The sequence below is a fragment of the Antechinus flavipes genome, chromosome 1 (assembly GCF_016432865.1).
Source record: "Antechinus flavipes isolate AdamAnt ecotype Samford, QLD, Australia chromosome 1, AdamAnt_v2, whole genome shotgun sequence".
NCBI lineage: Eukaryota > Metazoa > Chordata > Mammalia > Dasyuromorphia > Dasyuridae > Antechinus > Antechinus flavipes.
The window spans coordinates 195973498-196261855 of record NC_067398.1 but is presented as its reverse complement, the minus strand read 5'-3'; the positions used below and the strand labels follow the sequence as shown (position 1 = coordinate 196261855).

The window sequence follows — 288358 nt, the reverse complement described above, 5'->3', positions numbered from 1 at the left end:
TTGACCATTTATCAATTGGAGAATCGTTTGATTTCTTATAAATTAGAGCCAATTCTTTATATAGTTTGGAAATGAGGCCTTTATCAGAACCTTTGATTGTAAAAATGTTTTCCCAATTTATTGTTTCCCTTCTAATCTTGTCTGCATTTGTTTTGTTTGTACAAAAACTTTTCAATTTGATATAATCAAAATTTTCTATTTTGTGGTCAATAGTGATCTCTAGTTCTTCTTTGGTCATAAATTCCTCCCTCTTCCACAGGTCTGCGAGGTAAACTATCCTATGCTCTTCCAGTTTATTTATCATCTCATTCTTTATGCCTAGGTCATGAACCCATTTTGACCTTATCTTGGTGTTTGGTGTTAAGTGTGGGTCAATGCCTAGTTTCTGCCATACTGATTTCCAATTTTCCCAGCAATTTTTGTCAAATAATGCATTCTTATCCCAAAAACTGTGGTCTTTGGTTTGTCAAACACTATATTATTAAAGTTATTGGCTGTTTTGTCCTTTGAACCTAACCTATTCCATTGATCAACTAGTCTATTTGTTAGCCAATACCAAATGATTTTAGTATCTGCTGCTTTATAATTTAATTTTAGATCTGGTACAGCTAGGCCACCTTCATTTGATTTTTTTTTCATTAATTCCCTTGAAATTCTTCACCTTTTGTTTTTCCATGTGAACTTTGTTGTTATTTTTTCTAATTCATCAAAGTAGTTTTTTGGGAGTCTGATTGGTACAGCGCTAAATAAATAGATTAATTTAGGTAGTATTGTCATCTTTATTATATTTGCTCGCTCAATCCAAGAGCATTTAATATTTTTCCAGTTGGTTGGATCAGACTTAATTTGTGTGGAAAGTGTTTTATAGTTTTGCTCATAAAGTTTCTGATTTTCCCTTGGCAGATAGATTCCTAAATATTTTATACAATCAGTAGTTACTGTAAATGGAATTTCTTTTTGTAACTCTAATTGATGGCTTTTGTTAGTGATGTATTAGAATGCTGATGACTTATGTGGGTTTGTTTTGTATCCTGCAACTTTGCTGAAGGTGTGGATTATTTCTAATAACTTTTTAGTAGAGTCTGTGGGGTTCTCTAAATATACCATCATATCATCAGCAAAGAGTGATAATTTAGTTTCGTGTTTTTTTTTTTTTTTTAGTAACTTTTTATTGATAAAACGCATGCCAGGGTAATTTTTTACAGCATTATCCCTTCATTCACTTCTGTTCTGATTTTTCCCCTCCCTCCTTCCACTCCTTCCCCCATATGGCAAGCAGTCCTTTACATGTTGAATGTGTTGCAGTATATCCTAGATATAATATATGTGTGCAGAACCGAACACTTTTCTTGTTGCACAAGGAGAATTGAATTCATAAGGTATAAATAACCTGGGAAGAAAAACAAAAATGCAAGCAGTTTATATTCATTTCCCAGTGTTCTTTCTCTGGGTGTAGCTGCTTCTGTCCATCTTTGATCAATTAAGGCTCTCTTTATCGAAGAGATCCACTTCCATCAGAATACATCCTCAAACAGTATCGTTGTTGAGATATATAATGATCTCCTGGTTCTGCTCATTTCACTCAGCATCAGTTCATGTATCTTGCCAATCCTCTCTGTATTCATCCTGCTGGTCATTCCTTACAGAACAATAATATTTCATAACATTCATATTCCACAATTTACTCAACCATTCTCCAATTGATGTACATCCTTTCATTTTCCAGCTTCTAGCCACTACAAACAGGGCTGCCACAAACATTTTGGCACATACAGGTCCCTTTCCTTTCTTTAGTATCTCTTTGGGGTATAAGCCCAGTAGAAACACTGCTGGATCAAAGGGTATGCACAGTTTCATAACTTTTTGAGCATAGTTCCAAATTGCTCTCCAGAATGGCGGGATGTGTTCACAATTCCAACAACAATGTATCAGTGTCCCTGTTTTCCCACATCCCCTCCAACATTCCCCATTATGTTTCCCTGTCATTCTAGCCAATCTGACAGGTGTGTAGTTGTATCTCAGAATTGTCTTAATTTGCATTTCTCTGATTAATAATGATTTGGAGCATATTTTCATATGTCTATAAATAGTTTCAATTTCTTCATCTGAGAATTGTCTGTTCATATCCTTTGACCATTTATCAATTGGAGAATGGTTTGATTTCTTATAGATTAGAGTCAATTCTCTATATATTTTGGAAATGAGGCCTTTATCAGAACCTTTGATTGTAAAAATGTTTTCCCAGTTTATTGTTTCCCTTCTAATCTTGTTTGCATTTGTTTTGTTTGTACGAAAACTTTTCAATTTGATATAATCAAAATTTTCTATGTTGTGGTCAATAGTGATCTCTAGTTCTTCTTTGGTCATAAAATTCCTCCTTCTTCCACAGGTCTGCGAGATAAACTATCCTATGCTCTTCTAGTTTATTTATCATCTCATTCTTTATGCCTAGGTCATGAACCCATTTTGACCTTATCTTGGTGTATGGTGTTAAGTGTGGGTCAATGCCTAGTTTCTGCCATACTGATTTCCAATTTTTCCAGCAATGTTTGTCAAATAATGCATTCTTATCCCAGAAACTGGTGTCTTTGGGTTTGTCAAACACTATATTATTAAAGTTATTGGCTGTTTTGTCCTTTGAACCTAACCTATTCCATTGATCAACTAGTCTATTTCTTAGCCAATACCAGATGGTTTTAGTAACTGCTGCTTTATAATATAATTTTAGATCTGGTACAGCTAGGCCACCTTCATTTGATTTTTTTTTCATTAATTCCCTTGAAATTCTTGACCTTTTGTTTTTGCATATGAACTTTGTTGTTATTTTTTCTAATTCATCAAAGTAGTTTTTTGGGAGTCTGATTGGTATAGCGCTAAATAAGTAGATTAATTTAGGTAGTATTGTCATCTTTATTATATTTGCTCACCCAATCCAAGAGCATTTAGTATTTTTCTAGTTGGTTAGATCAGACTTAATTTGTGTGGAAAGTGTTTTATAGTTTTGCTCATAAAGTTTCTGATTTTCCCTTGGCAGATAGATTCCTAAATATTTTATACAACCAGTAGTTACTTTAAATGGAATTTCTTTTTGTAACTCTAACTGTTGGGTTTTGTTAGTGATGTATAAGAATGCTGATGACTTATGTGGGTTTATTTTATATACTGCAACTTTGCTGAAGGTGTAGATTGTTTCTATAACTTTTTGGTGGAATCTCTGGGGTTCTCTAAGTATACCATCATATCATCAGCAAAGAGTGATAATTTGGTTTCCTCATTGCCTATTCTTATTTCTTTAATCTCTTTCTCAACTCTTATTGCCAAAGCTAGCATTTCTAATACAATATTAAATAGTAATGATGATAGTGGGCAACCTTGTTTTACTCCTGATCTCATTGGAAATGGTTGCAGTTTGTCCCCATTACATATAATGCTTACTGCTGGTTTTAAATAGATGCTACTGATTATTTTAAGGAAAAGTCCATTTATTCCTATACTCTCAAGAGTTTTAAGAGGAATGGATGTTGGAGTTTATCAAATGCTTTTTCTGCATCTATTGAGATGATCATATGGTTTTTGTTAATTTGATTATTAATATGGCCAATTATATTGATAGTTTTCCTAATATTGAAGCAGCCCTGCATTCCTGGTATGAATCCTCCTTGATTGTGATGTATTATCCTGGGGATGATTTTCTGTAGTCTTTTTGCTAATATCTTATTTAAGATTTTAGCATCAATATTCATTAGGGAGATTGGTCTATAATTTTCTTTCTCTGTTTTCAACCTACCTGGTTTAGGTATCAGTACCATGTCTGTGTCATAAAAGGAGTTTGGTAGGACTCCTTCATTCCCTATTTTTTCAAATAGTTTATAAAGTATTGGGGCTAATTGTTCTTTGAATGTTTGGTAGAATTCACATGTAAATCCATCTGGTCCCGGGGATTTTTTTTTTAGGGAGTTGATTAATAGCTTGTTCTATTTCTTTTTCTGAAATGGGACTATTTAAGCAATTTACTTCCTCCTCTGATAATCTGGGAAGCCAATATTTTTGGAGGTAGTCATCCATTTCGCTTAGGTTATCAAATTCATTGGCATAAAGTTGGGCAAAGTAACCCCTTATTATTTCTTTAATTTCCTCTTCATCAGTGGTAAGTTCTCCTTTTTCATTTTTAAGACTGCCAATTTGATTTCCCTCTCTCCTTTTTCTAATCAGATTTACCAAAGGTTTATCAATTTTATTGGTTTTTTCATAAAACCAACTCTTGGTTTTATTTATTAGTTCAATAGATTTTTTTACTTTCTATATTATTAATTTCTCCTTTTATTTTTAGAATTTCAAGTTTAGTAATTCACTGGGGGGTTTTAATTTGGTCTTTTTCTAACTTTTTAAGTTCCAGGCCCAATTCATTGGTCTTCTCTTTTTCTATTTTATTCAAGTAAGCCTCTAAGGATATAAAATTTCCCCTTATTACTGCTTTGGCTGCATTCCATAAATTTTGATATGATGTCTCATTGTTGTCATTATCTTGAGTGAAATTATTAATTGTGTCTATAATTTGCTGTTTCACCCAATCATTCTTTAAGATGAGATTATTTAGTTTCCAGTTACTTTTTGGTCTATTTACACCTAACTTTTTGTTGAATGTAGTTTTTATTGCATTGTGGTTTGAAAAGAAAGCATTTACTATTTCTGCCTTCCTGCATTTAATTTTGAGGTCTTTATGTCCTAATATATGGTAAATTTTTGTGTAGGTTCCATGAACTGCTGAGAAGAAAGTATACTCCTTTCTGTCACCATTCAGTTTTCTCCAGAGATCTATCATACCTAATTTTTCTAATATTCTATTTACCTCTTTAATTTCTTTCTTATTTGTTTTGTGATTTGATTTATCTAAATCAGAGAGTGCAAGATTGAGATCTCCCACTATTCTAGTTTTGCTGTCTATTTCTTCTCGCAACTCTCTTAGCTTCTCTTTAAGGAAGTTAGATGCTATACCACTTGGTGCATATATGTTTAATACTGATATTGCTTCATTGTCTATAGTATTCTTAAGCAAGATATAGTTTCCTTCCTTATCTCTTTTAATTAGATCAATCTTTGCTTTTGCTTGATCTGAGATCAGGATGGCTACCCCTGCTTTTTTGATTTCACCTGAAGCATAATAGATTCTGCTCCAGCCTTTTATCTTTACTCTGTATGTATCTCCCTGTTTTAAATGTGTTTCCTGTAAACAACAGATTGTAGGGTTCTGACTTTTGATCCAGTCTGCTATCCGCCTCCTCTTTATGGGAGAGTTCATCCCATTAACATGTGCAGTTAAAATAACCTATTCTGTATTTCCTGCCATCCTAATATCCCCAGATTATACTTTTCTTTTTCTTGCCTTCCTTCCCTTCTTCCCTAGTATTAAACTTATTGGTCCCACTAATATCGCACAGCTCTCCCTCTTTAGTATCCCTGCTCCTCTCTTTGAATCCTTTCCCCTTTCTTGTACCCTTCCCTTATTACTCTTTTTCCTTCTCTCTTTTCCTCTCCCACTTTTTAATGAAGTGAGAGAAGAATCTCTGTAAAACAAATATGTCAAATGTTTCCTCTTTGAGCCAACTCTGATGAGAGTAGGATTCATGCAATGTTCCTCCCCCTCTCTAAGTTCCCTCATATATGATAGGTTTCCTTTGCCTCATTGTCACATGTAGTTTCCCTCTTTTTATCTCCCCTCTTCCCTTTTTCTGACACTTATCCCCTTTCCATTTCTACTTCCCTTTTTTTATGTTATATCGGTAAAATCAAATTATACATATGGTTTTTATGTATATCCACAACAGAAATACAGTTCTCAGAAGTTCCTTTTACCTTTTTTTACTTCTCTTGATTCTGGTTGTTGGAGATCAATTTTTTTGTTTAAGTCTGGTTTTTTCCTTAGAAACAGATAGAATTCTTCTGTTTCATTAAATGTCCATCTTCTTCCATGGAAAAAAATACTCAGCTTAGCAGGGTAGTTTATTCTTGGCTGCATTCCAAGCTCTTTTGCCTTTCAGAATATCTGGTTCCAGGCCCTTTGATCCTTTAATGTTGAGGCAGCCAGATCTTGCGTAACCCTTATTTTGGCATCTTGGTATTTGAACTGTTTTTTCCTGGCTGCTTGTAAAATTTTTTCTTTAGTCTGAAAATTCTGAAGTTTGGCCACAATATTCCTCAGAGTCTTTATCTTAGGGTCTTTTTCAGAAGGTGTTCAATAAATTCTTTCAACGCCTATTTTCCCTTCTGGTTCTATTACTTCTGGGCAGTTCTCTTTGATGATTTCCTGTAAAATGTATCTAGGCTCTTTTTTTCATCATAATTTTCAGGTAGTCCAATGATCCTCAGGTTAACTGTCCTAGATCTATCTTCCAGGTCTTTTGTTTTTCCAAGTAAGTATTTGACATTTTTTTCCAATCTTTCATTTTTTTGGTTTTGCTTGACTGATGCTTGATGTCTCAATGAATCAGTCATTTCTATTTGTTCAGTTCTGGTTTTTAGTGAGTTATTTTCTTCATTAGCTTTTTTTTTTTTTACTTCTTTTTGTATATGTCCAATTGAGTTGTTTTGCTTTATGGAATTTTTTTTTTCCATTTCACTAATTTTTTTTTTTTTTAGTGAGTTATTTTCTTTTTCCAATTTGCAAATTCTGTTTCCCTGCACTTCTTGGGAGTTTTTTATCTTTTCTAATTCACATTTTAAGAAGTTGTTGCTCTCTTGCATAGCTTCTCTTTCCTTTCCCCATTTTTCTTCTAGTTCTCTTTTAAGGTTTTTAATAGTCTCTTCTAGGAGAGCCTTTTGTTTTGGAGACCAACAGTTGTCTGGAGACTGTCTGCTATTAGTCTCTTCAGGGTTGAAAAGCTGTTCTCTTTCTGTATAGAAACTATCAATTGTTCTTTTGATTTTTTTACTCATTTTGTTAAAGCCTGTAAGGTCTGCCTTCAGAGCCAGGAGGTTACCAGCTTCCTCTGCAGAGCAGTGAAAGGTGTATAGACGGGTAGCTGTCCTGCCAGCTGGCTACAAAAAGCAGCGAGGTACTTGAGTGCTCTGGGAAAGAGTTCCCCACCCGGGAGTAACTCAGGCCTGCAGGGTGGAGCTGGGAAATTGCCCTCTCCTGGCAATCTTCCAAATTGACTTCGGCTAGTAAGTTGTAGTACTTCTAATTTTCATGAATTTAAGCAGTGAAGAGTTATTTTTGAGGCTGAATTATATAGTTGGTTATGAGAGGAATGAGAGGAGCTTACAGAGTCGTGTGTGCCTGCTCTGCCATCTTGGCTCCGCCTTCAGAAGTCCCCTTGTTGGAGATTTTTAACTGAGAAAGAGGATATCTACAAGAAACAAGAATGACCTGCAAACTGCTCCAATACCATGTCCAAACCATAGAACTGCATCAATAATGTCCCCCAAATCAGACAGTTTTCTGAGAGATTTCTGAGTCTTAAATGGACAATTTTGTTTTGTTTTTACTGTTTATGTTTTGCTTGTGCACCTTTCATCTGTAAGGTCTGCTTACAAAAGAGAACAGTCTCGGTTTTATCAATGCATTGATCAATTTCTCCCTTTTCCATCTCTTGTATAGTTATCCACCATAAGCCCCATAATTAAGAACCTTTGATTAAATGTTTGTAATTTTATCAGTTAATGATTCATTGAGAAGAGATTTTCTTCTTGATTAGAATTAAGTGGGAAAATGTGAGAATGAAAATTTCTTTAATATTTATTAATTAAATGTCATATTAAGACCAAGTTTTCTTTTTTGTACTTCTTTTACCAGAAATCAGCCACTGTGATAAATATTTTTTAAGATTTAACTAGGAAAAGATCTACTCTGTGGGTATTAAAATTATCTCACCTACAGTAAAAGAGATTCAGATAAGAGTTCTGAGCTAATGGCACTTTATTAAAGGATTCATGGTTCCCTCTAATGAAGTGGACTTCAGATTTTCCTACAAACTGGAATGCATCCTCTTTCTGGATATCCAGATGTCCATTCATTCTGAAACAGCTATACCAAATGCAGAATAATTCAATTGATTGACATGATGTATTACCTAAAACAAGCAAAATAATGTGTTATCAGGGTCACAAGTTTGATGAAGTAAGAAACACCTCCCCACAAGATGAACAGACATCTCCTTAGGTTAGGCATAAGGAAATGGTACAAGCTATCACAGTCAGTGACTTAAGTGATCACGAGATAGTCACCTGTTCCTATTGGACAAACGATTGGTCCAGAGGCACAAAAATATTTTGAGGCACATTTCTTGCAGTTTAATGGTCTCTCTCATTCTGGACTTGATCACTATGACAAGGGAAAACAAGGATAAAGAGACTTTAGTTAACTTCCTATAGTTAATCAAATTAACTATAGGGTCTGCAGCTCACAACTCTGTGGCTTTATACACTAAACTTTGATATGATTCTATCAAATTAATGAATAAAAATTAAATAAAATAGATGTCCAAATTAATCATCTGTAATTAATCAGATGGAAAAAGAATTGCTAAGTTTAGTCTAATGGGTGTATTTCTGTTCATTGTGCTTGTTCAGAAAGTCTTGGGAAAATGTTGATTCTATTTATTATCAAGACAGATAAGTAAAAATTGATGTCTCTTTGACCAAGATTTGAGTGACATAAATTATGTACTCGAAGGTGGTTTTTTCTCATTTATTAACAAATCAGAGGTGATTAGATATCCCTTAGGAACACTACTTTTTCAATGGATATAAACTCAAATAGCACCACTATTAACGGTCTTTGATCTAAGAGAAATGGCCAAATTGGTATCCCTTTATTAATAAACTACTGGTCAAAATTTATAAATAGACTAAATTAGCCAGAGCTATATCTTTCAAACTTTAAAAAAATTACATATATAAGTAAAACTATTCTATATACATTTCTATGAAGTTTTTCTCCGGATGATGATAGAATCTTTCTTCATATGTCCTTTAAAATACTCATTTATAATACTCAATATAATTTGTTTACTAAAAGTTGATCTTCAAACAATATTGTTGTTACTATATGAAATGTTCTCTTGGTTTTGACCAGTTGACTCTTCATTATTTTGGGCAAGCCTTTCCATGTTTTTTTTTTTTTTTTAATATAATTGAGCTCATCTTTTTTGCATTTGAATTATTTAATAACTTTTCCCTAATTACATTCAAAACAATATTTTTTTCTTAAATTCTTGAGTTCCAGGTTCTCTCCCCTCTCCTTACTCACCTTTAAGTAGTGTAGGTGGGCACATATGACGGTAGGCAAAACACCTTCATAAAAGTCAAGTAATGAAAGAAAATATAGATCTCCATCTTTAATGAAAATAAAACCCCTCAAGAAAAATTAGTTTAAAAAAGAGATAGAGAGAAAAAGAATGAGAGAATACTTCAATCTGTATTCAGATACAATCAGTTCCTTCTCTGGGTATGGATAGGATTTTTCATCATAAGTCTTTCAGAATGGTTGTGGATGATTACACTACTGAGAATATCAAGCTCATTTATAATTTATAGTCACAGAACATTGCTTTACTTTGTGTACAGTATACTTCATTTTGCTTGAATTTATGGGATGCTCCAGGTTTTTTTTTATTTTTTCTGAGAATATCCTGTTCATCCTTTCCCATAGAATGATAATATTCCATCACAAACACATACCACAGTTTATTGAGTCATTTCCCAATTGATGGGTATCACCTCAATTTCCAATTTTTTTTGCCATAAGAAGAGAGCTGCTATGAATATTTTTTGTACATATAGATAATTTTCCTTTGAAAAAAATCTTTCTAGAATTCATGTCTAGTAGTGGTGTTGTTAGGTCAAAGGATATGCATGAATTTATAACCAGTAGGCACAGATCATATGTTTTGATAATTTATCAATTGGAACATGGTTCTTATTTTTTAATAAATTTGATTCAGTTCCCTCTATGTTTGAGAAATGAGATCTTATCAGAAAAACATGCTTTGAAATTCTTCTTTTATAATCACTGTTGCTATCTATATTTTCCCCCATTTATTCTCTGTCTCCTTTCATTCTGTCCCTCCTCAAAAGTGTTTTGGTACTGCCCACTCACTTCTTCAATATGCCCTCTCTTTTATCACTCTCTCACATCCCATTCCTTTCCTATTTTCCTGCAGGGTAACATAGATTTCCATACCGATATTGAAAGCACATCCTTTCTTATAGCATACTAATATTCCATCACAACCATATATCACAACTTATTCTGCCATTCCACAATTGATGGGTATCTTCATCTGATGACCAATTCTTTTCCATTACAAAGGGAGCTAATATAAACATTTTAGAATATATAAGTTATTTTCATTTTTGTAGGCATCTTTAGAAATGGATGTTTAGTGGTATTTATGAATTAAAATGTATATGCAATTTAATAACTCTTTGGATGTAATTCCAGATTGCTTTCCAAAATTGTTGGATCTGTTCACAATTCTACAATAGTGAACTAGTGTTCTGATTTTTCTACATCCCATTCAACAATTTTTGCTTTTCCCTTCAATTATTTTAATTAAATTATTATATAATTTATATAATATATAATATAAATTAAATATTAATTAAAATTAATTTGTAAGTTTAAAATGATATGTTAAGTTGGTTTTAATTTGCATTTCTTTAATCACTAATGATTTAAAGTATTTTTATGTGACTAAAAATTGTTTTTATTTCCTCACAGGAAAACTGCCTGTTCATATACATTGAAAAATTACTAATTGGTAAATGACTTATGCTTTTATACATTCCACAAAGTTCTTTATATATTTTTGATAGGAGAGCTTTAGAACTTGCCTATAATCTCCCCCTAATTTTCTGCCTTCCTCCTGATCTTGTCTACATTTGTTTAATTTGTACAAAAACTTTTTTTTTGTACCAAAAATATACATATATTTGAAATTATCCATTTTATACTTAACTATTTGATATCTCTTGTTTGTTCATAAATTGTTCACCTATCCATAAGATGAATAAGTACTATATTCCATGTTCTATTTTTTTCAAAATATTTTTGTTTCTGTATCTCATATTCATTTTGCCCATATCTTGGTAAATAGTATAAGATATTAGTCTATGCCCATTTCTGCTACCCCTTTCTAGTTTTCCCAAAATTTTTTTGACCAAATAATGAATTCTTATTTCAAAATCTTAAACCTTTACAATTGTAAAATGCAAGGTTATTATATTTATTTAGTTCTGTAAATTGTTCCACTGATCTACCTTTCTATATCTTAGCCAGTACAAGATAATTTTAGTAATTGCTGTCTTATAATATAATTTAAGACTATACTGCTAAACTTCCTTTCTGTACATTTTTCATTAGGAAAAAATTCATTTTTGATATTCTTGATGTTTTGATCATTCAAATGAATTTTGTTTCTTTTATTTTTTGTAATTGAGTGAAATGTTTTTTGATAATTTAATAATTTAAAATTTTAATAATTTAATTTAATTGCAATCTCATTGAACATAGAAATAAAATATGATGAATATATAAATTAATTTAATTTAAATAATTAATAATAATAGTTTAGTTATTTTTATTATATTAGCCTTGTATAATCAAAAATGGTTTTCTATAATTATTTAAATCTTATATACATAAATTCTCTTTGTAATTTTGTTTACATATTTTTGGTTTTCTTTTGGCAGGTGTATTTTCAGCTATTTGATGTTGTCTAGAATTTTTTTTTTAATTATGAAGTTATAAATGAAGAAATTCAAGCTATCAATCCTCATATAAAAATGTTCTAAATGATTAGAGAAGTGCAAATTAAAACAACTCTGAGGAACCACCTTATATCTATCATATCGGACAATATGAAAGAAAATAAAAATGATAGATGTTAGAAAGGATATGGGAAAATTGGAACATTAATGCATTTTTGGTGGAGTTGTGAGCTGATCTTATCATTCTGAAGAAAAATTTGGAACTATGCCGAAAGGGCTGTTAAACCGTGCATACTCTTTAATCCAGCAGTGCCACTATTAGGACTGTATACCAAAGAAATCATAAAAGAGGGAAAAGAACCAACATGCAAAAGCATTTGTAGCAGCTCTTTATATCATAACACATAATTGGAAATTAAGAGGATGCCCATCATTCGGGAAATGGCTGAACACATTATGACATATAGAGTAGTATTGTTCTATAAGAAATGATGAGGACATAGATTTTGGGAAAACGTGAAAACTGCATGAATATCAGCATGAACTGATGTTGAATGAAGTGAACAGAACCAAGAAAACTGTTGTTCAAATGATCAACTTTGACAGACTTTGCTTTTCTCAGCAATACAATGATCTAAGACAGTTCTAAAAGATTCATGACAGAAAATTCTATCCACATTCAGAAAAAGATCTATGAAGTCTAAAAGCAAATTGAAGCATATGATTCTTACTTTTTTGTAGTCATTTTTTCTTTTTTGTTTTGTTCACAATATGATTAATTTGGAAATATGTTTAATAAGAATGTTCATATATAACCTATATCAGATTGAGAGTCATCTTGGAGAAGGATGAGGGGAAATAAAGAGAAAAAATAGAAATCAAACTCTTATAAAAGTAAATATCAAAAAGTAATAAATAAATTTTTAAAAATGGGTTATCTCATAACTCTTCTTGCAAGGGTTTGCTTGCGATATATAAGAATGCTGCTGATTTATGTGGATTTACTTTTTATACTTCTACTTTGCTAATATTGTTTCAACTTTTAGTTAAATCTCTAGAATTTTCAAATATATCATATCATTTGCAAAAAGCGATCATTTTATTAACTCATTCTTTCTTCTGATTCATTCTATTTCTCTTTCTTCTCTCATTGCTGTTGCTAGGATTTCTAGTACATTATTGTTTAATATTGGTGATAGTGGGCATTCTTGTTTCACATCTGATCTTACTAAAAAGACTTCTAGTTTATTCTCCTTAAAAAGAATTTTTCCTGAGTTTCAGATAAATGCTTTTTATCAACTTAAGAAAAAAATCCATCTATACTGATACTTTCAACTATAGTTAATAGAAATAAGTATTGAACTTCATCAAATGTTTTTTCTGTATCTATTGATATAATCATAAGATTTTTTCCAAACTTTTTTAATTGATATACTCAATTATGCTAATAGTTTTCCTCATGTTAAATCACAATACATTCCTAGCATAAAATACACTGCATATATATATACATATATATATAAATATGCATGTATAACATATGCATGTATATATATAAAACATACATATACACACATATGTAATATATCAGTACATATTAGCTAGTATTTTATTTAGAATAATTGCATACATGTTCATCAACGAAATTGTTCTATAAATCTTTTCCTTTTTTTTTATTTTCCCTGAATTAAGTATTTAGTTATCAGTATCATATTTGGTCACAAGCTCAGGCAGAGCTCTTGGAAGAACTCTTATAAAATAATCAAAAAACCATATAAGAGAGATCAAGGAAAAAATAAAAAAGTAAAAGCAGTGTAAGAAAAATATGAAAAGAAAGTAAAGTGATTGGAAAAAAGTTAAAAATTATAAGCAATAAAATAACTTTGAAAACTAGATTGGACAAAAGGAATTCAATGACATTATTAGACACCAAGAAATAATAAAAAATAGAACTGCTAGAAGAGAATCTCAAACATCTCATTGAAAAAAAATACCTGATCTTTAGACTAGATTGAGGAGAGATAATGTAAGAATTCTAGGAATACCTGAAGTTATAATCTAAGAAAGAATGTTGATACTAAGAAATTATTAAGGTAAAATGCCATGAAGTTTTAGATTAAAATGGTAAAGTAGAAATAAAAAAAAACTATCATTTACCACAAGAAAGCAGTCCCAGGAGGAAACACATAAGGAATGTCATAGCCAAATTTAAAAACTCCCAAGTTAAATAGAAAATATTGAAAACAAATAGAAGATAGCAATTTAAATACCATGGAAATATTGTCAGGATTTCACAAGATCTAGCAACTTCTATTCTAAGAGACCATAGATCTTTGAACATTATATTTTAAAGATCAAAAGACCTGAAGTTGCATCCAAGAATGGAAAAGTTAGTTTAATCCTGAATGAAAATGAAGAGGAAGCAACATGTATGGCTGGAGGGATATAGAAGCCTTCCAAAGTTGTAGGCAGGTGAGAAAACTGGCCAAAAGAATTAGGAAGAGATTTTTAGAAGAGCAAATAGATTAAAAGGTAGGAGGATGAAAGGAAAGATTGGGGGGGGGAGGCTTTTGGAGAATTGTGTATATTGAGAAGGTTGGGGTAAAATATAAGCTAAGTGTCAGAGGGTTGGACAAAATAAGGAATAAGAGGATAAGGGGCAATGATAAGACAACAGAGATTGGGTAAAACGAGAGACTAGAGAAATAAATTAGAGGGAAATTTACAAATTATAATTATAACTTTGAAAATGAATGGGATAAAAAAAAGAAAATAAATAGAACTAAGTCACCCAGAAAATTGAAATGGATAGCAAAATAAATTAAAAATTCAGAAATCAACAATTTATTGTTTACAAGAGCTGCATTTAAGATTGAGAAATACAAACAGAATTACAATAGAGAGTTGGAGTAGAATTTATTATGCTTCAGCTGATGCAAAAAACAAAAAGCAGGAGGATTAATTATTATTTCAGACAAAATTATGGCAAATATTGTTTCAATAATTCGCAGTAAACAGGATCACTACATTTTGATATCAATACTTATCCTCTATGCCCCAAATTGTATAGCATCTAATTTTTTAAATGAAAAATTAAATTAATTATAAATGGAGATAGATGGTAGTACTATAATAATGAGAGACTTTTAATCTTCTACTCTTAAACTAAGTAAATCTGACTAAAATTGACTAACCAATATATAAGAAAGAAGTTAAGGAAGGGAATAGTTATTTAGAAAAGCAAGGTATGATACATATCTGGAGAAAATGTAATGGAAATGGAAAGTATATCTTTTTCTCATCAAAGTCTCAAGGTACCTTTATAAAGATTGACCATGCATAAAATTTTATACTTAAAAGAAAAAAATCTTAAAAGTCAACTTTTTCAAATCATAATGCAATACAAGCATATTTAATAAAGGACCATGGAAGCATAGATTTAAAAAGAATTGGAGATTATACATCCCAATCTTAAAGAATGAGTGAATGAAAGAATAGATCATAGAAATAATCAGTAATTTCATTAAAATAATTAAACTATATCAAAATCAATGGAAAACAGCAGAAGAAATGATGAGAAGAAAATTTATATTTATGCATACATGCATGAATAAAATATAGAAAGAGCAGACCAATGAATTGGAAATACAATTTAAAAAAAAAAAAGAACAAATCTCTAAATTTAATGCAAAATTAGAATTCCTAAAAATTAAAGGTGAGATTTTTAAAAAATTAACTATAAAAACATTGAATTAATTAAAAATTAGTCATTCGTTTTATTAAAAAAAAAAAACAAGTAAAATAGCTAAATAATTGGCTGATTTGATTTTTTTTAAAAGAGGACACTAAATCACTACTATCAAAATGAAAAGGTGAATACACTACTAATGAAACAAATCAAAACAATTAAAAGGTGCTATTTTACCCAATTACATATCAATAAATTTAAATTTTTATATAAAAAAGTGTATTTACAAAAAAATACAAATTGCCTACATTACCAGAGGAAAAAATAGAATATCTAAATAGACCTATTTTAGAAAAGATAATTTGAATATGCCATAAAGAGCATCTTTAAAAAAAAGAACCAAAATTGATGTTTCTACAAGTTAATTTTATCAAACACTGAAAGATAAACATCCCAATATTAAATAAGTTATTTGGAAGAATAGACAAAGAAAGGATCCTACCAAACTCCTTTTATGAAACTAATATGAGACTAATTGTATGAGGATATAATTTTAAGTGTGCATAAAAAAATTTCTTATTTTGTCAGAAAATAATCATGTCTCTAAGAATATATGTCTAATTTTTTCATCAAATATTTGAACTTAAAAAACAAGACAATTTACCTGTTTTCTCCATTTTTGGCTAGACAAATTTTCACTTCTGTTTGATAACTGGAATATTGATTAGCTGACTTATCCATGGATTTAACTTATTAAGCTTTATCACAATGACCTCTGCAGATGAGATCCTCTAGTTTCTGTGGGTTCATGTTTTCAAAATCAAGATAAAATCCAAACAAATGAGGAATTACATCTCAATACTATAAGACTTTTGTTAAGGTAATAATTTACAGATTCTCTTCTTAATGAAAAGTTTTCCCTCTAAGAGATATATATGAACTTGTTTAAATAAGGTGAGAATAATGAAAATCCCAGCTCTTTTTCATCCCTGAGTGTGAGGAATTTGGTTAAGAGATCATTATGAAATACATGTAGTATATGCAGAATAGGATTCACAAGTTATCATATAGTAGCTTATCATTACTTGTAAGGAGAAAAGGATTGATAATGACAGTAGCTTTGATTTCTTTTTGACTATTGAGTGCAATATAAAATTAATGAACAACATGTCAAGGTTATGTTTCTGGAAGGGAAAACTGCCGTCTACGACTCCATACTCATCATGACTTATAATAATGTATTATTAAAAGCAACTTTCCTTGTCAGTTGCAATAATAGTGGATTCAATAAAGGCTATTTCTAGGTTTTAATTATATAGGAGGAAAGCAATGAAATTCTTTCAGTCACTTCATCATGTAAGGATAGGATTTAAATTTAGCACCTGGAAAGAATAATTATTTAATAGTAATATAAGAGGAATGATGGGTTTCCAGTGGTCCACATACTTCCTTCCCTTATTCAAAAGCATATAGACAGCAAGTTCATCATTGTTTTCTGTGTTTTTCCATGTCTGTCAACTGTTTCAAACATGATTGGTAACTGAGCCAGGAAGTATAGGCAAGGAAAGATATATATATATATATATATATATATATACACACACACATATATATATTTCCTTTTTAAAGAAATATTTTTGGTAATGACTCAATCAATGCCAGTTCTTACAGTTCCAGTAAAGAAAAAGCATAGTTTTCCTTTGGTCATTCTGCTCTCATCACAACATCATTGATGATTAGGCCCAAATAAAAGTAATATGTATTTATCCTTTGTGGGTCTGAGATTGGAATTCAAATCATTACACTTTCTCCTTCTCTTCTCTCTCTCTCTCTCTCTTTCTCTCTCTCTCTCTCTCTCTCTCTCTCTTTCTCTCTCTCCCTCTCTCTCTCTCTCTCCATCTATCTCCTCTCTCCCTCTCCCTCTTACTTCCTTCTTCCCCATGTATACGTGTCTCTGTGTGTACATGTGTGTATATGTATTTTCTATGCATAGACAATTAAGTAGCAAACCTGAGTTACACTTTAATAACTTTATTGCTTTCCCCATCAATTCAAGAAATTAAGATTGGCCGAATTAGGTGTTAACTCATTAGCTAAAGAGGATTTTTCACAAGTCTCCTTGAATTATATAGTATTCGTATCTGTAGGATACTATTTATGTACGAACTAAGAAATTGCTATACATTTTCTGGTTGTCCAAAAATTTTTAGTTATCTTAGAAAATACAAATTAGTGATGGAAGTGAAATTTAGCACTCCACTAAAATTGTCTGGACTCTAGGAAAGTCACTGCTTTATGTTTAAAATAATGCTGATTAGAACTTATGAATCTTCTGTGTTTTAAGCATTTCTCTATAATGGAAGAAATGAAAAAAGTTAATTGTTATCTATTTTTACATATAGATTACCCCCCTAGAAGCTTCTCTAATACTTTTTTTAAATAACTTTTTATTGACAGAACCCATGCCAGGGTAATTTTTTACAACATTATCCCTTGCACTCACTTCTGTTCTGATTTTTCCCCTCCCTCCCTCCATCCCCTCCGCCAGATGGCAAGCAGTCCTTTACATGTTAAATAGGTTACAGTATATCCTAGATATAATATATGTGTGCAGAACTGAACAGTTCTCTTGTTGCACAGGGAGAATTGGATTCAGAAGGTAAAAATAACCTGAAAGAAAAACAAAAATTCAAGCAGTTTATATTCATTTCCCAGTGTTCTTTCTTTGGGTGTAGCTGCTTCTGTCCATTGTTGAGCAATTGAAACTGAATTAGCTCTCTTTATCAAAGAGATCCACTTCCATCAGAATACATCCTCAAACAGTATCATTGTTGAGGTATATAATGATCTCCTGATTCTGCTCATTTACTTAGCATCAGTTGATGTAAGTCTCACCAGTCTTCTTTGTATTCATCCTGCTGGTCATTTCTTATAGAACAATAACATTCCATAACGTTCATATATCACAATCTACTCAATGATTCTCTAATTGATGGACATCCATTCATTTTCTAGCTTCTAGCCACTACAAACAGGGCTGCCACAAATATTTTGGCACATACAGGTCCCTTTCCCTTCTTTAGTATCTCTTTAGGGTATAAGCCCAGTAGAAACACTGCTGGATCAAAGGGCATGCACAGTTTCATAACTTTTTGAGCATAGTTCTAAATTGCTCTCCAGAATGGCTGGATGTGTTCACAGTTCCACCAACAATGTATCAGTGTCCCTGTTTTCCCACATCCCTCCAACATTCTGCATTATCTTTCTCTGTCATTCTAGCCAATCTGACAGGTATGTAGTGTTCTCTAATATTTTTAGAAGAAATCCTAGACTTGGACTAGATCTAAGCTTTTTTTTTCTTTTTTATTGGAATTCTAGGATAGGGGAAATAATTCAGAAAGTGTTGGAAACAATCTGTTCCTCAAACATTTTTACAGTCAAAGATTCTGATAAAAGCCTCATTTCCAAAATATATATAGAATTGACTCTAATTTATAAGAAATGAAACCATTCTCCTATTGATAAATGGTCAAAAGATATGAACATAACATTCAAGACTTTGGAAGAAATACTCTTCTATGTTCAAACATTTAGAACATATGTTCAGTTCTGGGTGCCACATTTTAACTAGGATGTTAATAAACTGGAGAATATACAAGGAAAGTCCATAATAGGAACATGAAGGGTCTTAATAATTCATCTTTGGTGAAGAACATAGGCTTAGCAACTATTTAATTCTGTTAAACATGCACGTACATACATACATATCACATAATATCGCTCTACAGTTTCTTCCAAGTTTAAATGGTATGATCTTCCTATTCAACTAATTACTTTAAATTTTATTCCAATTGGGCCACAGCCACAGCCAAAAGCCATTGATTTCTGTTTGAAAGATGCTAGTAACTTCAGTAGGGTCTTGATTGGTTATCATAACCATGTCACTTTGGATGATTCATTCAGCTTTTCTGAACTTCAGTTTTCCCATCCAAGTATGATACAATAAGGAGATTGTATTAGGTCACCTCTCACCCCTGATAGTATATAAAACCATGAATGCTTTTATATTGTAGTGACTTCACACTAAAGAGATTCTTTTTCTTGGCCTTATTCAAATCTTCATTGTGAAAAACAAAGCAAAACAATCCAACATGACAACAGAATCAGGTAATAAATTCAATATTATACGTGTATTTTCTCCTATTTTAAGATGAGAAGGCATTTATATCTCCTTCTATATTCCCTAGGGGAAAAATTGTTGATTATGATTCATTTTAGTTTGATTTTAGTATCAAAACAAATTTCCTAAGAATGAATACTTAAAGAATATTTCTTTATCTAAATGAGGAACAATTTGAATTTAGAAATAGCATATTTTTTCCCTAGTTATTCAGAAAACCATAATGTCTTTGGATTCTGGCACAATTAGTGGCCAAATTTTTGAATCATTGAGATACATTGGTCTTGTAGAGTTTTGGTCTAGAAATGAAAACACTCCTTGGCAGTGCTTATCTAAATTAGTTCTCAGTTTTAAAGGGTTAATTTTTAGCTGTATATGAATTAGGAGGGATTCATAGGATAATAAATTTGACCAGGAAGGGATCTTAATGGCAATCAGTTCCAAACCTTGACCTCATTTACAAATAAGAAAATTGAAGTCCAGAAGATCATATGAGAAAGGTCCAAACTGAGTCTTTCCTATTTCCATTATAAATTATCACATAGCTATATATATATACCCTGCCATAACTATTAATTCATTATTTTCAACAATAAAACCTAGTGCAAAATAGATTTCAAAATTCTTTAAACAAAAACAAAATTGTGAGCCTTTGGGAATTGTAAAGTAATGATATGGCAAAGAAGAGACTCATGTTTTAAAATTCTGCTGTCTAAAACTTGTTCTGCAGAAAATAGATTGCACATTAGTTGAGCAGGCAACAAGGAAGAAGAGAGGTGGAGGAGATGGCAGAGACAGAAAAGGAGGGAACCAAATAAACCCCACTCATGTGAAGAACATTAGAAATGTGTCATTAACAAAGCCTTCCTCTTCCACATAGCCTTAATGCTTATAGTACTGGGGATGTAGTCAGCTGTGTAGAGCTGATTATAGAAGATGAAAGAGCTTAATAATTTATTTCACCTCACACTGAAGCACTGCTGACAGCTCAACACAAGGAAAGAAGGATTCATTTGTTGAACTACTGTTTTTTTTAAAACTAGACTTCAAATGATACTACAAAGAAAGAAGAGAGTATTATATTGTAACAAAGTGTCTTTTTCTTTCTTTACAAATCCTCAGGCAGCAGCATTTATATTTTGATGGGTTTGGGATATGGGAAAGAAGGTAGATTTCCTTATTTTTTTTTCCTTTTAAGACTTGGGAATATAGTACATACAGTTTAGTAACTGATCTGATAGCTGATTTCACTTAATGGCAAGACCAGAAACATAAGTCTTACAGAAGAATCTCTTCTATTTGTCTCCTGGAGGCACAAACAGCAATGTAAGATATAAGGATCAGATACTGAAATGTTTAGATACTTATAAAATTAGAAACATTAAGGATGTTAATGTCAAAGTTTTATTCTAAAATTAAAACTTTAAATGATTTATTAAAAAGAGCTCTCAAACTGTTCGGTTCTGCAAACATATATTGTATCTAGGATATACTGCAACATATCCAACATATAAAGGACTGCTTGCCATCTAGGGGAGGGGGTGGAGGGAGGGAGGGGAAAAAAAAATCGGAACAGAAATGAGTGTAAATATAATGTAATTATTAAATAAAAAAATTAAAAAAAAAAGAGCTCTCAAATTTTACAATTAATTTCATAAATTTTTATTTTCTAGAACCCTATTTTTCTTTCATTTACCCTAATTTTTTCTTCAAAAACATGAGAGTCAATAAGATTTTAATCCTTTCAAGTAAAAGATAGATATTTTCTTTCAGTGAATTTAATTTAAAATATATGTTTGTGAACTAAAAGCTCACAGATAAATTATCCAAGACAAATATTTTGCTTCATAAAATGTTATCTCCAAAGACTTAAAATATGGAAGAGATCATACTAGCCACATGTTATTACTACTAATATGTGAAGTTAATATACAGATATTTATGAAAAATATCAAGAAAATTATTTTATCTATTGTTATTAAAACTGATCAAAATGCTATAGAAATTTGCTTCTGATTAAATTTAGGGTATATGATCTATAGGTTTCTTTTGGGGAGAATCTGCTGATTTCCATCGAAACATTTGAATTACATCTCTGATATTTCATTGGTGTGCAATTAGGGGCAAATTCACTTTTTCATTTTGGACTTCAGTTTCTTTATAAAGTAAGAACATAGTAATATTGGCTCTGCTCTAAATTCTAAAACAACAATTAAAGGAAATAAAATTAAATACATAAAGTATTTTATAATCTCAAAAGCACTACATAAATGTCAAATATTATTAGGAAGACTTGTGTTTTAACTCCCTGATCCAGCTGATTAATTTTGAATCCAAAGCTTGTTTTATATTACAATTATTACAATATAATTACAAATATTATATTTGTGACTATAGTCACAAAGTGGGATTATCTCTGATTTATGGCTCCTAGTGCACCTTTATATGATATTAGTGATTAAATATTCACTCTTTAAAATTAGTGATTAAATAAATAGTTACTTTTTTGAAGTAAAGTGAAGGTGTTAAATTTCTATTTGTCTCTCATATTTAGAGTTGGCAGGATACTTAAAGGTGATCTGATCTCACAATTTTATTACATAGAATTACTATACAGAATAATATCAATTCTAGTATTATATAGAAGATGCAACAAAAGTCCATAGATTTTGATATTCGAGGTAGGGAATATCAGAACTGTGATTCAAATCCAGCATTGAGATTCCAATTAGAAAAATCCTAAGAAATCAAATCCTGATATGTGAGTAGATTTTTTTCCTAGCTGTAGTCATTTGGGTGTGTTTATTCTCTGAAAGGCTTCAAGAATAGTAAAGAAAATAATGCCTTTTTCATGGAGAATAATTACTATGGTCTTTAAAGAATACTACACTAAGCCATCAGTTCATCACTCTAAGGAATTGGAAGTTTATCTTTAAAAAGAAAAGACTTGGGGGTCAAGGAATATGATCCACAATCACTGTGTTCAGATAGTTGAAGAATTGCCATGTGGATGAAATTTTAGCCTTCCTCTGCTTGGTCCCAGTGAGCAGACATAGAATCAACACATGGAGATTTGGGAGAATAATATTTCAACTTTGAATCTCTGTTCAAAAATGAAATGAGATTTCTGGCAAGGTTGTTACAGAAGCAACTGCTTTTTTTTTTTTTTTTTTTTTTTTTTTTTTTTTTTTTTTAATTTTTTTATTTAATAATTACATTATATTTACACTCATTTCTGTTCCGATTTTTTTTTTCCCCTCCCTCCCTCCACCCCCTCCCCTAGATGGCAAGCAGTCCTTTATATGTTGGATATGTTGCAGTATATCCTAGATACAATATATGTTTGCAGAACCGAACAGTTCTCTTGTTGCATAGGGAGAATTGGATTCAGAAGGTATAAATAATCCGGGAAGAGAAACAAAAATGCAGATAGTTCACATTCGTTTCCCAGTGTTCTTTCTTTGGGTGTAGCTGCTTTTGTCCGTCATTTATCAATTGAAACTCAGGTCTCTTTGTCAAAGAAATCCACTTCCATCAAAATATGTCCTCATACAATATCGTTGTCGAAGTGTATAATGATCTCCTGGTTCTGCTCATTTCACTTAGCATCAGTTCATGTAGGTCTCTCCAAGCCTCTCTGTATTCATCCTGCTGGTCATTTCTTACAGAACAATAATATTCCATAACATTCATATACCACAATTTACCCAGCCATTCTCCAATTGATGGGCATCCATTCATTTTCCAGTTTCTAGCCACTACAAACAGGGCTGCTACAAACATTTTGGCACATACAGGTCCCTTTCCCTTCTTTAGTATTTCTTTGGGATATAAGCCCAATAGAAACACTGCTGGATCAAAGGATATGCACATTTTGATAATTTTTTGGGCATAATTCCAGATTGCTCTCCAGAATGGTTGGATTCGTTCACAACTCCACCAACAATGCATTAGTGTCCCAGTTTTCCCGCATCCCCTCCAACATTCATCATTATTTTTTCCTGTCATCTTAGCCAATCTGACAGGTGTGTAGTGGTATCTCAGAGTTGTCTTAATTTGCATTTCTCTGATCAATAATGATTTGGAACACTCTTTCATATGAGTGGTAATAGTTTCAATCTCATCCTCTGAAAATTGTCTGTTCATATCCTTTGACCATTTATCAATTGGAGAATGGCTTGATTTCTTATAAATTTGAGTCAGTTCTCTATATATTTTGGAAATGAGGCCTTTATCAGAACCTTTAACTGTGAAAATGTTTTCCCAGTTTGTTGCTTCCCTTCTAATCTTGTTTGCATTAGTTTTATTTGTACAAAGGCTTTTTAATTTGATGTAATCGAAATTTTCTATTCTGTGATCAGTAATGGTCTCTAGTTCATCTTTGGTCACAAATTTCTTTCTCCTCCACAAGTCTGAGAGATAAACTATTCTATGTTCCTCTAATTTATTTATAGTCTCGTTCTTTATGCCTAGGTCATAGACCCATTTTGATCTTATCTTGGTATATGGTGTTAAGTGTGGGTCCATGCCTAATTTCTGCCATACTAATTTCCAATTATCCCAGCAGTTTTTATCAAATAATGAATTCTTTTCCCAGAAGTTAGGGGCTTTGGGTTTGTCAAACACTAGATTGCTATAGTTGACTATTCTGTCTTGTGAGCCTAGCCTTTTCCACTGATCCACTAATCTATTTCTTAGCCAATACCAAATGGTTTTGGTGACTGCTGCTTTATAATATAATTTTAGATCAGGTACAGCTAGGCCACCTTCATTTGATTTTTTTTTCATTAATTCCCTTGAGATTCTCGACTTTTTATTGTTCCATATGAATTTTGTTGTTATTTTTTCTAGATCAATAAAATATTTTCTTGGAAGTCTGATTGGTATAGCACTAAATAAATAGATTAGTTTAGGGAGTATTGTCATCTTTATTATGTTCGCTCGGCCGATCCAAGAGCACTTAATATTTTTCCAATTATTTAAGTCTGACTTTATTTGTGTGGAGACTTTTTTATAATTTTGCTCATATAATTCCTGACTTTCCTTTGGTAGATAGATTCCCAAATATTTTATGGTATCAACAGTTATTCTGAATGGAATTTCTCTTTGTATCTCTTGCTGTTGGGTTTTGTTGGTGATGTATAAAAATGCTGAGGATTTATGGGGATTTATTTTGTAGCCAGCTACTTTGCTAAAATTATGAATTATTTCCAATAGCTTTTTGGTAGAATCTCTGGGGTTCTCTAGGTATACCATCATATCATCTGCAAAGAGTGATAGTTTGGTTTCCTCATTGCCTACTCTAATTCCTTTTATATCTTTCTCGACTCTTATTGCCGAGGCTAGTGTTTCTAATACGATATTAAATAATAATGGTGATAGTGGGCAACCTTGCTTCACTCCAGATCTTACTGGGAAAGGTTCCAGTTTTTCCCCATTGCATATGATGCTTACTGATGGTTTTAAATATATGCTCCTGACTATTTTAAGGAAAAGTCCATTTATTCCTATGCTCTCAAGTGTTTTTATTAGGAATGGATGTTGGATTTTATCAAATGCTTTTTCTGCATCTATTGAGATGATCATGTGGTTTTTGTTTGTTTGGTTATTGATATAGTCAATTATGCTAATAGTTTTCCTAATATTGAACCAGCCCTGCATTCCTGGTATAAATCCTACTTGGTCATAGTGTATTATCCTGGTGACAATTTTCTGTAATCTTTTTGCTAATATTTTATTTAAGATTTTAGCATCAATATTCATTAGGGAGATTGGTCTATAATTTTCTTTCTCTGTTTTCAGCCTACCTGGTTTAGGTATCAGTACCATATCTGTGTCATAAAAGGAGTTTGGTAGGACTCCTTCAATCCCTATTTTTTCAAATAGTTTATATAACATTGGAGTTAATTGTTCTTTAAATGTTTGGTAGAATTCACATGTAAATCCATCTGGTCCTGGGGATTTTTTCTTAGGGAGTTGATTGATAGTTTGTTCTATTTCTTTTTCTGAGATGGGACTGTTTAGGATATTTACTTCTTCCTCTGTTAGTTTGGGCAAGCTGTATTTTTGGAGGTATTTTTCTATTTCATTTAAGTTGTCGAATTTATTGGCATAAAGTTGGGCAAAGTAACTCCTAATTATTGCTCTAATTTCCTCTTCGTTAGTGGTGAGTTCTCCCTTTTCATTTTTAAGACTAACAATTTGATTTTCCTCTTTCCTTTTTTTAATCAGATTTACTAAGGGTTTGTCTATTTTGTTGGTTTTTTCATAGAACCAACTCTTAGTTTTATTAATCAATTCAATAGTTTTTTTACTTTCAATTTTATTGATCTCACTTTTACTTTTAGAATTTCAAGTTTAGTGTTTGACTGGGGGTTTTTAATTTGTTCCTTTTCTAGCATTTTTAATTGCAAACCCAATTCATTGACCTTCTCTTTCTCTATTTTATACAAATAGGCCTCTAGAGATATGAAATTTCCCCTTATTACCGCTTTGGCTGCATCCCATACATTTTGGTATGATGTCTCATTATTATCGTTTTCTTGGGTGAAGTTATTAATTATGTCTATGATTTGCTGTTTCACCCAATCATTCTTTAGTATGAGATTATTTAGTTTCCAATTATTTTTTGGTCTACTTCCCCCTGCTTTTTTGTTGAATGTAATTTTCATTGCATCGTGGTCTGAAAAGGATGCATTTACTATTTCTGCCTTACTACATTTGAGTTTGAGGTTTTTATGTCCTAATATATGGTCAATTTTTGTATAGGTTCCATGAACTGCTGAAAAGAAAGTGTATTCCTTTCTGTCTCCATTACATTTTCTCCAGAGATCTATCATATCTAGCTTTTCTAGTATTCTGTTTACCTCTTTGACTTCTTTCTTATTTATTTTCTGGTTTGATTTATCTAATTCTGAGAGTGCAAGGTTAAGATCTCCCACTATTATAGTTTTACTGTCTATTTCTTCTTGCAGCTCTCTTAGTTTCTCTTTTAAGAATTTAGATGCTACCCCACTTGGTGCATATATGTTTAATATAGATAGTGCTTCATTATCCATGCTACCCTTTAGCAAGATATAGTGTCCTTCCTTATCTCTTTTAATTAGGTCAATTTTTGCTTTAGCTTGATCTGAGATCAGGATGGCTACCCCTGCTTTTTTGACTTCACCTGAAGCATAGTAGATTTTGCTCCAACCTTTTACCTTTAACCTGCATGTATCTCCCCGCTTCAGGTGTGTTTCCTGTAAACAACATATTGTAGGATTCTGGCTTTTAATCCATTCTGCTAATCGCTTTCTCTTTATGGGGGAGTTTACCCCGTTCACGTTTATGGTTAGAATGACCAATTCTGTATTACTTGCCATCTTGTTAACCCCGGTTTATGCTTTCCTCCCTTCTTTCCCCTTTCCCCCCCTTCCAAGTATTAAGCTTGTGAGCACCCCTTGCTTCTCACAGCCCTCCCTTTTTAGTATCCCTCCCCCCTCCTTAGAGTTCCTCCCCCTATCTTACCCCTTTCCCTCCCAGTTCCCGTATTCCCTTCCCCTTAGCTTATTCCTTCCCTTTCCACTTTTCCCTTCTCACTTTTCAATGAGATGGGAGAAGTTTCACCATAGATTGAATATGTCTTAAGATTTTTCACTTAAAGCCAATTCTGAAGGCAGTAAGATACCCACTATATTCATCCCCCTCCATTCTTTCTCTCAGATATAATAGGTTTCCTATGCCTCTTCATGAGATGTACTACCCCCACTTTACCCTTTTTCTGGTACAATGTCCTTTCCACATCAATTTCTAGAACAAGGTATACATGTATTCTTTATACATCTATATAGTCAAAATATAGTTCCCAAGATTAATCTTTACCTTTTTAGATTTCTCTTGAGTTCTATATTTGTAGATCAAACTTTTTGTTAAGTTCTGGTTTTTTCATCAGAAATAGATGAAATTCGCTTACTTCGTTGAATGTCCATCTTCTTCCCTGGAAAAAGATGCTCATTCTCGCTGGGTAAGTTATTTTTGGTTGCATACCAAGTTCCTTAGCCTTTCGGAATATCATATTCCAGGCCCTTCGATCTTTTAATGTGGATGCTGCCAGATCCTGGGTGATCCTTATTGTGGCTCCTTGATACTTGAATTGGGTTTTTCTAGCCGCTTGCAATATTTTTTCTTTCACCTGAGGGTTCTGGCATTTGGCCACTATATTCCTTGGTGTTTTGATTTTAGGATCCCTTTCAGTGGGTGATCGATGAATCCTTTCAATGTTTATTTTTTCCTCTGTTCCTATGACTTCTGGGCAGTTCTCTTTGATAATTTCCTGGAAGACAGTGTCCAGGCTCTTTTTTTCATCATGTTTTTCTGGGAGTCCAATGATTCTCAGATTGTCTCTCCTGGATCTGTTTTCCAGGTCTGTTGTCTTCCCCAGAAGGTATTTCACATTTTTCTCCATTGTTTGATTTTTTTGGATTTGCTTGACTGATTCTTCTTGTCTCCTCGAGTCATTCAATTCCACTTGTTCAATTCTGATTTTCAGTGAAGTATTCTCTTCACTCACTTTTTTAAAATCTTTCTCTAATTGTCCAATTGAGTTCTTAATTGAGTTCTTTTGTTCTGTGGAATTTTTTTCCATTTCGCCAATTTTGTTTTTTAGAGAGCTGTTTTCTGTTTCCAGTTCACTAATCCTATTTTTCAAGGATTTTACTTCTTTATCCACTCTCTCTTTAACTTTCTCCAGGCTCTTTTGCCAAGCCTCCCTCTCCTTTTCCCAAGCCTCCCTCTCCTTTTGCCAAGCCTCACTCTGCTTTCCCCATTTTTCTTCTAGCTCCCTTGTGAGAGCCTTTTTAATCACTTCTATGAGGTTCATCTGTGCTGAGGAACAGATGATTTCCTCCTTTGGGGAATCACCTGGGGACTGCCTGTTTTTAGTCTCCTCAGGATTTAGAGTCTGCTCTCTATCTGTATAGAAGCTGTCAAGGGTTAAAGTCCTCTTCAGCTTCTTGCTCATTCTGTCTATTAATCAGAGATAAACTACCAAAGAAAAACAGAAAAAACTGGAGTCTTTCTTTGGGGGGGGGGGGGGGGGGCTGGGTGTGTTATCGAGCTTCCTCTACAGACTGCAGGTGGCAGCAGTGAGGCACTAGCAGGACTGTGCTGCGCCTGCGCTCTGAGATCCCAAAGCGTGCTGAGTCACTGAGGGGGGGGAAGGGGGGGGGCCAGGTCCTGAGAGACTCCAGCTGTTTGCGGTTGTATTCTTCACCCCCGGTGTTTTTAGCTTCTCTGCTGGGCTGTTGACTTGCTGCCGGAGGAAATTATCCAAACCTGTAGCGAAGCTCTCCCCGCAGAAACGGCTACGATCACTCTCCACCCCCTCTCCAGTCTGCTCCCGTGCTCTCACTGCTGCTGCCCGCCGCCTGCGCCCGATCTAAAACCGCCCCAGCCCTCCAGTAAAGACAGACCTTTCTTGGCGGATCTCAAGGATGGCTTCTCTTGGTAACTATTTGTGGGTTTTTTTCAGTCAAGCATTGATTCAGAGGCTTGTAATGAAGTGGATAGTGAGAGAAAGCGCGGAGCTTATGCAACTGTGAGCCTCCTCTCCGCCATCTTAACCGGAAGTCCCAGAAGCAACTGCTTAATGGCTGCTGGAGATTTAATTCAGACCAGCAGAAAACATCCCTTCATGTGAGAGGATGATAATCTTGCAAGGAAACTGAGAAGCAGTTGTATTCTTTGACCTCTCTCTTCTTCTCTCTTATTTCATTCCCAAAACACAAGCAACATCTGAATCAATAAAGGCTGATTTGCATTTCCTTCAGGGGTGTTATAATTCACATCTGTGGGGGATTTTTTAGAATTGACCTGCCGCTTCACACTCTGGCATAGTCCTTAACACAAGGTAGTAAGTATCTTTGAATTTCTCTATTCAAAGACTAGATGACAACTTGATGGTAGCCTTGAAAAGGGTATTCCTATTTAACTATAGGCTGAACTAGGTGGTTTTTGAGTCCTGATCTTAACAAAATAATTAATGATATGACTCCTTAATGGTTATTTTTCATATTGATAATCCTCTTATCATACTTCTTATCTTGAATTCTCCCTGTATCTCTGCACATAAATTAAGAGTCTCATCTCTAGAGGATTGTAATTTTTACCACACTTCTTGAAGATCATGTGCTAAAGGGGTTATGATGGATAACTTGCACCCATAACAACTTAATAGTAGATCCTTAAAATTTTGAATTCTGATTCCAAATATGACAATCATCTTCTCAGCAGGCTCTTATAAAATTTTGTCATATAATTGTTATAAAATATATAATATTGGATGCTTATATACCAAATTAAACAATAAACTCAAATAAATTTGCAGCATTACTCTCTTTTCAACCTTTTATTTGCACCTAGATGTGAGATTTTTTATAAAGAATAAATTAAATGCTTAATGTGAAATTATTGTGATTTTAATGTGAAAATTTTCAAAATTACAAAGTTATCAAGTTTTATTGATATGGGTACTCTTTTACCTGCTTTCTATATGTCTTAGAAATGTAACAATATTTTTTGTTATGACTAAGAAAGTAATATTGTTGACAGTCTACTAATAAAATTTTGTGAACTAGAGGCTGTTCCTCAGATAACAACTATACCTCGCCCTTAATTAATGTATTTCCAGGTTTCTCTCTGGAATAAACACTTTTTTAAAGTATAAATATTCTTCACATAACATTGCATGGTTTCAAGTTATGGACTATTCTAAGAAATAAAACTGAGGGTTTCAAGTCATGGTTTTTGAATAATGGTTTTTATTTTCAAAATATATGCAAAGATAGTTTTCAACATTCACTCTTGCAAAATCCTGTGTTTCAAATTTTTCTCCCTTCTCTCAACCCTCATCCCCTTGAGAGGAAACAATCCAATATATGTTAAACATGTTCAATATTTGCAATACTTCTATGTATATGTTTCCCCTACTATCATGCTGCACAAAAAAAAAAAAATCAGATCAAAAAGAAAAAAAAAATTGAGAAAGAAAACAACATACAAGTGAACAATAACAATAAAGGTGAAAATACTATGTTGTGATACACATTCAGTTCCCACAACTCTCTTTCAGAGTGCACATGGCCCTCTCCATTAAACGTCTGCTGGAATTGATCTGAATCACGTCATTGTTGAAAAGAGAAATGTCCATCAGAATTGATCATCATGTCATCTTATTGTTGGTGTGTACAATGTTCACTTAGTTCCACTCACTTCACTGAAAATCAGTTCATTTAAGTCTTTCAAGACTTTTTGAAATCACCCTTCTAATTGTTTCTTTTAGAACAATAATATTCCATAGCATTCATATGCCATAATTTATTCAGCCATTCTCCAATTGATGGGCAGCTACTAAGTTTCCATTTCTTTGCCACTACAAAAAGATATGTTGCATTTATGTGGGTCCTTTTCCCTTTTTTTATGAACTCTTGCAGATATAGACCAAATAGAGACACTTTTGGATCAAAGGATAAGCACAGTTTGATAACCCTTTGGGCATAATTCCATATTGCTCTCCAGAATGGTTAAAGCCATTCACAATACCACCAATGATGTATTAGTGTCTTAGTTTTCCCACATTCCCTCCAATATTTATCTTTATCTTTTCCCATCATCTTAGCCAAAATGTGTAATTGAGATGTGTAATTGTACTTCAGAGTTGTTTTAATTTGCATTTTTCTAATCAATAGTGATTTAAAACATTTATTCAAATAACTAGAAATAGTTTTAATTTCTTCATCTGAGAATTGTCTGTTCACACCTTTTGACCATTAATCAATTGGAGAATGACTATATTCTTTTTTATCATTGAAGCTTTTTATTTTCAAAATATATGCATAGATAATTTTCAAAATTGGACCTTGAAAAACTTTGTATTCCAAATTTTTACCTCCCTTCCCCTTCCCTGTTCATATGTTAAACATATATTAAATATGTGCAATTCCTCAATTATCATGCTGCACACACACACACACACACACACACACACACACAAAGTCAGATCAAAAAGGAAAAAAAAATGAGAAAAAAACAAGGTAATCAAACAACAACAAAAAAGAGAGAAAATGCTATGTTTGATCCACACGTAATCCCTGCAGTTCTCTGTCTGGATGTCTATGGCTCTCTTCATCACGAGACCATTAAAACTGGCCTGAATCATCTCATTATTTAAAAGAGACATGGAATGACTTGTATTCTTATAAATGTGAGTCAATTCTCTACATATTTTAGTTATCCAGATCCTTGGCATAAAAACCTTTTCCCCAGATTTCTGCTTCCCTTTTAATTTTATCTGCATTGGTTTTGTTTGTACAAAATTTTTAATTTAATATAATTAAAATTAGTAATTTTTTATTTCAAAATGTATTCTAGTTCTTCTTTGGCCCCAAATTCCTTCCTTCTCCACAGATCTGAAAGGTAGACTATTCTTTGTTCTTCTATTTTGCTTATAATATCTCTATTTTTAAATCTTGGACCCATTTCAATCTTATCTTGGTATAGGGTGTCAGGTGTGGTTCAATGACTAGTTTCTGCCATACTAATTGCCAATTTCCCCAGCAGTTTTGTCAGATAGCCAATTCTTATCCCAAAGCTTGGGGTCTTTGGTTTTGTCAAACACTATAGTCATTGATTATTTTGCCTGTGAACCTAATCTATTTTACTCTACTTCTTAGCCAGTACCAAATGGTTTTGATGACCACTACTTTATAATATAGATTTAAGTCTGGTACAGCTTGGCCATCTTCATTTGCATTTTTTTCATTAATTTTCTTGAAATTCTTGACTTTTTGTTCTTCCAGAAGAATTTTGTTATTATTTTTCTAGCTCTGTGAAACAATTTCTTGGGAATTTGATTGGTATGGCACTTAATAAGTAGATTAATTTAGGTAGAATTGCAATTTTTATTCTATTAATTTGGTCTACCCATGAGCACTTGGTTTTCTTCTGTTTGTTTAGATTCGACTTTATTTGTTTAACAAGTGTTTTGTAATTTTGTTCATATAGTTTCTGACTTTGTCTTGGCAGGTAGACTCCCAAATATTTTATGTTATCTAGTTATTCAAAATGGAATTTCCATTTGTATCTCTTGCTGCTTGACTTAGTTGGTAACATATAGAAATGTTTATGATTTTTATGGATTTATTTGGTATCCTGCAATTTTCTTAAAATTGTGGATTGTTTCTAGCAGTCTTTACAATTGATTCTCTAGAATTCTCTAAGTTTAACATCATATCATCTGAAAAAAGTAATAATTTGGTTGCCTCATTACCTTCTCTAATTCTTTTAATTTCTTTTTTTAATTGATAAAGATAACATTTCTAATAAAGCATTGAATAGTAATAGTGATAGTGGACAACCTTGCTTTACCTCTGATCTTATTGGGAATGCTTCTTATTTATCTCCATTACATATGATCCTTGCTGATGGTATTAAATACATACTGCTGATCATTTTAAGGAAAAGTGCATTTATTCCTCTCTGGTATTTTTAATAGGAATGGTTGTTGAATTTTGTCAAATGCTTTTTTCTGCATCTATTGACATAATCATATGATTTTTGTTAATTTGCTTATTGATATACTCAATTATGTTAATTGTTTTCCTATTATTGAAACAACTCTACATTCCTGGTATAAATCCTAATTGGTCATGGTGCATTATCCTGGAAATAACTTGTTGTGATCTCTTTGCTAATATTTTATTAAAGATTGTGGCATTAATATTCATTTGGGAAACTGGTCTATAATTTTCTTTCTATGTTTTGACTCTTCCTGTTTTTATTATCAGTATAATATCTGTGTTATGAAAGGGAATTGGTGGGTTTCCTAATCCTATTTTTTCAATTAAGTTGAATAATATCAGAATTAATTGTTCTTTAAATGTGTGGTAGAATTCACTTATAAATTATCTGACCATGGAGATGTTTTCTTAGGGAGTTCATTGATGTTTTTTTTTCAATTTCTTTTTCTAAAATTTTTCTAAAATATTTGTTAAGTATTCATTCATTTCACTTAGATTATCAGATTTGTTGGCATATAGCTGGGCAAAATAAATCCTAATTATTGCTCTAATTTTCTCTTTGTTGTTCACCTTTTTCATTTTTGATAATATCCATTTGATTCTCTGTTGGAATCTTTACAAACTGCTAACTAATTAAGAGTTGATCTAATCTTACAAGAAGATGTTTTGGGCAGAACCTGAAACAAGGTTCTAAGTAGAACTAATTAGTAGAATGCTTGTGTTTGCACCTTTACTCATTGGAGTTCACAAGTATGCCAGATTCACAAAGTAAACTTTGTGAGTTCACACCTCCCTTGAAGCTCTTTGGGCCAGAGAGCACTATGGGAGAAAACCCATAATCCCTCTCTCTCGTATCCCACAATTCATCCCTCTTGTATAAAAGAAACAGACAGAGGCTCTCAGTCAGATTTCAGCAGAATTATGCCAGAAGCCCTCTCTCCGAGGCAAGGCAAGAGAGAATATATTCCACTTGGCTGGCTGGTCGTGGAAGAGAGTTCAGCTGGACTGGAGAGGAGCACTCTGGTACAGACACAGAGTACTTTGAGAGATTTCACCAGAATGACATGAAGAGTGATGCTGGCTCTGGAGGCTGAAGAAAGCAGAGGCAGAAGCAAAGGACAAAGCGGCAAGAGCTCTTGGAACCAAGCAGAGAGATAGGCCTCTAAGCTAACCAGGCTATATTGGAGATAATAAAAGATCTGAACTTTTATCACCTGGCTGCATTTGGGAAGATCACCACATTCTGGCGTGCGAACAGGGACCGACAAAATCCTGATTCCAGGGAAGGCACCCAGAGAGAACTTTTATAATATTTTAAAGAAGAACAAGAACTCAACATTTGAACTCATCACAGCAGCCCTGTTTTTAGTGGCTAGAAGCTGGAAAATGAATGGATGCCCATCAATTGGAGAATGGTTGAGTAAATTGTGGTATATGAACGTTATGGAATATTATTGTTCTGTAAGGAATGACCAGCACGATGAATACAGAGAGGACTGGCATAACTCTGCTGAAATCTGACTGAGAGCCTCTGTCTGTTTCTTTTATACAAGAGGGATGAATTGTGGGATACGAGAGAGAGGGATTATGGGTTTTCTCCCATAGTGCTCTCTGGCGCAAAGAGCTTCAAGGGAGGTGTGAACTCACAAAGTTTACTTTGTGAAGCTGGCATACTTGTGAACTCCAATGAGTAAAAGTGCAAACACAAGCATTGTACTAATTAGTTCTACTTGTACCTTGTTTCAGGTTCTGCCCAAAACATCTTCTTGTAAGATTAGATCAACTCTAATTAGTTAGCAGTTTGTAAGGATTCCAACAATTTTCTTCCTTCCTTTTTCTAATTAAATTAACTAAAGGTTTATCTATTTTCTTGTTTTTTTTTTCTTTTATGAAACCAATTCTTACTTCTGTTTATTAGTTTCATATGCTTATTACTTTCAGTTGTATTGATCTTGCCTTTTATTTTCACAATTTCAAATTTGGAATTTAATTGGGAGTTTTTAATTTCTTCCTTTTCTAGTTTTTTTTTTTTAGCCACACACACCCAATTTATTGTTCTCCTCCTTGGATTTTATTCAAGTAAGTATCTAGAGATAAAATTTTCCCTAAGAACTACTTTGGCTGCATCCCATAATTTTTTGGTATGTTTTCTCATTATTTTCATTCTCCTGCATGAAATTATCAATTGTGACTGATCTCTTAGTTCTATGCTATGGACTATTTTAAGAAGTGAAACTAAGGATTTAACAGGGCAGGAGAAGAGTTCATATTGGATGTGAGGAGGTTATAACATAATACAGACATGATTGCATTGGAAAATCAACATAATAGAAAGCATCAAAGAAATATGTAACCTGGGAAAAGATAAAGTGGCCATGTAGGGAGAAAAAATAATAATTAATGTACAGGATCTTTTCATGATTCATTATTATGTTCACAGTATAAGGAGGAGAAGAAAGGCTCCTTAAATGTTGGTTATACCTCTTTTGGTAAAGATTAGAAAGAACATAGACAAATGTTACACAAGGTTAATAAGAAAATGTTTGTTATAATTCACATTCTTGGATGAATCATCTATATTGAGTTTTAGAACTCAATTGAAATAGATGTTAATAACCTGGAGTTACCCCTGAATCATTAGTGAAGCTTTGAAAGACCAAGAAATAACAAAATGGTTTATAAAGAATGAAAAAATAAAACAGAATGCAAAACATCTTATAAGAAAAATGACAGATCTGAAGAATCGATCAAGAAGAAAAAATCTAACAATAATTGGACTGCCTGAAAGTTGTGTCCAGAAAAAAAAGAACCTTGACAATAATTTAAGAAATAATCCAAGAATTTTGGCCTGGATTGTTAGAACATGAAGGAAAAGTAGAAATAGAAATAGAAATAGAAATATATATATATGTATATATATACATATATATATATATATACACTGATCACTACTTCAATGAGATCCTTTAAAGAAAACACATAGGGATATTATTACCAAGTTTCATAACCCCAACATCAAAGAGAAAATTTTGCCAGAAACATGAAAAAACAATTCAAATATGCTGGAGCTATAATGAGAATTGTATAGGACTTAACAGCAGCCACAATAAAAGATCATAGATCCTGGAATTATAGCTACTGATAATCAAAAGAATTAGGCCTGTAGCCAAAAATATCTAATCCAGCAAAATTATCTATATTATTGAATGAGAAAAAAATAGATACTCAATGAACTTGCAGAATTTCAGGACTTTCTATCAACCAAACCCAAATTCACTAGAAAATTTAATTTATAAGAGCCAATATCAAAGATCAATTTCAAGTAACTCAACATGGATAAATTGTTTACGTTTTTATTTTTATATGGGAAATGAATGCCATATGTTTAAAACTGACATCAACAATAGGGCAGTTCAAAAGATTGGCATAGTGTTTTAGGGGAGAATAGTAATTATGTCATCCAAATGAGGTAAAGAAGAACAATAGACACAGAAGCTTTAGAGTAGGAAGGATGGCTTCTAATTCTGAAAAACTACTCACATTGGGAATCGATGAAATAGGTAACACTACAGGTCTAACGTGAAGGCTTTAGGACCCTCCAGAATCTATAAAGAAATAAGAGAGTAGGAATGGGCAGACCAGGAAGCAAAAAGTATAAGAAGAAGATAAGGGGAAGATCTTTTGGGTGGGAGAAGGTCAAGTAATAGCAAGACAAGCTAGGAGGAGAACTAAAAGAAAGTCAGCAGGAAAAGGAAAGATGTGTGTGTATGTGTGTATGTGTGTGTATGTGTGTGTGTGTGTGTGTGTATGTATATATATATATATATATATATATATATATGTGTGTGTGTGTGTGTGTGTGTGTGTGTGTGTATGTATGTATGTATATGTATATAGTTTCTTGACCTGGTAATTTGTTGCTACATATTTTGAATCTTCCCTAATGTTTTATTGGACACATAACAACGTTTTCTTTTGTTTTGTATTCTTTTTCTCTTTTTCTTGTTCTGTTTTTTAAATAAAATAAAAATTAAAAAAAAGTATGTCTCTTTCCCTTGTCTCTTATTCTTGAATAGAAAAAGTTTCCTTATAATAAATCCTAGTACTTTCATCCTGAATACTTTCCTTTTTTCCTTGACTGATTCCTCCTCTTTCTCTACCTCTCCATCTCCCATGAAATGCTTTATTTATTTGTCCTGTGTTGCCACAGAATAATAGTGACTGGCTGTGGACTTCAACAGTGAAAATAAACAAACAAACAAAAAACAACAAGTCTGTACTGCAGAAAGCTGAAACTTTTATTCAAGAATAATATTCTTTAAGACACTAATGTATTTCTTTGCTTTTAATTTGGTCTTCTTTCTGATACCCACAGTCAATGAATCCTTAATCATGTATGTGATTTTCCCCATTCCTTTGAACTGAGAGAATTCCCTGGGTTATAGAAGAAGGAACAGTGGGGGAGATGATCTACCTCAGGAATAGTACAGTTACACCCTAGAATTGAAGTTGAGATGATAGTAGAATATAAAAAGTATCAGATTTCTGACTCCTCAATTCCAATGAAGTGCTAATGATATACCAGGAGAAATAATCATAATAAACAAGGAAGGAAAGGAATGAAGGAAAAAGTATAAGTTCCTATATCCAGGTCATATATTCAGTCAAGACTGAACCAAAAAAAAAAAAAAAAACTTCTAGAATCCTATAAAAATTTTAAGTTTAAGTTTAAGCAGAGACAAACTGCATAGGTGAAAGCAAAAACTGAATTTGGTGTCAGAAGTAGGATGACTGAGACTCCCTCTGACCTAATGAAATGATCATAACAGAGTGTGTATAAAATAAAGCAAACAAAAACACAAAAAAACTTACATTAATATCTTTACATTGTATACTATCTCCTCTATTTCAGAAAGTTGTAAGAGTAATTTTTTCTAATTTGTTTTGTCTGAAAAAGACAAGAATAAAACAAATATAAAGGATAAAGAAAAACATATTGCTTTTTTCTGTTGGTTATGGCTTTTCAGCAAGGATAGATCTCCAGAGGACTACCATAGTCATAAATTATTAATCAAGACTGGGTGTTCACATGTCATCAATTACATTAATTTCCCAAGATTTCTATTGGAGAAGGTAGAATGTAGTGGTCATATATGTTAAAACCCTATGCTCAATGCAAGTAATAGCTCTTTATCTGGTCAAAACCACAACTGGCTCTAAAATTTCAGTCTAAAACTCATGTTTCTTGACTTTAAGATATCTTTCCCTGCACCTTTTATATTCTATTATCACTCCTTCATTTCTAGGGTGTAACAATGCTAGATTATCTCCTCTGCTGTTCCTTCTTTACACACTATAATACAAATGTGATCTCTCAGGGGATTCTCCCAATTCAAAAGAATCATATCTGTCATTGTGAGTCATTGACTGTGGGTCACAGAGAGGAGACTAAATTAAAAGCAAAGAAATAAATTAGCATCTTAAAGCATATTTTTGATTATGTAAAAGATTATTAGAAGCCTCCTCTCCTCTTGATGGGAGGGGTAGAGGATAGTCCCAAATCATCACAAAGGCTTCCTTTGTAAAAGCAGAAATCAGGCTTTTTGTAATTTTTAATTTTAATTTATGAGTTCCTTTCCCCCCTTTTTTTTCTTATTTGCATCCACAAGACTTAGAATAGTGCCTAGCACATCGTAGATCATTAATAAATGTTTATTGAATTAAATTGAATTATAAGCATACACAAATGATGCCTGGTGTGACTGAATATATTAGTCCAACTCTGTATCTAGGTAAAAATCTTATAAAGAATTGGAAAATGCTTATGTATAGATATACTCACAGTAAGAGACACTGGCAATTTATAGATTACAACAGTGAAAACAGATAGAAAATGTGCTTTGGTAAATCATATAGTGAATTCTACTGTCTACCAAACATTCTTGTTGGGCAACCCTTATGCATGAAGTATTCAGTGGCTAGATTAGATCAAAACTGGAAAGACAAAAAGCCACCCTATCCCAGAATAGTCACTTGCCTAAATATCTTTCTTTCTAAATGCCTGCAAACTCTATAATAGGATAGGTTAGAAACAGCTAAACTTTTCTTATCATCTGATCAACTAAAAGAAAAAAAAAGTAAAAAGAGTGGGAGCTTCTCTGTCAAAAATTTAAAACTTTCCAAGAATATAGTTTAATCTTTTTATTCTGGTCAATTTAGAGGAAGAATAAAGAGAGGAGGAGGAAGAGGAGAGAAATGAGAAGGATGAAGTATATGAAGATGAGGAGGACTAAGATGAAGATAAGAATGAGGAGGAAAACCAAAAAGATCATCCTTTCCATATTACAGAAATTTAGGGCATTGCAAACTAATAAAAGATTAAATTTGTGATTTAAGTTCAATATGTTTGATGTGTATTCCTAAATTATGGTGTAAGTGTGGTATAATGTTTTTATAAGGTTGAAATATTTCATTTGTGTTGGTGGGTGGTATGGAGAAAGGAGTAAAACTCCCTAGGACTGTTAAAAGTAAATATTTAACAAAATTTGAAAATCAGTCTGTTTTTTCTTGAGATATCTGAGTATCTGGAGAGTGAAACATTTATTACTTTGGGGTAAGGGAAGTATGAAAGTTCAATAACTAGAAAATATTCAGTCCTTAAATAGAACAGAAATCTCTTTAACAAAACTAGTCTAACACATAAGACTTCTTAGTTAAACAGGACATTTAAGAATGCACTTATCTGAGTCCCTTGAAGGTTAAATATCCTTCAGGAACTGATTGCAAATCACAGATATTGAGGCCTCCCAGTCATGACTGCCTTAGGCCATCTGTGGTAGCTAGAGATTTCTTGACATATTTTTCCTTATCTTGACATAGCTTCTTCCTTATATACAACTCTTTTCTTCAGCCCCTCATTCACTGAATTAGCTTCCTAATTTTTACTGAACAAATTAAAAAGTCAAGCCATGTGGGCTCTGTATCAAATGGAAATCTTTAAAGTTATTTGAATTGTCCCATGTAGTTAACACCATAAAATATAGACTCCCCAAGAACATGAAAAATGTTTCTTCTTTGGGAGATCAAGAAAACAACAATATTTCATTAAATTGGATCCCCATAAAACCAATCATTGTTACATGTGAAGAAGGGAAATGGCATCTGGCAGCTTATAATGGACTAAAGGGAGTTGAATAAAGTCATCAGGCCTATCACTATATTTTATCATTGTGATAAACCAGATTGCCCAGTAGAGTGGTATGAGACTTAACAATGTTAAGTCATCTTAACAATGACTTTTCCTCTATTGTTGTAGCTGAAATTAGTCAAGAGCAGCTTGATTTTACCTGAGAACACTACCATTGTCCTTCCTTGGGATTATTTGAATTTTCATTCATACTGCCATAATATGACATACACAAATTTGAAATACATTCCTCCTTCCTGAAAGCATTGGTATATGCCATTATGTTCATGATATAATGTTGACTAGATTATATGAAGCCATAATAGCAGAAACCCTAAATCAGACAGTAGCTCATTTGAGAGACAAGTGGTAGGAAACCAATCCTAACAAAATTGAAGGTTTACCTTACTCTAACAAATTTTGGGAAATACAGTTGGAAGGGAAACCCCAGAAGTTTCAGGAACATTGCAGAATAAACAATGGACACTTCCTTCCTCACAATTTAAGAAGGAAGTTTAAAGAGTTATTGGAATTATTTAGAATTTTGAAAACTTATCCATTTTCCACCTGGGTATACTGATGACTCCCAATTGCTGGGTCATTCATAAATCAGTGTTTTCCAAGGGAGACACAAAATAGGTTACAATCCTGAAAGATGTAAAGCAGGCAATCCAGAAATTAGGACCCTTGTGCCCTTTTGATCTAGCAAAGCCTCTATTTTTGAAAGGTTTTAATCTATAAAGACCTAAAAGATTCAAGCCTTTGATAGATATCAAAGGATGGCCAAAATAAGCCAAAAATAATCATCTAGAGAATCCATTCACTATATTGCCTTTGCAAAGCAATTGTTTATCTCATTTGACCCAAATTGCTACTGAACAGATGACATGAGGTCATTATTCACCTTCTGTCCACTTACCTATTATTGACTAGGTGATGCAAGATGATACTTCTAGCAAGATGCATAGAACACAGCAGACTTCTATTTTTAAGTGGAAATTGCACATTAGAAATGACACTTACCTGGGCCCTTTGGTGTATGTGCTCTTCCAAAACAGATGATGCTTGTGCCAGAGATTAGGGACCTCCAGTACAGACTTTGAAATCCTGCTTCTTCTACTGGCCTAGTGAGTTTCACCTCTTAAGGACCCAAATCCTGAGAAATAATTTTCAGGTCAGTTATCTGATGATATCATCTATTACAAGAAAGACACAGGCCAATAGACTTCAATGGCCACTAATCTGATAACCGAAGATACTCTAGAAAATAAGAGTACAAGTAATTATTTTCAGTTGTCTGACCTATAAGCTATTTGGTTGGCAAGCAAGAGAATCTTGAGCAATAGGATAGAAAAGATCTTTATCAATACTGTTTCCTGGACAGTGGCAATGAGTCAGATTAAGTGGCCTAAGGCCTAGAGAACACAGGACTTGACAATTAAAGACTTTGTCCTTTGGAATCCATACCAGAGGATGTCAAGTACACTCAAGTTTCCCACAGAATATAGCTGTTTGTGGAGGAATCTGCACCTATCAAAGACATGTTAAAACCAAAACAACAACAACAAAAATAGGTTGTGATTCTTAAAATAATAGTACAGCTTAGGAAGTATATCCAATATCAATTTTGACATTTGAATGGTTATAATACGCGATGTTGAGTAAAAGATCATATATTCTCTCTTATTAAGGATTAGATAAGTATTTTTAAATCATTACCTTCAATTTGTCTTTTTTTTTCTTTTTTTTAAAATTTATTTTATAATAACTTTATATTGACAGAACCCATGTCAGGGTAATTTTTTTACATTATCTCTTGCACTCACTTCTGTTCTGAATTTTCCCCTCCCTCCTTTCACCTCCTCCCCTAGATGGTAAGAAGTCCTATATATGTTAACTATGTTGCAGTATATGTTAGATACTATACATATATATATATATATATATATATATATATATATAATATATATATATACATATACATATACATACATATATATATATATATATATATATATATATATATATATATATATATATATATATATGTATATATGCAGAACCGAACAGTTCTCTTGTTGCACAGGGAGAATTGGATTCAGAAGGTAAAAATAAACTGGGAAGAAAAACAAAAATGCAAATAGTTCACATTCATTTCCGAGTGTTCTTTTTTTGGGTGTAGCTGATTCTGTCCATCATTGTTCAGTTGAAACTGTTAGGTCTTTTGCCAAAGAAATCCACTTCCATCAGAATACATCTTCATACAGTATCATTGTTGAAGTACATAATGATCTCCTGGTTCTGCTCATTTCACTTAGCATCAGTTCATGTAAGTCTCTCCAAGCCTCTCTGTATTCATCCTGCTGGTCATTTCTTACAAAAAAATAATATTCCATAACATTCATATACCACAATTTACCCAACCATTCTCCAATTGATGGGCATCCATTGAATTTCCACTTTCTAGCCATTACAAACAGGGCTGCCACAAACATTTTGCCACATACAGGTCCCTTTCCCTTCTTTAGTATTTCTATGGGATATAAGGCCATAAGTAACACTGCTGGATCAAAGGGTCTGCACAGTTTGATAACTTTTTGGGCATAATTCCAGATTGCTTTCCAGAATGGTTGGATTCATTCACAACTCCACCAATAACGCGTCAATGTCCCAGTTTTCCCGCATCCCCTCCAACATTCATCATTTTTTTTCCCTGTCATCTTAGCCAATCTGACAGGTGTGTAGTGGTATCTCAGAATTGTCTTAATTTGCATTTGTCTGATCAATAGTGATTTGGAACACTCTTTCATATGAGTGGTAATAGTTTCAATTTCATCATCTGAAAATAATCTGTTCATATCCTTTGATGATTTGTCAATTGGAGAATGGCTTGATTTCTTATAAATTAGGGTCAATTCTCTATATATTTGGAAATGAGGCCTTTATCAGAACTTTTAACTGTGAAGATGTTTTCCAGTTTGTTGCTTCCCTTCTAATCTTGTTTGTATTAGGTTTGTTTGTACAAAGGCTTTTTAATTTGATATAATCAAAATTTTCTATTTTGTGATCAGTAATAGTCTCTAGTTCATCTTTGGTCACAAATTTCTTCCTCCTCCACAAGTCTGAGAGATAAACTATCCTATGTAACTCTAATTTATTTATAATCTCAATCTTTATGCTTAAATCATGGATCCATTTTGATCTTATCTTGGTATATGGTGTTACGTGTGGGTCCATGCCTAATTTCTGCCATACTAATTTCCAGTTATCCCAGCAGTTTTTATCAAATAATGAATTCTTATCCCAAAAGTTAGGATCTTTGGGTTTGTCAAACACTAGATTGCTATAGTTGACTATTCTGTCTTGTGAACCTAACCTATCCCACTGATCAACTAATCTATTTCTTAGCCAATACCAAATGGTTTTGGTAACTGCTTCTTTATAATATAGTTTTAGATCAGGCACAGCTAGGCCACCTTCATTTGATTTTTTTTTTTCATTAATTCCCTTGAGATTCTTGACCTTTTATTGTTCCATATAAATTTTGTTGTTATTTTTTTCTAGATCATTAAAATATTTTCTTGGAAGTCTGATTGGTATAGCACTAAATAAATAGTTTAGTTTAGAGAGTATTGTCATCTTTATTATATTCACTCGTGTTCTCCAAGAGCACTTAATATTTTTCCAATTATTTAAGTCTGACTTTATTTGTGTAGAAAGTTTTTTTGTAATTTTGTTCATATAATTCCCAATTTTCATTTGGTAGATAGATTCCCAAATATTTTATGCTGTCAACAGTTATTTTGAATGGAATTTCCCTTTGTATCTCTTGTAGTTGGATTTTGTTGGTGATGTATAAAAATGCTGAGGATTTATGGGGATTTATTTCATATCCTGCTACTTTGCTAAAGTTATGAATTATTTCTAATAGTTTTTTAGTAGAATCTCTGGGGTTCTCTAGGTATACCATTATGTCATCTGCAAAGAGTGATAGTTTGGTTTCCTCATTGACTACTCTAATTCCTTTAATCTCTTTCTCGACTCTTATTGCAGAGGCTAGTGTTTCTAATACAGTATTGAATACTAATGGTGATAGTGGGCAACCTTGCTTCACTCCAGATCTTACTTGGAAAGGTTCCAGTTTTTCCCCATTGCATATGATGCTTACTGACGTTTTAAATATATGCTCCTGACTATTTTAAGGAAAAGTCATTTATTCCTATACTCTCAAGTGGTTTTATTAGGAATGGCTGTTGGATTTTATCAACTGCTTTTTCTGTATCTATTGAGATGATCATATGGTTTTTGTTTGTTTGGTTATTGATATAGTCAGTTATGCTAATAGTTTTCCTAATATTGAACCAGCCCTGCATTCCTGGTATAAATCCTACTTGGTCATAGTGTATTATCCTGGGGATGATTTTCTGTAATCTTTATGCTAATATTTTATTTAAGATTTTAGCATCAATATTCATTAGGGAGATTGGTCTATAATTTTCTTTGTTTTCAGCCTACCTGGTTTAGGTATCAGTACCATGTCTGTGTCGTAAAAGGAGATTGGTACGACTCCTTAAATCCCTATATTTTCAAATAGTTTATATAGCATTGGAGTTAATTGTTCTTTAAATGTTTGGTAGAATTCACATGTAAATCCATCTGGTCCTGGGGATTTTTTCTTAGGGAGTTGGTTGATAGCTTGTTCTATTTCTTTTTCTGAGATGGGACTGTTTAGGATATTTACTTCTTCCTCTGTTAGTTTGGGCAAGCTATATTTTTGAAGGTATTCTTCCATTTCATTTAACTTGTCAAATTTATTTGCATAAAGTTGGGCAAAGTAACTCCTAATTATTGATGAAATTTCCTCTTCGTTAGTGGCGAGTTCTTCCTTTTCATTTTTAAGATTAACAATTTTATTTTCCTCTTTCCTTTTTTTAATCAGATTTACTAATGGTTTGTCTATTTTGTTGGTTTTTTCATAGAACCAACTCTTAGTTTTATTAATTAATTCAATAGTTTTTTTTTTAAATTTCAATTTTATTGATCTCTCCTTTTATTTTTAGAATTTCAAGTTTAGTGTTTGACTGGGGGGTTTTAATTTGTTCCTTTTCTAGCGTTTTTAGTTGCAAGCCAAATTCATTGACCTTCTCTTTCTCTATTTTACGTAAGTAGGCCTCTAAAGATATGAAATTTCCCCTTATTACCACTTTGGCTGCATCCCATACATTTTGGTATGATGTCTCTTTATTGTCATTTTCTTGGGTTATTAATTATGTCTATGATTTGCTGTTTCACCCAATCATTCTTTAGTATGAGATTATTTAGTTTCTAATTATTTTTTGGTCTACTTTCCCCAGGCTTTTTGTTGAATGTAATTTGCATTGCATTCAGAATGTAGTCTGAAAAGGATGCATTTACTATTTCTGTCTTACTGCATTTGACTTTGAGGTTTTTATGTCTTAATATATGGTCAGTTTTTGTATAGGTTCCATGAACTGCTGAAAAGAAAGTATACTCCTTTCTGGCTCCATTTTGTTTTCTCCAGAGATCTATCATATCTAACTTTTCTAGTATTCTATTTACCTCTTTGACTTCTTTCTTATTTATTTTGTGGTTTGATTTATCTAATTCTGAGAGTGCAAGGTTGAGATCTCCCACTATTATAGTTTTTCTGTGTATTTCTTCTTGCAGCTCTCTTAATTTCTCTTTTAAGAATGTAGATGCTACACCACTTGGTGCATATGTGTTTAATATTGATATTGTTTCATTATCGATGCTAACCTTTAGCAAGATATAGTGCCCTTCCTTATCTCTTTTAATTAGATCAATTTTTGCTTTTGCTTGCTCTGAGATCAGAATGGCTACCCCTGCTCTTTTGACTTCACCTGAAACATAGTAGATTTTGCTCCAACCTTTTACCTTTACTCTGCATGTATCACCCTGCTTCAGGTGTGTTTCCTGTAAACAACATATTGTAGGATTCTGGCTTTTAATCCATTCTGCTAACTTCTTCCTCTTTATGGGGGAGTTTACCCCATTCACATTTATGGTTAAAATGACCAATTCTATATTACTTGCCATCTTGTTAACTTCTGTTTATGCTTTTCTCCCTTCTTTCCCCTTTCCACCCCTTCCCAGTATTAAGCTTGTGAGCACCACTTGCTTCTCACAGCCCTCCCTTTTTAGTATCCCTCACCCTGCCTTAGAGTTCCTCCCCCTATCTTACTCCTTTCCCTCACAGTTTCCGTATTCCCTTCTGCTTAGCTTATTCCTTCCCTTTTCACTTTTCCCTTCTCACTTTTGAATGAGGTGGGAGAAGTTTCACCATAAATTGAATATATCTAAAATTTTTCTCTTAAAGCCAATTCTGAAGGCAGTAAGATACCCACTATATTCATCCCCCTCCATTCTTTCTCTCAGATATAATAGGTTTCCTTTGCCTCTTTGTGAGATATAGTACCCCCACTTTACCCCTTTTCTGGTACAATGTCCTTTCCACATCTAGTTTCTAGAACAAGGCATACATGTATTCTTTATACATCTTTATAGCAGAAATATAGTTCCCAAGTTTTTGGGTTTTTTTTTTTTTTTTACCTTTTTAGGTTTCTCTTGAGTTCTATATTTGTAGATCAAACTTTTTGTTAAGTTCTGGTTTTTTTCATCAAAAATAGGTGAAATTCGCTTACTTCATTGAATATCCATCTTCTTCCCTGGAAAAAGATGCTCATTCTAGCTGGGTAAGTTATTTTTGGTTGCATACCAAGTTAGCCTTTCAGAATATCATATTCTAGGTCCTTCAGTCTTTTAATGTGGATGCTGCTAGATCCTGGGTAATACTTATTGTGGCTCTTCTATATTTAAATTGGGTTTTTCTAGCTGCTTGCAGTATTTTTTCCTTCATCTGAGGGTTTTGGCATTTGGACACTATATTTCTTGGTGTTTTGATTTTAGGATCCCTTTCAATAGGTGATTGATGAATTCTTTCAATGTCATTTTACCCTCTGTTTCTTTGACTTCTGGGCAGTTCTCTTTGATAATTCCCTGGAAAATAATGTCCAAACTCTTTTTTCCCCTCATACTTTTCTGGGAATCCAATAATTCTCAGATTGTCTCTCCTGGATGTATTTTCCAGCTCTATTGTTTTCCCAAGAAGGTATTTCACATTTTTTTCCATTGTTTAATTTTTTGGGTTTTGCTTGATTGATTCTTGTTGTCTCCTCGAGTCATTCAATTCCATTTGTTCGATTCTGATTTTCAATGAAGTATTTTCTTCACTCACTTTTTTTATATCTTTTTCTAATTGTCCAATTGAATTCTTTTGTTCTTTGGAATTTTTTTCCATTTCACCAATTTCATTTTTTAGAGAGCTATTTTCTCTTTCCAGTTCACTAATCCTATTTTTCAAGGATTTGATTTCTTTATCCACTCTGTCTTTAAATGAGTGGGATGACTTCTCCAGACTCTCTTGCCAAGACTCTTTTTCCTTTTCCCATTTTTCTTCTAGCTCTCTTGTGAGAGACTTTTTTATTTCTTCTATGAGATTCATCTGTGCTGAGGAACAGATGATCTCCTCCTTTGGGGATTCACCTGGAGACAGTCTGTTTTTAGTCTCCTCAGGGTTTAGAGTCTGCTCTCTCTCCGTATAGAAGCTGTCAAGGGTTAAGGTCCTTTTTCAATTTTTTGCTCATTTTGTCAAAGAAGAATCAAAGACAAACTAGCAAAGAAAAAAAAAAAGAAAAAAACCCCAAATGGAATCTGCTTTTTTTGGAGGGAGGGGCTGGGTGTGTACCGAGCTTCCTTTACAGATTGCGGGGGGCAGCAGAGAGGTATTAGCAGAACAGTGATGGATGGCTGTGCTGGGCCTGTGCTCTGAGACTCCTAGAGTGTCCTCAGACACTGTGGGGGAAGGGTGGCCAGGTCCCAAAAGACTCCAGCTGTTCCAGGTTGTATTCTACACCCCCAGTGTTTTTAGCTTCTCTGCTGGGCTACTGACTTGCTGCCAGGACAAAGTAGCCAATCTTGTAGCAAAGCTCTCCCCGCAGAGATCCCACCCCATATCCTTCCGGTCTGCTCCACTGTGAGCTGCCTGCTGGGCTCTTGGTGCCACTGCCTGCCCTCAGCCTGGGCCCGATCTAAAACTGTTCCCACCCTCGAGCAAAAACTGACCTTTCCTGGCGAATTTCAAGGATGTCTTCTCTTGGTAATTATTTGTGTTTTTTTTTTCAGTCAAGCATTAATTCAGAGGCTTGTAATGAAATAGATTCTGAGAGAAAACACAGAGCTTACCCAGCTGTGTGCCTCCTCTCTGCCATCTTGGCTGGAATTCCTCAATTTATCTTTAAATGACAAAATTGAACTTCACTATTACAAAGTAAGAAAGTTTCCTGTACTAAAAAGCAATCTCATTATTGTGTATTTGAATGCCTAGGTCAAGTATCCAAGCTCCTAGTTTCTATGCACAAGACAAATCAGTACAATAATAGAAAGGTATATTTGTGCAGTTATTTCTTGAATCAATTCTCCAGGAATACAAATGGCAAGAATAAATAGTTTTTGGACATTGTTCTTTCTCATTCTTTAAATCTTTTCTCATCCTCAAGGTTTTTTGCCTTCTCAGAGAAGTTGTTCAGCTCCTCTTGAATTGGCACAATCCCTGTCCTTTTGAGATAGTTCAGGGAACTCCTTGCTAGAGGGACTTGACAGATCAAAATATAATGTTGTTAAAAGGCATCTTAATTTCTATATTCTTGGGAAATATCTTGTTTTCTGTATTATTGGATGGTGTCTTATTTTCTGATAGCATGGAGATGATGTTATTGCTATATAAATATCCCATGAGCATATTTGTCTGTAAGAAAAAGATCACTTTTACTTGACTTGATGGTAATTCTGTGCCTTTGGATATTCAATATGGAGAGTTTTTATTTACCCATCATATTTGAATATGGTAACCACTCCACAGAGGCTTTGAGTGAGGAAAATATTTTGTATGATTTCTATGATGAAATTTGTAGATAGAAAAAGATTTGGGGAAGGAGCAGCTAGGTGGTACAGTGGATAGAGCACCAGTCTTGAAGTTAGGAGGGCCTGAGTTCAAATCTGGTCTCAGATACTTAACACTTCCTAGCTGTGTGACCCTGAACAAGTTCAATTGTCTCAACAAAAAATAATTTTGGCCACCCAAAATGATTTTATGTGCTGGGGATACTGAGTAGATGGTGGTAAAGAGAGAGTCTTGGTATCAGTTTAGATCCTGGGATAATTTGCATGAGAGACATGACTGTCATGTGGGATGAAGAATTGTTGACATAAAGTTCATAAAGAGGCTCTACTATTTCTGGAATTTCTCTTGTTCATCATTAAAACTTTAATGATGTTTTAATGATGAAAACTTTATATTAGGTGAATAAACATGTGACTGCACAGAGGTATTATCGTCATCTCTGCTAAGGTTTGATGCTCTTGTAGCTATTCTAGTTCATCATCAACACTATGCATTTAAAACCCCCATGTGAACTTGAAAGATGTCATTATTCATCATTCATCACATGTACCAGACATTAAGATTTTAAAATTAGTCTTTATAAAAGATGAATAAAATATTTAAGATATTAGTTTCTGCTTGTTTATTGTTTTTGTTATATTTGGTTTTCATCTTCCCCTTTTTCTCACCTTTCTACTAAACATGACACAAGGAGTTTGCACTTATTTAAATGTGATATCCTGGCCTAGGGCCAATAAAAAGCCAAAGCATCATTGACTTCAGGGGTAGAATAAAGCCAGGAAGCTGCTTGAGCTCTCCTGATTTCCCTCAAAAATCACCTCTGAGGAGAGTTCAAGAGATTGGAAAAACTTCAACAAAGATCAGTCTTACTGAGGTGAAAAGGGTATTTGGTCCAGCTCAGACAGACTCTGGAAAAGTTGGTGAAAGGGTCTTAATTACAGCAAATAAATAACTGAGGCCCTTGGTCCTGGCTCAGTCTACTGATCAGTGGGGCAGCCTCTAATCTCAGCTCAGAAAGTAAACTCTGGGAAACCAGGATGTATTCTGAAGAAAACCAGGCAAAATTATTAACTACAAATACAAGGGGGAAGGAGAGTTGTGCTCAAAGCTAAGGTTCATAGCTACACATGAAGCTTGGCCAGTATCCCTCTTCACTCTAGAAACAGAGCTCAACCACAAAAATAAAAGATATAGAAATACCATAAGGAAAGGAAAGAAAATGAGTAAGAAATAAAAAAGAACTTTGACATAGAAAGCTAATATGGTAACAAGGAAGACCAAAACACCAATTCAGACAAAGACAAACTATTCATAGAAAAAAATTCAGAATGATATGAATTAGTCTCAAGCCTAAAGATGCTTCTTGGAAGTGCTCATAAAAGACTTTAAAAGGCAAATAAGAGAGAGAGAAGAAAAAGTGAGAAAAGAAATGCAGGGGTTTGCAAGAGAGAATTAACAGCTTGGAAAAGAAAGACAAGTCCTTTAAAAATACAATAGGCCACAGGGTGGAAATAAAATACAGGAGAATAGACAGATCTTTATCTGAACTCTTTCTGGTGTTCCTCAGATCAACACTAGATAAAGTTTTTTGGAATGTAATAAATTTCCAGCAGAAGATATTTTGCAATAACCTCAAAAAAGTTTTGTTTCAATCAGGCATGGAAGGAGGAAGCTGAGCAAGTGTAGTACAGGGACTCAGGGTGCTGTGGCTTCCACACGCTGGGGAATCTACCATGAGGCTCTTAGCCAAAATTCAGCCTCTTGGGTACTCTTTGACTACTGGTTACAAGCCAGTAGATCAGCAGATTAGCTGTGAGACACCCACAATGCAAATATTTCAAAGGCAAATAGTGAGTCTCTGAGCCCCAGAATAACAAGGGACTTGCCCATGCTTCCATCACATCCAGCACAAGAAGGAAGTCAGCAGCACCAGCCCACAGAATAATAAAGCTGCTTTCAAATATAGAGAAAACTTGGGGAATTTCCCCTTTTCCCTAAGAGCAGACCTCAACTTTTAAAAAAATGAGTAAAATAAGCAAAAAGAATGCTGACCATAAATAATTTTTATGGCTAAGGAGAACATACCTTAAGCCATGAGGATCCTAAAGATCCTAAAGACAAATCATCTCAAGATAAAGCCCCAAAGGATGATACCCCAAAGGATCTTACAAGGCTCTTTGGAAGAATTAAAAAAGCATCTTAAAAGACAGTCAGAAGAAAAATGAAAAATAAATTAGAGGTAGAAAGGGGATTCTACTGAAAGAAGAGGAAAGTGGAGTTAAAATGGGGTAAATAACATCTCATGAAGAGGCAAAAAAAAAAAAAAACAAACCCTTATTACAATTGAGGGAAAGAAAGGAGGGGGGTGAGCATTGTGTGAATCTGACTCTCATCAGATTTGGCCCAAAGAGAGAATATCAAACAAATTTAATTTCACAGAAAAACTTATCACCTCCTATAGGGAAGTAGGAGGGGAAAGGGGGAATAAAAGTGGGGGGCTAATAGAAGATAGAACAGAAGTAGGAGGGACAAGGTATAAAAAGGGGAAAGGCTGTAAAAAGAGAGGGATATTTGAGGAAGTTAGTTGTCAAAAGAAAAATACAGGGGAGGAGGGAAAGGGGGAAAGGAAACACAACGTGGGGAAAACAAGATGTCAAGAAATACAGTTACTCATTTTTACTGTAAATGTAAATAGGATGAAATCTCTCATAAAAATGGAAATGAATAGCAAACTGGATTAAAAAACAGAATGTTAAACTATGTTATTTACAAGAAACACATTTAAGCAGAGTGATACATTCAGTATAAAAGTAAAAGGATGGAGTAGAATCTATTATGCTTCAGCTGAAGTAAAAAAAAAAAAGCAAGGGTAGCACTCCTGATATCAGATCAATCAAAAGCAAAAATATATCTAATTAAAAAATAAGAAAGGGAACTACATCTTGGTAAAGGATATCACAGGTAATAAAGTAATATCAATACTAAACATATATATAGAAAGTGGTACAGCATCCAAATTGCTAGGATAGCAGTTAAGAGCTACAAGGATTAGACAGCAAAACTATACTAGTAGGGGATTTCAATCTTGTTCTATAAATGCTAGATAAATCAAATAAGTTTATAAATAAGAAAGAAGTTAAGGAAGTAAATAGAATTCTAGAAAAGTTGACTATGATAGAGCTTTGGAGAAAATTGAATGGAGACAGAAAGGACCTTTTTTCCTTGTTGATACATGTAACTATCCCAAAATTGACCATGTATTAGAGCATAAAAACTTTAAAATAAAATGCAAAAAGGCACAAATAGTAAATGCATTATTCAGATGACGATGCAATAAAATTACATGCAATAAAAGAGTGGGGGAAATAGACTAAAAATAATTGGAAACAAATAATCTAATCCTAAGGAATGAAAACAACAAATATAGATACAATTGATAATTTCATCCAATATAATGACAATAATGAGACAACATACCAAAATTTATGGGATTCAGTCAAAGCAGTTCTTGGGGAAGTTTTATGTCTCTAAATGCTTACTTGCATAAAAGAAAGAAAGAGAAGTTCAGTGAATTGGGCATGCAACTAAAAAAGTTAGAAGAAAAACAAATTAAAAAATAAAAAAATCAAATTTGAAATTCTGTAAATAAAAGGGGAAATCAATAAAATTGAAAGTAAGAAAACTATTGAATTAGTTAAAATGAGTTGATTGTAGAAACAAATCAATAAAATAGGCAAATCTTTAGTTAATTTCATTAGAAAAAGGAAAGAAGAAAATCAACTTGTTATCAAAAATGAAAAAGGAAGAATTTTCCACCAGTGAAGAGGAAATTAAAGTAATAATTAGAAGTTATATTGCCCAACTATATGTCAATAAATTTCATATCTAAGTGAAATGGAAGAATACCTACAAAAATATGGATTGCCTAGATTTTATAAGAGGAAACAAATCATTCAAATCATCCCATTTTAGAAAAGGAAACTGAAAAAGCAATTAATCAACTTCCTAAGAATAAACTTCCACATAGATTTACATGTGAATTCTATCAAACATTTAAAGAACAATAATATTCCATAAGACCAATTGTAATTTTTCTTGGCCAATTGAATTTTTAAATGAGTTTTTCCCCTCACTGGCTTTTTTCCCATTTCAATAGTTCTGTTTTTCAAAAGATTGTTTTCTTTTTCTATTTCATGAAAACTATTCGTTAAGGCTAGTTTTCTTCAGAAAATTTGTGTTTCCTTTTCCAGAGCTTTAAGTCTTCCCCTATTTTTCTTCCAGTTTTCTTTTAAGATCTTTTTTGAATACTTCCAAGATAGTCTTGTGAGATAGAGACCAATGTATATCACTATTTTAGGCTTCATCTTTAAACACTTTGTCTTACATGTTTGAGTTTGAGTCTATTCTACTCTGTCTCCATAACAGATATCTATGGTCAGAGCTCTTTTTGCTTTTTGATTCATTTTTAAAGGCTGAGGTCTATTATTAGTGCAAAAAGGAAATTGCTCCCAGCTTCCTTTACAGGAAACAGCAGCTTCATGCTTCCCTGGGGCTTGTACTGCTAGTTTCCTTCTCTTGCTGGGTGTGTATAATCAAGTCCCATATGCTGGGGTACAGAGATTCATTGTTTGCCTTCTGTAGTTGCATTATAAGTCTCACAGCTAGTCTGCTTATACACTGGTTTTTAGACCAGAATAGACTAGCCAATGTTGCTGTATTTTGGCTAATAACCTCCCACTAGATTTCCCTGGTTTGTGGAGACCTTTCTACCTTGGGTCTCACTATGCTGAACTTGCATTTGGTCATCTCTTTCCCCACCCTTCCATCCAACTGAAACAGACCTTTCTTGAAGTTCTTCCAAAGTATCTTCTGCTGGAAATCTGTTTCACTCCAAATATTTATGGGTTCTGTCACTTCAGAACCCATTCAGAGGCTTGATCTGAGGGAAACCAGGAAGAGCTCAGATAAAGACCTGTCTACTCCCCCCATCTTTCCTTTGTTCCCACCAGCAATGATAAAATTATTAAGAATTTCAAGTATCATTTCCCCATGTTTGGATGTCAAGAGTTTAGTTCTATTGAATCCCTTAAGTTTTCTTTTCCTTTTTAACCTGTTTATGTCTCTCTTGAATTTTGATATTGAAGTCAATTTTTTTGTGAGTTCATTCTGGCCTTTTCCTTATGAAAGCTTAAATCCTACTATGTCATTGAGTGACCATTTTCTCCTTGAAGTACTACCCTTAATTTCATGGGGTATGAGATCCTTATTTGTAAATCTTACTCAATTACCTTGTGAAATATTATATTCATGAACTCTGATCCTTTAATGTTGCTGTTATCAGGTCTTGTGTAATCCTAATTCTGACTCCAATAACAATATCTGAATTGTTTCTTTATGGCCACTTGTAGCATTTTTATCCTGAGCTAATATTTCTTCAATTTGGTTATGATATAACATGGAGGTTTTATTTTGAAGATCTTTTCCCTGAGGTTATCAATGGATTTTTTCTATGCCTATTTAACTTTCTGCTTCCTAAAACACCAGGACAGTTTTCTTGATTATTTCTTGGAACCTGTTGTCACAGTACTCATTTTGATTAAGGTTTCAGGTAGTTGAAGAGATAGATTTTAATAGGAAACTGATTGAGCCAACATAGGTGAGAGTAAGTTTCAACTGGGCTTATTGCCCATGCTCCAATCTTTTCTGCCACAGTAATAGATTTTATGAGCCTCTTCATGTGCAATAATTTTCACCATTCCACTTCTCCTTTCCTTCCACTCCCAAAGTATTCTTTCTCATCACTTAATTTTTATGTAATTTTCTCAGGTTTACCTTGTATCCATACACTCTATTTGTATTACTTCTAGTTGTACTTTTAGTGATACTTTTATTGAATATTATCAGTATTATTTTCCCTTGTAGGAATGCAAACAAGTTATGGTTTCTTTTCCCTTTTGACCTGCTTATGTTTATCTTAAGTCTTGATCGTATAGGTCAGATTTTTGATGTAGTTCTGGCCTTTTCCTTAAGAATTCCTTAAGAATACTTGAAATTCTTCTATTTTTCTAAATAAGCTTTTTTTTTTTCCCTTTGAAGTGTTGTGTTTGATTTTGCTGGTTATCCTTGGTTGTGGTATAACTCCTTTGTCTTCTGGAATTTCCTTGATGATTTCTTAGAAGATGGAATCTGGGTACTCTTTTTGATTATGAATTTCAGGGTAGTCTAATAATTCTGATATAATCTCTCCTAGATTTATTTTCTAGCTCATAAAATACCCTTAAGGTATTTTACATTTTTTTCAATTAAAAAAATTTAAATTTGTTTGACTGATTCTTGATGTTGCAGAGTCATTAGTTTCCATTTGCCTAATTCTAGCTTTTGAGGTGGTGTTTTCCTTAATGTGCTTTTGTATTTTTTTCCCTCAAGTGACTTATTGAACTTTATAAGAAATTTTTTCTTTATAAGGAACTGGATTCTTTTTATCTCCTTTTCAGTTTAGAAGTAGTTTTCTAAGTTATTGACTTTTTAAAATGATTCTTTTACATCCCTCTCATTTCTTTTGTCACTATTTCTTCTCTCTCTCTCTTTCTCTTTCTTTCTTTCTCTCTCTCTCTCTCTCTCTCTCTCTCTCTGTGTGTATGTGTGATTTTTAAGCTCATTGTTAAACTCTTCCATGAGTTTTTTCTGAGCTTGAAAGCAATTTTCATTTATCTTTGGCATATTTCCCAAAAGTGTTTTGACATTGTTGAACTCTTCTCTGTTTGGGTCTTGGTCTTTCCCATCACCATAATGACTTCTATGTTCATATTCTTTTCTGTTGATTTTAGCTACTCTCTCCCACTCTCTTTCTCTCTCCCTTTCCCTGTCTTTCCCTCTCCCCGTCCCCTCCTGTCACCCTGCATCTTCCTTTTCCTCTCTCTCTCTTACTCTCCCTCTTTTTGTCCTTCTCTTTCACCCCTCTTCCTCTCTTCCTTTTCCTATCTTCTTCTTTCCCTCCCTCTCTCTCCCTATCCCTGTCTTCTTGTCCTCCCTTTCCCTTTTCCACTCCCTCTCCTTCTTTGGTCTCCCCTCTTTTTCCCTCTCCCTTTTTTCCCTTTCCCCTCACTTTCTCTTTCTTTCTCTACTTTTCCCTTTTCTTTTTTCCCTTTCTTTTAAATTTGAACTCTGCTCCCCAGGTGGAAGACATACAGTCTTGGGCTTCTTGTACTAGTGGCTTCAAATCCTGACTGTTTACTCTAAGGTCCACAAGAGACTATGGTGCTAGTTCTGTTGAGAGGGTAGAGTGATCATGGGTAGAGTGATCATGGGTAGAGTTGCTGGAGGCAGTAGGATTCTGGCAGTTTATGGGGTATAGAGCTGAAGTTCTAGTGATGACAGCTGGAATGGTCAGGTCAGGTAGAGTTTGTCTGTATTTCCATGATGCTACAATGAAGCAGGGATTGCTGCTGGAGGATTCCAAATAGCCCAGGACTTCCTGGAGTATCTGGTGATTCCCAGAGCACGTGGGGATCCCAGAAGCTGTCGTTTCCAGACTCCTTGCTTTTGCCAAAGCATGTAGGAAATTCTGGTGTTGGTGTTTCTTCTGCTCTACCACTCTGGGGGTCAGGATCTTCTGTTGTTTGCTGCCTGCTGGCTGGGGAGTTTTCTGTCTTGAACTGAGCACCCAAACCCCTACCCAAGTGAGAGAGGACCTTTCTGCTGCTGCTTCAAGTTTTTTGGGCCAAAAAAACATTTCTGGTTCCTCCCTTCCAGGATCTGTCTTGGGGCATTATTTTGTGGTTGCCTGGACATCAGCATGTGAGGGTTGTATCATTTCACTTCTTACTCTGCCATTTTCTTCCTTTGATTTCACTTTTCAAGTTGATTCTCTTCTTCCACCAAAGGAAAGAGGTTTTTCCAGCAGATTTCTCAATATATTTTTGAGTATTGAGTAATGGTGTTCTACTTTTTAATAGCCATATTTAAGATGAATGCCACACTAGGAAGGGAGAAGGGTATTTTATTTAGTGTTTTATTTTATTTTTGAATCTACCCTCTAGAAAGATTTACTCAAGAATGATAAAATACTTTTGCAGATAGTTTTGGTGCACCTTCTCCAATTCTTCCTTATTTTACTTGTATCACAGACAACCTTAGATATGTTTCAGATCCATTTTAATTAGCATGTTTTTCCCGAGATAATTAAAACAATTCTTTCTTAGAAATTACTTAGAAGATCAAGGGCTGATATTGTTGGAAAGGTCTTGCTTTCTAATAATATAGGACAGGTGAAACATCAAGCCATGTTCAGCCTAAAAGAGAAGTACCCAGAAAACAATGATTTGTTGATCATAACACCTGTATAATTTTTCTTATTGACTAGATATAATAGTTTAGAATTGAAGAAATATATGATACTACTCTATATTTGAGATAATCTGTGTTTAAGAGCCAAAGCAGTACAAGAATTAACTATGCAAAACATTTATAGTCTGAAAGTTATGTAAATATGTTATAAAAGGAAGACTATTTTGCTTAAGAAGTAGTTAATCAGAAATACACAAAACAAATATAGTGTGCCAGTCAACAAACATGTACTAAGTAGCAGGCACTGTGTTCAGAACAAAGAGAAAGGAGAAAAAATAATTTGCCCTCAAGGAACTCGGTATAGTAAAGGAGACAATTATACAACTTTAAAGTTACATACAAACTATATATGTGTATAAATATGTATACACACATACATATATATGTGAATACATATCATGTACACTATAAATATATGTGTATGTGTGCATACATATACACACACTTACACATAAGATGAGATGGAAATAATCAACATAAGGAAGGCAATGATATTAAGAATGAATGGGAAAGACTTCTTCCAGAATGTAGGCTTTTAATTGGACTTGAAGAAAGCCATGGAATCTGGGAGATGAATATAAGGAGAATTCAATCAATGGAAGAGAATCAATAAAAATGTTCAGAATCAGTAATTGAAAAGTGTTAGACTGAAAAGGTGGGTGTTTGCTGAAAAACATTATGCAGGGATTTTCATACCAAAATAGAGCATTTCATATTGGATCCTGGAAGTGATAGGAGCTACTGAGTTTACTGAACAAGGATGGGAGGTGAGGGTAACTGTCAAACCTGTGCTTTGGGAAGATCAATTTAACAGATGATTGGAAGAGAGATGTGACAGGAATACCAATTGGTTGAAGGTTGAATGTAATAGGTCGGGCATAAAGTGATGAGGGCCTGCACCTGGACAATAGCAGTGCCAGAGGAGAGAAGAGATTTTTATAACAGAGATGTTACAAAGGTGAAAGTCATGTGATCTGACAACAGATTAGATATGAAGGGTAAAAGAAATTGAAAAGTTAAAGATGATACTTGGATTATGAGTTCGTGTTACTGGAAAGATGATAGTGCCCTCAATAATAATACATTTAATAAGAGTGGTCTAGGTGGGGGAGAGCAATGATGATCTAGACAAACTATTGGCTTAAGTAGATTAACTCAATAACTCATTCAGGAACATTTATAATAACCTCCACATTCCCTAATTTTAAAAAAAATCTATAATCTTAACAGTCTGATGTCTTTTTTTCTTACTATTATATAGACTTGGATAGCATTGATCCTCATTTACATGATCATGTTAAAATCTGGTACTGTGGATATATAAATATTTTTCACAGATAAGATTTTATAAAGGAAGTATAGATAGTACTTGACAAGACTCAGGAAAAGGGGATGAGAAATAATTAGGAGTTGAATTACAGAGTATGTCTTTTTCATTTGGATTCATCTCATGCTGGGGTGGACCCAAGATGGTGGAGAGCAGACACAACTTTCTGTGACCTCCTCTGACCTTTTCTCAAACCAACAGCATATTAAGCCTCTAAACTGGTTTTGAAGTGATAGAACCCACAAATATTGAGAATAAAACATATTTATAGAAGAAGATACTTTGGAAGACCGTCAAAAAAGGTCTGTTTCAAATGGGCAGGGGGACAGTCTGCTAAGCCAGACAGCAGCATAGGGAGCCCAGGGCAAAGCACTGGGGTGGGGAATCAGAGCGTTTCCTGTCCCTCACAGGGAATCTTTTGTGAGCCTCTTAGGTGACTCTGTTCTGGTTGCAAGCAGGTAGTTTGGCAACTTTGCTACAAAAGGCAAATTGTAAAACTGAGCCTCAGAAGATGTGGGACCTGGCAGTGATCACCCAATACCTTTAAATCAATCAGCAGAACTGCTCCAGGGTAAACTAAAGCAACTGTAGCTCCTTTGCATAAAGAGCAGACTTCAATATTTTAAAAAAGTGAGCCAAAAATATGGAGAGAAAAGAACAGACCTCAAATCCTGAGGCTCCTAAAGGCAAATCAACTCCAGATAAAGCCCCAAAGAGGGATATAAACTGGTCCCTATTTCATAAGGCTTTCTTGGAAGAGTTCAAAAAAGATCTTAAAAGAGAGTTAGAAGAAAAAATAGAAATGATCTGAAGAAAATTCCTTAAAATAGATTTGATGAAATGGGAAAAGTATCTAACTCTCTACAAAATAGATTTGATGAAATGAAAAAAAAATAACTCCTTACAAAATAGAGATGAATTCACTTCATGCAGAAGTGCAAATATACTTAAGAATGTGATTTACAATGTTCTCCTAAATAGAAGATCTTATTACCCTCATTTTCTGATTAGATATTTTTCTTGTAGAAATCTGTCAAATGACTAATCTAAGTACCTATTCATCATATCTGTGATTTTCTAATTATTCTCTTCCTTAGACTTTCTCCTGTTTCTTTTTCTCTTTCTCCTTCTCCCCCACCCCCCACCTCTATGGACACATACATTTTCTGATGAGATTTCTGATAGATATTTTAGAAAAATGCTTTTAGAAACTATGACGAGGTAGTTACCTTTACCTAGGAAAATTTAAGATGATACTGGCATTTCCTAAGGAAATTATTGTTGACAGGAAAGTGGACACTTTAATTCCAACACATCTAGCTCATCCAACTTTCACTGGATGGTCAGCAATGGGCGAAAATAATTCTATTTTTTTGCAAAATTTTAGTAAATTATTGATAGCAAGAATATAGGGTGCAATAGGACTAATACTTTGACTATCCATGCAGAATATTCAGAGGTTTGTAAGAGAAAAGAGAAAAATATATGGAAGAAACATCATAGAGGTACTAACATTTTAATCACTGAAATGAATCCTGAGTTATTTGGACTTTTCATAGCTAGAAGAATGAATCTTTTGTTTAGATTGAAACTTAGCAAGATGACAAATGGGTTCTCATTACATGAAAGAAACATGCTTGAGATTCAATTCACACAATACAGTTCATGAATTCTAGATCATTAGAGAAATTTTTAAAAATATTCTTAGGTATACAAATAGAGAGGTTTAGAAACTATCTGTGTATGAATGATGATATTATGTTACTTGATCTGAAAGACTTAAAATTCTAGATACTGCTGAGATTGAATCTTTACTGGATGAGATCATTCTCTCTTGTTTTGATCATTCATAAATGTGTTTACTAACTAGTACTATTTGTAATGGCATTCCATGTAACTAGCATTTGGTGGGAAGGAGTTAATCTACCAAGTGTAAATTAATGACGGTCTTTCATATAAGAGTGATCAGGAAGGCATCTTTTACTCCAAGACTCTTAAAATTCTTCTCCAAGGCCATGGGCATTTGAGGTTTAGAAGATGAATATAACGGTTCAATATCTTCATGATATTAGAGAGAATGCTTATGCTGTGGTGATGCTAGAGCCTGCCTGCCCCTTCTCTATCTATGATGTTAGTGTACAAACATCGTCCTCCTCCTTTCCACAAAGCATATTTACTCATCTCATGTGCAAACTATGCACTTAGACATACAAACAAATATTTGAATCTTTCACAGAACTTACATTCTAATGAGGAGATAATTTCAGAGGAAAGACACTAACAATAGGCAGGATTGGGAAAGGCTTCTTGATTTTAACTGAGACTTGATGATAACCAAAGAGGTCCCAAAAGGGATGTGAAGAGGTAGAACATTTCAGGAATGAGGGATAACCAGGGAAGATACACAGAACTGGGAGATAGGGTGTCTTCTGTGAATAACAACAAGGAGGTGTCTTTCAATGGTGATATGGAGGAAATTTTAAAAAATATTTTATTTTATTTTATAATAACTTTATATTGACAGAATCCATGCCAGGGTAATTTTTTTTTACAACATTATCCCTTGCACTTGCTTCTGTTCCGATTTTTCCCCTCCCTCCCTCCATCCCCTCCCCTAGATGGCAAGCAGTCCTATATATGTTAGATATGTTGCAGTATATCCTAGATACAATATATGTTTGCAGAACTGAACAGTTCTCTTGTTGCACAGGGAGAATTGGATTCAGAAGGTAGAAATAACCTGGGAAGAAAAACAAAAATGCAAATAGTTCACATTCGTTTCCCAGTGTTCTTTCTTTGTGTGTAGCTGCTTCTGTCCATCGTTTATCAATTGAAACTGAGTTAGATCTCTTTGTCAAAGAAATCCACTTCCATCAGAATACATCTTCATACATTATCGTTGTCGAAGTGTATAATGATCTCCTGGTTCTGCTCATTTCACTTAGCATCAGTTCATGGAAGTCTCTCCAAGCCTCTCTGTATTCATCCTGCTGGTCATTTCTTACAAAACAATAATATTCCATAACATTCATATACCACAGTTTACCCAGCCATTCTCCAATTGATGGGCATCCATTCAATTTCCAGTTTCTAGCTACTACAAACAGGGCTGCCACAAACATTTTGGCACATACAGGTCCCTTTCCCTTCTTTATATTTCTTTGGGATATAAGCCCAGAAGTAACACTGCTGGATCAAAGGGTATGCACAGTTTGATAACTTTTTGGGCATAATTCCAGATTGCTCTCCAGAATGGTTGGATTCATTCACAACTCCACCAACAATGTATCAGTGTCCCAGTTTTCCCGCATCCCCTCCAATATTCATCATTTTTTTTTTCCTGTCATCTTAGCCAATCTGACAGGTGTGTAGTGGTATCTCAGAGTTGTCTTAATTTGCATTTCTTGATCAATAATGATTTGGAACACTCTTTCATATGAGTGGTAATAGTTTCACTTTCATCATCTGAAAATTGTCTGTTCATATCCTTTGATCATTTATCAATTGGAGAATGGCTTGATTTCTTATAAATTAGAGTCAGCTCTCTACATATTTTGGAAATGAGGCCTTTATCAGAACCTTTAACTGTGAAGATGTTTTGATATGGAGGAAATTTAAGAAAAACTATAAAACTAAGAAAACTAGAAAACTAGGAGATGATTTATTTTTAGGAACTTCAATCTCTAAACAGATTTTACATTTGATCCTGGGTGTGATAGAGTGCCATTCAAGTTTATTGAATACAGAGATGAAATGGTCAGACCTGTACTTTAAGGAAGATCACTACTAGCTTTACTTTAGGTAGATCACTGTAGCTGAGTGGAAAATGAAATGTAATTGAGAGAAATCGAGGCAGACAGACAAATAAGGTAGCTATTATATTATTCCAGGACTGAACTAATGAAAGTCCATGGTTTTAGGACTTGAAATTCCACGCTAGATTTTGCTAGCACTTTAAAATATTATATCTGTATTCTCCTGAAAAAATATTTGCAAGCTCAACAGTAAATCAATGCCAAGATACTATGCTCTCCAAGCAAACAAGTAAATCCATTGATCATCTATTCTATATTTAAAAGTAAACTTGATTGAATTTGGGAGGCACATAATACTTTATTTGAATTTATTTTCTCTAGTAACTAAGATAGTGGAGATTACAGTGTGCTTGCAGTTAAGGGTAATGTGTTTGTACTACTCTTCTTGAAATAATTTCTCACTAAGTATCCCTTTATAAAATCTACTAGGTACTGATTGGCTAAATCATGCTGGGAGGCTAATTACTGTTAATGCTATTGAAGGGAGTGTGCTAGAATGGAATCTGGAGCCAAATGTATCATAAATAGGGATCTCTAATCCCTATGGGTTACCCCTAAAATGTGAAGGAAAATATATCTGCTCACTGAGAATGCAATTTGTCAGTGTGGGTTAGAATTGGAATAAAGATCCTTAAACTTATATTATTTAATAATATACTACCTAATATAGCACTACTTAAATATAGGCTACGTAAAATAGAGTGCAAAAAATACAGAGCTTGAAATTTTTCTAAAATCATAACTAAGTTCTTAAAATATGTAATATATATTTAATAAGATGTTCAAAAATGTATTTTTATAATGTTCATGAATAATTTCATTGAACTTAAGCATTTCTCCCCATTTTTTACAAAAAAGGCTACATAATATTTTTTATGACAATTCTACCTCCTGACACATTTTCCCCAAGAATTTATTGCAATTGAGTTTCATTCTGAATTCTTTTTTCTAATAGGAAAATGGCATAGTATTAATTTATTTTTGTATAGGAGGACTGTGAATATATTTGCTACTTTGATAGCATTATCTAAAAAATAATCAATGTTTTGTTAGAACCTGAAGGTTTTAGTAGCTAGGAAACATCACTCAGCAAAGGAGCATAGAAATTAAGTCAAAATAAAACTAGTAAGATGTAAATTCTGATGTACTTTGTTCCCAGGAATCTATATCAAGTCATTTCTTAGAGGATTAGCTTTAACCTCAGAGGAAAGTTTGTAATCAATCTTAACATACTTTGTTTTAGACATTTTCCTTTCACAGTCATATTTCTATAAGATTTCAGAATGTTTTCTGAAAGGCTTCTGGAGGTGACAGAAAAGCTACACACCAGCATGTCCTTCATTTTCCTGAGAATTTACTTTTTAATAATTTCACAATAAAACTGGAACCTGAGAAAGTCACATGAAATATATAAAACATTATCCAATGAATTTGAAATATATAATAACAATATGGAATATTGTAATGACCGCGTATTTAAAATCAGCTGGAGTCAGGAATTCAGGTTAAGGGAAAAATCTTCAATCTTTATTGAAGTGAAGAGGTAAATAAAGATTGCTATAGCAATATGGGCAGCTGTGATAGGAAGCCAGCTAGCAGAGAGAGACCTGAGCTGAAGGGCCGTCCATCGCAATCGCAATGCAAATAGTCCCTCCTTCCCCTTCCTTTTTCACTCCCCTGCCTCCACCCACCAAAATTGTCATTTCCTATACAACACATCAGGACTTGCACAAAGAGTGGGCGGGGGCCATTCTTTCTCCAAGCTTATATATTAATAGATTATGGTCCAATTACTATTTAGCCTCATATGCTTGGGACCTCAGTGCATCAACTCAAGCCTCAGCCCATTACAGAATATTTTAAGTATTTGGAGAAAAATATGACTCAAAAATACATATAAATATATAAAACTTAAAGAAAGATAACAATTTAAAGATATGAGTTATTTTTTTTAAATCCATTGTAATATGAATATAGGCACTAGAATTTAAAATTACCTTGTTAAAAATGTACACTTCCCACAACTGAATTATTTTCCCAAAATATGTGTACTACTATTAATTGCTATTTAAAGTATCTGTAATTCAAAAGTATATCTATCTCGTGAATGCCATTATTTATATAAATATGTACATAAATAAGTATACATGAATACACATACATATATGCACACATGTGTAATTTTATATTATAAAAGCTAATTGTTTACAGCAGATTGAGAAGCTCAGTGACTTACTCATAATTATACAACTAATGTAGCTCAAAGACTGGTCTTTAAACTAAATCTTCCTAATTTAAAGACTAATTTTCTATTCAGTAAAAACCTTCCTCTTCTGCCCCCTGTTCCTGCCCCATGGTGCCTCTTACATGATATATGCTGCTATTGATGTTGTTCAGTCCTTTCAGTCATATGAAATTCTTCACAACCCCACTTCCATTTGCTTGGATTGTAGAATGATTTGTGATTTCTTTCTTCAACCCATTGTATGGATGAGGAAACTAAGCAAACAGGATTAAGTAACTTTCTCAGAGTTACACAGCTAATGAATGTCTCTGGATAAATTTGAATTCAGGTTTTACTGACTTCAGACCTCAACTCTAAACACTTCTCTACCTAATTGCACCAACATGATATATATTTGATTTTGAATCTATGGAAACAATAAGATATATACTAGGGTAATTTGTCTTGAGAATACTGCATTTTCTTTTTATCTTAAATACTTTAATTTCCAATTTAGACTGAAAATTACATTTCTCTATTAACAATGTAGTTAGTCAGAAATTAGGTGAGGTTAATGTCATATTAGAACCTAGAGAGCATAAACTCCCTATTTCCAAAATATATAATATAGGAACGCTATAAAAATCAATCAGAAGAAATAATGATAAAGAAAAGCAAGGATAAGTAAAACTCCATGGAGTATAAGCCTGCACATAGATTGCTAGAATATTCTGGAGGTTCTCAGAAGAGTATAGTCATTTTAATGGTAGGCAAAACATGGAAAAACCTAAGTCTAATAACAGGACATAGGGCCAAACCAGAGACCAGTGTAAGAGAGTCTATGACCTAATCTTTTCAGGTAATGGGTCAGCCTAGCAACTATGACAGGAGCAGTCTATTCTCCAACCAGAGTTGGGCCAGATCAGAGCTTAGTGTAAGAATTGACCCCAATTCTCTCAAGGAGACAGGATCAAAGGATATCTATATCTATATCTATATCTATATCTATATCTATATCTATATCTATATCTATATCTATATCTATATCTATATCTATCTATATATATATATATCCTTTGATCCTGTCTCTATATATCTATCTATCTATATATATATAGATAGATAGATATATATATATATATAGATATAGATATAGATATAGATATAGATATATATAGATAGATATATATATATGTTGCTTCAGGAGGCAAACCCAAGCAGGCAGCCAATCTAGAGTAGAGTCTACTCTGAGGATTTACAGAAGATAGGACCAGGTAACTACCCATCTCTGCAAGAAATAGAGCAAAACCCACTCCCAGTTCAGAAATCACCTTGATCTTCTGCAAGATATAGATTCATTATATGCTCATATACAGCCCATAATCTAAGCAACCTCTGTCCAGTTCAAGGTCAGGAAGCCCACAGAAGGAGAAAAATGTAGTGTAAGGTCTGGACATCCAAATACTTAACACTGTATACTAAGACAAGATAAAAATGGGTCCATGATCTAGGCATAAAGAACGAGATTATAAATAAATTAGAGGAACATAGGATAGTGTATCTCTCAGACTTGTGGAGAAGAAAGAAATTTGTGACCAAAGATAAACTAGAGACCATTACTGATCATAAAATAGAAAATTTTGATTAAATTAAATTAAAAAGCCTTTGTACAAACAAAACTAATGCAGACAAAATTAGAAGGGAAGCAACAAACTGGGAAAACATCTTTAGAATTAAAGGCCTCATTTCCAAAATGAATAGAGAATTGACTCAAATTTATAAGAAATCAAGCCATTCTCCAGTTGATAAATGGACAAAGGATATGAACAGACAATTTTCAGATGATGAAATTGAAACTATTACCACTCATATGAAAGAGTATTCCAAATCACTATTGATCATAGAAATGCAAATTAAGACAACTCTGAGATACCACTACACACCTGTCAGATTGGCTAAGATAACAGGAAAAAAAATGATGAATGTTGGAGGGGTTGCAGGAAAACTGGGACACTGATGGTGGAGTTGTGAATGAATCCAACCATTCTGGAGAGCAATCTGGAATTATGCCCAAAAAGTTATCAAACTGCGCATACCCTTTGATCCAACAGTGTTACTTCTGGGCTTATATCCCAAAGAAATACTAAAGAAGGGAAAGGGACCTATATGTGACAAAATGTTTGTGGCAGCCTGTATTGGCTAGAAAATGGAAATTGAATGGATGCCCATCAATTGGAGAATGGTCGGGTAAATTGTGATATATGACTGTTATGGAATATTATTGTTCTGTAAGAAATGACCAACAGGATGAATAGAGAGGCTTGGAAAGACTTACATGAATTGATGCTAAGTGAAATAAGCAGAACCAGGAGATCATTATATACCTCAACAACGATACTATATGAAGATGTATTCTGATGGAAGTGGATTTCTTTGACAAAGAGACCTAACTCAATTTCAATTGATCAATGATGGACAGAAGCAGCTACACCCAAAGAAAGAACACTGGGAAATGAATGTAAACTATTTGCATTTTTGTTTTTCTTCCCCAGGTTATTTTTATCTTCTGAATCCAATTCTCCCTGTGCAACAAGATAACAGTTCAGTTCTGCATACATATATTGTATCTAGGGTATACTGGACATATTTAACATATATAGGACTGCTTGCCATTTAGGGGAGGGAGTGGACGGAGGGAGGGGAAAAATTGGAACATAAGTGAGTGCAAGGGAAAATGTTGTAAAAATTACCCTGGCATGGGTTCTGTCAATAAAAAATTATTATTTAAAAAAAAGAAATCATCCTGCTGATTTTTTGTCATAGAACAATATTATTATGTAAAGTTAATTTACCATATTTAATTCATAATTATCCAACTGGTGGGCATTCACTCAGTTTCCAGTTTCTTGCCACCACAAAAAGGGCTGCCACAAAAATTTTTGCACATATACGTCTCTTTCCGTCTTCTAAGATTTCTTCGGGTACAGGCCTAGTAGAGACACTGCTGGATCAAAGATTATTGTGCATATATTTTGAAAATAATAAGCTTTAAATTTAAAAAAATGAGAATAGCAAAGAGCATAGTTCTAAGAAAAATAAACTGCAACATGAGAGAGTAAAGCTTCAATATAGAGTTAAATGAAAGAAAGCCAAAAACCATTGATGTGGAGAGAAGAACAATCTAATAGGTATATATCAACTCATGTTTATTTATTTTAGTTTAGTTTAGTTTTAGTTTTAAATTTCCTCCTTTACTTCATCTACTGACTACTAGTTGAAAAAGCAAAAAATACAATACATATTTTACAAATGGAGTCATGCAAAAACCATCTTGGCTCTGGCTCCCAAAGGGTATGGAAAATAAGATGACCCTTTGGCCATGGTTTCACCTTGATTTCCAGAAAATTTTGACAATTTCATAGCTCTCTCAAAAGTGCATTAATGTAACTATTTTGAAATATTCTTTTTGGCATCTGACATTGTTCTTTTCTTTTCAACTTAAACAATCTGTTGGGTATGAGGTTGTGCCTCAAAATCATTTTAGTTTGTATTTCTCTAATTATTAGTGATTTAGAGCAGCTTTTCATGTGATAATTGATAACTTTAATTTCTCCTGAAAACTACCTATTCATATTTTTGATCATTTATCAATCGAAAAATAGGTCTTATTTTTTGTTTGTTTGATTTATTTATTTTATTAAAGCTTTTTAATTTTCAAAACATATGGGTGGACAATTTTTCAAAATTAGCCCTTGCTGCCCTCCCCTAGATGGCAAGTAGTCCAATATATGTTAAATGTGGTCGAAATTTATGTTAAATCCAATATATCCATATATATTCATACAATTATCATGTTACACAAGAAACATGACATCAAACCAGTAAAAAAATAAAAAAGAGAGAAGCAAAATAAAATGCTAGCATACAACAGAAAAAAAGTAAAACTGCTATGTTGTGAACCACATTCAGTTCCCACAGTTTTCTCTCTGGGCATAGATGACTCTCTTCATCACTGAAAAATTGGAACTGGTTTGAATCATCTCATTGTTGAAGAGAATCATGTCTCTCAGAATTGATCATCGTATGGTCTTGTTGTTGCTGTGTATAGTGATCTCCTGGTTCTTCTCATTTCATCTAGCATCAGGTCATGTAAGTCTCTAAAAGCCTCTCTGAAATAATGATGCTGCTTCTTTTGTGCCGAACAATAATATTCCATAACATTCACTTACCATCATTTATTCAGCCATTCTCCAATTGATGGGCATCCATTCAGTTTCCAGTTTCTAGCCACTACAAAAAGGGCTGCCACAAACATTTTTGCACATGTGGGTCCCTTCCACTTCCTTTAAGATCGCTTTGGGAAATAATCCCAGTAGTAAACACTGCTGGGTCAAAGGGTATACACAGTTTGATAACTTTTTGAGCATAGTTCCAAATTGCACTCTGGAAATGTTGGATTCATTCACAGTTCCACCAACAATGTATCAGTGTCCCAGTGCATGTCCAGAGTTCCCACATCCCCTCCAACATTCATCATTATCTTTTCCTGTTGTCTTTAGCCAATCTGAGATGTGTGTAATGGTATCTCACAGTGGTCTTAATTTGCATTTCTCTGATCAATAGTGATTTGGAGCATCTTTTCATATGACTAGAAATAGTTTCAATTTCTGTTGGAATCCTTACAAACTGCTCATTTAGCATGGTATTAGCAAATCCTCTAGCTCACTAATATATTTAAGTAATGGAGTTCACATGTTTGGGAGATTTCAGGGTTTTAGTATGAGATATCCAAATTCACACCTCCCTTAATCCCTCCCTCAGAAGGAGTTAACCTTTAGGAGATCATATATATATAAGCTCTTAGAGCTTCAAGTTAGTTCACTTCGGAACATTGCCAGAGGTCAAAGAGGAACACTCTGGGAGGAAGCCCACAAGCCCTCTCTTGGAGGCAAGAGAGATTCATTCCATCTTCCACCTTTGTGCTGGTTGGAGGCTAAAGGAAGCAGAGGCACAAGCAAAGGACAAAGCTGCAAGAGCTCTTAGAATCAAGGAGAGAGAGAGGCCTCTAAAAAAGCTAACCGGGCTTGAAAAGAGATAAGAAATGAATGTTTGAACTTTTATCACCTGACTGCTTTTGGGGTGATTATTACTTTTAACTGAAACTAGGGCTGCCTCCAGAAAACCTCCCTAGGAAAACTGCTCCTAGAAAGAAGCATATTATTTTAAAGAAGAACACCACATTTTGGTGCCCAAATAGGGACCTGCTCTCTCCCAGAGAGAGCCATTATATTATATAAAAGAAGAGAACACCACAAATTTCTTCATCCAAAAATTGTCTGTTCATATCTTTGACCATATATCAATTGGAGAATGGCTTGAATTCTTATAAATTTGAGTCAATTCTCTATATATTTTAGAAATGAGGCCTTTATCAGAACCTTTGAATGTAAAAATGTTTTCCCAGTTTATTACTTCCCTTCTAATCTTTTTTGCATTTGTTTTGTTTGTACAAAACCTTTTTTAACTTAATATAATCAAAATTATTTATTTTGTGATCAATAATAATTTCTAGTTCTTCTTTGGTCACAAACGTCTTCCTTCTCCATAGTTCTGAGAGGTAAACCATCCTATGTTCTTCTAATTTATTTATAAGATAATTCTTTAGGTCTAGATTATAAACTCATTTTGATCTTATCTTGGTGTATGGTGTTAAGTGTGAGTCAATGCCTAGCTTTTGCCATACTAATATCCAATTTTCCCAGCAGTTTTTGTCAAATAGTGAAATCTTATCCCCAAAGCTGGGGGTTTTGAGTTTGTCAAACACTAGATTGCTATAGTTTTTGACTATTTTGTCCTGTAAACCTAATCTATTCCACTAATCAACTAGCCTTTTTCTTAACCAGTACCAAATGGTTTTTGATGATTGGTGCTTAATAATATAGTTTTAGATCTGGTACAGCTAGGTCACCTTCATTTGTTTTTTTTATTATTAATTTCCTTAAAATGCTTGACCTTTTATTCTTCCAGATGAATTTTGTTGTTATTTTTTCTAGGTAATTAAAATATTTTCTTGAGAATTTTAGTGATCTAATATAAATAAATATATTAGTTAAGGTAGTATTGTCATCTTTATCATATTTCCTTGACCTATCCAAAAGCAATTGATACTTTCCCAATTGTTTAGATCTGATTTTATTTGTGTGGAAAGTGTTTTGTAGTTTTGTTCATATAGTTTCTCACTTTCCTTTAGCAAATATATTCCCAAATATTTTATACTATTGGCAGTTATTTTAAATGGAATTTTTCTTTGTATCTCTTGCTGTTGGATTTTGTTAGTGATGTATAAAAATGCTGAGTATTTATGTGGATTTATTTTGTATCCTGCAACTTTGCTAAAGTTGTGGATTATTTCTAATAGCTTTTTAGTTGATTCTCTGGGGTTCTCTAAGTATACCATCATATCATGAGCAAAGAGTGGCAATTTGGTTTCCTCATTACATACTCTAATTCTTTTAATCTCCTTTTCATCTCTTATTGCCCAAGCTAGCATTTCTAATATAGTACTGAATAGTAATAGGAATAGTGGGCAACCTTGTTTCATCCCTGATCGTATTGGGAATGTTTCTAATTTATCCCCATGACATATGATGCTTGCTTGCTGAACTATTTTAAATAGTTGCTACTGACGGTTTTAAGGAAAATTGCATTTATTGCTCTATTCCTAGTTTTTTTTTTTTTTTTTTTTTTTTGGTAGGAATGGTTCTTGCATTTTATCAAATGCTTTTTCTACATCTATTGAGATAATCATATGATCTTTGTTAGTTTGGTTATTGATATAGTCAATTATGGTAATAGTTTTTATCATTTTCAAGACTAACAATTTGATTTTTCTCTTTCCTTTTTCCAATCAAATTTACTGAAGGTTTATCTATCTATTTTGTTGGTATTTTCATAAAACCAACTCTTAGTTCTATTTATTAATTCAACAGTTTTTTTTTTTATTTTCAATTTTATTAATCTCTCCTTTTATTTTTAGAATTTCAACTTTGGTATTTCCTTGAGGAGTGTTAATTTGCTCTTTTTCTAGTTTTTTTAGTTACAAGCCCAATTCATTGACATTCTCTTTCTCTATGTTGTGCAAGTAAGTCTCTAAAGATATAAAATTTCCCCTTATTACTATTTTGGCTGCATCCCACACATTTTGGTATGACATCTCATTATTATCATTTTCTTGGGTGAAATTAATAATTGTGTCTATGATTTGCTGTTTTAGTCATTTATTCATTAGGATGAGATTGTTTAGTTTCCAATTAGTTTTTGGTCTATTTTCCCCTAGCTTTTTATTGAATCTAATTTTTATTGCATCACGATCTGAAAAAAAAAAAAGCATTTACTATTTCTGCCTTTCTGCATTTGGTTTTGAGGTCTTTATGTGTAATATATGGTCAATTTTTTGTATAGGAACCATGAACTGCTGAGAAAAAAGTGCACTCCTTTCTATTTCTATTCCATCTTCTTCAAAGATCTGTCATACTTAACTTTTCTAGTATTTTATGTATCTCTTCAACTTCTTTCTTATTTATTTTTTTATTTGACTTATCTAGTTCTGACAGAGCAAGTTTGAGATGTCCCACTTTTTAGTTTTGCTGTCTATTTCTTCTTGCAGCTCTCTTAATTTCTTTAGGAATTTAGATGCTAATCTGAAATTATGCCCAAAAAGTTATCAAACTGTGCATACTCTTTGATCCAGCAGTGCTACTACTGGGCTTATACCCCAAAGAGATACTGAAGAAGGGAAAGGGACCTGTATGTGACAAAATGTTTGTGGCAGCCCTGTTTGTAGTGGCTAGAAACTGGAAATTGAATGGATGCCCATCAATTGGATAATGGCTAGGTAAATTGTGATATATTAATGTTATGTAATATTATTGTTCTGTAAGAAATGACCAGCAGGATGAATACAGAAAGGTTTGGAGAGACTTACATGAACTGATGCTAAGTGAAATGAGAAGAACCAGGAGATCACTATGCACTTCGACAACAATATTGTATGAGGATGTATTCTGATGGAAATGGATTTCTTTGACAAAGAGACCTAACTGAGTTTCAATTGATAAATGATAGACAGAAGCAGTTACACCCAAAGAAAGAACACTGGGAAACAAATGTGAATTATTTGCATTTTTGTTTTTCTTCCCGGGTTATTTTTACCTTCTGAATTCAATTCTCCCTGTGCAACAAGAGAACTGTTCGGTTCTGCAAACATATATTGTATCTAGGATATACTGCAACATATCTAACATATATAAGACTGCTTGCCATCTAGGGGAAGAGATGGAGGGAGGGAGGGGAAAAATTGGAACAGAAGCGAGTGCAAGGGATAATGTAAAAAAAATTACCCTGGCATGGATTCTGTCAATATAAAGTTATTATAAAATAAAATAAAATAATAATAATAATAATAATAATAATAAGGAATTTAGATGCTATACTATTTGGTGTATGTATGTTCAGTACTGATATTGCTTCATTACCAATGGTACCCTTTAGCAGGATATAGTTTCCTTCCTTATCTCTTTTAATTAGATCAATTTTTGCTTTTTGTTGGTCTGAGATCAGCATGACTACTCCTGCTTTTTCACTTCACCTGAAGCATAATATGTTTTGCTCCAGTCTTTTACCTTTATTCTATATGTCTCGGTCTGCTTTAAATGTGTTTCTTGTTAAAAAAAAAAATAGGGTTCTGGCTTTTAATCAAGTCCACTTCTGTTTATGGGAGAACTCACCCTATTCACATTTACAGTTAAAACTACTAATTCTGTATTTCCTGTCATCTTATTAACCCCAAATTGTTCCTTTTTTCTTTCTTTTCCCCCTTTCCTCTCCCCCACCCAATATTTTACTTATGAGCACCACTTGCCTCAAGCAGTGGCTCCTTGTTTAGAATCCCTTCCCCTTTCTTAAACATTTTCCCTACTACTTCTGTTTTCCTTTCAATTAACCTTCCTTTTTCTTTTTTCCTTTCCCCTCCCATTTTCTTGTAAGGTAAGACAAATTTCTCTGTGAAACCATATATGTCTAATATTCTCTCTTTGAGCCAAATCTGATGAGAATAATATTCACACCGTGTTCATACCCCTCTCTTCTTTTCTTCAATTACAAAAGGTTTTCTTTGCCTCTTAGTGAGATGTAATTTCCCTCATTTTATTTCCACTTTCCTTTTTTCCAGGTACAATCTGCTTTCCACCTCTAGCTTTTTTTTTTAATATTATAGCAGTATAATAAAATTATATATACATTCTCTATACATACCCCTAAGAGAAATACATTACTCAAGAGTTCTTTTATTTTTAACCTTTTTATACTCCTCTTGAATTCTATATCTGGAGATCAAATTTTTTGTTCAGCTCTGATCTTTTCACCATAAGTGTAATTCACCTATTTTTAAAATATCCATCTTATTCCTTGAAAGAAAATGCTCAGTTTAGTGGGGTGGTTTATTCATGGCTGCATTCCAAGTTCTTTTGCCTTTCAAAATATCAAATTCTAGGCCCTTTGATTCTTTAAGGTGGAAGCTGTTAGGGCCTGAGTAATTCTTACTGTGGCTCCTCTGTATTTGAATTTTTTTTTTCTGTCTGTTTGTTTTTCCATTGATCCAATAATTCTTAAATTTAGCCATGATATTTCTTGGAGTTTTAATTATAGGGTCTCTTTCAGGTGTTTTGGTGAATTATTTCAAAGGCTATTTTATCTTCTGATTTTATGACATCAGGGCAGTTCTCCATGATGATTTCCTGGAAAATAATGTCTAGGCTCTTTTTTTTTTCCATCATGATTTTCAGGAAGTCTAATAATCCTTAGATTGTTTCTCCTATGTGATGACTGCATTTATCACCCAAAGTATATTAGAATTAGCCAGAGTCAGAATAAGGGAAAACGCTTCATCTTTATTCTTTGCAGAGGTGAAAGGGAATGGCGATATGAAGTGAGAGCAATCACAACACGAACCCAGCCAGCAGTGTCTCTGACTCTCTCACTCCATCCAGCAAATCATCTAGGCAATCTCCTATACAACACATAAAGTTTGCACAGAGAGTGGGCGGGGTCATTCTTTCTCCAAGCATATATTAATAGAGTATTGTTCAATTACTAATTAACTTCAAGTGCCAAGAGGGACCTCAGTACAATGAGAGCTTCAAGAGCTTCAACCCATTACATCTCCCACTTTCTTTTGTTTTAGAACACAGGAGGTCATACCATCCCTGACCTCTCAGGGAGATGAGAGCCCGTAAGGGGAGGTGATCACACCCTCCCTAACTTCTCAGGAAAGGAGGTAAAAACACTGAAAAAGAGATGATCACCTCCCCCCCCCCCCCAGGAAGGGAGATGAAAGCACTAAAAAGGAGATGTTCATGCCCTATCTGACATCTCAGGAAGGGAGATGAAAAGCACCAAAAGGAAGTGGGGATTGCTAGCAGGTTTCTGGGCTGAAGGGTCTTATTAGAAACAGGTATGCACAAACCCATCAGCATGGGAGATATTACAAAAGCACATAACAATAACGCAGAGGTTATTAGCAATGACTCTCCCCACAGTCAGTGCAGGCTCGATGTGGTGTAACAAACATGAATTGTACATGCACGTAGTGGTATAACAAACAGTATAAATCAACATGATATTGTAAAAGATTTCCAGAAGTCCTAGAAGGAGGGTATGCAAACAACAGTCACACATATGCCTTCTTCAGCAGCCAAGAGATAGTCCAAAACCAATCTATTGCCCATTGCTTCACATGCCAGGGAATCCAATGGTCCCCACAAGTTTTTGAAGTCCTGCAACAGTCTTTTTATGTGTTAGGGAATACGATTCTAGCAGATTTTGAAGTCCTGCAACAGTCTTATCATTTCTCAGAAAATCCAATGATTCCTGAGGGTTTTCAAGTCCTATAACAGTTTTATGTCTCAGAGAATCCAATGATTCCTGAGGGTTTTGAAGTTCAACAATTTTCGATGTCCATGAGTCAAATGCCATAATAGTCATGCTCTTTCAGTTGTAAACACAATCAGCAGTGGAACTACCTGATGTTTTTTTTTTTTTGGGTCTTCTCCTTCATTTCAAGGGTCTGCTCCATCTCTCTGCAATGGACAAGGCAAATATGGCTCGATGGCACTCATCTGATTCTTTCTACACCTCTAGAGATACAAGTAAACCTTCTCCCCCAAGCAATTAACCTATCTGGTGCCTGCCATTCACCACTTTCTGGGTCTCTCCATATCACCTGATGATTATCTAAAGATATAGGAGCTACTTGCACTGGACACTACCCGTCTGGTGGGTTATAAAACCTGTTTGCCAGAGTCAGTGCATCTTTGTCAAAAATCAAGAAGTTAATAGTATAAAGGACTAGATTTAGAAGTTCTCTAGTTTAGAAGTCTCTTTAGAAACGCATATTAGGGCTGTTTTTCATTCCCTGTGGCAAAACTGTCCATTCATATCTTTTATAAGGCTCAGCTAAGTTAACTCTGGGCACTGAAAAGGCAAATCCCTTTTCTTTTGTTCTCCCTCTTTCTTTTGTTTTTGGAGGAGCATCTTAGTGTCTCTGTTTCTCCTCACTACTATTGCCTGTCCTTAAAGATTAAAGGGTATGCCAGTGGTGTGTAAAATCTTATACTGTGCACAAAAGTGTACAAAATGTTTAGAAGTATATGCAGGTCCATTATCTGTTTTTATTGCTTGTGGCACACCCATAATTGCAAATGCTTGAATTAAGGAACTCAATGACCACTCGGGCTGTCTCTTTTGCTGCTGGTATTGCAAAGTGAATCCTGAAAAGGTGTCTACCACAATATGGATAAAAGACAGGCAACCAAAAGATTTATAATGGGTCGCATCCATTTGCCAGATTTCATTGGGTCTCAAACCACAAGGGTCTTTCCCTGGAGGCAGTGTAGGAGCGTGGAAAGGAAGGCAAGCTGTACAGGCTTTTACTACGCTCGTAGCTTCCTCTCTCGTTATTCCAAATGGTAAATGTAAAGCTTGAGCAGCCTGATGATATTTATAATGAGATTCCTGGGCTTCATTGACCAACATAATTAGAAGGCTATCTGCCTTTGAATTGCCATCAAAAATAGGACCTGGAAGTCCACTATGAGAGTGGATATGCAAAATATAAATCTTACCTGGATGCTTTTTCACTTGCTCTTGAAGTTTCTTAAAGAGTTGATATATATTAGAGGCTACAAATTTTATTTGGGCTGTGGTGATTCTTTGTACCACTCCTATTGAATAGACCAAATCAGATATTATATTTATATCTCCTGGATAATAAGTAAGAGCTAGAATGATTGTATACAATTCATTCTGCTGAGTAGACTGAAAAGGAGTTCTGACTATTCTCTTTATAATTAAGTCACAAGAGTATACAGCACAAATATTATGCTTGAATGCATCTATAAAGATAGTTGGTCCTTCAAGAGGTACTTTAGAAACCTTTTCTTCAAGAATCCATAGCCAATTATGTAATAGTCTGCTTATCTTTAATGGAAACCCGTGTGTAAAATTTGGAGCCATGGCTAATAAAATTTGCCACTCTGGGATGGTCTCGCAGCACACATTAATTTGTGTATTACTATAAAAGGTTATATCTTGTCAGGTCTTGCCCCAGATAATTGTACTGCTCACTTAATGGCCTTTAATAAAATTCTAGCCACAAGCACTGTGTAAGGAGTAAGGCTTTGTTTTGGTTGTCCTGGGAGGTTCACCCACTCTATCACACTGTCTCTTTGGTGAAAGACTGCTGTGGATGTCTCTTGTATAGAAAAAACTGATATTTCCAAGGGTTTTTGAGTGACTCTTTCAATCACATTGGATAAAGCCAGTTCAACTTCTCTCAAAACCTCTTGAGTTTCTTTTTTAAGCTGATGTGGTGAATTTAAAGCACTGTCTCCCCTTAAATTTTCATATTTTCATAGGTAGTCAAGCCTAACACTGAACACATCCATTGGATATCTCCTATCAATTTCTGAAAATCATTTAAAGTATCTAGCTTCTCTGTTTTTAAGGATAGTTTTTGTACTGTAAGCTCCTTAGGGTATACTTCATATCCTAAATATTGGAAAGGAGCATGTCTTTGAATTTTTTCTGGAGCTATGTACAATTTGTAATTCCTTAGTGTTTCTATGGTCTTTTGTAGACATGCTTTTAATATTTATTCCTCAGGTGCACATCCCAACAGATCATCTATATAATGTAATAACATCACTTTTGGAAATGCTTTTCTTACTGGAGCAAGAGCAGCAGCAACATACATTTGACACATAGTTGGGCTGTTTTTCATTTCCTGTGGCAAAATTGTTTATTCATATCTTTTATAAGGCTCAGCTAAGTTAATGCTGGGCACTGAAAAGGCAAATCTTTCCATATTCTCCTTATCCAGAGGGAAAGAATAGAAAAATCCTTAATGTCTATAACCCAAAGAGGCCATTCTCTAGGCAATTGAGTAGGAAATGGAAGTCCAGGCTAAAGAGTTCACATAGTTTCCATCTGTTCATTTATCTTTCTTAAATCAGTCAACATCCTCCATTTTCCAGATTTCTTTTTTACAACAAATACTGGGGAATTCAAGGACTTAGAGAAGGTTGTAAGTGTCCTTGGTCAAGTTGTTTCTGTATTATATCTAATAAGGCCTGAATTTTATTGCTACCTAAAAGCCACTGTTCTATCCATACTGGTATGTCAGTTTTCCATTGGTTAGGAACAGGTGAAAGTGTTGGCAGGTCTCCAACAGCAGCCCTGCCTAAATAACTGAAGTACTCATTTTTAACCCTAATTGTTGTAAAAAGTCTCTTCCCCAGATTGTTGGGGATTTTTTTCAATTATAAAAGGAGTAAAAACTTCTGTTTTGCCTTCAAAAGTTCATCTCATAGGGGTAGCACTAATCTCAGCTGCTATTGATCCTCCTATGCCAGACACGTAGGTGTCTGCTTTAATCTTTGGCCAGTGACTGGGCCAGTTGGCACCTCTAATGACTGTACAATCTGCACCTATGTCTACCAATACTTCCAATGGTAGGCCATTTATATAGATCGTGAGCATAGGTCAGTCAGCTGTTACAACTGCTGTCCAGTATATTCCTGAATTTTATGGCTTGGAGCCAGAATCTGGGCAACTATCACCAGATTGCTTATTAGGAGTCTGTTTCAATAAACCTGATGCTACTACTTCTCCTGGGTGATATCATACATTGTCTACCTGTATTAGTGACTGGGATATTATCTACATATTCCCCAGTTTCCCACATCAGTATATGGAGGACACTGTTTTGTACGTACAAAAAGGAGGTGAAATGGCCAAGCCTACTGTGCCTGGAGGCAAGGGACCCATAGGCTGGAGAGGAACAGATTTCACTTCTCCAGGGAGTATCTCAGTTGTCCCAGCTGCATACAACTCTGTTCTACCCAATTGTAATCCCTTTCTCCCATTAGGTTGCTCCTGGCTGATTGATTGTGTAATCCCTTTCTCCCATCAGTGGCTTCCTGGCTGATTGGTCATGTCTGGGTACTGGACTTCTAGGCACTCTCTGGGTGCACCATCAGCTGCCATCATGCCCCAAGTACTTTTTGCCTTGGGCCCTGGGGCTGGGCCCCTCATCCCCTTCCCTGAATCAGTCTACATTCTGAGGTCCAATGGAAGCCTCTGTTGCATTTTGTACATGGGGTAGTGGGTCTTGTTCTTTCACCCTGTTTTCTCATTTTTGTCTCTATACCAACATTGAGCTTTCAGATGCCCTACTTTACCACACTGAAAGCATTGACAAGTATCTCTGGAAGTCCCTTGCCAAAAGGGACCCTGTCTTCCCATGTTGGGATCTTGAGAAGTCTGCATCATAGCCTGGCTATGTAAGGCATTTGTGCCCACTGTGGCACAGTGTCTTATGAGCTCCTCTAAAGGAGCATCGTTGTGCAGTCCTAGTATAATTCTTCTACAAACCTCATTAGCATTTTTCTTAGCAAGTTGCCTTGTCAAAATGTCTATTACTGCATTTTTAGCATTAGTTCATATAATAGCTGTCTGCAAACATCCCACAAAATCAGCAAAGGGTTCATTTGGCCCTTGTGTTATTTTTGTGAAGGCCTCACTCTTGTCATTTTTATTGGGGAGAAAGGCCCATGCTTTGATAGCAGCAGTAGCAATATGCCCATAAGTTGCTAAGGGGTAATTAATCTGTACTGTGATGTCTGCATAAGAACCTACACTTGGTAGTAGGTCACAGGTGATTGGAGTATGAACTCCACTTTGACTATTTTGTTGGGCTTGTATCCTACAGAGCTCACTATATTCAGAAAGCCACAACAAATTTTGTCCAGGTTCTAAGCATACCCTTGGTATAGCTTTCCAGTCATTAGGGGATAAGATTTCAAAAGCTAAATTCTGTAATAACATCTTAACATAAGCTGATGTAGCCCCATAAAGAGTGCAAGCCTTTTTCAGGTCTTTGAGGATTTCTATATCAAAAGGAGCATATTTTCTACTTTCTTGACCTGAAGAGTTAAACTGTTGAATCACAGGAAAAATGTGGTTGTAACTCATTTACATTTTTCCCTTCAGCTGTGGCTTTGAGTAGTGCCTTTTGCAATCTACTCAAAGGAGGGGTTAGTTGCTGAAGGGGAAGGGCTGGTGGTGTCACTGCCCCTCCCACTACCTCTTTTCCCTCCATCCCGGAAAATGGAGTTGATGGAGGAAAGTCAATTATCTGCTCTGTAGGCTGTGTTGAAGCTGCCTTGTGGGATGGAAAGTCACCACACCCTTGAGCCTCACTTAAATTTCCATGCCCTCTGGGGATATCATCATTAATCTGTTCATTGTCTTCCTCATTTTCCCCACACTTCCTCATCTGGCTGTTCAGAGAACTTTTCTTTTTTCTCTAACTTTTTCTATATAAAGAATCTATAGGATTCTTTAAGGCCAACCTTATTATGTTGTATACATAGAATGCTTCAATGGAAATTGAATGAGAACTTTTTTTGTTATAATATTAAGAGAACTTTGTTCTATTGTCTCCAATTGTCTGGAGAGATTTGCTCTTCCTCTAAGAACCAAGGGGAGGTGTGTTTTAATGTACCGAGAAGTCTAGCTATCTGTTCCCAAGTTATAAGTAACACTTGTCCCTCGATCAACTTTCTTTCTATAGCTTTCTATAGTGCCCCTTTGGGGTGGGGATGGAGGAGAATCTTTTTCCAATATCTGTCCCATTTCAGCCAGAAAAAGGTTATTAGGTTAGCGCTTAATAAAGTAAGTTCCCTGTTTGTCTATTAAAATACTAACCTAATTTCCTGGTCACTAGAGACTTCTTCAGTGAAAGAAGGGTCCTTTGTTCCATGATGGGCACCAAATGTGATGACTGCATTCAGCACCCAGAGTATATTAGAATCAGCCAAAGTCAGAATAAGAGAAAATGTTTGACCTTCATTCTTTGTGGAAGTGAAGGGGAATGGCGATAGGAAGTGAGAGCAATTGCAACACAAACTTGGCCAGCAGTGCCTCTGCCTCTCTCAGGCTACGCAATCATCTATGCAATCTCCTATATAATACATCAAACTTGCACAGAGAGTGGGTGGGGCCATTCTTTCTCCAAGCATATATTAATAGAGTATTGTCCAATTGCTAATTAGCCTCAAGTGCTAAGAGGGACCTCAGTGCAACAAGAGCTTCAAGAACTTCAGCCCATTACACTCCTACGTCTATTTTCCAGATCAGTTGTTTCCCCAAGTGGGTGTTTTACATTTTCTTCTATTTTTTTCATTTCTTTTGGTTTTGCTTGATTGATTCTTGATGTTTCATTGAGTCATTCATTTAATGGCTGTTATTTTTATAAATTTTTCTCATTTTCCTATAACCTTAAGAAATGAGATTTTTGGTCAAAGAAAATTGCAGAAAAAAACTTTTCTCCACTTCTAGCTTTTTTTTATTTAGAGTTGTAATTGTTTTAATTGTTTTATTTCTGCAAAAGTCTTTTATATTTATGTAATCAAGACAATCCATGTTAATTTCTGTAAACAATTCTCTTTTTGTTTTTGTATGAACTTTCCCCATCCACTCCCCAACTTGTTAATGATATTATCCTTTATGTCTAATTCATGTACCCATTTTCAGCTTATATTTGAGTACAGTGTTGGTATAGGGTATATGGAGATACTGATATAAGCATGGTTTCCACTGGATTGCTGTTGAAAGGAAAAATCTTCATTAGGGCATTCATCTTGATAAATGAGGCAAAACTCAGGACAAAGAGAATCAAAAGTAGTTTATCATAAATTTGTCAAGCTAACAACATTGATAAGCTGATCATTAAAGATTAGCACCAGTTTTAAGTTGGAACCAGCTTTTATTGATAACTAAAACAATGTTGATATTTCAAGGCCAGCAAAATGTCTCAAGACATTGCACCTCAGTTTCTCCAAGCTATAAGAATATGCCAATTTGGAGGTAGGTGTAAAAATTACAAGTAGGGGTCTGACTTGCTATGTAACAAATATCAAGGGACTGGGTGATGCTTCCTCTAGTGCTGATAAACAATCAAAGATGGGAACAGTGGGTCACTGTCTCAACAAAACTTCCAATAATTAATTAAATTTAATTTGGTCCAAAGCATATTTAGACAAATGACTGAACAAATTAAAATGTGTATAGACCTGTCCCATTCAGTCTTATATTACATTTTTATCCTTAAATGCATCATCTTAATTCCTGTTTTTAGTGTCAAATTAGTGGCTATAAATTAGGAAACTTTAAACTCACAATAAAAAATCAATTGCCATAAATAATAATCTCATCTTATATGGGATATAGAGTTACAATCTCATGCATTTCTCCTAGGAGAAAACATGGTAAAATAGATCTTATATCCAAATTAAGGCATGTTATAGATGAAGCCACTTACAGGGTGCACCATGAATTAGAGGGCAGATGTACATATCAAACAAAGTTACCAAGAAATCTCAGTAAACATAAATATCATCCAAAAAAGATCAAAATAATATAAAAATGATCATTACCAAAATAGTTGCAATCCTCTTTGAAATCAGGTAAGCCAATGCCAATGTTCACCTAATCAGCACATTTCATCTTAAGCTCAAATGTTTCCCCCTAGACATTCCTCAGACAGCATCTGGAGTCATAGAGATCCTCTAGATCTAAGTCAGAAGAATTATAGGTGATTTTAAAAAATCTTTTGCAAAATAATTTGGTACACATTTCTGAATTTTTAACTCATGTCTAAGTTGAAATGTATTTCTTTGTCCAGATTGCTTGAGATATTTTAGACTCATGATCAGTCCATGTTCTCAGCAGTGTGAGCTGTTGACTGTTGACTGAGGATAATAATATCCTCATTAATATGTCTATCCCTTCATTAATTGCCCAGCAATTATAACTGATTTTGATTTGCCAAGGGTATCCCCTTTTCTAAAGTTATGTAAGCATTCAGAGATCTGAATGTTGTGTCTTTGGTTGTTAAGAGAGATCATCTCTCTTCTTTATATCTTAATTTATATATTATATATAAGATCACATCAGATTATCAGTTTATTTATCATTATTTAACCTAATTAATAAATTGAGAGTTAATTACCCAGAACCTCTGTTTTTCAGGACATATCCAATCATTCCCATATCATTCTCAAAAAATGTGATTCTTCACAGACTGAATGCTGTTCATATGAGAAATTCAAGCATTTATTTAACTCTGACTTAGGCCAAGGAATGACAAAAACTTCATTTCAAAATAATGATATCTTTCCCATTTGCTGTCTAACATAATAGATTACTACTAAAGATTTCTGAATTGCTAACTAATAGTTTGCCTATTCTGATAATAGAAATTTGTGATGAAGGAAGAAGCAGGGACATTATTGTAGCAGCATCAAAATATAATATCCAGGTCCAATCTTTTTTTTTTTTTTTTTTTTTTTTTTTTTTTTTTTTTTTTTTTTTTTTTTTTTAGTATTAAGTATTAAGTGTCTGAGGCTGGATTTGAACTCAAGTCCTCTTGGCTTCAGGGATGGTGTTCTATCCATTGCACCACCTAGTTGCCTCAACCCAATCCTGAAAACACAGGATGACTCAACACAGGTATACAAGGATAAATCATTCTTAATCTTGTTTTATTTCAAGTAGGAGTCATTGTTAAATTCCTAGAACAGTCAACTATACAAAATCCCGCTTCCATTTACAAAGTACCAAAGTCAAACTCAGGATAAAACTGGGAGGGAAATATCCCTGTTCAAATATTAGTCATATGCTGAGGAAATTCCTCAAAAGAATCCTATCTTTGACTATGACAAGGTCATTTATCATCGTTGATAGGCATAGACATTCTACACACACAGACTTCATTCCCTGTGGGCAGCACATAGCATCCCCCTTGAATAATGGATTTTCTTCTTATGACAATATAGACAATCATAACAGAAATCAAAACTTAAAATACTGTCAGACAAGTCCTACAAGATTTCACTTCAAATGACAGCAGAGTACTGTTATTATTATTGCTCTCAAGGGACTTCTAAGCTCCAAGATGGTAGAGTAGGCAATAAATCTTCATAACTCTCCTATATTCACCTCCAAACAATCATAAAATAGCACCCCCCCCAAAAAAAAAAAACCATCCTGGAACAGCAGAAGCAGCAAAAGATGGGTTAAGCAATTTTGATCCCAAGGAACTTGGAAGAACATCAAGAAAAAAAAAAGTCTCACTTAAGTAAAAAAGGGAATTTACTCTAAGACAGAAAGCATTCCAACAAACTTGCAAAATGTCCCACTTCAGAACAACAGTGAGACATCCTGAACCTCAGTGCAGTGAAGCAGGCAAATGTCAACACCAAGACCTCATATAAGTTCCTACTATACAAAGACATGACCTCGAGTAGCCAGATGACCATTTTAAACTCAGGACAATTCTGAAACACCTTGCTGGTGCTCAGTATTCACTAGACAACACCACTAGGATCTGGGCAAAGAACAAAATAAACTGCTAGATTTACTCAGTCTCCAGCAATGATAGCAACATACCCCCTCATACCCTCAACATGACATCAGATACAAGTGTCTCAAGCAGATTTCAGGGCAACATCAGTGCAGCACCAGGTAAACAGTCAGAATCTGCAGCCACTGGCACAAGAAGCTTAAGACAATGCCCCTTCTACCCAGGGAGACCAGTTTAAATTCAAAAGAAAGGGAAAAGAGCAAAAAGTGATCAAAAACAACAAAAAAGTATCTGACCACAAAAAAGTTAGTAGGATGGCTGTAGTGATCTTTTTCTTCCTTTTAATATAATAGTTCTCTTGGCAAGAGAAGGTTTCTTGAGGAGTTTTCTTGGAGTCAGCCTTAGTATCAGTTCAGATCAATAATTACCCCAAATGTAGCCAGCTGGTAAAAATACAAATGTTTATTTCTTCTTCCAAGTCTTGTCTCTGAGAGAGCCTTCTCAATCTTCAGTATACCCCAGTTACCTTTTCTTAGAGGCCTATCTCTCTCCTTGGTTCTAAGAGCTCTTCCAGTTTTGTCCTTTGCTTTTGCCTCTGCTTTCTTCAGCCTTCAATCCAGCTCCACTCTTCATGTAACTCCGCTGAAATCTGACTGAGAATCTCTGTCTGTCTCTTTTATATGAGAGAGAGGAATTGTGGGATACAAGAGAAAGGGATTATGGGTTTCTCCCATAGTACTCTCTGGCCCTAAGAGCTTCAAGGGAGGTGTGAATTCACAAAGTTACAAAGTTTACTTTGTGACTTTCCCATACTTGTTAACTCCAATGAGTAAAGATGTGAACACAAGCATTGTATCAATTAGTTCTACTTGGTACCTTGTTTCAGGTTCTGGCCCAAAACATCTTCTTGTAAGATCAGATCAATAATCTATCAACTCTAATGAGTTAGCAGTTTGTAAAGATTCCAACTGGCAAAGAAAATCAAGAAACAAACTCAAAAGAGGACAACAATATCAAAATATCTATGGGGCAAACCCCAAAGATAAAAAGAAAATGACCTCAAACTCAGAAAGAATTAATGGAAGGGCTCAAAAAAGGAGCTTAAAATGCATATAAGAAAGATTGAAGAAAAATTGAAGAAAAAAAAGAGTTTTGTAAGAGAATTATTTTTTCAAATAGTCAAACAATTTGAAAAAAACCTGTTTAAAATATTGAACTGATTAAATAGGAATGAAGATACAAAAGCACCTTCTTAAAGAATACAATTGGCCTAATGTGAAAGAAAGTACAAAAGCTAATTGATGAAAACATCTCTTTAAAAGTTAGAGTTGGCTTCCGGTTAAGATGGCGGAGAGGAGGCTCACAGTTGCATAAGCTCCGCGCTTTCTCTCACTATCCACTTCATTACAAGCCTCTGAATCAATGCTTGACTGAAAAAAACCCACAAATAGTTACCAAGAGAAGCCATCCTTGAGATCCGCCAAGAAAGGTCTGTCTTTACTGGAGGGCTGGGGCGGTTTTAGATCGGGCGCAGGCTGAGGGCAGCGGCAGTGAGAGCACGGGAGCAGACTGGAGAGGGGGTGGAGAGTGATCGTAGCCGTCTCTGGGAGAGCTTCACTACAGGTTTGGATACTTTCCTCCGGCAGCAAGTCAACAGCCCAGCAGAGAAGCTAAAAACACCGGGGCTGAAGAATACAACCCCAAACAGCTGGAGTCCCTCAGGACCTGGCCGCCTCCCCCTTCCCCCCCCTCAGTGACTCAGCACACTTTGGGATCTCAGAGCGCAGGCGCAGCACAGTCCTGCTAGTGCCTCACTGCTGCCCCCTGCAGTCTGTAGAGGAAGCTCGATAACACACCCAGCCCCCCCCCAAAGAAAGACTCCAGTTTTTTCTGTTTTTCTTTGGTAGTTTGTCTCTGATTAATAGACAGAATGAGCAAGAAGCTGAAGAGGACTTTAACCCTTGACAGCTTCTACACAGATAGAGAGCAGACTCTAAATCCTGAGGAGACTAAAAACAGGCAGTCCCCAGGTGATTCCCCAAAGGAGGAGATTGTCTGTTCCTCAGCACAGATGAACCTCATAGAAGTGATTAAAAAGGCTCTCACAAGGGAGCTAGAAGAAAAATGGGGAAAGCAGAGTGAGGCTTGGGAAAAGGAGAGGGAGGCTTGGCAAAAGAACCTGGAGAAGTCAGTTAAAGAGAGAGTGGATAAAGAAGTAAAATCCTTGAAAAATAGGATTAGTGAACTGGAAACAGAAAACAGCTCTCTAAAAAACAAAATTGGCGAAATGGAAAAAAATTCCACAGAACAAAAGAACTCAATGGGACAATTAGAGAAAGATTTTAAAAAAGTGAGTGAAGAGAATACTTCACTGAAAATCAGAATTGAAAAGTGGAATTGAATGACTCGAGGAGACAAGAAGAATCAGTCAAGCAAATCCAAAAAAATCAAACAATGGAGAAAAATGTGAAATACCTTCTGGGGAAGACAACAGACCTGGAAAACAGATCCAGGAGAGACAATCTGAGAATCATTGGACTCCCAGAAAAACATGATGAAAAAAAGAGCCTGGACACTGTCTTCCAGGAAATTATCAAAGAGAACTGCCCAGAAGTCATAGGAACAGAGGAAAAAATAAACATTGAAAGGATTCATCGATCACCCACTGAAAGGGATCCTAAAATCAAAACACCAAGGAATATAGTGGCCAAATGCCAGAACCCTCAGATGAAAGAAAAAATATTGCAAGCAGCTAGAAAAACCCAATTCAAGTATCAAGGAGCCACAATAAGGATCACCCAGGATCTGGCAGCATCCACATTAAAAGATCGAAGGGCCTGGAATATGATATTCCGAAAGGCTAAGGAACTTGGTATGCAACCAAAAATAACTTACCCAGCGAGAATGAGCATCTTTTTCCAGGGAAGAAGATGGACATTCAACGAAGTAAGCGAATTTCATCTATTTCTGATGAAAAAACCAGAACTTAACAAAAAGTTTGATCTACAAATATAGAACTCAAGAGAAATCTAAAAAGGTAAAGATTAATCTTGGGAACTATATTTTGACTATATAGATGTATAAAGAATACATGTATACCTTGTTCTAGAAATTGATGTGGAAAGGACATTGTACCAGAAAAAGGGTAAAGTGGGGGTAGTACATCTCATGAAGAGGCATAGGAAACCTATTATATCTGAGAGAAAGAATGGAGGGGGATGAATATAGTGGGTATCTTACTGCCTTCAGAATTGGCTTTAAGTGAAAAATCTTAAGACATATTCAATCTATGGTGAAACTTCTCCCATCTCATTGAAAAGTGAGAAGGGAAAAGTGGAAAGGGAAGGAATAAGCTAAGCGGAAGGGAATACGGGAACTGGGAGGGAAAGGGGTAAGATAGGGGGAGGAACTCTAAGGCGGGGGGAGGGACACTAAAAAGGGAGGGCTGTGAGAAGCAAGGGGTGCTCACAAGCTTAATACTTGGAAGGGGGGGAGAGGGGAAAGAAGGGAGGAAAGCATAAACCGGGGTTAACAAGATGGCAAGTAATACAGAATTGGTCATTCTAACCATAAATGTGAACGGGGTAAACTCCCCCATAAAGAGGAAGCGGTTAGCAGAATGGATTAAAAGCCAGAATCCTACAATATGTTGTTTACAGGAAACACACCTGAAGCGGGGAGATACATGCAGGTTAAAGGTAAAAGGTTGGAGCAAAATCTACTATGCTTCAGGTGAAGTCAAAAAAGCAGGGGTAGCCATCCTGATCTCAGATCAAGCTAAAGCAAAAATTGACCTAATTAAAAGAGATAAGGAAGGACACTATATCTTGCTAAAGGGTAGCATGGATAATGAAGCACTATCTATATTAAACATATATGCACCAAGTGGGGTAGCATCTAAATTCTTAAAAGAGAAACTAAGAGAGCTGCAAGAAGAAATAGACTGTAAAACTATAATAGTGGGAGATCTTAACCTTGCACTCTCAGAATTAGATAAATCAAACCACAAAATAAATAAGAAAGAAGTCAAAGAGGTAAATAGAATACTAGAAAAGTTAGATATGATAGATCTCTGGAGAAAATGTAATGGAGACAGAAAGGAATACACTTTCTTTTCAGCAGTTCATGGTACCTATACAAAAATTGACCATATATTAGGACATAAAAACCTCAAACTCAAATGTAGTAAGGCAGAAATAGTAAATGCATCCTTTTCAGACCACGATGCAATGAAAATTACATTCAACAAAAAAGCAGGAGGAAGTAGACCAAAAAATAATTGGAAACTAAATAATCTCATACTAAAGAATGATTGGGTGAAACAGCAAATCATAGACATAATTAATAACTTCACCCAAGAAAACGATAATAATGAGACATCATACCAAAATGTATGGGATGCAGCCAAAGCGGTAATAAGGAGAAATTTCATATCTCTAGAGGCCTATTTGTATAAAATAGAGAAAGAGAAGGTCAATGAATTGGGTTTGCAATTAAAAATGCTAGAAAAGGAACAAATTAAAAACCCCCAGTCAAACACTAAACTTGAAATTCTAAAAGTAAAAGGTGAGATCAATAAAATTGAAAGTAAAAAAACTATTGAATTGATTAATAAAACTAAGAGTTGGTTCTATGAAAAAACCAACAAAATAGACAAACCCTTAGTAAATCTGATTAAAAAAAGGAAAGAGGAAAATCAAATTGTTAGTCTTAAAAATGAAAAGGGAGAACTCACCACTAACGAAGAGGAAATTAGAGCAATAATTAGGAGTTACTTTGCCCAACTTTATGCCAATAAATTCGACAACTTAAATGAAATAGAAAAATACCTCCAAAAATACAGCTTGCCCAAACTAACAGAGGAAGAAGTAAATATCCTAAACAGTCCCATCTCAGAAAAAGAAATAGAACAAACTATCAATCAACTCCCTAAGAAAAAATCCCCAGGACCAGATGGATTTACATGTGAATTCTACCAAACATTTAAAGAACAATTAACTCCAATGTTATATAAACTATTTGAAAAAATAGGGATTGAAGGAGTCCTACCAAACTCCTTTTATGACACAGATATGGTACTGATACCTAAACCAGGTAGGCTGAAAACAGAGAAAGAAAATTATAGACCAATCTCCCTAATGAATATTGATGCTAAAATCTTAAATAAAATATTAGCAAAAAGATTACAGAAAATTGTCACCAGGATAATACACTATGACCAAGTAGGATTTATACCAGGAATGCAGGGCTGGTTCAATATTAGGAAAACTATTAGCATAATTGACTATATCAATAACCAAACAAACAAAAACCACATGATCATCTCAATAGATGCAGAAAAAGCATTTGATAAAATCCAACATCCATTCCTAATAAAAACACTTGAGAGCATAGGAATAAATGGACTTTTCCTTAAAATAGTCAGGAGCATATATTTAAAACCATCAGTAAGCATCATATGCAATGGGGAAAAACTGGAACCTTTCCCAGTAAGATCTGGAGTGAAGCAAGGCTGCCCACTATCACCATTATTATTTAATATCGTATTAGAAACACTAGCCTCGGCAATAAGAGTCGAGAAAGATATAAAAGGAATTAGAGTAGGCAATGAGGAAACCAAACTATCACTCTTTGCAGATGATATGATGGTATACCTAGAGAACCCCAGAGATTCTACCAAAAAGCTATTGGAAATAATTGATAATTTTAGCAAAGTAGCTGGGTACAAAATAAATCCCCATAAATCCTCAGCATTTTTATACATCACCAACAAAACCCAACAGCAAGAGATACAAAGAGAAATTCCATTCAGAATAACTGTTGATACCATAAAATATTTGGGAATCTATCTACCAAAGGAAAGTCAGGAATTATATGAGCAAAATTATAAAAAAGTCTCCACACAAATAAAGTCAGACTTAAATAATTGGAAAAATATTAAGTGCTCCTGGATCGGCCGAGCGAACATAATAAAGATGACAATACTCCCTAAACTAATCTATTTATTTAGTGCTATACCAATCAGACTTCCAAGAAAATATTTTATTGATCTAGAAAAAATAACAACAAAATTCATATGGAACAATAAAAAGTCGAGAATCTCAAGGGAATTAATGAAAAAAAAATCAAATGAAGGTGGCCTAGCTGTACCTGATCTAAAATTATATTATAAAGCAGCAGTCACCAAAACCATTTGGTATTGGCTAAGAAATAGATTAGTGGATCAGTGGAAAAGGCTAGGCTCACAAGACAGAATAGTCAATTATAGCAATCTAGTGTTTGACAAACCCAAAGCCCCTAACTTCTGGGAAAAGAATTCATTATTTGATAAAAACTGCTGGGATAATTGGAAATTAGTATGGCAGAAATTAGGCATGGACCCACACTTAACACCATATACCAAGATAAGATCAAAATGGGTCTATGACCTAGGCATAAAGAACGAGACTATAAATAAATTAGAGGAACATAGAATAGTTTATCTCTCAGACTTGTGGAGGAGAAAGAAATTTGTGACCAAAGATGAACTAGAGACCATTACTGATCACAGAATAGAAAATTTCGATACATCAAATTAAAAAGCTTTTGTACAAATAAAACTAATGCAAACAAGATTAGAAGGGAAGCAACAAACTGGGAAAACATTTTCACAGTTAAAGGTTCTGATAAAGGCCTCATTTCCAAAATATATAGAGAACTGACTCAAATTTATAAGAAATCAAGCCATTCTCCAATTGATAAATGGTCAAAGGATATGAACAGACAATTTTCAGAGGATGAGATTGAAACTATTACCACTCATATGAAAGAGTGTTCCAAATCATTATTGATCAGAGAAATGCAAATTAAGACAACTCTGAGATACCACTACACACCTGTCAGATTGGCTAAGATGACAGGAAAAAATAATGATGAATGTTGGAGGGGATGCGGGAAAACTGGGACACTAATGCATTGTTGGTGGAGTTGTGAACGAATCCAACCATTCTGGAGAGCAATCTGGAATTATGCCCAAAAAATTATCAAATTGTGCATACCCTTTGATCCAGCAGTGTTTCTATTGGGCTTATATCCCAAAGAAATACTAAAGAAGGGAAAGGGACCTGTATGTGCCAAAATGTTTGTAGCAGCCCTGTTTGTAGTGGCTAGAAACTGGAAAATGAATGGATGCCCATCAATTGGAGAATGGTTAAATACATTATGGTATATGAATGTCATGGAATATTATTGTTCTGTAAGAAATGACCAGCAGGATGAATACAGAGAGGACTGGCGAGACTTACATGAACTGATGCTAAGTGAAATGAGCAGAACCAGGAGATCATTATACACTTCGACAACGATATTGTATGAGGACATATTTTGATGGAAGTGGATTTCTTTGACAAAGAGACCTGAGTTTCAATTGATAAATGACGGACAAAAGCAGCTACACCCAAAGAAAGAACACTGGGAAACGAATGTAAACTATCTGCATTTTTGTTTTTCTTCCCGGATTATTTATACCTTCTGAATCCAATTCTCCCTACGCAACAAGAGAACTGTTCAGTTCTGCAAACATATATTGTATCTAGGATATACTGCAACATATCCAACATATAAAGGACTGCTTGCCATCTAGGGGAGGGGGTGGAGGGAGGGAGGGGGAAAAAATCGGAACAGAAACGAGTGTCAATATAATGTAATTATTAAATAAAAAATTTTAAAAAAATAAAATAAAAGTTAGAGTTGGGCAAGTGGAAGCTTTATGATCCTTTAAAATCAATTAAACAAATTCAAAAATGAAAAAAAAAATGGGAGAAAATATAAAACATTTCATAGTAAAAAAAATACAAGTAATCTGGAAAATATTTCCAGGAGAGATAATATCAGAATCATTGGATTACCTGAAGAGAAGAAGCAAAAGGAGAATTTGGACAGCATCTTTCAAGAAATCTGGAAAGGATATCAAGGAAAATTGCCTTGAGGTTCAGAAACCAAAGGACAAAATAGACTTTGATAGAATCTACTGATCACCTCAGGAAAGAGATTCCAAAATAAAAACTCCAAGGAATATTGTAGCCAAATCTCTAGCTATCACATAAAGGAAAAAGAAAATTAGTGCAAGTAGCTAGAAAGAAACAGTTCAAATATCAAGGAAACATAATCAGAATTACACAGAACTTAGTAGCTCAGCATTGAACTGTCAGAGTTTGTGGAACACAATATTCTGGAAGGCATAGGAACCAGGACTGTTAAGAGTTCAAATGTTGGAGTTTGTTCTTCTCAGAGCACAGCCGGTTTAGAGGCTTAGAGCCCTTCGGATGTCTCCAAATCCAAAGGTTCTGTCCTTCAGCCTCTGCCTCTGCTTTCTTCTGCCTCCAACAGAGATGGAAGATCTCTCTTATCTCCTTCTGGGGAGCCCAGTCGCCAACTTGCCACGGAGAGAGGGCTTCTGGCGTAGCTCCACTGAAGTCCGTCAAAAGTGTTCTCTGCAGCAGAGTCGTTCCTCTCGAGTCCAGCGCGATCAGCCAGCCAAGAGGAAAAAAGTGTATTCTGGAATGGCTGTCTCGCCTTATATGTGAACCTTCTGAGAGAATGGGATTATGGGTTTTCTCCCATAGTGCTCTCTGGCCCAAAGAGCTTTAAGGTGTGGTGTAGAAAGTGTACTTTGTGAAGCTAGCATACTTGTGGAGTCCAATGAGTAAAGGTGGGAACACAAGCCTTGTCTTGATTAGTTCTACTTAGTACCTTGTTTCAGGTTCTGGCCAAAACAACTTCTTGTAAGATTAGATCAACTCTAATTACTTAGCAGTTAGTAAGGATTCCAACACAGGACTAAAACCAACAATCACATATCCACTGAAATTAAGCACAATGTATCAAAGTAAATAAAGGTCATTCAGTGAAATAGAAGGATATCAAGTTTTCATAAGAAGACCAGAACAAAATAAAACATTTGATTTCCAATACCAATACCCAAGAGAAATATAAACAAAGCAACAAAAAAAGCAAATGAAAATGTAAGGGATTCAATAGTGCAAAATTTTTTACATTTCTTCATGGAAAGATACTTTTTTTTTCTTAAAAATTATATCAAAATTAGTTAGAGGGAATATAAATAGACAGAGGGTATAGTTATAAGATTCTTTTGAGGGAATGATAGAAAAAATAAAGAATGGAAGAGGAGTATACTTAGTACACAAATGAGAGAAAAAATGGGGTAAATTATTTCACATGAAAAGAGGCCATTGTGTTGTCCGACCTCTCTCCTCTTCCCTCTGCCTCCAATTTATTTTCCCAGTCCACAAGCAACACCTGTGTCAGTAAAGACTGCTTTGCAACTCCTTCAGATGTTCACAGCTGTGGAGGCTCTTGGAGAATTGACCTGTACCTTATAGTGCACTTAGGTATGGCTCTTAATAAAGAGATATAAAAGACCTGTTACAGTGTGGGATAGAAAGGAGGACAATAGGCCTCATTTGAACTTTACTCTCATCAGTATTGACTCAATATTGACTCAAAAAGAGAATTATATATATATAAAATATAATATATGTATATATATGTATACATACATATATATATATATATATGTATACATATATATATATATATATATATATATATACAGAGAGAGAGAGAGAGAGAGAGAGAGAGAGAGAGAGAGAGAGCGAGCTTCATCTGAGTGGATCAAAAACCAGGATCCTACAACATGTTGTTTATAAGAAACAAAACTGAAGCAGAAAATGGTAAGGTGCTTCAGCAAATCTATGTAGCAAAGCAAAACTACAACATCAAAAACAAAGAAAACCACCACCACCAACAACAACAAATAAGACAGCAATCCTCATTTCAGATAAAGTAAAAGCAAAAATAGACCAATTTAAAAAGATAAGGAAGGAAAGTATATCTTTTTTTAAAGTTTACAAAATTGAATTTATTGAGTTTCACATAAGTTATGTACATAAAATTAATGCTGATTGTCATTTTAACACAAGAAATGAATATTATTTCCAAATCCCTATAGAAACTGCAATGTAACAATTTTTTAAAAAAATGTAACATCATAATTATTCAATAATTCAAACTGAATTTTAAAGTATTCTCTGTGTGAATAAAAATATGTTTAAAATACTGTTTTTTGAGTTGAGCTCAGATACCACCTTCTATTTCTCCAAAATTATTCACATCATCTTATATGGGATTCTTGCTCTTTCTGTTAATGGAGAGAATGGAGGAAAGAATAATGCTAAATAAAAAATGCTAAAAATGAGAAGCTAAATGCTTCTCATAAAAATCAATCAGAATTCTCTTTTTGTTTTTATTGCAAGTTCCTTTTGGTTTCACAAAATCTTCCCCTTTTCTGTGAACACGTCTTTCAATTTCTTTAATCAATAAAAAATTTCTTTCTCCTTTCAAATGTACAAACCTAAAGGTTTTTCTTCTATTTAGCAAGACATTAGTCTTTAAACAAAAAAAAAAAGTCTCATGCATGTAATAAACCCGAACTATATACATTGTGTAAAATACAAAATTAAATGGGAATAATTTAGTTAACATTGATAGTTCTTTTTAAAAAGGTTGTACCCTTTAAAAAATTCATGAAGTTTTCTCTGGATAAAATAACACTGTAACTTTTTTTATAATGTAGACTTTATCCCAATAATAATAATATCCCAAAATGAAATCTTGACCTCAAGCTCCTCTCAAAGGACCTTTTGGCTTTTTTTCCAGTAACACAAAATGATCACATAAGATTTGCATCATATTTTAAAAACTCAAACACTTCATGACAATGCTGTTCAAACCAGCTTGGAATGCTTTGAGATAAAACTGACATTAAAAATATGAATAAATGGAAATTTTCTAAATTTTACATAACTCTATAAGCATTTATTCCCCCAGTCAACCTAATATCAAATGCTTTCTCATAATTTTTGCAGCAATTAAATGATAAATTGAAACCAGAGATTATTCCATAAAGTTAACACTGCCTGGCTTTCACAGTATAAAATACACCATTTTGTAACAAAATTTCAATGTTCCACTTCAGTAAAATAATTCATACCTTCATGTGCTATTCTTCAAAAAAAGAAAGAAAATCTTATTTACCCAATTCTGTTGACCCTTCTCAAATTTCCTTGGTTTAAAAATTGTCATTTTGTTAAGAATATTTCTATGCATCAAGTCCCATTTTAAATAGTTTTTTTTAAAATTCTAATTACTTCAAATACATCTTCAAGGATTATTCTTCATTGTGATAAACTTGTAGCTTTCATTTTTATCGAAGTTCATTTCTCTTTAATGCTTTGGTAGATCAAGTAAAAGTTTCACACCTGCTTATAAAACAGAACATTTGGGAGGATACCTTCATATTAAATATTTCTCAGCTTTCCAAGTATATTTTTCTATAGAAGAAGCTTTGACATATTATTTTATGTTCTGGAAGCACAATTTGACAAAGCAGAAGGGATTCTGCTTTCATTTCTGTCTATTGGGAAAAAATAAACTGTTACTTAAGAATAGAAAGGTTTTCATAATCCATCACATTATCCAAATAACAAATTGAAGATCTCCATTGCTACTTCATCTGATAAACAGCTAAAACAAGCTGTCCACAGAAAAATATGATTATTTATGGTGAATAATTTGAGTTTCTAAATAAATATTGAGGTGTTATGGCTGGCATTGTTTATTCTGGTAGCATAGCATTTGGTGCCCTAAAGCTCAATATTCTAAGCAAACAAAGTCAAAGAATTTAGTCAATTCTGTTTCCACAAATTTTAAAGTTACCAATTTTCAGCAAATATTTCTTTTATGATTTGGGTTTAAAAACAGAATTTTCTTGAGTGATGTCTTTGTTAGCACCATACCATCTGGCATTGTCAGAAACTGATCAGAATTGCTGGTAACAAATAATAGTGTTATATTTTCCTTTTGATGCATAGGTTGGCTAATGATAGAAGCTGATATGCTCTTTTCTGTAGAAAGCCATTGGGAGGATTTATATTTGTTTTGTGATTTACTAGATGTTTTGCTTGATGTGCTAGTTGGAGAAGGATTAAAAACTTTTCTTCCATTTTGGCTTCTTTGACACACTGGCATGACTATCTACATAGCATGATACTATACAGGATTTTGAATGAAATCAACCCAAAATAGATAAGTATGACACTTTGGTTGTACTTTAATTTAACTCTGATGAATAAAACAACAAGTAGGAAAGGAATAAGGCCCATTCTCTAGCAATGAAATCATTATAGTAATATAATATAATAAACAGAATCATTATAATATAATATGTAGTTTTGGTGGCTGCTAACAAGGCCAAGCATGGCTAGATCTATACACACTGTTGGTGTTTCATTAAATTTGCTGATAAAGGCATATTTTGCAATATCCACAGCAGTTTCTGAAGCAATCAGCCAGAAGTCATCTAGAAACAACACCCAAAAGTGATCTCTGCATTGAACGATAAACTCCTCATTTTTACATTTAAATCTCTTGTTAACCTTGCACATTTCCAACCTTCCTGGAAACAACATCTAAGGTACCATAGACAATGAAGCAATATCAATTCTTCTTTATCTCTTTTAATTAGGTCAATTTTTTCTTTTGCTTGATCTGAGATCAGGATTACAATCCTTGCTTTTTTATTTCAGGTAAAGAATAATAGATTCTGCTCCAGCCTTTTACCTTTATCCTGTATGTATCATTCTGTTTCAAATGTGTTTCTTTTAAACAACATATTGTAGGATTCTGGCTTTTAATCCACTTCTGTTTTATTGGAGAGTTCATCCCATTCACACTCACAGTTAAAATGACTAACTTTGCATTTCCCAACATCTAATTTTCCCCAAGTTATACTTTTCTCTTTACTTTTCCCCCTTTTCTCCTCTCCAATATTTGTCTTCTGCCCACCACCTCCCTCCCTTTTTCAGCCCCTCTTCCTTTCTTATATCTTTCCCCTTCTACTTCTGTTCTCTCTTCCCTTAGCTTTACCCTTTTCTTTCCCTTCTCCCCTCTTACTTTCCTCTAAGGTGAAACAAGCTGAATATGTCTGACATTCTCTCTTTGAGCTAAATCTGATGAGAATAAGATTCACATTATGTTCATCCCTCTCTCTTATTTCCCTCAATTGTAATGACCTTTTCATGAGATGTAATTTATCCCATTTTGCTCCCATTTTCCTCACCTGCCAGGACAATCCCCGTTCCATTCTAATTTGTTTTTTATATTATCACAATGAAATCAGATTGTATTTTCACACTCTAAAGTATACCCACAATAGAGATACAGTTCTGAAGAGTTAATTCATCTTCCCATATAGGGATATCAGCTTTTTTAATTTTTAAAGAAAGTTATTTTTTTTCTTTTCTTTTTACCTTTTTAGTCTGCTTTTGAGTTCAATATCTGAAGATCAGATTTTCTTATCAGTTCTGTTTTTTTCATCAGATATAAACAAAAAATAAATAAATAAATGAAATCAAATATAAAATAAGTAAAATTTTATTGAATGTCCATCTTTTTTCCTGACAAATAATGCTTAATTTTTGAATATCAGATTCCAGAACCTTTCATCATTTAATGTAGAAGCTGCTAGGTCCTGGATATTCCTGTTTGTGGATCCCCTACATTTTCTTTCTGGCTGCTTACACTATTTTCTCCTTGATCTGATAACTGTAAAATTAAGCTATGATATTCCTTGGAGTTTTCATTTTGGGATCTTGTTGTGCTCTCTGTTTCAGTTTTCTTGGAGGTCTCTGGAAGCAGCCTTTGTTTCAGTCCAATAATCAGCACAAGAACAGCCAGGTGTTAAAGCCCAAATCCTTTGTTTTCTCTTTCAAAGACTTGTTTACTTTCCTGGGGCCCAGTTATCTTTCTTAGAGGTCTATTTCTCTCCTTGGTTTACAAGAGCTTGAGTTCCCAATTGTCTTCTCTGCCCTCTAAATCTCTTCAAATCCAAAGGTTTGTGCTTCAGCCTCCAGCCACTACAAAGGTGGATGATGGAATGAATCTGTCTCAATCTCTGAGAGCTTCTAATGCACTTGTCTTCTCTGGCCCTGAGAGATTCCCCTCTGTGGCTCTCAGTCCCTGTTTATATGCTCCACACTGAGTATACACCAATCATTATATCACCAGGAAACCGTTATTTGTTGTAGGATTAAATTAATGCTAAACTAGATTTAATCATTGTCTCCTCAATTCCACTTAGTACTTTGTTTCAAGCTCTGGCTCATAATAAATAGGGTCTCTTTCAGGAGGTGATGAGTGAATTCTTTCAATGCTTATTTTACCCTCTGGGATTAGGACACAAGGGAAGCTTTCCTTGAGGATTTCCTGGAAAATGATGTTGAGGCTCTTTTTTTTTTTTCATCATGGTTTCCAAGAAGTCCAGTAATTCTTAGATTGTTTCTCCTGGATCTATTTTCCAGGTCAGTTGTTTTTCCAAGAAAGTATTTTACATTTTCTTCTATTTTTCCATTTCTAATTGGTTTTGTTTGATTGATTCTTGATGTCTCATTGAGTCTTTCACTTCCGTTTGCTCCATCATAATTTTTAATGAATTATTTTCTTCAGTCAGCTGTTGTTGTTTTTTTTTCCTTTTGCATTTGGCCAATTGAATTTTTAAATGAGTTGTTCTCCCTCTCCCCCCCTCCCCCAGTGGATTTTTTTTTTCCATTTCACAAATTCTGTTTTTCAGTGATTTGGTTTCTTTTTCAAATTTATTTTGTGAGGAGTTATATACTTTCCATTTTATTAAATATACTTTGTAAGGAGTTTTCTTCAGATAATTTCTTTTTTCCCCAAACTCTCTTGTAACATTCTCAATTCCTTTTTTCATCTTTTTTCTAACTTTCTTTTAAGATACTTTTTCATACTTTTTCAACTCTTCCAAGAGGGCCTTGTGAAATTAGAATCAATTTACATCATACTTTAGGGCTTCATCTGGAGATAATGTGCCTTTAATGTTCTCAGCATCTGAAGTTTGCTTTTGTCTTTCTTTGCTAAGGATCATACTTAAGTGAAGGGGCAGGTCAATTCTCTGAGAGCCTCCATAGCTGTGAATCATAACACTTGAAGAAGTTGCAAATCAGCCTTTACTTATGCAGATGTTCCTTGTGGATTGGGAATGAAATAAATTGGAGGCAAGAGGGAAAAGGAGAGAGGTCAGAGACCACAACTGCCTCTCAGTCTCCTTGTATCATCATAATCCTCTCACATGAAGAAATCCATTCTACAGTTCTGAGTTAGACCTCAAGCAGCCACTGGCAGATGGCTCCCATATCACAACATTTCTCCATAAAATCTATCTATGATCAGATTTTTTTTTTGTATTTTTTGCTCATTTTTTTAATGTTTGAAGTCTATTCTTAGGGTAAAGGGAAGATTGTCCCAAACTTCCTCTACATCCAACAATGGCTTTTCTCTATTCTGGGATATTCCTGCTGACTTCCTTCCTATGTTGGCTAGGTATGACCATGCCCCATGTTATTCTGGGGTTTGGAGACTCACTACTTACTTGTATTTGCATTGGATATCTCACAGCTAATCTGTTGATCTAGTGGCTTCTCAATCAGAAGAGTAACCAATGCTGCTGTACTTTGACTAAGACTTCCTAGTAGATTCCCTAGCCATACCACCCTAGGTTTTGCACTGCTCCTGTGCTTGACCGATTCCTTCCATGCCTGATTGAAACATACCTTTTATGAAGTTCTTCTAAAATATATTCTGCTGGAAATGTTACACTCCAGATATTTGTGTTTTCTGACACTCTAAAACCGGAGATTTGATCTGTTGTTGATCTAAGGGATGCTAGGAAGAACTCAGAAAAATACTTGTTTACTCTTTGCCATCTTGACTCTGCCTAGCAATATCAATTCTAAACATATATACACTAAGTGACTTAGCATTCAGATTCTTAAAGGAGTATTTAAGTGAGCTACAGGAAAAAAAATAGAAAGCAAAACTATATTAGTAGGGAAAATCAATTTTCCTCTCTTAGAATGTGATAAGTTCAAGTCAAAAAATAATAACAAAACCCAAATAAACAAGAAAGAAACTAGGGTGGTACTTAAAATACAGTAAATAAATCAGATATAACAGATCTTTGGAAAACTGAATGAAAAGAGAAAGGAATGTTTATTTTTTCAGCATCATGTAATTAACCTTGCATTAAAGAATAAAATTCTCAGGAGAAAGGCAGAAATATTGGATGCATGCTTATCAAATCAATAAATTTAATTGGGAACTCAATAATCTAATCTTAATTGTTAAAAAATAACAAAACATTTTTTAAAAATCTATAATTTAATTAAAGAGAATAACAACATTGAGACAACATTCCAAAATATATGAGATGTGCCCAAAGTAGTACTTAGGGGACATTTTATTTCTCTAAATCCTTAAATCAACAAAATGGGAAAAGAACAGAATGTCTGGTATTAAGATAATAGTAGACAAGGATTTGAAGGCGGGGTGAGAGAGGGCCAGAGAGAGTCACTTTGCTGCAGGTCGAGGAGGAGAGAAGTTGGTGACTTTGGACTCGAGAATCCAGGATACAACTCATGGCAGTTTGCCTGCTTCTTTCACTTCTCCCTCTAAAGACCAAGGACTTTTACTTATCCTGACTCTGGCTGACTCTGAGGTCCTCTACGGAGCTAGCCTGAACTTCACATAGATCAGTTTTCTTAATGAATTTTGATATAAAAAAAAAGTTGTTTCTCTTTCTTAATAGTATTTTACTTTTTCAATTGCATTTAAGATAGGTTTAAATAATCATTTTTGTAAGATTTTGAGTTGCAATTTTTTTCTTCCTTTCCCCTTATTTAACCTTATCCCTAATAGACCAAGCAATCAGATAAAGGTTATACATATGCAATCATTTTAAAAAAATATTTTCATATTTATCATGGTGTGAAAGAAAATCAGAACCAAAGGGAAACATCACAAAAAGGAAAAGGCAAACAAAAAATAAAAAAAAAAAAAACAGAATGCTTAGATCTACCTTCTATCTCCATAGGTCTTTTTTTCTGAATGGGGATAGTACTTTCCATTCAAAGTATATTGTAAGTTTCTTGGATCATTGTATTGCTGAGAAGTGCCAAGTCTATCATAATTGATGAGCACATAAGTTTACTGTTAGTATGTACAGTGTTCTCCTGTCTCTACTCACTCCACTCAGATCAATGTAAAAGTTTTGAACAAAATACTTCCAAGTTGATTACAGCAATATGTCACAAGGATTATACATTGTTAGTATGTGGGACTTATATCAAAAATGTAGTGATTTTTCAGTATAAGAAGAACTATCAACATAATTGAAAATGATAATAAGAAAACCTCATAAATCATAAGCTGATGAAAAAGATAAGATGTTGAAAAAGCTTTAGACAAAATAAAACACCTATTCTTATTAAAAACAGTAGAGAGCATAGAAATAAAGGGAATGTTCCTTGCAATGATAAGCACCATCCATCTAAAACCATTAGCATGCATTATCATTAATAGGAATAAGCTAGAAACTTTTCCAATAAGATATGCAATAAAGTAAGAATGCCTATATGGCCACTACTATTTAATATTATTTAATACAGGGCTAGAAATGTTAGCTTTAGAAAGAGTAGGGGGGAAAGAATTTGAAGGCATTAGAATAGCAATATGGTAATAAAACTAATAATCGTTGCAAATGGGATGATGGTATATCTATAGGACTCTAGAGAATTAACTTAAAAACTATTTGAAATAATTGACAATTTTAGCAAAATTGCAGGATGAAATCAAATTCCATGTAAATCATCAGAATTTGTTTTTATATGTGATGAATAATTTGAGGTTATTCTCATCAATTGGGAAATGGCTGAACATGCTTCGGTATATGAATATAAAAGAATAATTTTATATAGTAAGAAATGATGAAAAAGCAGATTTCAGGGAGAAAAAACTGCAAAGACTTGTAGCAATTGATGCACAGTGAAATAATCAAAATCAGCAAAACATTATACACAATATCAGCAATCTTGTGATGATCAACTATAAATGACTCAGCTTTTCTCAGGGACACAAAGATACAAAACAAATATAAAGAATTCACTAAGGAAAATGCTATTCATATCTAGTAAAATAATTTATTGACTCTGTATGCAGATTGAAGCATTAAACAAAAAAAAAAAAACTTTGGTTATTTTTGTGTTTTTTTTTCTTTTTATCTGTTTCTTCTTTCACAACTATGACTAATATGGAAACATATTTTACATGACAGTACATGTGTAATCTATATAAAAATGTCTATTTTTTTTTTGCAAGAGGGGAAAGGAGAAGGTAAGACAGTAAATTTTGAAGCTCAAAATCTTGTAAAATTCTAAAAATTGTCTTAAAGTTATTTTGGGAAAAGTAAATTACTATTTTAAAAGAGAAGAATTATTCCTCTCAAGATGTTGAAATAGCAAAGTTTAGCAGGCCTTTAAACATTTGCTCAGCATCCTTTTCTTTGCCTTCTCTTAAAGTTTATACTTATTTTCATATAAAATACATCACTAGAAATAAAAAAAATACATTCTAGAATTTTACATTGATAATAAAATTATGAGTACTCAGACCTCTAGAAAAGCAACACTGGCTAATTGTGAAAACTTCTAGATTAACACACACACACATATGTGTGTATATATATATACACATACATACATATTTTGTAAGGTACTGTTTATTCATGCCTCAATGCAATATAAAATTTTAAGGTAGCAGTTTAGTAAGACTAAGTTAGTAAATCCACAAGCAATAAGCAAATATTCTTAGATGAAACTAATCTACATTATAAGAAGGCTTGAAAATTCCATCCCAACTTTGTGGAAGGAATGTTCCTTCACTATTTATTCAGTAGGAGTTTCACAACACAAAGTTCTTGCACAGGGTTGATAATAATTTATAACCAGATGGACCAAGAAATCTTATAATTTTCCAATGAAGTCTTACCAGGTCTTCTCTTTGTATCTTTCCTTACACCATAAACAATTGTCAATTTTTCATTTTAAAATATATTCTTAAACTGAAGTTTCAGTTTCTTACTGAAAATGTTTCTTCAATACTGCAGACTATTACAATATTTAATCAACAGGGTGGATAAAATAGCAATCTTTAAATATTTTCCCACCTTCTTTAATAGTTTAATTCACATCTAAAGCTATATATAAATTATCGAGTATGTAGCAATTATAAATTTTAAAAATCTAATTAAAAGAAATTCAATCTAATTAAAGAAATAATACTAACAGTTAATATTTATGTAATCCTTGCTATATATGAGGCCTGTGTTAAGCACTTTATATTCATATGAACTTCACAACAACCCTGGGACATATATACTATTATTATCCCCTTACAGATTAGTAAACTGAGGTAACTAGACATAAAACATACTTAAGGTCACCAAGCGTGAATGGCAAATAGCAATTATTGGTTAAGTTCTTGATTATCTTGATAGGAGAACTTAGAAGAACAAATTTTGATTTCTTTCAGGATAGATTTCAACAAAATCAAATAAAATTAAGATTTGTAATCACTAATGTTCTAAGCTATCCAGGTAGGTTTTCCATATAACTTCTTGAACTGTAATAGCTAAATTTCTTTGAATCACAGCTGTGAAATAGTTTAATATTTCTTAAATTATCCCTCCTCCATCTAATTTCCTTGTCAGTTCTTTGCTTTAATTCTTCTTAAAGTTGCATGGAGTCATTAGCTTCCACTTTACCAATCATAATTTTAAAAGTATTGTTTTCTGCAGTAAAGTTCTGATTTTTTGAAAATCATATTTTATTTTCCTTCAATAACGTATAAAAACACAATTACTGATATTCTTTTTTTTAATGTTTTGAGTTACAAATTTTATATTTCATTCTCTGTTGTCTTCTGTCCTTAAACAATAAGACATCTGATATGGGCTATAAAAATGTAATCATGTAAAACATTTCCATACTAGCCTTTTGGGGGAAAATTGAACTAAAAAAGAAATAAATAAATGAAAAATAGCATGACAAAATCTGTATTCAAGTACCAAGAGTTCTTTCTTTAAAGGCAGAAACCATTTTTCAACACAGATGCTTTGGGATTGTCTTACATCATTGTATTGTATAGAACATTTAAGTTGTTTACAATTGTTTATCATATAAGATTGCTGTTATTATGTACATACTCTCCTGGTTCAAATCCTATGTCTCTGTATCAATTCATGTAACTCCAGATTTTTGTGAAACATTTTGTCATTTTACTAGCAAAATAATATTTCATTATTACAATTATTTACAACAATTTGCTTAATTATACCTCATTTAATACACATTACCTTAATTGCCAATTCTTGGATACAGCAATGAGTGTATATATACATACACACACACACACACACACACACACACACACACACACATATATGTATGTATATATGCACATACATACAAATACCCTCATTTTTCCTTTTTTATTTCTCTGGGATACAACATCAGTAGCAGTTTTGCTGTACCAAAGAGTATCATTTCATAGTTCTTTGGACATAATTCCAAATTGCTTTATAGAATGTGTAGATCAGCAAACAGCTCCACCAAAAGAGCACTGTTATACCAGTTTCCCCACATCACCTCCAACAAAGTTTACTTTGTGAAGCTGGCATACTTGTGAACTCCAATGAGTAAAGGTATAAACACAAGCATTGTACTAATTAGTTCTACTTAGTACCTTGTTTCAGGTTCTGCCCAAAACATCTTCTTGTAAGATTAGATCAACTCTAATTAGTTAGCAGTTTGTAAAGATTCCAACATCTCCCCCTTTCTTTTGTTTTAGAACATAGGGTGATCATGACCTCCCTGATTTCTCAAGGAGGTGAGAACCCCACCTAAAAGGTGATCATGCCTTCCCTGACATCTCAGGAAGGGAGATGAAAACACCAAAGGAAATAGGAAATCAAATCAGATTAGTGGGTTTTTAAAGGGGTACACATAAATCCATCAATATGAGCCAGAACTTTGTAACAGATATACATGGTATACATAAATCCATCAATATGGGAGGCATTACACATAATTTACATAAGCATATAACAATATAACACAGGCTAGTAGTAATGTAACAAATAACATGAATCATCCTGAAAATTTACAAATGTCCATAAGTCCTAGAAATAGTCCATAAGGAATCATTGTCCATTAGTTCTTGTGCCAGGAATCTAATAATTCCTGTAAGCTTTGAAGTACTGAAAAAGGTCTCATCAACAATTTTTCATCTCAAGGAATCCAATGATTCTTGCTAATTTTTCAAAAACTGAAACAGTCTCATCTTGTCTTAGGAAATCCAATGATTCCTGAAGATTTTAAGAGTCCTTTTGACAGTCTCATTGTCAGCCATCTGATTCTTTCTCCATCTGTGGAAATATAAGCAGATCCTCTTCCCCAAGCAGTTAACCTAATTCCCTTCTATTTACCAAATTTGGGGTTTCTCCTCATCATCTGGTAATTACACTGGAGCTGTTAGCACTGGATATTGTCTTGTTGTCTTAAAAGGCCTGTATTCTTCCCAACTGTAATCCTGATTGCTTTTCTGTTGGTTGATGACATCAGAATCCTGAATTTCTAAAGTCTCTCTGGGTGTAACCTCAGCTGCTATCATGCCCCACCTGTCCTTTGATTGATACTTTGGAGCTGGGCCCTGCCTCTCATTTCTCTGGATCAATATACCTTTAGAGGCCCAGTGAAAGCCTCGGTTATATTTTGGACATGGGGTTTTGGGTTTTCTCTCACCCTGCCTTCTCATTTTATCTCTGTATCTACATTGGGCTCTTAGATGTCCAACTTTTCCACACTGAAAACATCGACGAATTTCTCTAGAAGTCCCTTGCCAAGAGGGACCCTGTCTTCCCATATTCATCATAGTTTGGGTATAATAAGCATTTGTGCCCACTGTGGCACAGCGTCTTATGATCTCCTCCAAAGGAGCATCTTTGTTTAGTCCCCATATAATTCTTTTGCAAACCTCATTGGCATTTTCCTTAGCCAAATGTCTAGTCATTATTTCTGTGGCAGCATTATCTCCAATGGTTCTTATTACAGCTGTTTGTAAATGTCCCACAAAATCTGCAAAAGGTTCATTGGGACCTTGCTCTATTTTTGTGAAAGCATTATTTCCATCTTTCTGTCCAGGGAGAGAACTCCAAGCTTTTATTGCAGCCTTAGAAATTTGCTCATACACTGTTATGTGATAATAAATCTGTTCTGAACTCTCTGTATACTGACCTTCACCAGCTAGTTGGTCAAAAGTAATTTGTACAATAGCTCCTGTTTGCCTATTGCATTGGGCTTGAATCCTACATAATTCATGAAACTCCGAAAGCCACAATAAATTTTGTCCCGGTTCTAGACATGTTCTCGTTATGGATTTCCAATCATTCAGGGTTAAGATTTCATAAGACAAATTATCCAGTAACATCTTCACATGAGATGATGTAGCCCCATAAAGAGTGCAACCCTTTTTCAAATCTTTAATTTTTCCCAAATTAAAAGGAGTGTATCTTCTCTCTTTTTGACCTGAAGAGTCGATCCTTTCAATCACAGGATATGCGTTTATAAAATCAGATATATCTTTTCCTTCATTTTTTGCTTTAATTAATGCTTTTTCTAATCTTGTCAAATTCTGCTTTACAGGAGAAGCTGACTGTGTTTCTGTCTCTCTCCCTCCCCCTTGTTCCACTCATGAAGGGTTAATTGAGGGGGGAAGGTCATGAGATGTGGAATCACCTAATTCCTCCTGCTATGAAGTATCACACTCAGAATTGTAATTAACTCCATTCTCATCTGATTCGTCCTCCTTTTCACCTAGTAAAGTTGGCACTTCTTCCTCCTGTACTTTCCTTTTCATCATTCTATCACTTAAATAACTTCTTTTAGCCAATTGTATTACATTATATGTATTAATTATTGAGTTAGGCCCATTTTTATTATAGAATTGACAAAGATCCTCTCCTACCAATTTCCATTCATTTAGATCTAATTCCTTTTCCAGAGAGAAACAAGGACATATGACCTTTACAGTTTGTAAAAGTTCAGTGATTTGCTGTAAACTTATAATTAAACCTTGGCTTTCCAGAACTTTGACAATGCTCTCTAAACATTTTCTTTGAACAGAAACAGGCTGTTTTCTAAATATCTGTCCCATCTTAGCTGAAATTCTACTTTAACTCTTTTAACAAAATTTCTTTGTTGTACTCACTCTAATTTCTGGGTCAAGAAGACTTTTCCACTGGATCAGGATCGGAGCTTTTCCAGTGAAATCCACTGAGGGGTCTGTCAGCCCCACATTGGGCGCCAAAATGTTGGAGTTCAAATGTTGGAGTTCTTGTTCTTCTCAAAACACAGCCGGTTTAGCTTAGACTTTTACATCATACTAACCATTCTGATAGGTTTTAATTTGTATTTTTCTAAGTAATAAAAGAGATACTTGATAAAAGTTTTTCCTTTATTTTCTATTTTGCCTTCTGGTTTTAGGATATCAGGGGCTCTTTCTTAAAATATGCTGTGAAGGCTTTTTATTTTTTTGAACAAAGATTCCTGATGGTCCAATAATTCCTCCCCTCCCCCCCCCACTGAATTCTATTTTTTTCTAACTACATGTAAAAATAGTAATTTTTCTACTATGTGACTAAAAAAAGATTTGAATTTTTGTCTGTTCATACTCTCTGATCATTTATCAATTGAAGAATGATTTATATTTTTTCGTAAATTTGACTCAGTTCTCTATATATTTTAGAAATGAAGCTTTCAGAAGAGATGCTCTATAACTATTTTCTTCTTGCCTTCTAATGTGATTACATTAATTTTGTTTGTGCAACCAAGCAACAAATCAAAATTGCCCATAACATTTTTAATGCTCTCAATATAATGCTGGTCATAAATCATACCCTTATCCATAGATTCGAAAAATAAACTGTATACTGTTCTAATTTGCTTATGATATGACTTTTAATTTCCAAAAATTTTCATCTTACTTTGGTATATGATGTGAGTTATCCATCTATACATATTTTCTGCCAAGCTATTTTCATTTTTTCTGGCATATTTTGTCAAATATTGGATTTTTGACCCCAAAGCTTGGATATTTGGTTTTATCAAAAACTAAACTACTATGGTCATTTGCATTTGTATTCTGTGTCTAATCTATTCCCCTAACTCATCGCTGTATTTCTCTTTTTTTAAAGTAACGTTTTATTGACAGAACCCATGCCAGGGTAATTTTTTACAACATTATACCTTGCACTCACTTCTGTTCCAATTTTTCCCCTCTCTTCCTCCACCCCCTCCCTTTGGCAAGCAGTCCTACATATGTTAAATATGTTGCAGTATATCCTAGATACAATATATGTGTGCAGAACCAAACAGTTCTCTTGTTGCACAGGGAGAATTGGATTCAGAAGGTAGAAATAACCCGGGAAGAAAAAGAAAAATGCAAGCAGTTTACATTCATTTCCCAGTGTTCTTTCTTTGGGTGTAGTTGCTTCTGTCCATCTTTGATCAATTGAAACTGAATTAGCTCTCTTTTATTGAACAGATCCACTTCCATAAGAATACAAGATCATTGTTGAGGTATATAATGATCTCCTGGTTCTGCTCATTTCATTTAGCATAAGTTCATGTAAGTCTCGCCAGTCCTCTCTGTATTCATCCTGCTGGTCATTTCTTACAGAACAATAATATTCCATGACATTCATATACCATAATGTATTTAACCATTCTCCAATTGATGGGCATCCATTCATTTTCCAGCTTCTAGCCACTACAAACAAAGCTGCCACAAACATTTTGGCACATACAGGTCCCTTTCCCTTCTTTAGTATCTCTTTGGGGTATAAGCCCAGTAGAAACACTGCTGGATCAAAGGGTATGTGTTGGAATCCTTACTAACTGCTAAGTAATTAGAGTTGATCTAATCTTACAAGAAGTTGTCCTGGCCAGAACCTGAAACAAGGTACTAAGTAGAACTAATCAAGACAAGGCTTGTGTTCCCACCTTTACTCAAAGTCCACACCTTAAAGCTCTTTGGGCCAGAGAGCACTATGGGAGAAAACCCATAATCCCATTCTCTCAGAAGGTTCAGATATAAGGCGAGACAGCCATTCCAGAATACATTTTTTCCTCTTGGCTGGCTGATCGCGCTAGACTCGAGAGAAACAACTCTGCTGCAGAGAACACTTTTGACGGACTTCAGTGGAGACACGCCAGAAGCCCTCTCTCCGCGGCAAATTGGTGGCTGGGCCCCCCAGAAGGAGATAAGAGAGATCTTCCATCTCTGTTGGAGGCAGAGGAAGGCAGAGGCAGAGGCTGAAGGACAGAACCTTTGGATTTGGAGACATCCGAAGGGCTCTAAGCCTCTAAACCGGCTGTCCTCTGAGAACAAACTCCAACATTTGAACTCTTAACATTTGGCGCCCAAGCGTGGGAACCAAGGACCCTACTTTCACTGAAGAAGTCTCCAGTGACCAGGAACTGAGTGAGTACAACCTTTTTTGGCTGAAATGGGACAGATCCTAGGTAAAGATTCTCAATCCCCCACCCCAACCCCCCCAACCCCAGACCCACCCAAGAGTGGTGCTATAGAAAGCCTGCTTAAGCTGATAGAAGATCAAGGGCTACTTGTAACTTGGGGACAGACAGCTAGACTTCTGGCTACATTAAAACGCACCTCCCCTTGGTTCTTAGAGGAAAAGCAAATCTCTCTAAAAAACTGGGCATTGGTTGGTCAACAGATATCTGCATATAACAATGAAAACGGTCCTCGTTCAGTTTCCATTGCAGTGTTCTATTTATACAATACAATACAGATGGCCTTAAAATACCGGGATATCCAAAGGGGGAAGCCTGAGATAACGGAGGAAGACAAAGAACAGATTAATGGCCATAGACTTAAGTGAGGCTCAAGGGTGGGGTGAATCTGAGGCAGCCTCAGCCCCACCTGAGGAGCAGGTAATTGACTCTCCTTCATCAACTCCACCCTCCGGGATGGAGGGAGGAGGGGTAGTGGGGGGGGCAGTGACAGCACCAGAACTCCTTTTCAGTCCACTCAGCAGAACGAATTATATGCGATCATGCTAGCTCTCACTTATTACCCAGGCGACATAAATATAATATCTGATTCAGCCTATTCAGTAGGTGTGGTACAAAGAATTGCCACAGCCCAAATAAAATTTGCAGCTTCTAATATATATCAGCTCTTTAAGGAACTTCAAGAGCAAGTGAGAAAGCATCCAGGAAAGATTTATATCCTGCATGTCCATTCACATAGTGGACTTCCAGGTCCTATTTTTGATGGAAATTCAAAGGCACATAGCCTTTTAACTATGTTGGCCAGTACGCCTTTATTTCAAGAGGCCCAGGAATCCCATTCTAAATACCATCAGGCTGCTCGAGCTTTGCGTTTACAGTTTGGGATTACAAAAGAAGAAGCTAGGAGCATAGTGAAAAGCTGTACAGCTTGCCTTCCCTTCCAAGCTCCTACACTGCCTCCAGGGAAGAACCCTCGTGGTTTGAGACCCAATGAAATCTGGCAAATGGATGTGACTCATTATAAATCTTTTGGTCGTCTGTCTTTTATCCACGTTGTGGTAGACACCTTTTCAGGATTCACTTTTGCCATACCAGCAGCAAAAGAGACAGCCCGAGTGGTCACTGAATTCCTCATTCAAGCATTCGCAATTATGGGTGTGCCACAAGAAATAAAAACAGATAATGGACCGGCGTATACCTCCAAACATTTTGAACACTTTTGTGCACAGTATAAGATTTTACACACTACTGGCATACCCTTCAATCCTCAAGGTCAAGCAATAGTAGAAAGAAGAAACAGAGACATTAAGGCACTCCTCCAAAAACAAAAGAAAGGGGGAGCCACGGGTAACCCTAGAGAACTTCTAAATTTAGTTCTCTATACCATTAATTTTTTAATCTTTGATAAAGATGCACTGGCTCCAGCAGACAGGTTTTATAACCCACCAGAAGAGCAGTGTCCAGTGCGAGCAGCTCCACTATCTTTAGATAATCGCCAGGTGATGTGGAGAGACCCAGAAAGTGGTGAATGGAAGGGACCAGATAGACTAACTGCTTGGGGGAGAGGATTTGCTTGCATCTCTACAGGTGGAGAAGGAATCAGATGGGTGCCTACGAGCCACATTCGCCTTGTCCATCGCAGAAAGATGGAGCAGACCCTTGAAACAAAGGAGAAGACCCAAGAAATATCGGGTGGTTCTGTTGCTGATTGTGCTCATAAGAATTATTAGATTCCTGGCACATGAACTAATGGACAATGGAATCCTATTGGACTGTTTCTAGGACTTATGGACATGTGTAAATTTTCAGATTGATTCTTGTTATTTGTTACATTACTACTAGCCTGTGTTATATTGCTATGTGCTCATGTAAATTATGTATAATGCCTCCCATATTGATGGATTTATGTATACCATGTATATCTGTTACAAAGTTCTGGCCCATATTGATGGATTTATGTGTACCCCCTCAGAAACCCCCTATGTTTTAAAACAAAAGAAAGGGGGAGATGTTGGAATCCTTACTAACTGCTAAGTAATTAGAGTTGATCTAATCTTACAAGAAGTTGTTTTGGCCAGAACCTGAAACAAGGTACTAAGTAGAACTAATCAAGACAAGGCTTGTGTTCCCACCTTTACTCAAAGTCCACACCTTAAAGCTCTTTGGGCCAGAGAGCACTATGGGAGAAAACCCATAATCCCATTCTCTCAGAAGGTTCAGATATAAGGCGAGACAGCCATTCCAGAATACATTTTTTCCTCTTGGCTGGCTGATCGCGCTAGACTCGAGAGAAACGACTCTGCTGCAGAGAACACTTTTGACGGACTTCAGTGGAGACACGCCAGAAGCCCTCTCTCCGCGGCAAATTGGTGGCTGGGCCCCCCAGAAGGAGATAAGAGAGATCTTCCATCTCTGTTGGAGGCAGAAGAAGGCAGAGGCAGAGGCTGAAGGACAGAACCTTTGGATTTGGAGACATCCGAAGGGCTCTAAGCCTCTAAACCGGCTGTCCTCTGAGAACAAACTCCAACATTTGAACTCTTAACAGGTATGCACAGTTTCATAACTTTTTGAGCATAGTTCCAGATTGCTCTCCACAATGGCTGGATGTGTTCACAATTCCACCAACAATGTATCAGTGTCCCTGTTTTCCCACATCCCCTCCAACATTCCACATTATCTTTCCCTGTCATTCTAGCCAATCTGGCAGGTGTGTAATGGTATCTCAGAGTTGTCTAAATTTGCATTTCTCTGATTAATAATGATTTGGAGCATATTTTCATATGTCTATAAATCGTTTTAATTTCTTTGTCTGAGAATTGTCTGTTCATATCCTTTGACCATTTATCAATTGGAGAATGGCTTGATTTCTTTTAAATTAGATCAATTCTCTATGTATTTTGGAAACAAGGCCTTTATCAGAACCTTTAACTGTAAAAACTGTTTTCCCAGTTTATTGTTTCCCTTCTGATCTTGTCTGCATTAGTTTTGTTTGTACAAAAACTTTTCAATTTGATATAATCAAAATTTTCTATTTTGTGGTCAGTAGTGATCTCTAGTTCTTCTTTGGTCATAAATTCTTTCCTCTTCCACAGGTCTGAGAGGTAAACTATCCTATGGTCTTCCAATTTATTTATAATCTCATTCTTTATGCCTAGGTCATGAATCCATTTTGACCTTATCTTGGTGTACGGTGTTAAATGTGGGTCAATGCCTAGTTTCTGCCATAGTAATTTCCAATTTTCCCAGCAATTTTTGTCAAATAATGCGTTCTTATCCCAAAAACTGGTGTCTTTGGGTTTGTCAAACACTAGATTATTAAAGTTATTGGCTGTTTTGTCCTTTGAACCTAACCTATTCTATATCTTAGCCAATACTAGATGGTTTTAGTAACTGCTGCTTTATAATATAATTTTAGATCTGGTACAGATAGTCCACCTTCATTTGTTTTGTTTTTTTCATCAATTCCCTTGAAATTCTTGACCTTTTGTTTTTCCATATGAACTTGGTTGTTATTTTTTCTAGGTAACCAAAATAGTTTTTTGGGAGTCTGATTGGTATAGTGCTAAATAAATAGATTAGTTTAGGTAGTATTGTCATCTTTATTATATTTGCTCGCCCAATCCAAGAGCATTTAATATTTTTCCAATTGGTTAGATCAGACTTAATTTGTGTGGAAAGTGTTTTGCAGTTTGCTCATAAAGTTTCTGATTTTCCCTTGGCAGATAGATTCTTCAATATTTTATACAATCAGTAGTTACTTTAAATGGAATTTCTCTTTGTAACTCTATCTGATGGGTTTTGTTAGTGATATATAAGAATGCTGATAACTTAGGTGGGTTTATTTTGTATCCTGCAACTTTGCTAAAGGTGTGGATTGTTTCTAATAACTTTTTAGTAGAATCTCTAAGTATACCATCTTATCATCAGCAAAGAATGATAATTTGGTTTCCTCATTGCCTATTCTTATTCCTTTAATCTCTTTCTCAACTCTTATTGCCAAAGCTAGCATTTCTAATACAATATTAAATAGTAACAGTGATAGTGGGCAACCTTGTTTCACTTCTGATCTTATTGGGAATGGTTGCAGTTTGTCCCCGTTACATATGATGCTTGCTGCTGGTTTTAAGTAGATGCTACTGATTATTTTAAGGAAAAGTCCATTTATTCCTATACTCTCAAGAGTTTTTAATAGGAATGGATGTTGGATTTTATCAAATGCTATTTCCGCATCTATTGAGATGATCATATGTTTTTTGTTAATTTGATTATTAATATGGCCTCCTGGGGTATTCTTGATGAGTAGATTTCCAAGTGTTTATATTCTGTGTAATCATGATTATGTCTCTATGATATTTGGATTATTTCTTTTTGGCTGATTGTAATATTTTTCCATAGCCTGTGTTTTCTGGAGTTTGGTTGTCATTTTCCGGGGAATTTTCATTTTAGGATCTCTTTCATCTGGTATTGGGTGGATTTTTTTCAATTTTCATTTTGCCTTCTGGTTTTAGGATATCAGGGCCTCTTTGCTGTTTTATTAAAACATGTTGTGCAGGCTTTTTCTTTTTCTTTTTTTTTTTAACATAGATTCCTGATGGTATAATAATTCCTCCCCCCACTTAATACTATTTTTTCCAACTACAAGTAAAGATAGTTTTCAATATTAATTTTTATAAGATTTTGAGTTGCAAATTTCTTTCTTCCTTCTTCTCTTACTTGCCCCTACCTAAGATAGCAAATAATCTGTTTTAACTTATACATGTACAAACATCTAAAAATATTTCCATATTAGTTTTGTGAAAGAAAAATTAGAACTAAAGACAAAAACTATTAGAAAGGAAAAACAAAAAAAAAGTGAAAATAGTGTGTTTTGATCTGAATTCTATCTCCACAGTTCTTTCTCTGGATGTGGATGGTATTTTCCATCTATTGAAATTGTGTTGGATAAATGTATTGCTAAGAAGAGCCAAATCTATCATAGTTTATCATCTCATACATAATCTTGTTATTATTGTGCACAATGTTCTCCTGGTTCTGCTCACTTCACTCAGTATCAGTTTATGTCAATCTTTACATGTTTTTTTCCCCTTGAAATCACTTCGCACATCATTTTTTTAAAGAACAATAGTATTTCAATATATTCATATGCCACAATTTATTCAGCCATTCCCCAAATGGTGGGCCTCCTCTCAGTTTCTAAATCCTTGTCATCTCAAAAAAGGGCTGCTACAAACATTTTTGCATGTTTGTCCTTTACTTTGTAAATGATCTCTTTGAGATATAGACCCAGTAGTGGGACTGCAGTAACATTTATAGCCCTTTTGATATAGTACCAAATCATTTTCCAGAATGATTGGATTAGTTGGCAATTCCACCAACAGTAAATCAGTATTCCCAGTTTTTCTATGCAATGGCCCAATAATTCTTAGATTATCTCTCCTGGGCATATATAATTTATTTGTTTAATGAGAAATTTCATTTTTCCTCTGTTTTTTTCATTCTTTTTTTTTTTTATTTCTTGATGGCTCATGGAGTCCTTTCTTCAATTTATCCAATTTTAATTTTGATGTAATTGTTTTCTTCAATGAGCTTTTCTACCTCTTTTTTCCATCTAACCATCCTGTTTTTAAGAAATTGTTTTCTTGATAGTGATAAATGTTGAAGGGGACATGGGAAAACTGGGATACTAATACATTGTTAGTGGAGTTGTGAACTGATTCGAATGGTTGATTAAGTTATAGTATATAAATGTAATAATAAGTTATAGTATATAAATGCAATGGAACCTTATTGCTCTATTAAAAAAAAATGATCAAAAGCCTGATTTCAGAAAGACCTGGGGAGGCTTATGTGAATGTATGTTAACTGAAGTGAGTAGAAGCAAGAAAACATTGTACATAGCAGAAACAAATTTAGGTGATGGGCAACTCTGGCCAACCAGCTCTTTTTAACAATGAGGTGATTCAGGACAATTCTAATCAGCTTGTGATAAGAGCCATCTGCATTCAGAGAAAGAACTATGAGGATTGAATATGGAGCACGAGACAGTATTTTCACCTTTTTTGTTATTGTTGCTGTTTGCTTATTTGTTTGTTTTTCTTTCTCATTTTTCCTCTATTCATTTAATTTTTCTGATGCAGGATGATAAATGCAGAAATATGTTTAGAAAAATTGCACATGTTTAACCTATATTGGATTACCTGCTGTCTAGGGGGAGGAGGAAAAGAGAAAGAAAAAAATTGGAACAAAAGTTTTTGCAAAGGTGAATGTTAAAAACAATTTTTGCATGTATTTTGAAAAATAAAAAGCTACTATTCTAAAAGAAGAAATTGTTTTCTTCAGTGATTTTGTTTTTTCCCTATTTTTGTGCTTCCTTTACCAAAGGTATGACTTTTTTCATGATTTTTTAATATTACTCTAAATTCTTTTCTCAATTTTTCTTCCATTTCCTTTGTTTGTTTTTTAAAATTCTTTTGAAGCTTTCCTAGCAATTTTTTTTTTTTTTGGCCTGAGCCCAATTTACATTTTTCCTTTAAGTATTTGCATGTAGCCACTTTGATATTGTTGTTCTCTTCTAAGTTTGTAATTTAATTATCCCTGTCATCATAGTAATTTTCTGTACTTGTGTCCTTTTTTCTTTTTGCTTTTTTCCTATTTTTTATTTTAAAAAAATATTTTATATAAAAGTTAGTTTCTGCTTATGAAGTCAAAAAAGTACCATATCAAGCTTCTTGTTTGAAGATTTGGGTCCTTTCTGTTGGCTTGCACTTGGTCCTACAGCCTAGTTACTGCCCGAAATTGAAGTGGGTCTCACTGTTGACTTTTTTTGAAGGCGTAGTTACCCCACAGACCTAACTTTGGGACATGACTTTGCTGTTAACTTGCTCTGAGGTTGAAACTTCTATACTGTCCTTACCAGGGGAAGGGGTAGGAAGTCTCACTGCTGGTCAGCTTTGTTTCAGTATTTTACTACTGGCTAGCTGTGGAAGTAGAGGCTCACTGGTGGCCTATACTAGGGAAGTGAGGACTCTGTTGAACTGCACTGGCTGTTGAGTTGCCTCAAGACTTGGACAAATTTTTATTTTTAAGCTTGTTTTTCTTTTCTTTTTTTCCCCCCTATTTTTTGCCTCTTTTATCAAGGTATTTTTTTTTTCATAATATTCTTGCATACCTCATCTCTTTTCTCAAGGTTCCTCTATTGCTCTTATCATACTTTTTTAAAATAATTTTTTCTCTTAAAATATTTTCTTTAATTCTTCTTGGAATTCTTGTTGGGTCTATGAAGAAATTATATTTTTATTTGAGACTTTGTTGTAGATGTTTTGAAAATACTGTCTTTCATACTTTTGTCATAAGCTTCCTTATCACAGAGTACTTTTTATGGGTTTTTGTTATTGTCATTGTTGCTGTTTTGAGTCTGTTTCTTGACTCTTTCCTGTGTATTAAAGTTTGACAGAGTCTCAGACCAGGTGTTCACTAGGGAGTTAACACGTCAAGGCATTATGTGAGCAGGTATGATAAAGGCTTTAAGTTTGCACATGGCTATTCTCGAGTGTGCTATCGGTTATCAAACTATGATTCAAGAAATCGTGGCCAGAGATCTCTGAAGGTCTCAGAGGAGGTAAGCTAGGTAGAATTAGTTGACACTGCAAAGGTCAGTGATTCCCTGGGAATTAGGAGAGACTGATGATAGTAAATGCAGTGATAATGTGTTAAAGTTTACTTGTGCCTGGTCTCTAGTAAATCCTTTTGACCTTATATTGGTCTAACCAGCTACAGTCAAACACTCTGTACCTTTAGTCCAACATGTTATTTTGATCCTTTTCTTTTTTTTTTTTTTTTAAATTTTTTTTATTTAATAATTACATTATATTTACACTCATTTCTGTTCCGATTTTTTTTTCCCCTCCCTCCCTCCACCCCCTCCCCTAGATGGCAAGCAGTCCTTTATATGTTGGATATGTTGCAGTATATCCTAGATACAATATATGTTTGCAGAACCGAACAGTTCTCTTGTTGCGTAGGGAGAATTGGATTCAGAAGGTATAAATAATCCGGAAGAGAAACAAAAATGCAGATAGTTCACATTCGTTTCCCAGTGTTCTTTCTTTGGGTGTAGCTGCTTTTGTCCGTCATTTATCAATTGAAACTCAGGTCTCTTTGTCAAAGAAATCCACTTCCATCAAAATATGTCCTCATACAATATCGTTGTCGAAGTGTATAATGATCTCCTGGTTCTGCTCATTTCACTTAGCATCAGTTCATGTAGGTCTCTCCAAGCCTCTCTGTATTCATCCTGCTGGTCATTTCTTACAGAACAATAATATTCCATAACATTCATATACCACAATTTACCCAGCCATTCTCCAATTGATGGGCATCCATTCATTTTCCAGTTTCTAGCCACTACAAACAGGGCTGCTACAAACATTTTGGCACATACAGGTCCCTTTCCCTTCTTTAGTATTTCTTTGGGATATAAGCCCAATAGAAACACTGCTGGATCAAAGGATATGCACATTTTGATAATTTTTTGGGCATAATTCCAGATTGCTCTCCAGAATGGTTGGATTCGTTCACAACTCCACCAACAATGCATTAGTGTCCCAGTTTTCCCGCATATTTTGATCCTTTTCAAGCACAAAATACAACAACCAAAGTACTATTGTTAACTGCTGTCACAATATGAGAAAAATAAGCAAAGATTCAGATTTTCTAGGAGGCGTCTCCTACAGAAGATGCTTTGAGAATGAAACCTATTGTAATGGGCTGAGGCTTGAGTTGATGCACTGAGGTCCCAAGCACATGAGGCTAAATAGTAATTGGATCATACTCTATTAATATGTAAGCTTGGAGAAAGAATGGCCCCCACCCACTCTTTGTGCAAGTCCTGATGTGTTGTATAGGAAATGACGATTTTGGTGGGTGGAGGCAGGGGAGTGGAAAAGGAAGGGGAGGAGATGGCTCAGTGGATAGAGCACCAGCCTTGAAGTCAAGAGGACCTGAGTTCAAATCCAGCCTCAGACACTTAACAAACAGAAAAAGTTGTCAAAGGGGAGGAGATGGCTCAGTGGATAGAGCACCAGCCTTGAAGTCAAGAGGACCTGGGTTCAAATCCAGCCTCAGACACTTAACAAACAGAAAAAGTTGTCGAAAGCAGCAAAACAGAGAGCGATATGAGCCAAGCCAACCGTGGCAATGGCAATCCCAAAAGCCTCTCCTCCCCTTCCTTTTCCACTCCCCTGCCTCCACCCACCAAAATCGTCATTTCCTATACAACACATCAGGACTTGCACAAAGAGTGGGTGGGGGCCATTCTTTCTCCAAGCTTACATATTAATAGAGTATGGTCCAATTACTATTTAGCCTCATGTGCTTGGGACCTCAGTGCATCAACTCAAGCCTCAGCCCATTACAACCTATCCCATAATTTCCAAAGGAAAATATTTTCAGGGACCAGATGATTAAATGTGTCAGTTGGAACACAAAATATAGTTTCTGATTAAATAGATATTGGGAGTGAATTATCAGGAACAAGTTGATTTGATGTTATTTATTATTATTGATAATTATTTATTTTTTTGTCTTTTATGTATCATAGTATTAACATTTGCCTGGAAGGGTGGGCATGCCTTAAATCTTATTATTTATTGTTCAAAGATCAGGATCTTAGCTCCTGCAACTTTTGGCTTTTTTTCTTTTCATATAGATCTCACCTAAACAAAAGTTGATTTATGGAATAATAATTTTGACTGTTCAGCATTCTTCTGGTAGAAGAAAAAGTGAAGCTAGAAGTTAGTGAATTTTGTTGTCAGCAACTCTAACTAACTGTTTAAGGGAGAAAATCCTTGACACTGAATTTTGAAAATTACCTTGGTTTTATGTAAATCTTCTCTCTTAAAACAGTCAATTTAAATATAGTTCAATCTCTAATCTACTTAGTTTACTGATAACATCTGTTTAACAAGTTTGTGTCCTTAAGAGATAGATGAGATTATGACTGCTTAACTAAGTTTAACTTTTATGTCATTAAAGGAAGTATGGGGATGATAATATTTTGATGCATTCATTTCCTTACTCAAATTGATTATTCTGCCTATGAGAAGTTGGGGAAAGTTTGTCATCAATATGACTCAAATACTTCTCTAAATGAATTTAGACAAAATTGATATAAAAGAAGATGCTTCCATTGATTCAGATTATTTTTCTGAACTTCTTTGAAATCATAACCCAGCTTTCACTTCTTTAATTATACATTGCTAATTTAAGCATATTGTGGTTTAAGTATAAAAGGGAGGACTAAAAATTATTTATCACTTATTAATGCTGTTTGAACCTAATTTTATGTATTTAAATACCTTTGCACCCCTAATATTGCCCTGACTTTAGCAATGTTCTAGAAAAATGGCTACAGAATTTTCACTTCCCCTAAATCTTGGATCCACCCCCTCACTTAATTTTGGATCCATGCAGGCTTGTGTTTTGGATACCTTTCATGTGATTTATATGTGAATAGTGAAGAAACCTTTGTCAAAATCCTATATAATATAAAATTCCCTGTATCTGGAGATAGGAAGCCCCACCTTCTTTCTGGTGCTGTCTCTCTATCAAATAGCCACATATTTTTTAAAAAGTATTTCATATTTTGGGTCTTGTTCAAACTATCAAAAATATATATTATCTGATCTTCTGGCCCTCGGACCTAAATTTTGCCAATTCCTTACCAATATTTGGGTCTGTCACTTCATTAGCAGTTTCAGTAGAATGTTTCTGGATTGAGCCACTATTAGTCTGCTGGAAGGTTTTTCAGGTTCTGTTAAAGCAAATTTTGGTCCTTTATTCCTGTTCTGATGATTTAAATGTAGGGTTGAGCATGAGAAATCAGAGACAAGCTGAGTTCTGACTCTAAAGATCAAAACCATTTAGCTTTTTAAACTTGTTCCTTCTCATTGTAAAGTTCATGTAATCATAACTTTTCATTTCCATTATATTTTCCTTCATTTTGATCTAGAACTCCATAGATACAAGATTAAACCTATTTTTGAACCCTGGAAGAGTTCACAAATTCCCTGAGCTCTCTTTCTGTTCTGATACTTTTTTTCTTTTCCTCAGCTTTCTTTCACTTCCTGGGAACTGAAGACTTTAACATGTGCTCTTGATTAGACTTCAGCCTCAATGTCTAGAGACCTTACTGTCTCCTTAGGTTGAAGAATGACTATGACTTATTTTTTTCCTGATCTAAATTCTGTCTACTACATTTTCCTGATCTTTGAAGAGAATGTTTATGAGTCAGCTAGGCTCTATCTTTCTACTATTCTGCCATCTTGGCTCTGTATCTGAAATGTATGCTTCTTGTGAGAAGGTATCATTTTTTTTTTCTTTTTCTATATCCCTAGTTCTTAGTAAAGTACATGGCAGTATAATAAACTCATAAGTGCCTGCTGATAATACTTGAAACTAATTTACTTGTTGCTATTCAATCAAACTATGATAGGGCTTTATAGAGACCGGAAAATAATAATGACATTAACTTGAAGGAACTACACCTTAAGACCATGAAAAGGAATAATGAAAATAATTGGGGATAAAGAGAGGTTTTTATACTAGATCTCAAAATATGCTACAAAGTTGTAATCATCAAAATGATTTGATAGTCAAAAAGAAAAAGACAGAGAGGCTGATTGATGGAATAAATCAATTATACCACATGGAATAAATAAGAGTAACACTGTTTTACAAACACAGAAACCTTTACTTCTAAGTTATGGACTCAATAGTTGACAAAAATTGCTCTGATGAGTGGAAAGCAATTTGACAGAATTTAGGTATAATCAAGCCACTACACACAATACACCAAGATTAGCTCCAATATATTCATGATATAGATATAAAAGCATGTTAGGAAATTAAAGGAAAAAGAAAAAGAATGTCTTTTTAAAACTGGATAGTGATTGCTGAGAAGAAAATAGGGACTGCAGTACATCACAGACGATGTAAATGATAATTTGAATTATATAAAAATATGAAAGAATGTTTCAAATTGCCAACAATTAGAGAAATATGAAACAACAGAACTCAGGTTCTATCTCACATATCCTTTCAAAGATGAGAGAAATTTTGGAAATGCTGAGGGAAATGCAATGCCTTGTGTATGGATTTAATAATTAACCTAGCAATTCTGGGAAATATTTGGAACTATTTCTCAAAAATCGGAGCAAGAAAAGAGAGATAAGCTAAGGATAAAGTTGTCAAAGGGGGGCAGGAAAGAAAAATATCTAATTGAAGCATCTTTCTGAAATTGGCTGAAAAACAGGAGGAAGAAGAGTAATCAGTCAGAATCCTGGCAAGTTGTATAATTTACAACATGCTGACCTTATTTTATATTTTAAAAGAAAACCTTTCTAAATGTAATAGATATTCATAGTTTCATGCATAACTCTCTGTGTTCTCTGTGTGTGTATATATATATATATATATATATGTGTGTGTGTGTGTGTGTGTGTGTATGCGTGTATACACACAAATATATGTATATATACACAAATAATATAGATACACATACATGAATGTATGCTACACATACATGAATGTAATATATACATATTATATATGTAAATGCTTGCTTGAATTAAGATCAGAATTAAAAAAAAAACTTTTAAAAATATGATTTGTGGATGAATAAAGACCACTCAAGTTCCCAAATATATCTTTGAGCTTATCGACATTCTCTTCAGTGATTCAGATCAAAACCAATTCATGCCTGTCCATTCTTGTGCAACTCTTTATTTTAAAAAAAATGTTAATGCAGAGGATCATATATTTGCAATTTCCTGAAAGCAATCCTATCTGAACTCTTATGTTTGTTCAAATCTTGGCCCAGCACATATCCATGTGTACCATATAAACACTTACATTTGAACAATATCTACTGGTTATTTGTATGATGCAAATTGAAATCTGGTCAATTCTTTCCACTTACACTTTCACGTGTGAGTTGGCAAGTGTGAATTTAAACTATTTTTAATAAAGAATCTTTACAATGTCCCAAGGCTTGATGGAATCATCATATTATCAACAAATAAAAACATATCGGTAATCTCCTTGTTTATAGGAAGTACTCCTTTACAAGGTGTTGAATCCCTTCCATTATAGTGATGAATACCTGTCAAGCATACATCTCATTTTTTTTTTGTCTTTTTCTGATATTTAGTAGCAGAAGGTCACTGAATATGATTATTTATGCTATCACATTTTTTAAAGTTTTTTTTTTTTATTTTTATAAGAACAAACAGCATCAGAAAAAAAAAAAGCCAGAAAAGGAAAATAAAAAACAAAGCCAAACATTGCCATGGGCCCAGCAGAACATCAGGGAAGATTCAAAATATGTAAAAATAAGTTTCCATTTCAGGAAAGCATACATAATAACATAAGAGATTATATTCCATGAATATCTAATTTATCTTTGCTTCCTTATAGGTTATTCTTTTGTTCTTTCCTGTACTCACTTTACTGTATTCTTCCCCCCCCCCCCCTTTCATCCTCTGCAGGCTACAGTTAAGAACACATATGCTTATATCTATATAGACACCTACATATATACATACATATCCACATATACTCACACACACACATACACACATAAATACACATTTACTTATATGTAAACATGTATCTAAAACAAAAATAACATGGCTTACACATAGATTTCTCTCTTGATTGAATCTTTAAGTTTGACTTTGTCTAAGATCATTAAATTACTAGTTCTATTTTTTCTAATAAATCTGACTCCTGATCCTTGTTGTAGTGTTTTTGTACTTCTCTCATTTCCTATCCCTGCTAACTCTTCTATTTTAATTCTGATCAACTTGCCTTATGTTCTCCCTCCTGCCCTTTCCTTTCTTCTTTATCCCATTCCCATTAATCTACATATCTTATCACAAATCTGTTCATCTAAACATCCTTCTGTACTCCACCTTATTTTATGCCACTCTCACCTGCTTTATTCCTTTCCCATTAATCATTATATCTTGTTTCACTATCATAACTCTACAGACCCTTTTGTAATCCACTTTATGCTTTATCCTTTCCCCATTAATCTACACATCTTGTCTCACTGCCATAAATCCTTCCATATCTGACTTCATCCTATCTCCTCATTTCTTTATAGGTTTTGGAGAATGCTATACTCTTTATGTTGTGTGTGTGTGTGTGTGTGTGTGTGTGTGTGTGTGTGTCTGTGTATCTGTAATGTTCCATATTTAACCCATTGACAATGTGAACAGGATTTTAGAAATACAAATCTTCCTATTCCCACTAATCTTTCTGTCAGTTCCTCCTTTGTACCTCATTTGCATTACATTTTTACTTTTCTCTAGACAGTGTTGCTTTATAGGATCAGATCATATTCAACTCTGCTCCGTTACTTCTTTTGAGCCACGCAATTACTGATGTACAATTTAAGCATATGGTATTCATTTCAATGTAAAAACCACAAAAAATTGTCCTGTTTATTCTATTCATTTCAGTTTTGGTTGAGACGAAGTCCTGAAAGTCTGAAAGTTCATTGGATGTCTTTTTTTTTTTTTCCATTCAATATTATGGACAGTTTTGCTAAATAATTTTTGTATTTCATTTTCAAAGAGGACCAAAATGACATTGCAGTAGAATCATTACAATGTATTCAACTGTCGCTGATCAACCAAATATGAACTCAAATGCTCTGCCACAGATTGACAAAAAGGATGCCTATGAACATCTGGGGTAACATCTCAAATTTGTTTCTTCTGAGCTATCACAACAGTTTAATAATTTTCTCATAATTATTTTTAGACTACTCTCAGTTCATCCATTTATGAAACCTACAACTTTCTATACATATAATAACCTTATAGGTCAGTACTTCCTTATGTTCCTTGGTTGTTTTTCTTTTGGAGGGGGAGGGATTATTAATCCATTTCTCAGTACCCTCACAATAGTATCTACTTTATTATGTGCTAGTTCTCTGGATTTTGTGACATCTGGTATTATTTCTCCCTCACAATCATTTTGTGGATTGTGACATTAGGGTCAGATGCTAATGCTACCATTATTGTTAATAAAAAAAAGTGTTTGCAAAACAAAAGTTTAAAGTCTTTGTTTAGAAAAATATATAGTAAATTGTGACTTTTCCTAACATTGCTCTCCATAAAATGCCTCAATTTGAATTCTGAAGTGGCAGAGGAAACAAAAGACCATTTTCCCAGACATTTATCCAAACTAAGAGTGTAATGACAGAGAAACTGAGGCAGGACAGAGATTAGAGAGTTTTTAATATTATATTTGAAAGTGAGACATTTACTGGCACCAAGTGAATCCATGGTTTGGTCCCAGGGCTGAATGAGACTATTGTCTCCAAGAATCCGGCAACCAATGTTGGATACAAAGATTCTTTTATAGGGTAACAAGAACAATGACATAATGGGAGAGGCATCTGGGATTTGAATGACATAATAGGGGGAGGCATTGGAGAAGGAGAGGCACCTGATGTTCTAATGATGTTTAAGATATAAGATTTTTATCCTATCAAACATTCTGAGCATTAAGAGGGAAAGGTGATGTTGCAGGATTGAGCATTACAATTAGGAACTGAAGCGGAAAAATTTAGGGAAACTGGGTCAGGAAAATTAGGGAAACTGACAATAAAAGGGGACTGTGGCACAAGAGAACTTAAGAAGTTAGAAAGGGAGATCTGTAACTAAGGGTAGGATTTATGGCAGCCAAAGCCAATGTTGATGAAACACAAGAGGTGAGACTAAATGATAATGACAGAAGCAACATAGCTTTGGAAATTCTTAAGTCAAAAGGGTTAAGGGACTTGGAAATTAGTCAGAAAGAAATCTCAGAGGCCTCTTGCAGTAGCATTGAACATAAGATTATATATTATTTGACAACTCCATTTCTGATACTCAGTTTCAGATTATAATTTAATGGTGGAGAGGAGTACTTTTCGCCAACAGGGAGTGCAACTGTCGGGTATAGTCAATATGTTGGATCAAATGCAATTCAGATGAACTCTCAACATTCTCTTTTAAGTAACTTTAAAATAAAATAACAACAAAAATCAAATTTGAAAGATATAGAATTTAAAAAAAATCAAGGTCATACATTTTTCCCTCAATGAATATTTAAGAAATAAATTAGAAAAGTTTGTGACACCAGGGTATAATTCTGGACAAAATCCACATATCCAATGACAGTAATAGGGGCAGCAGCTTTTTTTCAGCCCAAAGTAAGAGAAATGTTCAGAGAGAGATTAAAGGGACCATTTGCTGTAATTGGATATAATCAACACTGATTGCCAACTCTGTTACTTGTAGAAAGTTCTGAGTCACAGTTCCCAGAAAAAGGGGAGAACTGAGAGTAGGTCACAAGGAATCAGGGGTACTGATCTTAGTTCCAAGATAAAGAGAAATTGTTAGTGCTGCTGGCCATAAAGGATCAAAGTTCCATCCTAAGAAAAGAACAATGTACAGACCAGGGAAGCAGTGATCACACCTTGTAGGTTCAGATCATCTTTGAAATAACAAAAACTTACAGTCTATCTCAAAACAAAATCACAAAAAAGTCTGAAGCTAGGGGAAGTACCTCACTATCTATAATAGAGTCAAGTACAACTTTAATATATAGGTAAAAGTTAAGAAATAGGTTGAAAACTGAGCAAATTTACAAATGACTATTAAAAAACTATTTTGGTGGTAGAGAAAACTAGAACATAAACTCAGAAGGAGACAATAATGCTTCCCTCCACCTTAATGCGCGCCGTGCGCGCGCGCGCACACACACACACACACACACAGCCTAAAAGTAAAATGCAAATTGCATCCAAGTTCACTAAGCGTTCCTGGAAGAATTCAGGAAGATAAGAGTAGTAGAGGAAAAAGTATGAGAAGAAATGCAAATGATGAGACAATAGAATTCTTAAATAATCTTATTTTTAGAAAAAGGAACTGAGTTAGCCATCAATGAAATCCCTAAGAAAATAAATCTCTAGGACCAGATAAATTTACAATTGAATTCTTTCAAGCATTTAAAAAACAATTAGGTCAAATACCATATAAACTATTTTGAAGAAAAAGCATTGATGGAGTTATGCCAATTTTTAATAACATACATATGATGCAAATACTTAAACCAGGAAGAACCAAAAACAGAGAAAGAAAAACATAGGCAAATTTCCTTAATGAGTGTTGATTCAAAAATTCAAATAAAATATTAGCAAAGAATTACAGCAATTTCTCACCAGAATAATGCACTAGGAATGAAGAGCTTGTTCAGTATCAGGGAAACCAGCAGCATCAGGGATAACATAAAAATTAAACAAACAGACATCATATAAATATATCAATATATCAATGCAGAAAAAGCCTTTGAGAAAATATAGCACCCACCCTATCTAATCACAATAACAAGCTAGAAAAACCTAAAAATAAATGGAATTTTCTTTAAAATGAAAAGCAGTATCTATCTAAAACCATCAGTAAGCATTTATGTAATGAGAATAAGTTAGAAGTCATGCTATGAGATGAAGACTGAAGCAAGGATGCCCATTATGACTAATAATACAAGTTTTCTTTTTCCCTTCTGTCTTGTTTGAATAAAGGTTCTGAGAAGTAATAAAACTGTATAAAACTATACTCTTTAAGTCTGTGACTGTTGAATGTGAATTCCAAACCTAAATTAACCTTAAAATCAAAATAGATAATATCCATTAGGTAATACCATCAGTAAATTAAAAGAATAACCCAGTGTCAGATCTCTGCAGAAGAGGAAAAAATTATAAATGAACAGAGATAAAGAACATCATGAAATATAAACTGGATAGTTTTGATTACATTAAAATTACTAGTTATTCCAAATAATTTTAGTTGATTCTCTAAGTATACCATCAAATCATCTGTAAAAAAAATATATAGCTTTATTTCTTCATTGCCATTCTAATCCTCTTGATTTCTTTTTTCTCTTATTATTAAAACTAACATTTCTAGCACCATCTTGGATAATATTTACATTAAATTAAAAAAAGTTATTGCACAAAGTCAATGCAACTAACATTAGAAGCAAAGCAGAAACTGAAAGAGTTTTTGCATTTACTGTTTCTTATAAAAATCTCATTTACAAAATATAGCAAAAACTGAGTCAGATTTAAAAGAATACAAACCATTCCTAAACTGATAAATGTTCAAAGTATACAAACAGACAGTTCTGAGATAAAGAAATCAAATCTATAGTCATATGAAAAAATGCTATAAATCAGTACTGGTTAGGGAGATATGCAAATTAAAACACCACTGAGGTATTTCATCATACCTATCAAATTGTCTAATATGACCAAAAAGGAAAATGAAAACTGTTGGAAAGGATAAGTGAAAAATCAGAAAATTAAAGCAATATTGTTGGGAGTAATGGATTGATTTAACCACAATGGAAAGCAATTTGGAATTATTCTCAAAAAGCTATAAAACTTTGCATATTCTTTGATCCAGCAATACCATTACAGCATTTGTATTTCAGAGGTCATAAAAAAAGAAAAAAGGACCTCACATGTACAAAAATGTTTATAGCAGCTCTCTTTGTGGTAACAAGGATTTGGAAATCAAGGAGATGCCTATCAGTTGGGAAATGGCAAGCAATTATGGTAAAGGAATATAATATAACATTATTATTATGTAAGAAACAAAGAGCAGGTGGGTTTAAAAAAACCCTGGAAAGACCTATATGAAATGATGCTGAATTTAGTGAGCAAAACGAGTAACACATTGTACAAAGAACAACATGCAAGATGATCCACTTTATTAGATTTAGCTCTTTTAATTGATACAATAATCTAAAATAATTCCAAAAGATTCATAATACAAAATGCTATTCATCTCCAGACTAAGAATTATGGAGTCTGATCATAGATCATACTATTCCACCATCCCCTTTGCTATTGTTTTTGTTTTTTCCTTCTCATGATTTTTTGCTTTTTTGTTCTCTCTTCTTTAACAACATAACTAATGTAGAAACGTATTTAATGTGATTATATATATATAATGCATATCAATTGCTTGTTCTCAATGGGAATGGTGAGGAATGAGAGGGAGCATGGAAAAATGGAAATTCAAATCTTACAAAAGTAAATGTTATAAATTTATAAAAGAAAAATATGTAATTAACTACAAAAATTGAAATGAAAATGATGAAAGAAATTTATAAAAGAAATAGTAATTTAGTAAAAAAGGAATTAAAAATACTGAAGAAATAACACCTTGGGGGGCAGAGCCAAGATGGCAGAAATGACACACACTTCTTTCTAAACTCTCCTACTATTTTCACATTAATTACAAAATTCAGCCTCTGAAATAGTGCTAGACCAGCAGAACCCATGAACATTGAGAAGGCAGCAAATTACCAAAGAAGATAATTTCGATGATCACTAGAAAAGGTCTGTTTTGGGTGGGTGGGTGGGAGGCCAGACACAGGCCAGGAGGCAGAGCATGGAAGCCAGCCTACACCAAGCAGAGGCAGGGCTGGGAGCAGTCTCCACATGGTAGTATAGACTCAGCACTGTGGAGAATCTACAGGGAGGACTCTATCACAGTGTTGGATGCTCTGCCCTGGTTGCAAGCTGGTAGACCAGCAGAGAAGTTATAAAACATCCAACACAAACACAAAAGGTAAACAGTGAAGCCCCAAACACCACAGTCTTATGGGACCTGGCCACATCCACCCAGCACCAGGATGTAGAGCACGATCCCAGCACAGCCAAGGCTGCTCTGCAGCAGCTTTGCACATCCTGTAGAGGAGATTTGGAAAGCATTTGTTGCCCTAAAAGTAGATCCCAACTTAAAAAAAAAAAAAAAAGAATTTGCAAAGCAAACTCTAAATATAGATAGCTTCTATAGTAAAAGAGAAGAACAGATTTCAAATTCTGAAGAGACTAAAAGCAGATTGTCTCCAGACGAAGCCCCAAAGGGGGATATGACCTAGTCCCCACCACACAAGGCTCTACTGTAAAAATTAAAAAGTATCTTAAAAGAGAGCTAGAAGAAGAATAGGGAAAGGAAAGGAAAACTGGCAAGACAGTTTGGAAAAGGCATATAACTCATTTAAAGATAGAGTGGAAAAATAAAACAACTCCCTGAAAAACAGAATTTGTGAACTGGAAAAAGAAAATAACTCCTTAAAAAATTGTGAAATGGAAAAAAATTCCATAGAACAAAACAACTCATTAAAAAAAACTCAATTGGACAAATATAAAAAGAAGTAAAAAATAGTAAATGAAGAAAATAATACATTAAAAATCAGAATTGAAGAAATGGAAATGAATGACTTGAGATATCAAAATCAGTCAAGCAAAACCAAAAAAAAAGAAAAAAGAAAAAATAGAAAAAAAAGATAAAGACCTACTTGGGAAAATAACAGACCTCGAAAATAGATTTAGGAGAGGTAATCTAAGGATTATTGAACTCCCTGAAAACCATGATGAATAAAAATCCTAGACACTATTTTTCAGGAAATCATGAAAGAGAACTGCCCAGATGTCATGGAATCAGAAGATGAAATAGCCATTGAAAAAATTCACCAAACACCTCCTGAAAGAGACCCCAAAATTTAAACTCCAAGGAATATTGTGGCTAAATTTTGGAACTATTGGACTAGGGAAAAAAAAAAACCAAATACCACTGAGCCAAAATAAGAATTACTCAGGATCTAGCAGCTTCCACATTAAAGGATTGAAGGGTCTGGAATCTGATATTCTAAAAGGTAAGGGAACTTGGAATGTAGCCAAGAATAAATTATCCTGCTAAACAGAGCATTTTCTTTCCAGTGAAGAAGATGGGCATTCAATGAAATAGGTGAATTCCATTTATTTCTGGTGAAAAAACCACAGGTAAATAAAAAAAAAAAAATTGACCTCCAAACATAGGACTCAAGAGAAGCATAAAAAGGTAAAAAGAACTCTTGAGAACTATATTTCTGTTATGGGTATACATAGAGAGTGCATGTGTTATTTGATTTTACTATTACAATATAAAGAAGGAACTAGAGGTGGAAAGGAAATTGTACCAGAAAAATGGAAAAGTGGAGGTAAAAAGAATGAAATTACATCTCATGAAGAGGCAAAGGAAGCCTATTGTATTAGAGGGGAAGAAGAGAGAATAATGAACATTGTGTGAATCTTACTCTCATCAGATTTGGCTCAAAGAGAAAATATTAGACATATTTGGTTTGCAGAGAAACTTCTTTCACCTTACTAAAAAGTGGGAGGAGAAAAGAAAAAGGGAAGGGTAGACTAAATAGAAGGGAATACAGAAGTAGTAGGGGAAAGGCATAAGAAAGGGAGAAGGCTGGTTGAAGCAAGTGGGGGGCATAAACTAAATAATAGGGAGAGGAGTAAGGGGAAAAGGAAAGAGAAAAATATAATCTAGGGATTATAAAATGGCAAGAAATAAAGAATTGGTGGTTTTAATCATAAACATGAATGGGATGAATTGTCCCATAAAGCGAAGGTAGATAGCAGATTGGATTAAAAGTCAGAATCCTACAATACGTTGTTTAAAAGAAAAACATTTAAAATAGGTTGAAAAATACAGAGTAAAAGTAAAGGCTGGAAAAAATCTACTATTCTTCAGGTAAAGTAAAAAAAAAAAAACACATAAGTAGTCATCCTTATCTCAGATCAAGCAAAAGCAAAAATTGATCTAATTAAAAGAGATAAGTAAAGAAACTATATCTTGCTAGAGGGTATCACAGATAATAAAACATTATCAATACTAAATATACATGCACCAAGTGGTACAGCATCTATACTTTTCCTAAAGGAAGAGTTAAGAGAGCTGCAAGAAGAAATAAACAGCAAAACTACAATAGTGGGAGATCTCAACCTTGCATTTTCAGAACTAGATAAATCAAACCAGGAAATAAATAAGAATTTAAAGAGGCAAATAGAAAAGTTAGGTATGATAGATCTTTGGCGAAAATTGAATGGAGATAGAAAAGAGTACACTTTTTTATCAGCAATTCATGGAACCTATACAAAAATTTACCATATATTAGGACATAAAGAACTCAAAATGAAATGCAGAAAGGCAGAAATATTAAATGCATCCTTTTCAGATCACAATGCAATAAAAAACTACATTCAATAAAAAGCCAGGGGAAATAGACCAAAAGGTAATTGGAAAGTAAATAATGTCATCTTAAGAATGAATGGATGAAACAGCAAATCATAGACACAACTAATAATTTCATCCAAAAGAATGACAATAATGAAAAAAAAATACCAAAATTTGTGGGATGAAGCCAAAGCGGTAATAAGGGGAAATTTTTTATATTTCTAGAGGCTTACTTGCATAAAATAGGGAAAGAGAAAGAGAAGATTAATGAATTGGCCTTGCAACTAAAAAAGCTTTAAAAAAGAGTCAGTTAAAAGCTCCCAATCAAATACTAAATTTGAAATTCTAAAAATAAAAGGAGAGATTAATAAAATTTAATTTAAAAACCATTAAATTAATAAATAAAACTAAGAGTTGGTTTTATGAAAAAATTTTTAAAAAATAGATAAACTTTTGGTAAATTTGATTAGAAAAAGAAAAAGAAAATTGTTAGCCTTAAAAATGAAAAGGTAGAACTTTTCACCAAATGAAGAGGAAAGTAGAACAATAACCAGGAGTTATTGAATATTGATGCAAAAATCTTAAATAAAATATTAGAAAAGAGATTACAGAAAACCATTCTCAGGATAATACACCATGACCAAGTACAATTTATACCAGGAATGCAGAGCTGGTTCAACATTAGGAAATTTACTATATCAATAACCAAATCAACAAAAAACACATGATTATCTCCATAGATGCAGAAAAAGCATTTGATAAAATCCAACATTCATTCTTATTAAGAACACTAAAGAGTAAAGGAATAAATGGACTCTTCCTTAAAATAGTCAGTAGTATCTATCTAAAATGATCAGTAAGCATCATATGTAATGGGGATCAAACTGGAACCATTTCCAAAAATATCAGGAGTGAAACAAAGTTGCCCACTGTGGATAGCCAGACAAGGAAATGTGAGGAGAAACAGCAGGACGGTGATGGTACTGACAAAGCAGCTGGAAGGCATGACCAGTTGAGAAGGAAAAGAATTAAATATCTTAAGTACAGTGCTGATGAGCTTAAGGGGTGTGGTATCTTACTTTCACAGCTCAGTTCTGCCTATAATTGAGCATGTGCCCTTAGGGTATTCCCCATCTCCTGACCCTCTTCCCTCAACTTTGCCTTCATGGATGGAGGAAAGAGGAGGAGTGGGAGGGGCAAATATACCATCAGTACTGCCTATGCAGCAGTTTCCTCCTCTGCCCCTGATCCCCCTGCCCCAAGTCATCATCACAAGAGACATTAGTTAAAACTAAAGAGGAAGGACAGGATACATCTGATTTGAGAATTGAAGCATACCCTGTGATTGAAGAGCTTGACTCTTCAGGTCAAGTGAAAAGAAAATACAGTGCTTTTAATCTGGAAATTATCAAAAATCTGAAAAAGGCTTGCTACATAGTCTTATGTTAAGATGGTATTAGAGAATTTGGCTTATGAAATTTTAACCCCTAGTGATTGGAAATCTATAGCAAGGACATGTTTAAACCTGGAACAAACTTGTGTGGCTTTCTGAGTATAGTGAATTCTGTAGAATACAAGCCCAATGAAATAGGCAAACTGGTCGTTTCTGACCAACTAACAGGTGTAGGTCCTTATGCAGACACTTTAGCACATATTAATTACCCTATAGCAGCATATGAACAAATTGCTGCTACTGCTTTCAAAACATGGAAGAAGATAGAGGGGAAGCCTTCTCGAAAATAGTTCAAATGAACTCTTTGTTGATTTCATGGGACCTTTTCAGACAGCTGTCATATGAATTATATGACCCCTCACAGGAGCCCTTTCAGTACTCCTTCTCACCTCGGGAATAATCATATGATTTCACTTCCACTCTACTCTTCTCCTCTTTATAGGGGTAACATCAATTAACATAAATACTTCTAACAATATTCCAATTATGATGGGATACTCCTAAAATGTAGCAATAGAAATTATTTGATAAGACAATTGCTAGAGAAAATGCTAATGAGAATTGTAGAAGAATTATACTAGGACTAAAAAAAAAAAATGCTCCTTTAGATGAGTTCATAAGGCACTATGCCAAAGTGGGCACAAATACCTTTCATTCCCAGACTATGATGTAGGCTTTTCAAGATCTGAATATGGGAAGACAAGATCCCTTTTGGGAAGGGACTTACAAAGAGACTTGTCAGTGCTTTCAGTGTGGTAAAGCAGGGCATCTGAAACCTCAATTTTGGCAAAAGACAAAGTGAAAAAAGTGTGGGAAAACAAGACCCCAAATCCCATGTCCAAAATGCAACAAGGGTTTCTACCGGACGTCAGAATGCAGAGTGACTCAGGGAAATGGGAAGCTGGGTTCGGCTCCAGGGTCCCAGGCAAAAAACATTTGGGGCATGAGGACATCCACTGTTACACCCAGATAGTCTTTAGAAGTTCAGTACTCCAACATGATCAGTCACCCAAAAAGCAACCTAATGGGGGAAGGGGATTACAATTGGGGAGAATACAGTTGTATGTTTTGGGACTACTGAGATATCCCCTGAAGAGCTAAAATCTGTCCTTTTCCAGACTATACATCCCTTGCCTCCACACAGAGTGGACTTGACCATTTTACCTCCTGAGAGTGATTACAAACCAGTGTCTATCCATACACTGATTTAGGAAACTGGGGAATGTGTAGCTAACATATCCCAGTCACTAATATAGGTAGGATCAGTAGCATCAGGGCTCCTGATACACACTCCTAATATACAATTTGGTGATATTTATCCAGATTTTGACTCCCAACAACAGAATCCAGGAATATTCCAGACTATAGGTATTACAGCTGACCGACCTAGGCTCACTGTCTAAGTAAATGGCATACCATATAAAGGGTTGGTAGACATGGGTGCAGATTATACAGTCATTAGAAGTGCCAGTTGGCCCAGTCATTGGCCAAAGATTATGACAGACATCCATATTTCTGGCATAAGAGGATCAATAGCAGCTGAATTTAGTGCTTGCCCCTTTGAGAAGGAAATTTGAAGGTGAAACAGGAGTTTTTTACTGCCTTTGTAGAAAGTAAAATCCCCATCAATCTGTGGGGAAGAGACAATTTACTGACAATTAGGATTACAATTGAATACTTCAGCTTTTTCTGCATTGCTGCTGGTGAAAGCCTGCCTGTAGTCTCACCTGTTCCCATTCAATGGAAAACTGATGCACTAGTGTGGGTGGAAAAATGGCCCTTAAGAAGTGAAAACCTCATGCCTTATTAGATACAGTACTGGAGCAACTTGACTAAGGACATTTACTCTAAGTCCTTGGAATTCCCCTGTATTTGTTGTAAAAAAGAAATCTGGAAAATGGAGGATGTTGACTGATTAGAGAAAAGTAAATGAACAGATGGAACTATAGAAACTCCCATAGGACTGGACTTTCTCAATTGCCTAGGTAAGAGCCTCTTTGGGTAATAGACATTTAGAATTGTTTCTATTCTGTCCCTCTGGATAAGGAAGATATGAAAAGTTTTGCCTTTTCTGTGCCTAGCATTAATTTAGCTGAGCCTTATAAAATATTTGAATGGACAGTTTTGCCACAGGGAATGAAAAATAGCCCTACTATTTGCCAAATGTATGTGGCTGCTGCTTTTACTTCTACAAGAAAAGCATTCCCAAAAGTTATTATCCATGTTGTAGTAGACACCTTTTCAGGATTTACTTTTGCAATACCAGCAGCAAAAGAGACAACCCGAGTGGTCACTGAATTTCTTATGCAAGCTTTTGCAATAATGGGAGTGTCACAAGCAATAAAAACAGATAATGGACCTGCATATACTTGTAAATATTTTGCACACTTTTATGCACAGTATCAGATTTTACACACCACTGGCATATCTTTTAATCCTCAAGGGTAGGCAATAATAGAGATGATAAACAGAGATGTCAAGATGCTCCTCCAAAGACAAAAGAAAGGGGAGAGCTACAGGTAACCGCAGAGAACTTTTAAATTTAGCTCTTTACACTATTTTTTTTTTAATTTTTGATACAGATGCACTGGCTTTAGCAGACATGTTTTATAACCCATCAGAAAGGCAGGGTCCAGTGTGAGCAGCTCCATTATCTTTAGATAATTGCCTGGTGATGTGGAGAGATCCAGAAAGTAGTAAATGGAAGGGACCAGATAGGTTAATTGCTTGGGGGAGAGGATTTGCTTGTATCTCTACAGGTGGAGAAGGAATCATATGAGTGCCAGCGAGCCATATCTGCCTTGTCCATTGAAGAGAGAGAGGGAAAAATAAAAGACACTTAAAATGAAGAAGACTTAGGAAACATCTGGTGGTTCCATCTCTGACTACATGTGCCACTTAAAGAGCATGGCTATTAACTCAAAGTGTATGGCAATTGATTCATGAACATTAAAAATTGTTAATGAGACTGTTGCAGGTCTGCAAAACCCACAGAAATTATTGGATTCCCTGACACATGAAGTATTGGACAATAGCTTGGTTTTGCACTACCTCTTGGTTGCTGAAGGAGGTATATGTTTGATAGTTATTTATATACCCTTCTTCTAGGACTCATGGGAATCTTTTATAAGACCATGTTGATTCATATTGCTTGTTACATTACTACTGACTTGTATAATACCTCCCATGCTGATGAATTTATGCATACCTGTTTCAACTAAAGCAAAATAAGTGGGAGATGTAGAGGGCCACAGATAGTGGGGGGAAACACTGGGTAAGGTATAAGCCTTCAGCCTAGAGGGAATCTGCTTTTTTCCCTTCTTCCCCCCTTACCCTCCTCCTCAGAATTAAACTTGGGAGCACCACTTGCTTCCTACAGCCCTCCTTTTTTTAGTATCCCTTCCTCCCCACCCTTAGAATTCTTTCCCCATCTTACTCCTTTCCCTCACAGTTTCCATATTCCCTTCTGCTTAGCTTATTCCTTCCCTTTTCACTATTCCCTTCTCACTTTTAATGAGGTGGGAGAAGTTTCACCATAAATTGAATAGGTCTAAATTTTTTCTCTTAAAGCCAATTCTGATGGCAGTAAGACACCCACTATATTCATCCCCCTCCATTCTTTCTCTCAGATATAATAAGTTTCCTTTGCCTTTTCATGAGATGTGGTACCTCCACTTTACCCTTTTTCTGGTATAATGTACTTTCCACCTCTAGTTTCTAAAACAAGATATACATGTATTCTTTATATGTCTTTATAGCAGAAATATACTTCCCAAGATTTCTTTGTACATTTTTAGGTTTCTCTTGAGTTCTATATTTGTATATATTCTATATATATTGATCTACATCAAACTTTTTGTTAAGTTTTGGTTTTTTTCATCAAAAATAGATGAAATTCACTTCTTTTGTTGAATGACCATCTTCCTGTAATGGGCTGAGGCTCAAGTTGATGCACTGAGGTCCCAAGCACATGAGGCTAAATAGTAATTGGACCATACTCGATTAATATATATACTTGAAGAAAGAATGGCCCCCACCCACTCTTTGTGCAAGTCCTGATGTGTTGTGTAGCAACTGACGATTTTGGTGGGTGGAGGCAAAGGAGTGGAAAGGGAAGTGGAAAGAGAGACTGCTGGCTGGTTTCTTGATACAGCTGCTTGCATTCACCCCCTTCACCTCCGATCCCCCTTTACCTGCAATCCCCCTTTACCTCTGCTGGCTGGCTTCCTGTCACAGCTGCCCATATTGCTGTCGTAATTCCCCTTCATCTCAAAAAGAATAAAGATTGAAGATTTTTCCATTAACCTGAATTCCTGACTCCGGCTGATTTTAAATATGCGGTCATCACATTTGGCGCCCAAGTTTGGGAACCAAGGACCCTACTTTCACTGAAGAAGTCTCCAGTGACCAGGAACTTAGGTGAGTATAATAGACAAACAGGGAATTTATTTTCTTAAAGACTAAACTAGTAACCTTTTTTGGCTGAAATGGGACAGATGCTAGCTAAAGATTCTCCATCCCCCACCTCAACTCCCCCACCCACACTCAAGAGTGGTGCTATAGAAAGCATGCTTAAGCTGATAAAAGATCAAGGGCTACTTATAACTTGGGGACAGGCAGCTAGACTTCTGGGTACATTAAAATGCACCTTCCCTTGGTTCGTAGAGGAAAAGCAAATCTCTCCAGATAATTGGACATTAATTGGGCCACAGCTCTCTGCATATTACAACGAAAATGATCCTCATTCAATTTCCATTGAGGCATTCTATTTATACAATATAATACAGTTGGCCTTAAGAAATCATATAAGTTATAGAAGAAAGACTAGGAATAGCCAAATGGGGAAGCCTGAGATAAAGGAGGAAGACAATGAACAGATTAAGGACCATATCCCCACAGGGGATGAAGACTTAAGTGAGGCTCAAGGGTGTGGTGAATCTGAAGCAGCTTCAGCCCCACCTAAGGAGCAGGTAATTGATTCTCCTTCATCAACTCCATCCTCCGGGATGGGGGAAGGAGGGATAGTGTGTGTGTGTGGGAGGGGTAGCAACAGCACCAGCACCTCCCCACAGCATCCAGCTGCTCCTATAAGTAGATTGCAAGAGGGACTAATTAAGGCCAAAGAAGAAGGGAAAAATGTATTAGAATTTCAACACCACATTTTTCTGGTAATTCAACAGTTTAATTCTTCAGGTCAAGAAAGTAGAAGATACTCTCCTTTTGATATAGAAATCCTCAAAGACCTGAAAAAAGCTTGCACTCTTTATGGGGCTACATCAGCTTATGTTAAGATGTTATTACAGAATTTGGCTTTTGAAATCTTGGCTCCTAATGACTGGAAATCTATAGCAAGGGTATGCCTAGAACCTGGACAAAACTACTTGTGGCTTTCTGAATATAGTGAGCTCTGTAGGATACAAGCACAACAAAATAGTCAAAGTGGAGTTCATGCTGCAATCACCTATGACCTACTAACAGGTGTAGGTTCCTAAGCAGACGTCGCAGTTCAGATTAATTATTTCATAGCAGCATATGAGCAAATTACTGCTAATGCTATCAAAGCATGGGCTTCTTGCCACAATAAAGACAAGGGTGAGGCCTTCACAAAAATAACACAAGGGCCAAATGAATCCTTTGCTGACTTTGTGGGACCTTTGCAGACAGCTATCACAAGAACTAATGAGGAAAATTCAGTAACAGACATTTTGATAAGGCAACTTGCTAAGGAAAATCCTAATGAGGTTTGCAGAAGAATTATACTAGGAATGCACAAGGATGCTCCTTTAAAGGAGCTCATAAGATTCTGTGCCATAGTGGACACAAATGCCTTTTATAGCCAAGCTATGATGCAGACTTCCCAAAATCTAAACATAAGGGGACATGGTCCCTTTTGGCAAGGGACTTCCAGAGAGACTCATCAATGCTTTCAGTGTGGTAAAGTAGGGCATCTGAAAGCTCAATGTTGGTATAGAGACAGAATGAGAAAACAGGGTGGGAGAATAAGACCCAATACCCCATGTCCAAAATGCAACAAAGGCTTCCATTGGGCCTCAGAATGTAGACTGGTTCAGGGAAATAGGATGAGGGGCCCCCCAGGGCCCAAGGCAAAAAAACACTTGGGGCATGATGGCAGCAAATAGTGCACCCAGAGAGTGCCTAGAAATCCAGTAACCAGACATAACCAATCAGCCAGAAAGCCATATGATGGGAGAAAGGGATTACACAATCAATCAGCCAGGAAGCAACCTGATGGGAGAAAGTGATTACAATTGGGGAGAACAGAGTTGTATGCAGCTGGGACAACTGAGATACTCATGGAGAAGTGAAATCTGTTCCTCTCTAGCCTATGGATCCCTTGCCTCCAAGCACAGTAGGCTTGACAATTTCACCTCCTTTTTGTACGTACAAAACAATGTCAATCCATACACTGATGTGGGAAACTGGGGAATGTGTAAATAATATCCCAGTCACTAATACAGGTAAACAATGTGTTACTTGTCACCCAGGAGAAGTAGTAGCATCAGGTTTACTCATACAGACTCCTAATAAGCAACCTGGTGATAGTCACCCAGATTCTGAGTCCAGACCACAAAATCCAGGAATATACTGGACAGCAGCTATAACAGCTGACTGACCTATGCTCATGATCTATATAAATGGCCTACTATTAGAAGGATTGATAGATACAGGGGCAGATTGTACAGTCATTAGAGGTGCCAATTGGCCCAGTCACTGGCCAAAGATTAAAGCAGACACCTACATGTCTAACATAGGAGGATCAATAGCAGCTGAAGTTAGTGCTTCCCCTATGAGATGGACTTTTGAAGGCATATAGTTGAAAAAATCTCCATCAATCTGTGGTGAAGAGACGTTTTGCAGGAATTAGCGTTAAAAATAAGTACTTTGGTTTTTTAAGCAAGGGTGTTTTTGAAGGCCTGCCAACACTTTCACCTGTTCCTAACCAATGGAAAACTAATACACTAGTGTGGATAGAAAGTGGCCCTTAGGTAGCAATGAAATTCAGGCCTTATTATATATAGTACAGGAGCAGCTTGAACAAGGGCACTTACAACCTTCTCTAAGTCCTTGGAATTCCCCAGTGTTCATTGTAAAAAAGAAATCTGGAAAATGGAGGATGCACTCTAATTTAAGAAAAGTGAATGAACAGATGGAAATTATGGGAACTCTTCAGCCTGGACTTCCATCTCCTACTCAATTGCCTAGAGAGTGGCCTCTTTTGGTCATAGATATTAAGGATTGTTTCTATTCTATCCCTCTGGATAAGGAGGATATGAAAAGATTTGCCTTTTCAGTGCCCAGCATTAACTTAACTGAGCTTTATAAAAGATATGAATGGACAGTTTTGCCACAGCGAATGAAAAACAGCCCCACTATGTGTCAAATGTATGTTGCTGCTGCTCTTGCTCCAGTAAGAAAAGTATTTCCAAAAGTTATGCTATTACATTATATGGATGATTTATTGGGATATGCATTTGAGGAAGCATGTCTACAAAACACCATAGAAACACTAAGGAATTACAACTTGTACATAGCTGCAGAAAAAATTCAATGACATGCTCCTTTTCAATATTTAGGATATGAAGTATAACCTAAAGTGCTTACAGTACAAAAACTGTCCTTAACAACAGAGAAGCTAAACACCTTAAATGATTTTCAGAAATTGATAGGAGATATCCAATGATTGCGTTCAGTGTTAGGCTTGACTACCTATCAGTTACAACCATTATATGACATTTTAAGGGGAGACAGTGTTTAAAATTCACTGCGCCAGCTTACAAAAGAAACTCAAGAGGCTTTGAGAAAAGTTGAACTGGCTTTATCCAATCTGGTTGAAAGAGTCACACAAAAATCCTTGGGAATATCAGTTTTTGCCACGCAAGAGGCACCCACAGCAGTCCTTCATCAAGGAGACAGTGTGATAGTGATAGAGTGGGTGAACTTCCCGGCACAACCAGAACAAAGCCTTACTCCTTACCCAGTGCTTGTGGCTAGAATTTTATTAAAGGCCATTAAGTGAGCAGTACAATTATCTGGGACAAGACCTGACAAGATATATATCTTTTACACCAATACACAAATTAATGTGTGCTGTCAGACTATACCAGTTGGCAAATTTTATTAGCCATGGCTCCAAATTTTACACATGGGCTCTAGTAAAGATAATCAGATTTTTACATAATTGGTGATGGATTCTTGAAGAAAAAGTTTCTAAAGTTCCTCTTAAAGAACCAACTATCTTCACAGATGCATCCAAACATAATATTTGTGCTGTATACTCTCATGATTAACTATAAAGAGAGTAGTCAGAACTCCTTTTCAGTCCATTCAGCAGAATGAATTGTATGCGATCATTCTAGCTCTTTCTTATTATCCAGGAGACATAAGTATAATATCTGATTCGGCCTATTCAGTGGGTGTGGTACAAAGAATTGCCACAGCCCAAATAAAATTTGCATCCTCTGATATATATCAGCTCTTTAAGAAACTGCAAGACCAAGTGAGAAAGCATCAAGGTAAGATTTATATTTTGCATGTCCACTCTCATACTGGACTTCCAGGTCCCATTTTTGATGGTAATTCAAAGGCAGATAGCTTTCTAACTATGTTGATCAATACTCCTTTATTCCAAGACGCCCAGGCATCTCATTCTAAATATCATCAGGCTGCTTGAGCTTTACATTTACATTTTGGAATAACAAGAGAGGAAGCTAGGAGCATAGTAAAAGGCTGTACAGCTTGCCTTCCTTTCCACGCTCCTACACTGCCTCCAGAGAAGAACCCATGGAGGTTTGAGACCCAATGAAATCTGGCAAATGGATGTGATCCATTATAAATCTTTCGGCTGTCTGTCTTTTATCCACATTGTGGTAGACACCTTTTCAGGATTCACTTTTGCAATACCAGCAGCAAAAGAGAGAGCCCGAGTGGTCACTGAATTCCTCACACAAGCATTTGCCATTATGGGTGTGCCACAAGCAATAAAAACTGATAATGGTCCTGCATATACCTCCAAACATTTTGCACACTTTTGTGCACAGTATAAGATTTTACACACCACTGGCATACCTTTTAATGCTCAAGGACTTGCAATAGTAGAGAGGAGAAACAGAGTCATTAAGATGCTGCTCCAAAAACAAAAGAAAGGGGGAGCCACAGGTAACGCTGGAGAACTTCTAAATCTAACCCTTTTTACTATTAACTTTTTGATTTTTGACAAAGATACACTGGCTCCGGCAGACAGGTTTTATAACCCACTGGAAGGCAGTGTCCAGTGCGAGCAGCTCCACTATCTTTAGATAATTGCCAGGTGATGTGGAGAGACCCAGAAAGTGGTGAATGGAAGGGACCAGATAGGCTAACTGCTTGGGGGAGAGGGTTTGCTTGTATCTCTACAGGTGGAAAAGGAATCAGATGGGTGCCAACGAGCCATATTCGCCTTGTCCATCACAGAGAGACGGAGCAGACCCTTGAAACGAAGGAGAAGACTCAAGAAATATCAGGTGGTTCTGTTGCTGATTGTGCTCACCACTGAAAGAGCATGGCAGTTATGGCATTTGACTCATGGATATAGAAAATTGTTGGACTTCAAAACCCTCAAGAATCATTGGATTCTCTGAGCCAAGATAAGATTGTTGTAGGACTTGAAAACCCTCAGGAATCATTAGATTTTATGAGAAATGATAAGATTGTTACAGGACTTTAAAATCTACTGGAATCATTGGATTGCCTAACACATAAAAAGAACTTTTTCGGGACTTCAAAAACTTGGGGGGATCATTGGATTCCCAGACATGTGAAGCAATGGACAATAGATTAGTTTTAGATTATCTCTTGGCTGCTGAAGAAAGCGTATGTGTAACTGCTGTATACATACACTCCTTCTAGGACTTCTGGCAATCTTTTACAATATTATATTGATTTATATTGTTTGCTATACCATTCCTTGCATGTACAATTCATGTTTGTTAAACCACATCAAGCCTGCACTGACTGTGGGGAGGGTCATCACTAATAGCCTCTGCGTTATTGCTATGTGCTTGTGTAATACCTCCCATGCTGATGGGTTTGTGTAGCCCAGAAACCCGCTAGCAACCCCCACTTCCCTTTGGTGTTTTTCATCTCCCTTCCTGAGATGTCAGGGAGGGCATGATTATCTCCTTTTTAGTGCTTTCACCTCCTTTCTTGAGAAGTCAGGGAGGATGGGATCACCTCCCCTTGGGGGCTCTCACCTCCCTGAGGAGTCAGGGATGGCATGACCACCTGTGTTCTAAAACAAAAGAAAGCGGGAGATGTAATAGGCTGGGGCTCGAGTTGATGCACTGAGGTCCCAAGCATGTGAGGCTAAATAGAATTGGACCATACTCGATTAATATATATACTTGGAGAAAAAATGGCCCACACCCACTCTTTGTGCAAGTCCTGATATGTTCTATAGGAAATGATGATTTTGGTGGGTGGAGGCAGAGGAGTGGAAAGGGAAGTGGAAAGAGAGACTTCTGGCTGGTCCCTTCCACTTAGCTTATTCCTTCCCTTTTCACTGTTCCCTTCTCACTTTTAATGAGGTGGGAGAAGTTTCACCATAAATTGAATATGTCTAAATTTTTTTCTATTAAAGCCAATTCTGATGGCAGTAAGATACCCACTATTTTCATCCTCCTCCATTCTTTCTCTCAGATATAATAGGTTTCCTTTGCCCCTTTGTGAGATGTACTACCCCCACTTTACCCCTTTTCTGATACAAGCTCCTTTCCACAACTAGTTTCTAGAACAAGGTATACATGTATTCTTTCTACATCTTTATAGCAGAAATATAATTCCCAAGATTTCTTTTTGCCTTTTTAGGTTTCTCTTGAGTTCTTTATTTGTAGATCAAACTTTTTGTTAAGTTCTGGTTTTTTCATCAAAAATAGGTGAAATTCACTTATTTTGTTGAATGACCTTCTTCTTCCCTGGAAAAAGATGTTCATTCTGGCTGGGTAAGTTATTTTTGGTTGCATACTGAGTTCCTTAGCCTTTCAAAATATTATATTCCAGGCCCTTTGATCTTTTAATGTGGACACTGCTATATCCTGGGTGATCCTTATTGTGGCTCCTCTATATTTGAATTGGGTTTTTCTAGCTGCTTGCAGTATTTTTTCCTTCATCTGAGGGTTCTGGCATTTGGCCACTATATTTTTTGGTATTTTGATTTTAGGATCCCTTTCAGTAGGTGATCAATTAATTATTTCAATGTCTATTTTGCCTTCTGTTTCTATGACTTCTGGGCAGTTCTCTGATAATTTCCTGGAAAATAGTGTTCAGACTCTTTTTTTCATCATATTTTTCTGGGAGTCCAATAATTCTCAGATTGTCTCTTCTGGATCTGTTTTCCAAGTCTGTTGTCCTTTTTCTCAAGAAGGTATTTCCCATTTTTTCCATTGTTTGATTTTTTTGGTTTTGCTTGATTGATTCTTGTTGTCTCCTTGAGTCATCCAGTTCCATTTGTTTGATTCTGATTTTCAATGAAGTATTTTCTTCACTCACATTTTTATGTCTTTTTCTAATTGTCTAATTGAGTTGTTTTGTTCTATGGAATTTTTTTCCATTTCGCCAATTTTATTTTTTAGAGAGCTATTTTCTGTTTTCAGTTCACTAATCCTATTTTTCAAGGATTTGATTTCTTTATCCACTCTGTCTTTAAATGAGTGGGATGACTTCTCCAGACACTCTTGCCAAACCTTCCTTTTCTTTTCCTATTTTTCTTCTAGCTCTCTTGTGAGAGCCTTTTAAATTTCTTCTATGAGATTCATCTGTGCTGAGGAACAGATAATCTCCTCCTTTGGGGATTCACCTGGAAACAGTCTGTTTTTAGTCTCCTAAAGGTTTAGAGTCTGCTCTTTATCCATATAGAAGTTGTCAGTGATTAAGGTCCTTTTTCAATTTTTTGCTCATTTTGTCAGAGAAGAATCAAAGACAAACTAGCAAAGAAAAAAAGAAAAATACCCCAAATGGAATCTGCTTTTTTGGGGGGAGGGGCTGGGTGGTGTTATGGAGCTTCCTCTACAGACTTCCGGGGGCAGCAGTGAGGCACTAGCCAGACTGTGCTGCGCCTACGCTCTGAGACTCTGAGAGCGTGCTGAAACACTGTGGGGGAGGGGTGGCCAGGTCCGAAACTCAAGGTGTTTGGGGTTGTATTCTTCCCCCCCGGTGTTTTTAACTTCTCTGCTGGGCTACTGGCTTGCCCAGCAGAGAAACTACTGACTTGCTACCAGGGCAAAGTATCCAATCCTATAGCAAAACTCTCCCCACAGACAGCTGAGATCACACCCCACCCCCCTCCAGTGTGCTCTGCTGTGAGCTGCCTGCCCTCAGCCTGCACCCGCTCTAAAACCAGACCGGCCCTCAAGCAAAAACAGACATTTCCTGGTGAATTTCAAGGATGTCTTCTCTTGGTAATTATTTGTGTTTTTTTTTTTTTTCAGTCAAGCATTAATTCAGAGGCTTGTCATGAAATGGATTCTGTGAGAAAACGCTGAGCTTATATAGCTGTGTGTCTCCTCTCTGCCATCTTGGCCCCATGGACCCACACTTAACACCGCACATCAAGATAAGGTCAAAATCAGTTTATGATCTATGCATAAAGAGTGAGATTATAAATAAATTAGAGGAACAAAGGAAAGTTTACCTCTCAGATCTGTGGAAGAGGAAGGAATTTATGTCCAAAGAAGAACGAGAGATCATTACTGATCAAAAAATAGAATATTTTGATTATATCAAACTGAAAAGTTTTTGTACAAACAAAACTAATGCAGACAAGATTAGAAGGGAAGCAACAAACTGGGAAAATGTTTTTACAGTCAAAGGTTCTGATAAAGGACTCATTTCCAAATTATATAGAGAAGTGACTCTAATTTATAAGAAATCAAGACATAAAATCTTAAATAAGATATTAGGAAAAAGACTACAGAAAATCATCCCAGAATAATATACCACGATCAAATAGGATTTATATCAGGAATGCAGGGCTGGTCCAATATTACGAAAACTATCAGTATAATTGTCCATATTAATAATCAAATTAACAAAAACCATATGATCATCTCAATAGATGCAGAAAAAGCATTTGATAAAATCCAACATCCATTCCTATTAAAAACTCTTGAGAGTATAGGAATAAATGGACTTTTCCTTAAAATAATCAGTAGCATCTATTTAAAACCAGCAGTAAGCATCATATGTAATGGGGACAAACTGCAACCATTCCCAATAAGATCAGGAGTGAAACAAGACTGACCACTATCACCGTTACTATTTAATGTTGTATTAGAAATGCTAGCTTTGGCGGGGCAGAGCCAAGATGGCAGAGCAGGCACACACGACTCTCTAAGCTCCTCTCATTACCCTCATAACCAACTATTTAATCCAGCCTCAAAAATAACTCTTCACTGCTTAAATTCATGAAGATAAGAAGCACTACAACTTACCAGCCGATCCGGAAGCTCACCAGGAAAGGTTTGTCCTGAGGGGCCAAGAACAGACTAGCACAGGCAGCGAGAGGCTAGCGTCCTGAGCAGACCAGGGGCAGGGGTAATCTCTGTGGCTAGAGAAGTTATAGAGACTACTCTGCTATAGGCTAACTGCTCTGCCTTGATTACAAAGCAGTAAACTGGCAGAGAAGTTAAAGCCTAAAACAGAGGATCCTCTAAAAAAAAGCCAAAACCTAAAGAGATCTGGCTGTAACCCCTCAAACCCGGAAGTGACTCAGGCAGACTTTACCACAGCCCTGTGGCCACATCCGGCAGTTTGGGGCTTTTGCGGGGGCAGTTACTAATCTGCATGACAGTGGGGCACAGCCTGGGCAGCCTCTAATGGGCAGTGTGGGGGGCTCGGCCTGGCTCAATAGAACCTCCCCAGCTGACTGCACTTCCCGGGCAGACACTTCCTGGCCCTGCAGATCCATTCACTGCTCAGCTGCTAATACCCATAGCCCCAGGGCAGGGTTTGGCTTGGGGCAGTGAAACTCTCACTGCTAAGTGTCTAGCCCCAAGGCAGTTATCTCACACAGCTGAGGTTCTTTGAAAGGCACTGTCCCAGCCCAGCCCTGTAGGCCTGAGTTACTTTCGGGTGGGGAACTCTTTCCCAGAGCACTCCAGTACTTCGCTGCTTTTTGCAGCCGGTTGGCAGGACAGCTACCCGTCCATATACCTTTCACTGCTCTGCAGAGGAAGCTGGTAACCTCCTGGCTCTGAAGGCAGACCTTATAGTCTTTAACAAAATGAGTAAAAAAATCAAAAGAATGATTGATAGTTTTTACACAGAAAGAGAACAGCTTTTCAACCCTGAAGAAACTAATAGCAGACAGTCTCCAGATGATAGTTGGTCTCCAATACAAAAGGCTCTCCTAGAAGAGACTATTAAAAACCTTAAAAGAGAGCTAGAAGAGAAATGGGGAAAGATACATAACTCACTTAAAGAAAAATTTGATAAAGTGGAAAAAGAAAACAACTTCTTGAAATGTGAATTGGAAAAGGTAAAAAACTCCCAAGAAGTGCAGGGAAACAGAGTTTGCAAATTGGGAAACAGAGTTTGTGAATTGGAAAAAGAAAATGACTCACTAAAAAAAAAAAAAAATTAGTGAAATGGAAAAAAATTCCATAGAGCAAAACAACTCAATTGGACATATACAAAAAGAAGTAAAAAAAGCTAATGAAGAAAATAACTCACTAAAAATTAGAACTGAACAAATAGAAATGACTGATTCATTGAGACATCAAGAATCAGTCAAGCAAAACCAAAAAACTGAAAGATTGGAAAAAAATATCAAATTTTTTTGACTTGGAAAACAACAGACCTGGAAAATAGATCTAGGAGAGATAACCTGAGGATCATCGGACTACCAGAAAATTATGATGAACAAAAGAGCCTAGATACTATTTTACAGGAAATCATCAAAGAGAACTGCTCAGAAGTAATAGAACCGGAAGGGAAAATAGGCGTTGAAAGAATTCATCGAACACCTTCTGAAAAAGACCCTAAAATAAAGACTCCAAGGAATATTGTGGCCAAACTTCAGAATTTCCAGACTAAAGAAAAAATTTTACAAGCAGCCAGGAAAAAACAGTTCAAATACCGAGATGCCACAATAAGGGTCATGCAAGATCTGGCTGCCTCAACATTAAAGGATCGAAGGGCCTGGAACCAGATATTCTGAAAGGCAAAAGAACTTGGAATGCAGCCAAGAATAAACTATCCAGCTAAGCTGAGTATTTTTTTCCACGCAAGAAGATGGACATTTAATGAAATAGAGGAATTCCATCTGTTTCTAAGGAAAAAACCAGATTTAAACAAAAAATTTGATCTTCAACAACAGGAATCAAGAGAAGTAGAAAAAGGTCAAAGGAACTCTTGAGAACTGTATTTCTATTGTGAATATACATAAAAACCATATGTATAATTTGATCTTACCGATATAACATAAAAAAGGGAAGTAGAAATGGAAAGGGGATAGCGTCAGAAAAAGGGGAAAAGGGAGATAAAAAGAGGGAAACTACATGCCACAATGAGGCAAAGGAAACCTATCATATATGAGGGAACTTAGAGAGGGGGAGGAACATTGTGTGAATCCTACTCTCATCAGAGTTGGCTCAAAGAGGAAACAATTGACATATTTGTTTTACTCAGATTCTTCTCTCACTTCATTAAAAAGTGGGAGAGGAAAAGGGAGAAGGAAAAAGAGTAATAAGGGAAGGGTACAAGAAAGGGGAAGGGATTCAAAAGGAGGAGGGAGGGATACTAAAGAGGGAGAGCTGCACGATATTAGTGGGACTAATAGGGAAGAAGGGAAGGAGGGCAAGAAAAAGAAAAGTATAATCTGGGGATATTAGGATGGCAGGAAATGCAGAATTGGTTATTTTAACCGCAAATGTGAATGGGATGAACTCTCCCAAAAAGAGGAGGCAGATAGCAGACTGGATCAAAAGTCAGAACCCTACAATCTGTTGTTTACAGGAAACACATTTAAAACAGGGAGATACATACAGACTAAAGGTAAAAGGCTGGAGCAGAATCTATTATGCTTCAGGTGAAGTCAAAAAAGCAGAGGTAGCCATCCTTATCTCAGATCAAGCAAAAGCAAAGATTGATCTAATTAAAAGAGATAAGGAAGGAAACTATATCTTGCTTAAGGGTACTATAGACAATGAAGCAATATCAGTATTAAACATATATGCACCAAGCGGTATAGCATCTAACTTCCTTAAAGAGAAGCTAAGAGAGTTGTGAGAAGAAATAGACAGCAAAACTAGAATAGTGGGAGATCTCAATCTTGCACTCTCAGATTTAGATAAATCAAATCACAAAACAAATAAGAAAGAAATTAAAGAGGTAAATAGAACATTAGAAAAACTAGGTATGATAGATCTCTGGAGAAAACTGAATGGTGACAGAAGGAGTATAATTTCTTCTCAGCAGTTCATGGAACCTACACAAAAATTGACTATATATTAGGACATAAAGACCTCAAAATTAAATGCAGGAAGGCAGAAATAGTAAATGCTTTCTTTTCAGATCACAATGCAATAAAAACAACATTCAACAAAAAGTTAGGTGTAAATAGACCAAAAAGTAATTGGAAACTAAATAATCTCATCTTAAAGAATGATTGGGTGAAACAGCAAATTATAGACACAATTAATAATTTCACTCAAGATAATGACAACAATGAGACATCATATCAAAATTTATGAGATGCAGCCAAAGCAGTAATAAGGGGAAATTTTATATCCTTAGAGGCTTACTTGAATAAAATAGAAAAAGAGAAGATAAATGAATTGGGCCTGGAACTTAAAAAGTTAGAAAAAGACCAAATTAAAAACCCCCAATCAATTACTAAACTTGAAATTCTAAAATTAAAAGGTGCAATTAATAATATAGAAGGTAAAAAAACTATTGAACTAATAAATAAAACTAAGATTTGGTTTTATGAAAAAACCAATAAAATTGATAAACCTTTGATAAATCTGATTAGAAAAAGGAGAGAGGGAAATCAAATTGGCAGTCTTAAAAATGAAAAAGGAGAACTTATCACTGATGAAGAGGAAATTAAAGAAATAATAAGGGGTTACTTTGCCCAACTTTATGCCAATAAATTTGATAACCTAAGCGAAATGATAACCTACCTCCAAAAATATAGGCTTCCCAGATTATCAGAGGAGGAAGTAAATTGCTTAAATAGTCCCATTTCAGAAAAAGAAATAGAACAAGCTATTAATCAACTCCCTAAAAAAAAATCCCCAGGACCAGATGGATTTACATGTGAATTCTACCAAACATTCAAAGAACAATTAGCCCCAATGCTTTTTAAACTATTTGAAAAAATAGGGAATGAAGGAGTCCTACCAAACTCCTTTTATGACACAGACATGGTACTGATACCTAAACCAAGTACGTTGAAAACAGAGAAAGAAAATTATAGACCGATCTCCCTAATGAATATTTATGCTAAAATCTTAAATAAGATATTAGCAAAAAGACTACAGAAAATCATCCCCAGGATAATACATCATGATCAAGTAGGATTTATACCAGGAATGCAGGGCTGGTTCAATATTAGGAAAACTATCAATATAATTGGCCATATTAATAATCAAATTAACAAAAACCATATGATCATCTCAATAGATGCAGAAAAAGCATTTGATAAAATCCAACATCCATTCCTATTAAAAACTCTTGAGAGTATAAGAATAAATGGACTTTTCCTTAAAATAATCAGTAGCATCTATTTAAAACCAGCAGTAAGCATCATATGTAATGGGGACAAACTGCAACCATTCCCAATATGATCAGGAGTAAAACAAGGTTGCCCACTATCACCGTTACTATTTAATATTGTATTAGAAATGCTAGCTTTGGCAATAAGAGTTGAGAAAGAGATTAAAGGAATAAGAATAGGCAATGAAGAAACCAAATTATCACTCTTTGCTGATGATATGATGGTATACTTAGAGAACCCCAGAGATTCTACCAAAAAGTTATTAGAAACAATCTACACCTTAAGCTAAGTTGCAGGATATAAAATAAACCCACATAAGTCATCAGCATTCTTATATATCACTAACAAAACCCAACAGTTAGAGTTACAAAAAGAAATTCCATTTAATGTAACTACTGATAGTATAAAATATTTAGGAATCTATCTGCCAAGGGAAAATCAGAAACTTTATGAGCAAAACTACAAAACACTTTCCACACAAATTAAGTCTGATCTAACCAACTGGAAAAATATTAAATGCTCTTGGATTGGGCGAGCAAATATAATAAAGATGACAATACTACTTAAACTAATCTATTTATTTATTTAGCGCTATACCAATCAGACTTCCACAAAACTATTTTGATGACCTAGAAAAAATAACAACAAAGTTCATATGGAAAAACAAAAGGTCAAGTATTTCAAGGGAATTAAAGAAAAAAACCAGATGAAGGTGGCCTACCTGTACCAGATCTAAAATTATATTATAAAGCAGCAGTTACTAAAATCATCTGGTATTGGCTAAGATATAGACTAGTTGATCAATGGAATAGGTTAGGTTCAAAGGACAAAACAGCCAATAACTTTAATAATATAGTGTTTGACAAACCCAAAGACACCAGTTTCTGGGATAAGAATGAATTATTTGACAAACATTGCTGGGAAAATTGGAAATCAGTATGGCAGAAACTAGGCATTGACCCACACTTAACACCGTACACCAAGATAAGGTCAAAATGGGTTCATGACCTAGGCATAAAGAATGAGTTTATAAATAAATTGGAAGAGCATAGGATAATTTACCTTGCAGACCTGTGGAAGAGGGAGGAATTTATGACCAAAGAAGAACTAGAGATCACTATTGACCACAACATAGAAAATTTTGATTATATCAAATTGAAAAGTTTTTGTACAAACAAAACAAATGCAAACAAGATTAGAAGGGAAACAATAAACTGGGAAATTTTTTTACAATCAAAAGTTCTGATAAAGGCCTCATTTCCAAAATATATAGAGAATTGACTCTAATGTATAAGAAATCAAACCATTCTCCAATTGATAAATGGTCAAAGGATATGAACAGACAATTCTCAGACGAAGAAATTGAAACTATTTATAGAAATATGAAAATATGGTCCAAATCATTATTAATCAGAGAAATGCAAATTAAAATAACTCTGAGATACCACTACACACCTGTCAGATTGGCTAGAATGACAGGGAAAGATAATGCGGAATGTTGGAAGGGATGTGGGAAAACAGGGACACTGATACATTGTTGGTGGAATTGTGAACACATCCAGCCATTCTGGAGAGCAATTTGGAACTATGCTCAAAAAGTTATCAAACTGTGCATAACCTTTGATCCAGCAGTGTTTCTACTGGGCTTATACCCCAAAGAGATAGTAAAGAAAGGAAAGGGCCCTGTATGTGCCAAAATGTTTGCGGCAGCCCTGTTTGTAGTGGCTAGAAGCTGGAAAATGAAAGGATGTCCATCAATTGGAGAATGGTTGAGTAAATCGTGGTATATGAATGTTATGGAATATTATTGGTCTGTAAGGAATGACCAGAAGGATGAATACAGAGAGGACTGGCGAGACTTACATGAACTGATGCTGAGTGAAATGAGCAGGACCAGGAGATCATTATATACCTCAACAACGATACTGTTTGAGGATGTATTCTGATAGAAGTGGATCTCTTCGATAAAGAGAGCCTTAATTGATCAAAGATGGACAGAAGCAGCTACACCCAGAGAAAGAACACTGGGAAATGAATATAAACTGCTTGCATTTTTGTTTTTCTTCCCGGGTTATTTATACCTACTGAATTCAATTCTCCCTGTGCAACAAGAAAACTGTTTGGTTCTACACACATATATTGTATCCAGGATATACTGTAACCTATTCAACATGTAAAGGACTGCTTGCCATCTGGGGGAAGGGTTGGAGGGAGGGAGGGGAAAAACTGGAACAGAAATGAATTCAAGGGATAATGCTGTAAAAAATTACCCTGGCATGTGTTCTATCAATAAAAAGATATTAAAATAAAAAAAAATATGAAAAGAAAAAAAAATAAAATGCTTCTTCCCCTTCCCCCCCCAAAAAAAGAAATTCTAGCTTTGGCAATAAGAGTTGAGAAAGAGATTAAAGGTATAAGAACAGGCAATGAGGAAACCAAATTATCACTCTTTGCTGATATGATATGATGTTATACTTAGAGAACCCCAGAGACTCTACTAAATTAGAACACAATCCACACCTTTAGCAAAGTTGCAGGATACAAAATAAAACTACATAAGTCATCAGCATTCTTTTATATCACTAACAAAACACAACAGTTAGAGTTACCAAGAGAAATTCCATTTAAAATTACTACTGATTGTATAATATATTTAGGAATATATCTGTCAAGGGAAAATCAGAAACTTTATGAGCAAAACTACAAAACACTTTCCACACAAATTAAGTCTGACCTAACCAACTGGAAAAATATTAAATGCTCTTGGATTGGGCAAGCAAATATAATAAAGATGACAATACTACTTAAACTAATCTATTTATTTATTTAGCGCTATACCAATCAGACTTCCAAAAAACTATTTTGATGACCTAGAAAAAATAACAACAAAGTTCATATGGAAAAACAAAAGGTCAAGTATTTCAAGGGAATTAATGAAAAAAACCAAATGAAGGTGGCCTACCTGTACCAGATCTAAAATTATATTATAAAGCAGCAGTTACTAACATCATCTGGTATTGGCTAAGATATAGACTAGTTGATCAGTGGAATAGGTTAGGTTCAAAGGACAAAGTAGCCAATGACTTTAATAATCTAGTGTTTGCCAAACCCAAAGACTCCAGTTTTTGGTATAAGAACATTTTATTTGACAAAAATTGCTGGGAAAATTAGAAATTAGTATGGCAGAAACTAGGCATTGACCCATACTTAACAACGTACACCAAGATAAGGGCAAAATGGGTTCATGACCTAGGAATAAAGAATGAGATTATAAATAAATTGGAAGAGCATAGGATAGTTTACCTCTCAGACCTGTGGAAGGGGGAGGAATTTATGACCAAAGAAGAACTAGAGATCACTATTGACCACAAAATAGAAAATTTTGGTTATTTCAAATTGAAAATTTTTGTACAACCAAAACAAATGCAGACAAGATTAGACGGGAAACAATAAACTGGGAAAACATTTTTACAATCAAAAGTTCTGATAAAGGCCTCATTTCCAAAATATATAGAGAATTGACTCTAATGTATAAGAAATCAAACCATTCTCCAATTGATAAATGGTCAAAGGATATGAACAGACAATTCTCAGACGAAGAAATTGAAACTATTTATAGAAATATGAAAATATGCTCCAAATCATTATTAATCAGAGAAATGCAAATTAAAATAACTCTGAGATACCACTACACACCTGTCAGGTTGGCTAGAATGACAGGGAAAGATAATGCGGAATGTTGGAGGGGATGTGGAAAAACAGGAACACTGATACATTGTTGGTGGAATTGTGAACACATCCAGCCATTCTGGAGAGCAATTTGGAACTATGCTCAAAAAGTTATCAAACTGTGCATTCCCTTTGATCCAGCAATGTTTCTACTGGGCTTATACCCCAAAGAGATACTCAAGAAGGGAAAGGGACCTATATGTGCCAAAATGTTTGCGGCAGCCCTGTTTGTAGTGGCTAGAAGCTGGAAAATGAATGGATGCCCATCAATTGGAGAATGGTTGAGTAAATTGTGGTATATGAACATTATGGAATATTATTGTTCTGTAAGAAATGATCAGCAGGATGAATACAGATAGGACTGGCGAGACTGACATGAGCTGATCCTAAGTGAAATGAGCAGAACCAAGAGATTATTATATACCTCAACAACAATACTGTTTGAGGATGTATTCTGATAGATGTGGATCTCTTTGATAAAGAGAGCTAATTAAGTTTCAATTGATCAAGAATGGACAGAAGCAGCTACACCCAAAGAAAGAACACTGGGAAATGAATATAAACTGCTTGCATTTTTGTTTTTCTTCCTGGGTTATTTATACCTTCTGAATCCAATTCTCCCTGTGCAACAAGAGAACTGTTTGGTTCTGCACACATATATTGTATCTAGGATATACTGTAACCTATTTAACATGTAAAGGACTGCTTGCCATCTGAGGGAAGGGGTGGAGAGAGGGAGGGGAAAAATTGGAACAGAAGTGAGTGCAAGGGATAATACTGTAAAAATTTATCCTGGCATGGGTTCTGTCAATAAAAAGTTATTAAAAAAAAAAAAAAAGAAATCAAGCCATTATCCAATTGCTAAATGGTCAAAGGATATGAACAGACAATTCTCAAATGAAGAAATTGAAAGTATTTCTAGCTATATGTAAAGATCCTCCAAGTCATTATTAATCAGAGAAATGCAAATTAAGACAACTCTGAGATACCACTATACACCAGTTGCATTTACACGTAAATTCTACCAAACATTTACAGAACTGTTTTTTTCAATGTTTTGCAAACTCTTTGGGAAAATAGGGAAAGATAGAATCCTACCAAATTCTTTTTATGACACAGACATGGTACTGATACCTAACACAAGTAGGATCAAAAAAGAGAAAGAAAATTACAGACTAATTTCTCTAATGAATATTGATGCAAAATCATAAATAACATGTTAGCACAGAGCTTATAGGCAAGCATCATCAAGCTATGACCAAGTGGAATTTATACCAGAAATGCAGGGCTTGTTCAATTTTAGGAAAACTATTAGCATAATTGACTATATCAATAACCAAAGTAACAAAAATTATATGATTATCTCCATACATGCAGAAAAAGCATTTGACAAAATCTAACAGTCATTCCTATTAAAAATACTAGAGAATTTAGGAATAATTGGATTTTTCCTTAAAATGATTAATATCATCTATTGAAACCCATCAGCAAACGTCAGTTGTAATCTGGATAAACTAGAACCAATGTAAATGAGATCAAGAGTGAAACAAGGTTGTCAACTATCACCATTGCTATTCAATGCTGTATTAGAAATGTTACTTTTAAAAGAAAAGACAAGTAAAAGAGATTAAAGGAATTAGAATAGGTAAGAAAGAAACCAAATTTTCAATCTTTGCAGATGATATAATGATATACTTAGAGAATCAGTGAAAAACTACTAGAAACAATTCACAATTTTAGCAAAGTTGCAAGATATAAAATGAATCCACATAAATCATTGCCCCATTTCTATATTTTACCAACAAAGTCTAGCAGCAAGAGATACAAAGAGAAATTCCATTTAAAATAATTTTAGATAACAAAAATTATTTGGAAATCTACCCACCAAGGCAAAGTTAAGAACTAAATGAACACAATTTCAAAACACTTTCCATACAAATAATGTCAGATTTAATCAGTTGGAAAAAATATCAAGTGCTCATGGGCAGGCTGAGCAAATATAATAAAAATGAAAATATTATCTAAATTAATCTAGTTATTCAGTGCTGTACCAGTCAAAATCCCAGGAAAGTATTTCAAAGAGCTAGAAAAAATAATAACAAAATTCTTTTGGAAGAAAAAAGATTAAGAATTTCAAGGGAATTAATGAAACAAAATGCAAATGAAAGTGGCCTAGCTGTACCAGACCTAAACCTATATTATAAAGCAGCAGTCATCAAAAACAAATTGTACTGGCCAAGAAATAGAGTAGTTGATCAGTGGAACAGGATAGGTTCACAGGACAAAAGAGTCAATGACTAATATAGTAATTTAGTGTTTGACAAACCCAAAGACCCCAGTCTTTGGTATAAGAACTCACTATTTGATAAAAAATTGCTGTCAAAATTGGAAATTAGCTTGAAGAAATTAGGTATTGACCTAATTGACAATATCCAATATCCTATCTTATCTTGATAAAATCGAAATGGATTCATAATTTAGACACAAAGAGTGATATTATAAGCAAATTAGAAGAATAAAATATAATTTACCTCTCAGATCTATGATGAAGAAAGGAATTTGTGAATAAAGAAGAACTTGCATACATTATTGAATGAAAAAAATGGCTAATTTTGATTATATTTAATTTAAAAGTTTCTGTACAAACAAAACCAATGCAAACAAAATTGCACGGGAAGCAATAAATTGGGAAAAAAATTTACATTCAAGGGTTCTGATAAAGGGCTCATTTCTAAAATATCTAAAGAATTGACTCAATTTTTAAAAGAATTCTAGCCATTCTTCAGTTGATAAATGGTCAAAGTATATGAACAATTCTCAAATGAAGAAATTGAAAACATTTCTAGTCATATGAAAGGGTGCTCTAAATCATTATTGACAAGAGAAATGAAAATTAAGACAATTCTGATGTATCACTATATACTTCTCAGATTGGCTAAAATGACTAGGAAAAGATAATGATGAATTTTGGAGGGGATGCTGGAAAACTGAGAAACCAATACATTGTTGGTGGAGTTGTGAACTGATTCAACTATTCTGGAGAGCAATTTGGAACTATGTCCAAAAGGCTATCAAAAGGCTATCAAAAGTGTTTCTACTGGGCTTGTATCCTAAAGAGATCATAAAGGAGGAAAGGGACTCACATGTGCTAAAATTTTGGGGCAGCCCCTTCTACCATGTCCAGAAACTAGAAACTCAGTGAATCCCCATCAATTGGAGAATGGCTGCAAAAATTATGTTATATGAATGTTATGGAATATTATTGTTCTATAAGAAATGATCAGCAGGATGATTTCAGAAAGACATGGAGAGTTACGTGAACTGATTCTAAGAGCAGAACCTGGAGATCATTATATATAGCAACAGCAAGATTATATGATGATCAATTCTGATTGACATGACTCTCATCAATAATGAGGTGATTCAGTTCCAATGGTCTTGTGATAAAGAAAGCCATCTGCACCCAGAGAGAGCATACTAGGAACTAAATGTAAAACACAACATAGTATTTTCACTCTTTTTTTGTTATTGTTTGCTTGCATTTTGTTTTCTTTTCCATTTTTTATCTGATTTTTCTGGAGCAGCATGATATTTGCCGATGTATGTTTAGAGGAATTGCATATGTTTAACAAATATTGGATAACTTGCTGACTGGGGGAGAGGGTGAAGGAAGGGGAAAAATGAGGACACAGGATTTTGTAGAGGTGAATGTCAAAAATTATCCATGTATATAGTTTGAAAATATAAAGCTATAGTTAAAACTTAGTGGCAGAGTTTTTTAATATGACTAAAAATGGTTTCAATTTCTTCATCTCAAAATTATTCATATCCTTTGATCATTTATGAATTGGAGAATGGCATGAATTCTTATAAATTTAGGTAAATTCTCTATATATTTTAGAAATGAGGCCTTTATAAAGAACACTGGAAGGTAAATCCCTCTCTCCCCCTCCCCCCCCCCCCAGTTTATTGTTTCCCTTTTAATCTTGTCTGCATTGGTTTTGTTTGTACAAAAATTTTTATCTCAGTATAATCAAAATATCTATTTTTTATTCAATAATGTAGTCCAGTTCTTTAGTCACAAGTTGCTTATTTCTCCACAGATGTGAGAGGGAAAATATCCTTTGGTCTTCTAATTTGCTCATAATATCACTCTTTATGTCTAATTCATCAACCCATTTTGATCTTATGTTAGAAAAGGTGCTAGGTGTGGAGTTATGCCCAATTTCTTCTACACTAATTTTCAATTTTGCCAGCAAATATTTTATCAACAGTGAGTTCTTACTCCAGAAGAAGGTGTCTTTTGGTTTATCAACTACTGTATTACTACAGGCATTGACTATTTTAATCTGTATACCTAACCTATTTCACTGATCAATTACTTTATTTCTTAGCCAATATCAAATGGCTTTGATGTTTAGGTTTGGTATAGCTAGGCCACCTTCATTGCATTTTTTCCCATTAATTCATTTGAAATTCTTGATCTTTTTTCTTTCAGATGAACTTTTAAATTATTTTTTCTAGATCTGAAAAATAACCTCTTGGGAGTTTGATTGGTATGACACTGAATAAGTAGATTAATGTAGGTAGTATTTTCATTTTTATTACATTCATTCAGTCCTCCAATGAGCACTTGATATTTTTCCAACTGATTAGATCCCGACTTTATTTGTTTGGAAAGTGTTTTGTAATGGTTTTCATATAGTTCGTGACTTTGCCTTAGCAGGTAGACTCCCAAACATTTTATAATATCTATATTTGTTTAAATGGAATTTTTCTTTGTATCTCTTGGTGTTGGAATTTGTTGGTAATATATAAAAATGCTGATGATTTTGTGGATTTATTTTATATTCTGCAACTTTGTTAAAGTTGTAAATTCTTCCTACTAGTTTTTTCATTGATTCTCCCAGAATTCTCTAACTGTACCATCATATTTCTGCAGACAGTGCCAATTTGGTTTCCTCATTCTTTTCTTTTAATTTCCTTTTCTTCTTTTATTGCCAAAGTTAACATTTCTATTACAATATTGTAGTGAGAGTGACAGTGGGCAACCTTGTTTCATCCTTGATCTTATTGGGAATGATTCTAGTTTATGCCCATTTCATATGATGTTTGCTGATGGTTTTAAATAATCTTTCTCATCATTTTAAGGCAAACTCCATTTATTCTTATACTCTCCAATCTTTTTAATAGAAATTAATGTGGGTTTTTGTCAAATACATGGATCTATTGAGATAATCATATGAATTTTGTAAGTTTAGTTATTGATATAGACAATTATGCTAATAGTTTTTCTAATATTGAACTAGCAGTGCATTCCTGGCATATATATATATATATATATACTTGGGGATAACTTGTTGAATCTCTTTGCTAATATTTTATTTAAGGTTCTTGCATCAATATTCATTATGGAAATTGGTTTATAATTTTCTTTCTCTGTTTTGACCCCATTTGCTTTAAGTATCAGCACCATATCTGTGTCATAAAAGGAATTTAGGAGAATGATTTCCCTATTTTTTCCAAATAGTTTGCATAGTATTTGAATTAATTATATTTAAATGTTTGGTAGAATTCACATGTAAATCCATTTGGTCTTGGAGATTTTTCCTTAGAGCATTGATTAATAGCTTGTTCAATTTCTTTTTCTAAAATGGAAGTATTTAAGTAATTTATTTCCTCTTCTATTAATCTAAATAACCTATATTTTTGTAAGTATTCATCCATTTCACTTATATTATCAGATTTATTTACATATGACTGGGCAAAATAACTTCTAATTATTGCCCCAATTTCTTCTTCATTGGTGGAAAATTCTCCCTTTTCATTTTTGATGCTAATGATTTGATTTTCTTCTTTCCTTTTTCTAATCACATTAATTAAAGATTTGTCCATTTTGTTGGTTTTTCATAAAACAGCTCTTAGTTTTGTTTATGAATTCAATAGTTTTCCTACTTCCAAATTTATTAATCTCCTCTATTATTTTTAGAATTTAAAATTTGTTTTTTAATTGGGAATTTTAATTTATTCTTTTTCTAGCTTTTTTTTTAGCTGTATGGCCACTTTATTGATCTCCTCTTTCTCTATTTTATGTAATTAAGCATTAGAGATATAAAACTTTTCCTAAGAACTGCTTTGGTTGAATTGCATAAATTTTACTATGTAAAATTATTATCGTCCTTCTCTTGGATGAAATGATCAATTTTGTCTGTTTTGTTGTTTCACCCCTCATTCTTTAGGATTAAACTATTTCATTCCCAGTGATTTTTTATTCTATTTATCCTGGCCCTTTATTATACATAATTTTCATTACATCATAATCTGGAAAGATGATTTTCTTCATATGATTTTAAGGGATTTATGCCCTAATAGATGGTTAATTTTATATAGGTTGCATATACGATCACAAAAAAGGATATTCCTTTCTGTCCCCATTCAATTTTCTCCAAAAGTCTATCACTCCTGACTTTTAAAAATTCTTTTTACCCCTTAACTTTTTCTTATTGATTTCCTGATTTGATTATCTAGTTCTAATAGAACAAATTTGAGATCCCTTAGTAGTGTTGTGTTGCTATTTCTTTTTGTAGATCTTTTAACTTCTCTGTAGGAATTAGGATTTTATACCACTTGGTGAATATAGGGTTAGTATTGATATTCATTATCTGTGGTATTTTTTAGTAATATGTAATTTCCTTCCTTATCATTTTTAATTAGATTTATATGTGTTTTTGCATAGGAGATCAAGATCACTGCCCCTACTTCAGCTGAATTATAATAAATTCTGCTCCAGCCTTTTACCTTCATTCTGTGTGTATCACTCTACTTTAAATGTGTTTCTTGTAAACAACAAATTGTAGGATTCAAGCTTTTGATCCAGTCTGCAATTCACTTTAATTCCCTTTTTTTCCTCAATTGTAATAGGATTTTTTTTGCCTCTTTATGAGATACAATTTATCCCATTTTAATTCCATTTTCCTCTTCTTCCAGTATAATTCCTTTTTCCTCTTCTAGTTTCTTTTTTATATCATCACAATGAAATTGAATTATACCCTCTAAGTATGCCCATAACAGAGATACAGATCTGCAGATTTAAATATATCATCTTTCCATGTAGGAATATAAGCTTTTTAAACTTTTTTAAAAATTATTTTTTTCTTTCCTTTTTACCTCTTTTTTGCTTCTCATGAGTTCTGCTTTTGAAAATCAAATTTCCTGTTGAGCTCTGGTTTTCACAAATAAATGAAATTCACCTGTTTCATTAAATGTCCAACTTTTTCCCTGGAAGATAATAGTTAAATTTGCTGGATTGTTGATTCTTGGTTGCAACCCATGTTCCTTTCCCTTTCAGAATTTTATATTCAGAATTTATATTATATGAAAGTCCTTTCATCCTATAAATGACGCTCTCAGACTCAAAGTGAAAGTAAAATTTAATCATAGAATGCTTACAATAACAGCTCATACAGCAAATAATACACAAAAGACAAAGAATAATGAGAATAATGATTAGAATAGCAGAAAAAGAGAGAGAATACATCACTGATCAAGGGAACTTCAACTCTAATTTACTGGGGGAAAGGGGAAGCGGTGGCTGGGAAACCCCGGTATTTCAGCCTTTGAGTCCCAGTGGGGAAAATCCTAGGCAGATCGTCATCTCCATAGGTGAGGTTTCAAAATGGAGAATGCTTTGCCCGCTTTTTATAGGAATCAGGACAAAGAAGGCTCTGAGCCAAATAAAGACCTCATGTAAGACAGGGACGTACCAACAAGGGCTCCAGATGGCTATAGTCAAATGTTGCATTGACAAGGGGGCCAGTCCTTATCAATAGCAATGGTTCCAAGGAGTGGTGAGTTCCTGGAATCACATATTTGGAGCTAAAACACATGTGGTATGTGCCCAGATTATAGGTTAAAAAATGGTCAAATTCTCATGAGAGAAGGAGTTGAATCATATGTTTTTATGGGTTAAGGAATGGTCAGATTTTCACAGGAGAAGGAGTTAAAACATATACTCTTAGGGGTGAGAGAACAGTCAAGTCCTCACAGGGGGAGTCAAGTCTTACCTAGATTAGGTTCACATGGTTTACATGGGAATTAGGTCCACATGGGGGAAGTCATCAAATAGAGACTGGGTTCACATGGTTCACGTGGAGATTAGGTTCACATGGGGAAAATCATGTTCTTACAATGATTTGAAATGAACTTACTACTAATAAGGAAATTTCTTATTCAATCCTTTAAAGTGGAAGCTATTAGGTCCTATATAATTCTGATTGTGGCTCCTCCATATTTCAATTGTTTCTTTCTGCAATATTTTCTCCTTGATCTGATAATTCTGAGATTTAGGGAAAATGTTCCTTGAAGTTTTCATTTTAAGGTCTCTTTCAGGAGGTGATTGGTAAATACTTTCAATGGCTATTTTACTCTCTGATTGTAGAGCATCATGGCAATTTTCCTTGATGATTTCCTGAAAGATGATTTCTACACTATTTTTTAATCATGATTTTCAGAAAGTCCATTAATGTTTAAATTGTTTCTCATGGATATCTTTTTCATATCAGTTGTTTTTTCCAATGAAGTATTTTACGTTTTCTTTTATTTTTTCAATTTTTGGTTTTCTTGATTGATTCTCGAAATCTCAATTCACTTCCATTTGTTCAATTCTAATTTTTAGTTAATTATTTTCTTCAGTTAGCTTTTTAATTTACTTTTGCATTTGGCCAATTGAACTGTTAAATGTTGTTCCAAAATACCTTCTGCTGGAAATTTGTTACATTCCAAATATTTGTGGGTTCTGTCATTCCAAAATCAGTTCAGAGGCTTCATCTTATGGTGATCTGAGGAATGCCAGGAAGAGCTCAGATTAAACACTTGTTTATTCTCTTCCATCTTCACTCCACCCCCTTATCCCATATTTCTTAAAGAAAAATATTATTTTGAAGTTATTGTCATCAGATTCAAAAACAGTTTTATCTCTATCCCTTTTGCAGCAAACCATTGTAACAAAGATTATTAAAAAGAAAAAAAGAATATTTCTGAAAACTAACAATAATTTTGACTGTATTTAGTGTGAATTCAATATTTCTCCCTGAAAATCTTCTGCAATAAAAAAAAGAAGTGCATTTTTACAACTTTTCTCCAGGACCATATTTGGTCATATATATGTATATATATAATTAATAATATAATTACATATTATTCATTTTCAGTTTGGTGCTGTGATTTTTATTCTTTCACTCATAGTCATTATGTAATATACTTGGTTCTGTTTATTTTACTCATCAGTTTACAGAAATATTCCCAAGCTTTTGTGACTTCTTTATTTCCATTAAATTTGTATTATATTAAAGCTTTCTATTAAACTAATGATTACAAATGGTACTGAACTAAAATGAAGACATCTACATTTTTATATCACTTAAAATCACAAAAAATACTACTACTAATACTTTGATGCATAAGAAAACTTCCATCCTGCCTTTGACCTTCTTAGTTTATAGGCCTAGCAATGAAATCTTTGAGTAAAAAGATACAAATATAGATACTTATATCATTAGCATAATGATTTTTGAACTTCTTCCACCTCTGTGCCAACACTCTTACTACCAAGAAAACCGAGCCTCTTTTTTTGATTCATGAGTTCCTATCTAGGACCCTTATTTAATAAAAAGCAGAGACACTGCTCCCAAAACAGTACCTAAGGCCTTCAAACTCCAGAACATCCAATCATTTTTACCCCTCCTATTGGTGAGTTCCTTTTGTAAGGTTCTCGTTGTGAAGTGACCCAGACTTTACTGTACCTCACCCAGCATTCTCCCTAGCTTTCAGATTAAATGTCATTTCTAACTCCTATATTTGAAACTCCTTTTGTGAGTTGTATGCCCCAATTTCCAACTTTTAACAGCCTACAGAAACATATCAGGAGCAGGAATCCTAAACCAAAAGGATTTGACTATGAGGAAATAATAGCATTTCATCTGGCTGAAAAAGTTGAGTCTAACAGCAGTCTAATTATATCTATATATGTGTATATATATACATATATGTATATATAGATGCATATATATGTATATATATATATAAAATTTTATTTTATAATAACTTTATATTGACAGAATCCATGCCAGGGTAATTTTTTTTTTTACAACATTATCCCTTGCACTCGCTTCTGTTCTAATTTTTCCCCTCCCTCCCTCCACCCCTTCCCCTAGATGGCAAGCAGTCCTATATATGTTAGATATGTTGCAGTATATCCTAGATACAATATATGTTTGCAGAACCAAACAGTTCTCTTGTTGCACAGGGAGAATTGGATTCAGAAGGTAAAAATAACCCGGGAAGAAAAACAAAAATGCAAATAGTTCACATTCATTTTCCAGTGTTCTTTCTTTGGCTGTAGCTACTTCTGTCCACCATTTATCAATTGAAACTGAATTAGGTCTCTTTGTCAAAGAAATCCACTTCCATCAGAATACATCCTCATACAATATCGTTGTTGAAGTGTATAATGATCTCCTGGTTCTGCTCATTTCACTTAGCATCAGTTCATGTAAGTCTCTCCAGGCCTCTCTGTATTCATCCTGCTGGTTATTTCTTACAGAACAATAATATTCCATAATATTCATATACCACAATTTACCCAGCCATTCTCCAATTGATGGGCATCCATTCAATTTCCAGTTTCTAGCCACTACAAACAGGGCTGCCACAAACATTTTGGCACATACAGGTCCCTTTTCCTTTTTTAGTATTTCTTTGGGATACAGCAGTCTAATTATGTTCAGACCCAGATCAGGAATTTGAAAATGTTGGAACAAAATGCTGCAGCCTGGCTTTGTGCTGGCTCAGACCCCTTTAGAATCATTGAAAGCTTACAGGTACTCAGATTATCCCTGGAATCTTAGAATACCACAGTCCACAATGGTCTAAGAAAGCAGCAATACAGGTCCTCCTCTAGAATTTTTTTTTAATTGGAGTCTAGTCCTTAAATCAAGTTCAAAGTCAAGATGTAGGCAAGAATAATGAGCAAACAAAGGAAAAAAATCTTATTATAAAGATCTATAATGGTGGCAGAAAAACTCAAGGCACAAACCCAGAATAAATTAGTATCTCCTAAATTGTAAAAGGAAAGCTTAAGAGACAAACACAACTTGGCCATAAATCCATGGAAAAGAAGAAGCAAGATTTTTAAGAGTTTTTTTTTTCAATAAATGAAATAAGGGAGGTTGAGAGAGAAAATGTGTGATGACCGCGTTAGCACCCTGGATACTTTAGAATCAGCTAGAGTCAGGATAAGCAAAGGTCCTTGATCTTTATTCTTTGTGGATGTGAAAGGAATGGCCACATGAATCTGTCCAGGAATCACTCTGAGTTTCTTACTCCACCCTCTATTCCTCTTCCCAATCTCTATACACCAACAGATAAAACCCACACAGAATGGTAGGGCGGACCATTTTCCAAGCAAATGCTAATAGAGAATTGTCCAACTGGTAATTAGCCTTAAGTGCTTGCTTGTCCAAAACTCAGTGCATCTGCTCAGTTTCAGCCCATTGTATCTTCTACTGTCTTTTATTTTAGAACAGGTGGTCACACCATCCCTGACTTCTCATGGAGGTGAGAGCCCCAAAAGGGAGGTGATCATGTCTCCCCCTGACTTCTCAGGAAGGGAGGTGAAAGTACTAAAAAGGAGATGACCATGCCCTCCCTGACATCTCAGGAAGGGAGATGAAAAGCACCAAAGGAAAGAGGGGATTGCTAGTGGGTTTCTGGGCTGAAGGGTCTTATTAGAAACAGATATGCACAAACCCATCAGCATGGGAGATATTACACAAGTACATAGCAACAACACACAGGCTATTAGTGATGACTCTCCCCACAGTCAGTGCATGCTCAATGTGGTGTAACAAACATGAACTGTACATTCAAGCAGTGGTATAACAGACAATATAAATCAACATGGTATTGTAAAAGATTTCCCAAAGTCCTAGAAGGAGGGTATGTAAACAACAGTCACACATACGCCTTCTTCAGCAGCCAAGAGATAGTTCATTGCTTCATATGCCAGAGAATCCAATGGTCCCTGCAAGTTTTTAAAGTCCTGCAACAGTCTTTTTATGTGTTAGGGAATCCAATGATTCCAGCAAATTTTGAAGTCCTGCAACAGTCTTATCATGTCTCAGAGAATCCAATGATTCCTGAGGGTTTTCAAATCCTACAACAGTCTTATCATGTCTCAGAGAATTCAATGATTCCTGAGGATTTTGAAGTCCAACAATTTTTGATGTCCATGAGTCAAACACCATAACAGCCATGCTCTTTCAGTGGTGAGCACAGTCAGCAATAGAACCACCCAATGTTTCTTGGGTCTTCTCCTTTGTTTCAAGGGTCTGCTCCGTCTCTCTCAATGGACAAGGGGAAAACGGCTCATTGGCACCCATCTGATTCCTTCTTCACCTGTAGAGATATGAGCAAACCTTCTCCCCCAAGCAGTTAACCTATCTGGTCCCTTCCATTCACCACTTTCTGGGTCTGTCTATATCACCTGGTGATTATCTAAAGATAGTGCAGCCACTCACACTGGACACTGCATTTCCAGTGGGTTATAAAACCTGTCTGCCAGAGCCAGTGCATCTTTGTCAAAAATCAAGAAGTTAATAGTATAAAAGGTTAGATTTAGGAGTTCTCTAGGGTTACTTGTGGCTCCCCCTTTCTTTTGTTTTTAGAGGAGTGTCTTAATGTCTCTGTTTCTCCTTTATACTATTGCTTGTCCTTGAGAATTAAAAGGTATGCCAGTGGTGTGTGAAATCTTATACTGTGCACAAAAGTATGCAAAATGTTTAGAAGTATATGCAGGTCCATTATCTGTTTTTATTGCTTGTGGCACACCCATAATTGCAAATGCTTGTATAAGGAATTCAGTGACCACTTGAGCTGTCTCTTTTGCTGCTGGTAGTGCAAAAGTGAATCCTGAAAAAATGTCTACACAACATGGATAAAAGATAGGCAACCAAAACATTTATAATGGGTCACATCCATTTGCTAAATTTCACTGAGTGTCAAACCACAAGGGTTTTTCCCCGCAGACAGTGTAGGAGCATGGAAAGGAAGGCAAGGTATACAGGCTTTTATTATGCTCCTAGCTTCCTCTCTTGTTATTCCAAATTTTAAATGTAAAACTTGAGCAGCCTGATGTTTAAATGATATTCTTGATCTTTTTGAAATAAAGGAATATTGGCAAACATAGTTAGAAAGCCGTGTGCCTTTGAATTACCATCAAAAATAGGATCTGGAAGTCCACTATGAGAGTGGACATGCAAGATATAAATCTTACCTGGATGCTTTCTCACTTGCTCTTGAAGTTTCTTAAAGAGTTGATATATATTAGAGGCTACAAAATTTGTTTGGGCTATGGCAATTCTTTGTACCACACCATTGAATAGGCCAAATCAGATATTATATCTTCTGGATAATAAGTAAGAGCTAGAATGATTGCATACAATTCATTCTGCTGAGTGAACTGAAAAGGAGTTCTGACTACTCTCTTTATAGTTAAGTCAAGAGAGTATGCAGTGCAAATAGTATGTTTGGATACATCTGTAAAGATAGTTGATCCTTTAAAAGGAACTTTAGAAACCTTTTCTTCCAGAATACATTGCCAATTATGTAAAAGTCTGGTTATCTTTAATGGAGACCCGTGTGTAAAATTTGGAGCCATGGTTAATAAAATTTGCCATTCTGGGATGGTTTCATAACACACATTAGTTTGTGCATTAGTATAAAAGGTGTATATCTTGTCAGGTTTTATCCCAGATAATTGTGCTGTTCACTTAATGTTCTTTAATAAAATTCTGGCCACAAGCACTGGGTAAGGAGTAAGACTTTGTTCTGGTTGTGCTGGGTGGTTCACCCACTCCATCACACTGTCTCCTTGATGAAGGACTGCTATGGGTGCCTCGTGTAGCAAAAACTGATATTTCCAAGGGTTTTTGAGTGACTCTTTCAATCACATTGGATCAAGCCAATTCAACTTTTCTCAAAGCCTCTTGAGCATCTTTTGTAAGCTGGTGTGGTGAGTTTAAAGCACTTTCTCCCCTTAAAATGTCATATAATGGTTGTAATTGATAGGTAGTTAAGCCTAACACTGAACGCATCTATGGGATATCTCCTATTAATTTCTGGAAGTCATTTAAGGTATTTAGCTTCTCTGTTCTTAAGGAAAGTTTTTGTATTGTAAGCACCTTATGGTATACTTCATATCCTAAATATTGAAAAGTAGCATGTCTTTGAATTTTTTCTGCAGCTATGTACAATTTGCAGTTCCTTAGTGTTTCTATAGTCTTTTGTAGATATGTTTCTAACATTTGTTCCTCAAAGGTGCACATTCCAATGTGCATGTATCATCCATGTAATGTGATAACATTACTTTTGGAAAGCCTTTTCTTACTGGAGTAAGATCAGCAGCAACATACATTTGCCACATAGTAGGGCTGTTTTTCATTCCCTGTGGCAAAACTGTTCATTCATATCTTTTATAAGGCTCAGATAAGTTAATGCTTTAAAAAACTGCTGTTTTATTTTCAAATTTCCATCTCAAAGGAGTATCACTAACTGCATCTGCTATTGATCTTCCTATGCCAGACATATAGGTGTCTGCCTTAATCTTTGGCCAATAACTGGGCCAATTGTCACCTCTAATGATTGCACAATCTACACCTGTGTCTACCAACTCTTTCAATGGTATGTCATTTATATAGATAGTGAGCATAGGACAGTCAGCTGTAACAGCTGCCATCTACAACATTCCTGGATTCTGTTGCTGGCAGTCAAAGTCTGTGTAAATATCACCAAATTGACTATCAGGACTATATATCAGGAGGTCTGATGCTACTGCTTCTCCTAGATAATAGATCACACATTGTCTACCATTATTAATGGCTGGGATATTATCTACACATTTTCCAGGTTCCCACATCAGTGTATGCATGGACACTCTTTTGTAAGTACTCTCTGGAGGTGAAATGGTCAAGCTGACTGTGGGTGGAGGAAAGGGATTTATAAGCCAGATAGGGACAGATTTCAGCTCTCCAGGGGATATCTCAGTAGTCCCAGCAGCATACAATTCTATTCTCCCCAATTGTGATTTCCTTTCCTCATCAGGTTGCTTCTTGGCTGATTGATCATGTTGGAGTACTGAACTTCTAAAGACTATCTGGGTGTAACATTGACTGCCATAATTTCCCAAATTTTTTTTTTTTTTGGCCTGGGGCCCTGGAGCCAAGCCCTGCTTCCCATTTCCCTGAGTCAATCCGCATTCTGATGCCCAATGACAGCTTTTGTTGTATTTTGGACATGAGATTTTGGGAATTGTTCTCCTATCCTGTTTTTTTTCACTTTATCTTTTTGCCAACATTGAGCTTTCAGATGCCCTGAATTACCATATTGAAAACACTGACAAGTCTCTTTGGAAGTTCCTTCCCAAAAGGGACCCTATCTTCCCATATTCAGCTCCGGAAAAGCTTGCATGATAGTTTGGGCATAAAACATATTTTTGCACACTATGGTACAGTGTCTTATTGTCACATCTAAAAGAATATCCTTTTGTAGTCCTACTATAATTCTTCTATAAACTTTATTAGCATTTTCTCTAGCAAGTTGTCTTATAATTTCTGTTGCTACATTTTCACCAATAGTTCATATGATGGATGCCTGCAGACATCCCACAAAATCGGCAAAGGGTTCATTTGGACCTTGTGCTATTTTTGTGAAGGCTTCCTCTCTATCTTGTCTTCCTGAGAGTGTGCCCCATGCTTTGACAGCAACAGCAGCAATTTGCTCATATGCTGCCAAAGGGTAATTAATCTACAGTAAAGTATCTGCATAAGGACCTACACCTGCTAGTTGATCAGAGGTGACTGGTATATTAACTCCAGTTTTCCTATTTCATTGGGCTTGTATTCTACAGAATTCACTATAGTCAGAAAGCCACAACAAGTTTTGTCCAGGTTCTAACCATGTCTTTGTTATAGATTTCCAATCCTTAGGGCTTAAAATTTCAGGAGCTGTAATATTCTTCTCTAAAATATATTGTTCTCTGGGAGCAGTTTTCTTGGGGGGCAGGAACAGCCTTCCTTTCAGTTCAGTGTAATCACCCTGAATGCAGCCAGAAGTTAAAGTCCCAATCCTTTATTGTTTCCTTCTAAGTCTTGTCTCTTTTCCTGGGCCTGGATAGTTTTCTCAGAAGCCTATCTATCTTCTTGGTTCCAAGAGCTTCTGCCATTAGTCCTTTGCCTCTGCCAGCTTCTGCCTCTAACTCCCTCCAAATGTCTTCAGCCAGCACAAAGGTGGAAAATGGAATGAATCTGTCTCCTCCTCTGAGAGCTTCTTGTGGGCTTCTGTTTTTGGCCCTGAGAGCTTCTTGATTATATGCTCTACACTGAGTACACACCAATCATTATATCACTAGGAAACCATTATTTGTTGTAGGATTAAATCAATGTTAAACTAGATTTAATCACTGTCTCCTCAATTCCACTTACTTAGCAACTTAAGAATCCTAAAAAGGAGCCAAATTCTCTAATATCATCTTAACGTAAGATGATGTTGACCCATAAAGAGTGAGAGCTTTTTTCAGATATTTGATAATTTCTTGATTAAAAAGTCTATCTTCTCCTGACTTGACCTAAATAGTCAAGCTCTTCAATAACAGGGTATGCTTCTATTCTTAAATCAGATGCATCCTGTCTTTCCTCTTTAGTTTTAACTAATGCCTTTTGTAATTGTGTCATACGGGGTGGACAAAGCTACTGCATGGGTGGTGCTGTTGGTGTCACTGCTACTCCCACTCTTCCTCCTCCCTCTACTCATAAAGGCATAATTGAGGGAGGAGGGTCAGGAGATGCAGAATGCCCTAAGGATGCCTGCTTTGGTGTAATTGAGCTGTGAAAGTGAGAAGCACCATACCTCTTAAGCTCATCAACATTGTACTTAACTTCTTTCTTATCCAATTCTCCATGCCTTTCAGCTGCTTTGTCAGTACCATCCTTCTCCCCGCTCTTTCTTATCACATTTTTTTGTCTGGCTATCTACATTAAAATTTTTCCTTGTTTTAGAATGTATGGGATTCTTTAAAGCCAATTGTGTTATTTTATACATAAGGAATATTTCCTCAGGAATTGAATCAGGACCTTTAGCTTCATAATATTCAATTAGTTGCTCTCCCACTATTTTCCATATTTTTGGTTCTAAATTTTCTTTCTTAGGTAGCCAAGGAGATAGGTACTCTGATATATTTAAGAGTCCAGTGATCTGTCTCTGAGTTATCAGCAAACCTTGCTTCTTTATTAACCTAACTATACATGCTACACATGCTCCTTGGATGGTGGAGGCGCTTTTCCTAGTATTTGCCCCATTTCAGCTGAAAAATGAAAGTGACTAGTTTAACCCTTACCAAAGTTTCCTGTTTGTTTATTTTTATGCTCATCTTATTTCCGGATCAAGGGGACTTCTGCACTGAGTTTATGATTGCTTCAGTCAAGTTTCTTAGTGTAGGGCCTCACGTCTAGAGCCTCATGTCTAGAACCCCACATTTAGTGCCCCACATTGGTGCCAAAATGTAGTATTCTGAGTAGCTCTCTGGAGGATCTAGGGACCAGCCTTGATGGAATGTTAAGGGACAGGTCAATTCTCCAAGAGCCTCCAGAGCTGTGAATCATAACATCTGAAAGAGTTGCAGGGTGGCCTTTGCTGACACAGGTATTGCAGATTGGGAAGGAGATGAATTGGAGGCAGAGGGAAGAGGAGAGAGGTCAGACAATGCAATGACCTCTCAGGTCTCCTTCTATCATCCTCTCACAAGAGGAGGTCCATTCTGTAGGTCTGGGTTGGAACTCCAGCAGCTACTGTCAGGTGGCTCTTGTGTTTTCCAATAGTGTTGGAGTGAAGAAGACAGGAGAGCCACCAGGATGTTCAAAGATGGAGTTCTTATTTGTAGTCCTCTCAGCCCTTAAATACCTTGGTATGATTACATCACTACAGCACACTAAGCATGTGCTAACTAGAGAATCATAATATCATCAATCACACTGAGCAAGTGCTAACTATAAGCACCCTGTTATTTTTATGTATCTGCCTCTCTTTACTTTAAGTTTCCCTTGCTTCAAGTAGAACACAGGTGGTCACGTACTCCTTGATTTCTCATGAAGGCCTAGAGCCCTTGGGGGAAATGGGGAGTCAGACCAGACATTGTCAGCAGGTTCCCTCTGGGCTGAGTTAACTTAGTTACCTTAACTAACTTAGTTAACTAAGTTAAGTTATCTTAACCAGAGTTTCCCCACTGTCTGTGGCCCTTTACAGAAATCTATCTTTGTTCTGCAGGGAAGTACTAGTTTAATGGGATTTGAGAAGGGGGAGGGGGATGAAAGAGAAGGCATATTGGGTGATTGAATGGCCAATAGTAGAACACTTTTGTGGAGGAACAGCATGAAAGGAGAGAGATAATAGAATAAATGGGGGTTATTACAGGTAGCAATAGTCATTGTAAAAAGAATTTTGAAGCAAGTTTCTCTGATAAGTCCTCAATTCTTAAACATAGAATTAACTCATAATTTGTAAAATTACAAAAAAATATTTTTATAAATTATAAAAATCATTATTTTTATAATTTATAAAATTTATAATAACGAACCATACCTCAAATGATAAATGATAAAAAAAGATATGATCTATGCCCAAACGTCTATAAATTCACTAATATCCTTTGACCTAATAATACCACTACTTGCCATGAATTCTAAAAAGAGTTTTATTTTGTTTTTGTTTGTGTTTCTTCAAGGAACAAAGATGTATTTGTACAAAGATATTTATGGCAGCACTCTTCTCAGGGCAAAACAAAATTGGAAATTGATGGTATGCCCATCAATTGGAGAAAGGGTAAATAAATTATAGTATAAGATTATGATGAAATATTATTGTGCTATGGGGAATAATGAGCAAGATGCTCTCAGAGAAACTTGGAAAGTCCTCCATAAACTCAAGCTAAGCAAAATGTATTGTATACAAAAATAATTGCAATGTTCTAGGATGAACAGCTGTAAATTCCCTTACTATTTTCCGCAGTACAATGATCCACGATTACACTGAAGCACTTATAATGAAAAATTCTCTTCCTATACAGAGAAGGAAATGATTATGACTAAATAAAAATTGAAGCATTCTCTCTCTCTCTCTCTCTCTCTCTTTCTCTCTTTGTTTCTCTGTCTCTATCTCTCTCTCTCTGTTTCTGTCTCTGTCTGTTTATCTCATTATCTTTTTCTGCCTCTTTTTGTCATGATATATTACTATAGAGAATAATTAACTAATTCCCAGTTCCACAAAAAGCGGCTCATTATGTCTATCTTTGCCTATATCTATCAACATTTATATTTACATATTTTTATCTTACTTTCAAATTGATGGGTGTGAAGTAAAAACTCACAGGATTTTCTTCTTTTCCTTTTCTTTCTTTTTTTTAATGCAAAGTTATTGGAATTAAGTGACTTGTCTGGGCCACCCAGCATGTAAATGTTAAATGTATGAGGCTGAATTTGAACTCCAGTTCTCTTGACTCCAGAGCCAATGCTCTATCTACTGAGCTATTTAGTGCTCCACAGGTTTTTGTAAATTACACTTTTAATTATCATTAGTGATTTGGAATGAATTTCATATAATTAATAATTTTATATATATTTTATATATTCTTTGGTTTGGTTTAAGGCATGTTCCTTATGAAAGAAATTTAGCCACTAAACCCCAAGATATCTTGAGACATTTCAGAGAACCAAAAGAAAAAAAATTAACAGCACTTGCAGGTAAAAGGTATATCCTATGTGGACAGATGGAGGGAAGGGACGGACAAAAGGAAGGAAAGGGAAAGAGAAAAGGAAGAAGGGATGGAAGAAGGAAGGAAGGAAGGAAGGAAAGAAGGAAAAAAAGAAGGAAGAAAGGAAAGAAGGAAGGAAGGAAGGAAGGAAGGAAGGAAGGAAGGAAGGAAGGAAAGATTTTCTCAACCATCTAATTCCAGTTGAGTTTCCAGTGGGGCAGCTCTACTCACAATGGTTGTTTTTTTGTCCTATATTCTGAAAGAGGACAAGAAAGTTCCATGTCAAGCACCAAGGAGTCATTGTTTGGATCCTGATGGACTCAGAGTGAATGCAAATGGCACTCATTTCTTTTTTGGCCAGAAACCGTGAGGGTCTTGCCCTCACAGATATATTCATTTTTTATGACTTTGCTATTTTATCCATTCTTAGATCTGACAAGGTAGGTGTCATTGTTATTTCCATTTTACAGTTGAGGAAATTGAGGAGGTTAAATTGTGTGTCTAGTTTAACACAGCTGTGTGACACAGAGACACAATCCCTGAGGGTGGTTTTGAATTTATCTTCCTAATTCTAGGTTTTGCATATTATTAAGTTTTAGCTTGGTCTTATTTGTTTGTCCTAATAGTTTCGACAATATTTTGAATATCAGATTCTTGAAGCATTTGATAATGCTTTTTAAAATCAGATTTGTCCTATCTTATTCTTGCAAATTTTATTTTACTTGTTAAAAAGTTTTTAATTTGATATTTTATTTACTTTACCTCTCATATTCACCTCTATTTGGGGGCTACAAATTCTATCCCTAATTAGGAAATTGACACAATGAGAAAATTTAACATTTATAAAGTCTGTCCCTATTCATTATTGCAAAAAATATTTGATCCTGTTCTATCCAATTAAAAATGATAGTTAATATTCCAGTCACATATACATCATAAATATATTGTATTCTATGACATATGAAATTGATCTAAAATGAATTTTTTGTCAAACTAGTTTTAATTTTCCCCAGAAGTTTTTATCAATATTTTTTTTAATCCAAATAGTTTATGACCTTGAGTTCACCACACTTAAATTTATTGAGTTTGATTGTTTCTGATGCTTACTTTTTAGCAAAAGCTTAAGATCCAAAATACATGACTTCCTTTCTCTAATGTCTGGATTCACACAACCAGAATTCAGGTTTAGGAATTCCAACTCTAAATAAGAGTTAGACTATTTATCACTTAGTGTGATGGAAGGCTTATAGTTGCTGCTTTATAAATATTTATTCCATTCTTTCCCCATTCTACCCCTATCTTAAACTCTTAAAACCAAGTCCTAGAAAAATCACTCAAAACCCAGATTTGGCTCATGTCTATGATCTTCCAAAAGAAAATTAGAAAGTTATTCAATATGCAAGATAGATTAGAGATAAGACAACTCCTTATTTCCATCATACAAAAAATAGCTTAAATGAAGCAAGATCATGAATGAAGTCCCCTAAAAGATCATGAATGAAGGCCCCTAACTCAGACTTTTTGTGGACCTGGTGAGTTCTCTTTGACCTGAGAGTGGCCCCTCAGATCTAGCAAATAATCACCAATTAGCATTAAACTCTATTCTAAAAACTGTCTCTGATAAATCAGTAATACCATAAGAAAGAATAAGGGCAAAAGTGTGAAATGTTCACCTCATTCTGACTTGAAAGATATGATTGTTAAGTTGTCAATATCAACAATTACATATGAAAAAGGTGACAAAAGCAGGGCTTTATATGATTTTAAATAATTGTTTAGAATTAAGAGAAATTTTGCATAGTGAATAATTAAACTTAAAAGTATATAGTTTGTACATTTTCTTTCAGAGAGACAGTTGTTACATATTTCTCAGCATAACTCCAGCAATACATTTTCTGAATAAGATAATGTCTTAATATAGTTACAGTTGATCTTGTACAACTTTTCTTTGCTTTCTATGTTACTCAATGTCATCCATGTTTCAAAGTGTTTTTCCCCTCTCTTTTTCTTTCTGAAGGATATGTGCAACTAAGAAAAAAAAGTTTATGTTTCTTTTAATTGTCAGCTTTCCATCTCCTCTGAAAAGATTTGGAAAAACTATGAAATTTTTAGAAGGCACCATTAATTACTCTACACATCTGTCTTTACACTTCTTATCCTATTTCCTCACCCTATCATTTCTTTATAAAGTTAAGACACTTATTCCTTTCTAAATGTTATGCTGTTCTCTCTTTAAACCAGATCTAATGTGAGCAGGGGTTTCTAAAAATTCCTCCCTTATTATCTCTCCACTCTTAACCTCATCTTCATTTATTTCAGAATTTAGAAGACTTTTACATATACACAGAGACATCCATATGTATATTTACACATATATGTATACTTATGGGTGTGTATATTCTTCTTTCTTTAATCCATTCCAAGTGAGAGTAGGGTTCCAGAACTACCAAGCCTTGTCCATCATCTAATTCTTCTGTATCAATTCTTCCTCTTACATCTGATTTGTATATAATAATTATTGTTTTTGGCCTTTTTCTATACAGTTTTGCTTTTTAGAATCATATCATACAGAAGCAGAGCCAAGATGGGAGTGTAAAGGCAAGAACTCATCCAACCTCTCTCTCAAACTTTTCCAAATTCCTTTATTTTCTCCCTATTTTAAAAATTAAATTTATTCATTTATTTTAATATACAATGTTTTAAGCATTATGTTGGGAAAGAAAAATCAAAACAAATAGGAAAAAACTATAGGAAAGAAAAATAAAAACAGAAAAAAGAAGTGAATGTAGCATATGTTGATTTACATTTAATCTTCATAGGTTTTTTTTTCCCCTAGATGAGAACACCATTTTCTATTCAAAGACTATTGGGTTTGCATTGGATGACTGAATTACTGAGAGACACCAAGTCTTTCATAGGTGATTATCATGCATTCTTCCTGTTACAATGTACTCCTGGTTCAGCTTTTTTCACACAGGATCAGTTCATCTAAATCTTTCCAAACTTTTCTACAATCAACTTGTTCATCATTTTTATAGAATAATAATATTCCATTATCTTCATACATTGCAATTTGTTCAGCCATTTCCCCATTGATAGGCATCTACTAATTTTCCAGTTTTTTATTACTACAAAAAGCTTCTACAAACAATATTGCATATGTGGATCCATTTCTCTCCTTTCTTATTTCCTTGGGAAACAGACCCAGTAATGGAACTGATGGGTCAAAGGGCAACCGCAATTTTATAGCCCTTTGGACATAGTTCCAAATTGTTCTCCAGAGCAGTTGCATCATTTCATTTTTCTACCAACAATATATTAATGTTCATTTTCCCACATTCCCTGAAATATTTATCATTATATTTTCCTATTATGGTAGCTAACCTGAGAGGTATGAGGTGGTATCTCTGAGCTGTTTTAATTTGTATTTTTTAAGTCAATAGTGATTTAGTTCATTTTTCCCATAAAATTATAGATGACATTAATTTCATAATCTGAAAATTGTTCATCTCCTTTGACCATTTAACAATTGGAGGATGACATGTATTCTTATAAATTTTTCAAAGCTCTTTATATATTTTAGAAATGAGACATTTACTGACTGAGAAAATTTTTTCTCAACTTTGTACATCTCTTTTAATCTTGTTTCCATTGTTTTCTCTTGCACAATTTTTTTTATTTAACTTAATCAAAGATGTCTATTTTGTCTTTTATAATGTTCTCTAGTTCTTCTTTGTTAATAAATTCCTCCCTTCTCCAAACATCTGATGGTAAATTTTCCCTTGTTCTCCTAACTTGGTTATGGTATCACCTTTTTTGCCCAAATCATGTATCCATTTTGATCTTATTTTGATTTGGGGTATAAGATGTAGGTCTATGCCAAGTTTCTGACATGCTATTTTCAAGAATTCCCAGCAATTTTTGTCAAATGATGGGTTCTTATACCAGAAGCTGAAGTTTGTGATTTATTAAATAATAGATTATTGTTGTCATATGTATCTAATATATTACACTGAACCACCATGCTATTTCTTAGCCAATACTAAATGGTTTTTATGACTGCTGCCTTATAATATAGTTTTCTGTTTGGTACTGCTAATCCATCATTCTTTGTATTTTTTTTTCATTGATTCCCATGATATTCTTAACCTTTTGTTCTTACAGATGAATTTTGTTATTATTTTTCCAGTTCTACAAGATAATTTCTGGCAGTTTGATTTGTATGGCAGTGAACAAGAAGACCAATTTAGGCAAATTGTCATTTTTATTATATTATCTCAGTCTACCCATGAACACTTGATATGTTTTCAATTGTTTAGATCTGAATTTATTTGTGTGAAATGTGTTTGTAAGTGGGTTCATATAGTTCCTGGATTTGTTTTGGTAAGTAGACTCCCAAGTATTTTATTTTGTATATAGTTATCCTACATGGAAATTCTCTTTCTATCTCTTGCAGCTAAGCTTTAGTTTATATATTCCCATGTATAGACATGTTGATGCTTTGTATGAGTTTATTTTATACCCTGCAAATTTTACTAAAGCTGTTAATTGTTATGAGTAGATTTGGAACTGATTTTCTAAAATTCTCTAAGCATATAATCATATCATCTACAAAGAGTAAAAGTTTTATTACTTCATTGCCTATTCCAATTCTTTAATGGATTTTCCTTTTTTTTTTTTTTATTGCTAAAGCCAACATTTTTAGTACAATGTTGAATGATAGGAATAAAAATGGGTGTATTTGTTTCACCTCTGATCTTAATGAAAAGGCATTCAACTTTTCACAGTTACAGATAATGCTTGCTGTTGGTTTTAGGCAAATACTGTTTATTATTTTAAGGAAAGTTCCTTTTAACCCTATGCCCTCTAATGTTTTTAATAGAAGTGGAAGATAAATTTTGTCAAAATCTTTTTCTGCATCCACTGAGATTATTTTCAATAATAGATTTCCTGATATTGAACCAGTCCTACATTCCTGGTTTAAATCTCACTTTCTCTGTTTTGGTTCTTTTGGTTTAGGCATCAATAACACATTTGTGTCATAGAAGGAATTTGGCAGGATTCCTTCTTTACTTATTTTTCCAAATAGCTAACATAGTATTGGAATTAATTGGTCTTTTAATGTTTGGTAGAATTCACTTGTTAATTTATCTATCCCTGGATATTTATGTTTAGGGAGATCATTGATGGCTTCTTTAATTTTTTTTTCTAAAATGGGACTACTTAAGTAGTTTATTTACTCTTCTGTTAATCTGGGCAATTTATATTTTTTGTAAATATTCATCTATTTCACTTAGATTGTCAAATTTGTAACCATGCAGTTGGACAAAATGCCTCTTAATTATTGCTTTAATTTCTGTTTCATTGGTAATAAGTTTACTCTTTTCATTTTTGATGTTGGAGATTTTTTTTTCCTTTCATTTTTCAAATCAAATTAAGCAAAATTTATCTATTTTGTTGTTTTTTCATAAAACCAACTCTTAGTTTTATTAATTCAATAGTTTTCTTAGTTTCAACTTTATTAATCTCTCCTTTGAATTTCAGAATTTCTAATTTGATATTTGAATTGGGGGGTTTTAATTTGTTCTTTTCTAGCTTTTTAGTTGCATGCCCAATTCATTTATATCTATTTAAAGATATAAAATTTCCTCTAAGAACTGCTTTGGCTGCATCTTTTACATTTAATTTCCAGTGGTTTTTTAAATCCATCTTTCCCTGAACATTTATTGAATATAGTTTTTATTGCATTGTATTCTGAAATGGAAACACTATTTCTGGCTTTCTGTATTTGATGTGAGAATTTTATACCCTAAAAATGGTCAATTTTTGAGTAGGTGCCAGGTATTACTGAGAAAGAGGTGTGTTCCTTTCTGTCTCTATCTATGTTTTCTTGGATCTAATTAAATTCCCTAGTTTATTTCTTTTGTTTGTTTGTTTGTTTGGTTTGGTTTGGTTTGGGATTTTTTTGTACTTAGATTTGTCTAATTCTGAGAGAGGAGTGCTGAGATACCTACTAATATAGTTTTTCTTCCTGTAACTGGCAATAAGGATTTGCTTGCTTTATGTTGCATATACATTTGGTATCCTTATGACTTCATTGTTTATTATGTCCTTTATCAAGATGCTCCTTTCTTCCTTATTTCTTTTAATAATATCTATTATTACTTTTGCTTGGTCTGAGATCAGAATTTCTGCTCTTGTTGCTTTAGCTGAAGCAGAAAAGGTTTATGTTATCCATAAAATAAAAAGTGAGTGCAAAATATTCTTAAATTGGTAGAAGACATAAGATACTTTATAAAACAAGGATAAATATAAATGCTAATATGCATGACTTATACTTACTCAGCATATATCCAATGTATTGAATCATACACAATTTGTTTTGCTGTTTCTAACGTCACAAAATTATATCTATGCTTGCATAGATAGATTGATAGAAATTTTATATATATATAAAGATGATATAGGTATTGATAATATAAAATCACCCTAATAGTGATTGGCCTTCAAAAATTTATATCTAGACTATTTCCTCCAAACAAACAGTAAGGCAAAATGCTCTGGTTAGTTTTTTTTTTTCTGCCTCAAGTTTCTTTCCACTTCAATCTATACTTCATTTAGCTGACAAAATGATCTTTCTAAATTTCAAGTCTGACTATGTATATTCCTCAATAAGCTCTAATGACTCTCTCCAGGATCACATATAAAATTTTCTTTGGCTTTTTAAAAGTCCTTCAGAAATTGGTGGGTTCCTTCTTGGTGGTTTCCTTATACTTTACTCTCCTCCATATGGATAGTGAGATTGGCCTTCTTGATGGTTCTTGAACATGATCCTTCACCTCCCTGCTTCTTGCCTTCTCACTGGCTTTCTGTTCTCCCTTCTCATCATCATATCCTTGCTTCCTTGAAGACTCATCCCAAATTCCATCTTCTGTGAAAGGTCTTTTCTGATTGCCCCTTATTTCAATACCTTATATATAAGATTATCTCCCATTTATTCCATTACATTTCTTTAATGTTGGCTAGATAATAATTTTGTATGTGAAACACATATGTATAGTATTATTTGAATAATATGATTTAAAAGAAATGTCATCCCCTGATAGAAGTTGTGTAATTCCACTAATATTACTGGTTTAAGTTGTTTTTTTTTTTTTTCAATTGTTCTAGGATTTGATTTTGGTGAGTTTATCTATAGTTTCATTTGATAGTGTGCAACATTGATATGACACATTTTCCTAAAGGTCTTTGTCAGAATAAATCTGCTGAAGAGAGTAGAAGCAAAAAAGTATGTTTTACCTAAAACTTTTAGCAAAGAGGCATCAAAGTAAAAGCCCGTTCAACTCAATTTGCATAATATGCAGATGAAAATCTAATGAGCAAGGTATATTGACAGACTCTGTCTTGTTATCTGGCAATACTGTGCACAACAGCATGTGGTAACTAGACATAATCTCTTGTAATATTATTTTGCAATTTAAATGGTGTGTTTTTCTCCCTCTAAAAAGGGCAGACATCAGTATGTGACAGGCATTGATAAGTGACACTTGCCACAAAACAAACTACCCCCAGTCACTCAATGCAGTGAGCTAAGTTTACTCTAGGCCATAGGACCCCCAACTCTTTGCTGCTAACTATGAATTAGAGGCCAAGAAAATTGCCCATTTCTCAGTGAAATCTCATTGTCTATTCCAACCTCCAAGGCTACTTTTTAATCCCTGTTTGCCAATTTTTAATATATTTCAAGGAATGTTGCTGAGAAGAAAATTGAAAGCCATCAATATTAATGATCTGAACTAGGAAGATAGCTTTTAGTGTGCAAATTAATTACCCTAATCACAGGGGTTTTTTGTATCCATTTTAATGAAATAACTATTTATTTCACTGTCTCCTGCTTTTCTTTTGCAAATAAGGTTCATTTACATGATAAATACATGAAATTTAAAGGATGACTAAATTAAATTGAGTAAAAAAGATCTTTTTAAATACAATTTTTTTAGGAAAAATAGCTAGATTAATAGGTTGGATGGCAGACTGGCATCTGTGATTAAATCTTGTTAAATGTATGTCAAATAGAATTTAATGGACCTTAAGAAATGTCTATACAGTCACTAATATTTGGAAGCTAGAACCTGCTATCCTCTCATTTGTATTATAGTGTGCCGAGAATACTATGTGAAGTTATTTGATACCTCTTACAGATATGCTTTCAGAGGTCACACTATTTTTTCTCCTACAATCTTCTCCCTCCTTTCATTCTTTATTCCTCTGTATCCTTGATTTACACATGTAATGGACATTTTCATTTTTCAAAACTAAAAGTTAAAAAAAAACTTTACTATAAATTGTGGTATCAAAAGGTTTAATGATATCTCATATTTAATTATGGGATGCACATTTGTTTCAAACTCTTGTCTTCAGTGACTTTAAAAAGGAGGAATTTTAAAATATTTTTATGGATTTTGAGAACATTTGTTCTCAAAATTGTGGAGAAGACTTGCAGAACTGGAATTTTAACCGAAGCGAGATTCGAAACACATTGTAACTCATTTTTTTTTAATAATGGTATAGAAGAATAGAGTATCTTTCTGCATTTGCAGCCACTGGAGATATCTCCCACTTACTTTGATTTGAAATGATCAATTGCAGCTGTGGCAGCTAGGCAGGGTGCCCCTGGCACAATGAAAACAAGTCCCTCTTCCTATTCACTTGCATTTACATTTCAATTGCTGCCACCATTATAATTATGACCCTTTTAGATGAATAATTTTTCCAAGGCCTCTAATATTTCAACAACACAAATATTAATTTAGCCTGTTGAGCAGAACGCATGTTTCTTTCTGGCCCATTCTTTCCCTTTCTCTACATCTTTACCTTACTCCCTTAAATGAGGAATAAGGTTTTTACCTAAATCTTTTGAAAACACACCACACACAGACACACACAGACACACACACACATTATCAAATATCATCAAATTATTCTAGTCTTATTTCTGATTCCTGAATTAGAAGAAAGAAAAAATGTCCCAATAAAAGACAATTACTTTAGGGCTTGCCTGGTGGTTCCTGAAATTTTCACACTATTTCAGGGTAAGTTTCCTTCAAATCAGGAATTCTGTTTTCAAAAGCTGACAAATGTGATTCACGTTTCTTTAATCACAACCCAAATGTGGTAGGAAATGGCAAAAGGGAAATTTACTGCAAAATATATTGAAACTATAAAGGTATGTGTGTGTGTCTCACAGAAAAGTTATTTTATGCTTATTATCATTCAAACACTTTAATTCACATCAACCAATGAAGCAGGAGATGGAAAAGTGGGATGTGGAAGACATTACAATAATAGATGTCTGCTTCCTTACATTGTTTTATCATGATTTGTAAACCCAGATCTTTTTCTAGTTGCCTGTTAAGTATTTATTATATATAAGGTATTAGGATATGTTGGAATTTTTTTCTTTTAAAATGCCATTTAGTATTTTAGTTCCCCCCAGTTACATGTAAAAACCATTTTTAACATTTGTTTTTAAAACTTTGAGTTCCAAATTCTCTCCCTGTCTCCTTGCCCAGTCTGTCTCATTGAGAAAGCAAGCAACTTGATATAAGTTATAATATGCAATTATGTAAACCATTTCCATAATAGTCATGATGTAAAAAAAAAAAACAGGCTGGAAAAAAAGACCTCAAAAAAAATAAAGGTTTTTTTTTGTTGTTGTTGTTTTTGTTTGTTCATTTGTTTGTTTTTAAGTCATGGTATAAAAGAAAACATAGGCTGGAAAAGAAAACCTCAAGAAAAATAAAGTTTTAAAAAATGTATGTTTCAATCTATATTCAGACACCATCAGTACTTTGTCTGGGGATGGATAGCATTTTTCATCATAGGTCTTTCATATGGAACTTTCTTTTTCTTCTTTACAATCATATTGCTTCAAATATTCTCTTATAGGCTAACTGCCTTATATTACTCAGTGTTACTCAAGCTCCTTATATTCTGGAAAACAAAATCAGAAAAAAATAATACTTCCCTTATCTACTGATTTAAAAAAAAAACTACAGATATTCAGGTGAAAATGTATGCTAATGTTAGTCAAATGTTCCAAGAAGATCACTTTGTTGCTGTCCTTGTGAAAGTGCCATTAGAATAATTGCCATGAGGTTTTGTTTTTACAACAAGACCTTTATTTCTATTGCACCAAAACCATGGAATTCAGCACTGTTTGAAACCAACTTGGAGAATGAAACCGCTCATGAAATATGTATGACTAAAATATAAGCTTTTAGGAGAACTTAGTGTATTATATATGACCATGAAGTAATTATAGGGAAATGAAATTCATTTAAATAGATGTTTATCACAGTTACATGTACCTTTAATGAGGCAAAGGTTGTGAGCCTTAAAAAATAAAGCGATAGTCTTTATATTATTCAATTTCTTTTTCTGTTTCAAAAGAGCTGGCCTTTATTGATACTCCTTTTCCTAACACTGATGATCTCTGCTTATACAGCTTTAGAAAGTCCCTGTCATTCTTATTTGAATGCCAAAGAGATTATTACACCAAAGGTGTCTGTAATATTATATTCAGCTATTTGGGAAATATCAGACAGAATATAGAAAGATGTAGGAATCCAGGCTAATCTTTTCAGGTGTAATTACTTAAAAATATAGTTTTTCTCTGCTTCTTTTTTTTTCTTTACTTATATTCTTATTCTCTCTCTCACTCTTTTTCTTGCTCTTCCTGACATCTCCAACTGGGGATTAATGTTTGAATCTAAGAAGACATCAGCAATAATGTACTCAGTCTGGAATCTGTCAATTTTGTGTTTCAAACTGTGTCCTTAAAGCCCATTATTCATCAGGTTTACAGAATTTGTTTTGTTTTTTTTTTCATTGACTATCCTCCCTTCCCCTGAAATCTCATACACACAAATTGTAACATTCTTTTTCATATTTTTATTTCCTCTGTGACAATACAATCCTTTAAGTTTTGGGCAAATGTAGTATCATAAGCTAGATAGTTTGCCATAACCATAAAAAGTAAATTCCAAATGATGGGATTGATATTTGGATTTCCCTTTCTTCTTTATAACTTGACTAGTTTAACCATATACCATCTCCTTTCCTTAAATCAATTTTATATTTATCTATTCACTATTTGTTTGCTTCCAATTCTCAACTATGATCATCCATTTCATCTCCATTCTTCAGTCTTATGTTCTTGCTACTGAAATTTACTATTTTCCTCCAGAAATAATCACCATCATTGACATATGATTTCTCTGATTGATACAGACTCTCTAAAATGATGTTAAAAGTTATCATTTTCCTCAAGATCTTTATGTCATTCATATCCATCTCAAAACCTCTCACTAAATAAATGATCTCTCCTATTTTGATCTCAGAAAATCAAGAAAAACTATCTCAAGCTCCCTCATCTCCTCTATGTACAATCACACAAACTTTCTTTTCTTTCTTTCTTCCACTATGTAAGATATCAAAACCAAAGACCTTTTTCCTTGTGCCCTTGATCCTTTGTACTCCCATTTCTCTTAGCAGCTTGCATTATTATCTTCACACCTACCTTTTTACTAATTTTTTCTTCTGCTTATAAATATGAAAAGATTTCTATCATATTGAAAAAAAAATAACTTCAGCAGAGGATTCTGAGAAGATAGTTAAATAGGTTAGAAATTCCAAACACTCCAGATTTCTCCCACAAACAAGATAACATAGTATTTAAGAACAAATGTTGAGTGATAAAAATAAATAAGAGTTGGGGCAGAACAGTGATACTCCTGGGACATTTGGAGAAGATGCAAAGAAAGATACCAGGATAGAGTTTTGATCATTGTGAAATGTAAATGCCTCCAGGCTGGCTCTATTGCAACAGCAAGAAGCAATCCTTGGTGCTTTAAGCATTGGGTAGTAGCTTTGGCTTTAGTACAGGAATTGTCAAACACTTAGAAAGTATAGGGAGTCAGACATCTAAAAGGGGGATTGACAGTTCCAATAGAGCACTAATAAATTGAACCAGCTACACTCAGCGAAAGAACTCTGGGAAATGAGTATGAACAACTACATAGCATTCCCAATTCCTCTATTTTTGTCCACCTGCATTTTTAATTTCCTTCACAGGTTAATTGTACACTATTGCAAAGTCCAATTCTTTTTGTACAGCAAAATAACTGTATGGACATGTACACATATACTGTATTTAACATATACTTTAACAAATTTAACATGTATTGGTCAACGTGACATCTGGGAGAGGGGTTGGGGGGAAGGAAGGGAAAAATTGGAACAAAAGATTTTGCAACTGTCAATGTTGAAAAAAATACCCATGAATATATCTTGTAAATAAAAAGCTGTAATAATAAAAAAATAAAAGGGGGATTGAGGGAACCTCTGCTGATAAGGAAAACCAGGCCCAGATATGTTCATGAAATAGAACCCTGGGAAAAAACAAAGTAGCACACACTGTGTGAGTACAGAATCAGTAGGGCAGAAATACAGCTGGCTGTGGACACTTGCAAGAGGGTGGGGGTTTTGGTTATGGGTTCAAAGTCATAGGAATAAACTGAAAAGGACCTGAAATCTGAAGCTTCATCCTCCATACCTCAGGACTACAGCTGATTATACTAACAAACTACTATAATTAAAAATAAAAGATGAGCAGGAAAAGGGAAAATAAGTTAACCATAGGAAGTTACTATAAAAAAGAGAAACCTGGGGTTCATTTTCAAAGCAAAACAAAACTGATGCAAAACAAAAAGCCTCTCTTATGCCAAAGTGTAATGGTTATCTGTCCAAAAAGAATTCATAGACAATCTCAAAAAAGCCTATAAAATCAAATGAGAGAGACTGAGGATAAACAATTAAAATAATCCAAGAAAAACAAGATTGTGAAAGAAAAGTCAATTAGAAAAAGAAATCTAGATATTCAGGAAGAAAATGATTATTTAAATACTAAAGTTGGGCAAAGGAAGACCAGCAAAGTGATGAGACTGAGAAATAATAAAATAAAATACAAAAATAAAAAAAACAGAAAAATATAAGACATCTCATAAGAAAAACAAGAGATCTGGAGAACAGATCAAAAAAAGAAAAAGTAAGAATAACTGCACAACCTGAAATGTACAATAAAAAATATAATTGATATGATAATGCAAGAAATATTTAAAGAAAATTTTCCTGAAGTTTTAGAACAAGATGGGAAAGTATAAATAGAGAAAAATCCATTGATCACTTTCTGAAAAAGATCTAAGAAGGAAAACCTACAGGAACATCAAAGCAAAATTTTAAACCCATAAATCATGGAAAAAATGCTATGAGCTGCAAATTAAATATGGAAGAATCATGATTTGAATCCCACAAAACCTAGCAGTGATTATATTGAAAGATAATAGCTCTTTAAGCACTATTATAACTAAAAATGCCATATCTAAGAATGTTAAATATAACCCTGAACAAAATCGACATACTATAAAATGTCAGACTTTGGGGATTTTGTTGAAAAAAGAGAAAATCTGACATGTAAAAATCAAGAGAAATATAAAGTATATGTCAAAAACTAATTTTAAGTGACTCAATCAGGAGAAATCATTTTTCTTCATATTTGGAAATGTAACATATGTTTAAGATTATTATTAGTTATTGGGTAGTTCAAAAGAAAGATTGAGGTAAAACTGAATATGACATGATTCTAAAATCATTAGTATGAAATGAATATGAAAAATCATGTGTATCAAAAGGTAAAAGAATAAGGATCTTCAACAAATGAGGTGCAAGAGGATGAACTGACAGAGAGAAATTAGATGGGAGAGGAGGATTGGTAACTCTGTAATACCACTTTCATTAGAAATCAGTTTAAGAAGGAACCATACATACATATTTAAAAATATATAAATTTCTTTTATATTTATAAAAAAAGATGAGGGGGAGAGAATAGGATAAGAGAGGAATATACAAGAGTGTGTAGATTAAAGGGAAAGGGATAAGCTATGGAGATCAACAGCAATGGAATAAAGAGGAAAGAAAAGGGTAAGAGGAGAAAATAAGTGGTAAATCAAATAATAACAAGGCAAAATAGCTTCTGGAAGTAAATCAAAGGAAGCAGAAGGAATAGGAAATACAAACATAGTAATAATGATCAAGAGTAGAATTTATCAGGAAATAAAACAGGGATGTAATCATTGATCTGAGACAAAGTTAAAGCTAAAATAGATTTCATCAAAAAAAGGAAACTACATTATATGCCAGCCATATTAACATTGTTTTAAATTACCTAAATAACTATTTAGTATAAGTTAAGAATATTGCTGTGGTATAAGAAATGATGAGTTGGCAGATATAGGAAAACATGTATGTGTGTGTAGAAATATATCCACACACTATCCCCAGAGGGCTATTAAACTGTAAAAACACATCCAGAAGTGTCTCTACTGAGCCTGTATCCAAAAGAGATCATAAAAAAGTAAAAAGGATCTATGTGTGCAAAAATATTTGTAGCATCCCTTTTTGTAGTGGCAGGAAACTGAAAACTGAGTGGATACCCATCAGTTCATCAGTTGGGAAATGGCTGATTAAGTTATGGCATATGAATGTTTTGGAATATTATTGTTCCATAAGAAATGATCAGCAGGATAATTTCAGAGAGGTCTGGACGTGCATGAATTGATTCTGAGTGAAGTGTTTAGAAACAGGAGAACATTATAGACAATAATAGCAAGATTATTTAGAAATCAATTCTGTCAAATATGTCTCTTTTCAACAGCAAGGTGATTTGGGTCTGCTTTAATGGTCTTGTTATTAGGACAGCCATCTACATCCACAGAGAGGATTGTGGGACTGAGTGTGGGTCACAACATATTATTTTCACTTTTTTATTGTTTACTTGAATTTAGTTTTTTTTCTCATTTTTTGATCTGATTTTTCTTGTGCAGCATAACTGTGGAAATATGTATAGAAGTACACATCTTTAACATAATGGATTACTTGCTAGGGGAGAAGGCAAAGAAAAAATTTGGAACACAAGGTTTTGCAAAGGTGAATGGTGAAAATTATCCATGCATGTTTTGAAAATAAAAAGCTTTAATTAAAATATTTTAAAAAGAAATAAATCTACACTTAACTGTAGTCTTCTTCAGGGAGTTGAAAAGGAAGAAAGGGGAAAAAAAGTTGAGTTAAAAAAATGCACAACAGAGAACAAAAGAAAACTACAAGAATATAAAGAAAAATGGACATTGTTGAACTCAATGTGTAATGTTTATTAGATAGGTGTTCCTGAAATAGAAATTTATTGTTTCATATTTTGAATCATATCTTACATTCTGCTGTGCCCATGGCAATTTTTTTCCTTTTTGAGTTTTCTTTTTTAATTTTAGATTTGTTTTAAAATAAATACAAATAATGAAAAAATCTCAAAACTTTCTCTTGAATTTGAAATGGTATCATCCCATCTCTCTTCACTTTCACTATCAGGCTTGACAAGAGAATAAATTCTTTCTTCACCTCTACTTTCTTGGCATCTATTTCTTGACTTCTTACATTTAGACTTCTCACACTCTACCAAACCTCAAAGGTTATCTCTCAAAAATCTCAAAGATTAACATTTTTAAAGCAATTAAATACTTATATCAATGACTTCAACCCAAAATCAGAGCCAAGGACACTTACATGTTACACATTAGATGTATCATATACTTAAAAAGAAGAGAAAGATATATTTAACAGAGATTTGTGGTTTCTTCTACAACCTCTTTTACTACTCTATTTTGGTACATATAACTTCACATTTTATTTGATATTTACTGAATTCAGAATTTCCAAAAACATTCTATAAATGTTGTGTTTGTGTATGTATTTTTTGTGTGTGAGACAGAGAAGGGGGGGGAGAGAAAAAGAGAGAGAAATAAAAGAGAGAGAGAGAGAGAGAGAGAGAGAGAGAGAGAGAGAGAGAGAGAAAGAGAGAGAATTTATTAGCCAATTAATGATAATATTGGAGGTCCTGCAGTGGTAGAGAAAAGAAGTTCTTCCATGTAAATAATCCAGATACATATGTTTCATATGTATATACCTCAAATATGTGCCATTTATTTCACTTTTTTTTCCTTTTAAGACATGTGTGCTTTAGAGAGATTTTGCTTCAGGTTAATGAGAAAAATACTTTGTTTTTTATAACTAAATAGATATATTTGAAATAAATCCAGTCCTTTAGAAAATGTTATCCAATTGCATTTATGGGATAATTTTTCCTCTCTTGATCTATATGACATTAACCTTTTCTGATACTACTCCTGTTTATTTGATCACAATTGTTCAATTATCTTTGTTGTTTCATCACCTTCTCATTTGGAAGATGATCATTTCATCTGTAAGAGGCTTCTCATCTTATTCATCTCCCATTATACCAATTTGACTTTAAAATATAAAAATCTAATGATAATATTTCATCTAAACTCTATTTTTAAAGCACTAGTTATTTACTTGGCATGCCCTTTTGATATTTTGTGTTATCTACAACTTTTTATCATTCCATACTTCTACAATGAAAATTTACAAGTCCAGTGGATTCTATCTTTACAACTTGAATAATTAGCAAAGCATCTAAAGGCTTTTTTTCCCCCTTTTTGTTTGTGAGAATAATATAACATGCACAGAAGACACCATAAAGCCTTCCTAGTATTCTTGTAGTTGATACTGCTTTGACTCTCCTTGAATTATCTTCAAGTTATGGAAAAGCATAACAATATTTCTTCATTTCCAAAATAATCTCTATGAGGTCAAGGCTGATATTGATTTTTGATCTGTATCTCATATTGAAGTGGCTGGCCATGATGCAATGGTAGAGTGCTGGACCTAGAGTTAAGAACAATAGAGTTCAAACAGCACTTCTGACATTTATTGACTATTTCAAGTTTTCATTTTTTATATATTTTAGCACATATGCTATTCATATTTCTTTTTTCTCAATGACATAGAAACCAAAAAAAAAATTAACAGCTGTTTAAAAATTTTTTGCATTCTATATTCTCTCCATCTGTCTCTCTCTTTTCACCTCCGTACTTGAAAAGGCAAGCAATATGATATAAATACACACATACAGTGTGTTTATCATGTTAGCCATGTTGCAAAACAACACGCATACACATCAAATAAAATAAGAATAATAAAGTAAATGATCCATATAAATTCAGTAATTCATGCTGTCTTGGTTTGGCCATAAATTCTCCCCTTATCCATAAATCTAATAATAAAATATTCCATGTTTCAGTAATTTACTTACTTCCATAATTTACTACCATGCTTTATGTCTAAATCCAGGTTTCCATATTGATCTTATCTAAGTATATGGTATGAAATGACTGGAAACAATTCTATCCAGTTTTCCCAACAATCTTTGTCAAATGGAGATTTCTTATCTAAGACCTTAGATCATTGGGTTTATTGAATATTAGATGATTATGTTCATTTAATTCTATGAAATGCAATCTATTCCATTAATTCATCATTCCAAAACCAGTTTGCTTTAATGTTTTTTTCATTTTGTAATATAGCTTGAGGGTTTGGTACTGTTAAGGCATCTTTCTTCACATTTCTTTCATTTATTCTTTTGCCATTCTTGAATTGCTATTATTCCTGATGAATTTTGTTATTTTTTTCTACTTCTGTAAAATAAAATTTTGGTGATTTCCACTTTGGTAAATTTGGTAAATCCCAGGATCTAGCATGGCACTAAGTAAAATACCTTTGCAGAATTGTCACTTTTATTATGTTTATTTTGGCCTCTCCATGAAAATTAATGATTATTTAATTGTTTAGATTGGACTTTATTTGTGTGAAAAACGTTTTGTAACTGTGACTACTTAGTTCTTGCCATTGTCTTGGCAGATAGACTCCCAAGTACTTTATATAGTCTAAAGTTATTTTAAATGGAATTTCTCTTTATATTCCTTCCTGCTGAAATTTATTCATAATATATAAAAATACTGATGACAAATGTGTGCCCTGTTGCTGAAGTTGTTGCTTATTTCTGCTAGTTGTATTGTTAAATCTCTGATATTCTCTAAGTATGAAATCATATCTTCTGCAAAAGGTGATGTTCATTCTCTAATTCTATTCTTATTCAATTTCTTTTTCTTCTTGTATTGCTATAGCTAGCATTCCCACTACAGTACTATAGACAATGAGCTATATCAATATTAAACATATATGCACCAAGCGGTATAGCATCTAATTTCCTAAAGAAGTTAAGAGAATTGCAAGAAGAAATAGGCAGCAAAACTATAATAGTGGGAGATCTCAATCTTGCACTCTCAGAATTAGATAAATTCAAACTACAAAACAAATAAGAAAGAAATTAAAGAGGTAAATAGAATATTAGAAAAATTAGATATGAAAGATCTTTGGAGAAAACTGAATGGTGGCAGAAAGGAGTACACTTTCTTCTCAGCAGTTCATGGAATCTACACAAAAATTGACCATATATTAGGACGTAAAGACCTCAAAATTAAATGCCGGAAGGCAGAAATAATAAATGCTTTCTTTTCAGATCACAATGCAATAAAAACCACATTCAACAAAAAGTTAGGGTAAATAGACCAAAATGGAATTGGAAACTAAATAATCTTATCTTAAAAAATGATTGGGTGAAACAGCAAATGATAGACACAATCAATAATTTCACTCAAGATAATGACAATGATGAGACATCATACCAAAATTTATGGGATGCAGCCAAGGCAGTAATAACAGGAAATTTTATATATTTAGGGGCTTAGTTGAATAAAATAGAGAAAGAGAAAATCAACAAACTGTGCTTGCAATTTAAAAAAGCTAGCAAAAGACCAAATTAAAAATCCCCAATCAAATACTAAACTTGAAATTCCAAAATTAAAAGGAGAAATCAGTAATATTGAAAATAATTAAAAAAACTATTGAATTAATAAATAAAACTAAGAGTTGGCTTTATGAAAAAAACCAATAAAATAGATAAGCCTTTGGTAAATCTAATTAGAAAAGGGAAAGAAGAAAATCAAATTGTTAGTCTTAAAAGTGAAAAGGGGGAACTTTCCACCAATGAAGAAGAAATTAGAGTAATGATAAGGAGTTATTTTGCCCAACTTTATGCCAATTCATTTGATGATTTGATAGTGAAATGGATGACTACCTCCAAAATTATAGGCTTCCCAGATTAACAGAAGAGGAAGTAAATTGCTTAAACAGTCCCATTTCAGAAAAAGAAATAGAACAAGCTATTAATCAACTCCCTAAGAAAAAATCCCCAGGACTAGATGGCTTTACATGTGAATTCAACCAAACATTCAAAGAACAATTAGCCCCAATGCTATAGAAATTATTTGAAAAAATAGGGAATGAAGAAGTCCTACCAAATTCTTTTTATGACACAGACATGGTACTGATACCTAAACTAGGTATGTTGAAAACAGAAAAAGAAAATTATAGACCAATCTCCCTAATGAATATTGATGCTAACATCTTAAATAAAATATTAGCAAAAAGATTACAGAAAATCATGCCCAGGATAATACACTATGACCAAGTAGGATTATAACAGGAATGCAGGGCTGGTTCAGTATTAGGAAAACTATTAGCATAATTGACTATATCAATAACTAAACAAACAAAAACCATATGATCATCTCAATAGATGCAGAAAAAGCATTTGATAAAATCCAACATCCATTCCTAATAAAAACACTTGAGAGGATAGGAATAAATTAATTTTTCCTTAAAATAGTCAGGAAAATATATCTAAAACCGTCAGTAAGCATGATATGCAATAGGGAAAAACTGGAACCTTTCCAGTAAAATCAGGGGTGAAGCAAAGTTGCCCACAATCACCATTATTATTCAATATTGTATTAGAAATGCCAGCCTCAGCAATAAGAGTCAAAAAAGTGATTAAAGGAATTAAAGTAATGAGGAAACCAACTATCACTCTTTGCAGATGATGTGATGGTATACTTAGAGAAGCCCAGAGATTCTACTAAAAAGCTATTAGAAATAATTCATATCTTTAGCAAAGTTGCAGGATCCAAAATAAATTTGCATAAATCATCAGCATTTTTATACATTGCCAACAAAATGCAACAGCAAGAACTACAAAGAGAAATTCCATTCAAAATAACTGTTGATAACATAAAATATTTGGGAATCTATCTACCAAAGGAAAATCAGGAATTATATGAACAAAATTACAAAAATCTTTCCACACAAATAAAGTCAGGTTTAAATAATTGAAAAAATATTAAGTGCTCTTGGATAGGCTGAGCAAATATAATAAAGATGACAATACTCCCTAAACTAATCTATTTATTTAGTGCTATAGCAATCAGACTCCCAATAAAATGTTTTAATGATCTAGAAAAATAACAACAAAATTCATATGGAACAATAAAAGGTCGAGAATCTCAAGGGAATTAATGAAAAAAAAAAGCAAATGAAGGTGGCCTAGATGTACCTGATCTAAAACTATAGTATAAAGCAGCAGTCACCAAAACTATTTGGTATTGGCTAAGAAATAGATTAGTTGATCAGTGGAATAGGTTAGGTTCACAAGACAAAATAGTTAATAACTATAGCAATCTAATGTTTGACAAACCCAAAGATCCTAACTTTTGGAATAAGAATTCATTATTTGACAAAAACTTCTGGGGAAACTGGAAATTAGTATGGCAGAAATTAGGCATGGGCCCACACTTAACATTGTATACCAAGACCAAAATGGATCCATGATTTAGGCATAAAGAATGAGATTATAAATAAATTAGAGGAACATAGGATAGTTTACCTCTCAGACTTGTGGAAGAGGAAGAAATTTGTGACCAAAGATGAACTAGAGATCATTATTGATGACAAAATAGAAAATTTTGATCATATCAAATTAAAAAGCCTTTATACAAACAAACCTAATGCAAACAAGATTAGAAGGAAAGCAACAAACTGGGAAAACATCTTCACAGTTAAAGGTTCTGATAAATGCCTCATTTCCAAAATATATAGAGAATTGACTCTAATTTATAAGAAATCAAGCCATTCTCCAGTTGATAAATGGTCAAAGAATATGAACAATTTTCAGATGATGAAATTGAAACTATTTCCACTCATATGAAAGGGTATTCCAAATCACTATTGATCAGAGAAATGCAAATTAAGACAACTTATGTCAGATTGGCTAAGATGACAGGAAAAAATAATAATGAATTTTGGAGGGGATGTGGGAAAACTGGGCCAATGATGCATTGTTGGTGGGGTTGTGAATGAATCCAACCATTCTGGAGAGCAATCTGGAGAGCAAGCTCAAAAAGTTATCAAACTGTGCATACCTTTTGATCCAGCAGTATTACTACTGGGCTTATATCCCAAAGAAATATGAAAGAAGGGAAAGGGACCTGTATGTGCCAAAATGTTTGTGGCAGCCCTGTTTGTAGTGACTAGAAGCTGGAAAATGAATGGATGCCCATCAATTCGAGAATGGTTGGGTAAATTGTGGTATATGAATGTTATAGAATATTATTTTTCTGTAAGAAATGACCAGTAGGATGAATACAGAGAGGCTTGGAGAGACTTACATGAACTGATGCTTAGTGAAATGAGCAGAACCAGGAGATTATTATATACTTCAAAAACAATACTGTATGAGGATGTATTCTGATGGAAGTGGATTTCTTCGACAAAGAGAAGCTCTAATTCAGTTTCAATTGGTCAGTGATGGACAGAAGCAGCTACACCCAAAGAAAGAACTCTGGGAAATGAATGTAAACTGTTTGCATTTTTGTTTTTCTTCCCCAGTTATTTTTAACTTCTGAATCCAATTCTTCCTGTGCAACAAGAGAACTATTTGGTTCTGCACACATATATTGTATCTAGGATATACTGTGACATATTTAACATGTATAGGACTGCTTGCCATTTAGGGGAGGGGGTGGAGGGAAGGAGGGAAAAAGTTGGAACAGAGGTGAGTTCAAGGGATAATGTTGTAAAGAAATTTTTTTTCAAATAAAAAAAGAATGAATGAGTACACTTCTTTCTCTATTTCTTACCAGCATTCAATTTAATTACCTTTAATTATATTTCCCAGTCCAAAAACTATCACATTAATAATAGCTAGTATTTATATAGAGCCAACTATATGTGCTAAGTGCTTTCATATATTATTTGATTTGATCAACTCAACAATCCTGGGAAGTAGGTTCTATTACCTTGGCAATAGAAGTTAATTTATCTGCTCAATGTCACTTTGCTGAGTAAGGATGAGAGGCCAGATTTGAATACAATTTCTTCATTCCAGGTCCAGCATTGTATCCACTACATCTGAAAGTCCTCTTTATTTCTACCATTTAGATAAATAAGGCACATTGTTTCAGATGATTGTTTGTTTATTCTTTGAGGATTGTTCAATTCAATTCAACAAATATTTATTAGTCAACTGCAATCATTGGACTAGAAAGGGACTTTTGTAGATTTTACATTTTGTAGATCCTAGTCATAGAAGTGAAAGGGAACTTAAAGGTAATGAAGTCTAACCTTCTTTATTTAAAGGGCCTTAGAGAGCAAAAGGGATTGATGCAAAATCACATACATAGTAAAGCATGAATATGTGGTTTGAACTCAAATCATCTGTTTCGAAAATCAGCACTCTTGATACTGCACCATAGTCTTCCTCATTATTTTATATTTTATATCTCTAGTTTTTATTATATTTGCTGACTTCATTCGGTATCAGTTCAAGTATTTCCAGCTCTATCATTTCTCATAGAACAATGATATCTCATTGTATTTATACACTGTACCTTATTCATCCATTCCCTAACTAATGGGCATCCACTCGATTTCTAATTACTTGCCACTGCAAAAATTGGTTCTAGAAACATCTTTGTGCACACAAACTTTCTTTGGATGGCATTTTCAATCCTAAGTCTATTGAAATTGCCTTGGTTCACTGCTGCTGAGAAGAGCTGTAGTTGTCATAATTGATTATAACACGATTATTTTTGCGTTTGAAATTTTTCTCTTTCCTTTCCTTACTCCCCCCCCCATTCCCAAGGATAGCAAGCAATCTGATATAGGTTAAACATGTACAATGCATATAAATACATTTCCATATTTGTCAATGTTTTCTTAGTTCCACTCATTTCACTCAGCACCAGTTCATGTAAGACTTTCCAAACTTTTCTGAAATCAGCTTGCTCATCATTTCTAATAGAACAATAATATTTCTTTTATTCTGTTAGGGACTTTCCTTCTGAGAATTGCCATGTATGCCATGTCAGCTGTTAGGGTGGATCCAGGAGGTAAAAAAGGGCTTGGCCTCTGAGCCAAGAGGTTGTGTCTTACAGGTGTTCCTTAAGATGGCGAGGAGTATATCCCCTTGCTAGATCTTTTCTTAGGATGCAGCACTAATTCCAGGTGTCTCCCTTCTGCAGATCTATGGCGGATGCAATCTAAGTGGGCTAGGCATAGAGTAATCCCAGAAAACAATAATATAAATAACCAGCTTTGAGTCTATAGGTGAAGAGAAGGATACGGAGAGAAGTAGAGAGTGGCAAAGATGTAAAGAGATTCAGAGATGCAGAAAGAGAGATGCAGAGACATACATATACTTGCTCTTGCTTGCTGCTAATTGCTGCTGAGGTTGCCAATAAAGAAAGGCTGTTTGGCACCTTAACATCGGTTCGTCTTCATGTCTAACTGGGGAAGATTAGTATGTATGACCCTGGCAGTTAGTAGCCTCACTGGGAGGTTACAGTATCCATATACTACAATTTATTTAGCCATTCCATTAGTGATGGGCATCTACTCAGTTTCCAGTTCTTTGCCACTGAAAAAATGGCTGCTAGAAACATCTTTGTACAATGGGAGTCTTCTTCCCTCTTTTAAGAATTATTTGGGATATAGACCTAGTAGACACTGTTGGATCAAAGGGTATGCCCAGTGTTGTAGTCCCTTCAGCATAGTTCCAAATTGCTCCCCAGAATGTTTGGATCATCTCATAACTCCATCAAAAATACATTAGTGTCCCAGTTTTCCCACAACCCTTCAACATTTATCATTATATTTTCTAGTCATCTTGGCTAATCTGGAGGTGTGAAGTAGTATCTCAGAACTGTTTTAATTTGCATTTCTCTAATCAATAATGATTTAGAACATTTTTTTTCCATATGAGCATAAAGACCTTTAATTACTTAATCTGAAAATTGTCTTTGACCACTTATTAATTAGAAATGAGACCTTTATCAGAAAAAGTAGCTGAAAAAAATGTTTCCCAGTTTTCTTCTTCCATTCTAATCTTTGATGTTTTTGTTTTGTCTTTACAAGTTTTTTACTTTAATATAATCAAAATTTTTCATTTTCCATTTTATAAAGTTCTCTACTTCTTTGGCCATAAATTGCTCCTTTCTCCAAAGAGCTAACAGGTAAATTATCCCTTGTTTTCCTAATTTACTTATAGCATTACCCTTTATGTTGACCTTTTCTAGGTAAAAAAATGTGACATGTTGGTCTATAACTACATTCTATCATACTTTGTTCCAGTTTTCCCAGCATTTTTTTTAGCAGATACTGAGTTCTTATCCCTGAAACAGTAGTTTCTGAGTTTATCAAACAATTGATTACTATAACAGTTTTTTGTGTACCTTATCAATTGCACTGATCCATCACTTTATTTCTTGATTAGTATCAACTATTTTGTGGCAGTCACTTAATAATACAGCTTTAGGTCTAGTATGGCTAGATCAACTTTCCTTTGCATTTTTAAAATTAATTCCCATGATATCCTTGACCTATTACTGCAGATTAATTTTATTATTTTTAGCTCAATAATTTTGATTGGCAGCTTGATTGATATTGCACTGAATAAGTAGATAAATTTAGGTAGAATTGTCATTTTTATTATATTAGCTTGCCTGACCCATGAGTGATTAATATTTTTCCAACTGTTTAGATCTAACTTTATTTGTGTGAAAAGTGTTTTGTAATTCTCTTCATATATTTCCTGGATTTGTCTTGGCAGGAAGACTCCCAAATATTTCTTGCTGTCCACAGTTATTTTATTTTATCCTTTAGAAATAGTTTATTCTGAAGAAATAGAATAAGAGAAATGAAAATAATAGAAAAGCAATACAAAAGCAAAAGAGAACTTTGCCATTTACCAGCAGAACATCAGGGAAGATTCGAAATATATAGCAATGAATACTAATTTAAGAAAGTGTATTATATATTATATGATGATTGGTTCTGATGGACCTGGCCATCTTCAGCAATGAGATGAACCAAAACAGTTCCAATGGAGCAGTAATGAACTGAACCAGCTATGCCCAGTGAAAGAACTCTGGGAGATGACTTAGAACCATTACATTGAATTTCCAATCCTTATATTTTCTCCTGCCTGCATTTTAGATCTCCTTCACAGGCTAATTGTACAATATTTCAGAGTCTGATTCTTTTTGTACAGCAAAATAATAGTTTGTATACTTATTGTGTATCTAATTTATACTTTAATATATTTAATATCTACCCTAACATAAAGGGTAATGCTATAAGTAAATTAGGAAAACAAGGGATAATTTACCTGTTAGCTCTTTGGAGAAAGGATAACACCCAGCCATCTAGAGGAGGGGATGTGTTGGAATCCTTACTAATTGTTAACTAATGAGAGTTGATCTAATCTTACAAGAAGATGTTTTGGGCAGAACCTGAAACAAGGTACTAAGTAGAACTAATTAATACAAGGCTTGTGTTCACACCTTTACTCATTGGAGTTCAATGAGTTCATACCTCCCTTGAAGCTCTTTGGGCCAGAGAGCACTATGGGAGAAAACCCATAATCCCTCTCTCTGGAAGTCCCTTGCCAAGAGGGACTCTGTCTTCTCATGTTTGGATTTTGGGAAGTCTGCATCATAGCCTGGCTATAAAAGACACCTGTGCCCACTGTGGCACAGCGTCTTATGAGCTCCTCTAAAGGAGCATCCTTGCGCAGTCCTAGTATAATTCTTCTGCAAGCCTCATTAGCATTTTCCTTAGCAAGTTGCCTTATCAAAATGTCTGTTATTGCATTTTCTCCATTTGTTCTTATGATAGCTGTTTTAAAACAAAAGAAAGGGGGAGATGTTGGAATCCTTACTAACTGTTAACTAATTAGAGTTGATCTAATCTTTCAAGAAGATGTTTTGGGCAGAACCTGAAACAAGGTACTAAGTAGAACTAATTAATACAAGGCTTGTGTTCACACCTTTACTCATTGGAGTTCAATGAGTTCATACCTCCCTTGAAGCTCTTTGGGCCAGAGAGCATTATGGGAGAAAACCCATAATCCCTCTCTCTGGAAGGAGCGTAAATAGGCCAATGGGCCAGTCGAAGAAGTTCTTCAGAGGAAGACACTACAAGTCGAGATTTCACTGGAATGACATGAAGACTGGAGCTGGCTGGAGGCTGAAGAAAGCAGAGGCAGAGGCTGAAGGACCAGACCTTTGGATTTAAAGACATTTGGAGAGAGCTCTTGGAACCAAGCAGAGAGATAGGCCTCTAAGCTAACCGGGCTATATTGGAGATAATAAAAGATCTGAACTTTTATCACCTGGCTGTGTTTTGAGAAGAAAAAGCTCACCACAGGGGTGGAGGAAAGGAGGAGAAAAACTGGAACAAAAGGTTTGGCAATTGTCAATGTTGTAAAATTACCCATACATATAACTTGTAAATAAAAGCTATTTTAAAAAAGTATATCTTTTCTTTACTTCCTTGTAAAGTATGCTTTTGTTCTCTACTGCACACCTTTTTTACATTATGCTTCCCCCCACCATTCATCTCCCCCACCAGCCCTAAGCAAGTTACAGTTAAGAAAGGATATATACATATATATATACATATCTACATATATATATGTAGATATGTATATATATATATATATATATATATATATATATATACACACACACACACACATACACACATCTCCTTTTCATCCCCCATTATCCCTGAGTTACAGTTAAAAAAAGATATATTTATGTATACGTATATAGTGTATATACATACACACATACATTCACACATATACATCCCATACATGATCACAAAGATACACACACATGTCTTTCCTATCCCTGCTGACTCTTGCATTGAATTTTGCTCCATAACTTGGTTTACTATTTCTTAACCTCTCATCACCTAGGGATCCCTGTCTTGTCTTCTTCCTTCACCCTTTGCTTCCTCATCCTCCTATTGCTCCACCCATTTGTTTCCTTATAGATTTTGGAGGATGCTATACCCTTTATTATTAATCCCATTCTTGATGTGAGTAGGTGTTCAGAACTACCAGACCTTCTAATGCCTCTGAGTCAGTTCTTCCTTTAGACATCATTTGTATAACACCTTAAGCACCTTAACGTTTTTCACCTTTACGCTTTCTTTTGAGATATCCTATCATTGGTGCAAATCTTAAACATAAAGTATACATTTCCCATGTTAAAAAAATGAACAATTCCATTTTTAAACAATCTATCCATGTTGAGTTGTACCTTTCTCTTATTTGTTGAATTTTCTGTAGATCAGATTTAAGGATCTGCTTCTTTTATTGTACTGATGATAAGTCTTGTACAATTCTAATTATAGCTCCACGGTATTTGAATTTTTTCCTTGTTTCTTGCAAAATTTTCTCTTTGATCTGCATCAAAGTTTGTTTTCTGTGTGTTTTCTACAAAGGATCTCTTTGAAGTGGTGATTGGTGGATTTTTTCTCTTTCTACTTTCCCTTCATGTTCTATCACTCCAGGAGAATTTGCTAGGATAATTTCCTACATTATTGTGTCAATGTTCTCTTTTTGATCACAACTTTCTCACTTTATGGGAGCATCCATTCTATTCACATCCCCAGCTATGACCACTAGCTGTGTATTTTTCTACATCCTATTTTTCCCTGTTTTTACTTTTCTCTTCCCTTTCACCATTTCTATTGACATCAGTGTTTTGCTTTTGATCCCGACCTCCCTCAATTGGTTCTCCCTTCTTTTATCATCCTCCCACTTTTTTTCTTTTCCCTTTTTGCTCCTATTTCCTAGAGGGTAAGATAAATTTATATAATCAACCAAGTGAGTATATTATTAGCTTTTTGAATATGCAAAATGCATAATGCAGTAAGACTGAGATTCAAACAATGCTCACCCCCCTCCTCTTTGTGTGATAGAATTTACTCCATTTTACTTTTGTTTTCCTCTTCTCCCAGTACAACCTTTTTTATTTTTATTTTTTTTTATTTTTTTAAAATAACTGTTTATTGATAAAACTCATGCCAGGGTAATTTTTTACAACATTATCCCTTGCACTCACTTCTGTTCCGATTGTTCCTCTCCCTCCCTCCACCCCCTCCCCCAGATGGCAAGAAGTCCTTTACATGTTGAATAGATTACAGTATATCCTAGATACAATATATGTGGGCAGAACCGAACAGTTTTCTTGTTGCACAGGGAGAATTGGATTCAGAAGGTATAAATAACCTGGGAAGAAAAACAAAAATGCAAATAGTTCACATTCTTTTCCCAGGGTTCTTTCTTTGGATGAAGCTGCTTCTTGATCCTTTTGATCATTTGAAACTGAATTAGCTCTCTTTATCGAAGAGATCCACTTCCATCAGAATACATCCTAAAACAGTATCGTTGTTGAGGTATATAATGATCTCCTGGTTCTGCTCATTTCACTTAGCATCAGTTCATGTAAGTCTCGCCAGTTCTATTTGAATTCATCCTTCTGGTCATTGCTTACAGAACAATAATATTCCATAACGTTCATATATCACAATTTACTCAACCATTCTCCAATTGATGGGCATCCATTTATTTTCCAGCTTCTAGCCACTACAAACAGGGCTGCCATAAACATTTTGGCACATATAGGTCCCTTTCCCTTCTTGAGTATCTCTGTGGGGTATAAGCCCAGTAGAAACACTGCTGGATCAAAGGGTATGCACAGTTTCATAACTTTTTGAGCATAGTTCCAAATTGCTCTCCAGAATGGCTGGAGGTGTTCACAATTCCACCAACAATGTAGCAGTGTCCCTGTTTTCCCACATCCCCTCCAACATTCCACATTATCTTTCCCTGTCACTCTAGCCAATCTGACAGGTGTGTAGTGGTATCTCAGAGTTGCCTTAATTGGCATTTTTCTGATTAATAATAATTTGTAGCATATTTTCATATGTCTATAAATAGTTTCAATTTCTTTGTCTGAGAATTGTCTGTTCATATCCTTTAACCATTTATCAATTGGAGAATGGTTTGATTTCTTATAAATTAGAGTTAATTCTCTATATATTTTGGAAATGAGGCCTTTATCAGAACCATTGATTGTAAAAATGTTTTCCCAGTTTATTGTTTCCTTTCTAATCTTGTCTGCATTTGTTTTGTTTGTGGAAAAACTTTTCAATTTGATATAATCAAAATTTTCTATTTTGTGGTCAATAGTGATCTCTAGTTCTTCTTTGGTCATAAATTCCTCCCTCTTCCACAGGTCTGAGAGGTAAACTATCCTATGCTCTTCCAATTTATTTATAGTCTCATTCTTTATTCCTAGGTCATGAACCCATTTTGACCTTATCTTAGTGTATGGTGTTAAGTATGGGTCAATGCCTAGTTTCTGCCATACTAATTTCCAATTTTCCCAGCAATTTTTGTCAAATAATGCATTCTTATCCCAAAAACTGGGGTCTTTGTGTTTGTCAAACACTATATTATTAAAGTTATTGGCTGTTTTTCCTTTGAACCTAACCTATTCCATTGATCAACTAGTCTATTTCTTAGCCAATACCAGATGGTTTTAGTAACTGCTGCTTTATAATATAATTTTAGATCTGGTACAGCTAGGCCACCTTCAGTTGATTTTTTTCATTAATTCCCTTGAAATTCTTGACCTTTTGTTTTTCCATATGAACTTGGTTGTTATTTTTTCTAGTTCACCAAAGTAGTTTTTTGGGAGTCTGATTGGTACAGTGCTAAATAAATAGATTAATTTAGGTAGTATTGTCATCTTTATTATATTTGCTCACCCAATCCAAGAGTATTTATTATTTTTCCAATTAGTTAGATCAGACTTAATTTGTGTGGAAAGTGTTTTGTAGTTTTGCTCATAAAGTTTCTGATTTTCCCTTGGCAGATAGATTCCTAAATATTTTATACAATCAGTAGTTACTTTAAATGGAATTTCTTTTTGTAACTCTAACTGTTGGGTTTTGTTAGTGATATATAGGAATGCTGATGACTTATTTGGGTTTATTTTGTATCATGCAACTTTGCTGAAGGATTGTTTCTATTAACTTTTTAGTAGACCCTGGGGTTCTCTAAGTATACCATCATATCATCAGCAAAGAGTGATAATTTGGTTTCCTCATTGCCTATTCTTATTCCTTTAATCTCTTTCTCAACTCTTATTGCCAAAACTAGCATTTCTAATACAATATTAAATAGTAATGGTGATAGTGGGCAACCTTGTTTAACTCCTGATCTTTTTGGGAATAGTTGCAGTTTGTCCCCATTACATATGATGCTTACTGCTGGTTTTAAATAGATGCTACTGATTATTTTAAGGAAAAGTCCATTTATTCCTATAGTATCAAGTGTTTTTAATAGGAATAGATGTTGGATTTTATCAAATGCTTTTTCTGCATCTATTGAGATGATCATATGATTTTTGTTAATTTGATTATTAATATGGCCAATTATACTGATAGTTTTCTTAATATTGAACCAGCCCTGCATTCCTGGTATAAATCCTACTTGACCATGGTGTATTATCCTGGGGATGATTTTCTGTAGTCTTTTTGCTAATATCTTATTTAAGATTTTAGCATCAATATTCGTTAGGGAGATTGGTCTATAATTTTCTTTCTCTGTTTTCAACCTACCTGGTTTAGGTATCAGTACCATGTCTGTGTCATAAAAAGAATTTGGTAGGATTCCTTCATTCCCTATTTTTTCAAATAGTTTATATAGCATTGGGGCTAATTATTCTCTGAATGTTTGGAAGAATTCACATGTAAATCCATTTGGTCCCAGGGATTTTTTTTTAGGGAGTTGTTTAATAGCTTATTCTAGTTCTTTTTCTGAAATTGGACTATTTAAGCAATTTACTTCCTCCTCTGATAATCTGGGAAGCCTATATTTTTGGAGGTAGTCATCCATTTCACTTAGGTTATCAAATTTATTGGCATAAAATTGGGCAAAGTTATCCTTACTATTTCTTTAATTTCTTCTTCATCAGTGGAAAGTTCTCCCTTTTTAAGACTACTAATTTGATTTCCCTCTCTCCTTTTTCTAATCAGATTTACCATAGGTTTATCAATTTTATTGGTTTTTTCATAAAACCAACTCTTAGTTTTATTTATTAGTTCAATAGTTTTTTTACTTTCTATATTATTAATTTCTCGCTTTAATTTTAGAATTTCAAGTTTAGTAATTGATTGGGGGTTTTTAATTTGGTCTTTTTCTAACTTTTTAAGTTTCAGGCCCAATTCATTGATCTTCTCTTTTTCTATTTTATTCAAGTAAGGCTCTAAGGATATAAAATTTCCCCTTATTACTGCTTTGGCTGCATCCCATAAATTTTGGTATGATATCTCACCATTGTCATTATCTTGAGTGAAATTATTAATTGTGTCTATAATTTTCTGTTTCCCCAATCATTCTTTAAGATGAGATTATTTAGTTTCCAGTTACTTTTTGGTCTATTTACACATAACTGTTTGTTGTTTCTCTCCGGTTCTATTACTTCTGGGCAGTCCTCTTTGATGATTTCCTGTAAAATAGTATCTAGGCTCTTTTTTTTCATCATAATTTCCAGGTAGTCCAATGATTCTCAGGTTATCTCTCCTAGATCTATTTTCCAGGTCTGTTGTTTTTCTAAGTAAATATTTGACATTTTTTTTGATTTTGCTTTACTGATTCTTGTTGTCTCAATGAAGCAGTCATGTCTATTTGTTCAGTTCTGATTTTTAGTGAGTTATTTTCTTCATTAGCTTTTTTTTACTTCTTTTTGTATATGTCCAATTGAGTTGTTTTGCTCTGTGGAATTTTTTCCATTTCACTAATTTTTTTTTTAACTTAATCATTCAGTTGTAAATAGAAATTTATCTAACTCTATATAGAAGTAGGAGGACAAAGAGGAAAGTAAAGGGAGGTCCAGGACAAAAGAGAGAGCACAAACTCTAATTGAAAAGATAAGAGAAAGGGGAAGGAGTGAATGAAGATAAGGTAGTGGGCGTGGTGGGTAATTTTTTCCTATTTGCAAATTCTTTTTTCCTGCACTTCTTGGGAGTTTTTTATCTTTTCTAATTCACATTTTAGGAAGTTGTTGCTCTCTTGCATAGCTTCTCTTTCCTTTCCCCATTTTTCTTCTAGTTCCCTTTTAAGGTTTTTAATAGTCTCTTCTAGGAGAGCCTTTTGTATTGGAGACCAACAATTGTCTGGAGACTATCTGCTATTAGTCTCTTCAGGGTTGAAAAGCTGTTCTTTTTCTGTATAGAAACTATCAATCGTTCTTTTGATTTTTTTACTCATTTTGTTAAAGTGTGTAAGGTCTGCCTTCAGAGCCAGGAGGTACCAGCTTCTTCTGCAGAGCAGTGAAAAGTGTATGGACTGGTAGCTGTCCTGCCAGCTGGCTACAAAAAGCAGTGAGATACTGGAGTGCTCTGGAAAGGAGTTCCCCACCCGGGAGCAACTCAGGCCTGCAGGGCCAAGCTGGGAAAGTGCCCTGCAAAGAACCACAGCTGTGTGAGATAACGACTGCCCTGGGGTTAGATGCTGAGCAGTGAGAGTTTCACTACCCCAATCCAAAGCCTGCCCTGGGGCTATGGGTGTTAGCAGTTGAGCAGTGAATGGATTTGCAGGGACTGGAAGTGTCTGCCTGGTAAGCACAGTCAGCTGGGCAGGTTCTATTGCCCCAGGCCGAGCCCCCCACTCTGCCAATTAGAGGCTGCTCAGGCTGTGCCCCCCTGCCGTGCTGATTAGTAACTACCCCCTCCCCCCGCAAAAGCCCCGAACTGCAGGATGTGGCCGCAGGGCTGCAGTAAAATCTGCCTGAGTCACTTCCGGATTTGAGGGGTTACAGCCAGATCGAGTTAGGTTCTGGCATTTTTTAGATTACCCTCTGTTTTAGGCTTTAATTTCTCTGCCAGTTTACTGCTTTGTAGTCAAAGCAGAGTAGTTAGCCTATAGCAGAGTTGTCTCTATAATTTCTCTAGCTATAGAGATCACCCCCATCCTTGGTCTGCTCAGGACCCTAGTCTCTCACTGCCTGCACTAGTGTGTTCCTGGCCCTTCAGGACAAACTTGTCCTTGCGATCTTCCAGATTGACTTTGGCTGGTAAGTTGTAGTGCTTCTAATCTTCATGAATTTAAGTAGTGAAGAGCTATTTTTGAGGCTGAATTAAATAGTTGGTTATAAGGGAAACGAGAGGAGCTTAGAAAGTTGTGTGTGCCTTTTCCACCATCTGGGCTCCAGAATGTCCTATTTCAGAAGGCAAATGATCTAGGGTTACATCTCAAAATTAATTACCCAGCAACACTCAGCATCACAATTCAAGGAAGGCAACAAATCTTTAATAAAATAAGAGATATTCAAACATTTCAATTGAGAAAAAAAAAACAGAACTGAACAAAATATTTAATCCACAAACACAGGACTCAAGAGAAGCATAGAATGGTAAATTGGGGGGGGGGGGGCGGGGAGGAGGCAGAGAGAGAATACATATTATTTAAAGGCTAAACTGTTTACATCCCTAGATGGGACGAGGATATCTGTATCTCTTGATAACTGTATCTGTCACTGGGACAGACAGAAAAGGGGACCACATAGACAGAGGATGTGATTGTGAATGGACTCTGATTTGATGGTATTAAAGAAAAAGACATTAAAGGATAGGAAAAAGTCTGTTCTGGAAAAATAAAAAAGGGGAGGCATGATGGCACAATTTGAGCTCACTAAGAGGTATAAAATACTTATTATAATGAAGGGAAAGAAGGGAGAGGGATGAGCATTGTCTGACACTTGATCTCATCAGTTTTGGCCCTAAGAGGGAATAACTTAATCATTCAGTTGTGAATAGAAATTTATCTAACTCTATATAGAAATAGGAGGACAAAGAGGAAAGTAAAGGGAGGTCCAGGACAAAAGAGAGAGCACAAACTCTAAAGGAAAAGATAAGAGAAAGAGGAAGGAGTGAATGAAGACAAGGTAGTGGGCATGGTGGGTAAAAATTATTTCTAGGGACCATGTGGAAAGAGAACAAAAGTATACACAAGGGAGAAAATAGGATGGAAGGAAACACAGAGCTGTTAATCATAATTGAATGTGAATGGGATGAATAGCAGAGTGGATTAAAAATAGAATCCTGCAATATGTGATTTGCAAGAAACACATTTGACATAGAGAGACACACATACAAAGTAAAGGTAAAAGACTGGAACAGAATCTATTATGCTTTATCTGAAACAAAGAAAGCAAAAGTAAAAATAGAAATAAGAAAGGAAAATACATCTTGATAAAGAGTACCATAAAGAAAGAAGTAGTAATCTTACTAAATGTGTATGCACCAAGTGGTAGAGCAGCCAAATTCTTACAGAAGATTTTAAGCCAGTTATAGGAAGAAATAGATAGCAAACCTAGGCCTCAACCTTCCCCTTTCAAAATCATACAAATCTAACCACAAAATAAACAAAATGAAACTAGAGAAATTATTAGCATCCCAGAAAACCTAGATATGGTAGATCTTTGGAGAAAATTGAATAGGATAGAAAGGCACATATCTTTTTCTCAACAGTACATGGCACCTATGCAAAAATTGACCATGTATTAGGACACACAAATCTCATGGCCAAGTACAGAAAAAGAGAAATAGTATATGTTTCCTTTTTACACCATGATACAAGCAAACTTATATTCAATAAAAGGCCAGGAGAAAATAGACTAAAAGCCAACTGGAAATGAACTAATCAAATTCTTTAAAAAATGAGTGGATCAAAAAGAAACCACAGAAACAATCCATAATTTTACCCAAGAGAATGACCATAATGGGACAACATAGAAAAACCTATGGGATGCAACCAAACCAGTTCTTAGGGGAAATTTTCTGTCTCTAAATGCTACATAAATAAAATAGGAAATGAAGAGATCAATTAATTGGGTATGCAACTAAAAAACTAGAAAAGGAACAATTTTAAACCCCCCCCAATAAAATACCAATTAGAAATTCCAAAACTCAAAGAAGAAATTAATAAAATTGAAATGAAGAAAACTATTGAACTAATTAATAAAATTAAGAGTTGGTTTTATGAAAAAACAACAAAATAGATAAATCTTAGATTAATTTGATTAGAAAAAAAGGAAAGAAAAAAACCAAATCATCATCAAAAATGAAAAGAATTAACTTACCACCAATGAAAAAGAAATTAATAATTAGTAGCTATTTTATCCAACTATATTGCAAGAAGTTTGACAATTTAATAGAATTAGATGAATGTCTACAAAAATGTTAATTGCCCAGATTAACAGGAGAGGGAAACAATGCTTAAATTGTCCCATTTTAGAAAGAAATTGAACAAGCTATTAATGAATTCAATAAGAAAAAATCTCCTGGGCCATATGGATTTACAAATGAATTCTACCAACCATTTAAAGAGCAATTAAGTCCAATAGTATGTAAACTATTGGGAAAAATAGTTAAAGAAGAAGTCTTGCTAACTTCTTCTATTACACAAATATGATGCTGATACTTAAACCAGAAAGAGCCAAAAGAGAGAAATAAAATTATAAACCAATCTCCATTATGAATATTGATGCAAATTTTTAAATTAAATTTTAGCAAAGAAATTACATCAATTATTCAGCAAGATAATACAATATGACCAAGTATGATTTATAAGAGTACTATCACCATAATCGACCATATAAATAACAAAAACAACACCAATCATATGATAATTTCAAAAGATGCAGAAAATGTTTTGACAAAATACAGCATGCATTTTAGTACTAAAAATGCTAAAGAGCATAGGGATAAAGGGAGCTTTCTTTAAAAAAAAATTCAATATTGTCCTAGAAATGTTGGCTTTTGCAATAAGAAAATAAAAATAAATTAAAGGAATTTGAATAGGCGAAGAGGAAATAAAACTATCACTTTTTGCAGATGAGATAATGACATATTTAGAGAATCATAGAAAATCATCCAAAAACATACTGGCAAAAATTCACAGCTTTAGCAAAGTTGCAGGATATAAAATAAACCCACATAAAACATCAGCATTTCTATATATTACTGACAAAGACTATCAGTAAGAGATAGAGATTCCACTTAAAATATTTGTAGACAAAAGAAAATTATTGTTTATTTTATAGAACTAGAAAAAATAATAAGAAAATTCATTGGGAAGATCAAAAGGTAAAGAATATCAAGGGAAATAATGAAAAATATATACAAAGGATGATAGCTTAGCAGTACCTAATCTATATTATAAAGCCCCAGATATCAAAACAATTTGGTACTGATTTGGAAACAGAGAAGTGGATCAATAGAATAGAGTAGATACATAAAACATAATAATAAAGGCTAATAGTATTCTAAGTCTTTGATGAATTTGATAAATCCCCAAACTCCAGCTTCTGGAATAAGAACTATTTGACAAAAATTTCTCAGAAAACTGAAAAATGGTATGTCAGAAATTAGGCATAGACCTACATCTCACATACATTCCAAAATAAGGTCAAAATGGATAGAAGACTGAGCATAAGGAGCAAGGGAGAGCAAGGGATAATTTACCTATTCAATTTTTTAAGAAGGGATGAATTTATCATCAAAGAACAACTAGAGAATATGATGAAAGGCAAAAAATGGACAATTCTGATTACATTAAATTAAAAAGGTTTTGCACAAATAAAACCAATAAGAAGGTTAAAAGGGAAGTACAAAACTGGGGAAAATGTGTAAAGCCAGTGTTTCTGAAAAAAAGGTTTCTTTTCTAAAAAGAACTGTGTCAAACTTATAAGCATACAAGTCAGTCCCAAATTGATAAATGATCAAAGGATATGATCAAACAATTTTCTGATGAAGAATTAAAGTCATATATAGTTATATGAAAAAATGCTCTAAATCACTATTGATTAGGGTAGTGCAAATTAACTAAAATGACCGAAAAAGATGATGATAACTTTTTGAGGGTATGTAGTTAAACTGATACATTTATGCATTCTTGATGCATTTGGGATATGATCTAATCATTCTGAAAAGCAATTTGGAACTATGACCAAAAAATTATAAAACTGTGCAGATCCTTTGACTAAGCAGTTCTATTACTGGGTCTGTAACCCAATGGAATCATGAAGTAGGGGAAAAGACCCACATGTGTAAAAAAATGTTTGTAGCAGCTCTTTGTGTTGTACCACAGAATTGGAAAATGAGTAGATGTCCATCAATTGGGGAATGGTATTACATGGAGATAATGGAATATTATTGTTCTATAAAATGATGAAAAAGCTGATTTTTAGAAAGGTCTGAAAAGATTTACAAGAACTGATGCTGAGCAAAACAAGCAGAACCAAGAGTACATTGTATACAATAACATTGTATACAATAATAGTAAGAATATGTGATCATCAACTATGAAAGATTTAATTTGTCTCAGCGGTTCATTGATCCAAAGAAATCCCAATAGATTTTGGACAGAACATACCATGTGCATCTAGGAAAAAACTATGGATATTAAATATAAGTCAACATATGCTATGTTCAATTCTTTTTCTGTTTTTTTTTTTTTTTATGTCTCCCATGATTTCTAATTTGCTCTGATTTGCTTTGATTTTTCTCACCTGACATGATTCCTAAAGTAAAGTTTTTAAAGAAATAAAAAGATAAATATAATTTATAAATATATTTCATAAAATGAAAAAAGCAAAAGAAATTCTTTAAAAATAAAATTGACAAAATGGGGGGGGGAGGAAATCCACTGAACAAAATGATTCCTTTATAACTACAATTACCAAATGTAAAAGGTTGTTTAAAAAAAAAAAGTTAACTGATGAAACAAATTTCACTAAAAGGGGCAGTTAGGTGAAACAGTGATAGAGCAACAGTCCTGAAGTCAGGAGGACTCATGTTCAATTCTGGCTTTAAATACCACTTCCTAGTTGTGCAACCTTGGATAAGTCACTTAACCCCAATTGCCTCAGTCAAAAAAAATTACTAAAATTAGAAAAAGGGAAAGAAAAATTCTGTTTTTATTTATTTTTATTGAAACTTTTTCTTTTTTTATTAAAGCTTTTTATTTTCAAAACTTATGCATATATAATTTTTCAACATTGACCCTTGCAAAATCTTGTGTTCCAAATTTTCCCTTCATCTTCCCATTGCTTCCCCTAGATGGCAAATAATTCAAAATATGTTAAACAAGTTAAAATATATGTTAAATTCAATATATGTATGCATACTTATACAATAATATTACTGTGTAAGAAAAATCAGATCCGAAAGGAGAAAAAACAAGAAAGAAAACAAAAGGCAAGAAAACAACAACAAAAAGAGTAAAAATGCTAAGTTGTGATCCACACTCTCTCTGGATATATATGTTTTTCTTCATCACAGCATCATTGGAACTGGCCTCAATCATCCCACTGTTGGAAAGAGTCATGTCCATCAGAACTGATCATTACAAGGGGAAGAACTTAGATGGCAGAGAGGTCACTGTCTTTTTCTGAGCTCTTCCCATGACCTGACTCAGACTAATTAGAAAATCCAGCCTCTGAATTAGTTCTGGACTGAAAGAATGCACAAATATTGGGAGTGTAAAAAAATTATCAACAGAAGATAATTTTGAAGATCTCCAGAAAAGGTCTATTTCAATCAGGCATGGAGAGAGTTGGGCCAAGCAAAGGCAGGCTGAGTATAGACACTGAGCGCAGGCAACACAGCCGTGTGATGGCATGGGCTCTGTGACCAAAGAATCTACAGGAGGAATCTTCAGCAGTGTTGGCTACTCTACTCTGGTTTCAAGATAGTAGATTAGCAGAGAGTTATAAAACATCCAGCACAAACACAAAAAGTAAATAGTGAACTCCAGAAGCCAGAATTTCATGGGACTTGGCCATGCCCAGCAAGCACCAAAAGTCAGTCAGCACTGACTCAGTGCAGCTGCTGCCACTTCTAAAGGAAGCTTGCACAATCTCCCTTGCCCTAAAAACAGATCTCATTTTTGTTCAATAAGCAAAAAAACAAAAAGAACTCTAACCATAGTTTTTTTTATGATGACAGAGAAGAGATTTCAAACTCTGAGATCACTAAAACATATTATCTCCATAAATTATTCCCTATCTCAAAAGGTTCTCTTAGAAGAAATTAAAAAGGCTCTTAAAAGAGAGCTAGAGACTTCCAGCCAAGATGGCAGAGAGGAGACACACAGCTGTGTAAGCGCCACGTTTTCTCTCACTATCCATTTCATTACAAGCCTCTGAATTAATGCTTGACTGAAAAAACCCCCACAAATAGTTTCCAAGAGAAGACATCCTTGAAACTCGCCAAGAAAGGTCTGTTTTTGCTCGAGGGCAGGCATGGTTTTTAGAGCGGGCCCAGGCTGAAGGCAGGCAGGGAGAGCATGGAAGCTGATTGGAGAGGGGGTGGGGTGTGATCACAGCAGTCTCTGCAGGGAGAGCTTTGCTACAGGATTGGATACTTTGCCCTGGCAGTAAGCCAGCAGCCCAGTGGAGAAGCTAAAAACACCAGGGGGTGAAGAATACAACCCCAAACAGCTGGAGTCTCTCGGTACCTGGCCATTCCTCCCCCACAGTGTCTCAGTACGCTCTCAGAGTCTCAGAGCGCAGGCGCAGCACAGTCCTACTAGTGCCTCGCTGCTGCCCCCGCAGTCTGTAGAGGAAGCTCAGTAACACCACCCAGCCCTTCCCCCAAAAAAAGCAGACTCTATTTAGGGGTTTTTTCTTTTTTTTTTCTTTGTTAGCTTGTCTTTGATTCTTTGACAAAATGAGCAAAAAATTGAAGAGGACTTTAACCCTTAACAGCTTCTATACAGATAGAGAGCAGACTCTAAATCCTGAGGAGACTAAAAACAGACTGTCCCCAGGTGAATCCCCAAAGGAGGAGATCATCTGTTCCTCAGCACAGATGAACCTCATAGAAGAAATTTAAAAGGCTCTCACAAGAGAGCTAGAAGAAAAATGGGAAAAGGAGAGGGAGGCTTGGCAAGAGAGGTTGGAGAAGTTATCCCACTCATTTAAAGAAAGAGTGGATAAAGAAATAAAATCCTTGAAAAATAGGATTAGTGAACTGGGAAAAGAAAATAGTTCTCTAAAAAATAAAATTGGTGAAATAGAAAAAAATTCTATAGAACAAAAGAACTCAATTGGACAATTAGAAAAAGATTTTTAAAAAGTGAGTGAAGAAAATACTTCATTGAAAAATCAGAATCAGAGAAATGGAATTGAATGACTCGAGGAGACAAGAAGAATCAGTCAAGCAAATCCAAAAAAATCAAACAATGGAAAAGAATGTGAAATACCTTCTGGGGAAGACAACAGACCTGGAAAACAGATCCAGGAGAGACAATCTGAGAATCATTGGACTCCTAGAAAAGCATGATGAAAAAAAGAGCCTGGACGCTATTTTCCAGGAAATTATCAAAGAGAACTGCCCAGAAGTAATAGAAACAGAGGGTAAAATAGGCATTGAAAGAATTCATGGATCACCTACTGAAAGGGATCCTAAAATCAAAACACCAAGGAATATAGTGGCCAAATGCCAGAACCCTCAGATGAAGGAAAAAATATTGCAAGCAGCTAGAAAAACCCAATACAAGTATCGAGGAGCCACAATAAGGATCACCCAGGATCTGGCAGCATTCACATTAAAGGATCGAAGGACCTGGAATATGATATTCCGAAAGGCTAAGGAACTTGGTATGCAACCAAAAATAACTTACCCAGCGAGAATGAGCATCTTTTTCCAGGGATGAAGATGGACATTCAACGAAGTAAGTGAATTTCACCTACTTTTGATGAAAAAGTCAGAACTTAACAAAAAGTTTGATCTATAAATACAGAACTCAAGAGAAATCTAAAAAGGTAAAGATTAATCTTGGGAACTATATTTCGGCTATAAAGATTTATAAAGAATACATGAATACCTTATTCTAGAAACTAAATGTGGAAAGGACATTGTACCAGAAAAATGGGAAAGTGGGGGTACTACATCTCATGAAGAGGCAAAGGAAACCTATTATATCTGAGAGAAATAATGGAGGGGGATGAATATAGTGAGTATTTTACTGCTTTCAGAATTGGTTTTAAGAGAAAAATTTTAGACATATTCAATCTATGGTGAAACTTCTCCCACCTTGAAAAGTGAGAAGGGAAAAGTGAAAAGGGAAGGAATAAGCTAAGCAGAAGGGAATACGGAAACTGGGAGGGAAAGGGATAAGATAGGGGGAGGAATTCTAAGGCGGGGGGAGGGAGATACTAAAAAGGGAGGGCTGTGAGAAGCAAGTGGTACTCACAAGCTTAATACTGGGAGGGGGTTGGTAAGGAAGAAAGAAGGGAGAAAAGCATAAACAGGGGTTAATAAGATGGCAAGTAATACAGAAGTGATCATTTTAACCATAAATGTGAATGGAGTAAACTCCTGCATAAAGAATGCATAATGCATTCTGTTAGCAGAATGGATTAAAAGCCAGAATCCTACAATATGTTGTTTATAGGAAACACACCTGAAGCAGGGAGATACATGCAGGTTAAAGGTAAAAGGTTGAAGCAAAATCTACTATGCTTCAGGTGAAGTCAAAAAAGCAGGGGTAGCCATCCTGATCTCAGATCAAGCTAAAGCTAAAATTGATCTAATTAAAAGAGATAAGGAAGGGCACTATATCTTGCTAAAGGGTAGCATGGATAATGATATCAATATTAAACATATATGCACCAAGTGGTGTAGCATCTAAATTCTTAAAAGAGAAATTAAGAGAGCTGCAAGAAGAAATAGCAAAACTATAATAGTGGGAGATCTCAACCTTGCACTCTCAGAATTAGATAAATCAAACCACAAAATAAATAAGAAAGAAGTCAAAGAGGTAAATAGAATACTAGAAAAATTAGATATGAAAGATCTCGGGAAAAAATGTAATGGAGACAGAAAGGAATACACTTTCTTTTCAGCAGTTCATGGAACCTATAGAAAAAATTGACCATATATTAGGACATAAAAACCTCAAACTCAAATGCAGTAAGGCAGAAATAGTAAATGCATCCTTTTTAGACAACAATGCAATGAAAATTACATTCAACAAAAAGCCAGGGGAAAGTAGACCTAAAAATAATTGGAAACCAAATAATCTCATACTAAAGAATGATTGGGTGAAACAGCAAATCAAAGAAATAATTAATAACTTCACCCAAGAAAACGATAATAATGAGACATCATACCAAAATGTATGGGATGCAGCCAAAGCGGTAATAAGGGGAAATTTCATATCTCTAGAGGCCTATTTGTATAAAATAGAGAAAGAGAAAGTCAATGAAGGTCAAAATAACTGTTGATAGCATAAAATATTTGGAAATCTATCTACTAAAGGAAAGTCAGGAATTATATGAGCAAAATTACAAAAAAGTTTCCACACAAATAAAGTCAGACTTAAATAATTGGAAAAATATTAAGTGCTCTTGGATAGGTCGAGCGAATATAATAAAGATGACAATACTCCCTAAACTAATCTATTTATTTAGTGCTATACCAATCAGACTTCCAAGAAAATATTTTAATGATCAAGAAAAAATAACAACAAAATTCATATGGAACAATAAAAAGTCAAGAATCTCAAGGGAATTAATGAAAAAAAAATCAAATGAACGTGGCTTAGCTGTACCTGATCTAAAATTATATTATAAAGCAGCAGTCACCAAAACCATTTGGTATTGGCTAAGAAATAGATTAGTGGATCAGTGGAAAAGGTTAGGTTCACAAGACAGAATAGTCAACTATAGCAATCTAGTGTTTGACAAACCCAAAGATCCTGACTTTTGGGATAAGAATTCATTATTTGATAAAAACTGCTGGGATAACTGGAAATTAGTATGGCAGAAATTAGGCATGGACCCACACTTAATACCATATACCAAGATAAGATCAAAATGGGTCCATGATCTAGGCATAAAGAACGAGATTATAAATAAATTAGAGGAACATAGGATAGTTTATCTCTCAGACTTGTGGAGGAGAAAGAAATTTGTGACCAAAGATGAACTAGAGACTATTACTGATCACAAAATAGAAAATTTTGATTATATCAAATTAAAAAGCCTTTATACAAAAAACCTAATGCAAACAAGATTAGAAGGAAAGCAACAAACTGGGAAAACATCTTCACAGTTAAAGGTTCTGATAAAGGCCTCATTTCCAAAATATATAGAGAATTGACTCTAATTTATAAGAAATCAAGCCATTCTCCAATTGACAAATGGTCAAAGGATATGAACAGACAATTTTCAGATGATGAAATTGAAACTATTACCACTCATATGAAAGAGTGTTCCAAATCATTATTGATCAGAGAAATGCAAATTAAGACAACTCTGAGATACCACTACACACCTGTCAGATTGGCTAAGATGACAGGAAAAAATAATGATGAATGTTGGAGGGGATGCAGGAAAACTGGGACACTGATGCATTGTTTTTGTTTTTTTTAATAACTTTTTATTGATAGAACCCATGCCAGGGTAAATTTTTTTTTACAGCATTATCCCTTGCATTCACTTCTGTTCCGATTTTTCCCCTCCCTCCCTCCACCCCCTCCCCTAGATGGCAAGTAGTCCTTTACATGTTGAATAGGTTACAGTATATCCTAGATACAATATATGTGTGCAGAACTGAACAGTTTTCTTGTTGCACAGGAAGAATTGAATTCAGAAGGTAGAAATAACCCAGGAAGAAAAACAAAAATGCAAGCAGTTTATATTCATTTCCCAGTGTTCTTTCTTTGGGTGTAGCTGCTTCTGTCCATCTTTGATCTGAATTAACTCTCTTTATTGAAGAGATCCACTTCCATCAGAATATATCCTCAAACAGTATCGTTGTTGAGGTATATAATGATCTCCTGGTTCTGCTCGTTTCACTTAGCATCAGTTCATGTAAGTCTCGCCAGTCCTCTCTGTATTCATCCTGCTGGTCATTCCTTAAAGAACAATAATATTCCATAACATTCATATACCACAATTTACCCAGCCATTCTCCAATTGATGGGCATCCTTTCATTTTCCAGCTTCTAGCCACTACAAACCGGGCTGCCACAAACATTTCGGCACATATAGGTCCCTTTCCTTTCTTTAGTATCTCTTTAGGGTATAAGCCCAGTAGAAACAGTACTGGATCAAAGGGTATGCACAGTTTGATAACTTTTTGAGCATAATTCTAAAATGCTCTCCAGAATGGCTGGATGTGTTCACAATTCCACTAACAATGTAGACATTAATGCATTGTTGGTGGAGTTGTGAATGAATCCAACCATTCTGGAGAGCAATCTGGAATTATGCCCCAAAAGTTATCAAACTGTGCATACCCTTTGATCCAGCAGTGCTACTACTGGGCTTATACCCCAAAGAGATACTAAAGAAGGGAAAGGGACCTGTATGTGTCAAAATGTTTGTGGCAGCCCTGTTTGTAGTGGCTAGAAGCTGGAAATTGAATGGATGCTCATCAATTGGAGAATGGCTGGGTAAATTGTGGTATATGAATGTTATGGAATATTATTGTTCTGTAAGAAATGACCAACAGGATGAATACAGAGAGGCTTGGAGAGACTTACATGAACTGATGCTAAGTGAAATGAGCAGAACCAGGGATCATTATGCACTTCGACAACGATATTGTATGAGGATGTATGTATCAGAATACATCCTGATGGAAGTGGATTTCTTTGACAAAGAGACCTAACTGAGTTTCAATTGATAAATGATGGACAGAAGCAGCTACTCCCAAAGAAAGAACACTGGGAAACGAATGTGAATTATTTGCATTTTTGTTTTTTTTTTTTTCCCCAGGTTATTTTTACCTTCTGAATCCAATTCTCCCTGTGCAACAAGAGAACTGTTCTGTTCTGCAAACATATATTGTATCTAGGATATACTGCAACATATTTAATATATATAGGACTGCTTGCCATCTAGGGGAGGGGGTGGAGGGAGGGAGGGGAAAAATCAGAACAGAAGTGAATGCAAGGGATAATGTTGTAAAAAAAATTACCCTGGCATGGATTCTGTCAATATAAAGTTATTATTAAATTAAAAAAAAAAGACTTAATGAACACACTATTGGATTTAAAGTCAAAAAAGAGAGAGAGAGCTAGAAAAAATGGGGAAAAGAAATGAGAATTTTACAAGAGGGTTTGGAAAAGGAAGCACAGTAATTATCTGAAGAAAACTCCTTCCATAATAGATTTTGGGAAATGGAAAAAGCATATAACACCTTACAAAATATATATGACTATTGGAAAATGGAAAGGAAAAAGAAAACAACTCTCTGAAAAACAAAATTTGTGAAATAGATTCACACAATATCCATCCCACTCCCTTCTCCTTGAAACTCCTTGAAAAACAGAATTTTTGAAATGGGAAAACAATTCACAGAACAAAACAATTCATCTCAAAATTCAATTAGCCAAATACAAAAAGGACTAAAAAAGGTAAATGAAGAAAATAATTCATTAAAAATCAGAACTGAGCAAATAGAAATGAATGACTCAATGAGGCATCAGATATCAGTAAAGCAAAATAAAAAAAATGAAAAAAAATAGAAGAAAATATAAAATATCTACTCGGGAAAACAACTGATGTAGAACATAGATCTAAGAGAGACAATCTAAGGATTACTGTACTTCCTGAAACCATGATTAAAAAACAAACAAACAAATGAACAAAAAACTAGACATTATTTTCCAGGAAATCATCAAAGATGAATGCCCCAATTTTTTAGAATCAGAAGGTAAAATAGCCATTGAAGGAATTCAGTGATCACCTCCTCAAAGAGACCTCAAAATGAAAACTCCAAGAAATATTGTGGCTAAATTTCTGAACTATTGGACTAAGGAAAAATATGAGAAGCAGCCAGAAATCAAACACAAATCACATTCCAAGGAGCCACAATAAGGATTACCCAGGACCTAGCAGCTTCCACCTTAAAGGAATGAAGGCCCTGGAACCTGAGATTCTAAAGGAACTTAGAATGCAGCCAAGAATAAACTACTCTGCTATAGTGAGAATTTTTTTTCAGGGAAGATGAATATTCAATGAAAGAGGTGAATTTAATTTATTTCTAATGAAAAGACCAGAATGGAGTAAAAAATTTGACCTCCAAATTTAGAACTCAAGAGAAGCAAAAAATAGGTCAAAAGAAAAGAACTCTTGAGAGGTCTAACTCTGAGTATACACAGAGTACATGTATAATTTAATTTTACTGGTATAATATAAAAAATAGAGATGGAAAGAAAATTGTAATAGAAAAAGGGGAAAGTGGAGGTAAAAGGAGAGAAATTATATCTAACAAAGTGGGAAAGAAAACTTAATATAGTAGAGGAAAAGAAGGGAGTGGGATGGACATTGTGTGAATCTTACTTTTATCGTATTGGGCTTAAAGAGAGAATATTCAACATATTTGATTTCACAGAGAAACATCTCTCACCTTTTATTTGGAGGGAAAATGGGAAAGGAAAGGGATAATATAATAGAAGGGAAAAGAGAAATAGTACTGGAAAGACTTAAGAAAGGAGAAGGGACTATAAACAGGGATAGCTTCTTGAGGCAAGTAGAGCTCATAAAAAAATACTGGGGAAGAGGAAACAGGGAAAGGAAAGAAAAAAGCATAATTTAGGATAAATAAGATGGCAGGAAATACAGAATTAATTATTTTATCTGTGAATGTGAATGGAGTGAACTCTCCCATAAAGCAGAAGCAGAGAGCAGGATAGAATAAAAGCCAGAATCTTACAATATGTGGTTTAAAAGAAACATATTTAAAGCAGATGATACATACAAAATAAAGGTAAAGGGATGGAGCAGAATCTACTGTGCTTCAGGCAAAGTAAAATAAAAGCAGAGGTACCCAACATGATCTCAGATGAAGCAAAAGCAAAAATAGATCTAATTAAAAGAGATAAGGAAGGAAACTATATCTTGCTAAAAGATACCATAGATAATGAAGCAATATCAATACTAAACATACATGCACCAAGTGGTATAGCATGGAAATTCCATAATTGCTCTCTCAGAACTAGATAAATTGAATGACAAAATAAATAAGAAAGAAATTAAAAAGATAAATAGAATACTAAAAAAGTTAGCTATGATAGATCTTTGGAGAAAATTGGAGATGGAAGGGAGTTAACATTCTTCTAGGTAGTTCATGGAATCTATACAAAATTCACCAGATATTAGGACACAAAACCCTCAAAATCAAATGCAGAAAGGCAGAAATAGTAAATACATTTTTTCAGACCACAATGAAATAATAATTACATTCAACAAAAAGCCAGGGGCATATAGAACAAAAAGTAGTTGGAAACTAAATAATTTCATCCAAACAGTAAATCATAGACAAAATTAATAATTTCATTCAAGAGAATGGTAATAATAAGACAACATACCACAATTTGTTAGATGCAGCCAAAGTGGTAATAAGGGCAAATTTTATATGTCTAGATGCTTATTTGCATAAAATAGAGAAAGAGGAGATCAATGAATTGGGCTTACAACTAAAAAAGCTAGAAAGAGAGCAAATTAAAACCCCCTGATCAAATACCAAAGTTAAAATTATAAAAATAAAAGGAGAAATTAATAACATTGTAAGTAAAGATAATAATAATTAATTTAATTAATAAATAAAACTAACAGTTGGTTTTATGAAAAAAACATATATACATAATATATGTATTAAATACATAATTTAACAAATTATGTTAACAAACATACATAAATACATAATTTACAAAATGCATAAACCCTTGATAAATTTGATTAGAAAAAGGAAAGAGGAAAATCAAATTGTTAGTCTTAAAAATGAAAAGGAAGAATTTTTCACCAATGAAGAGGAAATTACAGCAAAAATTAAAAGTTACTTTGCCCAACTTTTATGCCAATAAATTTTGATAACCTAAGTGAAATGGAGCAATATCTACAAAAATATAGATTGCCCAGATTAACAAAGGAGTAAATAAATTACTTAAATAGTTCCATTTTAGAAAAAGAAATAGAATAAGCAATTAATCAGCTCCTGAAGAAAAACTCCCTAGGACCAGATGGATTTACATGTAAATTCTTTCAAATATTTAAAGAACAATTAACTGCAATACTATGTAAACTATTTGAAAAAATAGGGAATGAAAGACTCCTATCAAATTCATTTGTGACACAGACATGGTACTGATACCTAAACCAAGTAGGATAAAAACAAAGAAACAAAATTATATGCTAATCTCCCTAATGAATATTGATATAAAAATCTTAAATAAAATATTAGCAAAGAGATTATGGAAAATCTTCCCCCAGATAATACAACATGACCAAGTAAGATTTATACCAGGAATGCAGGGCTGGTTCAATATTAGGAACACTATTAGCATAATTGACTATATCAATAACCAAATTAACAAAAAATATGATTATTTCAATAGATGCAGAAAAAATTGATAAAATGCAACACCCATTCCTACTAAAAACATTAGAAAGTATAGGAATAAATGGACTTTTCCTTAAAATAGTCAGTAGCAAAACCATCAGTAAGCATCATATGTAATGGGGAACCATTCCCAATAAGATCAGGGGTGAAACAAGGTTGGCCACTATCAACATTGCTATTCAATATTGTATTAGAAATGCTAGCTTTGACAATAAGATACAAAAACAGATTAAAGGAATTAGAGTAGGTAATGAAGAAACCAAATTATCACTCTTTGCTGATGATATGATGGTATACTTAGAGAACCCCAGAGAATCATTTAAAAAGCTATCAGAAATAATCCACAATTTTAGCAAAGTAGCAGGATTTGAAATAAATCCACATAAATCATCACCATTTTTATACATCACTAACAAAATGCAACAGCAGGAGAATCAAAGTGAAATTCCATTTATAATAATTATTGATAGGATAAAATATTTGGGAATCTATCTGCCAAGGGAACATCAGGAACTATATGAGCAAAACTACAAAACACTTTCCACACAAATAAAGTTAGATCTAAGCAATTGGAAAAATATCAAGGGCTCTTGGATAGGTTGAGTGAATATAATAAAGATCACAATACTATCTAATCTATTTACTTGATGTTATATCAATCAAACTCCCAAGAAACAATTTTAATGGCCTAGAAATAATAACCACAAAATTCATCTGGAAGAACAAAAGGTCAAGACTTTCAAGGGAACTAATGGAAAAAAAATCAAATGAAGGTGGCCTAGCTGTACCACATCTGAAACTATATTATAAAGCAGTGGTCATCAAAACCCTTTGGTACTGGCTAAGAAATAGAGCAGTTGATGAGTTTAGGTAAGGTTCACAGATCAAAATAGTCAATAACTACAGCAATCTAGTGTTTCACAAACCCAAAGGCCCCAGCTTTTGAGATAAGAATTCATATTTTGTGGTGTTCTTTTTCTCAAACTCAGCCAGCTGATAAAAGTTCAAATATTTTATTATCTCTTCCAAAATAGCCCAGTTAGCTTTCTTTGGTTCTGAGAGCTCTTGTTGCTAGCTTCAGCCTCCAACTCTCTCTGAATCTTGGTTCTGCCCAACAGCAGATTACCTTCTCAATCTCCTTAACTGACTGACTCCACTGACTCAGCTCCTTTTTATGCTCTTTTAGAGGTGTAAACTCAAAGGTTAACTCCTCCTCCAAGAGTGTGGGATTGTGAGAGGTGTAAATTCGGATATCTCCCAACTTGTGAACTCCAATGTGTGAGCCAATGAGTAAACTCTCTTAAATGTGCGAGCTCTAATGTGTGACCTCTAATGTGTGGACTTACTGTGAGCTTCTTATATATGATCTCCCAAAGGTGTGAACTCCAAAGATGTAAACCCAAGCACATAAGCACTGTTTCTATCAATTCCATTGAGTTAACACTAGGATTCTAACAGTATTTGATAAAAAACTTCTGGGAAAAACAAGTATGGCAGAAACTAGGTAGTGACCCACATCTAACACCATATACAAAGATAAAGTCTAAATGGGTTTATGATCTAAATATAAATAATTATATTATAAATAAATTAGAAGAACATAGGAAGGTTTACCTATTAGACCTGTGGAGGAGAAAGGAATTTGTGACCAAAGAAAAACTAGAGATTATTATTGATCATAAAATAAATAATTTTGATTATATTAAGTTAAAAGGGTTTTGTACAAACAAAACTAATGCAGATAAGATTAAAAGGAAAACAATGAACTGGGAAAATATTTTTATATTCAAATGTTCTGATAAAGGCCTCATTTCTAAAATACAGAGAGAATTGACTCAAATTTATAAGAATTCAAGCTATTCCCCAATTGATAAATGGTCAAAGGATATAAACAGACAACTTTCAGACAAAGAAATTGAAACTATTTCTATTCTTATGAAAAGGTGCTACAAATCATTATTGATCAGAGAAATGCAAATTAAGACAACTTTGAGATATCACTATATACCTCTCAGATTGGCTAAGATGACAGGAAAATATAATGACAAATGTTGGAGGGAATATGGAAAAACTGGCACACTGATACATTGTTGGCAGAACTGGAGAGCAATTTAGAACTATGCTCAAAAAGTTATCAAACTGTGCATCCTTTTGACCTAGTAGTATTACTACTGGCCTTGTATCTCAAAGAGATCTTAAAGGAGGTGAAAGGGACCAATATGTGCAAAAATATTTGTGGCAGCCCTTTTTGTAGTGGCTGGAACCTGGAAACTGAATGGATGCTCATCAATTGGAGAATGACTGAATAAATTATAGTATATGAATGTTATGGAATATTATTCTACTGTAAGAAACGAGCAACAGGATGATTTCAGAGAGGCCTGGAGAGACTTACATGAATTGGTTCTAAGTGAAATTAATAGAACCAGGAGATCAATATACAGGGCAACAACAAGACTATACAATGATCAATACTGATGGATGTGGCTCTCTTCAACAATAAGATGATTCAAAGCAGTTCCAATTTTTCAGTGATGAAGAGAGCCAGCTAAAACAAGAGAGAGAGACCTATGGAAATTGAGTGTGAACCACAACATAGTATTTTCTCTCTTTCTGTTATTGTTTGCTTGAATTTTTGTTTTCTTTCTCAGATTTTTTTTCTTTATATTAGATTTTTCTTCTGCAGCAAGATAATTGTATAAATATGTATACATATATTGGATTTAACATATATTTTAACACATTTAATATGTATTGGACTACTTGCCATCTAGTGAAAGGAGTGAGGGGAAGAAGGGGAAAATTTTGAACAGGTTTTACAAGTGTCAATATTGAAAAATTACTCATGCACATGTTTTGTAAATAAAAAGCTATAATAACAATTTAAAAAAGAAATAGATGAAATTCTATTGTTGAATGTCCAACATCTTCACTGAATGGCAATGCTCATTTTAGCTTATTCTTGTCTTTAATCCAAATTCTTTTGCCTTTTGGTATATCATATTCTAGACCCTTTGATCCTTTAAAGTGGAAGCTTACAGGTCCCAAGTAATCCTGATTGTGGTTCTTTGGTATTTGAATTGTTTCTTTCTGGCTGCTTGTAATATTTTTTCCTTGTTCTGGTAGTTCTAAAATTTAGCCACAATATTTCTTGAAGTTTTCATTCTTGGATTTCTTTCAGGAGGTGATTTGTGAATTCTTTCAATGGCTATTTCACGTTCAGATTCTAGGACATTGGGACAGTTTTTCTTTATGATTTCCTGTAAGATAATGTCTGGGTTCTTTTTTTCATCATGGTTTTCAGGAAGTCCAGTAAGCTTTAGATTGTCTCTCTTAGATCTATTTTCCTGATCAGTTGTTTTTCCTAGGAGCTATTTCATATTTTCTTCTATTTTTCCTTTTTTTTTTCCTCAATTCATATCATCCTTTGGGGCTTTATCTGGAAATGAACTGCTTTTAGTGTCCTCAGGGTTTGAAATCTGTCTTCTCTTTCTCCTTAAAAACTATCTATGGTGAGAGTTCTTTTTGCTTTTTTTCCCCACATTTTTAAAAAGGTTCAGATCTGCTTTTAGGGCCAAAGGGAGATTATCCAAGTTTCCCCTACATGTGACAGTGGCTATACTGGGTCAGTGCTGAGTAACTTCCAGTGCTGGATGGTCATAGTAAGATCCCAATATTCTGGGGTTTATGGGCTCACTATTTGTCTTTTGTATTTGTCTTGAATATCTTACCACTAATTTGCTTATCTACTGGCTTGCAGCCAGGACAGAGTAGCCAGCACTGCTACAGACTCCTTCCAGTAGATTCTCTCAGACTGAGGAGCCTAAAGCACCCTGGATCCTTGCACTTGTCTGCTCTGTGGTTTCCATATGGCTACATGCACATGGTCTGTCTCCCTCCATGTCTGATTGAAACATTCCTTTTCTGGAGATGTTACAAATTATCTTCTGCTGGAAATTTGTTGCACTCTAAATGTTTGTGGGTCTCTCACTCCAAAACTAGTTCAGAGGCTGGATTTGCTGCTAGTTTGAGGGACATGGGGAGAGCTCATAAAAAGACATTTTTCTTCTCTGCCATCTTGGCTCTGCTCCCAAATCTATGTTTTTTAAAGGTTAAAATGTTTACATCCCTGCCTGGGAAAATGATATATGTAACTCTTCAGAACACTATCCTTGTCAGATAACTTAGAAGGGATATACTTAGGAGGTGTCAGTATAAGTTAACTTTAATTTAATGATGTAAAAATAAAATAGAGGACAAAAGAGGATTGCACTAAGAAAAGTATAAAGGGGAGGCAAAATGGGGTAAATTATATCCCATGAAGAAGCACAAAAGACCTATTACACTTGAGAAAAGACAGCAACATGATAAGTATTATTTATACCTAAATCTCATTGGATTTGGCTCAAAGACAGGATAACATACATATTTACTTTCAAATTTGTCTCACTCTTAGGGTAATAAATAGGAGGTAAAAGGGTAAAGAAAGGAAGAAGCCTAATAGTAGGGAGGGCTATTCCCTGAAGTAAAAAATCAGGGATAGCAATTATGATCTCAAACCAAGCAAAAGCAAAAACAGATCTAATTAAAAGTGATAAGGAAGAAAATTACATCTTGCAAAGTAATATTAATATTATACATATATGTTCTAAGTGGTATAATATCCAGATTCTTAGAGGAGAAGGGAAGTCAGTTGACATTCTGTAAGCAGAATAAGATAACAAGCAAGTTTTTTGTAGTCAAAACTTTTGAATGATCATCTATTTAAGAACTTAATGCAACTATTTACTCTTTTATCCAGTTGACAAAATAAATATTTAATTTAAATTGAAAAGCAATTAGGTTGGAAATGCATAAAATTTAACTTTAGATAAATGTTTTGTTTTACCACTGTAATCTCTTATGAATGATTTATTAGAAGGTAATTGTCTAATGCAAATTAGAATTAAAATTGTCCAAAATAATTCCAAATAAAATATGCATTTGTAAATTATAAATAAATCAAAATGGGAACAGTGGACCTAGAAAATATAAAGCTATCTATAAACCATGAGGTTTCAATTTTAAGCATGGAAAAATAAAAATTTGTAATTACTTCATATTATATAAGAAATTTATATTCACTTTGAAATGAAAGATTTAACAGGTGGAAGAAAACTAGTTCTTTGGATAAATTACCAGTCAAATGACATTCTGGACTATTTTATATACTTATATAAAGCTCAACTGGAAAGTTACAGCCTACTTTTCCAAAAGAGTAAGATTATAGGACATGTGTTTTGTTTTTTTTAATGAAAAAGAATCAGTAGATGAACACAATAATTATATAATTACATTCAAACACACATGAACTCACAGCTATGTATGTATTTATGAATGTGTAGAATATCATTTGACATTTTTTCTGTATCTTAAGTAAAACTATGAAGTAATTGAGCATGTTTTACTTTAAAGTGAATAATAATAGTAAGTGATGTTTGGAAAAAGCACAAAAAACAATTGGGCATGCAACTAAAAACACTAGAAAAGGAACAAATTAAACAATCTCAATTAAATATCAAATTGGGAATCCTGAAGTTCAAAGGAGAGAATAATTAAATTAAAAGTATAAAAACTATTCGAAGTAATAGTTACAATTAGAACCCGATTGTGTGCAAGCACCAATAAAATAGAAAATTATTGGCTAATTTAATTTGTTAAAAAAGAAAGAAAGCCAAATTATCAGTATGAAAAATGGAAAGGCTGAGTTTATCACCAATAAAGCAAAAATTAGGGCAACTCTAGGAGTTATTTTGCTTAATTACAAACTAATGAATTTGCCAATCTAAATGAAATGGAGAAATATTTATAAAAAATGTAAATTGCCCAGATTAACAAAAGAAGTAAAATATTTAAATACCCTAATTGAAAAAGAAATTGAACAAGTTAACAGGGAGCTTCCTAAAAATGAATACTCAAAGCTAAATGAATTCACAAATGACGTTTACTAAGCATTTAAAAAACAATCCATTTGAATACTACATAAACAATTTGATAAATCAAGAAAGCATCCTACCAAATTTTTTTGTGACATAAATACAGCAATAATACCTACAACCACAAGAATGAAAACAAAGAGGCAAAACTACAGATCAATTTCCCTAATGAATATTGATGCAAAAATAAATAAATATAGTATTAACAAAGAAATTGTTACTATATTACAAAGAAGATAAGGTAATGTGTATATCAGAAATTTAGCACTGGTTCAATGTTGAGAAAACTAACCACATAATTGATCATATTAATAACAATACCAACAAAAAGCATGAAATGAGCAGGACTAAATAGGAGACCATTTTACACAGCAACAACAACATTATACAATGATCAATTCTGATGTACATGGATCTCTTCAACAATGGGATGATTCAGACTAGTTTCAATGATCTTTGATGAAGAGAGCCATCTACACCCACAGAGAGGGACTGTGAGAACTAGAGTGTGGTTCACAACATAGCATTTTTACTCTTTTTGTGGTTATTTCCTACATTTTATTTTCTCTTATTTTTTTCTCTTTTTGATTTGATTTAACTTGTGCAACAAGATGATTGTATAAATATGTAGGCATATAAACATATAGGCATATTAACATATATTTCTACCATGTTTAACATATATGGGATTACTAGGGGGCAAATTACAACACAAGGTTTTGCAAGGGTTAATGTTGAAAAATTATCCATGTAAATGTTTTGAAAATAAAAAGCTTTAATTTAAAAAAAAAAAGAGTACTAAGGGAAGAATGTGAAGGAAAGTAGCCTGATAACATCAGATCTCAAACTTCACTAAAAAATTATAATCACACATTCTACTGGCTTAAGTGATGATGTGGTATATGAGTGGTAGGGATTAGCAATGCAATATACAGTAAGAAATTAGCATTATAATTTTGTATTTGATAAATGTAAGGATCCAGACTTTTGGGAAAAGAACTTATTTGGTAAAATTACTGAGAAAATTGGTAAATTGTGTTACAAATAAGGTATAGGCCAAAATCTCACGTCGTATATTAAGATAAGGTCAAAATGGGTACATAATTTAGATTAAAAAGTAATTAATTAATTAGGGAACAGAAGAGTTTTTATCTTTTAGATCTGTGGATAATAGAAAAATTTATGACCAAACATGTGATAGAGAGCCACAAGATGTGAAATGGGCAATTTTGATTACACTAAATTTAAAAAAAGTATTTGCACAAACAATATCACTGCAATCAAGATTAAAATTCAAGAAGAAACCTGGAAAAATTCCAGCTTTCTATAATAAAGGCCTCATCTTTCAAATATATATAACTTCTTTCTTATTTATTTTGTTGTTTATCTAATTCTGAGAGTACAAGGTTGAGATCTCCTGTTGGAATCCTTACTAACTGCTAAGTAATTAGAGTTGATCTAATCTTACAAAAAGATGTTTTGGGCAGAACCTGAAACAAGGTACTAAGTAGAACTACCCATAATCCCTCTCTCTGGAAGGAGCATAAATAGGCCAATGGGCCAGTTGGAGAGGGAGGGAGAGCAAGAAGCTACAAGTAGAGATTTCACCGGAATGACATGAAGACTGGAGCTGGCTGGAGGCTGAAGACAGCAGAGGCAGAGGCTGAAGGACCAGACCTTTGGATTTAAAGACATTTGGAGAGAGCTCTTGGAACCAAGCAGAGAGATAGGCCGAACAGGGACCGACAAAATCCTGATTCCAGGGAAGGCACCCAGAGAGAACTTTTATAATATTTTATAGAAGAACAAGAACCCCACATTTGAACTCACAACATTCTTTTATCCAAGAGGGAGGAATTGTGGGATACGAGAGAGAGGGATTATGGGTTGTTCTACTTAGTACCTTGTTTCAGGTTCTGCCCAAAACATCTTTTTGTAAGATTAGATCAACTCTAATTACTTAGCAGTTAGTAAGGATTCCAACATCTCCCCCTTTCTTTTGTTTTAAAACATAGGGGGTTTCTGAGGGGGTACACATAAATCCATCAATATGGGCCAGAACTTTGTAACAGATATACATGGTATACATAAATCCATCAATATGGAGGCATTATACATAATTTACATAAGTACATAGCAATATAACACAGGCTAGTAGTAATGTAACAACATGAATCAACCTAAAAATTTACACATGTCCATAAGTCCTAGAAACAGTCCATAAGCAATCCATTGTCCATTAGTTCATGTGCCAGGAATCTAATAATTCCTGTAAGCTCTGAAGTACTGCAAAAAGTCTCATCAACAATTTTTCATCTCAGGGAACCCAATGATTCTTGCTGGTTTTTCAGGAACTGAAAGCTGAAGATTTTAAAGTTCTTTTGACAGTCTCATTGTTAGCCTTTTCCACCTGTGGAAATATAAGCAGATCCTCTTCCCAAGCAATTAACCTAATTCCCTTCTATTTACCAAATTTGGGATTTCTCCTCATCATCTGGTGATTACATTGGAGCTGTTTGCATTGGATATTGTCTTGTTGTCTTAAAAGGCCTATATTCTTCCCAACTGTAATCCTGATTGCTTTTCTGTTGGTTGATGACATCAGAGTTCTGAATTTCTAAAGTCTCTCTGGGTGTAACCTCGGCTGCTATCATGCCCCACCTGTCCTTTGATTGATACTTTGGAGCTGGGCCTTGCCTCTCATTCTTCTGGGTCAATATACATTTAGAAGCCCAGTGAAAGCCTTGGTTACATTTTGGACATGGGGTTTGGGTTTTCTCTCACCCTGTCTTCTCACTTTATCTCCATTTCTACATTGGGCTCTTAGATGTCCAATTTTTCCGCACTGGAAACATCGACGAGTTTCTCTATAATTCCTTTGCCAAGAAGGACCTTGTCTTTCCATGTTCATCATAGTCTGGGTATAATAAGCATTTGTACCCACTGTGGCACAGCATCTAATGATCTCCTCTAAAGAAGCATTTTTGTCTAGCCCCCATATAATTCTCTTGCAAACCTCGTTGGCATTTTCCTTAGCCAAATGTCTAGTCATTATTTCTGTGGCTGTATTATTTCCAATGGTTCTTATTACAGCTGTTTGTAAACGTCCCACAAAATCTGCAAAAGGTTCATTGGGACCTTGCTCTATTTTTGTGAAAACATTAATCTCCCACTATTATAATTTTGCAGTCTTATTCTTCTTGCATTTCTCTTAACTTCTCCTCTAGAAATTTGGATGCTATACCACTTGATGCATATATGTTTAGGACTGATATTGTTGCTTCATTATTTATGGTACTATTTAGCAAGATATAGTTTCCTTCCTTATCTCTTTTAATTAGATCAATTTTGGCTTTTGCTTGATCTGAGACCAGGATGGCCACCACTGCTTTTTTTACTTCACCTGAAGCATAATAGATTCTGCTCCAGCCTTTTACTTTTACTCTGTATGTATCACCCTGCTTTAAATGTGTTTACTGTAAACAACATATTGTAGGATTCTGGCTTTTAATTCAGTCTGCAATCTGCTTCCATTTTATGGGAGAGTTCATACCATTCATATTCCCAGTTAAATTAACTAATTCTGTATTTCCTGCCATTTTATTAGCCCCAAATTATGCTTTTCCCCTTTCCCTCCCCTTAAGTATTTTACTTATGAGCACTATTTGCCTCAAGCAGTCCTTTCCCTTTAGAGATTCTCTGTGGGGGAGAAACATGAGAGAGGGGAAGGAGAAAATCTAGAACACAAAGTCTTACAAAATAAATGTTGAAAATTATTTTTACATGTATTTGGAAAAATAAAATATTATTGAAAAAAATTAAAATGTGATTCCTATAAGGAATGGGTTATAGGGTTTTGTTCTATATTACAATGTCACTTTTTTCCTTTTTTTGATTTAGAATTATAAATTATGCTTATATTTTCTTTTATCCATTTCTAAAGATTTTTCTTTTTAGGATTTGCCTGTCGTTTAGCATATATGCCATATTATCTTCCTTCAATTAACTTACTTTAATATCATTTTAAGGTGACTTTTTTCCTCATTGGGTTCCTCTCCTCTTAACTTTTTTTTTCTTTTTTTAATCTTTTCTCCTTGAAATTTTTATTTTTCCCTTCCTCCGGTTTTTATTTGGTTTGGGTATTCTCCCACTTTTCCCCCTATCAATCCAACATATTTTCACTCTGTCTCTTTTCCTTTAGCTAACTCTGTTTTTTAGTCTTTTTTCTCTTTTTTTACCTTCCAAAAACTCTTATTCTCTTTATTATTTATCTTTCTTTTATGTTTACTACATACCTTCATTGTCTGATTCATGACCCTTGTAATTGTCTGGCCTCTCTCCCTCTGTATTATTTTTGCATATTATCCATTTTGGGGGAGAGAGCAAATATAGTGGAGAAAAAGAACCTCAGCTCCCCCCACAAGCCCTCTAAATGATCTAAATTAATGCCTCAAAACAAATTCTGAAGCATATCTTGGTAAGTGGTCCCATCACTTCTTGGTAAATAGAGGTTGAAGAAAGGAAAGGAAGCAGTATACACTTTTATAATGTTTATTTAAAAGATTACTGTAGACAGCAACTGCAGCCAAAAATCTAAAGGACACTTGCTTTTAGAAAGAAAGTTACTGCAAATTTGGACAGCATACTAAAAAGTAGAGACAAATTTTGCAAATGACAGTCCATATAGTCATAGCTATACTTTTCTTTCAGTAGCAATGTATGGCTGTGAAAGTTGGAATATAAGGAAAGTTAACTTCAAAAAACTGACACTTGGGGCTAGACAAAACTTTTGAGAGTCCCTTGGAAAGCAGAGAGATCAAATCCATCAATACTTAAAGAAATTAATTCAGATTATTCACTGGAAGGTCAAATATTGAAGTGAAAACTTAAATATTTTTGATCACATATTGAGAAAAGATTCTTTGGGAAAAAATCTGATGTTGGGAAAAATTAAAGCAAAAGGGAAAAGGTTCAGCAGAGGATACGAACATGAGCAAACATTGGAAAATAGTGAAAGATAGAAAAATTTTGTGTCCTCTAATCCATGGGTCATAAAGAGTCAGACAGGAATGATCAAATGAAAAATAACAAGCTGTTTGTAATTTTCTCTAATTGTCTTCTTTCCTTCTGCTCTTAATTGCATTTGTTTTATTGAAAAAAAAATCTTTTAAAATTTAACATAACAAAATTTTCTGGACTTCTGGCCAAGATGGTGGAGAGGACACATGAATCTATTTAAGCTCTTTCTTGCCCTCAGAATACTTTTTTTCATGACAAGGCCTTGGAATTAATGTTTGACTGAAAAAAAACCACAAATAATTTCCAACAGAAGATATCCTCAAAATTCACCAGAAAAGGTCTGTTTTTGCTCATGGGCAAGGATGGTTAGATCAGGGGCAGACTGTAGGCAGGCAGTGAGAGCAAGGCAGGCATCAATGACAGGGAAGGTAGCTCACACTGAGCAGACTGGAGTGAGGTAGGGTGTGATTGCAGCCGTTTCTGCAGGGAGAACTTTACCAGAGTGTGGCTACTTTGCCCTGGCAGCAAGCCAGTAATCTGATCAGCAGAGAACTACAAACACAGGGGGTAAAGACTATAATCCCAAAATGCTAGGATCTCCCCAGAGCTGGCTACACCCATCCAACACCTGAAATGACTCAGTATGTTCTCAGAGTCTCAGAGCGGAGTCGCTGCATTGCTGTCCTGTTGCTGCCTCACTACTATCTCCTGCAGTCTGTAAAGAAAGCCTGATAATGCCATCTGGCCAAAAAAAGCAGATAGCATTTGCTTTTTTGTTTGTTGGTTGGTTTGTTTTCTCTAATTCTTCTTTGACAAAATAAGCAAAAAATCAAAGTGGGCTCTAACAATAGATAGCTTCTATATGGAGAGAGAACAGACTTCAAACCCTGATGAGAATAAAAACATATTGTCTCCAGATGAATCCCCAAAGGAGGATATGATCTGGTCCCCAACACACAAGGCTTTCATAGAAGAAATTAAAAAGGCTCTTACAAGAGAGCTAGAAGAAAAATGGTGAAAGGAAAAGGAAGCTTGGCAAGAGGATCTGGATAAGTCATCCCACTCATTTAAAAATAGAGTTGATAAAGAAATCAAATCCCTGAAAAACAGGATTAGTGAGTTGGAAAAAGTAAACAATTCCAAGGAAAACAGAATTAGTGAACTGGAAAAAGAAAACAGCTCTCTAAAAAATAAAATTGTTGAAATGGAGAAAAATCCTATAGAGCAAAACAATTCACTTAAAAACTCAATTGGACAATTACAAAAAGAAATAAAAAAGTAAATGAAGAAAATAATTATTTAAACATCAGAATTAAGCAAATGGAAATGAAGGACTCAAGGAGACACCAAGAACCAGTCAAGCAAAACCAAAAAAAATAGACCAATGGAAAAATGTCAAATATCACTTGGGGAAAAAACAGCCCTGGAAAATAGAGCTAGGAGAGATAATCTGAGAATTAATGGACTTCCTGAAAATTATGATGAAAAAAAAAGAGCCTAGGCACTATTTTCCAGGAAATTATCAAAGACAACCACCCAGATTTTATAGAAACAAAGGGTAAAATAGACATTGAAGTAATTCATCGATCATCTACTGAAAGAGACCCCCAAATCAAAACTCCAAGAAATATTGTGGCTAAATTCCAGAACTATCAGACCAAGGAAAAAAATACTACAAGCAGCTAGGAAAAAAAATCAAATATAGAAGAGCCACAATAAGGATTATTCAGGATCCAGCAGTGTCCACATTAAATGATCAAAGGGCCTGGAATCTGATAGCCCTAAAAGCTAAAGAATTTGGTATGCCACCAAGAATAACTCATGCAGCTAAAATGAACATTTTTTTTCCCAAGGAAGAAGATGGACATTCAAAGAAATAGGTGAATTTCATCTATATCTGATGAAAAAAACAGAACTAAACAAAAAGTTTGATCTCCAAATATAGGACTCAAGAGAAACATAAAAAAGTAAAAAGAAATCTTGGGAAATATATTTCTGTTATAAATATACGTGAAGAACACATGTATATGTTGGAATTGTTACAAACTGTTAAGTCATTAGAGTTGATAGATACAATAATTATCTAATTTAGCATGGTTCAGTATAATTGATCTGATCTTATAAGGAGATGTTTTGGGCCAGAACCTGAAACAAGGGACTAAGTATAACTAATAGAAACAATGCTTGTGTTCACACCTTTAGAGAGTTCATGTAAGCAAGAAGTATTTAAGTACTCATTGGAGTTCACAAGTATGAGAGCTTCACAAAGTAAACTTTGTAACTTTGTGAATTCACACCTCCGCTGAAGCTCTTAGGGCCAGAGAGCACTCTGGGAGAAATCACACAATCCCTCTCTCAAAGAAGGAGCATAAATAGAGCTTCAGTGAGCCCAGTCAGGGAGTTCAGCTGAATTACATTGAGAGGGGAGCATCAAGTGAGTTCAGCCAGAAGCCCTCACTCGGAAGAGAGTTACTTTGGGTTAGAGAGAGTTACTTCGAAACATTGACAGAGAAAGGAGCACTCTGGAAGGAAGCCCACAAGCCCTCTCTCTGAGGCAAGAGAGATTCATTCCATTTTCCAGTTGGTTGGCTGGAGATTGAAGAAAGCAGAGGCAGAAGCAAAGGACAATCTGCAAGAGCTCTTGGAACCAAACAGAGAGATAGGCCTCAACAAACTGGGCTATTTTGGAAGGAGAAAATAAACATTTGCATTTTTACCAGTTGGCTGCATTTTGGGTGATTATTACTCTTAACCAAAACTAAGGCTGCCTCCAGAAAACATCCCTGAGAAAACTTCACCCAGAGAGAACTATTATTATAAAGAAGAAAAACACCACATGTATAATTTAGTTTGACAGTTTTAATATAACAAAGGATCTAGAGATAGAAAGGAAATTGTACCAGAAAAAGGGTTAAATGGGGGCACTACATCTCAGGAAGAGGCAAAGGAAGCCTATTATATCTCAGGGAAAGAAGGGAGGGGTATGAAGATAGTGTGTATCTTACTCTCATCAGAAGTGGCTTAAAGAGAAAAATATTAGACATTCAATCTACAGAGAAACTACTCCCACCTCATTGAAAAGTGTGAGGGGAAAAGTGAAAAGGGAAGGAGTAAGCTAAGTGGAAGGGAATACAGATATTGTAAAGAAAAGGAGTAAGAAAAGGGGAGGAACTCTAAGGTGGGAGGAGGGATCCTAAAAAAAGAGGGCTATGAGAGACAAGTGGTGCTCACAAGTTTAACACTGGGGAGGGGAGAAAGGAGGAAGGAAAGGAGAAAAGCATAAGCAGGAGTTAACAAGATGGCATGTAATACAGAATTAGTAATTTTAACCACAAATGTGAATGGGGTAAACTCCCTCATAAAGCAGAAATTGATAGCAGACTGGATTAAAAAACAGAATCCTACAATATCTTGTTTACAGGAAACACACTTGAAGCAGGGCGATACATACAGAGTAAAGGTAAAAGGCCAAAGCAGAATCTACTATGCTTCAGGTGAAGTCAAAAAAGCATCCTGATTTCAGATCAAGCAAAAGCAAAAATTGATCTAATTAAAAGAGATAAGGAAGGGCACTATATCTTGCTAAAGGTTAGCATAGATAATGAAGTAATATAAATATTAAACATATATGCACCAAGCGGTGTAGCATCTAAATTCATAAAAGCAAAATTAAGAGAGCTGCAAGAAGAAATAGACAGCAAAACTATAATAGTGGGAGATCTCAACCTTCCACTCTCAGAATTAGATAAACCACAAAATAAAAAAGAAAGAAGTCAAAGAGGTAAATAGAATACTAAAAAAAGATAGGTATGATAGATCTCTGGAGAAAAATAAATGGAGACAGAAAAGAGTACATTTTCTTCTCAGCAGTTCATGGAACCTATACAAAAATTGACCATATATTAGGACATAAAAACCTCAAATTCAAATGCAGAAAGAATAAATGCATCCTTTTCAGATCACAATGCAATGAAAACTACATTCAATACAAAGCCAAGGGAAAATAAAGCAAAAAAAAAAAATTATCGGAAATTAAATAATCTCATCCTAAAGAATAATATTTCTAGATCATTAAAATAGTTTCTTGGAAGTCAAATTGTTATAGCACTAAATAAATAGATTAGTTTAGATAGTATTGGATAGTCAGGAGCATCTGTTTAAAACTGTCAGTAAATTTGATTAGAAAAAGGAAAGAGGAAAATCAACTTGTTAGTCTTACAAATAAAAAGGGAGAGTTTGCCACGAATGAAGAGGAAATTAGAGTAATAATTGGAATTATTTTGCCTAACTTTATGCCAATAAATTCAACAACTTAAATGAAATGGATGAATACCTTCAAAAGTATAGCTTGCCCAAATTGACAGAGGAAGAAGTAAATTTGTTAAACAGTCCTATTTTAGAAAAAGAAATAGAAAAATCTATTAATAAACTACCTAAGAAAAAATCCCCAGGACCAGATGGATTTACATGTGAATTTTACCAAACGTTTAAAGAACAATTAACTCCAATGCTATATAAACTATTTGAAAAGATACGGATTGAAGGAGTCCTACCAAATTCCTTTTAAGACACAGACATGGTACTGATAACCAAATCAGGTAAGTTGAAAACAGAGAACGAAAATAATAGAACAATATCCCTAATGAATGTTGATGCTAAAATCTTTTTTAAAAAATTAGCAAAGAGATTACAGAAAATCATCCCCAGCACAATACACCATGACCAAATAGGATTTATACCAGGAATGCAGGGCTAGTTCAATATTAGGAAAACTATTACCATAATTGACCATAACAATAACCAAATTAACAAAAACCATTGATCATCTCAATAGATGCAGAAAAAGCATTTGATAAAATCCAACCTTCATTCCTAATAAAAACACTTGAGAGTATGGGAATAAATGGACTTTCCCTTAAAATAGTCAGGGGCATGTATTTAAAACTATCAGTAAGCATCATATATAATGGGGATAAACCAGAACCATTACCAATAAGATCAGGAGTGAAACAGGGTTGCCCACTATCACCAGTACTATTCAATATTGTATTGCAAATGCTAGCTTCGGCAATAAGAACTGAGAAAGAGTTCAAAGGAATTAGGTAATGAGGAAACCAAATTATCACTCCTTGCAGATGATATGATAGTATACTTAGAGAACCCCAGAGATTCTATTAAAAAGCACTTAGAAATAATTAACAACTTTAGCAAAGTTTCGGGATACAAAATAAATCCACATAAATCCTCAGCATTTTTATATATCACCAACAAAACCCAACATCAAGAGATACAAAGAGAAAGTCCATTCAAAATAACTGTCGATAGCATAAAATATTTGGAAATCTATCTACCAAAAGAAAGTCAGAAATTATATGATCAAAATTACAAAAGACTTTCCACACAAATAAAGTCAGATTTAAATAATTGAAAAAATATTAAGTGCTCTTGGATAAGTTGAGCTAATATAATAAAGATGAGAATACTACCTAAACTAATCTATTTATTTAGTTCTATAACAATCAGACTTCCAAGAAACTATTTTAGTGACCTAGAAAAAATTACAAAATTCATATGGAAGAACAAAAGGTTAAGAATTTCAAGGGAACTAATGAAAAATAAAATCAATGAAGGCAGCCTAGCTGTACTTGATCTAAAACTATATTATAAAGCAGTGGTCAACAAAACCATTTGGTATTGGCTAAGAAATAGACTATTTGATCAATGAAATAGATTAGGGTCACAGGACAAAAGAGTCAATAACCATAGCAATCTAGTGTTTGAGAAACCCAAAGATCCCAACTTTGGGGATAAGAATTCACTATTTGACAAAAACTGCTGGGAAAACTGGAAATTAGTATTGCAGAAACTAGGCATGGACCCACACTTAACACCATACACCAAGATAAGATCAAAAGGGTTCATGATTTAGGCATAAAGAACAAGATTATAAATAAATTAGAGTAACAAAGGATAGTTTACCTCTCAGACTTGTGGACGAGGAAGGAATTTGTGACCAAAGAAAAACTAGAGATCATTATTAATCACAAAATAGAAAATTTTGATTATATCAAGTTATAAAGCTTTTATATAAACAAAACTACTGTAAACAAGATTAGAAAGGAAGCAATAAACTGGGAAAACCTTTTTTAAAGTTAAAGATTCTGATAAAGGCCTTATTTCCAAAATATATAGAGAATTACCTCTAATTTATAAGAAATCAAGCCATTCACCAATTGATAAATGGTCAATGGATATGAACCAAAAGTTTTCAGATGATGAAATGGAAACTATTTCTACTCATATGAACGGGTGTTCCAAATCACTAGTGATCAGTGAAATGAAAATTAAGACAACTCTGAGATACCACTACACACCTGTCAGATTGACTAAGATTACAGGAAAAGATAATAACAAATGTTGGAAGGGATGCGGGAAAACTGGAACATTGATGCATTGTTGGTGGAGTTGTGAACGGATCCAACCATTCTGGAGAGTAATTTGGAATTATGCTCAAAATGTCATCAAACTGCACATAGACTTTGATCCAGCAGTGTTTCTACTGGGCTTATATCCCAAAGAGATACTAAGAAGGAGAAGGTATCTGTATGTGTAGATTAATAAAATTTGAAAGTAAGAAAACTATTGATTTAATAACTAAAATTAAGATTTGGTTTTATGAAAAAATCAACAAAATAAATAAAGATTTAATTTATTTTATTAGAAAAGGGAAAGAAGAAAATCAAATTGTTAGTCTCAAAAATGTTAAGGGAGAACTTTCCAGCAATGAAGAGGAAATTAGAGCTAATTAAAAGATATTTTGTCAAAATTTGTGTCAGTTAATTTGATAATCTATGTGAAATGGAAGAATGACTACAAAAATATAGATTTCCCAGATTAGCAGAAAAAGAAATTATACTAGGACTGCACAAGGATGCTCCTTTAGAGGAAATCATAAAATGTGTGCCACAGTGGGCACAAATACCCTTTATAGCCAGGTTATGATGCAGACTTCCCAGGATCCGAACATGAGAAGACAGGATCCCTTTTGGCAAGGGACTTCCAGAGAGACTCATCAATGTTTTCAATGTGGTAAGTAGGGCATTGAAAGTTCAGTTTTGGCATAAAGACAGAGTGAGAAAACAGGGTATGAGAAGAAGAGACAAAAACCCCATGTCCAAAATGCAATAGAGGCTTCCATTGGGCCTCAGAATGTAGACTGATTCAGGGAAACAGGATGAGGGGCCGAGCTCTGGGGCCCAAGGCAAAAAATACTTGAGGCATGATGGCAGCCAATGCTACACCCAGAGAGCCTTTAGAAGTTCAGTACCCAGGCATGACCTATCAGCCAGAAAGCAACCTGATAGCAGAAAGGGAATACAATTGGGGAGAATAGAGTTGTATGCAGCTGGGATTACTGAGATACCCCCTGGAGGGTTGAAATCTTTTTCTCTCTAGCCTATGGATCCCTTGCCTCCAGGCACAGTAGGCTTGACCATTTCACCTCCTGAGAGTACTTACAAAAGAGTGTTCATCCATACACTGATGTGGGAAACTGGGAAATGGGTAGATAATATCCCAGTCACTAATGGCTGTGTGTGATTTATCACCCAGGAGAAGTAGTTGCATCAGATTTATTATACAGACTCCAAGCAAGCAATCTGGTGATAGTTGTCTTGATTCTGACTCCAAGCAGCAAAATCCAGGAATATTCTGGACAGCAGCTGTGACAGCTGATTGACCTGTGCTCACTATTTATATAACTGGGGCACCATTAGAAGAATTAGTAGAAACAGGTGCAGATCATGCTAACTGGCTCAATCTGGCTAACTGGCCAAAGATAAAGCAGACACCTACATGTCTGGAGGAACAATAGCCACTAAAGTTAGTGCTACCTCTTTGAGATGGGCTTTTGAAGGCAAAATAGGAGTTTTACTCCTTTTATACTTGAAAAAATCCCCATCAATCTGCAGGGAAGAGAAATTTTGCAATTAGGATTACAAATGAGTACTTTGGTTTTTCAGGCAGGATTGCTGTTAAAGGCCTGGCAACACTTTCACCTGTTCCTATCCAATGGAAAACTGATATACCACTGTGCATAGAACAGTGTCCTTTAGCTAGCAACAAAATTCAGACCTTATTAGATATAGTACAGGAACAACTTGACCAAAAACCTTCTCTAAGTCCTTGGAATTCCCCTGTAATTGTTGTAAGAAAGAAATCTTGAAAATGGAGGATGTTGACTGATTTAAGAAAAGTAAATGAACAGATGGGAACTATGGAAACTCTTCAGCCTGGATTTTCATCTCCTACTCAGTTGCCTAGAGAATGGCCTCTTTGGGTTATAGACATTATTGTTTCTATTCTATCTCTCTAGATAAAGAGGACATGAAAAGATTTGCCTTTTCAGTGCCCAGCATTAACTTACCTGAGCCTTATAAAAGATATGAATGGACAATTTTGCCACAGGGAATGAAAAATAGCCCTACTATGTGTCAAAAGTATGTTGCTCGATATTGTATGAAGATGTATTCTGATGGAAGTGGATTTCTTTGACAAAGAGACCTAACTCAGTTTCAATTGATAAATGATGGACAGAAGCAGCTACATCCAAAGAAAGAACACTGGGAAATGAATGTGAACTATTTGCATTTTTGTTTTTCTTCCCGGGTTATTTTTACCTTCTGAATCCAATTCTCCCTGTGCAACAAGAGAACTGTTCAGTTCTGCAAAGATATATTGTATCTAGGATATACTGCAACATATCTAATATATATAGGACTGCTTGCCATCTAGGGGAGGGGGTGGAAGGAAGGAGGAGAAAAATCGGAACAGAAGCAAGTGCAAGGGATAAAGTAAAAAAAAATTACCCTGGCATGGATTCTGTCAATATAAAGCTATTATTAAATTAAATAAAATATTAAAAAAAATAAGTATGTTGCTGTTGCTCTTACTCCAGTAAGAAAAGCATTTCCAAAAGTAATGTTATTACATTACATGGATGATATATTGGGATGTGCACCTGAGGAACAAATGTTAGAAGTGTCTCTACAAAAGATCATGGAAACACTAAGGAACTACAAATTGATATAGCTCCAGAAAAAATTCAAAGACATGCTCCTTTTCAATATTTAGGATATGAAGTATACCCTAAGTGTATATGTAGTATACACTACAAAAACTTTCCTTAAGAACAAAGAAGCTAAACACCTTAAATGACTTTCAGAAATTGATAGGAGATATCCAATGGATGCATCCAGTGTTAGTCTTGACTACCTATCAATTCCAACCATAATATGACATTTTAAGGGGAGACAGTGCTTTAAACTCACCAAGCCAGCTTACAAAAGAAGCTCAAGAGGCTTTGAGAGAAGTTGAACTGGCTTTATCCAATGTGATTGAAAGAGTCACTCAAAAACTCTTGTAAATATCAGTTTTTGCTACATAAGAGTCACCCACAGCAGTCCTTTATTAAGGAGACAGTGTGATAGAGTGGGTGAACCTCCAAGCACAACCAGAACAAAGCCACTCCTTGTGGCTAGAATTTTATTAAAGGACATTAAGCTAGCAGTACAATTATCTGGGATAAGAGCTGACAAGACATACATCTTTTATATTAATGTACAAATTAATGTATTCTGTGAAACCATCCCAGAGTGGCAAATTTTCTTAGCCACGGCTCCAAATTTTGCACATGGTTCTCCATTAAACATAACCAGACTGTTACATAATTGGTGATGAATTCTTGAAGAAAAGGTTTCTAAAGTTCCTCTTAAAGGACCAACTATCTTTACATATGCATCCAGACATAATATTTGTGCTGTATACTCTCGTGGCTTAACTATAGAGAGTAGGCAGAACTCCTTTTCAGTCCACTCAGCAGAATGAATTGCATGCATTCTAGCTCTTACTTATTATCAAGGAGATATAAATATAATACTTGATTCAGCCTATTCAGTAGGTTTGGTACAAAGAATTGCTTCAGCCCAAATAAAATTTGTAGCTTCCAATATATATCAGGAACTTCAAGAGCAAGTGAAAAAGCATCCAAGTAAGATTTATATCTTTCATGTCCCCTCTCATTTTTTATGATAATTTAATGGCTGATAGCCTTCTAACTATGTTGACCAATACTTTTTTATTTTAGGAAGCCCAAGAATCTCATTCTAAATATCATCAGACTGCTCAAGCTTTACATTTACAATTTGGAATAAGAAGAAAGGAAGCTAGGAGCATAGTAAAAGCTTGTATAGCTTGCCTTCCTTTTCATGCTCCTACACACCCTCCAGGGAAGAACCCTTGTGGTTTAAGATCCAATGAAATGGACTTCTGGTTAAGATGGCTGAGAGGAGGCACACAGCTGTGTAGCTCCACGCTTTCTCTCACTATACATTTCATTACAAGCCTCTGAATTAATGCTTGACTGAAAAAAAACCCACAAATAGTTACCAAGAGAAGCCATCCTTGAGATTCACCAAGAAAGGTCTGTCTTTACTGGAGGGCTGGGACAGTTTTAGATCGGGCACAGGTGGCGGGCAGTGGCAGTGAGAGCATGGGAGCAGACTGGAGAGGGGGTGAGGAGTGATCACAGCTGTCTCTGCGGGGAGAGCTTGGCTACAGGACTGGATACTTTGCTCCGGCAGCAAGTCAGTAGCCCAGCAGAGAAGCTAAAAACACCGGGGGTGAAGAATACAACCCCAAAAGCTGGAGTCTCTCGGGACCTGGCCGCCTCCTCTCCCCCCCCCCCTCCCCCAGTGACTCAGCACGCTCTGGGATCTCAGAGCGCAGGCCCAGCACAATAGGGCTAGTGCCTCACTGCTGCCCCCCGCAGTCTGGAGAGGAAGCTCGGTAACATCACCCAGCCCCTCCCCCAAAAAAGACTCCAGTTTTTTCTGTTTTTCTTTGGTAGTTTGTCTTTGATTATTAGACAGAATGAGCAAGAAACTGAAGAGGACTTTAACCCTTGACAGCTTCTATACAGATAGAGAGCAGACTCTAAATCCTGAGGAGACTAAAAACAGACTGTCTCCAGGTGAATCCCCAAAGGAGGAGATCATCTGTTCCTCAGCACAGAGGAACCTCATAGAAGTAATTAAAAAGGCTCTCACAAGGGAGCTAGAAGAAAAATGGGAAAAGCAGAGTGAGGCTTGGCAAAAGGAGAGGGAAGCTTGGGAAAATGAGAGGGAGGCTTGGCAAAAGAGCCTGGAAAAGTCAGTTAAAGAGAGAGTGGAGAAAGAAGTAAAATCCTTGAAAAATAGGATTGGTGAACTGGAAACAGAAAATAGCTCTCTAAAAAACAAAATTGGCGGAATGGAAAAAAATTCCACAGAACAAAAGAACTCAATGGGACAATTAGAAAAAGATTTTTAAAAAGTGAGTGAAGAAAATACTTCACTGAAAATCAGAATTGAACAATTGGAATTGAATGACTCGAGGAGACAAGAAGAATCAGTCAAGCAAATCCAAAAAAATCAAACAATGGAAAAGAATGTGAAATACCTTCTGGGGAAGACAACAGACCTGGAAAACAGATCCAGGAGAGACAATCTGAGAATCATTGGACTCCCAGAAAAGAATGATGAAAAAAAGAGCTGGAAATTATCCAGGAAATATTTTCCAGGAAATCATCAAAGAGAACTGCTCAGAAGTCATAGGAACAGAGGAAAAAATAAACATTGAAAGGATTCATTGATCACCCACTGAAAGGGATCCTAAAATCAAAACACCAAGGAATATAGTGGCCAAATGCCAGAACCCACAGACAAAGGAAAAAATATTGCAAGCGGCTAGAAAAACCCAATTCAAGTATCAAGGAGCCACAATAAGGATCACCCAGGATCTGGCAGCATCCACATTAAAAGATCGAAGGGCCTGGAATATGATATTCCGAAAGGCTAAGGAACTTGGTATGCAACCAAAAATAACTTACCCAGCGAGAATGAGCATCTTTTTCCAGGGAAGAAGATGGATATTCAACGAAGTAAGCGAATTTCATCTATTTCTGATGAAAAAGCCAGAACTTAACAAAAAGTTTGATCTACAAATATAGAACTCAAGAGAAATCTAAAAAGGTAAAGATTAATCTTGGGAACTATATTTCGACTATATAGATGTATAAAGAATACATATATACCTTGTTCTACAAATTGATGTGTAAAGGACATTGTACCAGAAAAAGGGTAAAGTGGGGGTAGTACATCTCATGAAGAGGCATAGGAAACCTATTATATCTGAGAGAAAGAATGGAGGGGGATGAATATAGTGGGTATCTTACTGCCTTCAGAATTGGCTTTAAGAGAAAAATTTTAGACATATTCAATCTATGGTGAAACTTCTCCCACCTCATTGAAAAGTGAGAAGGGAAAAGTGAAAAGGGAAGGAATAAGCTAAGAGGAAGGGAATACGGAAACTGGGAGGGAAAGGGGTAAGATAGGAGGAGGAACTCTAAGGCAGGGGGAGGGATACTAAAAAGGGAAGGCTAGGAGAAGCAAGTGGTGCTCACAAGCTTAATACTGGAAAGGGGGGAAAGGGGAAAGAAGGGAGAAAAGCATTAACCGGGGTTAACAAGATGGCAAGTAATACAGAATTGGTCATTCTAACCATAAATGTGAACGGGGTAAACTCCCCCATAAAGAGGAAGCGGTTAGCAGAATGGATTAAAAGCCAGAATCCTACAATATGTTGTTTACAGGAAACACACCTGAAGCAGGGAGATACATGCAGGTTAAAGGTAAAAGGTTGGAGCAAAATCTACTATGCTTCAGGTGAAGTCAAAAAAGCGGGGGTAGCCATCCTGATCTCAGATCAAGCTAAAGCAAAAATTGATCTAATTAAAAGAGATAAGGAAGGGCACTATATCTTGCTAAAGGTAGCATGGATCATGAAGCACTATCTATATTAAACATATATGCACCAAGTGGTGTAGCATCTAAATTCTTAAAAGAGAAATTAAGAGAGCTGCAAGAAGAAATAGACAGTAAAACTATAATAGTGGGAAATCTTAACTTTGCACTCTCAGAATTAGATAAATCAAACCACAAAATAAATAAGAAAGAAGTCAAAGAGGTAAATAGAATACTAGAAAAGTTAGATATGATAGATCTCTGGAGAAAATGTAATGGAGACAGAAAGGAATACACTTTCTTTTCAGCAGTTCATGGAACCTATACAAAAATTGACCATATATTAGGACATAAAAACCTCAAACTCAAATGCAGTAAGGCAGAAATAGTAAATGCATCCTTTTCAGACCACAATGCAATGAAAATTACATTCAACAAAAAACCAGGGGGAAGTAGACCAAAAAATAATTGGAAACTAAATAATCTCATACTAAAGAATGATTGGGTGAAACAGCAAATCATAGACATAATTAATAACTTCACCCAAGAAAACGATAATAATGAGACATCATACCAAAATGTATGGGATGCAGCCAAAGTGGTAATAAGGGGAAATTTCATATCTCTAGAGGCCTATTTGTATAAAATAGAGAAAGAGAAGGTCAATGAATTGGGTTTGCAACTAAAAATGCTAGAAAAGGAACAAATTAAAAACCCCCAGTCAAACATTAAACTTGAAATTCTAAAAATAAAAGGTGAGATCAATAAAATTGAAAGTAAAAAAACTATTGAATTACTTAATAAAACTAAGAGTTGGTTCGATGAAAAAAACAACAAAATAGACAAACCCTTAGTAAATCTGATTAAAAAAAGGAAAGAGGAAAATCAAATTGTTAGTCTTAAAAATGAAAAGGGAGAACTCACCACTAACGAAGAGGAAATTAGAGCAATAATTAGGAGTTACTTTGCTCAACTTTATGCCAATAAATTCGACAACTTAAATGAAATAGAAAAATACCTCCAAAAATATAGCTTGCCCAAACTAACAGAGGAAGAAGTAAATATCCTAAACAGTCCCATCTCAGAAAAAGAAATAGAACAACCTATCAATCAACTCCCTAAGAAAAAAATCCTCAGGACCAGATGGATTTACATCTGAATTCTACCAAACATTTAAAGAACAATTAACTCCAATGCTAAATAAACTATTTGAAAAAATAGGGATTGAAGGAGTCCTACCAAACTCCTTTTATGACACAGACATGGTACTGATACCTAAACCAGGTAGGCTGAAAACAGAGAAAGAAAATTATAGACCAATCTCCCTAATGAATATTGATGCTAAAATCTTAAATAAAATATTAGCAAAAAGATTACAGAAAATCATCCCCAGAATAATACAGTATGACCAAATAGGATTTATACCAGGAATGCAGGGCTGGTTCAATATTAGGAAAACTATTAGCATAATTGACTATATCAATAACCAAACAAACAAAAACCATATGATCATCTCAATAGATGCAGAAAAAGCATTTGATAAAATCCAACATCCATTCCTAATAAAAACACTTGAGAGCATAGGAATAAATGGACTTTTCCTTAAAATAGTCAGGAGCATATATTTAAAACCATCAGTAAGCATCATATGCAATGGGGAAAAACTGGAACCTTTCCCAGTAAGATATGGAGTGAAGCAAGGTTGCCCACTATCACCATTATTATTTAATATCGTATTAGAAACACTAGCCTTGGCAATAAGAATCAAGAAAGATATTAAAGGAATTAGAGTAGGCAATGAAGAAACCAAACTATCACTCTTTGCAGATGTGATGGTATACCTAGAGAACCCCAGAGATTCTACTAAAAAGCTATTAGAAATAATTCATAATTTTAGCAAAGTAGCTGGCTACAAAATAAATCCCCATAAATCCTCAGCATTTTTATACATCTCCAACAAAACTCAACAGCAAGAGATACAAAGAGAAATGCCATTCAGAATAACTGTTGATACCATAAAATATTTGGGAATCTATCTACCAAAGGAAAGTCAGGAATTATATGAGCAAAATTATAAAAAAGTCTCCACACAAATAAAGTCAGACTTAAATAATTGGAAAAATATTAAGTGTTCTTGGATCGGCCGAGTGAACATAATAAAGATGACAATACTCCCTAAACTAATCTATTTATTTAGTGCTATACCAATCAGACTTCCAAGAAAATATTTTAATGATCTAGAAAAAAATAACAACAAAATTCATATGGAACAATAAAAAGTCGAGAATCTCAAGGGAATTAATGAAAAAAAAAATCAAATGAAGGTGGCCTAGCTGTACCTGATCTAAAATTATATTATAAAGCAGCAGTCACCAAAACCATTTGGTATTGGCTAAGAAATAGATTAGTGGATCAGTGGAAAAGGCTAGGTTCACAAGACAGAATAGTCAACTATAGCAATCTAGTGTTTGACAAACCCAAAGCCCCTAACTTCTGGGAAAAGAATTCATTATTTGATAAAAACTGCTGGGATAATTGGAAATTAGTATGGCAGAAATTAGGCATGGACCCACACTTAACACCATATACCAAGATAAGATCAAAATGGGTCCATGACCTAGGCATAAAGAATGAGATTATAAATAAATTAGAGGAACATAGAATAGTTTATCTCTCAGACTTGTGGAGGAGAAAGAAATTTGTGACCAAAGATGAACTAGAGACCATTACTGATCACAAAATAGAAAATTTTGATTACATCAAATTAAAAAGCCTTTGTACAAACAAAACTAATGTAGAGAAGATTAGAAGGGAAGCAACAAACTGGGAAAACATCTTCACAGTTAAAGGTTCTGATAAAGGCCTCATTTCCAAAATATATAGAGAACTGACTCAAATTTATAAGAAATCAAGCCATTCTCCAATTGATAAATGGTCAAAGGATATGAACAGACAATTTTCAGATGATGAAATTGAAACTATTACCACTCATATGAAAGAGTGTTCCAAATCATTATTGATCAGAGAAATGCAAATTAAGACAACTCTGAGATACCACTACACACCTGTCAGATTGGCTAAGATGACAGGAAAAAATAATGATGAATGTTGGAGGGGATGCGGGAAAACTGGGACACTAATACATTGTTGGAGAGCAATCTGGAATTATGCCCAAAAAATTATCAAATTGTGCATACCCTTTGATCCAGCAGTGTTTCTATTGGGCTTATATCCCAAAGAAATACTAAAGAAGGGAAAGAGACCTGTATGTGCCAAAATGTTTGTAGCAGCCCTATTTGTAGTGGCTAGAAACTGGAAAATGAATGGATGCCCATCAATTGGAGAATGGCTGGGTAAATTGTGGTATATGAATGTTATGGAATATTATTGTTCTGTAAGAAATGACCAGCAGGATGAATACAGAGAGGACTGGCGAGACTTACATGAACTGATGCTAAGTGAAATGAGCAGAACCAGGAGATCATTATACACTTCGACAACGATATTGTATGAGGACATATATTGATGGAAGTGGATTTCTTTGACAAAGAAACCTAACTGAGTTTCAATTGATAAATGACGGACAAAAGCAGCTACACCCAACGAAAGAACACTAGGAAACGAATGTGAACTATCTGCATTTTTGTTTTTCTTCCCGGGTTATTTATACCTTCTGAATCCAATTCTCCCTATGCAACAAGAGAACTGTTCGTTTCTGCAAACATATATTGTATCTAGGATATATTGCAACATATCCAATATATAAAGGACTGCTTGCCATCTAGGGGAGGGGGTGGAGGGAGGGAGGGGAAAAAAAATCGGAACAGAAATGAATGCAAGGGATAATGTTGTAAAAAAAATTACCCTGGCATGGATTCTGTCAATATAGAGTAATTATTAAATAAAAATTAAAAAAAAAGATAAAAGGGGGACATTGTTGAAATGTAAAATGGAAAGTTTTGATTATCTTACATTAAAATTTCTTGTATAAATAAAAAAAAAGACCCACTGAAATTTGGCAAATGGATGTGACCCATTAAAAATTTTTTGTTTTTCTCTTTTATCCATGTTGTGTAGACACCTTTTCAGGATTCACTTTTACAATACCAGCAAAAGAGACAGCCCAAGTGGTCACTGAATTCCTTATTCAAGCATTTTCAATTATGGGTGTGCCACAAGCAATAAAAACAAATAATGAATCTGCATATACTTCTAAACATTTTGCACACTTTTCTGTGCAGTATAAGATTTTACATACCACTGGCATACCCTTTAATCCTCAAGAACAGGCAATAGTAGAGAGGGGAAACAGAGACATTAAGACACTCCTCCAAAAATAAAAGAAAGGGGGAGCCTCAGGTAAGCCTAGAGAACTTCTAAATTTAATTCTTTATACTATTAACTTCTTGATTTTTGACAAAGATGCACTGGCTTTGGCAGACAGGTTTTATAACCCATTGGAAGGGCAGTGTGCAGTGCGAGCATCTCCACTGTCTTTAGATAATTGCCAGGTAATGTGGAGAGATCCAGAAAGTGTTGAATGGATGGGTCCAGAGAGGTTAATTGCTTAGGGGAGAGTTTGTTTTTATTTCTACAGATAAAGAAGGGATCAGATGGGTTTCAACAAGCCGTATTCACCTTGTCCATCAGAGAGAAATGGAGCAGACCCTTGATATGAAGGAGAAGACCCAAGAAACATCTGGTGGTTCTGTTGCTGATTGTGCCCACCATTGAAAGAGCATGGCAGTTATGGTATTTGACTCACGGGCATCAAAAATTGCTGGACGTCAAAACTCTCAGGCATCTTTGGAATCCCTGAGACATGAAAAGATTGTTGTAGGACTTGAAAACCCCCAGGAATCATTGGATTCTCTAAGACATGATAAGACTGCCTCAAGACTTCAAAATCTGCAGGAACCATTGGATTTCTTAACACATAAAAAGACTGTTGCAGGGATCATTGGATTCCCTGTCACATGAAGTAATAGACAATAGATTGGTTTTGGACTATCTCTTGGCTGCTGAGGGAGGCATATATGTAATTGTTATTTACATACCCTCCCTCTAGGACTTCTGGAAATCTTTTACAACACCATGTTGATTCATATTGTTTGTTATATCACTACTTGCATGTACAATTCATGTTTATTACACCACATTGAGCCTACTCCAGTTGTGAGGAGAGTCATCACTGCTAGCCTGTGCTTTGTTGCTATGTGCTTATGTAATACCTCCCATGCTGATAGGTTTGTGCATACCTGTTTCTAGTAAGACCCTTCAGCCCAAAAACCCGCTAACAATTTCTGGCTTGACTCCCTACTTCCCTTTGATGCTTTTCATTTCCCTTCCTGAGAAGTCAGGGAGGCTGTGGTCATCTCCTTTTTATTCCTTTCACCGCCCTTTCTGAGAAGTCAGGAGCGGCATGATCACTTCCTTTTTTGTGTTTTCACCTTCTTTCCTGAGAAATCAGGGAGGGTGTGATCACCTTCTTTTTAGGGTTTTCACCTCCCTGAGAAGTCAGGGATGGCATGACCACCTATGTTCTAAAAGAAAGCAAGAGATGTAGAGGGCTGAAACTCTGAATAGGTGCACTGGAATCAGACAACTGAGCAGTTAAGGCTAAGTACCTATTGGACAATAACTCTATTAGCATGTGTTTGGAAAAATGGCCCTTCTCACTATTCCATGCTAGCTTGATCTTTTGCTGTATATAAATAATTGTAAGAGGGATTAGAGGGTGGAGTGAGACAAGCCAGACTCACTTTGCAGCATCATGAGGAGAAGGGAGGTTGGTGGAGAGCTTGTGGCAGTTTCATCCATTCCCTTTACTTCTCCCACTAAAGACCAAGGACTTTTGCTTATCCTGACTTTGGGTGATCCTGACGCCTCCTGGGAGCTAGCCTGGAGTTCACAATTCTGAATGTAGAGTACTTCTGTGCTATACAAAATGGTAAGGTCAGTGATTTTGGAAAAACATATAAAGACTTACACAAAATAATGCAGAATGAAATGAACAGGACCAAAATGACATTGTTAACAATAACAGCAATATTGTTTTAAGAACAAAGTGGAATGGATAAGTTATTTTGACTACTACAAATACCTAAATTAACTCCAAAGAACTTATGAAGAAAGATGTTATCTACGTTCAGAGAAACAAGTGATTAATAGAAGTATGTGTAGAACTTTACATGTGTATATATGTTTGTTTCTAATGCTAATCATATCTAGAGTGTGGAATAAAAAATTACACTATAATTTTGCGGTATATTTGAAAGGAATAGCAAATTGTATATAATAGATTTGCAGTTTCATGTTCAAATATCTTTTCATTGTATTATGCTATTGAAACGGTGGTTGTATTCCACAATTTAAAAATGAAATGCAATAAAAAAGCATGATAATTGAATTGCTAATTAATTAGTGGAATTATGAAATGAAATCAGGCATATCCATTTCTTTGGATACTCATTGGGAAAGATTAAAGTGGCATCAGAGTACAATGCTTCATTCGTAATTTTAAAAAGCATAAGAACGCAGGCAAAAGAGTACATAAAGTATAGAGATGAATGACATAGGTTTAAGGAAATATAGAAACAAATAGTGTGGAGTTAGACATTGGCATAAGGATGGGGATGGGTAGTGGAAAAACAAAGGAAACATAAGGAACAGAATTAGGAGACAGAAAGGTATAAATTGTTACTTACATAAACCATAGATTGGAGTTGAAAGCACTTAGCAACATGGACTCAGATAGAGATGGAAGAATGTTCAGGGTTGCACAGTTTGGGTTTTTACTGGGTTTTGTTGGAGGAAAGACTAATTCATTAATGCCACTTTGATGTTAGTATATGTGTGTGTATTATACATATGCATTATGCAAATATACACATGCACATATGCATGTGTATACGTGTGTATTTGAATATGCATGTAGTGTGCATGTGTTATGTATGCACATCATTGCAACATTATCAGCAACAGATGGTGTTCTCACCTTACTATATATGTCTGCTGCTTATCTGAAGTTTATAAATCATATAACCAAAAGGACCTGACAATTAGACATTGCAATCTTGTTCATATTATTGTTATTTTTACTACTGGCTACTTATAAACTTTCTTACTATAGTAATAAGAAGAGGAAATTATTAGAACTACCGGAACACACTACAGATTTTATCTCTTGACCTTCTGACCACTAGCTATGTACTCATACCATCTCTAGGGATTAATTGGAACAAAATAACAGCAAGCATAACAATTATTATAATGTCAGAATAACCTTGCAAAAATCTTGCCCATTTCCTGGGAAAAATCCAGGAAAATATCTATGATAACACTTGGGGCTCTGGCCATGATGATGACATCAATAATTTCTCTTTTACTTCTATAGAATCTCTTTATCCTGAGGTCTCAAATCATGTACAGAAGAAGATTTTCAAAACCATAAATTTCTTCCAGAATGTCTAATAGGTAGTCCAAGACCAGTCAGTGGTCCATCACTGTATCTCCAAAAATGCCTTCTCCTTCAGCCAATTTTCCAAATCTTCTAGAGAAGTCCTCAGGATGGTCCTTTAATTATTTTGTAATAGCCACCTGTGCTTCCTCTGAATCACTTCTTCTGCATTTTCTCAGGATTTAAGACACAATCATAATATATCCCATTGCATGCCAGTCACAATATGTGATATCCAAAAAACTAGTGTGTGTTTTGGGGACATCTTATAGGAGGTGAGATCCACTTCCATAGTAACTTGGCATATTTGAAGTTCAGCAAGAAAGTTATTGAGACATGGTGTACTTAAGGTACTAGAAAATTGGTGTACTCATACCCATCATGTTCCTTTGAGAGCTGCCAATCGGGTTTGATTTATTCAGATAACTGCTGTGGTATTGAAGTCTACTGACTCAGCCTACGATTGACCACTGGGTACACATCTCTTCATCTGGAGATACCCTGTGGGGGCAATATCTGAGCAATTGCTGCTACCCCTTGATGTTGTCAGGAATTTTCCTTAAGAATATTATAATATTGGACTGAGATAGCTCATGGGAAATAGTTGCTTGAAACCTGAAAGATATTTTCTCTTCATTTTTTGCAAAGCTTTAGTGAAATCAAATGTATGAGAATCAGCTGTAATGGTGAATCATCCTCTCCTAAATTATAACATGTTGTAGCATACCTAACACTGAATGAGATTCTGTGCAGAGAGTACTTGGCTGTTGCCATGCAGAGACAACTGTTTCATAAAAAATGTTTATACAGGGCCATCTATATAGAGGACAGTAGAGCATTTGGGGGGCATTATTGTAAAACAAGCAGCTAATTTCACAAGATTGACATAATTTGGTATTTTTCATACTTTGACATTGTTGGGTGTTTGTCAAATTCCCTAAGGACATAAAGATGTCCAGCATGTGAGGGCAGGCACAAGAGTCAAGATGATGCTCATATTGCACCTGGATAGAATATTTAGCTAATTGCTTGAAATGTTCTTTTCTAAAATATAATCATTCTCTGGGAGAAGGTTTCTTGGGGAGGTTTTGGGAGCAGCCTTCGTTTCAATTCAAATCAATAATCACCTCAAATGCAGCCAGCTGATAAAAGTTCAAATCCTTTATTGTCTCTTCCAAATAGCCCTGTTAGTTTTCTTAGAGGTCTATTGCCCTCCTTGGTTCCAAGAGCTCTTGCAGCTTGTCTTTTGTTGCCTCTAGCTCCCTCTGAATCTCCAGTTCTACGCTTCTCAACTGAATTCTGGCTCTGTCAATCTCCTGAATTAATTTATTTCACTGACTCCTCCACTGACTCCTCTACTGACTGATTCCTGACTGAGGCTGTAAGAGCTTCTTATATATGATCTCTTAAAGGTGTGAACCCAAAGATTGACTCCTTCTCTGAGAGAGTGGGATTGTGGGAAGTGTAACTTTGTGAATCTCCCAGACTTATGAACTCTAATATGTGAGCTAATGTGTGAACTCTCAAAGGTGTAAACTTAAGCATTGTTTCTATCAATTCCAGTGAGTTAACACTTTGTAAGGATTCTAACAACTGCTTAAGACAAATCAGGTAGATTTAGGTGCAGTGAGTTTCTCTGAGTCTCCATGTTCCTAATATTGCAGTGTCTAAAGTTGTCAACTAGGAAAGCTATATTTATCAGTGTTTTAGTTTTTGGAAAGACAGCACCTTGTCCTACACCTTTGGAAGCTTGTCTCATAGGTTTTGGTGGAGCTTGAATACTGAAGCTGGGTTGTAGCTGATCCTTTGGCCATGTATATGGAAGACTTCTGAGTTGGTTTGGGCTTGCAGGATTGCTGGGCTATGCATGTATGCAAATGCACATGTGTATGGTGCAGTGTCTGCCTATGGACCATTCCATTTGGCTTTCCAGTGACCCTTCTGCTTTCATACACTTCATTGCTGTACCTTCAGTTACACTTCCTTCTGATGCTATATTTCCAATTACTTGAACTTCACCTACTGAAATCCAATTCCAATAGCTACCGCTTCTCCCACTGCTGCACTTCCAGAATGAGTGCCCATCAACTAGGGAATGGTTGAAGAAATTGAGATATATGAGTATAATGGAAAAAGAAATGATGAATAGGTGGATTTCAGAAAAAAAATTTGGGTAAAGACTTGCTGATGCTGAGTGAAGTGAGCAAAACCAGGAGAACATTGCATACTATAACAGCAACATTGTGCAGATGGTCAAGTTTGATAGACTGCTTTTTTCAGCAATACAATGATCTAAAACAATTCCAAAAGAGCCCACGATAGAAAATTTTATCCATAATTAGTCAAAGAAGTATGGAGTCTGAATACAGACCCAAGTATAATATTTTACTGTTTAAAATTATTTCTCATTTTTTTCCTTTTGTTCTGATTCTTCTTTCACATTATTAATGCAGAAATGCATTTAATATGATTATACATGTATAACCTATATCAGATTGCTTGCTATCTTGAGGTGAGGAGTGGGAACATAGAAAAAATGAAAATTAAAATTTTATAAAAGTAAAAGTTGAAAAGTAATTAATATTTTTTTAAAAATAAAGAAAGGGTCAGTATCCACAGCTTATACTCATAGGAACTCATAGGAGTTGATGGCATCGTGGATGAGGAAAGCATACTTTATGCTTTGAACCCTAAAGAGGAAGGGGCTAACAATAACCACAAAAGGCACAATCAAGCAAAGAATGATCATACCTAAAGAGCTTTCTTCTTCTACTAGAGGGGCCAGTATTATGAATGAAAGCTGATAAAAACTGAAAGCTGCTTTTTTCCTTCATCAGTTTGCAAATCTTTATTGAAATTAGGTATGCAGGGCACAGTGAATAGGAAAGGCCCAGGAGAAAATGTGTTGTGGTAAAACTAATTCTGAGGGAGAGATGATTTTTAAAAATTTATTTATTTTTAATGCACATTGATTTATGAATCATGTTGGGGAAAATTTGGAGCAAAAGGGAAAAATCATAGGAGAGAGAAAAAACAAACAAAAAAAGAGGTGAACACAGTATGTGTTGATTTGCATTCAGTCTCCATACTTCTTTTTCTGGATAGAGATGACATTTTCTGTCCAAAGTCTTTTGGGATTACTTTGGATCACTGAATCACTGAGAAGAACCAAGTCTTTCATAGTTGATCATAACATATTCTTGCTATTACTGTATACAATATATTCCTACTTTGCTTGTTTTGCTCAGCACCAGTTCATGTAAATTGTTCCAGGTTTTTCTAAAATCAGCTTATTCATTTTTACAGAACAATAATGTTCCATTACTTACACGTATCATAACTTGTTCAGCTGTTCCCCAATTGATGATCATCTACTCATTTTACAATTCTTTGCTACCATTAAAAAAAAAAAAACTTGCTACAAACATTTTTGCACATGTGGGTCCTTTTCCCTCCTTTATGATTTCCCTTGGACTACAGACCCAGTAATAGCATTCCTGCACAAAGGATATGCACAGTTTTAGAGTCATTTGGGCCATAGTTCCAAATTACTCTACATAATGGTTGGATCATTTCACAACTACACCAATAATGCATTAGTGTATCACTTTTCATACATCTCCTCCAACATATATTATTTTTTTTCTGTCATCTTAGTGAATCTGAAAGGTGTGTTGTATTACTTCAGAGTTGTCTTATTATTTTTATATGACTATAGATGGCTTTTTCTATTATCATCTGAAAATTATTTGTTTATAACCTGTGACCATTTATCAAGTGGGTAATGCCTTGTATTCTTATAAACTTGACAAATTTCTTTATATATTTTAGAAATGAGAGCTTTATGAAAAACACTGGCTTTAAAGACATTTTCCCCAGTTTTGTACTTACCTTTTAATCTTGGTTCTGTTGGTTTTGCTTGTGCTAAAAAAATTAATTTAATATAAACAGAATTGTCAGTTTTTCCTTTCACAATGTTCTCTAGTTGTTCTTTGGTCATAAATTCTTTTTTTCTTTAGAGATCTGATAGGTAAATTACCTTTTGCTCTACTAATTTATTTATTGTATCATCCTTTATGCCCAAATCACTTACCCATTTTGACCTTAGTTGGTGTTGGGTGTGAGATGTAGGTCTATGCTGAGATTCTGACATATAATTTTCAGTTTTCCTAGGGATTTTTATCAAATGGTAAATTATTATTCCAGAAACTAAAGTTTGGGCCTTAATCATTGTGCTGTTTTGTCTAATCTATTTCACTGATCCATCATTCTATTTCTTAGCCAGTACCAAATGAGTTTGATGACTCCTGCTTTGTTAAGATACTTTTAAGGTTGGTATGGCTAAGCCACCATCCTTTGTCCTTTTTTTATTAATTATCTTGATATTCTTCATTTTTTGTTCTTCCAGATGAATTTTGTGTTATATATATATATATATCGTTTAGATCTGATTTTATTTGTATCAAAAGTGTTTTACAATTTTGTTCATATAGATTTGGGTTTGTCTTTGCAGGAATACCCCCAAGTATTTTATTTTGTCTACAGTAATTTTAAATGAAATTTCTTTCTATCACTTGCTGATGGTCTTTGTCAGTAATATATAGAAATTCTGATGATTTGTGTAAGTTTATTTTAGTTATTTCCAGAAGGAATTTGAAAATTCTCTAATTATATCATCATATCAACTGCAAAGAGTGACCGTTTTATTTCCTCATTGCCAATTCTAATTCTTTTAATTTCTTTTTTCTTTTCTTATTGCTAAAACCAACATTTCTAGTAAAATGTTAAATACTAGTGGTGATGAGGGTCATCGTTGTTTTACCCCTGATCTTACTGGGAATGCATCCAGTTTCTCTCCTTTACTAATAATGCTTACTGTTGGTTTTACCTTATTTTAAGGAAAGCTCAATTTAGCCCTATGTTCTCTATTGTTTTAAATAGAAATGTATGCTATTTTTCATCAAAAGCTGTTTCTGCCACTATTGAGATTATCATACGATTTCTGTTGGTTTTATTATTATATGGTTGAGTATGGTAATAGTTTTCCTGATGTTGAACCAGTCCTGTATTACTGCAGTATGAATGCCATTTGGTCATAGTGTATTATCCTGCTGATTAGTTGCTGTAATCTTTTTGCTAATATTTTATTTAAATTTTTGCATCAATATTCATTAGGAAGATTGGTCTATAATTTTCTTTCCCTGTTTTTGCTTTTCCTAGTTTAGGTATCAGTACCATATTTGTGTCATAGAAGGAATTTGGCAAGACTCCTTATTTACCTATTTTTTCAAATAATTTACATACTATTGAAATTAATTGCTCTTTAAATGTTTAGTTGAATTCACTAGTGAATCCATAGGACCCTGGAGACTTTTTCTTAGGGAGCACATTAATGGCTTGCTTATTTTCTTTCTAAAATGGTATTATTTAGATAATATATTTCCTCTTCTGTTAATCTCAAGCAAGTTATATTTTTGTAAATATTCATCCATTTTGGGTAAATTTCCAGACTTGCTGCCATACAATTGGAAAAAATAGTTCCTAATTATTGTTTTTGCTTTTCTTCTATCCTTTTTCTAATCAAATTAATCAACTGTTTATCCATTTTTTGTTTCTTTCATAAAACCAACTGTTAATTTTATTAATTAATTCAATAGTTTAGTTTCAATTTTATGAATCTCTTTGAGTTTCAGAATTTTGCTAATTGGGGATTTTTAATTTGTTCTTTTTTTAAGCTTTTTTATTTGCATAGTTAATTCATTGATGTCTTTCTGAATTTTATTTGTGTAACTATTTAGACATAAAATGTCACGTCAGGACTGCTTTGGTTACCTTCCATAGATTTTGATATGTTGTCTCATTATTGATTCTCTTGGATGAAATTATGGATTATTTCTGTGATTTCCTCTTTGACCCATTCATTTTAACAAATTAGATTATTTAATTCCCAATTGGTTTTTAGTCTATTTTTCCTTGGCTCTTTATTGAATTTAATTTTTATTGCATTATGGTATGAAAAGGAAGCATTTACTGTTATTTCTGCCTGTTTCATTTGATTGTAATGTTTTATGCCCTAATACATGACTAATTTTTGTGTAGATGCCATGAACTGCCAAAAAAGTGTATTCCTTTCTGCCTCTATTCAATTTTCTCCAGATGTCTATCATATCTAGATTTTTGAAAATTCTATTAACATCCCTAATATGTCTCTTGTATATTTTTGTGGTTACATTCATTTGATTCTGTGAGAGCAATGTTGAGGTCTCCCACTAATATAATTTTTCTGTCTATTTCTTCCTATAACTGGCATAATATACTCTCTAGAAATTTGGCTCTCTATCACTTGTTACATCAACATTAAATATCATTGCTACTTCATTGTTTATAGTACCCTTTATCAAAGTGTCTTTTAATAAGATCTATTTTTACTTTTACTTTATCTGAGATCAGAATTGATATGCCTGCTTTTTTTTTATATCAGGTGAAGCATAAAAAATTATCTTGCAGCCTTTTACCTTTCATCAATATGTGTCTCTCTGTGTCAAATATGTTTCTTGTAAACATATTGTAGGATTTTTTTTTAATACACTCTGCTATTTGCTTCTGTTTTATGGGAGTTCATTCCATTCATATTCACAATTATGATCACTAGTTCTGTATTTCCCTCTATCTTATTTTCAACCCTGTATAAACTTTTGTCCTTTTTTCCTTCTGTTCTTTGTCATGCTTTTTTATCCACCCTACTACCTTACGTCCGCTCACCCCTGCCCCTGTTCTCTTACATGTTTTTTTTTTAACCCATTCCACCTTCTAACTTTCTTCTATCATCCCTTACCATCTTCTCTTGCCTTTTTCCTTAGGGTTTCTGCATTCCCTTTTATCCTACCCCTCCCTTTTCTTTCCTCTTTCTTGTATTGCTACTTTATAGGATTAGACAAATTTCTATACACAACTGTATGATTAACTCATTCCCTTTTAGAGCTGACACCCATGAGATAAAGCTTTAGACAATGCTTATCTTCCTTTTTCCCCTATATTGTAATAGGTCTTTTGAGCCTCTTGCTGTGAACTAATTGCCCCATTTAACATTTCCTTTCCTCTTTTTCCAGTACAGACCTTTTCTCACCCTTTAATGTCTTTTTCTTTGACAATATCACATCAGAGTCCATTCACAATCCATCCTCAGTACATGTGATGCGCCGCCCCCCCCCTTGTCTGCCCCAGCAACAGATAACAGTTCTCAAGAAATATAGATTTCCTTTCCCCATCTAGGGATGTGAACAATTTAACTTTTAAATAATATATTTTTTCTTCTGTTTATCTTTCTATGCTTCTCTAAAGTCCTATGTTTGTCAATTACATTTTTTGTTCTTTTTTTTTAAACTAAGTATTTGAAAGTCTGTTACTTCATTGAAGATCCATTGCCTTCCCTGAAAGATTATGCTGAGTCATGTTGGATAATTAATTCTTGGTTGTGACCCTAGGTCCTTTGCCTTCTGGAAGATAGTATTCAAGATCTTCTGGTCCTTTATTGTAGAAGCTGCCAGATACTGAGTATTCTTGACAATTGCTCCTTGATATTTGAGTTGTTTTCATCTGGAATTTTGCAGTAGTTTTTCCTTGAGATTGTAGATCTGGAGTTTATTGACCAGATTCCTTAGGATTTTCTTTGTGGAATTTCTTTTTGAAGTTGATCAAAAGATTCTTTCAATTAGTATTTCTCCCTCCCCCATTTCTAGAATATTGGGGAAGTTTTCCTTAGTGATGTCTTGAAGAATGTTATCCAGCTCTTTTGGGGGGCATGGCTTTTAGGTAGGTCAACGATATAAATTTTTCTCTTTTGGATCTATTTTCCAGGTTGCCTATTTTTCCAATGAGGTATTTCACATTTTCTTCCATGTTTTCATTCTTTTTAGTTTGTTTGAATGATTCTTGCTGTCTTACAGAGTCATTAAATTCCATTTGCCCCATTCTTGTTTTGAATGTGTGATTTTCTTCAGTAAGGTTTTGTATCTCTTTTTCCATTTGGTTAATTCTACTTTTGAAGTTGTTGTTTTCCTAAGTGGATTTTTTTTTTTTTTTGCATTTGCCCAATTATATTTTTAAGGAGTTGTTTTCTTCAGTCAATTTTTTTCTTCCTTTTCTAAACTGTTGACTTTCTCGTGCATTCCTCTCATTTCCTTTCTCATCTTTTCTTCCACCTCTTATTTACCTTTTAAAATCTTTTATGATCTCTTCCAAAAGCCTCGTTGAGTTTGAGACAAATTCATATCACTCTTTGAAATTTCCTCTGTGGATATTTTTGTTTTCATCTGTGTTTTGGTCTTCCCTGTCACTACAGTAGCTTTTTATGGTCAAGGTTCTTTTCTGTTTCTTGCTAATTTTCTTTCCCTTTATGTTATGGGCCAGAACTCTGTACTTAAAACAAAGATTCTTACAAGGTGCTAATTCAGTGGAATTGATGAGACAATGGTTATCTAATTTAGCAAAGTGATTAATAGTTCTCTAGTTCAGTATGACTGATTTAATCTTACAACAAATAATGGTTTCCTAGTGATATAATGATTCGTTTATACTCAAAATAGAGCATATAAAGCTGACAAACTCAGCCAGAGTCAGAGCCAGAGACAGACTCAGAAGGGCTTGGAGAAAGATTCAGAAGGATCAGACACAAACTCAGAAGGGATTCAGAGTCAGATCCATTCACTTCATCTCATAGCACTGTGATGGCTGGCCTTCTTCATTTCTCCACTGAGACCAAGGCCCATCTGAACCAGAGACAGACTCAGATAGTCTGAGATAGATTCATTCCATCATTTACCTTTGTGGTAGCTGGAGGCTGAAGCACAAGCTGGGGAACTCAGAGCCAGATTTTTTCACTCCATCTTACACCACCATGGTGGCAGGGCTCTCCTTAGCTTCTCCACTGAAATCAAGACTCTGGAAGGCCTTTAAGAAAGCTATCCTGGGCTCTAGGCAAAGAAACTAGACTATGAAGAAAGTCCAATAAAGAATTTGGACTTTAACACCTGACTATTCTTGTGATGATTACTGAACTGAAACAAAGGCCAAGACCTCCAGAAAACCAACCAAGAATATTACACCTTTATTTTATATTTCATCTTTTTTTATTGTATAGTTAAGTTCTGCTTTTGGGTAAAGGGGGTGCTATCCTAAGCATTCTGTGCAGCTCTGAGCCTTGGCTTTGAGCACAGGGATTCCTTGTGTTTATAGGGTAGTTTTGCTTGTTCTTTTCAGGAAAGAACCTGATTTCCTAGAGTTTACCTTTTGAGCTGGTGCTAAAAGCTGCCCCACAGATCTCCTCTACTGAGCCAGGACTGAGAATCTCAATTGATGATTTGTTGTGATTAAGACCCTTTCACTGAGTTTCCTAAAGTCAGTCTGAGCTGGATTGAATACCCTTTTCATCCCAGTGAGAATGAGCTTTCTTGAAGTTTTTCCAATCTTCTTGAGCTGGAAAATGGTTTCATTCTGTCATATGTTCTTCAGAGGCTTAGTTTCATGTGGTTTTGGAGGTAAACTGGGAGAGCTCTAGCAGCTTCCTATCTTTACTCTGTCTTCTTGGCTCTACCTTTGGGAGAAATGATTTTTGAAGAAGAGACGCTTGGTGCCTCTGTAGAGGAATCCAGAATAGACAAGTTAAGAACCTCTGGAAGATCTTAATGGACGGATGCAGAAAATAGTAAGCCAAGGAAAGAAAATAATATACAGTGTATCAATGGAAAGAACATCAAAAACATTAAAAGTTATTCCTTCAGAATTTTAAAGATATGACTCAAAAAGAAAAAAAGGTAGGACAAGATACTTCAACCCCACACTTTTGAAGAAATGGAAGATCTATCAATATTTCACAATGAATAAACTTTCATTCTTTTTCAGGGTATCGATCAGATACATGATTGAGGCAACTAGATGACAAGGTAGATAGAATTCTAAGTCATGAGTCAGAAAGATTTGAGTTTAAACCTGGAATCAGACACTTACTGGCCATGTAGCCATGAGTAAATTATTTAACTTGTTTGCCTCATTTCATCAAATGTAAATGCAAAAAAAAAATTAAATAAAAGAAACTATTTTCTAGAGTTTATATGATGATCAAGTGAGATAATATGTATAAGTTAGTTAACATAGCCCATGGTACACAGTAAGCATTAATCAAATGCTAATTATTGTTATTATCTTTAAAATGATATTTTATAAGTAATAAAGATGCAGGAGGAAAAGTTGAATAAACATTGAAGGGAATTTTGGTAATGTAAAGAAGAACAACAATAAAAAATTTAAAATGTCTCTTAATATAGTGAAGTCCACTTATAGTTTATGCCTGTTGAGAAATAACTTCTTTTCTGATTTTTTTTCACAGCATGATAAGTGTGGAAATATGCATAGAAAATATCACATGTTTAAAATATAATGAATGAAAAAATAAATTACTTGCTGTCTAGAGGAGGACGTGGGGAGAAGGGAGGGGACAATTGGAGCACAAGATTTTTCAAGGGCGAATGTTGAAAACTATCTTTGCATGTATTTTGAAAATAAAAAAATTTCATTTTGATATTTTAATCTGTTGCATTGCCCTTACAGAGGATTGTGTCTTCCTTACTTTCATCTTTCCAACTATGTTAGTAGCTTCATTTCCTTGTAACTTGAGCTCTTCATATACTTTAATTAAAATTTAAATTCAATTAAATTAAAATTCAATTTAATTTAGACATTGTCATAGCCATTAAAATTTCTTTCTTCAAATGAATCTTTGCCTTACTTTAAGCAATTTTCATAAGCAAAAAGTTACTTCTGTAGCATACAACTATGGTGATTGGAAATTATAAATTGTCATTTTCTCTTTTCATTCATAGTATTACTCCTGTCCTGCAGGCATAGTCAGCATATGGTAATGATATGAGGTACACTTTGGCTGTACTGCTACTGGACGGATGCTAGAGACTGAATCAGGTCATATTTAAATATTATCATCTTCCTTCAGGATCACTATCAACCTTTAACTTTGAGTTAAATTTCCTTTGATTGTTGCATTCTAAAAGTAGATTAACCATCCATAGAAGACTAAAGCATAGATATGAAATTTTAAATTGTATTTTATTTTCCCAAATGCATGTAGAGAGTGATAGTTTTCAACATAAATTTTTGTAAAACTTTGTGTTCCAAATTTTTCTCTCCTTCTCCCTTATCTCTCTACTTCCCAAGAGAAAAGCATAATGATATAGGTTAAATATGTGCAATTCATTTTAACATTCTTCCATATTTGTCATATTGTGTAAAAAAAAACAGAATAAAAGGGAAAAATTATTAGAAAGAAAAAAAAAAGAAAGAAAACAAACAAACAACAAAAAAGATGAGAATACCATGCTTCAATCCACATTTGGTCTTCATAATTCTCTGGATTTAGATGGCATTTTCCTAGATGTAAAATTTTTCAAAAATGGAATTAAAATTAAACAAAATTTTTCTCAATTTCATGTTCAATAAAGTGTGGCAATAGCAAAAATGTTTAGAATTGCCCTGTGAACCTATGTGCATTAATTAATTTGTATGCATTAATACAAAGTAGAACCAGGAAAATAATATACACCATACGGAATTGAAAGAACAAAATTTGAAATTGAATGCTATGACATTATAATACCCAAGCTTTGCTCTAATGGAGATATAGAAAAAGTTATCTTATCCTTCCTTGCTTCTTTGCTAAGTGGAAAAACTATGGGTCTGAAACATTTCATATAATAACTGACTATTTTGATGCTTTGGTTAATTTTGTTGAATTGCTTTCTTTTTCTCTAGTATTTTTTGTTATATTATATAACCAAAGTAGAGGGTGATTTATTGGGAAATGAAAATGATATAAAAACATATCAAGAACATTTTTAAAAGTACTGTCCCAGAAAAAAAAAATCCTCTATATATTCAAGGGATAATGAATGTAGACTTCACTGGCCTCCTAGTGTGGAGGGACCAAGTGAACAAGGTCTTGCCATTAAAAACTTGGTTTAATTCAGTGGGATCTCATTGAATTTTTTTCCTGGTAGTGTCCATGGTCCATGCTTCACTCAATAGTATGAGAAAACAAAACAAAATGAGTATACCTACACAAACACACACACACACACACACACACACACACACACACACACACACTCCTTCAAGCTGCCCTAGACCTCTCCCTAGGCAGAACAGTTTTAATGACAGATCTTCTTGGTTGTTTGAAAACAAAGAAGTTGTCCTCTTTCTCTGTAGCTTTTATGAGTTGGCAGTTCAAGAATATCCTTTCTTTGATTTTGATCTTTGAAAGGATCAAACAAGTTACATTAATAGGCAGGAATTCAACTCTGAAAATCCTAGCTTTTGTCAATAAAGCATTTCTTCTTCTCCTCTTGGGGCAGGTGCAATCAGAAAATAGATTTTGTTTCCCTGGCCCACAGCCAGATGTTCCCTCATATACCAAACAGAACAAAGAATTGAAACTGTCATTAAAGTAACATGAAAAGGCACAAATGAGAAGAATTTGCAGTAAGCTGGTGAGTCAGTGATTAATAATTCTTTCTCTGAAAACCAATTTTAAATATACTGTTTTTCTTCTCCCCCAAATGACCAGGATTCAGATGTTTTTATACTAATTATTTTATGTTCACCAAGGCTTTCATTGGCTTTTCAGTTGGAAAATAACTTTTCTTTCCAATGAAATTCTGGCCAATCTTTTGATTCAATAGAAAGCATTTTTGACTTCTTCCAAACTGTTTTCTATACATTCTTGTGAGATTCCTAAGAATTTGCTCAACTACTTTTTCCTGCCTTAAAATTATGTTTTTAAGATAACAAAGGAAGTAGATAAGTTTAGTATATTAATAACATGTTCTGTTTATTTTCAAACACCTTTCAAAAATATCTATTGTGATAGGACCATATTTCCCTGAGGTAGCTTCTTTCTTCTCTTCCATTTGTGAAAATTTTACCTAATCTGGTTGCCCTTCATTTCTTTGAAGCAGCTTCGTGATCATCTAAAGATGTTAAAAAATCCCAACTCCAAATAATAGGTTTCCCAGACCAAGTGAATTTCTGAGGCCCTCTTGAGTCACCTTATATTGTCTTGCTAATCAGAAGAGTTTTTAAGGGAATTTAGGGGGGAAGACACCTGACTCCCTCTTCCAAGAGCCATCAGAAGTGTTGTTTCACTCAGGCAGCAGGGATTAGCTCAGTGAGTACTGGAGAAGGCTTTTTGAAAATTTTAAAGAAGGTTTGAAGTCCACCTTTCCTGTCTGTTTGGAATGTTCCCTACATTGGATCTTCAACAGACTGAAAATAAACTGTTCTGTCCTGATGAAAATAAGGAATGAGAGACTTCAAGCTGGAACTATGGAATCGTTTTACAGATAAAATCATATTGCTGAGAAAGGAGGATAGTTACTTGGCATCTAAAGTGGTAAGCAATAACTAGGTTTATCCTACTCCAAGGAAAAGGTAAAGGAGCAAGAAATAGACCAACTCTCTCTACTGAAAAGCTATGATGATTGAAGAAGAAGTGAAAACAAAAACTTGAGTCTCTGAAGCAGTGTCTCTTGTCAGGTTGAGATTTCCATATCTCAGAGGATTAAAAACCAATACCAAGCAGGAAAGTTTGCTTTTGCCCAAGATGGAGTCCTTCATCATCCTTAAGACTAGCTGAATTTTTCATATAATCACATTCCAATGGGAAGAGTCCAGAAACAGGTTTTCTTTACTGAAGACAATGATGATTTAATGTTGATGAGCCAAGTTAAATTACTATTGAAGTCCTGGTGATATAGTGACCACTATGAGGAACAAGTGTTAAGAAATCAACCCTAAGGAAATCCAGGATTCAGCCTGCTCAGTCAAGTAATGAGGAAAACAGTAGATGGGGGGAAAACCATGAAATTTCAAATACTTTCTAGAATAAGCTACTGCTATTAGTTCCCCCATTATCTTAGAAGGAAACTATTCAAGTTTTAAATAACCCACATTACTTTCTTGAGTGAAACTCCATTTATTAAATCATCTAAAATCCTAATTCTTTCAAGTAAAACTCAGAAAGGATACAGCTTGGAATATCGAAATCAAAGCACTCTCTACCCTTAGTTCCTTATGGATCTTTAAGACACATGCTTCAGTAGGTCTCTATTCATAAGGACCAGGATGAATGAAATTTTTGGTAAGCACTAGAAGTGGTTTAAAAATTGACTGTTCCAAATCACTATTGATCAGAGAAATGCAAATTAAGACAACTCTGAGATACCATTACACATCTGTCAGATTGGCTAAGATGACAGGAAAAAAAAATTATGAATGTTGGAGAGGATGCGGGAAAACTGGGACACTGATACATTGTTGATGGAGTTGTGAATGAATCCAACCATTCTGGAGAGCAATCTGGAATTATGCCCCAAAAGGTATCAAACTGTGCATACCCTTTGATCCAGCAGTGTTACTATCAGGCTTGTATCCCAAAGAAATACTAAAGAAAGGAAAGGGACCTATATGTGCCAAAATGTTTGTGGCAGCCTTGTTTGTAGTGGCTGGAAACTGGAAAATGAATGGGTGCCCATCAATTAGAGAATGGTTGGGTAAACTGTGGTATATGAATGTTATGGAATATTATTGTTCTGTAAGAAATGACCAGCAGGATGAATACAGAGAGGCTTGGAGAAACTTGCATGGACTGATGCCAAGTGAAATGAGCAGAACCAGGAGATCATTATATACTTCAGCAACGATACTGTATGAAGATGTATTCTGATGGAAGTGGATTTCTTTGACAAAGAGACCTAACTCAGTTTCAATTGATCAATGATGGACAGAAGCAGCTATACCCAAAATAAGAACACTGGGAAAGGAATGTAAACTGTTTGCATTTTTGTTTTTCTTCTCAGGTTATTTCTACCTTCTGAATCCAATTCTCCCTGTGCAACAAGAGAACTGTTCAGTTCTGCACACATATATTGTATCTAGGATATACTGTGACATATTTAACATATATAGGACTGCTTGCCATCTAGAGGAGGGGGTGGAAGGAGAGAAGGGAAAAATTGGAACAGAAGTGAGTGCAAGGGATAATGTTGTAAAAAATTACCCTGGCATGGGTTCTGTCAATAAAAAGTTATTATAATAAAAAAATAAATAAATAAATAAATAAAAACCACAGATAAAAAATATTGACCATTCCTGCTTGCCATCTAGGGGAGGGGATGAAGGGAGGGAAGGGAAAAGATGGAACAGAAGTGAGTGCAAAGGATAATGTTGTAAAAAATTACCCTGGCATATATTCTGTCAATAAAAAGTTATAATAAAAAATGACTGTTCACAGGGTGTCTAAGCAGACTCCAACCATAAATACCAGGCAGACAGCACAGAGCAGTGGGGCATTGCTAAGGACTCCACTTGGCAAAAACAGCTCCAGAAGTGAATCATCACTGACCCAGTGATGCTGCAGTTACTTGGAAAACCTCTCCTGATATAAAAACAAACCTTAATTTAACTTTAATAATGAGTTTAAAAAGTGAAGAGGACTCTCACAATTGATATCTTTTATGGCAAAAGAAAATAGATTTCAAACCCTGAGGAGAATAAAAGCAGAAGTCTCCAGATGAAGCTCCAACAGATGAAATAACCTGGTCCCTATCACACAAGACTCTCCTAGAAGAACTCAGAAATGATTTTAAAATAGATCTAGAGGAAAAATGGGGAAATGAAATGAAAGCCTTGCAAAAGAGTCTGGAAAAGGTAACACAAAATAGACATAGTGAAATGGGAAAAGTATATAACTCATTAAAAGACAGATTTGATAAACTGGAAAAAAACAACTCCTAGAAAAACAGAATTTGTAAAACAGAAAAAGAAAATAACTTCTTAAAAAAACAAAATTTGTGAAATGGAAAAAAATTTGGATATAAGAAAAAAAACTCATTCAAAAATTTAATTGGATAAATACAAAAAAAGTAAATGAAGAAAATAACATGCTAAAATTCAGAATTGAACAAATAGAAATGAATGGCTCAATAAGGCAACAAGAATCAGTCAAGCAAAACCAAAAAGAAAAAAGAAACAAAAAAAATAGATCTAGGAGACACAATCTAAAAATTATTGAACACCCTGAAATACAGCATGAAAAAAAGAGCCTAGACACTATTTTTCAGGAAATCATCAAAGAGAACTTCCAGATGACATAGAAACAGAAGTTAAAATAGACATTGAAAGAATTCATCAATCACCTACAGACAGAGATCCCAAAATTAAAACTCCAAGAAATATTGTAGATAAATTCCAGAACTATCAAATCAAGGGAAAAAATACTACAAGCAGCCAGAAGGAAGCAATTCAAATACTGAGGAGGCACAATAAGGATCACTCAGGATCTAGCAGTTTCCACAATGAAGGATCAAAGGGCCTGAAATCTGATATTCAGAAAGGCAAAGGAACTTGGTATGCAGCCAAGAATAAACTACCCTGCTAAACTGAGCATTTTCTTCCAAGGAAGAAGATGGACATTCAGTAAAATAGGTGAATTCCATATATTTCTGATTAAAAAAACAGAGCTAAACAAAAAGTTTGACCTACAAATATAGGACTCAAGAGAAGCATAAAAATGTAAACAAAAAACCTTGAGAACTATATTTCTGTTATGGATATACATAAAGAGTACATGTATAATTTGGTTTATTGTTAGAGTATAAAAAAGGATTCAGAGGTGGAAAGAAAACTGTATTAGAAAAAGGGAAAAGTGGAGGTTAAAAGAGAGAAACTACATCTCACAAAGAGGCAAAGGAAACCTATTATATCTAAGGAAAAGAAGGGCGGGGGATGATCATAGTGTGAATTTTAATCTCATCAGAACTGGCTCAAAGAGAAAATGTTAGACATATTTGGTTTACAGAGACACTTCTGCCAACTCATTGAAAAGTGGGAGGGGAAAAGGGAAAAGGGAAGGGGTAGGAAAATTAGCAGGGATTACAGAAAGTGGAAGGGGAAGGTTTAAGAAAAGGGGAGGGGAAGAGGACTTCCGGCCAAGATGGTGGAGAGGAGGCACATAGCTGTGTAGCTCCGCGTTTTCTCTCACTATCCATTTCATTACAAGCCTCTGAATTAATGCTTGACTGAAAAAAAACCCACAAATAGTTACCAAGAGAAGCCATCCTTGAGATTCACCAGGAAAGGTCTGTTTTTACTGGAGGGTGGGGATGGTTTTAGATAGGTTGCAAGCAACGGGCAGCAGCAGTGAGAGCACGGGAGCAGACTGGAGAGAGGGTGGGGAGTGATTGCAGCCATCTCTGTGGGGAGAGCTTTGCTACAGGACTGGATACTTTGCCTGGCAGCAAGTCAGCAGCCCAGCAGAGAAGCTAAAAACACCGCGGGGTGAAGAATACAACCCCAAACAGCTAGAGTCTCTTCGGACCAGGCTACCCCTCCCCCACAGTGTCTCAGCACGCTCTCCGATTTCAGAGCGCAGACGCAGCACAATCAGGCTAGTGCCTCACTACTGCCCCTGCAGTCTGTAGAGGAAGCTCGGTAACACCACCCAGCCCCTCCCCCAAAGAAAGACTCCAGTTTTTTCTTTTTTTCTTTGTTAGTTTGTCTTTGATTCTTTGACATAATGAGCAAAAAACTGAAGAGGACTTTAACCCTTGACAGCTTCTAGACAAATAGAGAGCAGACTCTAAATCCTGAGGAGACTAAAAACAGACTGTCTCCAGGGGAATCCCCAAAGGAGGAGATCATCTGTTCCTCAGCACAGATGAATCTTATGGAAGAAATTAAAAAGGCTCTCATAAGAGAGCTAGAAGAAAAATGGGAAAAGGAGAGGGAGGCTTGGCAAAAGAGCCTGGAGAAGTCATCCCACTCAGTTAAAGAGAGACTGGATAAAGAAATAAAATCCTTGAAAAATAGGATTGGTGAACTGGAAACAGAAAATAGCTCTCTAAAAAACAAAATTGGCGAAATGGGAAAAAATTCCATAGAACAAAAGAACTCAATTGGACAATTAGAAAAAGATTTTTAAAAAGTGAGTGAAGAAAATACTTCACTGAAAATCAGAATTGAACAATTGGAATTGAATGACTCGAGGAGACAAGAAGAATCAGTCAAGCAAATCCAAAAAAATCAAACAATGGAAAAGAATGTGAAATACCTTTTGGGGAAGACAACAGACCTGGAAAACAGATCCAGGAGAGACAATCTGAGAATTATTGGACTCCCAGAAAAGCATGATGAAAAAAAGAGCCTGGACACTATTTTCCAGGAAATCATCAAAGAGAACTGCCCAGAAGTCATAGGAACAGAGGATAAAATAGACATTGAAAGAATTCATCGATCACCCACTGAAAGAGATCCTAAAATCAAAACACCAAGGAATATAGTGGCCAAATGCCAGAACCCTCAGATGAAGGAAAAAATATTGCAAGCAGCTAGAAAAACCCAATTCAAGTATCGAGGAGCCACAATAAGGATCACCCAGGATCTGGCAGCATCCACATTAAAGGATCAAAGGGCCTGGAATATGATATTCTGAAAGGCTAAGGAACTTGGTATGCAACCAAAAATAACTTACCCAGCTAGAATGAGCATCTTTTTCCAGGGAAGAAGACAGACATTCAATACAGTAAGCAAATTTCACCTATTTTTGATGAAAAAGCCAGAACTTAACAAAAAGTTTGATCTACAAATACAGAACTCAAGAGAAATCTAAAAAGGTAAAGATTAATCTTGGGAACTATTTTTCTGCTATAAAGATGTATAAAGAGTACATGTATACCTTGTTCTAGAAACTAGATGTGGAAAGACATTGTACCAAAAAAGGGTAAAGTGGTGGTACTACATCTCATGAAGAGGCATAGGAAACCTGTTATATCTGAGAGAAATAATGGAGGAGGATGAATATAGTGGGTATCTTACTGCCTTCAGAATTGACTTTAAGAGAATAATTTTAGACATATTCAATCTATGGTGAAACTTCTCCCACCTCATTGAAAAGTGAGAAGGGAAAAGTGAAAAGGGAAGGAATAAGCTAAGCGCAAGGGAATACGGAAGCTGGGAGGGAAAGGGGTAAGATAGGGGGAGGAACTCTAAGGCAGGGGAAGGGATACTAAAAAGGGAGGGCTGTGAGAAGCAAGGGGTGCTCACAAGCTTAATACTGGGAAGGGCGGTAAGGGGGAAAGAAAGGAGAAAAGCATAAACCGGGGTTAACAAGATGGCAAGTAATACAGAATTGGTCATTCTAACCATAAATGTGAACGGGGTAAACTCCCCCATAAAGAGGAAGCAGTTAGCAGAATGGATTAAAAGCCAGAATCCTACAATATGTTGTTTACAGGAAACACACCTGAAGCAGGGAGATACATGCAGGTTAAAGATAAAAGGTTGGAGCAAAATCTACTATGCTTCAGGTGAAGTCAAAAAAGCAGGGGTAGCCATCCTGATCTCAGATCAAGCTAAAGCTAAAATTGATCTAATTAAAAGAGATAAGGAAGGGCACTATATCTTGCTAAAGGATAGCATGGATTATGAAGCACTATCTATATTAAACATATATGCACCAAGTGGTGTAGCATCTAAATTCTTAAAAGAGAAATTAAGAGAGCTGCAAGAAGAAATAGACAGCAAAATTATAATAGTGGGAGATCTTAACCTTGCACTCTCAGAATTAGATAAATCAAACCACAAAATAAATAAGAAAGAAGACAAAGAGGTAAATAGAATACTAGAAAAGTTAGATATGATAGATCTCTGGAGAAAACTAACTGGAGACAGAAAGGAGTACACTTTCTTCTCAGCAGTTCATGGAACATATACAAAAACTGACCATATATTAGGACATAAAAACCTCAAACTCAAATGCAGAAATGCAGAAATAGTAAGTGCATGCTTTTCAGATCACAATGCAATGAAAATTACACTCAATAAAAAGCCAGGGGAAAATAGACCAAAAATAATTGGAAATTAAATAATCTCATCCTGAAGAATAAATGAGTGAAACAGCAAATCATAGACATAATTAATAATTTCATCCAAAAGAATGACAATTATGAGATGACATGCTAAAATGTGTGAGATGTATCCAAAGTGGTAATAAGGGGAAATTTTATATTTCTAGAGCTTACTTGTATAAAATAAGGAAAGAGAAAGAGAAGATTAATGAATTGGGCTTGCAACTAAAAAAGCTAGAAAAAGAGCAAATTATCAATCAAACACTAAACTAGAAATTATAAAAATAAAAGGAGAGATTAATAAAATTGAAAATAAAAAAAACTATTGAATTAATAAATAAAACTAAGAGTTTTTCTATGAAAAAAACAAAAAAAATAGATAACCCTTGGTAAATTTGATTAGAAAAAAGAAAGAGGAAAATCAAATTGTTAGTCCTATAAATGAAAATGGAAAACTTGCTACTAATGAAGAGGAAATTAGAATAGTAATTAGGAGTGACTTTGCCTAACTTCATGTCAATAAATTTGATAACTTAAATGAAATAGATGAATACCTTCAAAAGTATAGCTTGCCAGATTAACAGACAAAGAAGTAAATGGATTAAACAGTCCCATTTTAGAAAAAGAAATAGAACAAGCTATTAATCAACTCCCTAAGAAAAATCCCCAGGACCAGGTGGATTTACATTTGAATCCTACCAAACATTTAAAGAACAATTAACTAAAATGCTATATAAACTATTTGAAAAAATAGGGATTGAAGGAGTCCTACCAAACTCCTTTTACAACACAGACATGGTACTGATACCTAAACCAGGTAGTTTCAAAACAGAGAAAGAAAATTATAGACCAATCTACCTAATGAATATTGATGCTAAAATCTTAAATAAAATATTAGCAAAAAGATTACAAAACATCATCCCCAGGATAATACACTATGACAAATAGGTTTTATACCAGGAATGCAGGGCTGGTTCAATATTAGGAAAACTATTAGCATAATTCACTATATCAATAACCAAACTAACAAAAACCATATGATAATCTCAACAGATGCAGAAAAAATCCAACATCCATTCCTATTAAAAATAGGAATAAATGGACTTTTCCACAAAATAGTCAGTAGCATCTATATAAAACCATCAGTTAGCATCATATGCAGTGGTGATAAACTGGAACCATTCCCAATAAAATCAGGAGCAAAGCAAGATTGCCCACTATCACCATTACTATTCAATATTGTGTTAGAAATGCTTAACTTCAGCAATGAGATGAAAAAGAGATTAAAGGAATTAGAGTAGGTAATGAGAAAACCAAATTATCACTCTTTGTATATGATATGATGGTATACTTAGAGAACCGCAGAGATTCTACTAAAAAGCTATTAAAAATAATTCACAACTTTAGGAAAGTTGCAGGATACAAAATAAATCCACATAAATTTTCAGAATTATTATACATCACTAACAAAATCCAACAGCAAGAGATATAAACAGAAATTATATTCAAAATAACTGTCTATAGAATAAACTATTTGGGAATTTATCTACCAAAGGAAAGTCAGAAATTATAAGATCAAAATTACAAAACACTTTCCACACAAATAGAATCAGATCTAAAAAACTGGGAAAGAATATTAAGTGCTAATGGATAGATTGAGTAAGTATAATAAAGATGATACACTCCCTATACTATTCTATTTATTTAGTGCTATGCCAATCAGACTCCCAAGAAACTATTTAATGACCTAGAAAAAAATAACAACAAAATTCATCTGGAAGAACAAAAGGTCAAGAATTTCAAGGGAACTAATTAAAAAAAAAAATCAAATGAAGGTGGCCTAGCTGTACCTGATCTAAAATTATATTATAAAGCAGCGGTCACTAAAAACATTTGGTATAGGCTAAGAAATAGACTATTTGATCAATGAAGTAGGTTAGGTTCACAGATCAAAATAGTCACTATAGCAATCCAGTATTTGACAAACCCAAAGACCCCAATTTTTGGAATAAGAATGCACTATTTGACAAAAACTGCTGGAAAAATTGAAAATTAGTATGCCATGGACCCACACCTAACACCATATACCAAGATAAGATCAAAATGGATCCATGACCTAGGCATAAAGAACGAGATTATAAATAAATTAGAGGAACATAGAATAGTTTATCTCTCAGACTTGTGGAGGAGAAAGAAATTTGTGACCAAAGATGAACTAGAGACCATTACTGATCACAAAATAGAAAATTTTGATTACATCAAATTAAGCCTTTGTACAAACAAAACTAATGCAAACAAGATTAGAAGGGAAGCAACAAACTGGGAAAACATCTTCACAGTTAAAGGTTCTGATAAAGGCCTCATTTCTAAAATATATAGAGAACTGACTCAAATTTATAAGAAATCAAGCCATTCTCTAATTGATAAATGGTCAAAGGATATGAACAGACAATTTTCAAAGGATGAAATTGAAACTATTACCACTCATATGAAAGAGTGTTCCAAATCATTATTGATCAGAGAAATACAAATTAAGACAACTCTGAGATACCACTACACACCTGTCAGATTGGCTAAGATGACAGGAAAAAATAATGATGAATGTTGGAGGGGATGCGGGAAAACTGGGACACTGATGCATTGTTGGTGGAGTTGTGAACGAATCCAACCATTCTGGAGAGCAATCTGGAATTATGCCCAAAAAATTATCAAATTGTGCATACCCTTTGATCCAGCAGTGTTTCTATTGGGCTTATATCCAAAAGAAATACTAAAGAAGGGAAAGGGACCTGTATGTGCCAAAATGTTTGTAGCAGCCCTGTTTGTAGTGGCTAGAAACTGGAAAATGAATGGATGCCCATCAATTGGAGAATGGCTGGGTAAATTGTGGTATATGAATGTTATGGAATATTATTGTTCTGTAAGAAATGACCAGCAGGATGAATACAGAGAGGACTGGCGAGACTTACATGAACTGATGCTAAGTGAAATGAGCAGAACCAGGAGATCCTTATACACTTCGACAACGATATTGTATGAGGACATATTTTGATGGAAGTGGATTTCTTTGACAAAGAGACCTAACTGAGTTTCAATTGATAAATGACAGACAAAAGCAGCTACACCCAAAGAACGAACACTGGGAAACGAATGTGAACTATCTGCATTTTAGTTTTTCTTCCCGGGTTATTTATACCTTCTAAATCCAATTCTCCCTATGCAACAAGAGAACTGTTCGGTTCTGCAAACATATATTGTATCTAGGATATACTGCAACATATCCAACATATAAAGGACTGCTTGCCATCTAGGGGAGGGGGTGGAGGGAAGAGGGGGAAAAAAAATCGGAAAAGAAACGAGTGCAAGGAATAATGTTGTCATTATAAAGTAATCATTAAATAAAAAATAAATAAATAAATAAATAAATAAAAGAAAATTAGTATGCCAGAAACTAGGCATTGAGCCACACTTAACACAAGATAAATCAAAATGGGTCCATGAGCAAGGCATAAAGAATGAGATTATAAATAAATTAGAAGAATATAGGCTAGTTTGCCTCTCAGACCTGTGGAGGAAGAAGGAATTTGTGAGCAAAGAACTAGAGATCATTATTGATCACAAAATAGAAAATTTTGATTAAAGCTTTTATAGAAACAAAACTAATGCAGACAAAATTCGAAGGGAAATAATAAACTGCAAAAACATCTTTACAGTTAAATTTTCTGATAAAGGCCTCATTTCCAAATATATAGAGAATTGACTCAAATTTAAAATAATTCAAACCATTCTCTTATTGCTAATAGTAGAAGAATATGAACAGATAATTTTCAGATGACAAAATTGAAACTATTTCTACCCATATGAAAAAGTGTTCCAAGTCATTATTGATCAGAGAAATGCAAATTAAGACAATTCTGAGATATCACTACACACCTCTGAGATTGGCTAAGATGACAGGAAAAAGATAAGGACAAACATTGGAGGGGATGTGGGGAAACTGAGACACTGATACATTGTTGGTGAAGTTGTGAACGAATCCAACCATTCTGCAGAGCAATTTGGAACTATGTTCAAAAAATTGTCAAAGTGTGCATACCCTTTGATCCAGCAGTATTATTTATATCCAAAAGAGATATTAAAGAAGGTAAAGGGACCTGTATGTGCAGAAATGTTTATGGCAGCCCTTTTTGTAATGGCTAGAAACTGGAAATTGAATGGATGCCCATCAATTGGAGAATGGTTGGGTAAATTGTGGTATATGAATATTATGATATATTATTGTTCTATAAGCAATGACCTGCAGAATGAATACAGAGAGGCTTGGAGAGACTTACATGAACTGATGCTAAGTGAAATGGACAGAGCCAGATCATTATACACTTCAACAACAATACTATATGATGATCAATTCTGATGGAAGTATCTATCTTCAATAATGAGAGGTTCCAAATAAGTTCCAATTGATCTGTAATGAACAGAATCAGCTACACCCAGTAAAAGAACACTGGGAAAGGAGTGTGGACCACAATATAGCATTTATACTCTTTCTGTTATTGTTTGCTTGCATTTTTGTTTTTCTTCCCAGGTTATTTTTACCTTCTTTCGAAATTATAAATTCTTGTGTAGCAAGACAACTATATATATATAGACAAATTCATAACTCTACCTCAAATTAGTGTGCATAGGGGATTTAATGTGGTGTTTCAGGAAGAAAAGGTCCCCTGTCCCTTAGGAAAGAAATATGATGTCCCATCAGATCAGAATCAAACTGCTTATCCCAGATAAACATTTTGACTAAGATAAACTCAATGAAATAAGGATGCTATTGCTCTTAAATGTTTTATTGATTGCCTTGTCTTTATCATGTAACCAGTCCCTTGCAGCTACTACCAGTATACACTCTCATTTAGCCTGGTTATAAAGGATTGTGATAGGAAGGCCGAAGAACCTTCTGACAGTTGCATTTGTAAAACTGAAGAAGTGAGAGACACATTTTTACATAGGAAAAAAAGAAGAAATCCTAAGTCTTCCATTATTAAGGAACCAGGTTGGACACAACCTCAGAAAAGGTAAATGTTTTGGAAGGAAAATTCCAGTATCAACCAAACAAAAGTGGTTCCAAAGAGAAAGTTGGTTTATGGCCTTACAAATACACTCAAACTTCATTTAAAATACATCAAGCAAACATGTTAATAATACATGAAAAAAAGAGAACAGAAAAGCCAGATACAGAAAAGCTTAACATTATAGCATCTAAATGAAATAGTTCTAGAGAGAAAAAGTTCTACATCAACAGACACACACACTTGCCAGAAATCTGTGTTTTGCTTCAGATGTTCTTTTCCTGAAAACATTAAAACTTTAAAGCAAGAATGGGGTAAAATCTGAAGGCCAAACCACTACAAAAGCAACTCATGTTTCAGCAACTGGAACTAAGAAGAAGATAAATGTTGAAATCAAAGCAGATATGGACATGTATAAAAGTGGTCAACATAGTTATGCCATTTTATTAGAAAAGGTTAGTCCCACAAATGTTTTAAAAGGAGTAAAGAAGGAATTAAAAGTCCATCTTCTATAAATTCACTCAGCAAATAATAAAATAGACAATATTGTTATAGATTTTAGTAAAGGAATAAATGAAACTGTGGGTTATGATTTTCATTGTTCTCATTCACATTACAGTAAAACAAGCAAGAATAGTCATTCTGAAAGCATTCTGATAACTTTACTAGTCCTTGGTATTCTGAAGATTTTTCCAGTGCTCATGATACTTTAAGAAATTCTAGAGTTCATAATAGTGTTCCTGAACTAGAAGTAGAAAACCTCAATTATTCTTATTTAAATACTGCCTGTAAGCATAGTAAACCTAGATTGTCTAGAAAAAGTGTTAAAAAATGAAATGAATTGTGTTCTTACCCCATCTTTTTCAACTGGTTCACCAGCACATTTGTATAAAAAACCTCATATTTCAAAGGACAAAAGTTTAGTAGATGCAGATCTAGCAATGACCTAGCTCTAGCAATGATAAAATGATCAAAATAACATTTATAATTTTTAAATGAGGAATAGTAAAGTTACCTTTGATAGACAACACAAAAACTGGCCAAAAATCTTTAGAAATAAACAAGACACTAAAAATGTCTTAAGTAATTTCTTATTTGTCATGTAATTTATCCTAACTAGAACTTAGTGCTCTAGAGAGCATTACCTCAGATAAGCTTGAAGAAAATGATGAACTTGGCTCACTAGATATTTGCTAATGATACAAAAATTTTTATGAGTTAGGAATAAATAAACTTCCTGGGTATACAGTGCAAAATTTTTTTTCATATTTTCCTTTTTTAGAAATCTAATATATGCAGCTAAAATTTTGCAACATTTATGTTGCTTATTTTATATGTAAATTACGTGAATGCATTCATTATGGGAATGCAAAGTAAAATTTTGTTCATGTGCCATGCTTTATTGTTCAAAATCACTTTTTCTCTAGAAGCATTTTGCAATAGGTCAAGAAATCATTACACATGCCTTATAAACTTCTCTGTCTTATGTTTTGATCTGATAAAGATACAAATGCTTTAGAAATTGGTTCTGATGGACAAAGAAATTAGACAAAAAAGTAATGCTTAGGCAAGAGAGTCTTGCAAGGGGAGATTTGAAATTGGTAGTGCAGTTTTTATTCATTATGAGAGAGTTTTCAAGTTTCTGTTTAAATCATTGTGATTGATACAAAGACAGAACATTTCCCTGCCTTCAAAGAGTTTGTATCCCAGTAAATGCCATTATAATTTATGAAGAAAACAGGACTAAGAAAAAAGAGTAAGAGTAATATATTCCTCCTCCAAATGAAAGATAAAGCCACTATGAAACTTGAGAAAAAGCAACAAGTGTTTGTGTTATTAATATAAAAATGCACAAATGATATAAGTTTTCTATTTTGGATTCATTGTTGTAGGGCAACAAAGCAAGCAACAACTCTGAATGAGGTACTATTTGGGAGAGAGACAGAAACAGAGAGAAAAAAAGAAAGACAGAGACAGAGAGAGACAGAGAAAGAGAGAGAGAAAAAGAGAGAGAGAGAGAGAGAGAGAGAGAGAGAGAGAGAGAGAGAGAGAGAGGAATTACATGATTACAAAATTACAAAAAAAGGGGAATTACAAAATTACATGACAAGGGAAGGAAGGGAGGGAGGGGAGAAGGGAAGGGAGGGAGGGGAAGGGCGGGGAAGGAAAGGGAGGGAAGGGAAAACGAGGTTTCTCTAAAAAGAGGAAGCTGTATTTTCTATGACATTAATGCTCTATACATCTATAAATACTAAAGGATAATAATTACAAAAGTAGTATCTATGTATAAGGGGGAAAGTTGTCTCTATATACTGTTTATAACTGAGGTATAGACAGGTAGCAGTTTGCATTAATCACTGATAAAACCCAACTAAATCTCATTAGTACTTACTTAAAAAAAAAAAAAAAAAACCTTAAACAACAAATATCTTAAGTATCTTTGTGTATGTAATTCTGGAGTGAAATCAAACATTTATTCTAATGTCTTCTTTCCTGGCAATTGGAAAAGGAAGTATTCACTTCTCCCACCATGTAGTGTTACCCCCAATAATTTCCTTTCCTTTCTGTTATCTTAATGTGGTTTATAATAAGATGATTTTGGAATTGGAGCATTTTAGTTTGAATCCATGCTTTATTATCTACTTATATGACCATGAAGAAGTCACTTAACCTCTATGGGTTATAGTATCCTTATCTGAAAAATGAAGCAATTGCCCTAGATGACTTCCAAGGTTCCATAAAGATACCCCACCTTACCCTTCCCATTTTATATGGAAGGTAATTATTGAAGGGCTGCTGTCTCTAAATAATTAAATTTAGTGGGGAAAGCAAAATCAAAAACAGTGAATAATATTGGGAATCAAGTAGTAGTGTTCACAGAACAAATTTTGTATTTTTATGAAGTAGGGAGGGAAGAAAACATAGGGAGAAGTAGACTGTGAGCTTTGCCTTAAAATGGGTAGGATTCACATTGATCTTAAGGGGTGCAATGGAGAAGGAAATGCTTGGAGAAAGAGATGAATGAGAACAAAAATATGGAAGTATATATTCATGTGATAGAACTGTAGAAGTAAGCGAATGAGAAAACTGGATTAGATTAGGTGCATCTAAGCCAGCTGATGATGCTTGTTATCAATGCTGGGTCGGGGGGGGGGGTGGGGAGAAGGGGAGGAGGAAAGATAGATTTGAAAAACAGACCAATATATTAGTATCAAGTGAATGAAGCATTACTCTCCATTAACTGCACCACTCTCCACAGAATCCCTTTGGGGATCACCTATGGAATTATTTTTTTATGCTTCTTAAACTCAATGCTTAGTAAATTAGTTGTTAACTCTTGGTCTGCTCTTCTTGGCACCTGGCACCATGTTCTCTCTATTAAGTTACATGAACAGATTTTTGGACAAACAAAAATAGTTCAGGCTGATACTATATGGTGCTTTTATTATTAAAGATTTTTATTTTCAAACCGCGTGTATGGATAATTATTCAACACTGACCCCTGCAAAACCTTGTGTTCCATATTTTTCTTTCCTTCCCTCCATCCCTTCCCCAAGATGACAAGTAATCCAATATATGTTAAACAAAGTAAGTTATATGCTAAATCCAATTGCATGTATACATATTTATACAAATATCTTGCTGCACAAGAAAAATCATGTCAAAAAGAAAAAAATATGAGGAAAAATGAAAAAAATGCAAGCAAACAACAAAAAAAGAATGACAACACTATTTTGTGATACTCACTCAGTTCCCACAGTGTTTTCTCTGGGTGGAGATGGCTGTCTTCATCACAAGAACATTGGAACTTGCCTTATTCATCTCATTGTTGGAAAGAGTCATGTTCATCACAATTGATCATCATATAATCTTGTTGTTAGCATGTATAAAGATGTCCTGGTTCTGCTAATTTCACAGCATCAATTCATGTAAGTTTCTCCATCCCTCTCGAAAATCCTCTTGCTGATTATTTCTTATAGAACAATAATATTCCATAACATTTACATAGCTTTAATTTATTCAGCCATTCTCCAACTAAGAATTTTACATACATTCGGTTTCCATTTTCTTGTCACTACATAAAGGGCTGCCACAAACATTTTTGCACATGTGGTCCCTTTCCCTCTTTTAGGACTCTTGGGACATAAACCCAGTAAAAACATTGCTGGATCAAAGTATATGCACACTTTGATAACATTTTGAGCATAATTCCAGATTACTCTCCAGAATGACTGGATCCATTCACAATTCCACCAACAATGTATTAGTGCCCCAGTTTCCCCACATCTCCTTCAACATTCATCATTATTTTTTCCTATCATATTAGCCAATCAGAGATGTGTATAGTGGTGTCTCAGAGTTGTCTTAATTTGCATTACTCTGATCAATATTGATTTAAAGCATCTTTCATATGATTAGAAATAGTTTTAATTTTTTCATCTGAAAATTTTCTATTCATATCCTTTGACCATTTTTCAATTAGAGAAAGACTTGAATGTGTACAAATATGAGTCATTTCTCTACCTATTTTAGAAATGACGCCTTTATCAGAACCCTTAAAGTTAAAAATGTGCTCCTAATTTTTTGCTTCAGTTCTAATATTGTCTGAATTAGTATTATTTGTAAAAAAATTAGCTTAATGTAATCAAAATTATTTAGTTGGTGTTCAATTATAATTTCAGTACTTCTTTGGTCACAAATTCCTTCCTTTACAGATCTGAGAGGTAAACTACATATGTTCTTCCAAATTGCTTATGATATCACTCTTTATGTCTAAATTATGAGCCTATTTTGACCTCATCTTGGTATATGGTGTTAGGTATGGATCAATGCTTTTTTTTTTGCTATACTAGTTTCCAATTTCCCTAGCATTTTCTTCTTAGTGAGTTCTTATCCCAAAATATGGGGTCTTTGGGTTTCTCAAATACTACATTGCTATAGTTATTGACTATTTTGTCCTGTGACACATAATACACTGATTGACTACTATATTTTTTATTTGGTACTAAATGGTTTTGATGACTGCTGCTGTATAATATAATTTTAAGTCTGACACAGTTAGGCCACCTTGATTTGATTTTTTTTTCATTAATTCCCTTGAAATTCTTGATCTTTTGTTCTTTCAGCTGAACTTTGTTGTGAATTTTTTTCTAGATCTGTACAATAATTTCTTCAGTTTCCTTGATATGATACTAAATAAGTAGATTAATTTAGGTAGTGTTGTCATTTTGATTATATTCACTTGGCCTACCCATGAGCACCTGATTTTTCCAACTTATTAGATCTGCTTTATTTCTGTGGAAAGTATATTATAGTTGTGTTCATACAGTTCCTGACTTTCACTTGGTAAATAGATTCCGAAATATTTTATGCTATCGGCAATTATTTTGAATGGAATTTCTCTTTGTATCTCTTGCTTGCTGGACTTTGTTGGTAATATATAAAAAGGGTGATGGTTTATGTGGATTTATTTTATATCCTACAACAATGCTAAAGTTGTGAATTATTTCTGTAGAATTTTAGTTGATTCTCTAAGGTTCTCTAAGAATACCATCATATCATCTTCAAAGAGTGAAAATTTAGTTTCCTCCTTACATACTCCAATTCATTTAACTTCTTTTTCTTCTCTTTTTGACAAAACAAACATTTATAATACAATACTGAATAGTGATGGTGATAGTGGGCAGCCCTGTTTCACTCCTGATTTTACTGGGAATGGTTCCACTTTGCCTCCATTATATATGATGATTGCTGATAATTTTAAAGAGATGCTAGTGATCATTTTAAGGAAAACTCCATTTATTCCTATATTTGCTAATGTTTTTAATAAGAATGGGTTTTGGATTTTATAAAATGCCTTTTCTGCATCTATTTAGATAATCATATGATTTTTGTTAGTTTGACTATTGGTATAGTCAATTATGCTAATAGTTTTCCTAATATTGAACCAGCACTGCATTTGTGATAGAAATCCCACTTGGTGATAGTGTATTATCCTGGGGATGACTTTCTGCAATGTCTTTGCTCATATTTTATTTAAAATTTTTACATCAATATTCATTAAGAAAATTGGTCTATAATATTCTTTCTATGTTTTCACCTGTCTGCCCTGAGACTGAGCCCGATCTAAAATCATCCCCACCCTCAAGCAAAAACAGACCTTTCCTGGGGAATTTCAAGGATGTCTTCTCTTGGTAACTATTTGTGGGTTTTTTTTTTCAGTCAAGCATTAATTCAGAGGCTTGTCATGAAATGAATTCTGAGAGAAAATGTGGAGCTTACACAGCTGTGTACCTCCTCTCTGCCATCTTGGCTGGAAGTCCCTGTTTTTTTGTTTGTTTGTTTGTTTGTTTGTTTTTTTGTTTTTTTTTCTTCATAAAACCAACTCTTAGTTTTATGAATTAATTCAATAATTTTATTTGTTTCAGTTTTATTAATCTCCCTTTTATTTTCAGAATATAAAATTTGGTATTTAATTGAGAATTTTTAATTTGTTCTTTTTCTAGCTTTTTTTAGTTGTGATCAGAGTGCAGTGACATTCACTTTCTTTATTTTATGCAAGTAAGCATCTAGTGATATAAAATTTTCTCTATTAACTACTTTGGCTCCATCCCACAAATTTTGCTCTGTTGACTCATTGTCATTCTCTTGGATGGATCTATTGATTGTGTCTATGATTTGATGTTTTACCCATTCATTCTTCAGGATTAGATTATTTAGTTTCAAATTAATTTTGGGGCTATTTTACCCAGGCCTTTCATTGCAAATAATTTTTTATTGCATCATGATCTGAAAAAATGCATTTACTATTTTCTTGTAAAATAATATCTAGGTTCTTTTTTTCCATCATGGCTTTTAGGAAGCTCAATAATCCTCAGATTGTCTCTCCTAGATTTATTTTCTAGATTACAGGTCAGCTCTTTTTCCTAGGAGGAATTTCTTTTTTTTTTTTTTTTTTTAGGTTTTGTTTGACTGATACTTGAAGTCTTATTGTGTCATCCAAGTCCATTTGTTCAATTATAATTTTTAATGTATTATTTTCTTCAGTTGGCTTTTTTATCTCCTTTTGTATTTGGCTAATTGAATAGCTTTGTTCACTGCAATATTTTTACATTTCACAAATTTTGTTTGTCAATGAATTAATATCTTTTTCATATCTATTTTGTAGGAAGTTATAGGTTTTTCCCATTCCATTAAGTCTATTTTTAAGAAGTTTTCTTCAGATAATTCCTGTTTTTCCTTTTTTATACCCTTTAGCAAAGATCCCATTTCCTTTCCCCATTTTTCCTCTCTCTCTCTTTTAAGATCCTTTTTGAAATCTTCTAAAAAAGCCTTATGAAATAGGTATTAGCTCATATCTTCCTTCAGGGGGTGTTCTGGAGTTGATTTGCCTTTAGGAACCTTAGGATTTGAAGTTTGTTCTTCTCTCTCTCTCTTTTCATAAAAAGCTGTCTATGGTGAGAGTTCTTTTTGGTTTTTTGCTCATTTTTTAAGGGTTGAAGTCTGTTCTTAAAGCTTAGGAGCTGCAGCAGCTGTAGTTTCCCCTTGTGAAGTTCTACTGATTGACTCCTGGTGCTGGGTAAATGCAGCCAGGTGCTATTTCTTCTGGAGCTCAGTGGTTCACAATTTACCTTTTGTAGTAAATCTGCCAAACCACCCACTTGCAACCAGGAAAGATTTGCCTAAGAGGCTTATTGATGATTCCTTGATCCCAGAGGCAAAACACTGTTGCCTCCCAATCTCACTTCCTTGCTCCAGGCTCCCTTTGCTGCTGTCTGGGCAAACTATCCCCCTGCCCATTTAAAACAGA

The 288358-nt window shown here is 34.4% G+C and overlaps 1 pseudogene; it reads left to right on the top strand.

Annotated features, from left to right (window-relative positions):
- The first annotated feature begins 85116 nt into the window (after nucleotides 1–85116).
- Nucleotides 85117–282470, top strand: LOC127544786 (microtubule-associated protein 10-like; annotated as a pseudogene).
- Nucleotides 282471–288358: the final 5888 nt, after the last annotated feature.